At 37.2% G+C, this 288358-nt stretch overlaps 1 protein-coding gene across 4 annotated transcripts; it reads right to left on the bottom strand.

Annotated features, from left to right (window-relative positions):
* Positions 1-169282: 169282 nt before the first annotated feature.
* On the bottom strand, positions 169283-286813 carry FBXO4 (F-box protein 4). 4 transcript variants are annotated; one of them, XR_011072211.1, is made up of 10 exons: positions 286623-286813; positions 284398-284633; positions 282124-282344; positions 278711-278786; positions 278425-278600; positions 274421-274596; positions 273827-274020; positions 253224-253290; positions 248933-249062; positions 169283-169448 (listed from the first exon to the last, which is right to left on the bottom strand). XR_011072211.1 is itself a non-coding variant. In XM_068532551.1 (7 exons), exons 1-7 carry the CDS (start codon positions 286809-286811, stop codon positions 273931-273933), a joined length of 1164 nt encoding a protein of 387 aa, XP_068388652.1. In that variant the 5' UTR covers positions 286812-286813; the 3' UTR covers positions 273725-273930. The 4 variants fall into 4 exon arrangements, 1 of the variants encoding a protein (XP_068388652.1); XR_011072210.1 differs by having other exon boundaries at positions 169419-169451; XR_011072212.1 differs by lacking the exon at positions 253224-253290 and having other exon boundaries at positions 169419-169451.
* Between the last annotated feature and the right edge of the window lie 1545 nt (positions 286814-288358).

Genomic DNA, 288358 nt, shown 5'->3' with positions numbered 1-288358 from the left:
GAGATGATTAAACTTGAATAAGGAATGTTAAACTTTTCAGGGATATGGTGAATGCCTTCTCAAACCCTATAGGAGATTGGTTTTATATTTAGATTTCTATAACTGGTTATATTAATATATTTAAATATTGAGAAGCTCCCTTCAATGTCTCATAGACCAGCAAGATTCACCTGTGTTTCAAGTTGTGTTCATTCACCTGTTAAGGCAAAGGTTGAAGATACACTGACAATGTCCACTTTATCTTTTTGGTCTTAACTATGCCAATTTAATTAAAATTCTCCATCTTAAAAAAAAAAATCTGTGGGATGTGGCAAAAGCAGTTCTAAGAGGGGAGTGTATAGCAATACAGTCCTACCTCAAGAAACAAGAAAAATCTCAAATAAACAATCTAACCTTACACCTAAAGGAACTAGAGAAAGAAGAACAAACAAAACCCAAAGTTAGTAGAAGGAAAGAAATCATAAAGATTAGAGCAGAAATAAATGCAATAGAAACAAAGAAAACAATAGCAAAGATCAATAAAACTAAAAGCGGTTCTTTGAGAAGATAAACAAAATTGATAAACCTTTAGCCAGACTCATCAAGAAAAAGAGGTAGAGGACTCAAATCAATAAAATTAGAAATGAAAAAGGAGAAGTTACAAATGACACTGCAGAAATACAAAGCAACCAAAGAGACTACTAGAAGCAACTCTATGCCAATAAATTGGACAACCTGGAAGAAATGGACAAATTCTTAGAAAGGTATAACCTTCCAAGACTGAACCAGGAAGAAATAGAAAATATAAACAGACCAATCACAAGTAATGAAATTGAAACTGTGATTAAAAATCTTCCAACAAACAAAATCCTTGGACCAGATGGCTTCACAGGTGAATCCTATCAAACATCTAGAGAAGAGCTAGTACCGAGATAGTACAAAAAAAAGAAAATTACAGACCAATATCACTGATGAATATAGATGCAAAAATCCTCAACAAAATACTAGCAAACAGAATCCAACAACACAATAAAAGGATCATACACCATGATCAAGTGGGTTTTATCCAAGGGATGCAAGGATTCTTCTATATATGCAAATCAATCTATGTGATACACCATATTAACAAATTGAACAATAAAAACATATGATCATATCAATAGATGCAGAAAAAGCTTTCAACAAAATCCAACACCCATTTCTAATAAAAACTTTCCAGAAAGTGGGCATAGAGGGAACATACCTCAACATAATAAAGGCCATATACAACAAACCCATAGCAAACATCATTTGCAATGGTGAAAAGCTGAAAGCATTTCCTCTGAGATCAGGAAGAAGACAAGATGTCCACTCTCACCACTATTATCCAACATAGTTTAGGAAGTCCTAGCCACGGCAAACAGAGAAGAAAAAGAAATAAAAGGAATTCAAATTGGAAAAGAAGAAGTAAAACTGTCACTGTTTGCAGATGACATGATACTATACATAGAAGATCCTAAAGATGCTACCAGAAAATTATTAGAGCTAATCAATGAATTTGGTAAAATTGCAGGATACAAAATTAATGCACAGAAATCTCTTGCTTTCCTATACACTAACAACAAAAGATCAGAAAAAGAAACTAACGAAAGAATCCCATTCACCATTGCAACAAAAAGAATAAAATACCTAGGAATAAACCTACCTAAGGAGGTAAAAGACCTGTACTCAGAAAACTATAAAACACTGATGAAAGAAATCAAGGATGACACAGATAGATGGAGAGACATACCATGTTCTTGGATTGGAAGAATCAATATTGTGAAAATGACTATACTACCCAAAGCAATCTACAGCTTCAATGCAATCCCTATCAAATTGCCAATGGCATTTTTTACAGAACTAGAACAAAAAATCTTCAAATTTGTATGGAGACACAAAAGACCATAAATAGCCAAAGCAATCTTGAGGGAAGACAACAGAGCTGGAGGAATCAGACTCCCTGACTTAAGACTATACTAGAAAAGTACAGTAATCAAGACAATATGGTACTGGCACAAAAACAGAAATATAGATCAATGGAACAGGATAGAAACCCCAGAGGTGAACCCATGCACTTATGGTCAACTACTCTATGACAAAGGAGGCAAGGATATACAATGGAGAAAAGACAGCCTCTTCAATAAGTTGTGCTGGGAAAACTGGACAGCAACATGTAAAAGAATGAAATTAGAACACTCCCTAACACCATACACAAAAATAAACTCAAAATGGATTAAAGACCTAACTGTAAGACCAACACTATAAAACTCTTAGAGGAAAACATAGGAAGAACACTCTTTGACATAAATCACAGCAAGATCTTTTTTGATCCACCTCCTAGAGTAATGGAAATCAAAACAAAAGTAAACAAATGGGACCTAATGAAACTTAAAAGCTTTTGCACAGCAAAGGAAACCATAAACAAGATGAAAAGACAACCCTCAGAATGGGAGAAAATATTTGCAAAAGAAACAATGGACAAAGGATTAATCTCCAAAATATATAAACAGCTCTTGCATCTCAATATCAAAAAAACAAACAACCCAATCAAAACATGGGTGGAAAACCTAAATAGACATTTCTCCAAAGAAGACATACAGATGGCCAAGAGGCACATGAAAAGCTGGTCAACATCACTAATTATTAGAGAAATGCAAATCAAAACTACAATAAGGTATCACCTCACACCAGTTAGAATGGACATCATCAGAAAGATCTACAAACAACAAATCCTGGAGAGGGTGTGGAGAAAAGGGAACCCTCTTGCACTGTTGGTAGGAATGTAAATTGATACAGCCACTATGGAGAACAGTATGGAGGTTCCTTAAAAAACTAAAAATGGAATTACCATATGACCCATCTATCCCACTATTGGGCATATACCCAGAGAAAACCATAATTCAAAAAGACACATGCACCCCAATGTTCATTGCAGCACTACTTACAATAAACAGGTTATGGAAGCAACCTAAATGCCCATCAACAGATGAATGGATAAAGAAGATGTGGTATATATATATATATATATATATATATATATATATATACACACACACACACACAATGGAATATTACTCAGCTATAAAAAGGAATGAAATTGGGTCATTTGTATAGACATGGATGGACTTAGAGACTGTCAGAAAGAAGTAAGAAAGAGAAAAACAAATATCTTATATTAACACATATATGTGGAATCTAGAAAAATGTTACAGATGAACTGGTTTGCGAGGCAGAAATAGAGACACAGTTGTAGAGAACAAACGTATAGACACCAAGGGAGGAAAGTGTGGGTGGGGTCGGGTGGTGGTGGTGGTGGGATGAATTGGGAGTTGGGATTGACATATATACACTAATATGTATAAAATAGATAACTTATGAAAACCTGCTGTTTAAAAAATAAGTAAATAAAATTAAATTTTCAAAAAAGAATATAATAACTATCTGAAATGGTTATTAAAATATTCTGCTCTTTTTCAAACTACATATCTCTGTGGGGCCAAGTTTTCTTCCAATATTTCAAACAAAATGTTATATTGCAACAAATTTAATACAAAAGCAGATATTTGAATCAACTTGTCTTCTATTAAGACAGATATTAATATAATTTACAAAAATGTAAAATAATGACACTTCTCACTAATTTATTTCTTGTTTTGGAAAAATAATTATTTTTCATAAAATATGTATGTTAACATGTTTTGGGTTTCATATTGTTATTTTTAAATGAAATAATATATAGATTTTTTTTAAATTTGCAATTCTAATTTCTAAAATGGCAAATATTAATTGATATAATACACAAAAATGAGAGCACTTCAAGGGTTCTGGAACCAGTAAAATGCTATCATGTATATAAGTGTTTGAAACACTTAATTACTTTCTAAAATTGAACCATAATATCCACATTTTTCTGTACTTGGCTTTATCACTTGATAACTTACAGATCTTTCTATATCAGCACACATAGATTTACCTCATTCTTTTAAATAGCTACATGATATTCCATTCAAAAGGGGTACTGGAATTTATTTTATCAGTCCCCAACTGATGGACCTTTAGTTTATTTTACAGTATTTTGCTTTATAAACATTACTGTAGTGAATATCATTCTACTTGATGTACTCTTGACTAATATCTGTCATTTACCTCCAGCCAAAGACCACCAGGAACATATATACAGGTCAAAAAATTGAGTTTATTACTCATTGCAGTGAGGGAGAAAACATACCATGGGTGATTTTGTAGAAGGTCCAAAGAAGGGGGATTAGCTCTAGACTGGGTGCTGTCAAAAATCGTGAATAATTCTATAGCTGGGTATCTCAACAAATCTTATCTACGGAAAGGGCTTACTGGAAAGAAGTTAAAGCTATAGGTGGGTAAGAAGCAGCAGTCACTTATATTAGCTGGGAGAGGGGAATATTTGGTATTTTGTGTTTTGCACAGTGATAGTTTTTGTCTACAGTTAGACAAAAATATAAAGTAGCTTTATTTTGCCTCATTTTATCAAGTTCTCAGAATGACCTTGTCCAACTTTGGTATTTTGTGAGAATGTGTACGTCCCACAGGAGAACATGATCTAGCTGTGAGCATCAGGCCAACTCCTAACAACACAGAGTTCTAGCTACGTGTCAGTTGGGATTTCAGGAGCTGCTTTTCTCTTTCTCATATTTAGAGTGTACGTTTCTGGTATTGTAAATGCTAGGTCAAACGGGATGCCGAGGCAGCCAGAGAAAACTTCGTTTTGTCCTGTCTCCTTCCCTTTCATTCCAAGCTGGCAGCATTTCTGCTGAGATGGTTGATTGGTTGGTTCCATAAATCACACTCATAATCTCTTTAGAGCAAATGATTATCCAGCCATACCCTTGATTTTTCCTCTAGTACACACTTTATCCGTTTTTGCAATATGGAAACACAGAATTTTCTAAATTTTCAAGTTTTGGTTCCATTTTTCATGACAATTTCTTTTTCAATTTACCTCATTCCTCTCACATTTTACTATGACAGCAATGAAAAACCAGGCAGTGCTTTCAACACTTTGCTTAAAAGTCTTCTCAGCTAAATATCAAATTTAATTGCTTACAGGTTCTACCTTCCACAAAACACTGGAATACAAATAAGCCAAGTACTTTCCCATTCTATAACAAGGATCCTCTTTCCTCCAGTTTCCACTAACATGTTCCTGAATTTTATCAGAGACTTCACCAGAAGAACTCATCATTCATATTTCTACCAGCAGCCCTTTAAAGGGAATGTAGGTTGTATTCTAATATGCACCTCAAACTTTTCCAGTCTCTACCCATTACCCAGTTCCAAAGCCACTTTCACAATTTTAGGTATTTGTTACAGCAGCACCCCACTTCCAGATACTAAAATCTGTATTAGTCAGGGTTCTTCAGGGAAACAGAACCAACAGGAATATAAAATTAGAATTTCTACTTTTATTTTAGATCTATTTCTGAATTCTGTTCTATTAATCTACCTGTTTGATCTCCAGTATCAAACTGCTTCCATTTTTCTAACTCCATCAAAATATTTAAACTATGGCAGGATTAGATAAACTACATCCCAAGTTTGTTACTGCCTCCTTTAAAAGTTTTTCACATCAATTCTCAGATGTTTAATCTTCCAGATGATTCCCAGTATTATTTTGTAAAGTTTCCCTTCATTCTCCCACCATAAAAAATTCTTAGTACTATATTAATTGGTTAATATTTAATACAAAATTAAAACTAGAAAGAATTCACATCATTAAAATATTGTCTTAAGGGTTCTCATTATGGTCTTGCTGGATTAGCTTATAAAAGACTAACCCTCCTGGAGAGAACAACTAAAAATTTTGTTTAATGTTTGAAGGCATTAGAGAACTACTACTACTACTATCAAGACTTAAGAAGCCAAGATATGATATAGAAGGTAAGTAAAAAGAAGTTAACCAAACCATGTGACCTTTCTTTTCTCCTAAAACTGGAAGGTTGAAAAGCTGAGTAGAGTTTTTGGCAGTCTTAGAGTTTTAGTGACACAATTTTAGAGTTCAAGTTTTGCCAAATTAGGAGAGCCTTGGCAAATACCCCAGTATATTGCATTTGAGACCCCAGAAGACTGGATCCCAAGAGTAGGAGAATCAGAGATAGATCGGCCCTCAAAAAAACTGAAATAGAGCCTTGAAGCATGGTAGTCTCTGATGGGATTATGGTAACTTGCCCTAGATAAGCTGCAACCCAGAAATAAGAGCAAATTCTCTCTGGAGAAAGATAGGATCTCTGACTTTGAAATGCTTTTTTATAAGCAAGGTCCTGCGTTCAATCTAAACCATCTTTGTTGTTCAGCAGTTTGACTACGATGTGCCTAAAGTGTGATTTTATTTTTATTTCTTAGTGTCTCTTCAATCTCTGGTTTGATGTCTTTCATTGCTTTGGACATACCAGAAGACAAGACCAAATGACTGAAAACTAGGAGAAAGATCTACAGGAGATCCAGATATTGAAGTTATTACACAGGGATATTGAATATGATTAATACATTCAAGAAAATACAGGAGAAGATGAAAAATTTCAGCCAAGAAGTAGAATCTAATTTTTAAATGTCCACACAAACACTGGAATTTAAAGATACAATAAATGAAATTAAGAACTCAATAGATGGATGCAAGGACATGGTCAAACAGAAGGTTAGAGAACTGGAAAAAAATGTTAAACCAGAAACTAATGAAATTGGTCATCTACATGGAGTGTGTGGAGATGAAATGAAAGGAAAAGGGAATGTAACCTCTTCAAGTATTCTGTTTAATATAGTTTGGTATTTTGAATCATATTATCCTTTTAAATATTTGAAAAAGTTAAAACTTACTCAGCCATAAAAAGGAATGAAATTGAGTTATTTGTAATGAGGTGGATGGACCTACAGTCCATCACTTACAGAGTGAAGTAAGTCAGAAAGAGAAAAACAAATACCGTGTGCTAACACAGATATATGGAATCTAGAAAAACAGTACTGATGAACCTAGTGGCAGGGCAGGAATAAAGACGCTGATGTAGAGAATGGACTCGAAGACACAGGCAGGGAAGGGGAAGCTGGAACGAAGTGAGAGAGTACATTGGCATATATACACTACCACATGTAAAATGGATGGCTAGTGGGAAGCTGCTGCATAACACAGGGAGATCAGCTCGATGTTTTGTGACGACCTAGAGGGATGGGATAGGGAGGGTGGGATGGAGGCTCAAGAGGGAGGGGATATGGGGATATATCTATACATATACATGATCCACTTTGTTGTACAGAAGAAATGAACACAACATTATAAAGCGATTATACTCCAATAAAGATATAAAAAATATATATATATAAAAAGAAAAAGTTAAAATCAAATATAAGGGGAAAATAAGGTAAAAACAAATGAGTAGGCTTCCAAGATGGCAGAGGAGAAAGACGTGGAGATCACCTTCCTCCCTACAAATACATCAAAACTACATCTACATGTGGAACAACTCCTACAGAACACCTACTGAACACTGGCACAAGACCTCAGACTTCCCAAAAGGCAAGAAATTGCCCACATACCTGGGTAGGGTAAAAGAAAAAAATAAAACAAAGACAAAAGAATAGTGATGGTACCTGCACCTCGGGGAGGGAGCTGTGAAGGAGGAAAAGTTTCCACACACTAGGAAACCCCTTCACTGGCGGAGGTGGGGGGTGGGTGGGGGGGAAGCTTCAGAGCCACAGAGGACAGCACAGCAACAGGGGTGCGGAGGGCAAAGCAGAGAGATTCCTGCACAGAGGATTGGTGCCGACCAGCGCTCACCAGCCTCAGAGGCTGGTCTGCTCACCTGCTGGGGCGGGTGGGGGCTGGGAGCTGAGGCTCGGGCTTCAGAGGTCAGATCCCAGGGATAGGACTGGGGTTGGCTACGTGAAAACATCCTGAAGGGGGCTAGTGAACCACAGCTAGCTGGGAGGGAGTCCAGGGAAAAGTCTGGAACTGCCTAAGAGGCTAGAGACCATTGTTTCGGGGTGCACGAGGAGAGGGGATTCAGAATACCGCTAAATGAGCTCTAGAGATAGGCGCGAGCCGCAGATATCAGTGTGGACACCAGAGACGGGTATGAGATGCTAAGGCTGCTGCTGCAGCCACAAGAAGTCTGTGCTCAAGCACAGGTCACCATCCACACCTCCCCTCTTGGGAGCCTGTGCAACCCGCCACTGCCATGGTTCTGTGATCCAGGGACATCTTTCCCGGGAGAACACATGTCGTGCCTCAGGCTGTTGCAACGTCACACCACAGGCTCGCCCCGCATTCCGTACCACTCCCTTCTCCCCAGCCTGAGTGAGCCAGAGCTGCCTAATCAGCCGCTCCTTTAACCCCATCCTGTCTGGGCGGGGAATAGTTGCCCTCAGGCGACCTGCACGCAGAGGCAGGGCCAAATCCAAAGCTGAACCCCAGGAGCTGTGCGAACAAAGAACAGAAAGGGAAATTTCTCCCAAGGGCCTCAGGAGCAGCAGATTAAATCTCCACAGTCCACTTGATGCACCCTGCATCTGTGGAATACCTGAATAGACAACAAATCATCCCCAAGTTGAGGCAGTGCACTTTGGGAGCAAATGTAGACTTGGGGTTTCCTTTCTGCATCTAATTTGTTTCTGGTTTTATGTTTATCTTAGTTTAGTATTTAAAGCTTATCATCATTAGTAGATTTGTTTATTGATTTGGTTGCTCTCTTCTTTTTTTATACGTATATAGATACATTTTTTTTCCTTTTTCTCTTTTTGTGAGTGTGTATGTTTATGCTTCTTTGTGTGATTTTGTCCGTATAGCTTTGGTTTTGCCATTTGTCCTAGGGTGCTGACTGTCATTTTTTTTTTTTTTTTTAGTATACTTTTTAGCACTTGTTATCATTGGTGGATTTGTTTTTTGGTTCGGTGGCTCTCTTCTTGCTCTCTCTTTTTTTTAAAAAACTTTTAAATTTTTTATTTTTAATAATTTTTTCCATTTTAATAACTTTATTTTATTTTAGTCTTTCTCTCTTCCTTCCTCCCTTTCTTTCTTTCTCTCTTTCTCTCTTTTCTTCAGAGCCATGTGGCTGACAGGGTCTTGGTGCTGTGGCCGGGTGTCAGGCCTGAGACTCTGAGGTGGGAGAGCTGAGTTCAGGACATTGGTCCACCAGAGACCTCCCAGTATCATGCAGTATCAAATGGCAAAAGCTCTCCCAGAGATCTCCATATCAATGCTAAGACCCAGCTCCACTCAAAGACCAGCAACCTACAGTGCTGGACACCCTATGCCAAACAACTAGCAAGACAGGAACACAACCCCACCCATTAGCAGAGAGGCTGCCTAAAATCATACTAAGTTCAAACACACCCCAAAACACACCACCGGACGCAGTCCTGCCCACAAGAAAGACAAGATCCAGCCTCATCCACCAGAACACAGGCACGACTCCCCTCCACCAAGAAGCCTACACAACCCACTGAACCAACCCTACCCACTGGGAGCAGACACCAAAAACAACGGGAACTACGAACCTGTAGCCTGCAAAAAGGAGACCCCAAACACAGTAAGTTAAGCAAAAGGAGAAGACAGAGAAATACACAGCAGATGAAGGAGCAAAGTAAAAAGCCACCAGACCAAACAAATGAATAGGAAACAGGCAGTCAACCTGAAAAAGAATTCAGAGTAATGAGAGCAAAGATGATACAATATCTTGGAAATAGAATGGAGAAACTATAAAAAACGTTTAACAAGGACCTAGAAGAATTAAAGAGCAAACAAACAATGACGAACAACACAATTAATGAAATTAAAAATTCTCTAGAAGGAACCAATAGCAGAATAACTGCAGCTGAAGAATGGATACGTGACCTGGAAGATAACATAGTGGAAATAACTACTGCAGGGCAGAATAAAGAAAAAAGAAGGAAAAGAATTGAGGACAGTCTCAGAGACCTCTGGGACAACATTAAATGCACCAACATCCGAATTATAGGGGTCCCAGAAAAAGAAGAGAAAAAAAAGGGACTGAGAAAATATTTGAGGAGATTATAGTTGAAAACTTCCCTAATATGGGAAAGGAAATAGTCAATCAAGTCCAGGAAGCATAGAGAGGCCCATACAGAATAAATCCAAGAAGAAACACACTAAGAGACATATTAATCAAACTATCAAAAATTAAATACAAAGAAAAAATATTAAAAGCAGCAAGGGAAAAGCAACAATTAACATACAAGGGAATCCCCATAAGGTTAAAAATTGATCTTTTAGCAGATACTCTGCAAGCTAGCAGGGAGTGGGAGGACATATTTAAAGTGATGAAAGGGAAAAACCTACAGCTAAGATTACTCTAACCAGAAAGGATCTCATTCAGATTCGATGGAGAAATTAAAACCTTTAGAGACAAGCAAAAGCTAAGAGAGTTCAGCAGAACCAAACCAGCTCTACAACAAATGCTAAAGGAACTTCTCTAGGCAGGAAACATAAGAGAAGGAAAAGACCTACAAAAACAAACCCGAAACAATTAAGAAAATGGTAATAGGAACATACATATCGATAACTACCTTAAATGTAAATGGATTAAATGCTCCAACCAAAAGACATCAACTGGCTGGATGGATACAAAAACAACACCCATATATATGCTGTCTACAACAGACCCACTTCAGATCTAGGGACACATACAGACTGAAAGTGAAGGGATGGAAAAAGATATTCCATGCAAATGGAGATCAAAAGAAAGTTGGAGTAGCAATTCTCATATCAGACAAAATAGATTTTAAAATAAAGACTATAACAAGAGACAAAGAAGGACACTGCATAATGATAAAGGGATCAATCCAAGAAGAAGATATAACAATTGTAAATATTTATGCACCCAACATAGGAGCACCTCAATACATAAGGCAACTGCTAACAGCCATAAAAGAGGAAATCAACAGTAACACAGTGATAGTAGTGTGCATTAACACCCCACATTCACCAATGGACAGATCATCCAAAAGAAAATAAATAAGGAAACACAACCTTTAAATGATACATTAAACAAGAAGGACTTGATTGATATTTATAGGACATCCATCCTAAAACAGCAGATTACACTTTCTTCTCCAGTGCTCATGGAACATTCTCGAGGATACATCATATCCTGGGTCACAAATCAAGCCTTTGCAAATTTAACAAAATTGAAGTCGTATCAAATATCTTTTCTGACCACATCGATATGAGACTAGATACCAATCAAAGGAAAAAAAAACTGTAAAAAATACAAACACATAGAGGCTAAACAATACACTGCTAAATAACCAAGAGATCAGTGAAGATACCAAAGAGGGAATTAAAAAATACCTAGAAACAAATGACAATGAAAACCTGACAACCCAAAATCTATGGGATGCAGCAAAAGCAGTTTTAAGAGGGAAGTTTATAGCAACACAATCGTATCTCAAGTTCTAAGAAACATCTCAAATAAACAACCTAACATTACACCTAAAGCAATTAGAGAAAGAACAGAAAAACCCCAAAGTTAGCAGAAGGAAAAAATTCATAAATATCAGATCAGAAGTAAATGAAAGAGAAATGAAGGAAATGACAGCAAAGATCAATAAAACTAAAAGCTGGTTCTTTGAGAAGATAAACAAAATGATAAACCATTAGCCAGACTCATCAAGGAAAAAAAGGGAGAAGACACAAGTCAATAGAATTAGAAAGGAAAAAGAAGTAACAACTGGCACTGCAGAAATACAAAGGATCATGAGAGATTACTACAAGCAACTATATGCCAATAAAATGGACAACCTGGAAGAAAAGAACAACTTCTTAGAAAAGCACAACGTTCCAAGACTGAACGAGGTAGAAATATAAATATATAAACAGACCAATCACAAGCACTGAAAATGAGACTGTGATTAAAAATCTTCCAACAGAGCAGAAGCAAGAAAAACTACAATCCTGCAGCCTGTGGACCAAAAACCACAGTTACAGAAAGATAGACAAGATGAAAAGGCAGAGGGCTATGTACCAGATGAAGGAACAAGAAAAAACCCCAGAAAAACAACTAAATGAAGTGGAGATAGGCAACCTTCCAGAAAAAGAATTCAGAATAATGATAGTGAAGATGATCCAGGACCTCGGAATAAGAATGGAGGCAAAGATTGAGAAGATGCAAGAAATGATTAACAAAGACCTAGAAGAATTAAAGAACAAACAAACAGAGATGACCAATACAATAACTGAAATGAAAACTACACTAGAAGGAATCAATAGCAGAATAACTGAGGCAGAAGAACGGATAAGTGACCTGGAAGACAGAATGGTGGAATTCACTGCTGCGGAACAGACTAAAGAAAAAAGAATGAAAAGAAATGAAGACAGCCTAAGAGACCTCTGGGACAACATTAAATGCAACAACATTCGCATTATAGGGGTCCCAGAAGGAGAAGAGAGAGAGAAAGGACCAGAGAAAATATTTGAAGAGTTTATAGTCGAAAACTTCCCTAACATGGGAAAGGAACTAGCCACCCAAGTCCAGGAAGCGCAGAGAGTCCCATACAGGATAAACCCAAGGAGAAACACGCCGAGACACATAGTAATCAAAGTGGCAAAAATTAAAGACAAAGAAAAATTATTGAAAGCAGCAAGGGAAAAACGACAAATAACATACAAGGGAACTCCCATAAGGTTAACAGCTGATTTCTCAGCAGAAACTCTGCAAGCCAGAAGGGAGTGGCATGATATACTTAAAGTGATGAAAGGGAAGAACCTACAACCAAGATTACTCTACCCGGCAAGGATCTCATTTAGATTTGATGGAGAAATCAAAAGCTTTACAGACAAGCAAAAGCTAAGAGAATTCAGCACCACCAAACCAGCTCTACAACAAATGCTAAAGGAACTTCTCTAAGTGGGAAACACAAGAGAAGAAAAGGACCTAGAAAAACAAACCCAAAACAATTAAGAAAATGGTCATAGGAACATACATATCGATAATTACCTTAAACGTGAATGGATTAAATGCCCCAACCAAAAGACATAGACTGGCTGAATGGATACAAACACAAGACCCATATATATGCTGTCTACAAGAGACCCACTTTAGACCTAGGGACACATACAGACTGAAAGTGAGGGGATGGAAAAAGATATTGCATGCAAATGGAAATCAAAAGAAAGCTGGAGTAGCTATACTCATATCAGATAAAATAGACATTAAAATAAAGAATGTTACAAGAGACAAGGAAGGACACTACATACTGATCCAGGGATCAATCCAAGAAGAAGATATAACAATTATAAATATATATGCACCCAACATAGGAGCACCTCAATACATAAGGCAACTGCTAACAGCTATAAAAGAGGAAATCGACAGTAACACAATCAGAGTGGGGGACTTTAACACCTCACTTACACCAATGGACAGATCATCCAAAATGAAAATAAATAAGGAAACAGAAGCTTTAAATGACACAATAGACCAGATAGATTTAATTGATATATATAGGACATTCCATCCAAAAACAGCAGATTACACGTTCTTCTCAAGTGCGCACGGAACATTCTCCAGGATAGATCACATCTTGGGTCACAAATCAAGCCTCAGTAAATTCAAGAAAATTGAAATCATATCAAGCATCTTTTCTGACCACAACGCTATGAGATCAGAAATGAATTACAGGGAAAAAAACGTAAAAAAGACAAACATATGGAGGCTAAACAATACGTTACTAAATAACCAAGAGATCACTGAAGAAATCAAAGAGGAAATCAAAAAATACCTAGAGACAAATGACAATGAAAACACGACGACCCAAAACCTATGGGATGCAGCAAAAGCAGTTCTAAGAGGGAAGTTTATAGCTATACAAGCCTACCTAAAGAAACAAGAAAAATCTCAAGTAAACAATCTAACCTTACACCTAAAGAAACTAGAGAAAGACGAACAAACAAAACCCAAAGTTAGCAGAAGGAAAGAAATCATAAAGATCAGAGCAGAAATAAATGAAATAGAAACAAAGAAAACAATAGCAAAGATCAAAAAAACTAAAAGTTGGTTCTTTGAGAAGATAAACAAAATTGATAAGCCATTAGCCAGACTCATCAAGAAAAAGAGGGAGAGGACTCAGATCAATAAAATCAGAAATGAAAAAGGAGAAGTTACAACCGCAGAAATACAAAGCATCGTAAGAGACTACTACAAGCAACTTTATGCCAATAAAATGGACAACCTGGAAGAAATGGACAAATTCTTAGAAAGGTATAACCTTCCAAGACTGAACCAGGAAGAAACAGAAAATATGAACAGACCAATGACAAGTAATGAAATTGAAACTGTGATTAAAAATCTTCCAACAAACAAATGTCCAGGACCAGATGGCTTCACAGGTGAATTCTATCAAACATTTAGAGAAGAGCTAACACCCATCCTTCTCAAACTCTTCCAAAAAATTGCAGAGGAAGGAACACTCCCAAACTCATTCTATGAGGCCACCATCACCCTGATACCAAAACCAGACAAAAACACTACAAAAAAAGAAAATTACAGACCAATATCACTGATGAATATAGATGCAAAAATCCTCAACAAAATACTAATAAACAGAATCCAACAACACATTAAAAGGATCATACACCACGATCAAGTGGGATTTAGCCCAGGGATGCAAGGATTCTTCAATATACGCAAATCAATCAATGTGATACACCATATTAACAAATTGAAGAATAAAAACCATATGATCATCTCAATAGATGCAGAAAAAGCTTTCAACAAAATTCAACACCGATTTATGGTAAAAACTCTCCAGAAAGTGGGCATGGAGGGAACCTAACTCAACATAATAAAGGCCATATATGACAAACCCACAGCAAACATCATTTTCAATGGTGAAAAACTGAAAGCATTTCCTCTAAGATCAGGAACGAGACAAGGATGTCTACTCTCACCACTATTATTCAACATAGTTCTGGAAGTCCTAGCCACAGCAATCAGAGAAGAAAAAGAAATAAAAGGAATACAAATTGGAAAAGAAGAAGTAAAACTGTCACTGTTTGCGGATGACATGATACTATACATAGAGAATCCTAAAACTGCCACCAGAAAACTGCTAGAGCTAATTAATGAATATGGTAAAGTTGCAGGATACAAAATTAATGCACAGAAATCTCTTGCATTCCTATACACTAATGATGAAAAATCTGAAAGAGAAATTATGGAAACACTCCCATTTACCATTGCAACAAAAAGAATAAAATACCTAGGAATAAACCTACCTAGGGAGACAAAAGACCTGTATGCAGAAAACTATAAGACACTGATGAAAGAAATTAAAGATGATACCAACAGATGGAGAGATATACCATGTTCTTGGATTGGAAGAATCAACATTGTGAAAATGACTATACTACCCAAAGCAATCTACAGATTCAATGCAATCCCTATCAAATTACCAATGGCATTTTTTACGGAGCTAGAACAAATCATCTTAAAATTTGTATGGAGACACAAAAGACCCCAAATAGCCAAAGCAGTCTTGAGGGAAAAAAACGGAGCTGGAGGAATCAGACTCCCTGACTTCAGACTATACTACAAAGCTACAGTAATCAAGACAATATGGTACTGGCACAAAAACAGAAACATAGATCAATGGAACAAGATAGAAAGCCCAGAGATTAACCCACGCACCTATGGTCAACTAATCTGTGACAAAGGAGGCAAAGATATACAATGGAGAAAAGACAGTCTCTTCAATAAGTGGTGCTGGGAAAACTGGACAGCTACATGTAAAAGAATGAAATTAGAATACTCCCTAACACCATACACAAAAATAAACTCAAGATGGATTAGAGACCTAAATATAAGACTGGACACTATAAAACTCTTAGAGGAAAACATAGGAAGAACACTCTTTGACATAAATCACAGCAAGATCTTTTTTGATCCACCTCCTAGAGTAATGGAAAGAAAAACAAAAATAAACAAGTGGGACCTAATGAAACTTCAAAGCTTTTGCACAGCAAAGGAAACCATAAACAAGACAAAAAGACATCCCTCAGAATGGGAGAAAATATTTGCAAATGAATCAACGGACAAAGGATTAATCTCCAAAATATATAAACAGCTCATTCAGCTCAATATTAAAGAAACAAACACCCCAATCCAAAAATGGGCAGAAGACCTAAATAGACATTTCTCCAAAGAAGACATACAGACGGCCACAAAGCACATGAAAAGATGCTCAACATCACTAATTATTAGAGAAATGCAAATCAAAACTACAATGAGGTATCACCTCACTCCTGTTAGAATGGGCATCATCAGAAAATCTACAAACAACAAATGCTGGAGAGGGTGTGGAGAAAAGGGAACCCTCTTGCACTGTTGGTGGGAATGTAAATTGATACAGCCACTATGGAGAACAATATGGAGGTTCCTTAAAAAACTAAAAATAGAATTACCATATGACCCAGCAATCCCACTACTGGGCATATACCCTGAGAAAACCGTAATTCAAAAAGACACATGCATCCGAATGTTCATTGCAGCACTATTTACAATAGCCAGGTCATGGAAGCAACCTAAATGCCCATCAACAGACGAATGGATAAAGAAGTTGTGGTACATATATACAATGGAATATTACTCAGCCATAAAAGGGAACGAAATTGAGTCATTTGTTGAGACGTGGATGGATCTAGAGACTGTCATACAGAGTGAAGTAAGTCAGAAAGAGAAAAACAAATATCGTATATTAATGCATGTATGTGGAACCTAGAAAAATGGTACAGATGAGCCAGTTTGCAGGGCAGAAGTTGAGACACAGATGTAGAGAATGGACATATGGACACCAAGGGGGGAAAACTGCGGTGGGGTGGGGATGGTGGTGTGCTGAATTGGGCGATTGGGATTGACATGTATACACTGATGTGTATAAAATTGATGCCTAATAAGAACCTGCAGTATAAAAAAACAAACAAACAAAACAACTAATACTAAACTTTCATTGGGTTATTTGTATGGAAATATGTTAATATAAATGTTTCAGACATTACATGAAATTTCTAAAAATCTTATATTTGTATTTGTATGGAAATATGTTCATATAAATGTTTCAGACATTACATGAAATTTCTAAAAATCTTATATGTTCTGGTATAATGTTATAAGTAATAATCCTAGTTATTACTTTAAAATGTATATCTCAGAAATAACTAATTTTCTTGTCAACTGCATTATTATGAACTTTCATCAAATCTTTAACTGTGGTCATTTTTAAGTCTTTTGTCATTTACAGACAGTTCTGGGTGTACTCTGATGCTTTTGCAAATATGTTCCTATAAAAGGGTTTCATCTTCAAGAAATTCATGGAAAAGACTCTGACAAGTACAGGTTTCTGGTAACTGACTGTACTGCTGAACTGAATGAATAAGCATTTTCAGAACTCTAATGAATAACTGATGAACTCATAAAAGTGCTAACAAAAGATCAAGATGAAAAAAAAATTAATTACATGGGACTGAGTGAACTGATGAGGATGAGTATAATTTTTGTGACTTTCTGTCTGAATTAAAAAAAAAACAATCCCACAAGGACTCAGAGGCAAAGAATATACAAATCAATTTTCACTGCAAAGTAAAGGAGCTGTTACAGTGGAGGATTACTGGACTGAATGTCAATATTATGACATAGTATGAGTGTGTTTCATGTTTGGTAATTGCAATCATTGTTGATTTTGTTGTGGTCATCCATGTACAATGCTTGGTGTCAGTCTATTTATCTCTCGTAAAAATAAAATACAGTGTGTGTGTGTGGAAAAAAAAAAAAAAGAATTATAGGACCATATATGGAAGTTTTGATGTATGGTATACAATCAATAATTATTATCTTCATTCCTTAAAAAAAAAAAAAATCTTCCAACAAACAAAAGCCCTGGATCACTGGCTTCACAGGCGAATTCTATCAAACATTTTGAGAAGAGCTGACACCTATCCTTCTCAAACTCTTCCAAAATATAGCAGAGGGAGGAACATCCCAAACTCATTCTACGAAGCCACCATCACCCTGATACCAAAACCAGGCAAAAATGCCACACAAAAAAGAAAACTACAGGCAAATATCACTGATGAACATATATGCAAAAATCCTCAACAAAATACTAGCAAACAGAATCCAACAGCACATTAAAAGGATCATACACCATGATCAGGTGGGGTTTATCCCAGGAATGCAAGGATTCTTCAGTATACACAAATCAATCAATGTGATATACCACATTAACAAATTGAAGGAGAAAAACCATATGATCATCTTAATATATGCAGAAAAAGCTTTCGACATAATTCAACACCCATTTATGATAAAAACCCTCCAGAAAGTAGGCATAGAGGGAACTTACCTCAACATGATAAAGGCCATATATGACAAACCCACAGCCAACATTGTTTGCCATGGTAAAAAACTGAAACCATTTCCACTAAGATCAGGAACAAGACAAGGTTGCCCACTCTCACCACTATTATTCAACATAGTCTTGGAAGTTTTAGCCACAGCAATCAGAGAGGAAAAAGAAATAAAAGGAATCCAAATCAGATAAGAAGAACTAAAACTGTCACTGTTTGCAGATGACATGATACGATACATAGAGAATCCTAAAGCTGCTACCAGAAAAATACTAGAGCTAACCAGTGAATTTGGTAAAGTAGCAGGATACAAAATTAATGCACAGAAATCTCTTGCAGTCCTATACACTAATGATGAAAAATGTGAAAGAGAAATTAAGGAAACACCCCCATTTACCACTGCAACAAAAAGAATAAAATACCTAGGAATAAACCTACCTAAGGAGACAAAAGACCTGTACGCAGAAAACTATAAGACACTGATGAAAGAAATTAAAGATGATACAAACAGATGGAGAGATGTACAGTGTTCTTGTATTGGAAGAATCAACATTGTGAAAATGACTATACTACCCAAAGCAATCTACAGATTCATGCAATCTCTATCAAACTACCAATGGCATCTTTCACAGAACTAGAACAAAAAATTTCACAATTTGTATGGAAACACAAAAGACCCGGAAGAGCCAAAGCAATCTTGAGAAAGAAAAACGGAGCTGGAGGAATCAGGCTCCCTGACTTCACACTATACTACAAAGCTACAGGAATCAAGACAGTATGGTACTGGCACAAAAACAGAAATATAGATCAATGGAACAGGATAGAAAGCCCAGAGATAAACCCATGCACATATGGTCACCTTATCTTTGATAATGGAGGCAAGAATATACAATGGAGAAAAGACAGCGTCTTCAATAAGTGGTGCCGGGAAAACTGGACAGCTACATGTAAAAGAATGAAATTAGAACATTCCCTAATACCACACACAAAAATAAACTCAAAATGGATTAAAGACCTAAATGTAAGGCCAGACACTATAAAACTCTTAGAGGAAAACATAGGCAGGACATTCCATGACATAAATCACAGCAAGATCCTTTTTGACCCAGCTCCTAGAGAAATGGAAATAAAAACAAATGGGACCTAATGAAACTTAAAAGCTCTCGCACAGCAAAGGAAACCATAAACAAGACGAAAAGACAACCCTCAGAATGGGAGAAAATATTTGCAAACGAAGCAGCTGACAAAGGCTTAATCTCCAAAATGTACAAGCAGCTCATGCAGCACAATATCAAAAAAAACAGGGGCTTCCCTGGTGGCACAGTGGTTGAGAATCCGCCTGCCGGTGCAGGGGACACGGGTTCGAGCCCTGGTCTGGGAGGATCCCACATGCCACGGAGCGACTGGGCCCGTGGGCCACGGCTGCTGAGCCTGCGCGTCTGGAGCCTGTGCTCCGCGGCGGGAGGGGCCGCGATGGTGAGAGGCCCGCGCACCGCGATGAGGAGTGGCCCCCACTTGCCGCAGCTAGAGGAAGCCCTCACACAGAAACGAGGACCCAGCACAGCCAAAAATAAATAAATTTTAAAAAACAAAAAAAAACCAAACAACCCAATCCAAAAATGGGCAGAAGACCTAAACAGACATTTCTCCAAAGAAGATATACAGATTGTCAACAAACACATGAAAGGATGCTCAACATCAGTAACCATTAGAGAAATGCAAATCAAAACTATAATGGGGTATCACCTCACACCAGTCAGAATGGCCATCATCAAAAAATCTACAAACAATAAATGCTGGAGAGGGTGTGGAGGAAAGGGAACACTCTTGCACTGTTGGTGGGAATGTAAATTGATACAGCCACTATGGAGAACAATATGGAGGTTCCTTAAAAAACTAAAAATAGAATTACTCTATGACCCAGCAATCCCACTACTGGGCATATACCCTGAGAAAACCATAATTCAAAAAGAGCCATGTACCACAATGTTCATTGCAGCTCTATTTACAATAGCCAGGACATGGAAGTAACCTAAGTGTCCATCGACAGATGAATGGATAAAGAAGATGTGGCACACATATACAATGAATATTACTCAGCCATAAAAAGAAACGAAATTGAGTTATTTGTAGTGAGGTGGATGGACCTAGAGACTGTCATACAGAGTGAAGTAAGTCAGAAAGAGAAAAACAAATACCGTATGCTAACACATATATATGGAATCTAAAAAAAAAAAAAAAAAAGGTTCTGAGAACCTAGGGGCAGGCAGAGTAAAGACGCAGACATAGAGAATGGACTTGAGGACACGGGGAGGGGGAAGGGTAAGCTGGGACGAAGTGAGAGAGTGGCATGGACATATATACACTACCAAATGTAAAATAGATAGCTAGTGGGAAGCAGCCGCATAGCACAGGGAGATCAGCTCCGTGCTTTGTGACCACCTAGAGGTGTGGGATAGGGAGGGTGGGAGGGAGATGCAAGAGGGAGGAGATATGGGGATATATGTATATGTATAGCTGATTCACTTTGTTATACAGCAGAAACTAACACACCTTTGTAAAGCAATTATACTCCTATAAGGGTGTTAAAAAAAACAAACAAACAAAAAAGTGAATATAACCATATATAACTATGAGATTTTTAAAAATCTAGTATCACAACCACAGATTTGATTAAGAATTGATAATATATTTTAAGTTTGAATAAAACAGCTTATACAAAACGACCACAGAAGATAGGGTCTCTTATGTTATCCATTCTCTTATGTCAGGTTTCTTAAAAGCAGAGTATGGGATGGGAATTTGCGTGCAAGTGATTTATTGAGAGAATACTCTCGGAAAATCCTATGTGGGAGTGAGGAAAGCAGGATAGTGAAGAAAAGCAAATTAGCAAAGAGGTGATTTCAGATAAATCTTAGTCTCAGCCTGATCCCAATGGGAGATTTAGAGGGTAACTGTACAACAGAGTTTGTTCTGCCTAGAGACAAAGAGGCTGGGATTTTATACCCCTTTATCTGTCAGTCATTGGATATGGTCATTCCAAGGGGGAGGCATGTGACTCTCAGGTAACCTAGGAATGATGGGTCCAGTTGCCCATGATCAGCCCTCCAGAAAAAATTGCTAGCAGCAACGTCTACAACAGCTAGATATCTGGACTATCAAAGCAGCAAAAAAGGTTCCTCAGATCTGAGCTTGGCTACAACAGCCTCTGCAGCACCCATGTATAAGTACCACGTGTTAAGTTTCTCCTATAATTTAGTTCTAGGGGAAGCATACGGTGCAGTCTATCATGGCCTGAATAATTATAATTATCATTATAGGCTATAATGATGGTGATGATGATAATGTGGTGCACACTATGTGGCATTCATCTCCCATAAGGGTTTTTTCACGTATTAACTAATTTAATCCTTATAACAACCTTATGATAGAGATACTATTATTACACTTACTTTTTCAGATGAAGAAACTGAGACACAGAGAAGGTAAGGTTACACGGTTAATGGCAGACTGGGATTTGAACCCACTCAGTAAAGCTCTAGAGTTTCTTACCTAGTTAAAAAAGAAAAACACAGATTCTCTTTGTCTTGGGCTACAACTTTGTTCATAACTGACTGCACTGAGAATTAATGCTGGACTCAAAGGCAGCTCTCTCTAGTCCAGGCATGAGGAAGGCCAGTAGGCTATCAGAGGCATTAGATGAGAAATCTATCCAGTGATGCTGTATTCTGAATACTGGCCAATCAATCGAATCACAATATTTGAATGTGACAAAAGAGACAGAGTCAGAAGTAGAAGTCAGAGAGTCTCAGACAGAAGCCTGTAAGCAGAAGCCTTCAAAGGTTAGGAACGGGAGCAATAGACGGAAGTGGAAAGAGAAAGGAGGTGATGAGAGGGTGAATCGTGCCCATATATGACTGGGCATAGAGTCGGGGCAGGAATTCTGTAGAGACTGAGAAGGGAGCTGACTCACTAGCCTGGGGCTGCTTCCTGTTGTTATTGGGACTCTTGTCTTGCTGTGCCACATCAAATCACATTTTAGCTCTTGCTAAATGTATTAAAAAATTAATATGTTTTTAATGATAATAAATATTTACCAATATATTATTCTTTTTGGCCAAATGAACTGAAGGAAAAGGTAAATCCCACCTGGTGACCTGGGATGCCTCATTTTATCAGACAAAGAGGCCAAAATATCCATCACGCTTCCTTTTGTGACCTAAGTGTTCAATGGCATAAAGCTAAATTTAGTTTCAGGAGTGGGAACAATTTTATTCCTAGATTCTGATAAAATATGACCTGTATAAGGATTGAACATGGCACTTCATCTTTCAATATTTAATTGTTCTACTTTAATATAGATTTGATATTTTAAGCCTCCTCTTTGAAAGCAGGCACAGTATAAATTTCAAACAACAATGTGGGGGAGATGGAAATAATATTTCATATCATGTTGTGGTATAGGAATATATGACAAAGTAGGTCAACAGACATGAAATAAAACATTATTGAGTAAGAGAATGTGACAAAACACAGCAGATTGATTTATAAATTTAGAAAAGCACACAGCCCTTTAAAAGGAGGCCAAGAGTGGCCAAGAATGCCAAGGAAACCATTTCCTTACATAGCAAAAGCAAAATGCTTGGTGTTGGGAAATAGGAAGGTGAAAGTTCATACTGGCTATGACTATTCCTATTTATGTAACTTTTTGTAAAATAAGGTATTATAAAAAGTTTACAAAATGCAAAAACTAAAGTGTGAGAGTAAATAAAAGTAACTGAATAAATACATTAGATGGTACTTAACTAGATTAGAACTTTGTCACTTAATGCAGGAATTATCAACTCTAAATTTTTCTCCTTGGAAATCTGTGAAACATCAATAATATGAAGCCTCAGCTAAAACTACTTAATAGCCTGGAAATTTCCATATGATCTACATAGACCATTGCAGAAGTAAAACTAAAACCTCCCAAATCTCAACTGATCTGAATTCTTAGGGAATAGTTGCATTCATTGCTTTAAATTTTTTCTATTAACTAAGAGTTCACCAATTAGTCCATTTTGTTTCAACTCTTTGCAGCTAAAAGTATCTATAATATAATGTGCCAAGTATCAATTCGCAGTGTAGTAAGGGGAAAACATTTGACAAAACGTAAATGTTATGACTGTAAGTGCTTTTAAGGAAAGAAATTTACAGGCAGTTCTGTAAAACACTCAGTACAGTGCCTGGCCCACAGTGAAAATGCTCTGTGCATGTACAGCCAGCAGTAGTATAGATATCATGAGTGGTCTATCCATTGTAAGGTAGAATGCAGAAAGACTACTAAGTGATTGAAGATTTCCTTTATTTTCAACCCAGTTTATTCTTTCCATTATAAAGTTTTTTATATTTATTGTACATTTTTCTTTATAAAAAGAAGGAAAAATATATAAATAAATAAATAGCTGGGTAACCTTTAGCTGTGTTTCAGGAAATTGAGGTTTTAAATTTCTTCTTTTCTTTAAGAAGTGTAAAACATTTCCACACATATTCATCATCTATCTGCACAATAGTTCTGTGTAATAAAGGGCAGTTACTGTTCCCAGGGCATAGAAAGAAAAACATACAAAGGTTAAGTGACTTGCCTGCTTGGCAGGAACAGAATTAGAATCTCTGTCACTTGGCACTTGATTCTCCTACCATGTAGCTTAAGACCATTTTGCTACCAAACAATATTAATTACTAATCACTAAGACATTCACGAACATTGATCACCACAAGGATTGGTTTAGGTCCTTAAAATGTGGTGAGGAAGAATTTCTCACCTTTTTCTCCTAATGACTAAAAGCCCTGATTAGCTAAGATGGGCTCTTAATAGTTTTAAACTTTAAATTTTCACCTGTGATAGTCTTTGAAAATATCATTTAACTCTGAAACAAATGAGACTAAAATAAATAGATGGATACAATCTTGCAAAGAAAATTAGAAAAACATAACATCCTACTGTCAGCCAGCTCTCCCTAGAGTATACTGTTTACAAATGAACACAAAGCTGGCTACTAGTAGTAGTCATGGAGATAGTGAGAGGGATTGGATTTAGGATATACTTTGGAAGTAGAGCTGGCTGGTTTTGCTGATAAATTACTTATGTAATTTATCAGCAAAAGAGGCTAAATCCCAACTTTGGGGTCTGAACAGCAGGGTGAATGTGGAATCATTTCCCAAGATGAGAAATATAGGAAGAACAGGTTTATGGGAATGAAATACAGGGAATTTGATTTTGAAAATGTTAAGCCTAAGGTGCCTAATATTCATTAGGTGGAGATATCATGTAAACAATTACGTATCTTAGACTAAGACTCATGAAAGTGATCAGAGCCAAAGATAGAAATGTGGGTGGGAGGGAACTAAATGGGATCACTGGATAGAATGTGCAATTGAGAAGATTTCTGAGGACTAAGAATTGGAAGCACTAAGTCAATAGGATCCCATAGGAAAAAAATGGTTCAGTCAGGGAAGTAGGAATACAGTGTAGTGTCCCAGAAGCCAAGGGAAGAAAGCATTTCAAGACGTTCTCAAAATAATGATCAAATCTGTCAACTGCTACCAAGAATTCTTATAAGATGACTAAGACTAGATCATTGGGTTTTGCAACATGCTGTTCATTAATGACTGTGAAAAGTGAGATTTCTATTGGACATAAAGTTCTAGTTGAAATGAGTTGAGAAGAGATGTGAAATGAGAAATTGAAGAAAGAGGGTAAACAATGAGTTCTAGCACTTTTGTCAAACAGTGAAGTAAACAAATAAAAAGTAGCTGGAAGGGCATACGGGATCAAGCTCTTTGGTTTTGTTTGGTTTTACTTGTTTAGATAACCTTGGTTTGTTTGCTTTGTTAAACATGAGATATAGTACAGCATGTCTGTATGCTATTGAGAATAATATAATAGAGGGAGAAATACTGATGGTACAGAAACAAGAAGGAATAACTACAGGAGCAAAGTCCTTGAGTTAAAGAATGGCATCATATACATACTATTATATATGAAATATATAACTAATAAGGACCTACTGTATAGCACAGGGAACTCTACTAAATACTCTGTAATGACCTATATGGGAAAAGAATCTAAAAAATAGTGGATATATGTATATGTATAACTGAGTCACTTTGCCTTACAGCAGAAACTAACACAACATTGTAAATCAACTATACTGCAATAAAAAAATTTTTTTTAAATGGCATCAAGTGTACAAGCTATATATTGACCACAGTTGGAAGCGTGGAAAATTCATGCACTGTCATAGGAGAGAAGTAGGGAGCACCAGCATAGAGGCAGATAATTTTGTAAACTTTAGTGGTAAAATGGCAAGGAAAGTCTATTCCGCTTACCCTTATTTTATTAGTGAAATGAGAAGAAACTGCATCAGAGTGATTTGACAGATTGGGAAGTTGGAGACTGGAGAAGAGAAAGGTGTGAAAAGTGGTCTTGGAAAAAGGAAGAATGAACTGACTAGGGAAAATTGTAGTCTTGCCATATGGTGTTTGGGAACTACAGCTTGGTTCTGGGTTTTCTTCCCGCCATCTCCAACTGTTCAGCCAGAGGCAGAGAATGCAGACAGTTGGATTTAACCAAGATTGGGGTTTGCCAGTGAGTATGACGACAGGAGAGAAAAGCAGCAGAACTAGGAGTCTATGAAGAGGAGTGATTAAAGTTATGATTATGGGATCTAAACTGGATAAGGAGGGAATTAAGTATATATACAGATTAGTGTAAAAAGCAATAGTAAATACATTAGAAGTATCAGCTGGTAAAGAATGGAAACTCTATACTTTTTATCCCCTCCTCTTTCTCCATTGTTACTATTTTCAAAACATAAGGTTTCTTAGAAATGTTAACTATCATATAATATAGTGTAACAGTCTGCATTAAAATGATACTAATTTGGTGGAAATTCAAAGTTACACGGTTTTTAGACAAACTTTCATTCATGTATTCCAAAACCTAAATTAGAGGAGAGTCCATTGAAACCAGCATTGCCTGTTGCATTTGCTTAGTACCTAAATCTTTTTTGACTCATCCCCTCAAACTATATCCAAATGAACCTCCAAGAACTTTGGGTTCTTTTACCTATAATGTTTCTCTTATTTGTATTACTTCTCTTTGACATTCACCTCACACCCATAAAGATATAATCTCCACCTAAAGACCCTCCAGCCTACATTGTCCTGCAAGATTAACCTTTGGATTCCCTTACTTATGCTCCATTTTCAACCTAAATATGTCTCAAATATAACTAACATAGTTTTATTTTATGTCCCAAACTGTTTACATCTATGCAGTACTTTCTAGTTAGCCTGGAATTTCCTGCGCTTTTACATTATTTTTTGTCTTCCTCTTTCCTTCTTGTTTCTATTCCATACCCCGTCCTGTGTATGCCAAAACCTGCCCCTGGAATATTCAGGGGTTTTGTTGTGCATTTAGTCAGCTGTGAGGGAGAGACCTTGAGAATCCTGGACACCAGGGGACCACAACTAGCTGGCAAAACTTTTCGCTGGTAGTCTTGGCTTGGAAACACTTCACAGGCTGTTTCCTATGAGCTGGGCAAAGATTGCTCATTTGAAAATCTCCCTCCTAATCAGCTGCTTGTTGTCTGGCCTCTGTGCAAATTGGAGCATGATCCTTCAGAAGAAGGCAATTGCAGTTTGCTTGTGAAACTTGGGAGACATTTGTTACAGGAGAGAATGACTGTGATTTTGTGAATTCAGAGCCCAAGACCAACCAACTTCCTTTTTTTCTTTCAAACATATGGGATGAATAAAGAGACAAATAGTTTAGTGATTTAGCTACCCTTATTTGTCATCATTTTCCCCCCTAAAAAACCATTTTTAAAAGGAAAGGAAAAAAGCCTTTGTTTATATAAGCCATCGCGGTTTGACAGCATAGTTGGAACAGCTGGTGACCTAACTAAATCCTTCAGAAGGCTTAGCCAAAGGGAGAAGCAAATACATAGGATAACAAGATACTGATATGTTATAGAGCATACTGGAGGTGGTTATCAGATCTATAGAATAAAGAATTTGGTCAGATGCCAGGCTATAAATTCTTCTCCTTAACTGGAGAACACACACTCTGAAGGGCTAAGGAAATATCAGGGAACCACTGAAACCAAGAAACATTTCCTTGCACAATACCTTCTCTCCATAGTAAGATAAAAATGATGGTCTAAGGAAGAGAGAACACAAAGATGTTGGTGGGTGACCTCTTGTGTATAGATGATGCTTCAGGGAGGCCGCAAACTAGGCCCTGTGAAGTATGTTACCTCTTCCACCCCACATGTTCATAGCAGGAGTCCAAACAGCCGAGCTGGACCCCTCCTTGTTTCAGGGCAGACAGAGGTCAATGTGACTCAGGACAGAAAGTTGCCAAAGGGAAAGTGAAAACAGATCCAACTGAAAGAATTGCAAGAGCTGAAGGAAATCACATCAGGGCTCATGAGGTTGACAGAGTGACCCACAGAATGTATAAAGTTCACTACTTTCCCATTGGCAGTTTAGGTGCAATTCAGAGCAAAGTGAGTCCAGGGAAAATGGCATGACTTGGACCTCCAATCATTTGCCTTCCACAAAAATGGAATGTTCTGCAAAGTCTGCATTTTCTTCCCTATTATATTTAGTGTCTCTGGGAAGGAATGTCAATGAACACTTTGTTAGGGAATGTTGTTGGTAGAAAACAATCAGAAATCTGGGGCAAGTGTTCATTTATTTCTCTTATTGTCCTTTTTAAGTGCTCTACCATAGGTTAAGCTCAACAAAACTGGTAGTGTCTAGGAAACACATTAAAGACAGGTTATGCTTACAGCCCAACTGAGAGACCAAAATTCAGTTGATCAAATATATATATACATTCCTTATGCCAATGCCAATACCACAGTCTTGATTACCGTAGCTTTATAGTAAATTTTATTTTTCCTTTATTCAGAATTATTTTGGCTCTTTTAGATCTTTCGCATTTCCATATAAAGTTTAGAGTCTGCTTGTCAATTTTTACAAAAAAAGACTTGGAATTTTGATTGGAATAGCATTGAAACTGTAGAACAATTTGTGAAGAAATGACAGTTTAACAATTTGGGGTTATCTGATGCAAGAACATTGTATATCTCTACATTTATGTCTAATTTCTCTCAGCAATGTTTCACAGCCTATAGTACACACAGAACTTGCACATTAAAACAATTTTTTTCTCTAAGTATGTCAGTTTTTTGATGCTACTGTGAATGGTATTGTTTTGGATTTTTGTTTTCCAAGTGTTTATTGGTAGTATATAGTTGTTTTTGTATATCGCCTTGTAGCCTACAATCTTTCTAAATTAACTCATTAGTTACAGGAGCTTTATCTTGTAGATTCATTAAGATTTTCTCTATACATGATCATATTATCAGAAAACAAAGACAGTTTTATTTCTTTTGTTCCAAATCTTATGTCTTTTTAAAAAATTCTTATCTTACTACAATGGCTACCTTCAGTGTAATGTTGAATAGATGTAGTAAACATGAATATATTTGCCTTATTACTGATTTAGGGGATGAGGGATGTTCATTTCATCTTTCACTAATAAGTATAATGTTAACTGCGTAATTTTGTTGTAGACATACTTTATCATCTTGAAAAACAATTTTTTTTTAAAGTTTTTAAACACTGGGCAAAAGGTTGCACTGGTTTGATCTCTGAAAGAAGGAAGTTAAATGAAGAACATCCTTTCACTTTAGTTTTTGCCTGGAGGGACTCTCTGGACTGTAGCTCAGAGAAGGGAAACTGAAGCAGACTTAAGTAGTCTTGCTGAGTTAAAGCGACCAAGTTTAGATTTCAGAGAGCCTGAGGCAGCTGGAATTGGTGGGTTAGAGCAAATGAGAGAGGAGAATTATACAAAAAAAACACCAAAAACCTCTAGAAATCTTCGTAGGACTCTTTAATCTATTGGTGAATATTAAGGTGTGTATATATATATATATATATATGGTGAAACCCCATGCGACAAGGCAAAGAACTACCAGGGATCTATACACTGAACAATTTCCAGAACTTATACCTGGTTGGAAGACATTTGATTTCTGAATAGCTGGAGTGAGAAGATCTTACTGAAGACTTGTGACACTCAGTAATGAACCCAGTAGACACATACCTTAGTAGTAATACTAAATTAGACCTAATCTTAAAAGGCTTAAGACTAGCTTTAAAAGATCAAATTGCTTCACAAGTAATTTTAATGCATGCCCTGAAAAAGTTAATACTCTTCAAATGAGGATAATAAAATCCAGTTCCTCCACAATATAGCACATTACAGTGTACCCCATCCAATATAAAATTATTAGGTATGTAAAGAAGCAGGGAAAACTGACCCACAAGAAGGAGAAAAATCATACAATAGCAATAAGCCCAGAAATGACAAAGATAATATCATCACCAAACAAGAATTTTAAAACACTGATGAGAAATATGCTCAAAGATTTAAAGAAAAACATGATTATATATGGATAGTAAAAGAAAAATATGAAAAAGAAACAAAATGGAACTAGAATTATTATTTAATTATTGTAAAAAATACAATATTTGAAATAAAAAATTAAAGGAAGGGTTTAACAATAGCTTTTATCCCAATGAAGAAAATATCAATAAATTTGAAGACATAACAGTAAAAACCCTCTAAACTGAAGCAGAGACCCAAAAAGATGGAAAAAAATTAAACCCTCAGTGACCTACAGCACAATATCAAGGGTACCATATATGTATTTTGAGTCCCCCCAAAAAAGGGGTGGCATAAAGATATTTAAAGAAATACTTTTTGAAATATTTCCAAATTTGATAAAACTATGAACCAAGATCCAAAAATAACAATTTAAAAAAACAGAATAAACATAAAGGAAGTCACATCAAGGTACACAATAGTCAAATTGGGGAAAACCAGCGATAAAGAGAAACATTTTTAAAGCAGTCAAAGAAAAAAAGAGATATTAAATACTGGGGAAAAAAATTAAGAGTAATCATAGACTTCTTGTTAGAAACTACACAAGCCAGAAGACAATGTAACATCTTTAATGAGGTCAGTTTCAAATCAAATAGAAAAATAGGAATTTTAGGAAAGACCACTAGCTGTCTCATAATGACTATTAGTCTTTGAATAATTTCCATGGAGTTATGGGAGAATAAACACACACCAATCCCCCACCTACCTCACTCAATGAGCTCCTCTACTTAACCGCTCTACTTTTTTTTTTTAATTTAACATCTTTATTGGAGTATAATTGCTTTACAATGGTGTGTTAGTTTCTGCTTTATAACAAAGTGAATCAGTTATACATATACATATGTTCCCATATCTCTTCCCTCTTGCATCTCCCTCCCTCCCACCCTCCCTATCCCACCCCTCTAGGTGGTCATAAAGCACAGAGCTGATCTCCCTGTGCTATGCTAACCTCTCTACTTTTGCCAATAGTAACAACCTCATCATGGTTCCCTAAGCTTTATATCTTGGGTTGTCTGGGCTCTTTTCTGTTTGGGCTTCTTTATCTTGCACGTTCAATCAAACCTTGATGATTCTCCCTTCGTGATAGTTCTTACACTTGTTCCCTACATTTAATTCCTATAGGTACCATTCAAGCCAAGGGCTTCCATATGATTTCGCCAAGTCTTTGTGACTGGTCTCTTGGCTTCTAGTTTCTCCAAACTATACCAGCTTATCTTTTAAAAATACTGCCATATATAAAAATGTAGAATATAAAAGTTAAATGTAAATGTAATGTAAACTTTTCTATTCACCTGTTTTATTCTGAGTGCAAAGAGATTCAGAAATTTCAGGGTCTTGGTCAGCTCTTGAAAAGCCTATTTCCTCATTTGTAAAAATGTGGTTAATTATATTATGGACCATCTTTAGGTTGCAGTAAAGAATAATAAAGTTATGTGTTTAAAGAACTTAGCACAGCATTTAGCACAAAATATAAGTGCCCAATAAATGTTAACTTTTGTTATTGTTATTTGCTTCTAGTGGTTTCTATGTCAGTTTGCCAGGTCATGGGAGCAAACAACCTGGGAATTATCACAGTCCAGGTTACAGAGGCAGACCTCCTCCAATCACTCCTTCCTCTAAGCAGAAAAGTTATCAAATCCTGCCAATTTTGTCTTCTTAGCTACCTGGATGTGTGACACACACATTCATGATCAATATCCTTACTTAACCTTCCTTTGCCATCCATTGTCTCAGTCTAGGCCCTGAAGTATATTTGAGTTCTTTATCTAAATTTGTACCTCAGAACATTGTTTTCTTTTCTAAATATTCAGTCTGTTTATGCCCTGCAACACTTCCTTTCCCATGTTTTTATAGATCTATACATCCATTAACAGATATTTGTTGAATGTTGTGTTAGTCAAGGTTCTCAATAGCGTATCTATATCTATCTAGATAGATAGATGATAGATAGATAGATAGATAGATAGATAGATAGATAGATAGATAGATTATTGTGAGAGATTGGCTCATGCTATTCTGGAGGCTAAGAAGTCCCATGATCTGCTATCTGCAAACTAGAGAACCAGGAAAGTTGGCAGTATAGTTTCAGTCCAAATCCTTAGGCCTGAGAACCAGGAGAGCCAATAGTGTAAATCCCAGTCTCAGTATGAAGGCCCAAAAATGAGAAGCATCAATGTGTGAGGGCAGGAGATGTATTTTCCAGCTCAAGCAATAAGAGAGCAAACTGGCCTTTCCCCTACTTTTATTTTCTATTCAGGTCCTCAACAGATTGAATGATGCCCACCCACACTGGTGAGGGTGATCTTCTTTACTTAGTTTCCTGATTCAAATGCTAATCTCTTCTGGAGATACTAGCACAGACACATCCAGAAATAATGTTTTACCACCTATCTGGGCATCACTTAGCCCAGTCAAATTGACACATAAAATGAGCCATCACATGGGAGACTTGTTGGAGATGTTTGCACAGGCCCCCATGGGCCTAGTGCCTTAGGTCAGAGAATTCCAGGCTCCCAGGTACTCAGTGAATGGTCTAGATTAAGGGAGGTGCAGGTGGGTGTAATCCCCTTGACCTTGAAGACTCTCAGCCAATGGAGAGGGCAATAGCTGGGAGAAGACTAGCAAGGCCTTCTAAAGTTCAAGGCCCAGGGTCTTTGGGCAATATTGTCTTCTAACACTGACTGCCTCCTAAATTTCAAGAACTGTGTTCTTCAGCATTATATCCTTAACAACTGGTTCATCTCTTCATCAGAGCTTCTAATTTAAGGAATATTTGGAAACTACTTCCCTTGGAAATAAACTCAAGGTGAAAAAGCAGAGAGGATAAACCATAATGGAGGGAGGCCTTCAAGATGGCAGAAGAGTAAGACGTGGAGATCACCTTCCTCCCCACAAATACATCAAAAATACATCTACATGTGGAAGAACTCCTACAGAACACCTACTGAACACTGGCAGAAGACCACAGATTTCCAAAAAGGCAAGAAAATCCCCATGTACCTGGGTAGGGCAAAAGAAAAAGAAAAAAAAAACAAGACAGAAGAATAGGGACTGGACCTGCACTTCTAGGAGGGAGCTGTGAAGGAGGAAAAGTTTCCACACATTAGGAAGCCCCTTCACTGGCAGGGATGGTTAGGGCGGAGCTCGGAGCCACAGAGGAGAGTGAAGCAACAGGGGTGCAGAGGGCAAAGCGGAGAGATTCCCGCACAGAGGATCGGTGTCGACCAGCACTCGCCAGCTTGACAGGCTTGTCTGCTCACCCGCTGAGGCGGGTGGGGACTGGGAGCTGAGGCCCGGGCTTCGGAGGTCAGATCCCAGAGAGAGGACTGGGGTTGGCTGTGTGAACACAGCCTGAAGGGGCTAGTGCGCCACAGCTAGCTGGGAGGGAGTACGGGAAAAAGTCTGGACCTGCCGGAAAGGCAAGAGACCATTGTCCCAGGGTGTGCAAGGAGAGGGGCTTCCTGCTCCGTGTGCCCACAGACGACAGAACACCCCCTAAGTGAGCTCCAGAGACAGGCGTGAGCCACAGCTATCATCTCGGACCCCTGAGGTGGGTGCAGAACACTACCACTGCCACTGCTGCCACTAAGGATCCTGTGTGCAAGTGCAGGTCACTACTGCCACCTTCCCAGGAGCCTGTGCAGCATGCAACTGCCCGGGTTCCATGATCCAGGGCCAACATCCCCAGGAGAACACACAGCATGTTTCAGGCTGTTGCAACGTCACTCTGGCCTCTGCCGATGCAGGCATGCCCCGCATTCCAATTGAGACTACTTTACCTCTCCCTCTCCCCGGCTTGAGTGAGCAAGAGAGCCCTAATCAGCCACTACTTTAACCCCCTCATCTCTGGGTGAGGAACAGACACCTGAGGGCAGCCTATACGCAGAGGTGGGGCCAAAACCAAAGCCGAACCCCAGGAGCTGTGCGAACAAAGAAGAGAAAGGGAAATTTCTCCGTGCAGCCTCAGCAGCAGTGGACTAAATCCCCACAATCTGCTTGGTAAACCCTGCATGTGTGGAATACCAGAATAGACAACAAGTGTTCCCAAAATTGAGGTGGTGGATTTTGGGGGCAATTTTGGGGTAGATTTTGGGGTTTGCTTACTATATTTGATTTGTTTTTGGTTTTATGTTTATCTTAGTTTAGTTTTTAGTGATTGTTTTCATTTGTGGGTTTGTTTATTCGTTTGGGTGCTATCTTCCTTTTTTTTTTTTTCTCTTTTTGTGACTGTGTGTATGTTTCTTTGTGTGATTTTTGTCTGTTTAGTTTTGCTTTTACCATTTGTCCTGGGTTTCCCTCTGTTTGTTTGTTTGTTTTTATCTTCCATTTCATCCGAGCCATATGGCTGGAAGGCTCTTGGGGCTCTGGCTGGGTGTCAGACCTGAGCCACCAAGGTGAGAGAGCTGAATCCATGATGTTGGACCACCAGAGACGTCCAGGCCCCATGTAATATTAATCGGTGAGAGCTCTCCCAGAGATCTCTGTCTCAACACTAAGACCCAACTCACCCAACGGCCAGCAAGCTCCAGTGCTGGACATCCCATGACAAACAACTAGCAAGACAGGAACACAACACCACCCATTAGCAGAGAGGCTGCCTAAAGTCATACTAAGTTCACAGACACCCCACAACAGACCACAGGACATGGCCCTGCCCACAGAGGGACAAGATCCAGCCCCACCAACCAGAACACAGGCACCAGTCACCCCCACCAGGAAGCCTACAAAACACACCAAATGAACCTTAGCCACTGGGGGCAGACACCAAAAACAACAGGAACTACGAACCTGTCACCTGCAAAAAGGAGACCCCAAACACAGTAAGTTAAACAAAATGAGAAGACAGAGAAATACACAGCAGATGAAGGAGCAAAGTAAAAAGCCACCAGACCAAATAGGCAGTCTACCTGAAAAAGAATTCAGAGTAGTGATAGTAAAGATATCCAAAATCTTGGAAAAAGAATGGAGAAAATACAAGAAATGTTTAACAAGGAACTAGAAGAACTAAAGAGCAAACAAACAATGATGAACAACACAATAAATGAAATTTAAAATTGTCTAGAAGGAATCACTAGCAGAATAACTGAGGCAGAAGAATGGATAAGAGACCTGGAAGATAAAATAGTGGAAATAACTACTGCAGAGCAGAATAAAGAAAAAAGAAGGAAAAGAATTGAGGACAGTCTCAGAGACCTCTGGGACAACATTAAATGCACCAACATTCGAATTATAGGGGTCCCAGAAGAAGAAGAGAAAAAGAAAGGGACTGAGAAAATATTTGAAGAGATTATAGTTAAAAACTTCCCTAATATGGGAAAGGAAATAGTCAGTCAAGTCCAGGAGGTGCAGAGAGTCCCATACAGGATAAATCCAAGCAGAAACACATCAAGATACATATTAATCAAACTATCAAAAATTAAATACAAAGAAAAAATATTAAAAGCAGCAAGGGAAAAGCAACAAATAACATACAAGGGAATCCAGACAACCCAAGATATAAAGCTTAGGGAACCATGATGAGGTTGCTACCATTGGCAAAAGTAGAGAGGTTAGCATAGCACAGGGAGATCAGCTCTGTGCTTTATGACCACCTAGAGGTGGTTCCCATATCTATGGGAACATATGTATATGTATAACTGATTCACTTTGTTATAAAGCAGAAGCTGACACACCATTGTAAAGCAATTATACTCCAATAAAGATGTTAAAAAAAAAAAAAAAGAATCTGCCTGCCAATGCAGCGGACATGGCTTCAAGCCCTGGTCCAGGAAGATCCCACATGCTGCGGAGCAACTAAGCCCATGTGCCACAACTACTGAGGCCCATGTGCCACAACCACTGAAGCCCATGCACCTAGAGCCTGTGCTCTGCAACAAGAGAAGGCAGCACAGTAAGAAGCCCATGAAACACAACCAAGAGTAGCCCCTGCTCGCTACAGCTAGAGAAAGCCCATGCACAGCAATGAAGACCCAATGCAGCCAAAAAAAAAAAAACAAAAAACAAATTACCTTAAATGTAAATGGATTAAATGCACCAACCAAAAGACACAGACTAGCTGAATGGATACAAACACAAGACCTGCATATATGCTGTCTACAAGAGACCCACTTCAGACCTAGGGACACATAGAGACTGAAAGTGAGGGGATGGAAAAAGATATTCCATGCAAATGGGAATCAAAAGAAAGCTGGAGTAGCAATTCTTATATCAGACAAAATAGACTTTAAAATAAAGACTATTACAGAAGACAAAGAAGGACACTACATAATGATCAATGGATCAATCGAAGAAGATATAACAATTGTAAATATTTATGCACCCAACATAGGAGCACCTCAATACATAAGGCAAATGCTAACAGCCATAAAAGGGGAAATCGACAGTAACACAATAATAATAGGGGACTTTAACACCCCACTTTCACCAATGGACAGATCATCCAAACAGAAAATAAATAAGGAAACACAAGCTTTAAATGACACAATAGACCAGATAGATTTAATTGATATTTATGGGACATTCCACCTGAAAGTGGCAGAATACACTTTCTTCTCAAGTGCACATGGAACATTCTCCAGGATAGATCATATCTTGGGTGACAAATCAAGGCTTGGTAAATGTAAGAAAATTGAAATCGTATCAAGTATCTTTTCTGACCACAATGCTATGAGACTAGATATTAATTACAGGAAAAAAAAAACTGTTAAAAAAAAAAAAAAACCACACGTGGAAGCTAAATAATATGCTATGAAATAACCAAGAGATCACTGAAGATATCAAAGAGGAAATCAAAAAACACATAGAAAAAAATGACAATGAAAACAGGATGACCCAAAATCTATGGGATGCAGCAAAAGCAGCTCTAAGAGGGAAGTTTATAGCAGTACAATCCTACCACAAGAAACAAGAAAAATCTCAAATAAACAACCTAACCTTACACCTAAAGCAATCAGAGAAAGAGGAACAAAAAAACCCCCAAAGTTAGCAGAAAGAAAGAAATCATAAAGATCAGATCAGAAATAAATGAAAAAGAAAAGTAGGAAGCAATAGCAAAGATCAATAAAACTAAAAGCTGGTTCTTTGAGAAGATAAACAGAATTGATAAACCATTAGCCAGACACAGGAAGAAAAAAAGGGAGAAGACACAAATCAACAGAATTAGAAATGAAAAAGGAGAAGTAACAATGAACACTTCAGAAATACAAAGGATCATGAGAGATTACTACAAGCAACTATATGCCAAAAAAATGGACAACCTGGAAGAAGTGGACAAATTCTTAGAAAAGTACAACCCTCCAAGACTGAACCAGGAAGAAATACAAAATATGAACAGACCAATCACAAGCACTGAAATTGAAACTGTGATTAAAACTCTTCCAACAAACAAAACCCCTGGACCTGATGGCTTCACAGGTGAATTCTATCAAATATTTAGAGAAGAGCTAACGCCTATCCTTCTCAAACTCTTCCAAAATATAGCAGAGGGAAGAACACTCCCAAAGTCGTTCTACGAGGCCACCATCACCCTGGTAGCAAAACCAGACAAAGATGTCACAAGGAAAGAAAACTACAGGCCAATATTACTGATGAACATAGGTGCAAAAATCCTCAACAAAATACTAGCAACCAGAATCCAATAGCACATTAAAAGGATCATACACCATGATCAAGTGGGGTTTATCCTAGGAATGCAAGGATTCGTCAATATACACAAATCAATCAATGCGATACACCAGATTAATAAACTGAACAACAAAAAACATACGGTAATCTCAATAGATACAGAAAAAGTTTTTGACAAATTTCAACACCCACTTATGATAAAAAGTCTCCAGAAAGTGGGCATAAAGGGAAACTACCTCCACATAATAAAGGCCATATATGATAAACCCAGAGCAAACATCATTCTCAATGGTGTAAAACTGAAAGCATTTCCTCTAAGATCAGGAACAAGACAAGGGTACCCACTCTCATCACTATTATTCAACATATTTTTGGAAGTTTTAGCCACAGCAATCAGAGAAAAAAATAAAATAAATAAAAGGAATCCAAATCAGAAAAGAAGAAGTAAAATTGTCACTCTTTGCAGATGACATGATACTATATATCGAGAATTCTAAAGATGCTACCAGAAAACTACTAGAGCTAATCAATGAATCTGGTACAGTTGTAGGATACAAAACTAATGCAGAGAAATCTCTTGCATTCCTATACATTAACAACAAAAAATTTGAAAGAGAAATTAAGGAAACACTCCCATTTACCACTGCAAACAAAAGAATAAAACACCTAGGAATAAACCTACCTAAGGAAACAAAAGATCTGTATGCAGAAAACTATAAGACACTGATGAAAGAAATTAAAGGTGATGCAGACAAATGGAGAGATATACCATGTTCTTGGATTGGAAGAATCAATATCAAAAAATCTACAAACAATAAATGCTGGAGAGGGTGTGGAGGAAAGAGAACCCTCTTGCACTGTTGGTGGGAATGTAAATTGGTGCAGTCACTATGGAGAACAGTATGGAGGTTCCTTAAAAAACTAAAATTAGAACTACCATATGATTCATCAATCCCACTACTGCACATATACCCTGAGAAAACCATAATTCAAAAAGAGACATGTACCACAATGTTCATTGCAGCTCTATTTACAGTAGCCAAGACATGGAAGCAACCTAAGCGTCCACTGACAGATGAATGGATAAAGAAGATGTGGCACATACACACAATGGAATACTACTCAGCTATAAAAGAAACGAAATTGAGTTATTTGTAGTGAGGTGGATGGACCTAGAGCATGTCATACAGAGTGAAGTCAAAAAGAGAAAAACAAATACCATATGCTAACACATATATATGGAATTTTTAAAAAAATGGTTCTGATGAACCTAGCGGCAGGACAGGAATAAAGACGCAGACGTAGAGAATGGACTTTAGGACACGGGGTGCGGGGGAAGGGGAAGCTGGGATGAAGTGAGAGAGTAGCATTGACATGTATACACTACCAAATGTAAAATAGATAGCTAGTGGGAAGCAGCTGCATAGCACAGGGAGATCACCTCGGTGCTTTTTGCCCACCTAGAGGAGTAGGATAGGGAGGGTGCAAGGGAGGCTCAAGAGGGAGGGGATATGTGCATATATGTATACGTATAGCTGATTCACTTTGTTATACAGCAGAAACTAACACACCATTGTAAAGCAATTATACTCCAATAAAGATGTAAAAAAAAGAAACTATAATGGAAAAGAATATGAGAGAGAATATGTATATATATAAAACTGAATCACTTTGCTGTACAGTAGAAATTAACACATTGTAAATCAACTATACTTCAATAAAATAAATTTTAAAAATAAAATAAAACAAACATACATTACCTCACACACACACACACAAAACAGAGAGGGGAATAAAAGAGGATAAAAATTCACACCACCTTCAGACAAAGTGGTCAAAATATTTGAATGTTCTCTGATTGACAATTTCTGAGTTTATTGCTAGGATAGTGTAATTAACTGATTTGTAAACTCTTAAGATTATCCTGGTCACTACTAAAAATTTGTAATATTTTTCCCTTCTTTAGATCCTCCTCTTCTTTTCAAGATCTTTTCCTTCATATGGGCTCAAATTCCTATTTTCATATATTTGTGTATATCTTTAAATGTTTAAATGTTTAAATTTCTCCAAATTGAGGGTGTTTCTGCTACCATTGAAAACACTAAATTAGGTCTCCCCCGGTGGCACAATGGTTAAGAATCCACCTGCCAATGCGGGGGACACGGGTTCGAACCCTGGTCCAGGAAGATCCCACATGCCACGGAGCAACAAAGCCTTTGTGTCACAACTACTGAGCCTGCGCTCTAGAGCCCGCAAACCACAACTACTGAGCCTGCGTGTCACAACTGGTGAAGCCCGCGTGCCTAGAGCCCACACTCCGCAACAAGGGAAGTCACCGCAGTGAGAAGCCTACACACTTCAATGAAGAGTAGCTCCCACTTGCTGCAACTAGAGAAAGCCCACATGCAGCAATGAAGACCCAACGCAGCCAAAAATTTAAAAAATAATAAAATAAATGAATTTTTTAAAAAAGAAAACACTAAATTTTAATAATAATATTCTGTTTAGTTTTATTACCTGCTTTATTTAGGAATGACATCAGTACTTAGGAGAGAGCTCAATTGATGTGTACTAACAAAATTGAGTTTTCATACACACACATACACACACGCACACACACACACACCATAGCTAAAACCAATGATTATTTGAAAGAAAATGTAAAAGTTTTTTTCTTTCTCTCCTTTTGTTAAATAGGACTATGCTATTCACACAGAGACCTGCTTTTCATTTTAAAGCTATAGTGACAATTTTGGCATAATCATATATTAAGTAGTCACATCGGGATAGATTGTGTACATAATATTGAAAAGTTCTGTTCTCTCCTCAAAGAGCTAATGTTCTAAAATTTAATAGAGGGATAAAGAGGATAAACAAACATGGACAGGCATGGATTCACACTCAGCAGAAACTATCCTTATTATAGTTTCCTTTTCTGTTCTCTTCCTGATTGCGTACAAATAGATTTTTGGCATGTAAAATCATGTCATTGTTTAAATTGGCAGTTTGGGGAATTGGCTCATCCCAGCTCCACCTCTTTCAGGCCTAGCGACAAACAGTCCCATCTTGGGTGGCCTTCCCGTGTGGAAAGTGTCTCAAACAGACAGGAGACCAGAGGCTGCCCTGTGATCTACAGCACGGGAACTTTCCAGCGGCAGCGTTGCTATAAATCCATCTCTGACAGCTGGTATATTAGTTAATTCAGACTGACATGAATTAACTAGAGTCCAGTGGATTTAAGGCTCCATAGTGGAGAGAAAAAGAAAGAAAACTTGTCCAGTGCTTCATAAAGCATGGTTATTTAACATTCTTGCTAACAGTCTTTTAAGAGTTATAGTTGGAATGAAATTTTCAAAGAACACTGAAGGTGAATTTAGCTCTGGTGAGAGAAACATAATGGGGAGAAAATCATCCAAGGTAGAATGATGTGGCGTGTAGCCCTCACTCTTTTCTCCCTATGCACAAGGAAGGGGATTGCCTTCTAATGCCTTGTGAGAAGCTCTGGTAAGAGGGAAAAAAAATTCTAAGATGTAATATCCGTCCCAGGCATAAATTGATTGTGAAATTATTTACATTGATCTCCTGAAATATAATGTGCCTAGAAATAGTGAGAACACTGTTCTCCAGGCTAACATCTCCTTGAATTGGTCTGAATTAAACCTTTATCTGGACTAAGGCCTGGTATGTGTTTTCCAGCTCATGCCTTTAATAAAACCTTGATATATTTTTATTGGCAGAACCCTAGAGGGAAACACAAGCCTTGTGCCAGAGGACCTGAATGTGGGACTCTAGAAGAAGGAGAATGACTAAAAGAAAAGTTAGAGGTTGAAGGAGTATAAGAGCTAGAAGAGAGACCTATCTCTTCTGGATACCCAACAGCTAATTACATCTCTGAGGACTTACAAGAAGAAACTGAAAAGCATTCCCATTAAAAGCTTTGTGGGGTTGGTTCGCAAGTAGCATTGCTTTGGTGTCCAGGAAAACTGTGTAACACAACCTGGGAGGGGGGTGCTCCATACTGCAGGATAGCCTACTGTCTGGTTCTAGTGCTTTGAGTCTCCAGAATACATAGCACCCCTCTGGCACTTTTAGACGGCAAAGAATTCATGGCAGCAATGGCCATGGAAATTATCATGGAGAATGAAGCAGAAACACTAACTTCTTCCCACATAGCCGTGTGCTCTCCACATAATCCAGTCTCACTGCAATTAAGTGAGACTACGTAACTACTTCTTGTCAATACTCTGTGAGCAGAAATGACCTGTTTACTTTTCGGCAGAGCATTCAAGAGCCACTGCAAGATCTTTCAGTATTTCTTTTCCTACATTTATGACTTTTCAGGCCACTTGTTGAGCTGGAAACATGATAAATGGTGGAACCTTTATTAGATTGGATTTCCAAGTCACAACTTGGAGGGGAACTGCCGAGGAAAGCTGTCATATCCCCAGTGAACTTGGCATGATTTTTGAGTAAGAGTGAACTTTTATGTGCAGTCACTAAGATTTCAGAGTTTGTTTGTTACTGTAGCATAACTTTCCTTAGCCTGACTAAAATAAGGAGATTATACCAAAAGAAGGGAAGAAAAGGTTAGATGCCACATGGTAGTCAACAAAGTGTGTCCATGAGACATTTGTAGAGATACTTAGAATACCCGTTAGAGACTTTAATAGCTACATAAATAACAAGTAGGTTAAGATTTGCAAAATAAAGTTTATTACTGTTCATATAATCCTTCCGTTTAAACCTTACTGTGTTATGTATTAGAATAGATAGATACCTCAGAGATGGCTTTTCCAATTCCCTTATTTTATATATGTGCACCTTAAAGCCTAAGTTTGCAAATTTGCTTGCCTAAGGCCTCTCAGCAAATTAATTACAGGGAGAAAGTGGGATGAAGGGTAGCCTGAGGGTCTATTAGGTACTAGGCAGGCACAGTGAGGCCCTTTACAGATTGCCTTATTTCCCAACTCTCCCAGATTGTTAGTGCTCCCCTTTCAAAGCTCTTACAGTACTTGCTTTATTTGTACAGTTGTACTTATACTTCATTGCAGTTATGTGTGAATTTCACAGAAATACAAAGGATCGTAAGAGACTACTACAAGCAACTATATGCCAGTACAATGGACAACCTAGAAGAAATGGACAAATTCTTAGAAAGGTACAACTTTCCAAGACTGAACCAGGAAGAAATAGAAAATATGAACAGACCATTCACAAGTACTGAAATTGAAACTGTGACTTAAAAACTTCCAACAAACAAAAGTCCAGGACCAGATGGCTTCACAGGCAAATTCTATCAAACATTTAGAGAAGAGTTAACACCTATCCTTCTCAAACTATTCCAAAAAATTGCAGAGGAAGGAACACTCCCAAGCTCATTCTATGAGGCCACCATCACCCTGATACCAAAACCAGACAAAGGTATCACAATAAAAGAGAAAATTACAGACCAATATCACTGATGAACATAGACGCAAAAATCTCCAACAAAATACTAGCAAACCAAATCCTAACAACACATTAAAAGGATCATACACCATGATCAAGTGGGATTTGTCCCAGGGACACAAGGATTCTTCAACATATGTAAATCAATCAATGTGATACACCACGTTAAGAAACTGAAGAATAAAAAACATATGATCATCTCAATAGAGGCAGAAAAAGCTTTTGACAAAATTCAACACCCATTTATGATCAAAACTCTCCAGAAACTGAGCATAGAGGGAATCTACCTCAACATAATAAAGGTCATATATGACAAACCCACAGCAAATATCATTCTCAATGGTGAAAAACTGAAAGCATTTCCTCTAATATCAGGAACAAGTCAATGATGCCCACTCTTGCCACTTTTATTCAACATAGTTTTGGAAGTCCTACCCATGGCAATCAGAGAAGAAAAAGAAATAAAAGGAATCCAAATTGGAAAAGAAGAAGTAAAACTGTCATTGTTTGCAGATGACATGATACTATACGTAGAAAATCCTAAAGATGTTACTAGAAAACTACTAGAGCTCATCAATAAATTTGGTACAGCTGCAGGATACAAAATTAATATACAGAGATCATATCTTAATGTCTTCAGTGTCTAACTCAGGGTTTGTAGCAAAAATGAACTAAATAAAATTTTATTGCATAAATGAAAACTTAGGTGGTGTCAACACTGAGGAAAGTTTTGGGTAGGATAGTGCTTTGGATATACGGAATATATACATTAAAATTATGTAAAAGATTCACTAAAATTTTTGGCTATTAGAACAAAGAATACCGTCTCCAAATCCTGGTAAACGTGTATCTTTTACCATCCAGCCTCAGAGGCTGAAATTTCCAAAATTAGTGTATCCTTTGGTTTGCATATTGAAGGTATTTATCAAAATAGAAATGTGACCTGGGAAAAATGGAATGACATATAATTATCTATCCATTAACACCTTTGTGCAAATTAACTGGCCATATGGTCTTAGCAGACATCAGGTTCCTTACGGAATGGAATTTAGAATATTAATTTTTAAGGGGTGGGAATAGACGTATAGACCCACCTGGACAAGTAAAATTTCACAATGGAGAATCTGGGCCATCATTTAATGGCTTTATTAAAGTCATGAAGACATGAGAAAAGGTGAAAATTTAGTCATCATTTTGTCAAAATTACAAATAAGGTCCCATATATAAGCATCCCATAGGTAATTTGTTAGCTGCCTTTCTTTATTTTCTCTGCACTTTCTAATACTTATCTTTATCCTTTAGAGAGAAAGGAGGGAGGAAAAGAGGGATTAAATTATAATGTTCCTTTTCACATTATGTAATATGAGATCATTGAGATTAAATATATCTTTACTGCAATATGTTTGGTTGGTCAATACCAAAAATCTTGATAAGATAAATTTGCTTTGAGTTATCCCTACCTAATCAAACAGAAATTACATTCTCATATCTTCCAAATGAAATCATCAGATTGAAATTAGGAAAATATAGACTTCAAAATTAGTGCCTGTCCCTGTAAGAAAAGACAGAGTCTTATAGACATAGCTATGCTAATATTGATTATTGGATTACTTCTTTCCGTTTCATTTACTCAGACCAAGTTAATTTGATATACCGTTAGGTGAGCCAGTACAGTGTTCCCAGCAAAATAAACAATATTATCTAGGAGTGGACAGAACCCACAGATACCATGCAGACTAAATCAAAAGTGTTAATGGAAGATTACTTCTTACTCCTACATGACCTTTGGAATAGTAGCTTCCTTGCCTTTAAAAAAACTAGTTTTATAACCTACATATGCATTCCCTAAACAATACAATTTAGTTTTTCCTGGTTTTAAAATTTCTACAAAAGAACAAAGCTATAAATATTCTTTTGTGTCTTGTTCTTTTTATTGAATATTGTTGTGAGATTCACCCATGTTGCTGTGTGTAGCTGTAGTTAGCATTCTTTGGAATGAATATATCAAAATTTTATTCATCTCGCTGATGATACATGTTTAATGTATTATGAGCATCTGACAAAATGTGGCAAGAATTTAAGTATATAAAAATTAAAACAGAAAAATTTTTGAACAATATTTTATTGTAGTTTCCTTATAGATTCATTACTGAATCTGGACTGAGAATATTACCAAATCATCGTGAAGGGATGGAATAAAGCAATTTTAAAGAGACAACTTTGAAGGGAGACTAAGTGTGGACATGGAGCATGATTGGGGTGTCTGTGAAGGCTTTACCTTTTGGGGGGTGACCTTCTCTGAGTGCCATATTGCTTGCCCTGTCACCTTAGGACTCACCTTCTCCTAACCCTCACCAGGTATTCAGGGTCCCATTGCCAGCAGCTAGTGAGTTCTGACCAGAGGTTGCACATATGTCCAGAACTTTCCCTTACCCAACCAAAACCTACCCAGTGCCTGCTGTCCAATTTTTTTCAGGGCTCCACTTTCAACTTCCCAAGGTGAGCTACTTGCATGGTACCAGATAGGGTATCGGTTGATGGTAGATGGTCAGTCACTGGGGCACGAGTTCCCTGCCCACACTGTGTAAGTAGAGAAAATGCTCCATTTTGGTTGCTTTATTTAAAGAAGTCAAACTAGTGGTGATATTTAAGGGTAAACCAGTGAGATTGTGAAAAAGAGAACAAAGGAGAGAATATGTCTGGCCTGTAATTAAAGATAACCATATAATTTATAGTCCCAAGCAGAACAATTTTGAGAGTGAAAGGTGGCTCTGTTAATATTTACTCCACAACAGTAGACATAAACTATGGTATTCGATGATCCTACCCTTAGAAGGTGTTGAATATGCAAGTTACGGTGTGTCATGTGAGATTTTTCTGGGGAAGATGGTTCATAATTATCATCATGCCTAAAGAGGTCTGTGACACATAAAGGTTAACAGCCAGGAGTGTGTACACATTTAGAGGCAGATGTCATAGTGGGGTCTGAACTGAGATGAAATCTTCATTCCAGAATTTAAGACTGTAACCTCAAACCAGTTCTTTGCCTCTTAAGGCTGCTGTTTTCCTCATTTCAGAGAATGAGGATAATACCTTCTTGACCGGTATATACATAAGAAGGTCCCTGTCACCAATTGATTAAGTGTATAGATAATTACATATAAATATCATGTTCCCCTTTATCCCCATAATACTTTTTCCCTCTGATTTTTTTGCATCATCAAAGACAATGTTATAGCAAGATTAAATTAAATTACAAAAAAAATTGGATGGATTCTAGGAATCATGAAGTCAAATCCTTTACTTAACAGGTGAGGAAACAGAGATCCAGAGAAGACTTGACTTAGTCATTACAATATAATTACAGACAGAGTCAAGGATGAAAGCCAGCTCTCCAACTTCAGCAATACAGAATTCTCTTAACTTTTCATGTTGCCAAATTTCTCCACTAGCCACCCAGTACCCTGTAAGTGGTAAAGTGGTAAAGACCAACTGGAAACTTCATGATAGTCTACCCAAAGGGATTAGTCCACAGTAAAAAGTGGATAAAAAACGTTGGTGCTATATTTTGAAAAAAAACAAAATTAATGTTTTGGGTATCCATTTACAATACAAAAGATGTGGCATTAAAAATACTTCAGGAGGGCTTCCCTGGTGGCGCAGTGGTTGGGGGTCTGTCTGCTAGTGCGGGGGACGCGGGTTCGATCCCTGGTCTGGGAGGATCCCGCATGCCGCGGAGCAACTGGGCCCGTGAGCCACAACAGCTGAGCCTGCGCGTCTGGAGCCTGTGCTCCGCAGCAAGAGAGGCCGCGATAGTGAGAGGCCCGCGCACCGCGATGGAGAGTGGCCCCCGCTCGCCGCAACTGGAGGAAGCCCTCGCACAGAAACGAAGACCCAACACAGCCAAAAATAAATAAATAAATAAATCATTATTAAAAAAAAAAAAAAAAAAAAAACTTCAGGAAATCCTTTTGGGATTTTAGATGTAGAAGATTTATTATAAAATTATAGGATAGTGTTATTTTGCTTTTACAAGTTTTTTTGTAATTTGTTTCTCATTATATCTTTCCAAGTCATTTGCTATTTAAGAAACAAAACAAATAAAACCAAAATGGTTTGCTCAATGTCATCGAAAAAGCTGGCCATAAATTGGGGACCGAAATCAAGCTTTGCTTTGTTTCAAGGAATGAGAATTCAAATGAAGAAAAACCATTCCAGGAGAAACATTCTGGGTGGCATATTGGAAAAGAATATCTGCAAAGTTCTGTGCAATTAAAAAAAAGATAACTTCCTTCCTGATTGTTTGAAATTTCAACATTTTTAGAAAGAGAAATTTAAAATAGTTTGCCATTTACACTAAAGTTCTGATACAAGAAAGTACATTTCCAATGTAAATGTCATGGATTAGGATAAATAAGATATGCATCAGATTATTTCTGTACTCTCTGCACAAGAAAATATAACTTGATAGTCAGCATTGACAATGAGGTTCATTTCATCCTTTTTAGTATGACATAGACAGAAAGATGATGTATGTGTAAGTTGGCAGCTAAAGGGAGAGACAGAGTAAAACAAACACATGCAGAAATTTATAGGTGCCAGTGGGCAAGTTGCTGGCAAAAGCCATTGATGATATAAGGAGCTTGGCCAGTGGATTTTTTCCTTAAAAATGTTTTTACTATGTGCCTCTAGGCAGTGTTGAAATTTTTCTATTCCACTATATGTGTGCTTTTTATAATTTGATTTTGGTTTGGCTTACTTCTAAATAAAATTTCATTTCCTTTCAGTTCTTACCTTGAAGTTAGACTTTCAAAATAAAAATACCCTCCTCTCTTTTATATTCTAAAATATCCTGAGATATAGGGAAGAATAGAGGTTTTATCTCTCTAGAAACTTGCCTTATTAACTTGCAATGCAAATTTCTTAATTGTTTATAGTTAATCAATTTCCATATCATCATTACCAAACTACATGGCTAGAATCTATTGGACACTCGTTTGTGTTATATGATTAACACATTAAAATGGCTGTATTAAAAGGGCTGTTTTAGCAATGATTTGGAATTTATTTAGATGGTTGAGATAATCATAATGCTTTCAGTTGTCCCTGAAATAGCTGTGTCACTGAAATATTGGCCCTTTTTAATAAACAGAAGAAATATCTCACCAATGAACTTGAACTCACCGAAACATTGATGTCAGTCTAATATCCCACAAGTCAGCTGAACTTGAGGCTCATAGAAAATATGAAGAACAGAAAGAAATAAGAATGTAATTTGTAATTCCACATAACCTACCATATATTAAAGGAATATATTATTTGTGAATATGAAAAAAGAAACATACATGTTTTCTAATGCATGTTTTTATGTTCTTCAAATGAACATCAGTGCTGAAATCTTAAAAATGTTTTAATAATCTTGCCATACTCATAAAATAAGGCTGGTGTTAGAACAAACAGGGAGAAAAGCTGTTGCAAAAAACATGACATTGAATTCTGCTGTCACTAAAGATATTTTCCATAGAGACTAAGTGATATACCAAAAAGTGTATGGCACCAATCAAGTAAACTGTAAATGTGTGCCATTGTAACAAAGGAAATAAAATAAAGTATGTGAATTTGGCCCAGTGGGAGACCCAAGTCAAAAGAGTTTTCAGTGTAGAATGGCCCATAGCTGCGTTAATGCTCTGTTATCTGAAGAACAAAACCAACCAAACACTGGAGAATTCAGTAGTATAAAAAAGACCTGAATAGAACCATTTTTATTGGAAAGGCTATTTCCTAGTGTAAAGGCATTTCATTACATGCCTATTCTTTGAGTCAGCACTGTTGTGTAAAATTGCTTGACAGTATGGTAGGTGTTTGTAGAAAATGAAGAGAAAAACTACTATATTGCTATGACTAGAGAAGGAACAAAACAGTGGTTTAAGTTTCAGCTTTGAAGAATATGTCAAATCTTTCACGGAGATATATGTATATACATATATGTGTGTGTGCGTAAGTGTGTGTGTTTTTACTCTACCTCAAAACAATGAAATATAGCTTGAGTAAAATATAAACTGTTCATCTATTTAAAATGTTAATGACTTTTAGACACATTAATAGCTATAAGAAGAGCTGAAAATGTAAGACCTAGGAATGTCTATAAGCGTTTTTTGACACTGTGATAAATTGAAGGTGGGTTTCAATCCTAAATTTGTAACTTCCTCCCTACAAACCCATCAGGAATTCATAGCTCTAACTGACCTAAGATGGGAGGGCCAATGATCTATTCCTCTGGTTCGCTGTTATAAGAATTAGCTTCCTTGCATAGTTCCACCTGGATCCTAACCCCTTCAAAAACAAATAAACCCAATCTTTATGGTCCTCCCTCTTCCCACCATGCCCCATTTTGAAGAGATTTGGAGTTCAAAGACACACCGGTGCCATTGTCTTCTGGTTGCAGAGACCCAACAGACTCTAAACCTTTTAAACTAATTAACTGCTTATTTCCTATCTGCACCCTCAGAGCAATATTTTATTGCTTCTACAGAGTTGCCACCTACATGAGTCATCTGGATAAACTTTTAAAAAGGAAGTATTGGGTAATTTAAATTTGCTGAGAGTACAACTTAAATTTTCTCATCAAAAGAATAAAAAAGGTTGAAAGAAAAGGAAAGGAAAGAAAAGAAAGATAAATATGCGAAGTGATGGATGTGTTAATTAACTAGATGGTGGGAATCCTTTCACACGATGTATACAAATATCAAATCACCACAATGATGCACACTTTAAATATTTTACAATTTTATTTGTCAATTATACCTCAGTAAAGCTGAAATCAATCAATCAATCAATCAATCAATCAATCAATCAATCAAATGGCCTAGAGCCCTGTCATGTCCTGAGGAACCTCTTCAGGACTCCTGTGGAACTCCTTAGAGGACAATTTGAAAACCACTGCTATAAAGAGACAGAAGTCACTTATTTTCCATACATTTTTTTCAGGTCAACACATTTTAAATTTGTTAGTCAGGGACTACCTGTGTTGAAATGGAAAAAATATGTGAAAAATAAATGACTATGTATAGATTTAAAAAAATAAAAGTGAGAACAAAAGAAATTATAAGAAGAAAGAGTTGATATATGGCAGACCTTTTACTTTATTTTCTTTTAAGTCTTTCTCCTCGCTTTATTTCCTCCCTCCATGGAGTATTCCTCTAATGAGAGTAGCCTTCCCCCACCCCGCATGTCTACTGGATATTTGTTGTATTTTGGCAGCCCAGGAGCTGACCTCCCTCTGGTGTTTGGAGCCCTTCACTCTGCACCATGGTGAGAGGCATAGGTGGGCTCTAGCCTAACAGCCAAACAAGTCAGATGCTCCCTTCCCAAGCTTCTGGTGGGTGGAGTACAGTCTTGGCAGCAGCCAGATATGGTATCTCCAACCCAGAATAAGATGTAGGATGCTCATGACCCAGAGAAGCAGATGTAGTGGAGAAGCTACTATAGTGGGTACAAGAGCAATTCAGAAATGTCCTGTTTCTCCAAGGTCACTATTTCTTCCATCACTTCAACAACTAATTCCTTCCCTGTGGTAAAAAGGAGTCCCTGATGATTTCCCCAGCTACAAGGGTCATGAGACTGTCAGCAGTCTACTGAACATTTAATATGCTGTGCTGAATGAAACTTCTAGTACATATCCGGGAGTCGAAGTCCTTGATGGCTAATATAATTTACCTGCTGTGCATACAGAGGCAAATTACTTAGCATCATACGTAAACAATATAGTATCTAGCTCACTGGTTTGTCATATTAAAAGAGATAATACATGTATAGTGCCTGGCATAGAGTTAGTCTGTTATAAATAGTAGCTATTATTATTGTCATTACAATTTCTATTACTTACTCTGTGACTATTTCCATTACTATTATATCTTGCCTCTACTAGCTTGTGAACTGTCAGCCCTTATATCCAGCCCTCATATCAATTAGGCGCCAGCTAGTCACCTAGCTGGTTGTTGGTTTTTTTTTTTTTTTTTTGCAAGACCATATATTACTTTAATAAACAGAAAAAGTAATAAAGCTATATTGAGTTGTATCTTCTTGACATATAATGCTATTCTATCTTCATTTCTAACTGATCTGACTCTTTTGAATAAGGTAGACCTTCCTTGTTATATTCCCATTTTTATTTTATCCAAACAATTCTACATAATACGCCATAATATGTAGTGATAGTTATGAGATACTATTTACTACTCAGTTACAATTCATATTCCCACTTATTACATTTACTTCTCCTATCCTATAGTATAACATATATTTCTTAGGATCTGTGGCTTCCAAATACATTAAAACTTTGACATATTCATCTTTTCACACTACCTTCCATACCTTATGCTTCTTTTCCATGTTTTAGAAGGTGTTGGTTATAATAACTGATTCCTAACTTATAATAGTGCTTGTCAAAATCTGGTCATGTCTCCTAGGTTGCTGCCTGATTGAGAAGTGATCACATAAAGTTAATGCTTTCTCAATATTATACAAGAGAATGGCACACAATTCCATGGGAATTAATTTTTATCCATGTATAAGGAGTATTTACTGAGATAAGTACTAAGGGAGTGATTATAGATCTTAAACTTTACATATAAAAGCCAAAATTAACTCATTACTTGAGTTTCCTGAGCTCTAATTCAGTATTCAATTATAGAGCCAGCTCTCATGCAAAGCTTAGCAATGAAGACAATAACAAGATTAGCTATCAGGGCAGCATCATTATTGGATCCTGAGTTGGTCATGATTGCTAGTTGTTGTTCTTGCTTGCTAATTATAAGGCTCCCTTATAAACTCCCTCATTCCATTCTCTGGTATATTTAGAAAAAATTGTGGGTTTCTTTCATATCCACCCTGAGTCACTCATCTTATCATATATTCCTCTACTTGGTCCCAGGTCTCCCACGGGCTGTCCCTCCTTTTGCTGCTAGTCCTGCCCTGAAACTCTTGGACTAAAATCTCCCATCCATAAGGAGATGCAGTTCTCGTACCATTCTCTGTGGTGAAATAAATGATGCAGTTCTCTTTGCTGTTCTCAGTGGCAAAATAAATACAGGATGGTGTATACTTCCCATGATTGCCATAGAAGTGTATATGGTGTATCAGCTTTTATTGAAAGATTGCACATCAATAAAAGAAATTACAATGGGGATCAGGTGCATTTAAAACTGTCTACCAAATAGGGCTTTTTCCATTACCAAAAAAAAAGACAAAACAATAGAACACTGGAGTATTAAACTCTTTACAGGAACCTCCCAAAGGAGATCTCTACCTCTCTTGGGGGGCAACTCCATTCCCTATTTACACAGGTTGGTATGAATCTGGAAACCACCCACTCCCTACCCTCAGGAAATCTGTGGATCCCATAAACCACCAGTAGTGTAAATCCCAAATTCTGAGTTATTCAGCTTAAAGCAACACCAGAAGGATTGAAGAGTTGGGGGTTGAGAATGGGATATGGCTCTCCAAAATCTGTTAGTTGTAAGCATGTCTCCTTATCCTTCCTGATAATCCAAATGGATCAAAAACACACATCCACAAACATCTTCCTAGGATAAACATTAATTCTTAGAAAGACTATAATATAAATCCTTATTGAAATAGAGAAACATTTTACTAATTACAAAATAATTGGTATAGTTGTCCCTGGACTTGACAACACAATGTACAGGGGTAAGAGTTTTCCTTTGTTTATCCTCCTGTTTTTGTATTGTACCCATGAGCCTTTCACTACATACAAAACAGACAATTCCAGTGACTTCTAACTTTGATGACTGTAGCCCAGCCCAAAAAGTGCTTTATGTAAATACCAGTGATTCTCTGCAGGAGGATTATTTTGTCCTGACTGACAAAGACTTGGTGAATAAATACCTCAGCTTGGATGGATTACTTTAAGGAGGGTTCTTTGCTGTCTTTCAGAATTCTTTAATGGACCTAAGTTCTGGTGGCCTCAGTGGTAGCTGACGTGGTAATCTACCCTTTATTAACCACCTTTCCTACCATCTTATGTCCCTATTCCCCTAGGAGGGCTTACTGGGATCCCCAACCAAATGATTTATTTGCACTTGAATCCCTGTTTTAGGATCTGCTTCCGGGCATTCCAAGTTAAGAGAGTAGTCATCCCTCTCTTTTCAGACAGAGCAGAAGTTTTCAGATTTTATATTTGGGGCCAAATCAGATTCTTGGGCAGGGTGAATTCCTCTCATTTCTGAACAGGAAAAAAACCAATGTGATGACCCATTATCCTTCTGAGTGGGAAGATGGAGCTGTTGTTTGTGTAGTTAAGGAAAGATGAATCTTCTAGCAATTAAAATCTTAAAATAAAAATTTACCATTAGTTTCATGGTTGTCCAGTTTAGTATTTTGTGGGTTGTTTCAATACTCTCAGACCGTGGAGAAACAAAGTTAGCCACAATATTTTAGTCAATACTTGGTCTATGAATTAGATTTTAAGTCATGTATGTGTCTTTCAAATATAAATCAACTACACTCCTTTCACTAAAATAGGCATATTCATAACTTCCATAAATTCTTCATAAATCCTCCCACTTCTTGGGAGCAGTACTAGAGCACAGCTTTGGGACTAGGGTGGCTGGAGTTTACATCCTGGGTTTTCTGCATTCTCACTTTAACTCCATATAACTTACTTAAACACTGTGCTTCAGGTTCCTCATGTAGAAAGGGAATAGGGTTCCTATTACATAAATGGAGTTATTGTGGTAATTAATGAGGTAATGTATTTATTTAAAGTAATTGGTCTGGTTCCTGGCACATAGCACGATCCTCAATCACTGTTGAGGATTATGAGTACTGAAGTAGGCTCATTCTTCAATTGAAAGAAAGAGTGAAATGCAGCACTTAAGTACCTAAGAGTCCCTCACTTTTCTGCCCAAGATTTCCCAGTGCTGAAGGGAGCTTCCTCCCTTTCTTCTCTCCTATTATTATTAATCCTCATATGAATCAGAGAAAGTGAGTAGAAATCGTCAGATGGGTAAATCCCATCTGGCCTTCTGGAGTGAATATTCATTTCAGAAAGACAACACACCTCCTGAATGGATAAGTGAGATTTGCATGACACTACTTTTGCGCTTTTCCATTTCCCATGATTTTTTCCTTCCTCCCAGGGACACATGTATCCTTGATTTAAACTGGACTCATCTTTTTTGCCATAATATGCTGTGTTCAGTCACAGCCAGCACTAGACCTTCACCTAAATTATGGGGCTAGGCTAAAGAGATGATACAGGAGTAAAAATAATTCACTAATGGGAGGCAAAAAGGAAAACATGGTTCCTCACACTTTTGTGGAAAATATGGAAATATAGTGTGGTCATGCCCTGCTTCTCTATGAAGTATTGGTGTTTAATAAAAACTTGAATTAAAAATCAAATATTTTGTTTCCCACTTTACTCTTCATATCGTGTCAATGGTGAATGTTAACCAATGTTAGCTCATAGAATTGTAAGATATACGATATATATATGGTATATATACTTACCTCCAAATTCCTGAAATAGACTTGAACAAAAGGAAGAAAAAGTGATGGATGTACCAAAGTTCTGATAGGAAACAGATGGCCACTCAAACAGGTTAATTGAGGATAATTTAATAAAAAGCCTATTTACATAGGTGTCAGGAGAATTAAGGGAAACCAACAAAAGACAGTGTATTCATCCAGGGAAAGGAAAAGGAGAAGCAAAGGAAATCACTGGAGTTTTTTGTTTTTATTTTTTAACTAATAAGATATCTGTAAGAGATCATAAATGTTAAAAGGCTCATTCCTCCATGAAACACTATAGTTAAAAATAGCAGTCTACTCTTAGAGGTTTATGACTATTTCCTCCTTCATGTTCCCACTAAACTTCCTACTCAGCTCTAACTCAGGACATTATTTACTTGTCCCACTACCTAGTGAGCTCCTCCAAAATAATTGTCAGGCATTAATCCTAATGGTGCCCGTTTTGCCATTCCTTTACTTCTCAGGTACAAAAGAGAATAAATGTTTGTGTTTGTTTTTTTGTTTGTTTGCTTTAAAGCTTGAAAGTAAGTACTCCCACTTTGAAAGCTTGACAGAGGATAAGGAGAAGTAGGGACAGGAGCTGATACATATAAAGTATTTTGCTTAAGCAACTATGTTAGATGTGTGACAAATCTTTTTTCTACTATTTGTTGTAATCATGGTCTTCACTCTGGAACTATGCGATGGTCCCTCTAACTTCTGAGCAGTGCCGCGGCAAGCTACCGCGTTGCTGCAGTCTAGAGCATGACCTTCTGACTAAGATCACATCCCCATTAGAAAGTGGACAATGAAATCAGATGGAGTCACACTTTCCCCTAGGGCAACGGACTTCCCTTCTTTAAGATAAGGATTGGCACTGGGCACGCCCTTCCGGGACCTCAGAACTCAGCACTGTTTTGTAGTGAGTCTGGAAGGAAATTTATTATTCGTTGGCATGGGAGTTGAGAGGCTCAATCCCCTTTCTATTTATCATTAAAACTCTATTGACTTCATCTCCCTTGTTCAAAGAATTCTTCCATTGGCACAGCTCTGTCAGAATTTTCTGTACACACAGCTGTCGGGTTGTTCTAATAATGCATTTACATTACAGGAAACTGGTAACATTAAATATTTACAGGGTGGGGAGATCAGAAAGAGAGATTGCCAAAATATCCTGAGTTGAACCAAAAGCCCAAGGGATAGTATAGTAGATGTTTTCTACTCTCTTTCTGTCTGAGGAAGATCAGACGTGGCTATTAGACTTTTTCAAAGTAATATTCTTAATCACATTGCTTGGAAAAGGATCTTATTTCTGCTATAAGTTACAGGAAGAAATAAATCCCTTGTTGGCTCCTTTAACAAAAATATTGTGACTAGGTGTGCTACAATGTGTTTCTATATTCAGAGCGCTCTAACAGTGAAATGCCTTGCCTGTATTTAGGAAAACCTACTTTAACGGTTAAGGATTTATGTTCCAAGAGTTTTCAAAGGAAATGCATTCATTTCAGTGCATTTCTTTGACATGACTAATTTTCTGTTGCTTTGCCTAATTTCATTCTCATTTGATTTATCTGAGAGTTTGGGAGAAATGATCATTTCCACATCAATTAATTTTCCAGGTAATTTTAGCAAAACTGTTTATTTTAGTCATACTGGGAAAAAATTAAAATTTTATTAAAAAATGTTCCACTTGGATCAAGTTCATCATTTTATCCTGAACACCTCTCAGCTCTGCTGGCCTGTGGGATAATGATGTCTTGTTCCTCTGTATTTTTGGCATTTAGTGCCATACATGGTACATCCAGTACTCAGTCAGTCACCACTCACTGTCTGCTTTGTCACTGGGGTAGCAGTGACTAAACATGGTCTCTCCCTTCATTGTGTCTATTGATTAAGAAGGTACTCAACACATATGTAATAAATAAATAAATGTTAATTAATAACACAAATTCCTCTGGCTTATTGCCTCTACTTATAGATACATGACCAGTTATTTGGGGGTATCTGTAGGGAAGTCTTCCATGTGCCTGGAAATAAGTTTATGTTCTTCTCTTCTATAATTTTAGAAAACACACACTTACTTCATGTCAGACCTGTTCTAAGCACTTAATGTACATTAATTCATCTATGCTGTCCTCAGAACCACTATAGTAGAAGAGCTGCATACCAAACGTGGAAGAAGAGACTTTTCTTCACCTTGATTTCTACTTTGTTAGCTGATCCTAGAAACACCAAAGTTTCATGAAATTGCTCATGAAAACAGCTGATTTGGGTTCTGCTTTTAAACCCCTCCCTCCAGAAGCACTGATGAACAGTCCAGCACGCCATGAGTTGGGGAGAATTACCATGTCACTTCCTTCCATCGTCCACCTCTCTCTTACTTCTCCCCACAAACATTTGCTCTGATTTTTCTAATTTTTCTATCAGCCAAAATCAAACGTTCTCATTCATATCAACTTGCAAATAGATACTTAGGGAGTCCCAACAGCCAAGAAGGGAATTCCCATTTTACTGAACTGGGACAACTGTTAAACCATTTAGAGCATTAAAGCCTGTTTCAAAATATACCTTCTTACCCCTTCTCATTAGCTGCTTTAGTCAACCATGAGATGGGAAAGCAGGTAACTAAGCAACTGTATTCATCTCCTAGGCCGGATATAAGAAATTAACACAAAGTAGGAGGCTTAAAACAAAAGAAATTTATTCTCTCACAGTGCATGAGGCCAGAAGTTCAAAATCAAATTATCTTCAGGGTTGGTTCCTTATTGGAAACTCAGAGAAAAAATTTGCCTCTCTCCTAGATTCTGATGATTGCTGGCAATTCTTAGCATTCTTTGGCTCACGGAAACGTCATTCTAATCTCTGCCTCCATCAACACATACTCTCTGTGTGTCTATATCCCTGTGTCCAAATTTCCCTCTTCTTATAAGGGTACCAGTCATATTGGATTTAGAGCCTATCCTAATCCAGTGTGTCCTCATCTTAATTACATCTGCAAAGATCCTGTTTCCAAAAAGGTCACATTCATAGGTTTTGGGTGAACATGAATTTTGTGGAGACACTACTTAACCTAGTATAGCAACTGCATTTTTTTAAACAGGAATAAAATGATATCACCTTGATAACTGCTGTAAGCAACATTTTCCTAGTCTAAGAGGATGTTTTCATTTACTTCTGGGTGGAGGCTCTGTTGAGGCTGGAAGAAGATGAAACTTAGAAAAGTTAAGTGTAATTATAGATTGGGTGTCTATCATCTATTTATCTATCTATCTATCTATCTATCTATCTACCTATCTATCATCAGTCTGTCTATCAATCCACCTATCTATTGAGCAAGTTTTGTCCAGTCATAGTACATAAGGTTCACTGATTTTTGTACCTGACATTTGAGGAAAAATGACCTGCTTGGCCCATAGATTATAAAGACATCAATTCCCACTGCCTTCTTTCTGTTGTGTTCAAGATTGTGTCACGTAATCTTCCATCTGAAGGTTGGGTTTTTTTTTTTCCTTTTTATTTACAGACTTTGAAAATCTCTTCTTTTTTTAAAATTAAAGTTAAGAAAACTGTTAAGCAAAATATGCCTATTAAAGTTCTTAATTTTGTTATATAAAGTATATACTTTTGTTATATAAAGTATATACTTCTGCAAAAGTATATTTGCAGAATATACTACTTTTAAGAAGAGTACTTCCATTAGATATTTTAAGCATACAAATGGAATTTAATTTTATCCTTCAATTAAATACAATGGGCACAGTAGAACCAGCACTGATATGGAAGCTAGGTTGATAATATTGCATTTCTATTTCCACAGCAAACTTACATATCATCCTGATTGAGCACATAACCTGTTTAATGTATATTCTTTATATATATCTTTTGATTCTATTATTTTTGATTCTATTAGGTATTATTTAGTACCTAAATTTATCCAAAATTTAGTATCCAAAATTTGCAATTTAGTGTTAAATTAGCATCTGTCATAGACTGCCTAAGACTAGTATATGAAACAAGGAATTATCCTAAAAGTTGTATAAGGGAGTATTTTGCTTAATCAAATTTAATAAACACAAATGCCACATGAATGTTTCATTTTTAAGGAAATAGAATACAATAAAATACAGAATACCACACAGTCCAAATGTGGGACAAGTAAGAGCTTCTTCCAGCTTAACCATCATTTTATGTTTCTTTACTCTTTCAGAGAGCTAACTGGCTATTTTAGTGTCTTATGGTTAGCATTATGAACTTATAACTATTCTATAAAAATATTAATAATAAACACTATATATAGTACTTACTATGTGGTAGTCAGTAATCTAAGCATTTTATGTATATTAACACATTTAATCCTTTCAATGACTTTAGTAATGTAGGTACAATAATTATCTCCATTTTAGAAATGAGAAAACTAAAGCACAGAGGTGCTAGGCAAGGTGTGACTTGCCTAAAGTCACAAGCTGGCAAATGGCAATGTCAGGATTTGAACCCAGGTAGGCTCGTTCTGGGGATCACGCTCCCACCTGCAGACTACATCACCTTTTTAAGGGGGGTAGGGGGAGTGTGTCTCTGCATATTTGAAATCATACTCTACAGAATACAAACCTCGTGCTTGATCTATCCTTGAAGACTAGTTAGCAGCCTCTATCATATAGGCAAAGACAGTGTGGTAAAACATGGAAATTATCTAGGGAGTATTAAAATAACATCACTGGAATTCATATTTTAATTCATTTAGTCAACCAGCCTTTATGAAGCAGCTTCTAGGTTCTGTGTATGTACTAGGGATACAGTGATAAATGAAACACAGCCCCTGCTCATGGTGGAGGGACACAGACATGTAAATAACTACACCATATACCGTCCATTAGGGTTCAACAGCAGAGGCATGAGTACACTGTTAAAGGAAAACATTTTGCCATGATGCCTCTGAATTGGTCACTGTATGTTAATGCAGTTCCTAGACTTCACTGTAGAACATTTTGAATGTCAACTCATTTATTTAAATACCTGATTTGAAAAACATGCCACCCCATCTGGGACCTGCAGATGTTCAGGGCATGGTTCTCAATCTGAGAAGTGTTCATACTCATAGACCTCACCTCAGTGTGTATCTGTAACAAGCAACCCAGTGCTTTGCTGATCAATGACAAAAGCTTAGCCTTTCATCAGAAGCCATGTCTTTAAAATCAGGGGCAGGAATTAATGCAGGATCACCCAACTAGGGCCTTCTCTAGCCTCAACAATTTGATTATTATTAATTAGGGTTTACTGGGAGTGGGCCAGTGCCCTAAGCACTTTGTATGCATCAGCTCATTTTATCTTCACAGCTTCCCTGTAAGGTACATACTGCTAATTATCCTCATTTTAGAAATGAGGAACGGAGGTTTAAAGTTTGCCCAAGTTGTTGCCAACAGAAAGTGACAAAACCAGGACTCAATTCTGGCGAGCAGCACTCACCAGCCCGAGAGGCTGGTCTGCTCATGCGCCGGGGCGGGTGGGGGCTGGGAGCTGAGGCTCCGGTTTTGGTCAGATCCCAGGGAGAGGACTGGGGTTGGCTGCGTGAACACAGCCTGAAGGGGCTAGTGCACCACGGCTAGCCAGGAGGGAGTCCAGGAAAAGGTCTGGAACTGCCGCAGAGGCAAGAGACTTTTTCTTGCCTCTTTGTTTCCTGGTGCGTGAGGAGAGGGGATTTAGAGCGCTGCTTAAAGGAGCTCCAGAGATGGGCACCAGCCGTGGCTATCAGCGCTGACCCCAGAGATGGGCATGAGATGCTAAGGCTGCTGCTGCTGCCACCAAGAAGCCTGTGTGCAAGCACAAGTCACTCTCCACACCTCCCCTCCCGGGAGCCTGTGCAGCCTGCCACTGCCAGGGTCCCGTGATCCAGGGACAACTTCCCCAGAACACATGGCACACCTCAGGCTGGTGCAACGTCATGCTGGGCTCTGCCGCTGCAGGCTCGCCCCGCACTCCATACCCCTCCCTCCCCCCGACTGAGTGAGCCAGAGCCCCCGAATCAGCTCCCCCTTTAATCCCATCCTGTCTGAGCAAAGAACAGATGCCCTCAGGCAACCTACACGCAGAGGCAGGGCCAAATCCAAAGCTGAATCCCAGGAGCTGTGCGAACAAAGAAGAGACAGGGAAATCTCTCCCAGCAGCCTCAGGAGCAGCGGATTAAACCTCCACAATCAACTTGATGTACCCTGCATCTGTGGAATATCTGAATAGACAACGAATCATCCCAAGTTGAGGACGTGGACTTTGGGAGCAACGATATATATATATTTTTTCCCCTTTTTCTCTTTTTGTGAGTGTTTATGCGTATGTTTCTGTGTGTGAATTTGTCTGTATAGCTTTGCTTTTACCATTTGTCCTAGGGTTCTGTCGGTCCAAATTTTTTTTTTTTTAGTATAGTTTTAGCGCTTATTATCATTGGTGGATTTGTTTTTTGGTTTGGTTGTACACTTCTTTCTTTCTTTCTTTTTTAAAAATTACTTTAAAAAATTTGTTTTAGGAATTATTTTTTGTTTTTTATTTTAATAATTTTTATTTTATTTTATTTCATCTTTTTCTTTCTTTCTTTCTTTTTTTCTCCCTTTTCTTCTGAGCCGTGTGGATGACAGGCTCTTGGTGCTCCAGCCAGGCATCAGGGTTGTGCCCTTGAGGTGGGAGAGCCAAGTTCAGAACATTGGTGAACAACAGACCTCCCAGCTCCATGTAATATCAAACAGCGAAAATCTCCCAGAGATCTCCATCTCAACGCCAAGACCCAGCTCCACTCAACGACCAGCAAGCTACAGTGCTGGACACCCTATGCCAAACAACTAGCAAGACAGGAACACAACCCCACCCATTAGCAGAGAGGCTGCCTAAAATAATAATAAGGTCACAGACACCCCAAAACACACCACTGGACGTGGACCTGCCCACCAGAACGACAAGTTGCAGCCTCATCCACCAGAACACAGGCACTAGTCCCCTCCACCAGGAAGCCTACACAACCCACTGAACCAACCTTACACACTGGGGGCAGACACTAAAAAACAATGGGAACTATGAACCAGCAGCCTGAGAAAAAGAGACCCCAAACACAGGAAGATAAGCAAAATAGAAAGACAAAGAAACACACAGCAGATGAAGGAGCAAGGTAAAAACCCACCAGACCTAACAAATGAAGAGGAAATAGGCAGTCTACCTGAAAAAGAATTCAGAATAATGTTAGTAAAGATGATCCAAAATCTTGGAAATAGAATGGAGAAAATACAAGAAAAGTTTAACAAAGACCTAGAAGAACTAAAGAGCAAAGAAACAATCATGAATAACACAATAAATGAAATCAAGAATTCTCTAGAAGGGATCAGTAGCAGAATAACTGAGGCAGAATAATGGATAAGTGACCTGGAAGATAAAATAGTGGAAATAACTATTGCAGAGCAGATTAAAGAAAAAAGAATGAGAAGAAATGAGGACAGTCTCAGAGACCTCTGGGACAATATTAAACGTACCAACATTCAAATGATATGGGTCCCAGAGGAAGAAGAGAAAAAGAAAGGGACTGAGAAAATATTTGAAGAGATTATAGTTGAAAACTTCCCTAATACGGGAAAGGAAGTAGTTAATCAAGTCCAGGAAGCACAGAGAGTCCAATACAGGATAAATCTAAGGAGAAACACGCCAAGACACATATTAATCAAACTATCAAAAATTAAATACAAAGAAAAAATATTAAAAGTAGCAAGGGAAAGGGGCTTCCCTGGTGGCGCAGTGGTTGAGAATCTGCCTGCCAATGCAGGGGACACGGGTTCGAGCCCTGGTCTGGGAAGATCCCACATGCCGCGGGGCAACTGGGCCCGTGAGCCACAACTACTGAGCCTGCGCGTCTGGAGCCTGTGCTCCGCAACAGGAGAGGCCGCGATAATGAGAGGCCCGCACACTGCGATGAAGAGTGGCCCCCACTTGCCGCAACTAGAGAAAGCCCTCGCACAGAAACTAAGACCCAACACAGCCATAAATAAATAAATAAAAAGCTCCATGTAACATATGTCAAAAAACAAAACAAAAACAAAAACCTCAAAAAAAAAAAAAAAAAAGTAGCAAGGGAAAAACAACAAATAACATACAAGGGAATCCCCATAAGGCTAACAGCTAATCTTTCAGCAGAAACTCTGCAAGCCAGAAGGGAGTGGAAGGACATATTTAAAGTGATGAAATGGAAAAACCTACAACCAAGATTCCTCTATCCAGCAAGGAATTCATGCAGATTTGAAGGAGAAATTAAAACCTTTACAGACAAGCAAAAGCTAAGAGAATTCACCACAAACAAACCAGCTTTACAACAAATGCAAAAGGAACCTCTCTAGGCAGGAAACACAAAAGAAGGAAAAGACCTACTATAACAAACCCAAAACAATTAAGAAAATGGTAATAGGAACATACATATCGATAATTACCTTAAATGTAAATGGATTAAATGCTCCAACCAAAAGATATGGACTGGCTGAATGGATACAAAAACAAGACCCGTATATATGCTGTCTGAAAGAGACCAACTTCAGATCTAGGGACACATACAGACTGAAAGTGAGGGGACGGAAAATGATACTCCATGCAAATGGAAATCAAAAGAAAGCTGGTGTAGAAATTCTCATATCAGACAAAATAGACTTTAAAACAAAGACTATACAAGAGACAAAGGACACTACATAATGATCAAAGGATCAATCCAAGAAGAAGATACAACAATTGTAAATATTTATGCACCCAACATAGGAGGACCTCAATATATAAGGCAAATACTAACAGCCATAAAAGGGGAAATCGACAGTAACACAATCATAGTAGGGAACTTTAACACCCCACTTTCACCAATGGACAGATCATCCCAAAAGGAAATAAATAAGGAAACACAAGCTTTAAATGATACATTAAACAAGATGGACTTAATTGATATTTATTGGACGTTCCATCCAAAAACAACAGAACACACTTTCTTCTCAAGTGCTCATGGAACATTCTCCAGCATAGATCATATCTTGGGTCACAAATCAATCCTTCGTATATTTAACAAAATTGAAGTTGTATCAACTATCTTTTCTGACCACATCGATATGAGACTAGATATCAATTACAGGAAAAAATCTGTAAAAAATACAAACACATGGAGGCTAAACAATACACTACTTAATAAACAAGAGATAACTGAAGAAATCAAAGAGGAAATCAAACAATACTTAGAAACAAATGAAATGAAAACATGACAACTCAAAACCTATGGGATGCAGCAAAAGCAGTTCTAAGAGGGAAGTTTATAGCAATACAATCCTACCTTAAGAAACAAGAAACATCTTAAATAAAAAATCTAACCTTACACCAAAGGCAATTAGAGAAAGAAGAACAAAAAAAGCCCAAAGTTAGCAGAAGGAAAGAAATCATAAAGATCAGATCAGAAATAATTGAAAAAGAAATGAAGGAAATGATAGCAAAGATCAATAAAACTAAAAGCTGGTTCTTTGAGAAGATAAACAAAATTGATAAACCATTAGCCAGACTCATCAAGAAAAAAAGGGAGAAGACTCAAATCAATAGAATTAGAAATGAAAAAGGAGAAGTAAAAACTAACACTGCAGAAATACAAAGGATCATGAGAGATTACTACAAGCAACTATATGCCAAAAAAATGGACAACCTGGAAGAAATGGACAAATTCTTAGAAATGCACAACCTTCCGAGACTGAACCAGGAAGAAATAGAAAATATGAACAGACCAATCACAAGCACTGAAATTGAAACTGTGATTAAAAATTTTCCAACAAACAAAAGCCCAGGACCAGATGGCTTCACAGGAGAATTCTATCAAACATTTAGAGAAGAGCTAACACCTATCCTTCTCAAACTCTTCCAAAATATAGCAGAGGGAGGAACACCCCCAAACTCATTCTACGAGGCCACCATCACCCTGATACCAAAACCAGACAAAGATGTCACAGAAAAAGAAAACTACAGACAAATATCACTGATGAAAATAGATGCAAAAATCTTCAACAAAATACTAGCACACAGAATACAACAGCACATTGAAAGGATCATACACCATGATCAAGTGGGGTTTATTCCAGGAATGCAAGGATTCTTCAATATACACAAATCAATCAATGTGATACACCATATTAACAAATTGAAGGAGAAAATCCATATAATCTCTCAATAGATGCAGAGAAAGCTTTTGACAAAATTCAACACCCATTTATGATAAAAACCCTCCAGAAAGTAGGCATACAGGGAAATTACCTCAACATAATAAAGGCCATATATGACAAACCCACAGCCAAAATTGTCCTCAATCGTGAAAAACTGAAACCATTTCCACTAAGATAAGGAACAAGACAAGGTTGCCCACTCTCACCACTATTATTCAACATAGTTTTGGAAGTTTTGGCCACAGCAATCAGAGAAGAAAAAGAAATAAAAGGAATCCAAATCGGAAAGGAAGAAGTAAAGCTGTCACTGTTTGTAGATGACATGATACTATACATAAAGAATCCTAAAGATGCTACCAGAAAACTACTAGAGCTAATCAATGAATTTGGTAAAGTAGCAGGATACAAAATTAATGCACAGAAATCTCTTGCATTCCTATACAGTAATGAGGAAAATTTTGAAAGTGAAATTAAGAAAACACTCCCATTTACCATTGCAACAAAAAGAAAAATATACCTAGGAATAAACCTACCTAAGGAGAAAAAAGACCTGTATGCAGAAAATTATAAGACATTGATGAAAGAAATTAAAGATGATACAAATAGATGGAGAGATATACCATGTTCTTGGATTGGAAAAATCAACATTGTGAAAATGACTATACTACCCAAAGCAATCTACAGATTCATGCAATCCCTATCAAACTACTACTGTCATTTTTCACAGAACTAGAACAAGAAATTTCACAATTTGTATGGAAACACAAAAGACCCTGAATAGCCAAAGCAATCTTGAGAAAGAAAAACGAAGCTGGAGGAATCAGGCTCCCTGACTTCACACTATACTACAAAGCTACAGTAATCAAGACAGTATGGTACTGGCACAAAAACAGAAATATAGATCAGTGGAACAGGATAGAAAGCCCAGAGATAAACCCGTGCACATATGGTCACCTTATCTTTGATAAAGGAGGCAAGAATATACAATGGAGAAAAGACAGCCTCTTTAATAAGTGATGCTGGGAAAACTGGACAGCTACATGTAAAAGATTGAAATTAGAACACTCCCTAACACCATACACAAAAATAAACTCAAAATGGATTAAAGACCTAAGTGTAAGGCCAGACACTCTCAAACTCTTAGAGGAAAACCTAGGCAGAACACTCTATGACATAAATCACAGCAAGATCCTTTTTGACCCAGCTCCTAGAGAAATGGAAATAAAAACAAAAATAAACAAATGGGACCTAATGAAACTTAAAAGCTTTTGCACAGCAAAGGAAACCGTAAACAAGACAAAAAGACAACCCTCAGAACGGGAGAAAATATTTGCAAATGAAGCAACTGACAAAGGGTTAATGTCCAAAATTTACAAGCAGCTCATGCAGCTCAATATCAAAAAAACTAACAACCCAATCCAAAAATGGGCTGAAGACCTAAACAGACATTTCTCCAAAGAGGACATACAGATTGCCAACAAACACATGAAAGAATGCTCAACATCATTAATCATTAGAGAAATGCAAATCAAAACTACAATGCAATATCATCTCACACCCGTCAGAATGGCCATTATCAAAAAATCTAGAAACAATAAATGTTGGAGAGGGTGTGGAGAAAAGGGAACCCTCATACACTGTTGGTGGGAATGTAAATTGATACAGCCACTATGGAGAACAGTATGGAGGTTCCTTTAAAAACTAAAAATAGAACTACCATATGACCCAGCAATCCCACTACTGGGCATATACCCTGAGAAAACCATAATTCAAAAAGAGTCATGTACCACAATGTTCATTGCAGCTCTGTTTACAATAGCCAGGACATGGAGGCAACCTAAGTGTCCATTGACAAATGAATGGATAAAGAAGATGTTGCACATATATACAAAGGGATATTACTCAGCCATGAAAAGAAAAGAAATTGAGTTATTTGTAGTGAGTTGGATGGACCTAGAGTCTGTCATACAGAGTAAAGTAAGTCAGAAAGAGTAAAACAAATACCGTATGCTAACATATATATATGAAATCGAAAAAAAAAGGTCATGAAGTACCTAGGCGCAAGACGGGAATAAAGACGCAGACCTACTAGAGAATGGACTTGAGGACACGGGGAGGGGGAAGGGTAAGCTGGGACAAAGCGAGAGCGTGGTAGTGTATATATGGACATATATACACTACCAAATGTAAAATAGATAGCTAGTGGGAAGCAGTTGCATGGCATAGGGAGATCAGCTCGTTGCTGTGTGACCAGCTAGAAGGGTGGGATAGGGAGGGTGGAAGGGAGGGAGATGCAAGAGGGAAGAGATATGGGGATATATGTACATGTATAACTTATTCACTTTGTTATAAAGCAGAAACTAACACACCATTATAAAGCAATTATACGCCAATAAAAATGTTAAAAAAAAAGTTCTATGAATCACTCATGGACCTTCCATTTATTTGCTTAAAGATAAAATTAGTGTCTTGAGAATTAATCTCAAGAAGCCAAGTAGTCAGAGAAACTTTATAGGCAATAAATAGGCATAGATGTATGAAACATAAATGAACTATGAATATAATGAGAGCAGAGGAAAGAGGAAGGAGGAGATTCCAGGGTGGAGAAAGAACACAGGCTAGCGGATGTTGTCTCTAGACTGGAGACTGACCCATGTGGACAATGGAAGTCATCAGAGATTTGTGAGCAGGTGACTAATAGTGGCCACTACCTGGATTTCATGCAAAGAAATCTGTTGAGGAGATGACCAATTTAAAGTGCTTGGAGAGCTGTTTAGTAATTGTTCAACTCTTTGAACACTAGAGCTATCAAAAAGAGAAAAAGAAAGAGGGAATGAGAATAATATCCAGATAGACAAAGTAACCCATCTACATATCTACATAAGCTATCTGCACAGCCTATTCCCACGTATAATCATGCATGGAGACCAGTAACACTGTGGTTAGGAATACATAATTTCATAGTTAGATACCTGAATTACAGCTCCAACACTCTAGCAGATGTCTGAACTCTCTTCTGTAAAGTGAGGATAATAATAGTACATCCCTTTTAGGGTTGTCATGAGGTTTAAATAAAATAATACTTGTAAAGTATACAGCCAGTACTTGACATGTGCCCAATAAATGCTATCAGTTACAACAATAATAATAGCTCTTATTATTACTACTATTAATATAATCACTGCTTGAGTAAATGTCAAACAAATGTGAGAATCACTAGAGTATCCAAATCTAGATATGGACAAGAGGGTGGCTGGTGTTGAACAAGTTTTCCTTAAAATGAGTAGTTGGAGTTGAAAAAGTTTTCCTTGAAATAAGTGACATTTGGTGGGTGATAAATTTGGATTTAGATGGGTGATTTTAGGGAGAGGACAAACCAAAGCTCAAGGGTTGTATTGGTCAACACATCACCTGAGATCAATGTCTCCCTAATCTCTTTCGTACATTTAAAATTTTGAACTAGTCACCTTTCAACATGTTGAGAAGCACGACTAAAATGAGAAGAAAAGTATATTAAAGTCAGGAATACTGTGAAATTTGCTTCTCTGGGCTTGAGTTTTTAAAAACATTAGTTCTGTTGTCCTTTCAAGCTCTAGTGGGCTATGGTCTTCTGACCTAAATCATTGATGTGTGTTTCTAAAACTAAAATTGACTTGAAAAATTCACCCATGTTATATCAGAGCAAACCAAGGTCTTGACATAGCTACTTACTTTAAACATTAATGCTTTAAAAAAACAGTGTGACCCTTTGCAAACCTACTACAGCAAAAGAACCAACCAAAAATTTTAAAAATTAAAAAAGAAAGAAGAAACAAAGAATGAAAAAGACAGAAAGAAAATTTATTCTGCAAAAAAAGGAAAGCAAAGGAAAACAAAATTAATCCCCAAAGAAAAATACACCCTTGTCTTTTTTCTATAGAAGACCTAAAATAAAATATAAATTTAATACAGTAAATATCAAAAATGAAATGACAAAACAACAGAATGAGCGTTTTTAAAGATGGAGAATAGAGAGAGAGTCAAGATGGCAGAAGAGTAGGAGGACGTGGAGTTCACCTCTCCCCACAAATGCATCAGGAATATATCTACAAACAGAACAATTTTCACAGAGCACCTGCTGAACACTAGCAGAGTACCTCAGACACCTAAAAGGAGATGAAAGATCCCCGCATAACCAGGTAGGATGAAAGAAAGGAGGGAAAAGGAAGAGGAGAGGAAGTGGGATGGGACCTGTGCCCTTGCGGGGGGACTTGAAGGAGAGGAAAGGTTCCTGCATCCAGGGAAACCACCTTACTGGCAGGGAGATCATCTGGGACAGAAGGGGAGGTCTGGGGGCTCAGAAGAGAGGGCAGCAACCGGTCTGTGGCAGGCAGGGCAAAGTGAGATCTACACAGATGGTCTGTGCCACAGCCCCGTGTGTCCCAGCCTGAGACGTGTGTCTGTGGTTTGGAGAGCGGATCGGGGAGAGGACTGCTGTTGGCTGCAAGGAGACAACCTGAGGGGACAGGAGCTCTGCAACCAGGAACGCTCGTGGAGGAAGCCCATACTGCCATAGGAATGAAGCGCCATTGTTGAGTGACACATGAAGGGCAGGGCTGCCACTGCAGCCTCTCTCCCCATGTGTTGGCCCCTGCCTCTCAGGGCACTAGAAAGGGCGCCTGCCGGGGCAGGCTCTTGCATCCCAGGTCGATGCTTCCTCCTCACCCCACTGTGGTGGGCTCTTCTGCTCTGTGGCATCCTCGGGAGTGCCTGTGTGTGGCCCACATGCAGAGGTGGGGCTGAAACCACAGCTGAGCCCCGGGGCTGTACAACCAAGGAAGAAGAGCTGAAATCTCTCCTCATGGCTGTGCAAACCACAGATTTACATGCCCGCAACCAGCTTTCTAAACTCAGCACCTGCAGAATATCTGAACAGACAATGAGTGCTCCCAGAGCTGAGACAGGTCTAGCTTTAGCAGCTGTGGATTTTGTGGGCACATACACATGGGGGTTGGGCCAGGCCAGAGTCTGAGCTGCCCCCATAGCACCCACAGCAGGTCCAGATCCTTGATTAGTGCCATCCTGGGACCTGACTTCAGTGGACCTATGCTGGTGGCCTGGTGAAAACAACACCTGAGAGACACCAGGGCCAACTGCCAGCACAGCCACCGTTAAGGTTGGGCCGACAGCAGTGCCAACAACAGTGTGATCTGAGAGTTCACACAATGGGTGAAAGATGACACAACAGAGTACACCCACAGGGGAACAGCTTCAGAGGAGGAATATTCACTGGCTTCTCTCCCAGTGGGAGAGCTCCAATCCTGCCTGCTTTGCACCGCATATCAGAAACACAGCTAAGAAACAGATCTGGGGGCCTCTACTCCAACAACTAGGGAGCATACCCTGCCCCTGACAGGGCAGTGACAACCACAGAGCAAAGGGTAGGCCTTGCTCAATATTCAGTGCAAGCTCTGGTCACCACAACATCAGTCACAACTCCTATCAAGGGGATAAAGGCCAGCATACACTGAGGAAAGAGGTGGCAGACATCTTTACTAAAAAAAGCCCTGCACCAAAATATATTAAACCCACACATGCTACACAGGATGTTCCCACATAAAAATACCCTCCAAGATAGTCTGAGGGTCTGGCATCAGGAGGAAGAACCCCCACAGCATTTAGCCTTGAAGGTCAGTGGGGCTTGAGTACAGGAGTTCCACAGGACTGGGGGAAACAGAGACTCCACCCTTGGAGAGCACACACAAGGTCTCACATGCACTGGGACTCAGCACAAAGCAGTACCTCCGTAGGAACCTGAACTAGACCTACCTAGGGGTCTTGGAGGGTTTCCTGGGGAGGCAAGGGTAGCTGTGGCTCACTGTGGTGGCAAGGACACCAGTAGCAGAGGCCTAAGGGAATACTGATTGGTGTGAGCTCTCCCAGAGGTCCCCATTTCGGTACCAAGACCCAGCCCCACCCAACAACCTGCATGCTCCAGTGCTGGAAAGCCTCAGGCCAAACAACCAACAAGATAGGAACACAGCCCCACCCATCAGAAGACAGGCTGCCTAAACTCGTCCTGAGCTCTCAGACACCTCAAAACACACCACTTGACATGGCCCTGCCCACCAAAGGGACAAGACCCAGCTCCACTCACCAGAGGGCAGGCATTAGTCCCTCACAACACAAAGCCTACACAAGCCCTGGGACCAACCTCACCAACCAGGGAGCAAACACTAGAAGCAAGAGGAAATATGATCCTGTAGCCTGCAGCAGGGAGACCACAAACACAGAAAGTTACACAAAATGATACCACAGAGAAATACATTACAGCCTAAGGAACAAGATAAAAACCCATAAGAACAACTAAATGAAGGGGAGATAAGCAATCTACCTGAAAAAGAATTCAGAGTAATGATAGTAAAGATGATTCAAAAATCTCATAAAAAGAATGGAGGCACAGACTGAGAAGATACAAGAAATGTTTAACAAAGAGCTAGAAGATCTAAAGAACAAACAAACAGAGTTGAACAATACAATAACTGAAATGAAAAATCCACTATAAGGAATCAATAGCTGAATACCTGAGGCAGAAGAATGAGTAAGTCAGCTGGAAGACAGTGGTGGAAATCACTACTACAGAACAGAATAAAGAAAAAAGAATGAAAACAAATAAGGACAGTCTCAGAAACCTCTGGGACAACATTAAATGCATCAACATTCACATTATAGGGGTCTGAGAAGAAGAGGAGAAAGGGAAAGGGCCTGAGAAAATATTTGAAGAGGTTATAGCCAAAAACTTCCCTAAAATGGGAAAGGAGAGAGTCACCCAAGTCCAGGAAGCACATATCCCATATAGGATAAACCCAAGGAGGAGCACACTGAGACGCATATTAATCAAACTGACAAAAATTAAATATAAAGAAAAAAATATTAAAAGCAACAAATAATATACAAGGGAGCCCCCATAAGGATATCAGCTGATTTTTCAGCAGAAACTCTGTAGGCCAGAAGAGAGTGGCATGATATATTTAAAGTGATGAAAGGGAAAAGCCTACAACCAAGGATACTCTACCCAGAAAGGCTCTCATTCAGATTAGAGAGAGAAATCAATAGCTTTACGGACAAGCAAACGCTAAGAGAATTCAGCACCGCCAAACCAGCCTTACAAAAAATGCCAGAAGAACTTCTCAAGGCGGGGGAAAAAAAAAATAGGCCACAACTAGAAACAAGAAAATCACAAATCTGAAAGCTCATCAGTAAAGGCAAATATAAAGTTATAGTAGGAAATCATCCACACACAAATATGCTGTCAAAGCCAGCAACCATGAAAAGAGAGTACAAATTAAGGAAATGGGAATTGCATTTGAAATTAAGACCACTTAAAACAACCTTCTACATTTATAGACTGCTATATCAAAAACTCATGGGAAGTGCAAATCAAAAATAGATACACACACAAAAAAAGAAAAAGTAATCCAAACACCACTCTGACGATGGTCATCAAACCACAAGAGAAGAGAACAAAAGAAGAAGGGAAGAAAGAAGACTGACAAAAATAAGTCCAAAACAATTAAGAAAATGGCAATAGGAATATACATATTGATAATCACCTTAAATGTAAATGGATTAAATGTTCCAACCAAAAGACATAGACTAGCTGAATGGACACAGAAACAAAACTTGTATATATGCTGTCTACAAGAGGCCCACTTCGGACCTAGGGACACATACAGACTGAAAGTTGGGGAAAGGAAAAAAATATTTCATGCAAATGGAAATCAAAAGAAAGCTGGGGTAGCAATACTCACCTCAGACAAAATAGACCTTAAAATAAAGACTGTTACAAGAGACAAGGAAGGACACTACATAATGATCAAGGGATCAATCCAAGAAGAAGATATAACAATTGTAAATATATATGTACACAACATAGGAGAACCTCAATATATAAGGCAAATACTAACAGCCACAAAACGGGAAACTCACAGTAACACAATAATAGTGGGGTGTTTTAACACCCCACTTACACCAACAGACAGGTCATCCAGACAGAAAATCAAGAAGGAAATACAAGCCTTAAATGACACATTAGACCAGATGAACATAATTGATATTTCTAAGGCATTTCATCTGAAAGCAGCAGAATACACTTTCTTCTCAAGTGCACATGGAACATTATCCAGGATAGATCACATCTTGGGCCACAAATCAAGTCTTGGTAAATTTAAGAAAATTGAAATCATATCAAGCATATTTTCCAACCACAACTCAAAGAGATTAGAAATAAATTACAGGAAAAAAATGTAAAAAACACAAACACATGGAGGCTAAACAATATGTTACTAAACAACCAATGGATCACTGAAGAAATAAAAGAGGAAATCAAAAAATAGCTAGAGACAAGTGACAATGAAAATACAATGATCAAAAACCAGTGGGACACAGGGACTTCCCTAGCAGTCCAGTGGTTAAGACTCTGAACTTCCACTTCAGGGGGCACAGGTTCAATACCTGGTCAGGGAACTAAGATCACACTGAAAACAAACAAACATACAACAACAAAAAACCTATGGGACACAGCAAAAGCAGTTCAAAGAGGGAAGTTTATAGCAATACAATCTTACCTCGGGAAACAAAAAAAAAAAACCTCAAATAAACAACCTAACCTTACACCTAAAGCAAATAGAGAAAGAAGAACAAACAAAACCCAAAGTTAGTAGAAGGAAAGAAATCATAAAGATCAGAGCAGAAATAAATGAAAAAAAGACAAAGAAAACAAAAGAAAAGATCATTGAAACTAAAAGCTGGTTCTTTGAAAAGATAAACAAAATTGGTAAACCTTTAGCTAAATTCATCAGGAAAAAAAGGGAGAGGGCTCAAATCAATAAAATTAGAAATGAAAAAGGAGAAATTACAATGGACAACACAGAAATACAAAGGATCATAAGAGACTACTACAGCAACTATATGCCAATAAAATGGACCACCTAGAAGAAATGGACAAATTCTTAGAAAGGTACAACCTTCCAAGACTGAACCAGGAAGAAACAGAAAATATGAACAGACCAATCACAAGTACTGAAATTGAAACCGTGATTAAAAATCTTCCAACAAACAAAAGTCCAGGACCAGATGGCTTCACTGGCAAATTCTATCAAACATTTAGAGAAGAGTTAACACCTATCCTCCTGAAACTCTTCCAAAAAATTGCAGAGGAAGGAACACTCTGAAGCTCATTTTATGAGGCCACCAACACCCTGACACCAAAGCCAGACAAAGATACCACAAAAACAAAAAATTACAGGCCAAAATCACTGATGAACATAGATGCAAAAATCCTCAACAAAATACTAGCAAACTGAATGCAGCAACACATGATCAAGTGGGATTTATCCCAGGGATACCAGGATTCTTCAATATACACAAATCAATCAAAGTGATACACCACATGAAAAAAATGAAGAATAAAAACCATATGATCATCTCAATAGATGCAGAAAAAGCTTCTGACAAAATTCAACACTCATTTATGATAAAAACTCTCCAGAAAGTGGGCATAGAGGGAACCTACATCAAAATAATAAAGGCCATATATGACAAAACCACAACTAACATTATTCTCAAAGGTGAAAAACTGAAACCATTTCCTCTAAGACCAGGAACAAGACAAGGATGTCTGCTCTCACCACTTTTATTCAACATAGTTTTGGAAGTTTTAGACACCACATCAGAGAAGAAAAAGAAACAAAAGGAATCCAGATTGGAAAAGAAGAAGTAAAACTGTCACTGTTTGCAGATGACGTGATACTATACATAGAAAATCCTAAAGATGCTGCCAGAAAACTACTAGAGCTCATCAATGAATTTGGCAAAGTTGCCAGATACAAAAGTAATACACAGAAATCTCTTGCATTCCCATACACTAACAATGAAAGATCAGAAAGAGAAATCAAGGAAACAATCCAATTTACCACTGCATCAAAGAAAATAAAAATAAACCTACTTAAGGAGGCAAAAGACCTGTACTCATAAAAGACACTGATGAAAGATATCAAAGATGACACAAACAGATGGAGAGATATACCACGTTCTTGGATTGGAAGAATCAATATTGTCAAATGACTATATTACCCAAAGCAATCTACAGTCAACGCAACACCTATCAAATTACATTTTTCACAGAATTACAACAAAAAATTTTACAACTTCTATGGAAACATGAAAGATCCCAAATAGTCAAAGCAATCTTGAGAAAGAAAATGGAGCTGGAAGAATCAGGCTCCCTGACTTCAGACTAAACTACAAAGCTACAGTAATCAAAACAGCTTGGTAGTGGCACAAAAACAGAAATATAGATCAATGGAACAGGACAGAAAGTCCAGAGATAAACCCATGTACCTATGGTCACCTAATCTATGACAAAGGAGGCAAGAATATACAATGGAGAAAAGACAGTCTCTTCAATAAGTTGTGCTGGGAAAACTGGACAGCTACATGTAAAAGAATGAAATTAGAACACTCCCTAACACGATACACAAACATAAACTCAAAATGGACCTAAATGTAAGGCCGGATACTACAAAAATCTTAGAGGAAAACATAGGCAGAACACTCTCTGATATAAATTGCAACAATATTTTTTTCAATCCACCTCCTAGAGTAATGAAAATAAAAGCAAAAATAAACAAGTGGGACCTAATGAAACTTAAAAGCTTTTGCCCAGCAAAGGAAACCATAAACAAAAGGAAAAGACAACCCTCAGAATGGAAGAAAACATTTGCAAATGAAGCAACTGACAAGGGGTTAATCTCCAAAATATACAAACAACTCATGCAGCTCAATGTCAAAAACAAAAAAAAAATCCAATCAAAAACTGGGCAGAAGATCTAAATAGACATTTCTCTAAAGAAGACGCACAGATGGCCAAAAATCATATGAAAAGAAACTCAACATCACTAATTATTAGAGAAATGCAAATCAAAACTACAATGAGGTATTACCTCACACGGGTCAGAATGGTCATCATCAAAAAGTCTACAAACAATAAATGCTGGAGAGTGTGTGGAGAAAAGGGAACCCTCCTACACCATTGGTGGGGATGTAAATTGGTACAATCATTATGGAAAACAGCATGGAGGTTCCTTAAAAAACTAAAAACAGAACTACCATATGATCTAGCAATCCCACTCCTGGGCATAATCCAGAGAAAGCCATAATTTGAAAAGACACATGCAGGGACTTCCCTGGTGGTCCAGTGGTTAAGAATCTGCCTTCCAATGCAGGGAACGTGGGTTCAGTCACTGGTCGGGAAACTAAGATCCTACATGAAATGGGGCAACAAAGCCCATGTGCCACAATTACTGAGCTCTCACGCTCTGGAGCCCTCGCGCTACAACTAGAGAGAAGACTGCTCGCCTCAAGGAAGAGCACGCACACCGCAACAAAAGATCCTGTGTGACACGACTAAGACCCTATGCAGCCAAAAATAAATAAATAAATAAAAGAAAAGACACACTCACCCTTATGTTCATTGCAGCACTATTAACAATAGCCAGGATATGGAAGCAACCTAAATGTCCATCAACAGAGGAATGGATAAAGAAGATGTGGCATATATATATATACAATGGAATATTACTCAGCCATAAAAAGAATGAAATAACGCCATGTGCAGCAACATGGATGGATCTAGAGATTGTCATACTGAGTGAATTAAGTCAGATAAAGAAAAATATTATATGATATCACTTATATGTGGAATCTAAAAAAAAAATGGTACAAACGAACTTATTTACAAAATAGAAATAGAGTCACAGATATAGAAAACAAACTTATGGTTACCAGGGGGGAAAAGGGGGGCAGGATAAATTGGGAGATTGGGATTGACATATACACACTACCATATATAAAATAGATGACTAATAAGGACCTACTGTATAGCACAGGGAACTCTACTCAATACTCTGTATTGACCTATATGGGAAAAGAATCTGAAAAAGAGTGGATATATGTATATGTATAACTGATTCACTTTGCTGTACACCTGAAACTAACACAACATTGTAAAACAACTATATTCCAATAAATTTTTTTTAATTATTAAAATAAAATGGAGGCAAAAGAGCCAAGGAAATAAATTAAGAACAAAGGATATGCTATTTCAAGTTTGAAAAAAATAATCAGCAAGTAAAGAACAGAAAGAACTGAAAACCAAATTAATGATATAGAGGGAAAACTTAAGAGAAACATAGTGAAAGAAGAATAAAAAGATAAATAAATAAAATAAATAAATAAATAAAAGATAAATAAATAAAATAAATAAATAAATAAATAAAAAGCTAAAGCATTTAGTGGGGAGAGAGGATAGACAAATGGATAAATAAAAGAATAATTGCTGCCAATGAAGTAGAAAACCCAAGGATAAAAATGTGTAAAGCCATAATTAGTACATTTTCTGAAAGTAAGGTAGAAGAAAATTTGTAGATCTGAAGGGAAAATTGTGTCCAAGGAAAGTATGATTCAAAATGACTAACACTAAGACATATCCTTGTAATTTAACAAAATCTTAAAGATAAAGAAAAATACTTTAGCTACCTAGGTAGAAAAATTAAGTCATCTCTAAAGGGGAAAAGTGGTTTCATGTTTCTCCCCAGCAACTGTAAATACCAAAGACAATGGATTAATATCTCTCAAATTCTGAGGGAAAGATAATATAATTCAAGGACTTTTTTGTATAGCTATACATCTGTTCATATATAAAGAAACAGATAGACATTATAAAGACAAAAACTCTGAGAATATAGTAGGCATGAGCTGTTCATAAAAAAATCTGCTTGACGAACTCCCTGCCAACTAATGTCTCCCACCAGTAGAGACATGAAAATAGAACTAGTGTGGAACACAGACTCCAGTGAAATATAGAACTGATTTACAAAGCGGTAGGGAAAAGTTTACAGATTATAACTTCTATAAGCCCAGACAATACAAAAATAATATTGTAATAAATACATATTAGAATGTTTGTTTATTTCTTATTGGGAATTAACAGATACTGTCTAAAGTTGATAAACCAAGAAATAGAAGTATATACATTTCAAAATTATCACCATGATAAGTCTAGTTGTCTTCTGTCACCATACAAACATACTATGTAATTACTGACTATCTTCCCCACACTGTACATTTCATACCAGTGACTCATTTATTTTGAAACTGAAAGTTTGTACATCTTAATCTCCCTCATCTATTTCTCCCCACTTCCCACCCCCTTCCCCTCTGGCAACCCCCTGTTTGTTCTCTGTATCTATGACTCTGTTTCTGTTTAGGTATATTTGCTCATTTGTTTTGTTCTTTAGATTGTACATATAAGTGAAACCATACAGTATTGTCTTTTTCTGTCTGACTTATCTCACTTAGCATAATACCCTCTAGGTCCATCTATGTTGTCACAAAGGACAAGATTTCATTCTTTTTAAGGCTGAGTAATATTTCAGTGTGTGTGTGTGTGTGTGTGTGTGTGTGTGTATACACACCACATCTTATTTATCCATTTACTGATGGGCATTTTGGTTGCTTCCATATCTTATCTATTGTAAATAATGCTGCAATGAATATAGGGTGTATATATTTTTTCAAATTCGTGTTTTCATTTTCTTTGTATAAATACCCAGAGTAGAATTACTGGATCATATGGTAGTTCTATTTTTAATTTTTGAGGAACCTACATTCTACTTTCCATAGTGACTGCACCAATTTACATTTCCACCAACAGTGCATAAGTGTTCCTTTTCTCTACATTGTCGCCAATACCTATTATTTGTTATCTTTTTGATACTAGGCTTTCTGACAGGTGTGAAGGATAACTCATTGTGGTTTTGATTTCCCTGACGATTAGTGATGTTGAGCATCTTTTTATGTGCCTGTTGGCCATCTGTATGTCTTCTTTGAAAAAATGTCTATTCAGGTCCTCTGTCCCATTTTTTAGTTGGGTTGTTTGTTTTTTTTGATGTTCAGTTTTATGAGTTCTTTGTATATTTTGGGGTATTAACCTCCTGTCAGATATATAATTTGCAAATAACTTCTCCCATTCAGTAGGCGGGCTTTTCATTTTGTTGATAGTTTCCTTTGCTGTGCAAAAGCCTTTTAGTTTGATGTCATTCTACTTGCTTATTTTTGCTTTTGTTTCCCTTGCCTGAGGAGACATATCCAAAAAAAGTATTACGAAGACTGATGTCAGAGTGAATACTTCTTATAATTTCTTCTAGAATTTTTATGGTTTCAGGTCTTAAATTTAAGTCTTTGATCCATTTTGAGTTGTGTACCAGGAACTAACATAATGTTGTAGGTCAAATATACTTCAAAAAACAAACTGATAGAAAAAGAGATCGGATTTGTGGCTACCAGAGGTGGAGTGTGGGGGAGGGGGGATTGGATGAAGGTGGTCAAAAGGTACAAACTTCCAGTTATAGGCTAAAGAAGTACTAAGGAGGTAAGGTACAACATGATAAAGATAATGAACACTGCTCTATGTTATATATGCAAGTTGTTAAGAGAGTAAATCCTAAGAGTTCTCATCACAAGGAAAAAAGTTTTTTCTATTTCTTTAACGTTGTGTCTATATGAGACGATGGATGTTCGCTACACCGACTGTGGTCATCATTTTATGATGTACGTAAGTCAAATCATTATGTTTTACACCTTAACCTTATACAGTGCTGTATGTCAATTACATCTCAATAAAACTGGAAGAAGAAAAAAAGGAAATGGTTTTTCCTTTTCCAAAATGTCATAGTTGGAAACATGCAGTATGGGGCCTTTCCAGATTGGCTTCTTTCACTTAGTAATAAGCATTTAAGGCTCTTCCATGTTTTTTCATAGGTTGATAGCTCATTTCTTTTTAGCATTGAATAATATTCTATTGTCTGGGTATTTATTCAGTTAGCTTATCTGTTTACGTGTTGAAGAACATCTTGTTGCTTTCAAGTTTTTGCAATTATGAATAAAGCTGCTATAAATATTCTTGTACAGGTTTTTATATGAACATAATTTTTAAACTCATTTGGGTAAATACCCAGTAGTGGAATTTCTGGGTCATGTGGTAAGAGTATGTTTAGTTTTGTAAGAAACTTTCAAATTGTCTTCCAAAGTGGCTATACCATTTTACATTTCCACTGACAATGAATGAAAGTTCCTGTTGCTTACATCCTCACCAGCATTTGGTGTTGTCAGTGTTTTGGATTTTAGCCATTCTATAGGTGTGTGTAGTGGTATCTTATTGTTGTTTTAATTTGCATTTCCCTATAAGATATGATATTGAACATCTTTTCATGTTTCTTTTTGTTTGTGTTTGTGTCCAGGAAAATTCATCACCTTCCATATTGACCTTTGCTTTCAAAGGTGTCCCCTCTCTCTTTTAATTGTCATCAAAGCCACTTAGAATAACACTTAGGAAAACAACTTCCAGAAAAGAATTTATCTGTGAAGAGAGGAATGGGGGTTTGGGTAAGGCAGCAGGAAGATTTTTCGTTTTTTAACTTACTCTACTAATTGAATTTTTCCCATATGCATATAATTACTTTTATTTTTCAAATAATTAGATAGGTTAAGAAACAAAACAGCCATAATGACAAGAGGAGAAACATTCATAATAAGAAACCAGTGGCAGAAAACCTCACTCTAATGTGAGTTATCATTTATTGCTCACTTTGGCTGTCGGCTATTATCAAAATGAGAACATCACTAAAGAGAAAGTAAAGAACTAAAAAAAAAATCTCATTAGCAAGATTTTGAAGGGGAAATGATAATTAAAAGATACAGGGAAGAAGATTTATGTAATACACAGTGAGCCTCATACTCAGCTTCTCACCTGAACCCTCAAAGAGCTGAGCTGATTTCTAACAGCTGGCCATGCAGAAGTCTTTCAATGTCCCACTAAGGCTGGAAAAACATGGGAGAGGATCTCAAAGAAAAGGATGTTTTATTAGTTTCTGGTTTTAGTCCTAACAAATTACTGGCTAAGAGAACAATAAAACAGTTTCATTCATACCAAACTAAACACCTAAATACTTCGCAGAATATAATTAAAGAGAAATTTTTACCCATCCATGAGCTCTCATGGCATCCCAGATTGTAAGATGGTCTCACTTTTCCTTGAATCAAGATTCAGTGTAGAAATGAAAATGCCTCTCAGCTTGGGGCCTGCAGCAGCCGCTGCCTGAACTGAGTTAGGATGCACATCTTCCTGGCTAGCTGCTTTGGCTCTTCCAGAATGATAAGACAAAGGATAGGCAGAAGGCACAATTCCAAATCACTGCTGAGAAAAATACCAAATTTCTCTCTCCTTGCCCCTTTAGCTCTCATTTTAAGAAACAAACATGCAAACAAAAACAACCACAGCAAATCCCCAAACCTCACCATGACTTGTATATATCTGTCAAAAATTTTATTTTGGAAGAAAAAGAGAGGAAGGCTTAGAACTCCACCGTTTTGGAGGGGTAAAGGAAGAAAACACCATTTTCTTGGAAAGTTCCCTTCCAAACATCTTGAGAGTGAGTCCAAATAAAACGCATGTTGCTTGCTTTTCAGCAGAAAATCTCTATCAAAATACTGCATGCAATGGTAGAATTGCTTCTCCTCCATTTTTAATTAAACAAATAACTAAAAATAACGTGCTGGGTTAGTGATGTCAGGACCTTACTATTTCCCAGATTGTGGAGAAAGTTCCAACGAAGGAGTAGTTTCAGTGATATAGCTTGGTTACTGGCCTCTTCTCCTTAAGATTCAACTTAGTCTTTCTCTGAAAATATCACCCTGCCCTGTATTTCTTGGCTCTGAAACTCAAATCCAGTTGGATTTTGGTTCCGCTTTCTTACAGCACTTCCTAAAGTTCATGCATGGATTTGACTGAGAGCTTTTAAGTCAGAGTTCTGGTTTAGGGAAGCAAAGTGAAACCTTATTCAATTCAATTTAACCAATAGTTTTTAAGTAAGGAAAAATGCTTTGAAAAGCCTAAGATGTCTTTTGGCATATAATCTTCTATACTGGAGAGTAGAACTACAGCCATTTCTGTTTCTAAATAATGTGACCTCAGTTCTGCACACTTCTCTATTTTCATCTTATTGACATTAACCATCATCACAGTGAACTGTTGAACTATTGATATTATATGTCCTCCATCAAAGCTGCCCTACTCAGTGTAAGGTAGGATCCTTCAAGAAAAATCAAATTAGAACAGGCCATTAGAGGCTTAGAAATGCTTGGGCCTTTGACACAGGAATGCCACTTCTGTTGATTTTTCCTCAAGTCATCTTATGTGGATAAAAAAAAAAGAAATTCACAAAACTGACACATACAACAATACTAACCTTAGCATTATTCATAATGATGAAAACTGAAAATAAACTTAAGGTCTAAGAATCAGGGAAAGGTTAAGGAAAATCCCCACATGAAAATTTTGTAACCATTAGACTGTTGGTTTATCAAACATTTGAATTATTGTGGAACAATAATTAATTAATGGTTAATTATTTGAACTGTGTTAAAACATATATGCATGAAAAAACTCTGGAAATAAATATGCCAAAGTGTTATTAGTGATTGTAATGGAACTATGGATAAATTTAGTCTGATTTTTTCTATCCATTTTTTTTCCAAGTGATCTCTCATGTACTTGTATTACTTTTGTAATTTAAAAAAAAGCATGTTTTTAAAAGTTGGAACAAAAAAGACTATATTTTTGTCATAAACCTCAAATGTTATAAAGACTTGTTTCTCTTGAAATGGTTACTGGTTCACACATTGATATAGGACCCAGAAAAAAAGCAGGAAACCAGCACCTCTGGAACTCTTGGAGGAGAAAGTGAAGTTGGCGGAGGTAAATGGCTCTCTTCCTCCCTGAGAAACTAAATGACAACCAGGAACCAAGATATTATGCATAGCTACAGGGAACAGACATAGGAGTTAACAGAAAAAAAGGGATCCTGAAAAATGAGGTGTTCCTTCTAAAACAATAATATTACTCAACATTTGAAGGACATTTCCCAGTTGATGAAGGACTTTGTAGACATAATCTCAGGCTATTCTTTCAACTACTCTGTTAGAGAAGTATAATTTCTTCGATTTTACATATCTTGAAGCTGAAGCTTAGAGAAGTTAAGTAATTTGCCCAAAGTCACAAAGCTTTTAAGTGAAGGCTTAGGTTCTCAACTCAGGCTTCCTGATTCTCAACTCAAGCTATTTCTGCTCCCACATTGTTATGTAATGGACTATATGTTGTGCAAGACAGTGCCCATGTGCAAGGCACTCTGCTGGATTTATAAGGGGAACAAATATGTTGGAAGCATGGTTTCCGTCTCCATGAGCTGATGACCTAATAGAAGAAAGAGAACACAGAAAAATTGTCTAAGAGCACAGGTCATATTTAAGTGCCAAGTCAGTAGAGTAGACAGAAAATGCTGTAAAAGTTAAGAGGAAGGAATATTAGCTGTAAGCAAAGGTTATTGTGAAATGATGATCTGGTTATCAGGGAAAGGATTGGGGAAGGGAGGATGGTGGTGTGGCTGCAGTGGGGACAAGAGGAGAATGAATCAAGGAGCAGAAGTGACATCAAACCAGCTTCAATTCTCTTCTACAATCTGCCTGGACAGTCACTCATCCTATTTCTTATATAAACTATTCAGTCATTAGTAAGCAATCATGTCATTTTGGAGGGTTTTTAAAAGGGTTTTTTAGTGGCTTATCACAACAAAATACAATTATTGTGCACTTTCTCCTTCATTATCTGAAATGATGAATTTCCTCCACTGATTAATTTATCCAACTAGCTACATCTCCTGTGGGCCAACAATGACCTGAACATCAGCACTGGTATGGCACTGAGTAAGCAAAGTGCAACCAGACACTGTTCACTGCCCTGAGAGTGCCTACTTTCCAGAGGGAGAGACTTAGGTTTAAAATGCTTACAATTATGTGTGTAATGATAGAGATAGAAACTTGGCAATTTATGAGGTAAAGGAGGTGCGCCTACCCAAGCTTGGATGGGGATGTGGCATTATTCAAGGATAAACTGAAATTACCTGGCAAAAAAGGGAGAAGGGGTAATTTCAGGCAGAGGAGGCCACATGGCCAAAGTCAAGGAAGCAAGGAAAGGCCGGTATGCCAGGAATTGCTAGTAATTTGGTGCTTTCAGAGATCATAGTGAAAGGCAAAGGGGAGATGAGATTAGGGAGATAAGATACAACAATTATAGTGGGTCTTGTAAGCCATTTTGGGTGGCTGAACTTTAATCTGTACAGACAATGGAGATGCAACAAAGAGTTTAAAGCAGGGCATGGGTAATGTGTAGTGTAATTAGTAACATCATTGCTGTGCTGTACTCTACTATACATTACTAAGTACATATAAAACATTCTGTCAGGTTTATGGAAAATATTTTTCATTTTTAAAAAATAAATAATAGGAACCTTATGAAATTTATGTAAATCCCTTTGTCAAAGCTTCAACTTTTACCTCATTGATGAAAGATTTATGAAAATTCAGAAGAACATGATTAAATGTCCTTGATATGACAGATGATTCCTGTTTACCCTCTACCAAGATTTGGGTTTGGCTTATTTATGTCATAGCAGCAAGCAAGTGGTTGTAAAAGCCTGTGGGATATTGTTCAACTGCTTGTCTAGAAAATGAAGGATGAATATATCTCCTTTGGGGATATAGTTTAAACAGGGACAAAGTGTTTTTCAATTTCTGTGAAACACTCCTTTATATTTAAAGAAACAAATCAAACAAGACAAAAACAAAAAGGAATCTCTGCATTTTTCATTGCTTTGTTGTTAGCTTTCAAAAATTTTATTTAAAAATCAAGAAGTATATTTTCCTAAAAAGTATGAGTGGTCCAGTTTCCTGGCCTCAGACTAGGAATTATGAACTGAGCCCTGTTCCTGCAGCTGATTTTCCTCTTGGTGTTATGAAAAATAGCAGCCTTTATATGACTCTGCTTCTGTTAGAATTAGATTCTGGAGTTGTCCTGGTTTCTTGAAGAAAAAAAAAGGAGAGATTTCCACACTTCTTAAATTACACCTGCCTTAGAGGTATGAGAGCCCTGCAGTCAAAGAATTTAGTATTTGAGGATGGGACTTCACAGGTTATCTGAGTCCATTTTCTCTTCTGACCATTGTATCCGAGGCCTAGAGCAGTGATGCTTCGTGTATAGTTACACTAGGGGTTTGCAGAAGACCTAGAATGGACTGGGGGGCAAGGATCGCACAGATGAAAGGCAGGCCCAAGAAGGGTGAGAAAAGGGGGCATTCTGAAGGCCAGGGACCTTGAATGAAGCCAGCTCTTTATGGGATGAGGAAAAATGACACCTCTTTGGGTTTGTTGCTAACGTTACCACTGGACTCTGCCTATTGGTTAATATTTCCCTCAAGCTGGCCCTCTTGTCACCCTCATCCACAATCCAACTCAGAAATCTCTTTTGTCGTTAGAATCTTTTTTCTGTTTTTCTTTTTTCAGTTTAACTGGTAACGACAACAACGTGGCATGAATATTTTAATTCCCTACTCTCTGCCCATCAGACATTACTACCTGGTCACGGCTCATTTCCTCACCAAGCCCAGACTTAGCCTTAGAATTTGTCATAGTCTAGCACTCTGGGCACTATTGCCAAAAGATCAAACTTAGCCCATTGGATACAATTTCTTTGCTATCTCTGGATTAGAATTAAAGGTGAATTCAAGAATTAATTCTCTGGATTAGAATTAGAATACTGCTTCCAAAAGTTCTCTGTTGCACCGGAAAGATGGTGTGATATTTTTGTTTAATACATTCCTTCCTTTTAGTTGAATACTCAATTTTCACTTGAGCCTACTCAGACAACTATTTCCCCACTTGGCTGAGAGATGGTGTCAAATGCTTTACTCTCTGCCCCAGCTCTGGAAGCTCTTATCCCAGTAAGCTGATTGTCTTTGGTTTTACTTTTCCCTGTGCTAGTTACTTTCATTATTCTACCCACAGGGAGGAAGATATTAATACCAGTGTATAAATTTTTAAAAACTTCAATTTATAAAATAAGCAATAAAGGCCCTGCCCTTTCCTCTGGGTTTGTACAAGGTGCCTATCTAAATGTGGCCTGTGTGAATTCTGGTTTCCTTAGTAGGTTGCAAAGAGCAGAGACCTTGCTTTTCACAAGTCACCTTGCCTATTTTTGACCCCTGCCATGGGGTGCTTTAGAGAATCTTCTGCATAGTTTTGAATAAGATGAATTTGCCCTTGCTTCTGCCTGGTTGCTGTAGCTGTCTCCATGCATCTGCCATAGTCCCCGCTGTGGGGTACGAGTGAAAGCAAGGTGATTCATTCATTCAGTGAACAAACGTACACTGAATGCCTGCTATGAGCCAGGCTCTAGGCTAGGTACCGTACTTGCTGTGGTTAGTCAAATAGAAATGATTCCTGGCCTCATGAAACATAGAGTTCAGTGGAAGAGACAAGCAATAAACAAATAGACATAAATGACATATTTGCAGAGTGTGATAAATGTTTTGAAGGACAAGAACATGGAGTTATAAGAGAATGTATCTGGAGAATCCATTTATATTGGGTGACTGAAGAAGACATCTATGAGGAGGTAACCTTTAAATGGAGACCTGAGGATGAGAAGTTAGTCATGAGGAGCCAGGAGAAGCATTCCACCCAGAGGGAAAAGTGTGAGTGCAGCCCTGAGGTAGTATTTGATGTGAACAAAGACCCCAGCTCCCCCATGAGGTCCTAATCTGGCTTTCATATAGGCACAGTAGCTTTGGCAGACAAACACAAATTCCAGTCAGGAAAGAGGGAGGCCACCTCCTGAGTAGGATCTCTTCGTGTAAGTAAGATTTTTCATTTCTCTTGGGGTGAGATATGCTCATTAATTGATTTACAAAGTTCTCACAGCAATACGCATGGGTCAGGAATGAGGCTTTACACTCACATTAAAAACTGGACAATTAGGACTGCCTTTTGGACAGGTCTGTGCTACAAAGGCCAAAGTCAAGACAGAAATGCTGACTGCCCCATGCCCTTACAGTTTGGTGTCATTGCTGCTGTAGGTAAAATGATTTTCCAGCCTTTGGGAACTAAGGTGCCAGATTCTCTGAAGAGAGCATTGTCCTGATAAAGGAAAAACATGAATGCGCTGGGTGTTTAAAGTGTGGAACATAAGAGAGGATGGAGGTAATGTTTTCTTTTGTTTTGTTTATTTTTCCCACAATTTTCTTCACTTTTTAAACCAGATAGTTTGGCCACTGAAAGTCATGTTTTTGCACTTCTTTTGTGGCATTGTGGCTGCTTTTCCAGAGCCAAAAAAACTGAAATATAAATAAATCCAGGAAGGCTCTTATAAGCAATTATATTAGCCATATATTTAAAATTATTTTTTGTTTTAAGTAATTATTTCTTGAGCTGAAATTAGCTTACCAGATCTGCCTAGTTGGGAAGTTTTTTGAAACAAAAATTTTGACAGAGTTACCTCCTGTATCAAAATCACTTACATAATATGAGGAATGGCAAGACTTTTCCCAAGTCTCTACAGAGTAAGGTAAAGCAAAAAAGGTAGTTAATTGCCTAACAATTCACCAAAAATGTTGCTCAAAATTGTTCTACATTTCTCCAGAACAAAACTAAAGATGCTACTGGAAAACTACTAGAGCTCATCAATGAATTCAGTATATTTGCAGGATACAAAATCAATACACAAAAATCTGTTGCATTTCTATACACTGACAATGAAAGATCAGATCAGAAAAAGGAATTAAGGAAACAATCCCATTTACCATTGCATCAAAAAGGATAAAATACTTACAGATAAACCTACCTAAGTAAGCAAAAGACCTGTACTCTGAAAACTATAAGACGCTGATGAAAGAAATCAAAGATGACACAGATGGAAAGATATACCATGTTCTTGCATTGGAAGAATCAATATTGTCAAAATGACTATACTACCCAAGGCAATCTACAGATTCATTGCAATCCCTATCAAATTACCAATGGCATTTTTCACAGAATTAGAACAAAAAATCTTAAAATTTGTATGGAGACACAAAAGACCCCAAATAGCCAAAGCAATCTTGAGAAAGAAAACTGGAGCTGGAGGAATCAGGCTCCCTGTCTTCAGACTATACTACAAAGCTACAGTCATCAAAACAGTATGGTACTAGCCCAAAAACAGAAATATAGACCAATGAACAGGATGAAAGCCCAGAAATAAACCCACACACCTATGGTCACCTAATCTATGACAAAGGAGGCAAGAACATACAATGGAGAAAAGACAGCCTCTTCAATAAGTGGGGCTGGGAAAACTGAACCGCTACATGTAAAAGAATGAAATTAGAACATTCTCTAACAGCATACACAAAAATAAACTCAAAATGGATAAAAGACCTAAATGTAAGACTGGATACTCTAAAACTCTCAGAGGAAAACATGGGCAGAACACTCTTTGACATAAATTGCAGCAATATCTTTTTTGATCCACCTCCTAGAGTAACGGAAATAAAAACAAAAATAAACAAATGGGACCTAGTTAAATTTAAAAGCTTTTGCACAGCAAAGGAAACCATACACAAAACAAAAAGACAACCCACAGAATAGGAGAAAATATTTGCAAAGGAAGCAACCAACAAGTGATTAATCTCCAAATATACAAACAGCTCATGCAGCTCATTATCAAAAAAACAAACAAACCAAACAAAAAATGGGCAGAAGACCTAAATAGACATTTCTCCAAAGAAGACGTAAAGATAGCCAAAAAGCACAGGAAAAGACGCTCAACATCACTAATTATTAGAGAAATGCAAATCAAAACTACAATAAGGTATCACCTCACACCAGTCAGAATGGCCACCATCAAAAAGTCTACAAACACGGGGAGGGGGAAGAGTAAACTGGGACGAAGTGAGAGAGTGGCATGGACATATATACACTACCAAATGTAAAATAGATAGCTAGTGGGAAGCAGCCACATAGCACAGGGAGATCAGCTCGGTGCTTTGTGTCCACACAGGGGGGCGGATAGGGATGGTGGGAGGGAGACGCAAGAGGGAGGAGATTTGGGGATATATGTATATGTATAGCTGATTCATTTTGTTATACAGCAGAAACTAACACACCATTGTAAAGCAATTACACTCCAATAAAGATGTTAAAAACAAAAACAAAAATATAAATGCCGGAGAGGATGTGGAGAAAAGGGACCCCTCCTACACTGTTGGTGGGAATGTAAATTGGTACAGCCACTATGGAGAACAGTATTGAGGTTCCTTAAAAAACTAAAAACAGAGCTACCATATGATCTAGCAATCCCACTGCTGGTTCATATATCCAGAGAAAACCATAATTCAAAAAGATACATGCACCCCAATATTCATTGCAGCAGTATTTACAATAGCCAAGACATGGGAACAGTCTAAATGTCCATCAACAGATGAATGGATAAAGAAGATTGGTACATATATACAATGAAATATTACTCAGCCATAAAAAAGAATGAAATAGTGCCATTTGCGCAACATGGCTGGACCTAGAGATTATCATGGTAAATGAAGTAAGTCAGAGACAGACAAATATATATCACTTATATGTGGAATCTAAAAAAATGATACAGATGAACTTATTTACAAAGCAGAATCAGACTCACAGACTTAGAAAACAAACTTATGATTACCAAAGGGGAAAGGTGAGGGGGGAGGGATAAATTAGGAGTTTGGGATTAACATATACATACTACTATATATAAAATAGGTAATCAACAAGGACCTACTCTATAGCACAGGGAACTCTACTCAATATTCTGTAGTAACCTAAATGGGAAAAGAATCTGAAAAAGAATAGATATATGTATAATGAATCACTTTTCTGTATACCTGAAACTAACACAACATTGTAAATAAACTGTACTCCAATACAAAATTAAAAATTTTTTAAATTTTTCCATAAAGCAAAAATTATCAGATCTAGAGAGAGAAATTGACAACATAAATATAGAAAGTTTGCAGGGTACAAAGTCATTATACAAAATAATTCTGTTTCTATATTAGCGGCAAACATTTCGAAAATGCAATAAAATACCAGTTACAGTTGCACACAGTACATAAAGCACTTCAGAATAAATTTAATAGAAGATGTGTAAAACTTCTACAATGAAAGCTATAAAATATTACTGAGAGAATTAATGAACATCTAAATAAATGGAGAGGAACTTCCCTGGTGGCACAGTGGTTAAGAATCTGCCTGCCAGTGCAGGAGACACGGGTTCGATCCCTGGTGCAGGAAGACCTACATGCCGCGGTGCAACTAAGCCCATGTGCCACAACTACTGAGCCTGCATGCTACAACTACTGAAGCCCTCGCACCTAGAGCCCATGCTCCACAACAAGAGAAGCCACTGCAATGAGAAGCCTGTGCACCTCAATGAAGAGTAGCCCCCACTCACTGCAACTAGAGAAAGCCCGTGAGCAGCAACGAAGACCCAACGCAGCCAAAAATAAAATAAATAAAATAAATAAATTTAAATAAATAAATAAATAAATGGAGAGATATACCTAGCTCATGGCTTGGAGCACATAATTTTGTTAAGATACACATTTTCCCCAAATTGATTTATAGATTCAAGACAATCCCAAACAAAATTTCAGAGACTTTTAAAATAGAAATTAAGGGAATTCCCTGGCGGTCCAGTGATTAGGACTCTGTGCTTTTGCTGCCGAGGGCCCAGCTTCAATCCCTGGTCGGGGAACTAAGATCCCACAAGGCACATTGCCAAAAAAAAAGAAATTGAAATGCTGATCCCAGTGTATATATGAAAATGCAAGCGGCCTCGAATGGCTTAAAAATTTTGAAAAAGATGGAAAAAAATTGAATTACTTACATAACTTGCTTTCAATACTTAAGTATAAGGCTAACAAAATCAAGTAGTATAGTATTGGGGATAAAAGTAGAAATATAGATCAAGGAAGCACAACAGAGAGTACAGTCTGAACTGTAATTGATGAATTGTGGAGGCTCAGTATGAACAACTCTGAGAATTAAAAAATCTAGGGGGGCTTGGTCATAGGTGGTCACCCACAATTTTACAGATTTATCTCCAGGAGCTTGACTAGATTCTCATAGTAAATGTCAGAGAAAAATCCCCTCATGCTTCTGGCAGAGGAAGAGGAAAAGGAACCATTCTGAAATATACCAGAGCACTCTGTTCTTAACAAGGCCCAACCTCAGGAGAAGTTAGTTAACCAGAGCCTAACCCACTGGGGCATTATCAGAGCCTAACTGACCTGGAAGAAGGGAAATACCCAACTCCAGCCTACGCTAGCTATCCTGTGCCCCCTAAGCGGGGAGGAAAAAATACTGAGGAACCCCTGTGAAGCTCATAGTTCAGAGCAATCTCTCTTCTAGAAATTTATCCTGAGGATAGAAGAGGGAAATACTTATAAAAGGGAAATGGACATTATTCAATGTTACATTGTTAGTAATCGCAAAATGAGAAACAACTAAAATGCCTATCTGTGGGAAAGAGTGGAACAAACTGTGGTATATCCACACAATGGATTTCTATAAAGCCATAAAAAAGAATGAGGAACATGTCTATGAACTGACATGGAGTGATTTCCAGGGTATATTTTTAAGCAAAAAAATTCAAAGTGCAAATTGTATATAGTATTCTACCTTTTGTACAAGAAAGAAGGGGGAATAGAAATAGATATCACATATTTGCTTATTTTTGCAAAAACCAAAAAACCAACAGCATAGGAAGGATAGACAGAAACTACTGAAAATGGTCACCTATTGGGTGTAAATGGGAATCGGTAGAAGGATACAGAATTTTTAAATATAATTTGTAATCTGAGCTATGCAAATGTTCTGTATATTCAAAAATTAAGCTAAGGGCTTCCCTGGTGGCACAGTGGTTGAGAATCTGCCTGCCAATGCAGGGGACACGGGTTCGAGCCCTGGTCTGGGAAGATCCCACATGCCACGGAGCAACTGGGCCCGTGAGCCACAATTACTGAGCCTGCGCGTCTGGAGCCTGTGCTCCGCAACAAGAGAGGCCGCGATGGTGAGAGGCCTGCGCACCGCGATGAAGAGTGGTCCCCACTTGCCGCAACTAGAGAAAGCCCTCGCACAGAAACGAAGACCCAACACAGTCATAAATAAATAAAAGAACGTGAATTTCTTTAAAAAAAAAAAAAAATTAAGCTAAATTTTAAAAAGTAAAAAGAAAACCCTAAAATTTAATACAAAGAGAAATAAATTAATCTAACTGTATATTAAATTGATACTATAGCCGCACAGGAAGAGGAATTAATTCAAGTACCTTTGGAAACAGTGTTTTAACTAAAAAATCCTAGTGGGATCAATTCTAAGAAGAAAGAGAACTGCAAAGAAATGCTAAACTTTACCTAATTGGTTTATTGTTAGTTGTAATACTATTTTAATTCTTAAACTGCTGAGTTTACAATATAAGATGACAAATAAGTGAATATATTATTATAAGGGATCAAGATTTTCACTATGAGAGAAAAAGAAAATATAAATATAGCATTTAAAGAGCTAAGGAAAAATTATGTAATGTTAAATTTGAATTGGAAATATCAACATGAATTCATTTTAAAAGCATATTTCTTAGCTCCATCCGTTAGAGTAGCCCAGAAAAAATGGCACCCTACTAAAAAGAAGTACTCAAACACTAATGGGGTCATATCAAAAGGACAGAGGAACATACTTAAAGGTTTCCTCTTGACTAAATTTGATATAGTTGGAGCACTGAAAAGTATAAAGATAGTGATACATTATAATAAATTAAGTTTAAAAATAAGTCCATTGTGATACTCAAAAGGAGCAAGAATTGGAGGGAGGGGTAGTTCTTCTTTTGAGAAAAATTCCAGTTAACAGATAGGATTAGCTGTTTTGCCATCTCCAGTGTAATAACTTATTTAGGTAAATATCATCAATGAATGCTAAAATTGGGATGTGGGATTGTAGGGAAAAAGAATATCCACATAGTTGCAAAATATCACTCATAGATTACTTATTAAATATAAAGGGGAACTATAAATAAAGAGTGCAAATGGTCATCACCTTAACCAAGTAATTAACTTAGCATTAATAGTAGTAGTTCAACCTGGAATTATACGTTCTCTGCTGTGATGCATTAAGTACACAATATCTCCTATATATTAATCTTGCCAGAAATGTTTAACCTGAATCTAAGCACGAGAACACAATTAGACAAATTCATAATGTTGGACATTCTGCAAGACAACTGGCCTGGATTTTTTTTTTTAACTCAATATCATAAAAAGCAAAATCAAAAAGCAGGAAGACTATTCTAAATTAAAAGAAATTTAAAAGGCAAAAACAGCTAAATGTAATTTTTGCACCTGGGTTGAATCTTTGAGAAAAAAAACACTAGATGTAAAAATGGAACTATGGCTCTTTTTAAAATGCCCTTAATCTTTTTTATTTTTATTTTTTGGCTGCCCTGTGATGCACGGGGATCTTAGTCACCCCGACCAGGGATCAAACCCAAGCCCTGGCAGTGAAAGCAAGGAGTCCTGACCACTGGACTGCCATGGAATTCCCTAAATGCCCTTAATCTTAATGGGGTCATGTTAAAATTTTAGGGATGATGGGTTATGCTGTGTGCAACTTACTTTCAAGTAGTTTGGAGAGAGAATGAAACAGAGGAGGGGAGAGAAAGAGAGAGTGCAAATGTGGCAAACTTGTGTATCTAAACAAAGTGTATTTGAATGTTCATTGCACTATTTTTCCAACATTTTGGTGAGTTTGAACATTTTCCAAATAAAGAGTTGGAGAAAAGTAAAACAAGTACTTGCTTTAACCAGTACTTGTAAACTGGTTAAAGGTTACAGAAACTGTAACCTTACAGTTTGACTAAATTGTTATTATATAGGAAACAATAAATATGCAATGAAATTTAAAAGTGGTGTTTTATATAACTTTAACTTTGTTTTATGCAGTTTGAGATGTGTACAGCATCCTCTCTGTCTTACTGACACTGTCCTAAGACCCAACCAAGCCACATTTCAGAGCCATTTTGTGCTATGTACAGCATTCCAGTGGCCATGCTACCTTGTCTTGGTGGAATATGTGAATTTTTCTTTTTCTAGGCTTTCCCTTTTATCATCAGTAGAAAGGGGGTGGAGCCCAGCAATGTTTTCTGTTCTTGTGCTGATTTTGCTTTCTCTTCCAAAAAAATCAAAACCAGTCTCAATTTTTCATCATGGAGGGTGGTGGGGAGAGCAGATGGAGTGATGAGCTTCCTGTCAACACCAGAATTCCAGAGCCAAATGCCTTAGAGTGTTGAGAAGTCTGAGGCACTTTAGGAAATGGCCCTAATACTTATTTTATTTTTTAATATTTTTATTTATTTATTTATTTGGCTGCATCGGGTCTTAGTTACGCACGTGGGATCTTCATTGTGGTGCACGGGCTTTTTGTTGCAGTGTGTGGGCTTCTCTAGTTGTGGTGCGAGGGCTTCTCTCTAGTTGTGGCACGAAGGCTCCAGAGCGCACGGACTCAGCAGTTGCAGCGTGCGGGCTTAGTTGCCCCGTGGCATGTGGGATCTTAGTTCCCCGCCCAGTGATTGAACCCGCGTCCACTGCATTGGAAGGTGGATTCTTAACCACTGGACCACCAGGGAAGTCCCCCTAATACTTTTAGAGCATCATTAATCTACTAAAGAAGGACAAACCAGTCCATAATTCTCCAGGACTGTTTTCAAATGTTGGTGAATTCTAAACTACACTCTTTCCAAGTGCTTTAAAAGGCTATTAAATGTTGCCCTTTCACTTCAAATAGACTAAATCAAAAATCTAGGTTTTCATGTTATATTAGGGAGGGGTCGAGAGCTCCCTGTTAATGGCAAGTATCTCTAAATGGTGAGGCTAAGGTTAATGTTGTGAGAGAGAAGGGCCTGGAACTGATGCCAGGAAGGCAGAGAAAATCTCCTCCTTGTTGGTGATGCCTGCCGTCTTCCTCATGAAGACCCTTCATTAGGTTCTCTCTCTGTACAGAGAGTCCTCGTTATCCAAGGATTGGTTCTTTAAAAAAAAAACACTTTAAGTGAATTCACTTTCAAAAGGGAACCAAAATTATTTGTTAAATTGTTTTTTAAAAGGGCTTTATAAAACTTTAGCTTGAAATATGACAAAAAATTATGAACATTAAGTTTAACAAAATTTAAGAATAAGTTGTTGATTTGGAGGCTTTTTGCTAAAATTAGCACAATAGAATACCCTTCCACTATATGTTTGGTTTCCTAGATACAACACTTAAAGCATAATCTAAAAAAAAAAAAAAGGTCAGAAATTTTACTTCACTGAAATTAAAAATTTTTGCTCTTTAAAAGACAATACTAAGAAAATGAAAATGAATCAACTGGGAGGAAATGTTTGCAAAACACGTATTTGATAGAAGACTTGAGTCAGGTTATATAAAGAACTCATTAATAAGAAAACAACTCAATTTTTAAAATGGGCAAATATAGCACATGCTTATTGTCAAATATTTTGAAACTTAGACACATGAAATGGAAAGCAGAATTTACCCTCATCCTACTACTTAGAGATAATTACTATTAAATAAAATTTTAAATGGCATGTCCTTCCAGGTTGTTATGAGTAAATATATCATTTATTTTCTATTTTTATACTATTTTACAATCTGCTTTTTTTTTCACTCTACAGCATGTATAATATTGAGCATGTTTCTGTATCCTTTGATATTTGCAAACATGATTTTCAATAGCTATAACGGAGGGGTCATAATTTATTTACCCAATTTTGTACAGTTGGACATGTATATCACGTTCAAGTTTACAATATTATAACACACTATTGTGATGAGCATTGCTGCACATAAGTCTTTAACCATTCAGTTTATTTGTCTAGGTTGTTATGACTTCACAGATATGACATTAAATTCCATCAAAAATGAGTACACTTTAATGGGTTCTGTCTTTACACACAGGAAACTCATACTTAACTCACTAAATTCATATTTCTAAGCAGAAACCTAACAATGGAATTGTTGGTGCATATTTTCAAGGATGAAGTTGAGTGTAGCCAACGCCTCCAATCAAGGGACAAGGTGGAATGTGAATTTGAATTGACAGCTTTACCTAGATTTGTGTGCTAAGTTTATGGAAAGAGTTCTGGAAAAGCAAGAAGAAAGTTCATGTTCAAATTCTAATGGCTATCATGGACACAGAAGGAATGGAGGCATCTGAGCATTTCCATCTCTACTCTGTTAGTACCTCACAGAACATCTACACTTAATTGTTTTGTTTTTTTTTTTCCTCAGAAACATATTCATGAGAAGCCAGCCATGAGTTCAAGTTTTCCAATGCCAAGCCGAGAGTGTTACAGCCTCTCACATACCACTTCCACTGGAAGCTCATATTACCCAAGTTTTTCAAAACCCCCCACTGTCTTTTTTGTTCTTTGAAGCACCATGGCCTACCACAGTGCAACTCTCATTAGGTGTTTAATAAAATATGTGTTCATTGTTTTCTAATCGAGAATGTTCTGTTCTTTGCGTCTCAAGGATCACTTAGGAGACAAACAGCAACATACAATAATTAGATCTGATTGAACCTAATTGATTTGAATGTTAATGAAACAGTGCCTCCTCTATGCTTTGCTTCACTCAGACTTTGATGATACTTAAGCAGGTGTCCTGCTTCCCCAACCTGCTACCCCTACTTCTCCCTACCATTGCATTCAACACTGTTGTGCCATCAACACTGTTGTCTGAAAACCTTTTAATCAGCTGTGGGCGAAGTTGGATAGGAGTGCTCAGCTCTTCCAGCTCTATCACCTCCCATGTTAGTTGCCAAGGGAACCATCTCACTGAGTCAACAATAAAAGACTCATCAGATTTGTTTTTTTTTTCTTTTGCCTTCAGAAGAGCCACTGAAATGTCCTCTTGCATCAGAGCACAAGTGCCAATCTTTTCTCTCATTACTTCTTACACGATCTGAAAGCAATCTTTATTTACAGTGAGGGATGAAAGCGGGGAGTTTGACAAGCCTGGGTTGTGAAACTTAGCTGAGGTCAATGCCATAGAAACAGCATGCATTTGTTCTCTGAAAGGAAAAATTAAAAATTGATATTTAGCTATTTTGATAGAATTTTCAGCTATGTGTCCTGTTTGGTCAGAGTGGGGTGGATGGATCTGTATTGTATTCTAACCGCTGTTTTGATACATCAGTGAGGTACATGATGAGCCTGCCCTCTAAGGCAGGACAGGGTCTAAACTTCTTTTGTTTCCTTCTATAGTACTCTTATCCACTGGCACGAGCGGAACTCTCAACAAATGTTGGAAATTGCTCACCAGTGGCTGCTGCCAGACTACAGGTCTTCTGCGCTGTTTCAAAATTTCCAGCCAAGTCACTGTCTGGAAACATTTAGAGGCTGGTGAGGAAAAGTCTCTACAGCCTTTCTATTCAACACGCCTGTATCTCCTTTGAGTTGTAAGCAGTACAGCTCCATGAACACAGAGACAAAGAAGTCCCTTTTAAGAGAAAGAATGTGTCCAAAGGCCCCTCTTGTAAGAGTTTGGGGTGAGAGAAAAGTCTTTATGCCTACCCATCCCCATTCTCAATATTTTATACAGAAAATATGAAGTTAAAATGGGCATTATGTGCAATGTTCATTGGAAAAAATGACTACAATGTCCTAGGATAGCCAAGCTGAACAGAAGGGCAGATAGAGAGTAGGGTCTGGTATGGGAAAAGCCAGCCCCACTCTTTTCAACTAGGTTTCTGTCTCTTAGAGGGAAATAGTCTGATTGTTTTTTCTGTATTTTTGTACTAGTTGAGCCACCTCTTTCTGAGTCACTGCCCAGTTTCTCAATTGTGACAATTTCTCTAACTGTGATCATTTGTCACCTGCATCAGTATCATCTGAGGCTTGTAAAATAACTTCAGTGTCTTGGGCTGGACCCCAGACCTGATGAATCAATATCTGAAGGTGGAGGCCAGACATGTACATGCTAAACAGTTACCCCCAGGTGATCCTTATTTATAGAACTAATAAGGACTAATGCAAGAATGTCTGTGGTAGGAGCAAAAAGATTCCCCTAAAGGAAGGGTCACGGGGCAATCTTCTCAGAACACAAGTTCTAATTCTAGATGAGCTTTGGGAGAGGGGGACCCATGACATACTTACAATTGTTTGAAAATTTTTGTAAGTGTGTCTACATATATGTTCCTGTTGGGGAGCTTTAGATCTTTAATCAGATCCCCAAGAGAGTTCATGACTCCCCCCAAAATATAAAGAACCACTTGTTCGTGGAATGCTTGAGTTGATGTCAGGAATATTGGCAGATGTCCCCAAAATAAAATGTCTTGAATAACCCCCTCACCCACTCTCACTCCTTCCCTTTCTTCCCCTGCAACATCTCTTCCCAGCTTGGACATTGGGACTTTGAACAATGACACTCGTCAAAAATCTCAATTACTAAAAATATAAGTACAAACACAAATAGGGTTTGTGCACAAATGAAATGATACAGTGAATATTTTAATGGCTTTCCTTTTTGGACTAAATTATTGCCCTAAACCAGAAAACAAAAGGTTAATTTTGTTCTCTGCCCACATTACAAAAACAAAATCAGTGTTGATGGAGTCACTCCACTTCTCCAAAAACCAAAGTGGTTTCTGAGAAATATCTCGCCACTTTGAAGACTGAACGATTAGAACACTCATGATTAGAGAAATCAGATTAATTGGCCCAGAGTGTGGTGTGAGAGTGTGTTCTTCAATGAAGGTGGCTGTGCAAAGTGGATACACACAGCACCCATCCAGAATGGTTCAAGGGACTAGGGCCGTGTTTCTCAAAGTGTGCTGAGAAAACTGCATGACCAGAGTTATCTCAGGAAGCCTGTTAAAAATGCCAATTCCCTGTACCCTTCTAGACCTTAAGAATCAGAATCACTGGTGATGGAGCCAGAGAATCGGCAGTTAGAACAAGTATTGAGGAGATTAGTGACTGTGAAACATCCTAAAGTTTTAAAGTTCTCCGGGCATCATTTCTCCTGAGTCATCTTTACATAAAGATAAAGGTTATAGAACAGAGAAGGAAGTGCTATTGAGCTGGGAACCTAAAGTACATCATTGGTAAATAGTAATTAAGGACCCACTCTCTACCCAGAGAGTATTATAATCCTGTCCAGATGTTTATTTCAGAGGCTGAGAATTGGAAAACAATTGCATAATCATAAAAATTCTGTCCTGGACACAATTAGGAAACATATTACACCACTGTCTTTGGTGGAAATCTTAAAACTTCATTATTCTACATTTGAAACATCCCAATGAATGTCTCCTCCTTTCAACAAAAAGGACTCAACCTAAGTATGAAAGGATTGATTTCAAAATTATAGGGCAATTCAAATTCCACCTCTAAAGTTCTCTGCTTGATAAACGATGTTCAGAAGTGGGCCTGTCAAGTCCCTGGTCTAGGCAACCTTAGGGAGGGTGGCAACTTCACATATTGTGGATTACTGTTCTCAGAAGGGTGTGTCTGTGAGACAAGGGAATCCATTCCCAATTTGGTCAGTCCCAAGAGAAACAAAACATTTCTGTTTTTTATCCTTTTCCTTTCATTAGTCTCTGAAATTGTCACTGCCTAGAGCTCAGGCTCAGATATTTCTCGGCTGGTGACTGTTTTCACACCAAAGCATTTCTAAGGAAGTTGGGAATAGATCTGTAGCCATAAATAAAATATTTCATTTGTTATCAGATAATTAGTAAGAACATTTTCTATGTCTTCTTGTCTATTTTTGCTCCTCCCCAATGTCTATGCAAAGGAGAGACCTGCCTCCTGAAAATAAAGTTTTTTTTTTTTACATGTCCTTCATTTTTAAAAAAGAAAAAACAGTGCTAAAGCAAGACATTAAATTCACTAGGATGTATAAGCGGATCAGTAGGTAAAAGCTGATGTCAAAAAGCTATATCCACCCCAGCCTGCTGCCACAAACTTCTGTGGAAAGAATTTCAAAGTAGGGTTTGCCAAATGACCTTTTTACTAGTTACCTCAATCAAGTTAATGAGATCATTTATACTGCTCCCATGAAGTTCTGAGGTATTAGAGAATAATATGAAGGGCTGAGGTGTTAGAGCATAACTCATCTCTACTGATATGGGCAGCAACTCCTGACTGGTTATTTACTGTGGTTAAGCAGAATAGTGCCTCTCCAACCTCCCAAAAGATGCCCACATCCTAACCCACAGATTTAGTGAATATATTACTTTACATGGCAGGGAAATTAAGGTTGCAGATGGAATTAAGGTTGCTATCAGCTGACATTAAGAAAGGGAGAGTAGTGGGACTTCTTTGGTGGTCCAGTGGTTAAGACTCTACGCTTCCAGTGTAGGGGGTGAGGGTTCGATCCCTGGTCAGAGAACTAAGATCCTACATGCCACGTGGCCAAAAATAAACTAATTAACTAAATTAAATAAAATGGGGGGGGGGAGTTAAAAAAAAAAAAAGGGAGAGTAGCCTAGATTACTCAAGTGGGCCCAATGTAATCAGAAGATTCCTTAATAGTGGAAGAGGGAGGCAGAGAGTAAGTGACAGAGTACTTCACTGTGAAGACTTGACTTGGCATTGCTGGCTTTGAAGATGGAAGGGGGCTATGAGCCAAGAGATGTCAGCAGCCTTTAAAAGATGAAAAGGGCAAGGAAACTTCTTCCCCAGAGCCTTCAGAATGTAACACAGCCCTACAAACACCTTGATTTTAGCCAGTGAGACCCATTTCAGACTTCTGACCCTCAGAACTGTCAGATAAGAAATTCGTGTTGTGGTAAGCTTCTGAGTTTGCGGTAATGTGTTGCAGCGGCAGTAGGAAACTAATATATTCATCTAGATATCTTCTGTCTCTTTTACCTTTTCCCTTTCAGAATAAAGGAACTTATTAGTATTTTTTAAAAATTAACCTGGATTTTTCCTCAAATAGAGGGGAAATTTCAGACTGTTTCCTGTTTCTCTTTCATTATCCCTAACATCTGAGCAGTACTTGACCTATTCCAGTTATATTAGATTATAATGATGATGATGATATAGTCATAGAGAATCTTGAGAACTGAGAGGGCTTCAGTTCCTGGGGAGATAGTCATGTTCACATCTGGGCTTGTGTTTCTCGGACCTCTAGATACTTAGAGGAAACCTGAGCGTGGGGTGGAAAAGATGCTCAGTCGGGAGAAAGTTCATCTTCCAGCCTCTGCTATGAAAAGAACCTCTTTTGACTGTGTTCACAGCATACAAAACTACTTAGTCATATTTGAATTTTGATGATGTGCAGGTCTTCTCAGGCATCATACAAAGGACGATAGCATGATAGATTTAACTTCTTATTCTGTTGCTTATTTCTAAGTGAAGAACACTGCTGGGATTCTATTCTCTCCTTCACCTACCAGCTTTCCTGCTCAATTAATTATTGCTTATGTTCAGATGAGCTGGTTTAAGAAGTGCCTCTTTCTCACACTTTCTCCTGCTGTCTGTAATAATCACCATATTCTCCACCCTAAGAGAGTCGAATCCTGTTTCTTTGAGAATGAAGATTCTTTTCATTTCCTTCATTCAATAAAAATGTACCATTTTAAATGCATTAAGTACTATTAATTCCCAACTCTGAAAATCAGCACACCAACCTTTTGAAGGATTTAAGATTTTAGGACAGATCGTAAAACAATGTCTTTAAAATCTATGGAAGATAACTAACATTTTGGAGTACCTGATGTATGCCAGGTTCTCTCCTAGGTAATTTTGTGCATATCTCATTTAATACCCACAATAACCCTATAAATTATATATGATGTCTATTTTTCACATAAGGAAAAGCAGCTCAGAGAAGTGTTAACAAATATTTTCTAAATATCACCTAGATGGTAAATGGTATAACTGGGAATTGAAGGCCAGGCCTGTCTGATTCTCTTTCCTGCTCCTTCCACAACAGCACATTGTTTTACAGCTAAATAGTGAAGAATATGAATGTGAAGTTGATGCCTTTATTGCAGGGACTGATGCAAAATATACAATGTGTGTTTAGAGATATTTTTACTAGATTTTATTTTTTAGAGCTCTTTTAAGTTCAGAGAAAAACTGCTCGGAATATACAGAGTCCCCATTTAACTCATTTTCCACGTCCCCACAACACAGCTTCTCCCATTATCAGTAAGTGTACAAGTGTGTTGCGTTTGTTACGATTTGAGCTAATATTGATATGTTACTAATAACCAAAGTCCATAGTTTACTTTACCGTTCCCTCTTTGTGTTGTTTTGACAAGTGCAAAATGTCATGTATCCATCACTACAGTATCATGTAGAATAGTTTCACTGCCCTAAAAATGCCTTGTGCTCCACCTATTCATCCCTCCCTTCCTCCCTCCCGTTGAACCCCTGGTAACCACTGATCTTCTCACTTTCACTATAGTTTTCAGAATGTCATAGAGTTAGAATCATACAGTTTATATTTTTTTCAGACTTACTTCTCTCACTTAATAATGTGCATTTAAGATTCCTCCATGTCTTTTGGTACCTTAATAGCTCATTTCTTTTTATCACTGAATAACAACACTCCATGGAATGGTTATACTATAGTTTGTTTATTCATTCACTTATTGAAGCATTTCTTGGTCGCTTGTAGTTTTTGGAAATTATAAATAAAGCTGCTACAAACATTCATGTGCAGGTTTCTGTGTCAGCTTGTTTTCAACTCATTTGGGTAAATGCCAAGGAGTCTGATTGCTGAGTCATAAGTTTATGTTTAGCTTTGTTAAAACCTGCCAAACTGTCTTCCAAAGTTCTGTACCATTTTTGCATTCCCACCAACAATGAATGGGTAGTCTCGTTGTTCCATATCCTCACCAGCATTTGGTGGTGTCAGTGTTTGGGATTTTTGCCACTCTAATAAATATGTCTATCTCATTGGCCTCATTGTTTTAATTTGCAATTACCTAATGACACATGATTTTTTAAATTTTTATTGATGTTTAGTTGATTTACAATGTTGTGTTACTTTCTGCTGTACAGCAAAGTGAATCAGTTATACATATACATATATCTACTCTTTTTTAGATTCTTTTCACATATAGGTCATTACAGAGTACTGAGTAGAGTTCCCTGTGCTATACAGTAGGTCCTTGTTAGTTATCTATTTTATACATAGTACTGTGTATATGTCAATCCCAATCTCCCAATTTATCCCTCCCCCCTTTTCCCCCTAGTAACCATAAGATTGTTTTCTACATCCGTGACTCTATTTCTGTTTTGTAAATAAGTTCACTTGTACCATTTTTGTAGACATATGATTTTGATCATCTCTTCGAATTCCTATTTGCCATCTACCGGTACATCTTTTTTTTTAAATGACCCAATTTCTTTTTTTTATTTTTATCTTTATTTTTATTTTTAAAGGAACTCCTTTATTTGTTTATTTATTTATTTATGGCTGTGTTGGGTCTTCGTTTCTGTGCGAGGGCTTTCTCTAGTTGCGGCAAGCAGGGGCCACTCTTCATCGCGGTGCGCGGGCCTCTCACTATCGTGGCCTCTCTTGTTGCGGAGCACAAGCTCCAGATGCGCAGGCTCAGTAGTTGTGGCTCACGGGCCTAGTTGCTCTGCGGTATGTGAGATCTTCCCAGACCAGGGCTCGAACCCGTGTCCCCTGCATTGGCAGGCAGGTTCTCAACCACTGCGCCACCAGGGAAGCCCTTTTTGATGAGGGATCTATTCATACCTTTTGCCCATTTTGTAATCAGATTGTTTTCTTAATTTTATTTATTTATTTATTTATTTATTTATTTATTTATTTATTATTATTATTATTATTTTGGCTACGTTGGGTCTTCGTTGCGCTGGCTTCGTTGCGCACGGGCTTTCTCTAGTTGTGGTGAGCGGGGGCTACTCTTCGTTGCAGTGCACGGGGTTCTCATTGCGGAGGCTTCCCTTGTTGCAGAGCACGGGCTCTAGGCGCGTGGGCTTCAGTAGTTGTGGCGTGTGGGCTCCGTAGTTGTGGCGCCCAGGCTCAGTTGCTCCGCGGCATGTAGGATCTTCCTGGACCAGGGCTCGAACCCTTGTCCCCTGCATTGGTAGGCAGATTCTTAACCACTGTACCACCAGGGAAGTCTCCAGATTGTTTGTTTTCTTGTTGTTGATTTTGAGTTCTTTGTATATTTTGGATGCCAGTCCTTTAATAAATATGTGGTTTGCGCATACTTTCTCCCAGACTGTGGCTTGTCTTTACATTCTCTTGACAGTGTGTTTCACGGAGCAGAAGTTTTTAACTTTAATGATGTCCAAGTTGTCAATCTTTCATTTCATGAATTGTGCTCTTGGTGTTGTATCTAAAAAGCCATTGCCAAGCCCAAGATCACCTAGATTTTTCCCCATTTTATCTTCTAAGAGTTTTATTGCTTTGCATTTTAAATTTAGGTCTATGATATATTTTGAGTTAATTTTTGTGAAAGGTGTAGAGTCTGTGTGTAGATTCACTTTTTGCATGTGGATGTCCAGTTTTTCTGGCACCACTTATTGAAAAATCTATCTTTGCTCCATTGTGTTGCCTATGCTCCTTTGTCAAAGATCGGTTAATGGTATTTGTGTGAATCTATTTCTTTGCTCTCTCCTTTGATCTATTTTTCTATTCTTTCACCAATAACACACTCTTTTAATTGGAATTTTAGAATAATATGACAAGAATGCAGTTATAATGTCCTTCGCAGCAGGGCATAGGAATACTTTTGTTATATTGAATTATATTGAACAGATACTTTATTTCTTTGCAAGTTGATTATTCTTCCAATATAGCATTTGAAGCATTGCAGAAGGCAACTGGTTTGGCTTAGTGTTGGTCTCTAAGAGGACTTCTGGGTATCTCTTCCATCTTTTTCCTTTTATATCCAGAGGGAATGGGCTGTGATTGGTTTGGACTGAAGATAAACCAATTAATTTGGATTAATTGGTCATTGAGTGGGTAGAGTTACAGGCCAAGCTAAAAAATAGAGAATTCAAAAGTGTGGGATCCCAGTTGAACTCCCTTTTCCACTAATACTGAGATACTTTCTCTTCCAACACTCAGCTAAGGCAGACAGAATGGAGGTCATTCTCACTTTGGGTGTGCACCTCCACACCACCCACACATTTGGACAAATTCCTAGTCTCTTATACTCTTTTCTACTTCTTTAAGACCTTCCAAGGGTGGAAACATCAGACTTTGCATAGAGGCTAAATAGGTTAAGCAGTTTTCTCTGCCACTTCATTCAAATCAATTGAGGCAAGCCGAGATTAGATAACACATTTTCCATCAAAATTAATGTAGCTCTCCAGGGCTTTCCATTGGCATTTGGGACCAAGGCCTCTGCTAGCAATAAAGTGTAACATTTTTCTTGCTTCGTTTGCTAGGTGGTGACCCTGAAGTGAGGCAATGGTAGCTGAAAGAATAATTCAGCAATTTCTGGGATTCTTGAACAAATTTCATAATATCTTCTAAGTTGCATACCAACAAGTCTAACTGCTAATGTGATCATAGATTTCTATTTTGATACACCTTAAGCATGAAATTAAAACTTTGTCTGTTTGGTCAATGTTAGATTCTCTGTAAACTAAAATGAAGTTCAGATTACTTTTGCTGGTTTGAATAAATATTCAAATTGATAGATTATATTCACAGTGGCTTTTTGTCATTTAAAAGAATAAGATATAATTTTGGCTTTAAAACACATAGCAATCAAGGTTCTGCATGTGGGTTTGCTGTTTCAGAACACCCCTATTATATCAGCTACTGTGATTATAATTTCTTAAATGGCCACCTATTAAATGTTTGGCTCCTCCTTTTTTTTTTTCTGTAAAAAAGCAAACACTTCAGGTTACACATTGATTCTCTTTTGCTTTACTCATTCAATCTTCAAACACTTCCTGAACACTTCTTATACACCAGGAAATAGAATAAGTGATAGGAGAACACAGATGAGTGAGAGGTAGTCCTTTTCACAAAAGAATTTACAACCTCTAGAGAAGATTACCTTCTAGCCCTATGCCAAAAATATCTGTTTCTGGGTCTTCAATACATAAAACATGTGAACCTTAATTACCAAGTATGGTCCATTTTATCTGCAACTGAGAAGATTAATCAAATATACTAATGTGACTTACAGTTTCCTCTGGTTTCAAAACTAAACCTTCAAAATAAATCTTTCAAAAACAGAAACTAGTTGTTCCTTATTTACATAACTATTTCATGGCCAGCTATGTAGTCTTAAGTCTTTTCTGAGATTGATACTGTTAACTGAAGGCCCAACTGGAATTTGGATTTGGTAGAAATAGTGAAAGCTGTAAGTTCCCTGGGTGTAGAAAGAATCTTAGGTTCTGATGAAAGTAGGAAGAGGTCATGAAAGTGGATGGTATTAAGGAGGCCAGTAAGTGAATGCCTCACTTGATTAACTTCTAAACCTTTGAATGATTAACTTAATAATGACTTTGGAGGAGAGAAGATGGCGGAAGAGTAAGACGCGGAGATCACCTTCCTTCCCACAGATACAGTAGAAATACATCTACACGTGGAACTGCTCCTACAGAACACCCACTGAGCGCTGACAGAAAACGTCCGACCTCTAAACAGGCAAGAAACTCCCCCCGTACTTGGGTAGGGCAAAAGAAAAAAGAAATAACAGAGACAAAAGAATAGCGACGGCACCTGCACCAGTGGGAGGGAGCTGTGAAGGAGGAAAGATTTCCACGCACTAGGAAGCCCCTTCGCGGGCAGAGACTGCGGGTGGCAGAGGGGGGAAGCTTCGGAGCCACGGAAGAGAGCGCAGCCACAGGGGTGCGGAGGGCAAAGCGGAGAGATTCCTGCACAGAGGCTCGGCAACGAGCAGCACTCACCAGCCCGAGAGGCTTGTCTGCTCCCCCGCCGGGGCGGGCGGGGCTGGGAACTGAGGCTTGGGCTTCAGTCAGATCGCAGGGAGAGGACTGGGGTTGTCGGCGTGAACACAGCCTGAAGGGGTTAGTGCACCACAGCTAGCCGGGAGGGAGTCCGGGAAAAAGTCTGCAGCTGCCGAAGAGGCAAGAGACTTTTTCTTCCCTCTTTGTTTCCTGGTGCGCGAGGAGAGGGGATTCAGAGCGCCGCCTAAACGAACTCCAGAGACGGGCGCGAGCCGCGGCTAACAGCGCGGATCCCACAGCAACAGGGGCGCAGAGGGAAAAACGGAGAGACTCCCGCACAGAGGCTCGGCGCTGAGCAGCGCTCACCAGCCCGAGAGGCTTGTCTGCTCACCCGCCGGGGCAGGCGGGGCTGGGAGCTGAGGCTCAGCTTCGGTCGGATCGCAGGGAGAGGACTGGGGCTGGCGGCGTGAACACAGCCTGAAGGGGTTAGCGCACCACAGCTGGCTGGGAGGGAGTCCGGGAAAAAGTCTGCAGCTGCCGAAGAGGCAAGAGACTTTTTCTTGCCTCTTTGTTTCACGGCGCGCAGGGAGAGGGGATTCAGAGCGCCGCCTAAACAAGCTCCATAGACGGGCGCGAGCCACAGCGATCAGCGCGGGCCCCAGAGACGGGCGTGAGACGCTGGGGCTGCTGCTGCCACCTCCAAAAAGCCTGTGTGTGAGCACAGGTCACTCTCCACACCGCCCCTCCCGGGAGCCTGTGCAGCCCGCCACCGCCAGCCTCCCGTGATCCGGGGACAAGTTCCCCGGGAGAACACACGGCGCACCTCAGGCTGCTGCAACGTCACGCTGGCCTCTGCCGCCGCAGGCTCGCCCCGCCTCTTCCGTACCCCTCCCTCCCCGCGGCCTGGGTGAGCCAGAGCCCCCGAAGCAGCTGCTCCTTTAACCCCATCCTGTCTGGGCGGGGAACAGACGCCCTCAGGTGACCTACACGCAGAGGCGGGTCCAAATCCAAAGCTGATCCCCAGGAGCTGTGCGAACAGAGAAGAGAAGGGGAAATCTCTCCCAGCAGCCTCAGAAGCAGCGGATTAAAACTCCACAAACAACTTGATGTGCCTGCATCTGTTGAACACCTGAATAGACAACGAATCATCCCAAATTCAGGAGGTGGACTTTCGGAGCAGGATATATTAATTTTTCCCCTTTTCCTTTTTTTTGTGAGTGTATATGTATATGCTTCTGGGTGAGATTTTGTCTGTATAGCTCTGCTTTATAATAGCTTTATTTTACTTCACTATATTATAGCCTCTTTCTTTCTTTCTTTCTTTCTTTCTTTCTTTCTATTTTTTCTCCCTTTTACTCTGAGCCATGTGGACGAAAGGCTCTTGGTGCTCCAGCCAGGCATCAGGGCCATGCCTCTGAGGTGGGAGAGCCAACTTCAGGACACTGGTCCACAAGAGACTTCCCGGCTCCACGTAATACCAAACGGCGAAAATCTCTCAGAGATCTCCATCTCAACATCAAGACCCAGCTTCACTCAACGACCAGCAAGCTACAGTGCTGGACACCCTATGCCAAACAACTAGCAAGACAGGAACACAGCCCCATCCATTAGCAGAGAGGCTGCCTAAAATCATAATAAGGCCACAGACACCCCAAAATACACCACCAGACGTGGACGTGCCCACCAGAAAGACAAGATCCAGCCTCATACACCAGAGCTCAGGCACTAGTTCCCTCCACCAGGAAGCCTACACAACCCACTGAACCAACCTTAGCCACTGGGGACAGATACCAAAAACAACGGGAACTACGAACCTGCAGCCTGTGAAAAGGAGACCCCAAACACAGTAAGATAAGCAAAATGAGACGACAGAAAAACACACAGCAGATGAAGGAGCAGGGTCAAAACACGCCAGACTTAACAAATGAAGAGGAAATAGGTAGTCTACCTGAAAAAGAATTCAGAATAATGATAGTAAGGATGATCCAAAATCTTGGAAATAGAATAGACAAAATGCAAGAAACATTTAACAAGGACGTAGAAGAACTAAAGAGGAACCAAGCAATGATGAAAAACACAATAAATGAAATTAAAAATACTCTAGATGGGATCAATAGCAGAATAACTGAGGCAGAAGAAAGGATAAGTGACCTGGAAGATAAAATGGTGGAAAAAACTACCGCAGAGCAGGATAAAGAAAAAAGAATGAAAAGAACTAAGGACAGTCTCAGAGACCTCTGGGACAACATTAAAAGCACCAACATTCAAATTATAGGGGTCCCAGAAGAAGAAGAGAAAAAGAAAGGGACTGAGAAAATATTTGAAGAGATTATAGTTGAAAACTTCCCTAATATGGGAAAGGAAATAGTTAATCAAGTCCTGGAAGCACAGAGAGTCCCATACAGGATAAACCCAAGGAGAAACACGCCAAGACACATATTAATCAAACTGTCAAAAATTAAATATAAGGAAAACATATTAAAGGCAGCAAGGGAAAAACAGCAAATAACACACAAGGGAATCTCCATAAGGTTAACATCTGATCTTTCAGCAGAAACTCTGCAAGCCAGAAGGGAGTGGCAGGATATACTTAAAGTGATGAAGGAGAAAAACCTACAACCAAGATTACTCTACCCAGCAAGGATCTCATACAGATGTGATGGAGAAATTAAAACCTTTACAGACAAGCAAAAGCTGAGAGTTCAGCACCACCAAACCAGCTTTACAACAAATGCTAAGGGAACTTCTCTAGGCAAGAAACACAAGAGAAGGAAAACACCTACAATAACAAAACCAAAACATTTAAGAAAATGGGAATAGGAACATACATATCGATAATTACCTTGAATGTAAATGGATTAAATGCTCCCACCAAAAGACACAGGCCGGCTGAATGGATACAAAAACAAGACCCATATATATGCTGTCTACAAGAGACCCACTTCAGACCTAGAGACACATATAGACTGAAAGTGAGGGGATGGAAAAAGATATTCCATGCAAATGGAAATCAAAAGAAAGCTGGAGTAGCAATTCTCATATCAGACAAAATAGACTTTAAAATAAAGACTATTACAAGAGACAAAGAAGAACACTATATAATGATCAAGGGATCGATCCAAGAGGAAGGTATAACAATTGTAAATATTTATGCACCCAACATAGGAGCACCTCAATACATAAGGCAAATACTAACAGCCATAAAAGGGGAAATCGACAGCAACACAATCATAGTAGGGGACTTTAACACCCCACTTTCACCAATGGACAGATCATCCAAAATGAAAATAAATAAGGAAACACAAGCTTTAAATGATACATTAAACAAGATGGACTTAATTGATATTTATAGGACATTCCACCCAAAAACAACAGAATACACATTTTTCTCAAGTGCTCATGGAACATTCTCCAGGATAGATCATATCTTGGGTCACAAATCAAGCCTTGGTAAATTTAAGAAAATTGAAATCGTATCAAGTATCTTTTCCGACCACAACGCTATGAGACTAGATATCAATTACAGGAAAAGATCTGTAAAAAATACAAACACATGGAGGCTACACAATACACTGCTTAATAACGAAGTGATCACTGAAGAAATCAAAGGGGAAATAAAAAAATACCTAGAAACAAATGACAATGGAGATACGACGACCCAAAACCTATGGGATGCAGCAAAAGCAGTGCTAAGAGGGAAGTTTATAGCAATACAAGCCTACCTCAAGAAACAGGAAACATCTCGAATAAACAACCTAACCTTGCACCTAAAGCAATTAGAGAAAGAAGAACAAAAAAACCCCAAAGCCAGCAGAAGGAAAGAAATTATAAAGATCAGGTCAGAAATAAATGAAAAAGAAATGAAGGAAACAATAGCAAAAATCAATGAAACTAAAAGCTGGTTCTTTGAGAAGATAAACAAAATTGATAAACCATTAGCCAGACTCATCAAGAGAAAAAGGGAGAAGACTCAAATCAATAGAATATAGAAATGAAAAAGGAGAAGTAACCACTGACATTGCAGAAATACAAAAGATCATGAGAGATTACTACAAGCAACTCTATGCCAATAAAATGGACAACCTGGAAGAAATGGACAGATTCTTAGAAATGCACAAACTGCCAAGACTGAACCAGGAAGAAATAGAAAATATGAACAGACCAATCACAAGCACTGAAATTGAAACTGTGATTAAAAACCTTCCAACAAACAAAAGCCCAGGACCAGATGGCTTCACAGGTGAATTCTATCAAACATTTAGAGAAGAGCTAACACCTATCCTTCTCAAACTCTTCCAAAATATTGCAGAGGGAGGAACACTCCCAAACTCATTCTACGAGACCACCATCACCCTGATACCAAAACCAGACAAAGATGTCACAAAGAAGGAAAACTACAGGCCAATATCACTGATGAACATAGATGCAAAAATCCTCAACAAAATACTAGCAAACAGAATCCAACAGCACATTAAAAGGATCATACACCATGATCAAGTGGGGTTTATCCCAGGAATGCAAGGATTCTTCAATATATGCAAATCAATCAATGTGATACACCATATTAACAAATTGAAGGAGGAAAACCATATGATCATCTCAATAGATGCAGAGAAAGCTTTCGACAAAATTCAACACCCATTTATGATAAAAGCCCTGCAGAAAGTAGGCATAGAGGGAACTTTCCTCAACATAATAAAGGCCATATATGACAAACCCACAGCCAACATTGTCCTCAATGGTGAAAAACTGAAACCATTTCCACTAAGATCAGGAACAAGACAAGGTTGCCCACTCTCACCACTATTAGTCAACATACTTTTGGAAGTGTTAGCCACAGCAATCAGAGAAGACAAAGAAATAAAAGGAATCCAAATCGGAAAAGAAGAAGTAAAGCTGTCACTATTTGCAGATGACATGATACTGTACATAGAGAATCCTAAAGATGCTACCAGAAAACTCCTAGAGCTAATCAATGAATTTGGTAAAGTAGCAGGATACAAAATTAATGCACAGAAATCTCTTGCATTTCTATACACTAATGACGAAAAATCTGAAAGTGAAATTAAGAAAACACTCCCGTTTACCATTGCAACAAAAAGAATAAAATATCTAGGAATAAACCTACCTAAGGAGACAAAAGACCTGTATGCAGAAAATGATAAGACACTGATGAAAGAAATTAAAGATGATACAAATAGATGGAGAGATATACCATGTTCCTGGATTGGAAGAATCAACATTGTGAAAATGACTCTACTACCCAAAGCAATCTACAGATTCAATGCAATCCCTATCAAACTACCACTGGCATTTTTCACAGAACTAGAACAAAAAATTTCACAATTTGTATGGAAACACAAAAGACCCCGAATAGCCAAAGCAATCTTGAGAACGAAAAATGGAGCTGGGGGAATCAGGCTCCCTGACTTCAGACTATATTACAAAGCTACAGTAATCAAGACAGTTTGGTACTGGCACAAAAACAGAAATATAGATCAATGGAACAGGATAGAAAGCCCAGAGACAAACCCACACACATATGGTCACCTTATCTTTGATAAAGGAGGCAAGAATATACAGTGGAGAAAAGACAGCCTCTTCAATAAGTGGTGCTGGGAAAATTGGACAGATACATGTAAAAGTATGAAATTAGAACACTCCCTGACACCGTGCACAAAAATAAACTCAAAATGGATTAAAGACCTAAATGTAAGGCCAGACACTATCAAACTCTTAGAGGAAAACATAGGCAGAACACTCTATGACATACATCACAGCAAGATTCTTTTTGACCCAGCTCCCAGAGAAATGGAAATAAGAACACAAATAAACAAATGGGACCTAATGAAACTTAAAAGCTTTTGCACAGCAAAGGAAACCATAAACAAGACCAAAAGACAACCATCAGAATGGGAGAAAATATTTGCAAATGAAGCAACTGACAAAGGATTAATCTCCAAGATTTACAAGCAGCTCATGCAGCTCAATAACAAAAAAACCAACAACCCAATCCAAAAATGGGCAGAAGACCTAAATAGACATTTCTCCAAAGAAGATATACAGATTGCCAACAGACACATGAAAGAATGCTCAACATCATTAATCATTAGAGAAATGCAAATCAAAACTACAATGAGATATCATCTCACACCGGTCAGAATGGCCATCATCAAAAAATCTAGTAACAATAAATGCTGGAGAGGGTGTGGAGGAAAGGGAACACTCTTGCACTGTTGGTGGGAATGTAAATTGACACAGCCACTATGGAGAACAGTATGGAGGTTCCTTAAAAAACTACAAATAGAACTACCATACGACCCAGCAATCCCACTACTGGGCATATACCCTGAGAAAACCATAGTTCAAAAAGAGTCATGTACCACAATGTTCATTGCAGCTCTATTTACAATAGCCAGGACATGGAAGCAACCTAAATGTCCATCGACAGATGAATGGATAAAGAAGATGTGGCACATATATACAATGGAATATTACTCAGCCATAAAAAGAAATGAAATGGAGGTATTTGTAATGAGGTGGATGGAGTTAGAGTCTGTCATACAGAGTGAAGTAAGTCAGAAAGAGAAAAACAAATACAGTATGCTAACACATATATGCGGAATCTAAGGAAAAAAAAAAAAAAAAAGGCCATGAAGAACCTAGTGGCAAGACGGGAATAAAGACACAGACCTACTAGAGAATGGACTTGAGGATATGGGGAGGGGGTGGGGTGAGATGTGACAGGGTAAGAGAGTGTCATGGACATAGATACACTACCAAATGTAAAACAGATAGCTAGTGGGAAGCAGCCGCATAGCACAGGGAGATCAGCTCGGTGCTTTGTGACCACCTAGAGGGGTGGGATGGGGAGGGTGGGAGGGAGGGAGATGCAAGAGGGAAGAGATATGGGAACATATTGTATGTGTATAACTGATTCACTTTGTTATAAAGCAGAAGCTAACACACCATTGTAAGGCAATTATACTTCAATAAAGATGTTTAAAAAAATAATAATAATAATGACTTTGCTCCCAATTAACACCAGCCTGAGGGGGCTATCCCTAATCTACAACTTAAATAGCTCAAAGGAGAAAGGTCTCTATGTCTTTAACGTATTCATAATTCACAAAATGCAAGACAGTACTGAAACAAAAGAAAAGAAAGTATTCCCTGAAGACATATAAATTTTTCTAATGAAAGAAGGGAGAGGAAAAATATTAAAACAAATCCTTCCAAGAATGCTGTGTTGTTGCTATAAGAAGAACACAAATTAAAAAGAAAATTTGGAATACAACATCCAAGAGTTTAATATATGGAATATTTTACATTGTTTGCAACCATAAGAGTACAATTAGGGTCTACATCTGCTGTATGCTTTAAAAAAATCTTTACTCAACTTTGAGTAAAAATGTGCAAATCAGTTCAACTAATGCTAAATCCAAGAGAAAAAGGACATGAAACCATTTGTGTAGAAAAGCCAGGAAAGTGCAAACAATGAGAAGAGCCAAGGAAAAAATACTGACAATGATTTAAAAATAGGAACAAGTAGCAGTAAATGGAAGAAACATCACTCAAGGGGTGAACTATGTGGACACCCAACACTCCTGTGCAGCTGCTCTGGTCTCTTTTCAAAACCTGAGCCAAGAAAATAACTCAGGGAGCTATTCTTGACTTTTAATGGGGAATAAAACCCTGGCAATTTACAGGGGTGCTCAGTGTTGGTTAACACTGCTGAGGAATTTCAAATAGGCTAGAGCCTGCCTGAAAATTCCAGGTGCTAAAATTGGCACATATGTTTTCATATCAGAAGTATGCTGTACATAAAATGCAAACATACATGATTTGTTTTTACGTTCATATTTGTATAATTCATAATTTTTTATTTTAAGACCTTTGCACAGCTACTGAATTATAGACGTACATGGGCCATTATTATCCCCATTTTTTATTTTTTATTTAAAATATGAATCTAGTTTGTAAGTAGAAAGAGACTCCACTTATTGAGTGCTTACTATTGGCAGACCCTGTAATATATATAGAAGATGAGGCAGAATGTAGGACTTCTGGGCCCTTAAAGTGTCTTGGGAAAGAGACAGCATTGCAATGTAATGGGCTCAGATCTGAAGCTTTGCTCTTTTTCCATTTTCTCACTGTGAATATTGTGTGTGTGTGTGTGTGTGTGTGTGTGTGTGTGCATGACGGAATACTACTCAGCCATTAAAAAGAATGAAATTTTGTCATTTGCAACAACATGGATGGACCTGGAGGGTATTATGCTTAGTGAAATAAGTCAGACAGAGAAAGACAAATACTGTATGTTATCACATATGTGGAATCTAAAAAATAAATTAATGTAACAAAACAGAAACAGACTCACAGATATAGAGAGCCAGTGAGGAGAGAGAAGAGGATAGGGGCAAGATAGGGGTAGGGGATTAAGAGGTACAAACTGCTATGTATAAAATAAGCTACAAGGGTATATTGTACAGCACAGGCGATATAGCCGCTATTTTACAATAACTTTAAATGGAGTATGATCTATAAAAATTTTGAATTGCTTTGTTGTACACCTGAAACTAAAATAATGTTGTAAATCAACTCTACCTCAAAAAAATAATAAAGTTTAAAAATAAGTAAAAATACTTTATTGCTAAAAAATGCTAATCATCAAGAAAAGAATATTTATCTTCTCCCTTCTGAAGAGAAATAACAAGAAAGAACCAAAGAGCCCCTGTGGGTGGAATGAGTAAAAGGGTGAATGCATTTTTTTTTTTTGCTTTGCGAAGGTTACCAAGCAGAAATAAACAGCACGGCTATCACATAGATTCTATTGCCCAAACAAAATGTGCACTTTGCAAAGGGTTTCAGAAGCCAGCAGCACAACACTGAAGCTCCTATATTATAAATTCACTCAGGAAATTGTTTCCCCCCAAATAGCCTAGTTATTATCTAACAGGTATATCTTTCTTTCCTTCTTCCTTGCTTTCTAAAAAGAACAGTGGCTTTGATGAACTTTTCCTGAGTTCAAATTCTGGTTCCTCCATTTACTGGCTGTGTAAGTTGCTTAACTGCTACCTATTTTCTTCATTTATCAGATAAAGATAATAACCCTGCCTGGCTATGTTGTGAATCTTAAGATATTAAGTGTTTGGCACAAAGTTTAGCACATGGCTGGCACTCAATAAATACTAGTTGTTCTCTCCTACTATGTTATAACTATTGGGCTTATCAACAGCTTACCATTTACCACCCCCATACAAATCTTTTCAAAGAATTTTTCTTTAATTTCAACCATCATCCTTTTTGTAAAATCAAAGAATATTTGAGCTAAAGAATATCTTAAGAGAGTATCTCCTCCAACCTTCAATGGTTTTATATTCTTCAGTGAGTGGGATCTAAGTACAGATAAGGAAACAGGCCCAGGGGTGCGATGTGACCTGATCAAGGTCACATTGGTGGTGAGAGGTAGAATTTTAGGGCCAGATCATCGGTCTCTAGTCAATGTTTATTCCCATATTCCCTGGTGCCTCCCTACAGATGTTTTTCTAATTCATAAAAGATGAGAAACGAGCCTTTTACAATACTCTTTCTCATTGAAATCTTTCTCTTTTCCTTAAAGCAATGACAAATTGGACCTTGAGAATGTGGGCTTGAGCTTTTTGCATTATATTATTATTTGTGTTAAAGAGTGTGTGATGTTGGTTCAGGAACCACTTTCAGACTCCAGAGGTAGCATTGCTGACTTGGAATCAGGGTGTTTCTTTTTCACAGTGGTAGAATTCTGGAATGCCAAATATTTTCTATTCCCTTTGATACCTGTCTGTTTGGTTTTGTTTTGATCTCAAAGAAAGAAATCATTTCATGAGGAGAATTCTGTCTCAAAAGCTAATAAAGGAACCAAACTTCCTAAATTGTAACAGGGTGGGAAGACACCTCCAAATCGATTGCTTATCCAAATCCATTAAATTGCCAATTCTTTTAACCAACGTAGGTTGGTAAGGTAACCCCTTAGTAACCAGAAATTGTGTATTCAGACCACCACTGCATTCACCTAACAGAAATAAAGGGATATATTCTCAAACACTGTAGACAACAGTAGAAAATTCCATTTTGGCTTGAAGTCAAGAGAGTTTATTTGTTGACATGCCTGAAGTATCTTATCAGTAGCTAGCTTTAGCTATTAGGCTTTTTCACAATGTGAATCCCCCAAGGAAAACAAGAACGAAAAAACAAGGGTATGATGAAGTTCCAGAGTAAAACCTTCAATGAAAGTAAGAAAATGAAATCATTTAGGGTTTCTCTGTCCCTAAAATTTACCATTACCAAGTATTCTGTCTAGACTGGTGAACAATAAAGAATAACCTGGGTTTCAGAAGGGTATTTCAGACTTCATTATCAGTCACACATTAAATAAAACTTCATTGAGGATATACTATGTTTCAGAAGCTAATTAAAAAGTCTGGCGATCAAATGCTCAAACATAGTCATACACATGCCCCCCTCTCTGCAACACAGACACACACACACACACACAAACACAGGCTCTTTTTTCTTCATCTTCTTCACATTTAACAAACTTGTCCACCCAGACTAAACACTCTTCCTCTCCTCTTGGTCAGCCTCCCTTCTAACCAGAATCAAGGTTTCAAGCTGTCCTCTCTGAAGGGGTGTTATCAAGTATTGGGCTAAATGTGCTTCTGACCAAATTGGTTCATTTTATCACAGCAATATTTGCACATAGTGTCCTTTCTTTTCCTTATCTCCCATTTGGCTTTTAACATCTCAGACAGTGTTACTTAATTATGTGAAGCTACTAAAATACTATCATAAACCAAATCAGCCTGTGATATTTGCTGTTTTAAAGCATTATTTGGCTACAGATATGTTAGGAAAACTGGGAAAAAAGGTGAACACTTAGCAAATGAAGATGGGCCAAAAACAAAAGCACAGGTAATCCTGTTTAGCACATGAAATAGTGCTATTATCCATTTCATATTTGGGGCCCCAGCCTAAGAACACTCAATGACTTCTGCCAGATAGTGTTTAAATTTAGTTGAAGTTTAAGTGACTTTTCTGAGGATGGAGGCTATGAGGTATATCCTTGTAGTCCCAGCACATAGTAGGTGAAAGGCCCTGCTGTATAGATTCTAAGGTGCTACTGATTTAAAATGCACCATTATTTTTTTTTAACATCTTTATTGGAGTATAATTGCTTTACAGTGGTGTGTTAGTTTCTGCTTTATAACAAAGTGAATCAGTTATACATGTACATATGTCCCCATATCTCTTCCCTCTTGCGTCTCCCTCCCACCTTCCCTATCCCACCCCTCTAGGTGGTCACAAAGCACTGAGCTGATCTCCCTGTGCTATGCGGCTGCTTCCCACTAGCTATCTATTTTACGTTTGGTAGTGTATATATGTCCATGCCACTCTCTCACTTTGTCCCAGCTTCCCCTTCCTCCTCCCCGTATCCTAATGCACCATTATTTTATATACCACTAAGGAAGAAAAAAATACTGCCAATTAAACCAATGGTTTATTCCTAGTGAAAAAGCTGTATGAGACTTAGATTTTTCATTCATTGCTCATATTGTTGCCAAAATATTGGCTCTCTGTGCACCAATGCCAAACAGAAATACGGAGACAGTTATGCAGGAGAAAGAAAGAGTGGCTTTATTTCTTCGCCAGGCAAAGGGGGAACACAGTAAGCTAGCACCTCAAGAACTGTGCCCCCCTCCACCCCCGCCACTGGGGAATAGGGAGAGGTTATATAGTCAGGGATAGTGGTCAGAGGTATGTGATAAGGATCAAGGCAGTAACAGTTTTGAATTCTTTCTTCTGCAAAGTTTCAAAAGGGCAGGGTTGCTGACAAGATTAGGGTATGTGCAGGGTCTCAGGTGGTCAGTCTCCTAATCTTGATGAGCTTCTCTGGTCCCTTTAATCTTGCCTCTGGTGGTTTCATGGCTCTTCCTCCCTTGATTAGCAAATGTTCAAATCTGTCCTTTGGAACTCAGGGAAGGTCATGGAGGCTGGAGTCTTGCCTACAAGAAATGGGGGACAAAAAGGCCTCCGTACCCGGGAGCCCCACAGGGCCCTGCTCGGCATCAATATCAAGTAAAGTAAGTTGGCTAAAGTTTTCCTAAAACTTTTTCACGTTGAAATTCTATAAACCAGAAGGTGCATCCTTACTTCAGCGATGTTGAAATACGGAAAAGATGTGCACTTTAGAATCTACAGAAAATGAGAGATGGTGTTCAACATCTCTCATGTTTGAAGCTGCTGCTGACAATGGCGATAACCATATGCATGATTGTGATCAACACATGATCACCCCTGGTTGACATTTCTCATTAAGTTGTGTGACTATTTGACTAATGTCCATCTATGCCACCTGACTGTAAGGTGTCCATGAGGACAGTGGCCATGTCTGTTTTTCACATCATTATCCCCAGCCTGTAGCTGAGTTAGAGCTCTATAAATGCTAGTTATGTATTAATGGAATCAATAGATGAATGACGGTAATGATGGAGTGCCAGTCATAAGAACAGCCTGAGGAATTTTTAAATGAGTTTTTAGTAGGTGGCTTTCTTCCCTTAGTCAACTTGAGACGTATATTCTTTGGAATGCCAGGAAGTTAGCTCCAATAAAGTGACTTCTAAATTTTAATGCTAAAAAAACTTTAAAAAATGCAGATATTTAACTGAGATAGAAGGACTCACAACCCAGCTAAATGTATTAAATAATGTGCGAAGCTGCAGGCTGAGTTCATGCCAATGACCTATCACCTGCTCTCGTTGCAGGTGAAAGCATAGATGAAAAGTAAATAGACAATTTTCCCATGTAATAGTGAAACAGGTGGGGGGGGAGGTGGGGGCTTGTGGTCTCCTGGGCACAGAAGCCTTTTTTTTTGTCCTCCAGCCTCCATGACCTTCCCTGAGCTCCAAAGGCAGATTCAAACAGCTGCTAATCAAGGGAGGAGGAGCCAATAAACCACCTGAGGCAAGATTAAAGGGACCAGAGAAGCTCATCAAGATTAGGAGACCAACCACCTGAGACCTTGCACACACCCTAATCTTATCAGCAACCCTACTCTTGAAGTATTGTTATAAAACTCCTCATCAAATCCTCCCGGGTTGGGACACATAGTTTTTCGAGGCAGGAGCCTGCGGCCCTTTGCCTGGCAAAGCAATAAAGCTATCCTTTTCTGCTTCACACAAAACTGTCTCTGAGATTCGATTTGGCACCACAGCATAGAGGCCGAGCTTTTGGCATCAATAGTACCTAAAAAAGACTTGAGTCATATGTGTGAATGTATATATATGTATTAGTGTATTGGATGTTGGCTTAAAAACACAATATAAAGCAAAATGTGAGAATTAGAGGACTTTTTGGTTCATCTTTTTCAGCTGAGAGCAGAGCTAATAGCACACACAATGCTTACTGTAAGAGTGGCAGAACATCAAAGAAAGATGAACTTTCAGCCTGGATAAGTCTGGGCTCTGATAAGGAAGAAGTATAACCCTTAGTCTTGAGATGGGGATATCTGGGTAGATGCACTTAGAAATCTTGAACCTCCATATTTCCCTGAAATCTCTGGGCCTTTAGAAGTGATCCATTCTCCTTTGCTAGAAAATAAAGGCTCTCACCTTATCTGAAAATATTACCTAGGTATATGCCTAGTAAAACAATGCTTGCCCTCCTCTGCATCTGCCCCCACCTTCCCTCCTGGCCACAAAATCCATAAGTACCAACATGATATGACTGGGCAGAGATTTAAAAGAGAACTAAGGCCATTTATTTGAATACAGCATACCTTGGAGATATCCCCCGTTCAGTTCCAGACCACTGCAATAAGTTGAATATCACAATAAAGCAAGTCACATGAATTTTTTTGGTTTCCCAGTGCACATAAAATTATGTTTACGCTATACTGCAGTCTATTAAGTGTGCAATAGTATTAATGTCTAAAAAAACAATGTATGTAGCTTAATTTTAAAATGTTTTATTGCTAAACATTTTTAAATACTTTATTGCTAATAAATGCTAGCCATCATCTGAGCCTTCAGCAAGTCATAATCTTTTTGCAATAATAACATCAAAGATCACTGATCACAGATCACCATAATATAGTAATAATGAAAAAGTTTATAATATGGTGAGAAGTACCAAAATGTGACTCTGAGACACTAAGTGAGCAAATGCTGTTGGAAAAATGGTGCCAATAGACTTGCTTGACTCAGGGTTGCCACAAACCTTCAATTTGTAAAAAGTGCAATATCCAAGAAGCACAATAAAGTGGAGAACAATAAAATGAGTGATGCCTGTAATTGTATCCTGCAAAGAGAGGAATATCCAGATCTTTAGAAATCTGTTGAATACAGCATTTGTTTTGACACTGATACCTAAGGACCCAAGGAACTATCACAGCCCCATTGCAGTAAGGGCATATGGTACTCAGGTAATAAATAAAGCCCTTCCCAGGTCCATCCCACAGTAGAACCACTAGGTCAATGGGCCCACCTGGTGTTATTTTCCTGGTTTCTGCCATATAATCAGAATGGACATTCTTAGCAATTGGCAGAATCTCCACATTGGTGCCCTAAACTGTGGCGTTAAGAGCATTTGTAGTGGGAAAGGCCGAAATGCAGGGGTGATGATCCCCATCATTTCCCATTTAATTCACTAGTGTGACCCTTGCGAAAACTACATAGACCAAGACATATGACGGAGGACTACCAGAGCTTAACCAAGGATAGCCCCCTATGCAGTTTTTGTGTCAGACAAATATACCAGATACGGTACAATTGCCAAAACAAATTAACACAAATTATAGCATGTAGTATGTGCCTGTTATCTGCAAAAGCATTATTTTCCAACCCATAGAAAGGGGGATCAGAGGCAGAGTCTATTTACCCCTGGTGGTGAAGAAAAAAGCCTGAGCTTCCTTCACAGGTGGATTGGCTCAGTATGTGGCTGCAAGCTAAAAATGAACTGCCAGTCAGGAATACACAATGGAGAAAAGACAGCTTCCTCAATAAGTGGTGCTGGGAAAACTGGACAGCTACACGTAAAAGAATGAAATTAGAACATTTTCTAACATCATACACAAAAAATAAACTCAAAATGGATTAAAAACCTAAATGTAAGACCAGATACTATAAAACTCTTGAAGGAAAACATAGGCAGAACACTCTCTATAAATCGCAGCAATACTTTTTTTGATCCACCTCTTAGAGCAATGAAAATAAAAACAAAAATAAATGGGACCTAGTTAAACTTAAAAGCTTTTGCACAGCAAGAGAAACAATAAACAAAATGAAAAGACAACCCCACAGAATGGGAGAAAATATTTGCAAATGAAGCAACTGACAAGGGATTTATCTCCAGAATATACAAACAGCTCATGCAGCTCAATATCAAAAAAACAAAAACCCAACCAAAAAAAGGGCAGGAGACCTAAATAGACATTTCTCCAAAGAAGACATACAGATGGCCAAGAAGCACGTGAAAAGATGCTCAACATCACTAATTATTAGAGAAATTCAAATCAAAACTGTAATGCGGTATCACCTCACATGTGTCAGAATGGCCATCATCAAAAAATCTACAAACAATAAATGCTGGAGAGGGTGTGGAGAAAAGGGAACCCTCCTACACTGTTGGTGGGATTGTGAATTGGTACAGCCACTATGGAGAACAGTATGGAAGCTCCTTAAAAAACTAAAAATAGAGCTACCATATGATCCTGCAATCCCACTCCTGGGCATATATCTGGAGATAACCATGGTTCAAAAGTATACATGCACCCCCATGTTCATTGCAGCACTATTTACAATAGCCAGGACATGGAAGCAACCTAAATGTCCATCAACAGAGGAATGGATAAAGAAAGAAGATATGGTACATATATACAATGGAATATTACTCAACCATAAAAAAGAATGAAATAATGCCATTTGCAACGACATGGATGGACCTAGAGATAGTCATACTGAGTGAAGTAAGTCAGACAGAGAAAGATAAATATCATATGATATCGCTTATATGTGGAATCTAAAAAATGGTACAAATGAACTTATTTACAAAAAAAAAAATAGAGTCACAGATGTAGAAAACAAACTTATGGTTACCAAGGGGGAAAGGTGGGGGATGAATTGGGAGACTGGGATTGACATATACACACTACTATATATAAAATAGATTAATAAGAACCTACTGTATAGCACAGGGAACTCTACTCAATACTCTGTAATGACCTATATGTGAAAAGAATCTAAAAAAGAGTAGATATATGTATATGTATAACTGATTCACTTTGCTGTATGGCAGAAACTAACACAACATTGTAAATCACCTATACTCCAATAAAAATTAATTTAAAAAAATTAACTGCCACTGAACCACAGTCCACTCTGGGATGGCCCTGAAAGACAGTGATGAGTGGAAATCCTCCACTGGAGGGAACTCAGAGAAGTGCACCTGTTATCCACAAAGAAGTAGTATATAGTAAGGGTTAAAATTGACTCAGTGATAAATGGTTTCTCTGGTTAGTTAGAAGCCTGCAAGGAGCAAGATTAGATTTAGGGACAAGGAAGTTTGGGGAAGAAGCATTTGGATGGAGTTTCAGGAGTGAGTACAACATATAATGACCTTTGCATCATCAGTCAGTGCTCAAAGAGAACATCCGCCCTGGAAGAAGAACCAAATAACAAAGCTGACAAGGTGACTTGACCAGTAGATGGCAACAAGTATCTTGTTGTTGGCCAACTCACTGTTCATGCAATGAGCTCTAGAATTGAGAAGTAATGGTGGCAGAGATGAAGGCTATGTAATGGCCCAAACAGCGTGGATTCCCTCTCACAAAGGCTGATCAACTGCAGCCACCATTGAATGTCCAATATGCCATCAACAGGTAACGTTGAGAATACAGTATCGTCCTTCAGAGAGACCAATCAGTTATTTGGTGGCAAGCTGACTACACTGAACCTATTCCACATTACAGGGGGCAATATTTCATCCAGACTGTCAATCAACTCTCAGTCCCTGCTCACACTGTCCAGCTAGCACTGCTCCAAGGGTTCAGCTTGTCTAATCTAAGACTTTAAATCCCACATAGCATTGCTTGGGACCAAGAGGCAAACTTTATGGCATGGTGGCATGTAGTCATGGGATCTATTTATTGATACCACAATATACTGGATCATCCAGAAGCTGCTGACTTGATAGACTGGTAGAAAGTCCTCTTCAGGGCACAGTTGGAGCTCTACCCTCTACTCTTCAGGGCAAGAATGAAGAGCTCTTCTTCAGCATGTAGTATATACCCTAAACTAATGGACTTTAGTAGTGTGGTGTCCCCAGTAAGTAGAACAAAGGGGTAGAAGTAGGAGTGTGCCCACGCATCATTCCCAGTCACCCTCAGAGAATTTGTGTTTCCTCACTCCTGCAATTTTAGGCTCTGTGAGTCCTGATTCTTAGAGGGTGGATGCTCCCTCCAGGAAATACAAGGAGAGTCCCCATAAAAAAGATATGACAAACTCCTGGTCACTTTGGGCTCCTCAAGCCAGTAGACTATCAGACAAAGGGCAGTTACCATACTGGCAGGGGTAATTGACCCTGTTGATCATGAGGAAATAAAGTACTGCTAGCTAATGCAAGCAGGGTGACTCACTGGGATGTCTCTTTGTATTTCCATGACCAATTTTACTATAATGAGCAAGTCTAATAACCATGGGCTAATAGAAGCACGGTAACTAGAGTCTTGGGTGCCAGAGGTCAACCCAACTAGCCCAGCAAAAGTGCTAGCCAAGGGAGAGGGAAGTCTAGAATAGGCGGTAGAGGAGGCAGATAATGGTATCTTGGGCCCAATTGCAACAGTGGGAGCTGTAGTTTGTCTAAATAATCTTCTTCTTGTAAGTGTTCCCAGAAAATTCAGAACCCTGGAAAAGCCGTGCCTGGATGCAGTTAGTTTAATTTGAGAGGCAAGTGGGTCTGAGTATTGCAAGGCAGATACTGTAGTGGACCCCATGGTTGCCCTGCCTAGATCCACTTAACTGGGTTGGAACACCCATACCCCAGCAGTCACACTTTAGCAACTGTTAGTAGCTCACAGCTATTTCCCTTCTCCTAACGGAAGCCATTATAATAACCCCAGGCATAGCAACCCATGCTGGCACTGGACAAACTGAGGTGAAATTCATGCTCCATAGCTTCCAGTGGAACCATACTCGTTCCAGCTGGTCTCCAGCTGAGACCACATCCTTGCTTAGCTCCTCCCCCTGCCTATCCTTCTCTCACTCCTCCTCTTCTCCTGAAATCACTTGCTCAATAAATCACTGCACAAGAATCCCAGGCCCTGGCTCTGCTTGTAGGAAACGCCATCTAAGAGAGATTACAAATGGATCATTTGGCAGACAGTCCTCTCAGCCACAGATGCCTTTAAGACGAAAACATTTCTTCCAGACTCTTGTTGCTGACGAAATCACTTCTATTTTACTGTTAATTAACTATGCTTAGATGTAAAGGTACTTATAGATTCCTTATGTGATTGGATCTAATAAAACTATAAAAGCTAAACAAACTTGGCAATTAGATTAAAAACCAAAGCAAACAAAAATAAAGACTTTTGCATTAATAGAGGCGTTTCTATTTTAACAATGATTATAATAAGTGACATATTTCCAAAGTGTTTCTTGAAAAATCTAGTATCTTAATCTATAAGATTTATATATTATTATAAAATAGAGAAATGCAAAAAAAAAACCAAGGCAAAAATAAAATTTAAATTTACAACATTAATGTAATGTGACAGATTTATATTTTTCTGAAGCTAAATTGCTGATGTTGGATTTAAAAACACAAAGATGTAGCCCCAGATTTGGTTCTATATTTAGTCTGTTCCTGTATTTTAACCTCAACAATACAAATTCAGAGCATGCTGATGTTGTTGTTAGTGTTTAAGTATGTTCTACAAAATATTAATAACTTCCAGGCTTTTATACTAATTCAGGACAATCAGTTCTTATTCTTAATTAAAACTCAGCTAGCAAAAAAATTCTCTAGTAGCAATGGTAACAAGTTCTTATTTGTAACTTTTTAAAGCTTTCTCCCTCATTAGGTAATGGTTCAGAATAAAATGATGCAGGCTCTATTGAGTTTGGTTCATCTGTTCTGCGCGCCTCAGGAAGATCCAATGCTCTTAACTACTTTTATCAATTTGATGTGCTTTGCCACATTCATTCATGGGGTACACCATGACATCATTTGAAATTTCTTTTGTGGGAGTACTGTTGGAAACATAGAGGCAAATATGATCACTGAAATTAAGCAGCTATATAGAAGGCCCTATCATGATCCCAAATACGCTTATGTCACATTCTAAAATAGCAACAAAATGAAAATAAACAGTTAAAAATTTCTCTTAGAGAATTCATATACCCTATACACTACCCCTTCAGTTTGTATACTTTATTTTAGGAAGCAATGCACTAAAAAGATTATGAAATATTTTCTACTCTAAAATTATATGAATTTTGCCAATGTCAAAAACTGCCATAAATGGTGGTGGTTCATCTCAAAAACAAAAAATGCCTTAGCCAATAGAATATGCTGCCTTTGCATTCCCCCTGCAACACATTGACTGTGCTTCAACAGAGGTGAAACAATTACTGGTTTTCTCTTATAGTAGTACCCAGCCTTTTGGAGACTTATTCTCAATTGAATTTTAAGGTTTTCTTTTTCTTTCCAAGTAGTAAAGGTTTATAGATGAAACTGAATCTTGGTTTAAAATGGTAAAACAACATTTCTTTCTAAGAAAAAAATGCATCCTTTACCTAAATAAACCTCATTACCTTATAGTACCAACTCATATCAATTAGCAGGAAAAAATAAAGAATAAAAATATCTTCTCCATCTCAGGTGGCTCTGTGAATGGATGACTTGAATAAAATTAAAATGGTTGTTCTAACTTGACATTTGTAAAGAATGGATGTTAATCAAAATGTTTTTTTTAACAATTAATTCGCTCAAAGAGCAGGAGAGCTGCCATCTAATAGGGAATTTCTGTGATCTCTGCATTAATTGCCAACTCTGGTACATGAAGATGAATTCAGATAAATAAGAGAACAGTAGAAATGAATTATTTTGGTGTTTTTATATCTTCTCATAGTAAACTTGTGCATAGCCATAAGCCACTAAATTTATAGTGCCTATAAAAAGTTTTCTTCATTAAATGATTTCTGCCTCACACTTTTGTGTTTAATCCATTAGCTGTATCTAAACTTTCATTTGTGATCTCAGGGGCAGAACATTTATTTTAAAATAAAACTGTTTTTAGAAGTCTTATTAAAAGTTTATGACATTTTGAAACTACATTAGGCATTTAGAGTCAATTTTCTTCTCAGACCTAACTCAAAAATAGCATTACAAGAAGTGATTGAAGAAAAAGATTGGTCACAAAGTCACAAATATAAAGGTGCCACACTTTAGATCTAGCTAAATTGGATTATTGTGATGAGACCCAAGAAACCCCTACATAATTATCTCAGTTGTTCAGTATCTTGGGGGAATAGGAAGTTCTGAATTAGAGACTTTTCGAATACAGAGAAACTCAGCTTTTCTGTTGTGGTTAAAAACAGAGCAGATTTGTAGTCCTGCAAACCTAGGTTCATATCCTATCTTCTCTACCTTGTGCTATTTGTGTAATTTTGTCACCATAATCTACAAAGCCAAGAATAAAATACTGAGCTTTCCGAGGACGACAAAGTGTGTAAACAACCTGGAATTGCTGCTTGGCACATGAAGAGTCAAAAAGTTTATATGCACTTTCCACATTATTTCACTTCCTCATTTCTCTTTTACATTCACTGCGTCTGGTTTTCCTCAAGCCCCTTTCTGAGTACTCCCCTCACCCTTTCCTTATTCTTGCCCTGACTCTTCCCTGGAAGTGCTTTCAAAAGGGGGTACTAAATTATTTCATACTTTTCTAGCCTTTCCTTACTTGATTTCTTTGCAGCATTGATGCCCATGACCATTTCCAAGAAAATTCTCTCTTGGTTTTCACCGCACAATTATCTCCCCAGTTTCTTCTAACTCCTTCGGCTTCTCCACAGCCCTCTCTGCTCATCAGGTATCTAGGGTGTTTTCCAACACCAACAACCAGTTCTCCAGTTCTCTGGACACTGACTGGGCGTCCAGTGATCAATTCAATTCTGACACTAACTACCTGGAGTTAGCGTCAAACTCCCCAGGTTTGAGAGCTCAGTCCAACAAGACTGCCCCACTTCAGGCACCAATTGTAAGTCCCTGGGTCACCCATACTTCTGACCTTTTTCCCCCTCTGAAAAAGAGATAAGCAGAAATTGAGTAGTTAGATAGCAAGGGAGCTGAAGTTAAAGTGTGTAATAAATAGTAATACACTCCTCTGAGGAGAGCACCTGCAGCAGAAAAATGAAATGACACTGAAGGCCCAAAGAAATAGCTATAGGCACAAAAGATTTTGACACAAATAAGGAAAAGAAGAGAATTATCTATTTAAAGCCAAATTAAGAAAAGAATTTATATTCACAGTGCTATGAATAGTGAGGAAAGGTAAAAATCATACCTTTGAATTTCCTTAAATATGTCTCTATATGATACATTCAATTTAAATGTATTACCTAATTAGTATGTATGATTAGGTCTTTACAAATATTAAAAATATTTTGGAGTGCATACTCAAAGGGAAAAATTGTGAAACACACAAAAATGATTACTGGCTTTCCTGTCTGGAACGTACTCCAGGGTTATCTCAGCCTATTGCTATCTTTGAATTATTTTACAACAAAGTTGTAGAAAATTGACAGTAATACAAATGATTCTTATTCATAGAAATGCAGTTGTGTCTGGTGGAATACAATCAATTATTTCCCTGTAGATATTGACCAGCGTCCTCAGTTTTGCATTTACTTGTAAATTCCTTTCAGGTCTTGATGCCTATAAATTTGTCTGCTCTTCAGATTCTCCTTTGAACCAGTTGCACCATCTATTGATTCCCTTATTATTTAAAAGTAAGTCATTGTTTATCACTACCATGTGTCAGGGAATATTTTAAGTTTGGGGATAAAGCCCTAAATAAGATAGAGTTCCTTCCCTCATGGAGCTTACACTTTTATCACATCTGTTGTTTCAATAAAGATTTCTACGATTTTGAAAAATCTGAGCCCCCCCAAAAAAAAAATGCCCCTCTCTAATTAGGTGGTTTGATTTATGTCAGCATGTAGTGTGACTAGACACCTAGTAAGTAAATGTCAACCTACCTTCCAGCTCATTTAACAATTAAAGTGTATGGATCTTTCATAATTAGGCCAAAAAAATTAATTCCAAGATACTTCTCAGGAAGTATAATTTCTAATCTGTTCTGGGCAATAAATTCTCAAAAAGTTGGTTTTAATAAATAATATTTATGGAAGATTTGCTGAGTTGAGTTCACTTATATCTCTAGGTACCTTAAATTTGGAGCCAAGATTGGGTTAAGCCAGGCCATCAGAGAATTATGCATATGTCAAATGTTCCCCTCACTCATGAAATTGTTTTACTGAATTATTCTTTGGTTTTAGGCCTTTGCCTACATCAATGTATAAGAAATACAGAATTTATTTTTTTTATTTATTGGGAAGATGTTGAAGACATTGTTTACAATGTCACAATGTCTACCAAATGAGGAAAGCCACTGAACTGGTCAGCCTCGAAAAACCTAGTCTTCTCCTGAAATATTGTTTTATTTTTGTTTGGGGGGCATAGCAAAATTTAACTAACTTCGTTTTCCTCTGTATTAATTGCTAGGAAGCTTGAAACAATATTTCTGGCTTACACAGAGCAATGCACAGGGCATATTGTCACAAATATTATGTACTAATCTTATTGTCAACATCATGTTATTCATTATCCTCATTTCCCATCCCCTCAATTTCTTCACATACTTATTAAGCTGTATGAGTAAGCCACTATTTAATGACTATCTACAGCTGCCTCAAATCTATTTTTGGAACCATACATCATATATGTTATCATTGATAACATTTATTGAGACTACTGTGTGCTAGAAAATATGCTAAGCACTTTATAAATATTATCTCATTTACTTCTCACTTCAATCTTAAAAGTATTATATTTATTCCTATTTTGTAGATAAAGAAACTGAGACTCAGAGATTGACCAAGTTCACACAGCTGGTTAGGTCCAACAACTAGTAAAGAGCTGAGCTGGGATTTAAACTGGTTCTACCTGACTCAGAACCTTTGTTCACAACCACTTCATTAGGCTGACTTTATATGTATACATATTGTGTGTGTGTATGTGTGTGTGTGTATAAACAAATAACTAATTTTCTACTTAACCCAAACCTGTATGGAACCAAGTTGTTCAGTTCATGGTTGCTTAGGCCAATAACTATTGTTGAAATTGTACCAGCTTGCTTTAATCACAGGAAATGTTCACTGTTGAAATATATAAAATAACATGTGAAATACCTAGGAGAATATCAGGTATATAATAGGCTCTGTAATTAAATGCAAAAATTTGTTCCTCCTTCTAAAAAATTCATCTTAGGAGAGTTAGTAGTCAGTGTTTCCAAACATCAGTCCTCATCTGGAATCCAAGGTTCCCTTCCCATGGGCAAGTATTGGTTAACCCACCCTCCCTTTTTGCCACTGCCAATGACTTTAGTCCTCATCAACTCCAAGGCAAGTCATTTAACTTATCAGCCTTAGGATTCCACACGTAAAATGAGGAAAATATAAGTACCGTACTGGGCTTTCATGAAGATCAAACAGAGTAATTATGTGAAAGAGTTTTATAAAACAAAAAAATAAAGTTTTGTCATCATTATTCATTAACGTTACTTTGCTTTGTATAGAAATTATATCATTATCTTTAAGCAAAATGGCTTCGTGTATACATGGTGAATACATAGAGGATTTCCTGATTGGAGGGGGCTATGACATTTGCTCCAGAAATATAACAAGAGTGTCACTCTCAGAGAGTGTTTGAAGTATCATCCATCCCAAAAGCAGAAGTTACATGAGGACTTCTCAGTGCCCCATGGAACTTACAATTTGGTAATCTGGATATTTTCCCCATTTTCTAACACACTCTCTTAATCTACTTTTAAAGAGATTAAACGTGCAATTCAATAGAACCCTGCTTTCCAGGTATACATGTGCCAAAATATCATTTATCATTAATGAATAAGGACATTTTGATGATTGCCTTCATGGATAGGGAGATATTTCCCCTCCAAAATAAAAGTACAGTGCTAGTAACTAACACTGATTTATTTTCAATCAATTCTATAATATATGTTTATCATGCTTTATATTATTTGTTTACATATCTGATACCCTCAGAATACCAAGGTTTTTGAGAACTTGATCAAATTACTTCACTATTATTTAATATGTGTCCTTATTTGTAAAATCAACAAGTTGAATGAAAAGATACTGAAATTTCCTTCTAGCTTTGATACTCTATTACTCTATGAACTTAATTGGAACATGTATTAGTTTTTCCGAAAAAAAAAATACTGTTTCTGTTCTTCTCTAGTATAGCAAAGTATGGTTTCATCTTTGTACCAGGCTCCATTAGGGGAAATTCTGTTATGTAATGTAGGATGCTGTCTTCCAACACAACCTGACAAAAAGCCAGAGAAGAAAAAGCAAGAAAACCTGCTCTGCCATGTGTTTTATATTTAGACAAAATTCAAGTTTTGAGTTCCTGAAAACACTAGACATAACAGTGGAACAGATCATTTATTTTCTCTGTTTTGAAGGCTCTTTTTCACACCCTTGCCTCTCTGATTATTTAGAACATCTTTTCCAGATTGTGAAAGAGATGTCTTTTGTTGCAAATGTCCCAGGGGCAACATTTTGAGCTACCTCTACTTGAAGAGCATGGCACTCTTTCCACTGCATCATGCTTCTCACCTCTAAAATCTATCATCATGTTCAGAATCTGGAAAAAAATGATGAATTTTTATATGGCTGTCCTAGTCACACTCCATAAGCTTCTGACATCTCTTTCTCTTAGAAATGGTTCCATGTCGATGACAAGAGAAAATGAATTTTAAGCTAATGTATTCAACCCCTACATTCATAAATCTTTTTCGTATTTCAGAGTTACATTTCTAGTGAAGTGTGAAATTTGGAGAGTGCTTTAACTCTTTCTTCTTACAAGTGGAATTATTCTTAAAAAGGTAGATTAGCTGTATATTGATTCAACAAATATTTATTGGATGTCTAATTTGTGCTGGGCCTAATACTAGGTGCTGGGGATGCAGAGATCAAAGAGACCCTCCTGGAGTTTCTAGGAGGTCACACTCTAATGAAGGACACAGGAATAACAGAGATATTATAATAAATTGTCATAAATATTATGATACAGAGAGGTACAGGACAGTTGGGAAGCACACAAAAATGATAGAGAGAAGCATAGGAGTTTCTTAAAGAAGGTGATCTATGAGCTGGGTTTTGAGAGACGAGAAGGTGTTAGCCAGATAAGAAAACAGGAGAATGGAGTAAAGCAGGCAGAGAGATGCAAGCACAGAGACAATGAAAGGAAGAGCAAGAAGAACTTGCAAAATTACAGATAGCTTCATGCTCTTTGAACATCATGCTCCAAATTTCAAGTTGGGAGAAATGAGGTGGGAAAGGGAGTGTTCCCTCATCAGAGCAGAGAAAAGTTAACCTGAACACAATATTACAGATCAAGAATAATGAGTTAAAAGTTGACCATATCACTTTTCTAGAGCTTGAATTTTTTCAAATCCATTGAGTTTGGATGACATTTGGGGCTTTTAAATGGTAAGAGTAAAAATTGAAACCCATTATCAGAAATAGGGTACAAATTTAATCAAGTTCCTCATAATTTAAATGTAAATTATGGACTTTTCCCTTAATGGTGCCAAATATTCCATTTGCTTTGGCACCATCTGAGATGGGGCAGTGTTAACTGCCAATGATTTGCCAGGATGTCTTTCCAATGGCTCCTGCCTTGTGTGACCCTGTGCCTCCCCACCTTTGCCAATCCCAGAACCAAATCTCTCTCTCTCTGGGCCATGTCTTGACCACCCACCCAGTCCCAGGACCCATAATAATCCACATCTGGATAGGCCAGGCGAAGTCTAATAACTTGTCTAGCTCAAAAATCATTTAAGTCAGTGATATCAAATAAAATATCAATGTTATTATTTTTTATACCCAACGTTCACTGAATTATAACTAGTGTCATATATCAAAAGGAAGTTTTGATTTTGTAAAATGATATAAAGTTTCTATGTAAGAAAATATAGATGAGAAGAAGCAAAAACAAAATTTTAAAGTAATAAGTACTGATACAGCCACTATGGAGAACAGTATGGAGGTTCCTTGAAAAACTAGAATTACCATATGACCCAGCAATCCCATTACAGGGCATATACACAGAGAAAACCATAATTCAAAAAGACACATGCACCCCAATGTTCCTTGCAGCACTATTTACAATAGCCAGGTCATGGAAGCAACCTAAATGCCCATCGACAGATGAATGGATAAAGAAGATGTGGTACATATGCACAATGGAATATTACTCAGCCATAAAAAGGAACAAAATTGGGTCATTTGCAGAGACGTGGATGGACCTGGAGATTGTCATACCGAGTGAAGTAAGTCAGAAAGAGAAAAACAAATATTGTATATTAACGCATATATGTGGAATCTAGAAAAATGGTACAGATGAACCGGTTTGCAAGGCAGAAATAGAGACACAGATGTAGAGAACAAACGTATGGACACCAAGGGGGAAAGCGGGGCGGGGGGAGGGAGGGTGGAATGAATTGGGAGATTGGGATTGACATATATACACTAATATGTATAAAATAGATAACTAATAAGAGCCTGCTGTATAGCACAGGGAACTCCACTTTGCTGTACAGTAGAAACTAACACAACACTGTAAGACAACTATACACCAATTAAAAATATATAAAAATAAAAGTATCTCATCCAAAAAACAAAAACAAGTAACAAGTACTGACCTGTTTTCACAGGTATAGAGATTTATTGCAGAGCTATTATAATTAAAATAATATCTTACTTATATAAAAATAAGATTGATGAAACTGGAAAGAAAGCTAAAACATAGATTTGAGTACTATCATCAGGTCTTGCCCTGCGTCTTTTACTCTTCTCTAGATTTGACTCTCAGGTGATCTCATCCAGTCTATGACTTTAAGTATCATTTATATGCCAATAATTTCCAAAGATTTATCCAGTTTAGGTATGGTATCTCAGGTCTAGACTTGAATATCCACTTGCCTATTGTATTAGAGTTCTCCAGAGAAATAGAACCAAAAGGCTATATATAGATACATAGAAAGCGATTTATTATGAGGGATTGACTCACACAATTACGGAGGCTAAGGAGTCCCACCACATGCTGTCTTCAAGCTGGAGACCCAGGAAAGCCAGTGGTGTAGTTCAAGTCTAAATCTGAAGACCTGAGAGCCAGGGGAACCAATGGTGTAAGTCCCAGTCCAAGTCCAAAGGCCCAAGAACCAGGAGAGCCAATGTCCAAGGATAGGAGAGGATGGATGTCCCACCTCAAGCAGATCATAAATTTGCCCTTCCTCCACACTTTTGTTCTATTCAGTCCCTCAATGGATTGGATGATGCCCATCTGCCCTGGTGAGGGTGATCTTTACTCAGTCTACTGATTCAAATGCTTAGTCTCTTCTGAAAACACCCTTACAAACACACCCAGAAATAAAGTTTTACCTCCTATCTGGACACCTCTTAGCCCAGTCAGGTTGACATAAAATTAACCATCACACCACCTATATAACAACTGGCTTGATTCTTTGAAACTATTTCTCCCCCAAGCTAGTCTTCTAATCCTTCCCCTCTTAATAAACACCACACAATTCACAGTTCCTAGAGCTAGAAACCTGAGAACTATCCTTGTCTCCTTTCTTTCCCTCACTCCTCACATCCAATTCTAGAACAAGTCTTCTTGGTTCTACCTCCATAATACAACTCCATCTCACTGCTACTGTCATAGTCTAAACTATAGCACTGGCGTTGACCATGCAGACTCCCCAGCTGATTTCACTGCTTCTACTCCTGGCTTCCTCCAATCTGTTCTAGCAATTTTGTTACAAAATAAATCAGACCATGTCACTTCCAACTTAAAACTCTTCAATGGTGTTTCATTTCAAGTTGATAAAATCTAGTCTTCACCATGCCTTACAAAGCATTGCATAATTTGGCTCCACCTAAACAGCAGAAGAGCTATTAAAATATCACTGAAATAAATTGGAAATTTTAGTCCATTTATCTCATTTCCATTTATTACATTTCTTGCAGAGTGTAAACTGGGCTCATGATCTTAATCAAGGACACAAGAACAGAGGAACAAACACATCTCTCTTCTTGCTAGGGCAGGTCCATCTCTGTTGAGTAGTTTGCTACAAGTAAGTGACATTTTACCAAGCAGTGCAAGCTATGTCAGTCAGCCCTGAGAACAAAAAGACATCTGAAGTCATTTCACAAACTATGTAACATTCTCAATTTTTATAAAATACAGGATATTTTTGTTGAAAGAAACAAAAACTCTCAAAATACCTTTATTGAAAACATACTAGGAAAACTTATGGAACCCACATGTAAGAAGCAACGCCATGTCCAGTGGACAAGGGAAGGTCATCTAGTATTTCTGTTTATCTTCTCTCAGTCTCTCTCCGTGTAATGTCTCGCTGGTGCTTCTCTCTGTGCTTTTGCTCAACTCACTTCTTTGTAGATTGACATCGTCTGAAAGGCTGTCAATTTCTGATCCACCATAATTTTGCCTCTTATTGACATTTCATTTGCTTGGTACTAATTCCACATGGTTTTAAGGTTGACTCCTTCATGCTGATTGACATATTTATTTCTAAATTATTAATAAAGCTATTCCTAACATTCTAGCCATAATCCTAACCCTTATGTTAGTCTAATATTTGTCAAATAGTTAATGATCTGTCTCATTTGAGGATATCAAGCAAAGCCCTTGATAAACAACCAACTATTTGGTTGGGTAATTCTTTCATTAAACAAGTATTTAGTGAATACCAACATGCATCAGGCACTTTCATAAGTCCTAAAGATACTAACATGAATGAGTCAAAGTCCTGTACTTTGAGGATTCTGAGTAGAATAGAGTGACAAAAAATGGTCATGTTAATAAATTAATTAACAATTTAATAAATCTCTATTTTGTTTTTATACTTATTAAATTTAATAAATAAATTAATAAGCACATCAATATATAAGTAATTTACTTTCAACAAGTGATAGAAAATGAAGTGTGTAGGATGAAGCGGGTTGGCTTCTTTTGCTAGGGTGGTTTAGGAAGGCCTTGCCAAGGAGGTAAATTGTGATCTATGACCTAAATAATGAGAGAGAACTACACAGGAACTGGGAGGGGAAGGGGAAAAAATAAATTAGATTTTCTGAAAAAACCTCCCGATGAAAAACACCTAGAAGTGCTGGATAAAATATCAGCAAATATTTTAATTGCATAATTGAGTTTCAAAAATGAAAAGGAACTCCTCAGATGCTGAAAACAAGAGGGATACATAACAGCTGAATCTATCTATCCCTTGAGGATATTATCTGATAAAAGGAACCTAGAGCCCTGGGTTTCGTTGGCTCTGTGATATCAGAGAAAAAGCTCCATACAGGTTGTATAGTTCTCAATATAACCTGAAAACATTGAAAGACCACACCTCAGTGAAAGGTGAAAAAAAAAAATCCTGCTGGAAGAAGGAGTTAAAAAGGTAGCTTGTCTCTTTTGGTAATTGTTTGGATGGAGGAAAATATCTGTGGTCATATATAAAACACTGCTCCCAACAATGAAGGGATAAACTATTGCCCTCATTGCAGCCATGAGACATTCATGAATATTGACTACACACTTAGACACATCGCAGTCAAACTGTTGAAAGCCAAAGATTAAGGGGAAAAAATATTTTTTAAAGCCAAAGGGAAATGTGCTGGGGTGGGGAATATTAGGATTCTATATCTACTGAAGCTTTCATTCAAAAATAAAAGTGAAGTAAAGACATTTTCAGATAAACAAAAGCTGAGAGAATTTGTTGCCAGCAGAACTGCACTACAAAAAAATGCTAAAGCAAATTCTGACACTAAAGCAAAATGTCATCAAGAATAGGAAACTTACTAAAAACAAATAAAAATGGTGAAAAGAGAAAAAAAAAGAAAAGAAACCCCCTGTTTTCTTCTCAGCAACGTGTTCTATTCCCTGCCTGCTTCCCTACCCCAAAAATGAGCCCTTGAGAATGGTTTATGTCCCCCACTACTCCTCACCTCCCACCCTCACTGACACCCATCTTAAAACACAGGATATGCTATCAGTTTAGCATGTTGTGATCCAGTTAGTGGTAACACAGTGTTGCTTCTACTCCAAGAATACTTGTTTGGCATTTATATTGCAAACTCTCAGTCACTCTAACGCTGTCTTTTTAAGTTTAACTTATTCATAGGCGTTGCTCTTCATTAGAGATCTCTGTTGTGCTTAATCTGTTGTTCAGTCAGAGCCCTGTTGTGATTATTTTCTTCATCTGTAAAGGTAAATGAGTAATATTCCTCCTGATACTAACAGGGGACTGAAATTTGGGGTGACTCAGGACTGCTCTTCCTAGTCACTTCCTCTCTGTTGTGTATAGGTGTTATTTAACTGTTCACTAGCTTTCAGCCATTTTGACTTTTCACTTTTATAAATTTTTTTCTGAATAAAAGCTTGTGAAATTTTCTTTTTAAATTTAGAAATACAATAATTTTACCAGAAATAGGTCTAGCTGTGTGTCCCTTTTCATTATCCTATCTGGGATTAACAGAGCTTCATCAATATGCTAAATAAAGTCTACATCTTAAAGAAATTTTTTTTTCTATTATTTGGAACTTTAGAAACTCATAATAAATTCAAAAATTTCCCAAGAGTATGTTCTACTTTAAATATTCCTCCATTCATTTTATGTAGAAGACTGAATAGACTCAGTAAATATGCTAACAAATATAAAAATTCAAAAGAGACTAGGCCTTATTACTGACTGATTTCATAAAGAGCACATCAAATAAAATTTCCCTAATACAGACATGTTACAAAATATTATAAGCTACATGATGAGTCTAAAGTTAATAATTTGACCCCCATAGCAATGGTAATAAGGAATAATGAATATGCTAAATCCTATGTGAAAGCTTTCAAGAGCCATCAAAAAACTTTGCTTGAATTATAAATAATTTTGTTCTATAAGGAAAGTAAATGATAAAGAAAAAAAGGCCCAGTATAATTCAGTTGCAAAGAAAAATTGATTAACATAATAATATTATGCAGAAAGAGTGTTTGTGTATAACAACTAGTTATATGCTTTATCAGAAATTGACCTCATTAAGAACCACATGACTTAAATAAGAAAAGTTCACTAGACTCTGCGGTTTCATTCCTCAGTTATCCCCTGCTTTCCACCTCCATCTCCAGCCCCTACTTTAAGTTCCTGGCATTTGTCATTGTTGAAGTTTCCCTCAAATGCTGCCAAGGACAGAAGGGGAGAATTTTGTCTACCCCAATCACTGACAGAATCTACTAATAAGCAAAATCTACTTTGATTTCCCCAAGCAACTCATTTCTGAATTAGTTACCCTTTCCTACAGGTATCTAGGCCTCTTATGCTCTCTCTTTCAAAGAAAAGAAATATCTGCTCCAAGGAAATAATATGATACCATGGACTTACAGCCAACTCTGATTTTTAGATCAAGGACATTTCAGATATCAGCAAGTAAAAAAGAAAGTACATATTTTAAGTACTGAGAAAAATTTTACCTGCGTAACACACAGAAATAACACAAAAGCAGGCCACTTGTGATTGCTTGAATCTGTGTTCCATTCCTCTGCACATAAGATGAATAGGCTTATTATTAGATAGAAATTCTGCATTCATTCATTTACTCCTCAACATTTTTGGAATGATTAGTATGACTTAGGCTCTGTGCTAAGCACTTAGGCTATAACTGAACTGATATTCATGATATACATAATTCATCCATGGAATGGACACATTTCATTTATTTGGGTATTTTTGCCCTGCCTCATCCCCAAAAGAACTAAAAGCTCTTAGAATGGATATAAGCCTCAGGAATGAAGAAAAAAAAAAAAAAAAAAGCAGACACAAAGGACAAAAACCCAAGGAGAGGGTTGTTAGGTTACTAGGGCATGAAGTGCAGTGGCATGGGGGTGGCAGCAAGACCCTCAGATCATCCAAAAGAGAAGGTGGTCCACGCCAGAGCAGAAGGTAAAGGCTAATCAGGTGGTGTGAGAGAGAAGCTAAGGGAGTAGTGTTGGGTCTGAAACTGTAGTTGGTGATGGGGAGTCACAGGGCTGTTGACCTCACATAGCAGAGCCTAAGATATAGAGCTAGGAGTATAAAATTGCACAGATTCAACTGGACAGTGGATCTGCCTGATGCAGAGAAACAGAACTGACAATGAACCTGCTTAGAGTAATTCTCCAATACGCTGATGCTGGAGGAAATGACCAACACCTTCTGGATAGATAGAATTTGTTAGCTCTGCAGTAGTTCATGGGAAATGCAAGTCCTCATATTTAATTCCAGGTAGCAAGTTCACTGCAGAAAGTGCTACTGTAGGTACACTGTCATAACACTTATAATCTAAAGACCAGAGCATATTCTAAGGTAGTGATTAGAGTGAGAAACTGTGGTTTCAATGATATTATAAGGAATAGCCACTCACAGCAGTTAAAGGGCTTTATATCCTAGTCCAATTGTACTGCAATTAATTCTTAGTCATTTGGAAACTTCTTGAACCAGGCGTCATGCTAGATGCTGACTGGGGATTCATATATGAACAAGATGAAATTTTCATCCTTGCTATCTTCTTTTGAAGCAGTATGGCATTAAGAACATGGACTTGAGATGAGCCAAATTCCAAATTTGAGTTTTATCCCTTCTGGGTAACCATGGGCAAGTTACTTAACTAATTAATTATTAGTTTCCTCATATGTCAAATGAAGATAACAATATCCATATCACAGGGCTGTTAACAAAGGTCAAACATGGCAAAGGATGTAGTGCCCTAATACTAGGCAAGTGCTCAGTAATCATTAGCTGCTACTATTAGCCTTTAATATTTTGTGGACAGGAACACAATTGTTGAGAACCCTCTTGCGTGGGAGACTTGTTTCACATTAATTTATACCTGATGGCAATCTGGATTTCCTCCTGATAATTTTCTAAGAAATATTACTACTAGAGCATTCATGAGCTATACTTATATTCAGGAACCTGTCAGAGCATACCTAATTCGTGAAGTTGGCATCTTAGTTGGAGATGATACATGTAAAGATCAATGAAATATGAACATGTAAAGGATAGGATTATTACCATGCTAGATGCCTTCCAAAAATTCAGAAGTAAGGCTCAAAACCCAGAAGTGTGAAGCTTCAGGGTATAAAGGTACTGAAGGGAGTCAGGAAGAAGTAGAAAGAAGTCCAGGTAGAAGATATATCAGGTGAGCTTCTCTGTCACTTGACAGACATTCAGACGTGAGGGACAAGGTGCTCTGTCACTTGACAGAGGTTCAGACGTGAGGGACAAGGTGCACCACTAGGTTCAAATTAGACTGAAACATAAATGGCAGTGTGGTAATGAACCTGGGCTAGAAATACAGAGTCTCATATCAGCCATGGTGAGCAAAACTGGTGATTTCCATGCACTGTCAGAGTGCCTCATCAGCCAGGACTGACAATTACAATGGCAGAAAAAAGATATAAAGTCTAAATTAGAACAAAATAGGGCCTGGCCATAGTTCTGGTCAGACTGAGGTAAATTGCTCTAGTTGTCAAAGGTGCAGCCTCTTTCTGAAGATCTGAGTCTTCAAGGAGGATCTCCCCAAAAGGAGAATATCGTGTCCAAGACAGAGTTATTTAAGAATTTTCCTGAGCTCAATCTAGAAGACACTCGTACTTAGAGGAAAAAAATAGTTGTATTAGATCAGTTTAGTCTCAGCTAAAAACAGTGAGGACCTAAGGTGATACCTAGTTCTAGACTTAGGTTAATGCAGAAAAAAATCAAATGCCTCTTCCTTATACATTGCTAAAAACCCAAAAGATTGGTCCAAAAAAGTTACCCTTTGAAGTCTGAACTTAATTTGTGTAGCAACACAAGTGAACAGAATTTAGTAATGAAAATCTAGGACAAATGCATAGCATAGCATAGCATGGAAATGAAAGATTTAAACAATATGTGCACAGTACAAATAAGCAAAAGCTTATGTATATAGCTGATTACTACTCAAAATAGAAACAGATTCATACAAGTCCACAGCATTCTAATAATGTAGCAAAGCAATTAGAATAGGAAAGGATCCCAGTGAAGTCGATACTACTGTATCAAGAGAAACCATTCTCAGATAAATCACTCAACAAATGCGATTTGGGTCTTTGGGGGACTACTGGAGAGAGGAAATACAGAATAAACAACTGACATGGGAAGAGGGTCAGGTAAATTTGGACCATGTAGGTATTTCTAAATCTTACTTCTTTACGAACTTTGTAAAAGCTCCATTAGTCAACCAAAAGAACTAAAGAGATTAACAATGCTTTAGAACCCTGCCCATGGGTCAATGTTTGCCCATCAAAACAAGAGATGCTTTAAAACTAAAGCTCAGATACAGTAAAAGCAAATTTTTTTACTGAAATTTCCACCATGTTCTAATCAATTTGCTTTGAATCAGATAAAACAATCCTTAATCTCTAAGTAGAAATGTTTCACACTGTTGGCTGAGTTTGCTTGAACAAGTTTAATTCATTATAATTTATCAACAGTGTGTGGGTCTGGAAAAAGGGGAAAGGACCTGGACACTTTTTATGCTATTGCTGTTGATGGGGTCACAAAGAGGATTTGCTTTCCATCCTTTCTTTCATTTGATAATAACCAGAACTGATGTGCAAATAGCTTGAGAGCCCAGGATAATGGAGATCTACCCTGTGAAAGGCAAAATGCAGGGGACAATTAAGGAAATGAGTTTATTCAGGCTATTGCAATAGAGAGAATGTTCATTAATGAGAAACATAAAAAAAAAAAAAAAGCAAAGTGGGGGAGGGCCTGCAGCTTTATAGAGGCAGGTAAACAAGAGAGTCATCAGCAAGTTCTAAGATTCATGAAGGTTAGAGCTAAGTCCTATCTGAGTCACTGAGGAAGGAAGGAGATGAGTCTTATCTTCAGTGAGGGCAGAATGGTTCTTTGAAGTTAGCCATTTCTCAGAACACTAAAGGGTGGGAGCACAGGGCTCAGATAAAGTTCAACATTGTCACACCTTTTTTTTAAAAAATTCAATTGTTAGTTAGTTTAAGTAGAAGAGCTATTTTATTTTCCATACTACCAAGCTATTCTTATTTACAAACTGAAGTAAATTGAAATATTAGTACAAATAGTAAATTTAGAAACACTATGATGGAAATGCTTTTAAATTTATAGTTAAAAACAATTCAAATAACAAGAAGCAAGGTCTTTCAAAACATATATTTGAATTCTGCAACATTTGTTTTTTGCAGATGTCTAAAACCAAAGTACTAGAATAACAAAACTAACATATTTTTTTTTGTGAGCTAAGACTTCATAATCCTCGAATCTGTTTATTGTACAATGAATGGTACTATCACTATTTTTTATCATGGAAATTTTCAATTTCAAATATACTCAAAACCAATACAATAGCATAATGAACACTCATGTACCACAACTCAGCTTCAGTGATTGTCACTATTTTACCATTCTTTTTTCATCTATCCCCCTGCAGGTTTTTTATTCAAGTATTTTAAAGCAAAACCCAAATATCATATTACTTAACCAAAAATACTTTGGTATGGACATTTAACTGACTCTTTTTAAACAAAGCCACAATATCAGTATCAAAACCTTTAAAAAAATCAACAATAATTCCTTAATATTTTATAGTGTTCAGTCTGTGCAATTTTCCTCTATTATCTCAAATAGAGGTTTAATGACGTATTCAAATCAGAATCCATACAAGGTCCATACATTTATTTGGTTACAATTGTCTCTTTAAGTCTCTTTTAATCTCTAACATCTAACCTTCCCCTTTTCATGTCATATTATTTGCTGAATAATCTGAATCTTCTTTTGTCACAGAATTTCCACATTCTAAATTTGACTAATAGTATCCTTAGGGTTTCTTTCATGATTTAGAAGTTTGATTAAACTCAGATTCAAGTCTTTTGGCAGGAATACCTATCAACATTTTGCTCAAACTAAATCCTATTAGGGTCGTCAATATAATAAATTCATTTTTTTATTGGATCAAAGTTCCTGAAGAACAGGTGGACCTCTTCACTCCACCTATTTGGTCTCACAATTTCTCAGCATCCAAAATGATCCCTAAGGAACAATCTTGAAATACTAGGTCTCTGTCCATAGAGAAATGTATGAAAACCCATAGGACTAGATGATCTCTAAAGTACATTCGTTAATTAGACATAAAAAGGACTAAACTGAGAGAAATGCTCAAAGCCCAACTTCACAGAAATGGTGTCCACACTCCCTCCTAGAGAGCTGTCTTGGGGTAAAAGCAGATCTTCTTCCTCCAAGATCAACCCTCTTCCCCATTTCAATTATTGATGGGTAAATCATTAAATATTCACTACATGCCATGGACAAATTTACTCTTTTCGAATGCAGGATCTCTTAGGTTTAGTCTTTCACTTTGGATCCAAAAATCACTTCCAACTTCTAGAGATTATCAAGTTCTGAAAGAATAAATGTACATCTTACTGAAAGTAAAGCAATACTTCTGGTGGCAGTGACAGCATATCAGAGGGTCTTCAGGCTGGTCCGTCTCCTTGAGGCAAGGAGAAGGTCATAACAGAAGGCAACAATAAGAAGGAGGGAGGAAGGCAAACACAAATTATAAGTCCTTCATAGTTTTGCCAAGGATTGGTCATGTCTGGGTATTGACTTAGTTTGTCCAGAAACTCACAGAAGACCTCTCTGTTTCTCTAGCAGAGATATTTTATGATCTGTGAGGCAAGAACATCAAATAAGCACACTGTTCTTTTTCTGGGACTCACAAATTATATCTGAGAAAAAATGGGAACATATATCCCTTTTAATTCAACGTCTATTCACATCTTTTCCCTCAGCATCAGCACTTTATTTTCTGAATAAAATTTATTCCTTTTCTGTGTATCAATTTAGATGATACTGGCATGACTTTACATACTAGCAGGGTCATTACTAGTTCCTGGTCATTTTTGTTTGTTTTTTGTATTTTATCCATTTCCCACAGAAAGACTATGACATCTAAATCATTCATTAGTTTTGATAGCAAACTAAATCTTTGCTTTCTATGTAATTTTTCTGAGTTGTTTAGATTCTGACTGACTTTATTCTTTAAGATGAATAGAGCATGGTAGGGGAAGCTTCTTGCTAATAGCTAATAGCTAATAAAGCTAAATTTTATATGTGAAAAATGATCTCAGGAGCAGGGCAGATCTAACGGTTAAAATCATTATTATTTGTTTTGGGTTTTAAACAGGGAACATTGCTGGTTAACTTACCAGGAAACAGAACAAATAGCTGGTCAACATCACCCTGATTTTGGACATTTAATGGTTTGTACATCTTGTTTGTTGAACTGAACTGGTTCACTTAACTCTAATGGCTGCTTTCAAGGTTAAATTCATTTTAAGCCTTCAGCTATTAAAATGCAGGAAGTAAATGTTCACAGAATGGTGGGCCTGTAATATGAACATGCTAAAAAACGAGGTGCCCATTTGACTTAGTACACGAGGGAATCATAATGCTGAACCCAGTCTGAATGTTACCTGATTTACTGATTGGGCAACAAGCATGGAGAGTCTTTGTCACTATTAGACCAAAACTACATAAGCAATAGGTTGCAATATGGATAGACTCCAATAATCTTACTCTATTGGACTAGGCTGTTTAACAATCAATTCAATGATAATCAGCATTCTAATTATGATGCTAAAATACCCACTCTTTCAGAATTCTTTCTACGCATTGGAAGAGTGGAAATGTCAGCATTCAAACATAAGAAATAAATTTATTTGTGTTGGAGAGGGCATTTTAGTATAATACTTGAAATAAAACTAAGGTATTCTTATCTTAAAGTAGAGGGCAAATGTATAAGTAAGTTCTATAAAGGGAGTTGAAGTCTTGATATATACCCTAATATTGAAACATTTTGTGTGTTATTTTGTAATTCCATTATTAATAATAGTGTTATTGAGATATAATTCAATTGGTAATTGGCAAACATTGTTTGCAGGAACCAGGAGTTCAGGTGATCCCCCTTTGCTTGCTCCTGAGAAGGGGTTGCACACAGTTTTTCAGATTGCCAGGAGACTGTGAGTTTAATTTTGAGCCTGGCTTCTTGGGAACTGTCCCTGCATCCAAGCAGCTTATTGTTAAGTCAGTGTTTGGTCAGAGGTTGTGTTTAAGCTCCTTCTGCCAGAAAAGTTTCCCCCTTTGTCAATAAATAGGTCTGTGTGTGGCTCTGGGAATGCTAGCTTGTTTGCCCCTCACTGTGCTTGGCTTCTCCTGAGTGGGTGAAGCCTAGGGCATGCACACGGCCTCCCAAACCCCAAGGTTGGCAGTTGTTATGGGCTGAGCATTTGGAGAGCTATGTCACTCCAAATTCATATGTGGAAGCCTTCGCCAGTACCTCAGAATGTGACTGTACTTGGAGATAAGGCCTTTAAAAAGATACTTAAAGTTAAATGAGGTTGTTAGTGTGGGTCCTAATCTAATATGACTGGTGTGCTTATAGGAAGAGGAAATTTACACAAACAGAGGAACAACCATGTGAGGACACAGCAAGAAAAGAGGCCCTCTACAAGCCACAGAGAGAAACCTCAGAAGAAAGCAAACCTACCAACAACTGGACCTAGGACTTCTAGTCCCCAGAACTGTAAGAAAACAGATTTCTGTTGTTTAAGCCCCCCAGTCTGTGGTATTTTGCTATGGCCACTCTAGCAAACTAATAGAGCAGTGATCCCAAAAGGCTGTCTCTTTCTCTGGTTCTGTTAAGCTTCTGGCTTGCTGTGCCATTTTCCTCACATCACGGAGCTATCACCCTCCTTTTAATTGTTATTCACCAACATCTCCATTGTTTTTGACAACTCTTTTAGGCATGGAGTTCTCCAAGCTTTATTCCAAATGAAGTCATTCCTTTCAGGCAGTTTTGGAGCTCTTCATCCATACATACGGAGTTCTGCCTTTCCCCCAGGCAGAACTCCAGTGCTACTGCACCATAGCTAGGGGAGGGGACCTGCTTTTCCCAGAGGGAGAGCCCTGCTCAGCAAGAAGATATAGCAGGTGGCATCCCCTGGTCTTCTTGGCTTGCCCTCTGGCATGGGGCCTCTACCTTTGAGTGAACTGGGGTAATTGAGGTCCCAGTTTTCTCAGCCTGCCATGCCTGGAGTAGAGCTTCCAACCCTACAACTGGGAGCTGGGTTAGGGCGGAGACCAGATCCTCTCAGTCAAGCCTGCCTGCGACAGGGCTGCAACACAGGGCTGGGGGGATGATAAACACCTGTAACCTCCCCCTCCCCAGTTGAAACCAGAGCCCCAGATGCAAGCTGGGAGCAGGGAACACCTGTTTTTTAGCCATACCTGGAGTACAGTGTCCAGGGTCAAAAAGCTATTATAACATGCAGCTGGGGGAGGAGGTGGGCTAAGGGAGTAGGTCATGGCTCAAATTCCATAGAACCTTGTTCTTACCAAAAATTAATAGATTTTCTTGAATGAATGTTTCTCCATTTGCTGTATGTCTCTAAGACAATTTTCAGAGACCTTAAATAATTTTATCTTATAATTTTCACCAGTTAAATTGTTTTGCTGATTAGACTTTCTGCCAAGCTCCTTACTCCACCATTCTGAGCTCTAACCCCTAGCAATTCACCCTTGGGCCTTAATTCCAAGGGTAAACGTTTTGATGCTGATGCTCCCTATAAGTCCTGAGGCCCAATTTATATGTCTTCATGAAATGTAAAAGTGACTGATTTGAGATACATCATGATTATATAGCCACGTGGAAGGTATTTGCCACACCCTGGTAAAAAATAATGGCTAACACTTATAGGGTCTTTAATATGTGCCAGGTATTATTCTAAGTGCCTTGAATGTATTCATTATATTTAATTATCACAACAACCCAGGAGGTAGGCATTATTTTTATCATTTTTATATATTGGAAAACTGAGGTACAGAGAAGTTACCCAATGTTACATAACTAGTAATGGGCACAGCTGGGATTTGAACCCTACTGCTTCAAGTTCAGCCTATCCTAAACTGCTTCTGTCTTTTAAGATTGCAAGCTATAATATCTCCAAAGTAAATACAATTTATGTTTCTTTATGAAGGAATGATTTGTTGAAAACTTGGGAATTCTAAGTTGGATAGATTTTACTATACTTTGTACCTTTTCTAGAAAAACTGATACCCAATTAGTTTCAGATAAAAATAGTAGTGTAATGCAAAAGAGGTTTTGTTTTGTACAAGAGTATCTATGGGAGCTATAGGCAATCATCAATTCTAGTGAAATTCAAAGAAAACTGGCTGTGGCTTGTTAGTTCAGAAAGTTCGTTTAGAAAGGTCCTAATTATATGGGTCAATGCTTTGTGGTCGGTTGTCTTCTTACATAGCCATTGTCTTGTCAGTCATCTTTGATTGAGTTTGATTACAGTGAAGGTGGCATGCACTCAAAGCAAACAGAAGTTGCCACTTTCCACTCTTAAATTAAGTCATCCAGTTTTTCTTCGAAGGATTCTTTTTAAAACCCTCATCCATAACTTACCCTTCCTACTTCATAGAGAAAATGGAACACATTAGAAAGGAACTCAGTCAACCTTCTGACATCAGACCTTCAAAGTCGCCAGAATAGTCATCTATTCTTTCTGCCTTCCACCCTTCCTTGCCTTCCCTCTTCCTTTTTGTGCCCCATCTCCCCACCTGATTGTGTATTTCAGCCCATTCCCAGGGATAGCCCTCAATTAATTACCCTCCCAATTATCTACAAACACTCCCTCTATTCTGACTCTTTCTCATCAGCATTTATACAGGCTCAGATCAGTGATTCTTAACTTTGGTGTACACCAAAATCACCAAAATATTCAGGCCATACCCATGAACAATTTAATGACAATCTCTGGGATTTTTTTTTTAAACAGCTTCCTAAGTGATTTTAATGTGCACACACACCTACTATCAACAAAATGACAACAATTACAATAACAAACAAAAATGATAAACCAAAAATATTTTTAGCCAGATCTCCCTTGAGATACTGAACCATTCTCTTTCCCTCCACAAATGAGGTGGCTGCTATTGGATCCCCTTTACTGGGCTAGCACACTCTTCCCATAGCTTGTGTGAGTTTTGTCTTATACTAATTCACAGCTATCTCCTTCAGAGAAGAATTTCCCCCAGACAAACAGGAGCCACACCATTTCTTACTTCTTGAGCATTTCTCATTCCACTGGAATCTTGATTCTACCCACCGACCCCCCGACAACCATTTCTCTAAAACGGCTGGTTCCAAACTCACCAATCACTTCCTTGTTTTAATTTCCCTTATTTATCTCTTCTTACTGGTGTGTAGCATTTGACTCTGCCAGCCTCTCCTCTCCTCTTTCCTTGTATTTCCTGAAATTACACTCTTCTGGTTTTCCTCCTCCTCCTTGTAGCTATCTTTCATGTTTCTTGCCCAGGATTAACTCTTGGTGTTCCTCAGAGTTTTAAGCTAGGTGCTCTTCTCTCAGTCTACATTCTCCCTGGGCAAGGTCGTCCATATCCAGGCTTCAGTTACCAACTAAATGTTGATGACTCCTAAATTTATACCTCTAATGCAGACTCCTTTTGTAAATTCCAGACTCATCTACTTAACTTCATCCTCAACATCACTATATGGATGTCCCAGAGTTAACCCAAATGCAACATGTTCACAAGTGGTGTAATGTCCTGCCCTGAAGCCTAATTCTCTTCTTGTGTTGTTTCTAACTCTTCCTTCTTATGCCTCAATCAAATTGAACAGTTGTTGATCCAATCTCTTTAATGACTCTCCATCCCATCCACTTCTCTCTATCTTTACTTCTACTACCTTAGTTCAGGCTACCAATATCTCTAATAGGAATGACTGATATAATTTTTCAGCAGGTTTTTCTGGTCTCTGATCTTGAAGTCTTCTTCTACCCCCAAGTTATTTTCTCCACTGCAGCCAGAGGAATCTTTCTAAAGTGCAAACCTAATATATCATGATTAAAAAAAAAAACTCCTATGGTTCCCCAGTGCTCTCAGAATAAAATCCACACAAAGTATTTAAGACCCTTCATGATGTTGCCTCAGATGACCCATGCAAAATCATTGTTTATTATACAATTTCCAAAACCCATTTCACCTCTCTTCCCATCACAGTCCATTCATACTAAACTTATTATAATTCTCTAAACATGAAATATTTATTTTCACTGCTATAATTTTCAATCACCAAAATCATATTTTTGGGGGGAGGGGCTCACCAAACTTTCATAAATGCACTAATTCTTATTCATATTTTAGGTTATAAGTTAGCTGTCACTTTCTTTAGGAAGCTTACCCTGACATATTTCTCAACCCCACCCTTACCTACAACTAGTTTAGAGATTCTCATTGCCTTGGATTTTCTCTATCGAAGTCCTTATTTTTCTGTTTTGTAATTTCCAGGTTACTTGTCTGCCTTCCCCAACACAATCGTAGAGAATGTGACCTGTTCACATACTGTATTGCCTTGTAGAACAATGACTTATACAAAGTTTTTGCTCAATTCATATTTGAAGATGAATGAATGATTCTACCATCCTAGCACACAGTAAATGCTCAATAGATAGTTACTGCACTTCAAATAAAGTATAACCAGTATGCACATTTCTAGATGTATTGCTTAGACCATGGGTCAATAGGTAAGATTTAAAATTGAGAATTTAAAAAACCCCAGAAGTGTATGTCCTCTACCCTCTTCCCACTGTTGAGATTTATAATGGAAACCTCAATGATGTTCTTTGCCCTGAACCCAAGATATTAACATGGTGACCTTTGTTGTCATCCCATGGCACCGTAAATACTTTATTTCTTAGCAAAACAAAACAAAATAAGAGACAATAGACTCCTAAACTCAATCTGACCTAAGATAAATTTTAAAAATCTGAATTAAGTCACAAACCCAAATTAGTTTTATCTTTAAGATATTAAATGATTTATTTAGTTGCTTTCCACCGTGTTTAACTGGTTATTCAAACACTACAATGTCATAGTCTTTCATGAACGACTTCCTGGGGATTTTTACCATTTGTTAGAGGTGTACTCCACTTCAAGCCAAACCAAGATTTACACAAACTCAGAATAACTGAACTAGAGATTATCTATTTGTTTTAGAAAGAACTGATCAGCATTTATATTTGAACAGTATTCTTCCTTTCTTATTCTGAATATTACTAAATTAATATTAAGTTTGATTTACATGCAACTTTTCAGGTATATATCCATAACATAAAACAAGACACAACTATTAAAAGGCTTTCAAAATATTTCTTAGCAAACATCAAATAGGCTGTACATTTTCAAATTCCTGTGGACACTGACCCCGAAGTTATAGCAATAAAGCTGGTAATGCGATTTCTCTTAAATGATATCTACTTGGTAAACAAGATCTGATTCTGACTGGTTAGAGTTCTCTCAATATCTCAAGCAAGGGGAATTTTGTGACTAATTTGAGATGGAATTACTTATCGTGGCTAGGTATCCTGCTTTCATGATCTAATATTGCCAAGGAAATTCAATGACTAAAGTGTTAAAACTAAAATGGGGGAAAAGTTTGAAGGAGGAGAGTTTGTTTAATAGTGCTTTTCAAAAAAGTGCCTTTAAAAATGCCCAGCTTGAAAAATAGCTTCTTTATGAAGCTCTGAAGCTTTTCAGTTCTGCTTACAGATTGATTTATATCCTTTAACTCATTGCCAAGGTCTTGTATACACTCTGGGGCTGTGTGGTTTGCAATGTGAAAATGCATGCTAAATCAAAGAAGAGCAACGGAATACTAAAGAAATGGTGGTTTACCAAAAGTTAGGAAATATAGGAAGACTAGTACTACCATTTTCAAAGTTCTTTAGATTCAGGAGTTCACATCCTATCTTTTAATCAGAAAATAATTAGCTAGAATCTTCAGTAAACAAAGTTCCTTCCTATATTTGACTTAAAGAGAAAACGATTAATCAGAAGAAATTGAGTCAATAACCAAGATTTAGTTAAAATGATGTTGTACTTTTTGTCCTGAAGCAATGTTATTTATCCCAGTATCATGTATCTCTACCCCTACATGATTATACAATGAGAATAACCCTGAAGCTCTGTAAACATTCAGCTCAACAAAGGAAAACTATTTTTTTCTGAGACTGTAAAGTGAAACAATATATTTTAGAAGAATTTATAACAAATGTTATAGACTTTTACTGAGACTGTAAAGTGAAGCAATATATTTTAGAATTTATAACAAATGTTAAGCACCAAGTCTTATCACACTTACCTTTAAAAGGCATAGATCCTATTTATAACATTCATCAGCAAACTTATCTCTGCACCAGCTTGGACCCATACCCAGTCACCAACTTTTCCATCACTCTATTTGCTTCACAACCCTCATTCTGTTTTTGTGTTAAGTTGTCATCTTACTTATTTTCTGTCTTTCCTATTGAAAGGTAAACTCCCTGAGAGAAGGACTATTCATAGCTTGCTCGTGATCCTAATCTGTTCCCAATGTCTCATGAAATATCTGTACTATAATTTCCTTCCCCTATGCCTGCTCTTTCTTTCCCTCTGATGTAAATACACTTCCTCCCAATGCTACCTGTCCAAAACCAGCTTATCCATTCATGACAAGCTCAAATGCCATCTCCTTAGAACCTTCTTCGATCATCCCAAAGCATGTAATCTCTCCTTCTCAAAACATGGCTACCAATATTGCTCTATTTTCTCTTAAGGCTTAACTGCTATATTTTTGGTTTTTGTGAATTACCTTCTCCTTTCAGTGAACTATAAGCACGTTGAAAGACAAATTTTTAACCCAGATATGAGCTTTTGTTTCAGTCATTAGTAAGTTCTCATCCAGAATGAACTTGCCTTTCTATTTATTAGCTGACTTCTTTCTTTAGGATAAACCTTAGTTTTAAGTAATAGGACAAAGAGAGTCTTCATAAATTTGCAGTTCATGGTGAGTTAACTTTGGCTGATGGGGAAGGGAGCTGTGACAATTCCCCTCAGGACACATTGCTGCTTGCTTAGGAAAACTTAAATATAGTTTACAAACTTGAAGGAAAATAAGGTAGAACGACTCCCTTAAAGAGATTCTTTCCAGATGTTTTTAAAGTAAAGCCTTATAATCATTCAATGTTCACTAGTCTCCTTGTTCAAGAGTTCGTCCAACTACACAAGTCATATTTCTTTTCTAATAAAAACTCTTTTAAGCCAATGAAAATATTTACTGGCATTGGTTCTCCTCTATGAGAAGTGAGCATTTTAATATTTTTTAAGCACATGATCTAACTGCAAAGCTAAATCATTTGTAATTCTTGTAAATCCTATCTTTTATCATCAAATAATCATTTATGGAATTACAATATTTTAGTGCCAAAGAGTTCCTTAGAGTGCAGATAACAATAATTGTTAACTCCTAACTCCTAACTGTAACTATTAACTCCTGTTAGGAGCTAATAATTTTAAGTGCTGGCTATGCAATAATTCATTTAATCTTGATGACCATCCTCTGAAGTACATACTATTAATATCATCATCCTTATTTTAAAGATGGAGAGACTGAGACACAGAGAGGTTAAGTAACTTGTCCAGCATCACAGAGTTAGTAAATGGCAGAGCTGGAACTTGATCCATCCTTGTCGTGTTTGGATTTGTGCAGCAGACATGTACTCGTTCTAATTCGCTTCTCCCTTGCCTTCCATTAGAGTGGAGGTTTGACTTCTCAACTTCCCTTACATGTAGAGGTGGACATTTGACACTTCTTTGGCCAATGGGAGTAGACATGAGTTCTTGGGAAAGTTTTGCCTTCCCCTAAAAAGGAGGAAAACTTCATAAAGAAAAAACATTTGACTCTTTGCCCTATTTACAATGTCACTTTCATATCCTAGTTAATTTCCAATTATTACTTGGTTTTGAATGGGAGCTATTCTTTCCTGGTTAGTCAATACCTGAAAAATAGTGTTAGGAAGACAGGGAGTGAGGCAGGATAGAAGGCAACTTAAATTCAGGTATATTATCTTGGAACACTTGCCTCAACTCGGTTGTATGCTCTACCCTGGGACATCTCACCACTCTGTCCACACCAGTGAAGACATTGTCCTCAGCAATCAACGTAGTATAAACATATACATGCTCTCCACCTCAAGGTGAACAGGAAGTTTTCTTGGCTTACTGTGGAGAACTACATGTCATAGAATTTTGTTTTTATTTCTTTGGAAGAGAAGGGTCGTTGTAGTGATTTAACTTATTTATTTCTCTTCAACTGACTTTTGTCAGATTGACTGCTACCACTATCTTTCCTCTTTGTTAACCCATTGGCAGCCTGCTTCTTCAAATTTTAGTTGTTTGCATAGTTTCTCCATCCTGTCATTTGTGTTACCCTGCAATAGAGAAACTGGCCCAAGGTCTCTCATACAGCCCATGCATAGCCTCAGACTTTGCCATTCCAAGCAGGGGATTTGTGGTTAGGTTCTTCAGAGCCAAATAACAAACATTTTCCCCATGTATATGCTCAAAGATCTGAAAAATAAATGATCTGCAATCAGTGTCCTCTTTCCCTTGGTTTTGGCACACATTCTTCAACCATTTGGACTAAGGAGTTATTTTACATAACTAGCTAGCTTCACTGAACAATAAAGAGTCTTTTCTCCCATTTGTCCTTCTTTATGTTATTTTGCTACATTTAAGGGAGAAACAGTGTTTAAAACAGTTTCTCCTTGCTAATCCTTAGCAGAATTTGTTCCCTTAAGGTTTCAAAGGCACACAAGTAATGTACTCAGGGCCTTGATGTATAGCGTTACTCTTTGACTGATTCTTTTTCTGGTTTATTTTGATTAGCACCTAGGAAGTACTAATAAGGACTGCAATAGTAAACCTCTTCCTTACCAGACAGATATGCTTAGAACACTGGATGCTAGTGGTATCATAAACACAAATACCAACCAGGACACTGGAATTGCTTCACAGTTCTCAGATATAAGTTGGCTTATATCTGATTATAAGATTTTGAGACTCTGAGAATTGAGGGCAAAAGGTGTATCAAAAAAGGCTAATAGGAACAAGACCTGTGGATTTCAGCCAGGATTTCTCAACTTCGGCATTATTCATATTTGGACAAAATAATCCTTTATGTGGGGGAATGTCCTGTGGATTATAGGGAGTTTAGCAGTATGCCTGGCCTTTACCCACTAGATGCCAGTAGCAAAACTTTCGCCCATCTGTATCAGAAATGTCTCCAAACTTTGCCAAATGCCCACTGGTCAGGGGGTGGGGCATAATCACCCTCAGTTGAGAAGCACTGGTTTAAGAAAGAAGTAGAACTATGTTGCAGTTAAAATAGAGGTCGTCACTGGATTCACTGGGGAGCTCTGGAGCTGGGATGGCTCTTCAGAATTGCCCCACATCTGCTTCAATGAATATTAGAGAAGTGCCTCAGTTCTAAAAGGGAACCTGGTGGCATACTATAGCATCCTCTACATTGGTCAACCAGGACTCCTAAGCCTTGTTAAATACTTTTGAACATAAAAATACCTAGTAAGATGTTGATGTGGGATTTGACCATCATAAGTAAAGTGAGAGTTAAATAAAATAATGTATGTAAATGTTCTGGCATATGTGATATGCTAATTAATTTGTAACCATAATTATTTTGTTCACATATGTAATCTCCTAGCATAATTAAAATAAAACAAAATCAGGCAGATTTACACCATACTCTTAAGGTTACCTGACCCCTTTCTCTGGTTGCTTAGCAATGAAAGATAAAGGGACAAAGCTACCAGTGTGACCAAATACTAATTTACATGATTGGAATTTTAGCCCCAAGAAGTCTTTCAATAGTAGACATTGTCCTAATGTGAAAATGACAATAAACACTCCATAGCTGACCTTGCACTCATATTGAAACATGTTCCCAGATATAAATGCTACACTTCTCTCTTGTAGTGATAATTTATAATTAAAAGACATTTTCATTGAGTACAAGTTTTGCTTACGATTTAATAATTTTAGACTTTGACTTGCTGTGATGAATCAACAAATGCAGCAGAATAATGTGTTATCTTAATTATGTCAGGTTAGTGGGTAAAAAGCAGAGGTGACCTTGATGTGTTAAGGGGTATTTTATAAATGAAGTGACAAATGTGAAAACAATGTTTTCAGAATATTTCAAACAGCGATGAGTAGAATTCAGCAAAGGAGAATTGAGTGATGAGAGGACACAGAGGAACATAAGCAAGCTCTATTCAAAAAGACTGATTTTATGGTACTGAATCCATATACATATTAAGACTAGATACACTATACTGATTCTATCTGTATAGATACCAACTTGCAAACCATTCATTAGCATTAAGTGTAGTAATAAGAATATGGAGAATATTTTGTTAATAGATTGTTAAACCCTTTTCAGTATTATAATTTGGAACACAGCCATTAGAATGATTGGGTTGCTAAAATAATGTAAAAGTAATTTTGAAACAGTTTACTGTTTAAAAGAAAAAGTATCAGCAGTGTTAATGACAATGACTTAGAAAGTGGTTCACCATAAGCAAAACTTAAGAAATCAAGTTAACCACAAGTGAAATAGAAAATATCCAAGCACATTTTTGTACCATTAAACTCAACTTTAGCAATTAAAGTGTTTGTTATATCATATTAATTTGAATATTAGTTTGGGAGTTTCCTTTGATTAATTTGGGTATTTTGGTAAACATTTTTAGTGAAAACAACTTTAAACTTAACCAGACTATGTAATATGATTATTTCTCACAACTTAATGAACTCACATAGAACCCCCAAATTTGTCTAGAATTTTTTAAACTTTTTATTAAAGTATGACACACTTTTAATTTGCTTTGATTTTGAAGCAGTAAAAGGACTATAAGTAGTTTATTCTAAATTTTAAATATATGTTAGCATTATTACAATAAAAGTAATTCAAGACAAAGCTAGAGGTTCTTAAGAATGTCTTCCTTGAGAAATATTTAGTCTATATCTTACTCAATTTTGAGAATTTGAAAATTTTGAGATATTGAGTTGTGTTATATTGCCAATATTGAGGCTTGTGTCAAATTTAATGCTTATTTATGCTTGTTTTCCTGACAAAACTGTTCATAACTTTGAGATTTAGTTAAAAAAACCACCAACTCTGTGATGTTTTTCCTGACCTCCACACTACCACAGTTAACAACAATACAGTTAATCACTTCCTCTGCAAATGGCCTTTATTGCCCTTATCACATTCCGCTGTCCTTTTATTACCTTCTGACCTTACTTCCCAGAAAGTGAGATCCTTTAGAACACAGTCTGTAATTTATTCACTGGTGAATCCACAATCCCTGGCTCAGTCCCTGGCACAGGGCATTCAATAAATGTCCAGTGAACAAATTATTTAATTAATTCATGGAAAGGCAGGAGCAATTATCCTCATCAGTAATAAGACTCAAAAATCTGTAACATGCAATCACTTGGAAAATATCAGTGTTACACAGTTAGAGAGTAATATGTGGAGACCAGCCTGGCTATGGCATCCTGGAGAAAAGTGAGGACAGTTCATTGAGGGGACTTAGAGAATGTGAATCAGTCCACCAGCAAGTGTTCCCCAAACTGTCATCTCAACCTCTCCTCTTGGGGGATTATTTTTTTAGGGCAAGTCAGAGGAAAGTATCAGAGAGCGGTGCTGATAAAAGAACCAGCCCAAGAATGTCACTGAGCTTTGAATAAAGTGATTGCTAAAGAGCTGTCTGCTAAGGAACTGTACACAAAGCAACGGAAGAGACATGGACCCCTTCGGGGGTTGTTCGTAAGTCCCGATACCATGTCTGAAACTTTTATCAGCCAGGAATATAAGCTGAGGTCTTACCCAACTTTTCCTTCTCACCTTTGGAATCTGTCAGCATAGAATGTTATGCTTTGGTAACAAAGAACCACCAAACTCCAGCAGCCTAAACCAACAAACGTTTCTTTCTCACATGAATGTCCACCAGCTGGTGGTTTTGCTCTGCACCATCCTCATTCAAGACCCAGGCAAATGAAGCATCCCCTGTCTGGAACATGTTGGTTACCCTGGCAGACAGAGAGAGAAGCTCTGGAGAGTCAGGCAGCAGCAACTAAATGTTCCCCCTCAAAAGTGATACGTGTCATTTCTGTACATGACACACATTTTCCAAAACGAGTCAGTGGCCCCGCGTAACCACAAGGTGGCAGTCAGTGCCATCCTGCCCTGTGCCCAGAAGCTGGGGAGCCAGCACAAACTACCACACCCTAAGACGAACTCCTCCAGAGGCAGGCCTTGACAGATCTCCAGAATCTTGTCTAGGGGATTATCTTCTTTTCAATTAGGAAAAAAAAAATAACATCTTTTTAATCTTCTCTCATTTATTAGCCTCATGTTTGCCTTTAAAGAGATGAACTATACTCTGTACAGCCATTATGTGGGGTGAAAGAAAACAGACACAAAGATGACATACTGCATGATAACATTTATATAGTTCAAGAACGAGTAAACCTAATCAATGGTGACAGAACGCAGAGAGGTGGTTACTCGAGTTGCAATACTGACTGGGAAGAACACCTTCGAGGGGCTAAAAATGTTCTGTCTCTGCATATACATGCATACATAAAAGTTGATCAAGCTGTGCTATTAAGATTGAGCCATCAAATGTGTGTTACACCTAAAAAGAAATCCTTAAATGTACCACTTGGGCATTAATGAAAGCTGAGAAAAAATGTAAGATTCATTGAAATCCACCTCTGACCTGACACACTGTTTAAAAAAAAAAAAAAGAACTGCACCTGTAACTCAAATAAGAAGACATTTCACTCAGAATTCATGAGAAAGTGAAAATTGGAACACTTGGGATGTTTCCATAAATTCCATAAGCAGGCTTTTACTTAAGTGATTTCAAATCACCTCATCTTCATTATAAAGCTATATACAGTTGATACATTGAGTCAACTCTAAAGATATGATAATGTAGTAGAAAAGGAGATGCTTCCTGGAACAGGCTAATGCAAAAAGCTAGCTCATCAGGAACACCTGTCAATGGACATGAAGTTTTAAACAGAACTATTGATTCACAGGCAGAACTAAAAAAGCACATGCTGGGGGGACATAAAGTAATAGAGTTCTGGTTTTTTACTAGTGAGAGGAAATTATGTTTAATAATTCTTCATTATTATAGGAAACTTTATTCTATACAACACTACTTAATGAGGTCCTTGGAAATCCAGAATTTCATCTTGAGTTGTCTTTATAATTATTTAAGAAAATAAGCATCATGTTTGGAGACTAAGTCCTCCTGGAGAAATTCCACTAGTATAATAATTTTATAAAGAAATGTGTATTGTTCTAAACTAAATGTATTGTGCATATGGACAAAACTTTAGTCATTTTGACACCCTAAATAAAACTAGCTGGTTTCTTTAGATTGTTTAATAGTTTACAATCATCCATCTTAATGGTTCTCAAATTTGTTCAGATGGTAGAGAATTCATGGAGATCTTTTCAGAACACCATGATCTTTGTACCACACTTTGAAATCTGGACATTTAATTCACTTAAACAAATTAAAAACTACTTTCTTAGCCAAAAAAAAAAAAAAAATTATACACACACACAATATAAAGTAAAAATCATTGGTATAAAAACTTTGAAAAGAAAATGACTTAACAAATAAAATATGATGAACTGTTTCCAAGTTTTCCTACAAATATTTATTTCCTACTTATAATAATAATAAACAATATATAAATAATAAATTATATACATATATATTATATACTATAAGATAAACAATAAATTTATATATTATTATATAGTATAATAAATAATACTAAGTTAGGTAATTCAATAGCTAAATGTCACTAATAGACTAAAACCAGCTGTCACCAAAGGTTTTAATAAAATTTTAGGAGGGAAAAAAAATAGAAAAAGTCTATTGATTAAGATATTTTTTTCTAAAAAGTAAGAAAATTGATATTATTCAGCTTTAGCCTCAGAACATTTTGTTTCAACTTAGAGAATGCCAGGATTTCAAGAGCACATAGCTTGCTTGACTTCATTGTCAGTGATAAGAAATGGAAATCCTTTTTAGTTTTATTATAACTGCTGGAGTTTCCTTAGGATTCGATTTTATTTCAGCTCCTTTACTGCAAGGGAGACAGGAGAGAATTGGAAAGTGTTTACATATAAGGGCTATATCAAGAAATACCACAGGACAATGACCTCCAACTTTCTTTTTTTCCCTTGTACTACTAGAAAGAATTTTGGCAAACTGTGTAACTCTTTGCACATTTTTAACTTAAAAACTATTATATTTTATCATAAGCTTAAATACTTGTAAACAATATAACTTCTGGTATATTTAAATATTGACATGTAAATACAATTGTTACAGTCTTTCTTCTAAATATGTCCAAAAGGATAAACATCATTGTCCATTTTAATTAAATATTTGACTTAGCTCTTCTTTACAAGCAGAAATTTTACACTCCTTCCTTTTCTGCTTGAAACTGTGTTTCTATTCCACTTTTCCCCATAGAATTTTACCCTAATCCAATCTATTGTTATATTTGAAATTCTTTTGTTAATCAGTCTATCTTGCTTTTGGGGCACAAAAATCTGTATATAAATTAAAATGCTGTTTTAAAATTTATTAAGACCATAAAGCTGTATTAAAATATTTCTTCTTAACTCATTTATTATTACAATTATCAGTAAACAATCAGTATGACTTACACACTGATAATTATTAGATATAGAAAAGTAAAACTTTATTGAAAATATAAGCTAGTGGGTATAGTTGTTTTTTGCAACTGGTTCACTATGGATAAATATTGCTTATTTCTAGGATGAGACAGAGTGTAACAGACACTCCATGCCTATTACACATTTTTGATAGACATAATTGCTGAGAAATTATATGAATAGAAATGGAAGAAGTTTTGTGTACCAATGTCACTCAATTCTTTGAACTCCTTCCAAGTTATATGGTAAAAATCACATTCTGATTATATTAGTAAACTGTCACACTCATCCATCATCAAAAGTTATTTTCGATGATCTCTTGTCTGACACTCAATGTGTGCTCCTCAGTATCATTGAGAGAAGAATTGGCCTGAATTGCAAAGGAATTTGTTACACAGTCAAGAGAGCAATGTATTTGTCAACTTCCGGAAAGTATGCCCAGATGGACTTATCAAGACCAAAATGACTGTTAATTGTATCCTTTACTCTTTTACCCAGAAGCAACTTATTCAAACTGATAAACTCAAAAAGAGTTGGAAAAAATTCAAAATATTGCTATCTTCAATACATCTTAGCCAATATAATTTTTTAGTTACTTATTTTTATTTTATCATGAGTTTTACATATATTTTTGTCAAAATGTTAGCACTATAAATTTAACTTCTTCAAGTTGTGGAAAATGTCTGTCATATAACCTAATTAGCACAGTCATCCTACTGCCTCTTTCCTTGACTGTTCAAAGTTCTTATAATTTGGGTTTTCTATCAATACGTGAAAACAGGTATAGAGTACGGGAGGAAAACAAAAATTTATTGAATTACATTGTATGCAAGGCATTGTATTAAGAGATATGAACTATTCCTTAAATCTCATCTCATTTACCACCTCCTAGTTCACTATGTTCCAGCCTGAAAGACCACCTCACAGTTCCTCGAATATGCAAAGCAGACAATGCCCCTGTCCCTGTTCTAGAATGTTTTCTTACCATTAAGATACTTACTCAAATATGCCTTATCTAATATGGTACCTCACCACTCACTGTGTTCTTACTCTGCTTCACTTTTCTCTTTGAACTTATGGCCATTCGATATATTATATATTTATTTGCTTGTAGCTTGACTCCACCCTCAGCAGCATTTAAGATCCATGAGAGTAAACACTTTTGTTATTCTCTGCTGTGTTCCCAGGACCAAGACCAGTGCTTGACACATAGTAGGACCTCAATAGATATCAGGTGCTTAAGTAAAAAAATGAATGGGAGTCTCTCTGACCTCAATTAACAGTAAAATATTAAAAGAAATAAAGGTAAACTAGCAGAGTTACTAATAGAAATAGTCGATTTTGCCAAGTATGGACACTTTAAAAATTGCTACCCAATAGTGACTCATTGCCTAAAACAAAGGAATCTTTAACACTGAAACCCAGTGGACTCTAGCAATCCCACTCCTGGGTATATATCTGGAGAAAACCATGGTTCAAAAGGATACATGCACCCCAACGTTCATTGCAGCACAGTTTACAATAGCCAAGACATGGAAGCAACCTAAATGTCCATCAACAGTTGAATGGATAAAGATGTGGTACATATATGCAATGGACTATTACTCAGCCACTAAAAAGAATGAAATAATGCCATTTGTAGTGACATGGACCGACCTGGAGATTATCATACAAAGTGAAGTAAGTCAGACAGAGAAAGACAAATATCACATGATACTGCTTATGTGCAGAATCTAAAAATAATGACAAAAATGAACTTATTTACAAAACAGAAATAGATTCACAGACTTAGAGAACAAACTTATGGTTACCAGGGGGAAGCGTGGGGATAGATTGGGAGGCTGGGATTGACATATACACACTGCTATATTTAAAATAGATAACCAACAAGGACCTACTTATAGCACAGGGAACTCTGCTCAGTATTCTGTAATAACCTAAATGGGAGAAGAATTTGAAAAAGAATAGATACATGTGTATGTATAACTGAATCACTTTGCTGTATACCTGAAACTAACACAACATTGTTAATCAACTATACTCCAATATAAAATAAAAAGTTAAAATAAATTTTAAAAAATAAAAATAAATAAAAATAATCCATTACATCAGAAACAAATGAGTATATTTAACTGTTCTAGAAATTCACTATATTTTTCTATTTTCTTATTTCATACTAGTGGAAACTTCAGCAAGGAAATCATTACTCCAAACATATTGGCTGTCAACACTTATCTGAGCCATGCCAGAATGTTATCTTATTCACACTTAATCTTGAGAAACTTTATGATAAACTGCTTCAGCTAAGGCACTGGTGGTTGATAACTGGATAAAAACACTAAAATATATTTGAAAGCAAAAAAATAATAATTTGGGTGATTGATTTATGATGAAATTGGAAAATATCTAATGGCTTTCTAGAAAGAACTTCTAAGCTAAAGGAAAGAGGGAGTATATTCTGTTGGTGGACTTTTGGGCCTCAGAAACTGAATCATGAGAAGGAAATCATTTTTCAGAGCATCCTTCAAATTACCTTCATAAAAGAGTGAGTGTTCACAGATGAACCTAAAAGAAATTATACATTTCCCCTGACACAGTATCTGAGATTTGGGGCAAGTCTGATACAGGACTTGCTAATTACTGCCTCTTCCCCATCCTATCTCATTGCGTGTTCCCATTTACATGTAATATCCTAAGTGTCATGTTATGCTTTGCCTCCTTGCCTTTCTTGTTTGTTTGTTTTTAGTCTTGTGCTATATAGTCCATATATTCTTTGATATCTTTTAGCTCCAGTAACTTGGAAGGTAAACATGCTGTTTTACTTGTAAGTCTTACAATCAAATCACTAGTCTCTAATTATTAATGTCAAGAATGAAAAACAGCCTTTATTTGCTCTTTCAATGATAGACAAAATAATTAGCATATCTATACCATCTTTAACACCCATATCCTCTCTTTAGTGTTGTTTTGTTTTTTGTTTATAATCTGGAATGTTTTTATTATTATCTGTGATTATTTTTAAGCGTTATCATAATTTCAAAAAGTATGTTTGTTTCATTTTGTAAACACACAACAGTTGTTTATACTTTGTTTATTTAAAGAGTTTCAGGGCTAAACATCAGGTCCTTTCCTATCATGATATAGATGATGAGTTTTTATTTAGATGTATCTCTTGTTTGACTGAGTTTGTCTTCAAGTGATTCTTATGGTTAGGGGAACCTAGAGGAATGGTCCCTGTCTTGACCCTTCTCATCACTGGCACCAACTAACTCTAACCCCTCCAAAGTAGGAAGTCTTAAAGGAGTAGGCCAGCATTTCCTCATTTCCTGCAAAGGCTGTAACACCTCACTACTTTCTTAGGAAGTTTAAGAGTCTTTGGTGGCTTCTTTAATCTGATCTCATCCATCCTCTATCTACTAGAAATCCACTGACATTACATTCATGGCATACCATTGTTACTACTCCCTACTCTTGTTATTTATTTATTATTTCAATAAGTTTTGGAGAAGGAGCAGGTTTTGGGAAAGGAAGATTTGATCACATCACTGCTTTGTTTCAAACATCCTAGCTAACTCCTCACCTATAGAGTAACATTCAGATTCCATAGGAGAAAGATCCTTCATTCTCTGGCCCAGTCCACCTGAATCTTGTACCTGAGCAAGTACCCCATTCACTTCACCCTACTCCTGGCCCTGTTCCTATGTATAGATAAAAACAAAGCAAGACTTTTTTTCTTAAACTGGTTTAGTCAGAATTAATCCAAAATTAAAAGCATCCCTTATTTTACTTATTTTGTTTTGGTTTTGGTATTTTATTTAGTGCTAAAAATCTGAATGAAAAATCAACTCAGAGCCAGTAAACACATCAATAGCAACCAAACATGGAAACATGTCATGTAAATAAATACAGGACAATTATCTATGAAATAGCTGTCTTTGTATTTCAACAAATATCAGAGAACAAGCCTCCTAAGCAAAGCCATCTACAGTTTGAGCCAACAAACACCTTGGAAAAAATTTACCAGTGCTTTTGGCTATGGGTATTACTCCTCAGATGTTAATAAACATGCAGAACCAAGTTGACCAAGAATATCATTCACTAGCAATCATCAGGGATCTCTCAGCAACTCCTCAGTCACTCACAACTGTTTGACTATGTTGACTGCCAGGTCAAATATTTTTCTAGCTCGAAAATCTAATGAAGAACATCTTTTTATAGTTTATTCTTAATTCTCCTCTGTTTATTGCTTATTACAAACAGTCTTATGAGTTCCTATGACATTTATACATAGAATAACTGTTAAACCTAAATTAAATTTCTCAAAACATATTACTGTGTCTAATGAGGTCAGCTTCTCTGATCTTTGTTAGGCTTTCTTCCAAACTAACTTCAAACTACACTCAACCTGCTAGACACATTTGATCATGAGTTGCTTCACAGCAAAGAGTAGATATGTTTATTTGATCTAATTAACTAGGATAAAATGATAAGCCTGTAGTACCTTGGGATATTTGCTGTAGATTTCATAAAATATGTATAGAAATTACCCTGCACACACAAAAAAACTGTTTAACTGAAGCAATCTCTGAGCTTTTTAAAATTTGGTCAAATAAATCAAGAATAATTGAGATAATATTTTCTCTTTTGAGCAATGGTAAATCAAGATAATTTCCATTATCTAGTTTATGCTAATCATTTGACATAGCTCTTATTAGCAGTGAGCTGAATGCTTCTGTCTGTAATTAATCTAAGCTTTTGATACTTGGCACAATAAAATGACTGGTTTTGCATTTATACACACCTTAGCCTTTTCAATTTAAAAGACATGTAAATACAAATTATTAACCACTTTTACCAAGAGATGAAATTGAGTTACTACTAATTTTATGTGCACGTTTCTATCAAGCATAAAAGAAGTGGTCAGCCTTCATTTCTAGCTAATTTAACAGAGTCATTAGATGACAAATGTCTTTTTTCATTAGAATGTGAGAATTAAAAAAAAATACATTAGCTGACAGAGCCGTGCTATTACTAAAAGTATTAGAAATAAGATTACTGCTTTAAAAATAAGTAAAATGGGTTTTTCAGGTAAAGAGCTCTGATGATAGTATCCCTAGGATAATAATCAAAAGATGTTTCTAAATTTCTAGGCACATTTAAAACATGTCTTTTCTTTGGTACACTTCTTGAGAGCAAGATTTTTTTTTTTTTTTTTTTTTTTGGCCAGAGTCCCGTGGTTTCTATTGTCTCTTACAGGGGAGGAGATGACTTTTGTTAGGTAGAGTAAGTACTGTCTGCAACTCACCAACATTAGCCAGTTTTGACAATGGGGAGAAGAAAGTAACTGTGCTCCTCCTCCTTCCCTTAGTGAACCTCTCCTCCATCTCCTTGGCTTGTTTTCCAGAGTCTCCCAAACCTCTTAATTTTAAAGCCTTTTGGGACAGCCTCAGACTTCTTTAGCTACAGTCACTCTCTTGGTGATTTCATTCAGGCTTGCGGTTTGAGATATACCCTCTTTTTGCTAATGTTCCTAAATTCTTATCTCAAGTCCAGACCTTGCTCCCCAAACTCCAGACTCATATATCCAACTGCTGCTTTGACATCTCTATTTGGATGTCCAATAGCATGCCAAACTTGACATGTTCAAAACTGAACTCCTCCTCTTCCTCCACAGAGGCCTTTGCCCTAGCTGTTCCCTTTGCTGGAAAACCCTCCCCTCCCCCAGAGAACTGCCTGGATAACCTCCTCACCTCCTACAGTCTTTGTTTAAATACTGCCGCCCTAAGGCGTCCTGCCCTGCCCTGACTGCTGTATTTAATACTGCAACCTGATCCTTTCTCTGATCCTCGACACCCTGATCCTCCTGACCCTCCTCTACCTTTTTCGCCCACAGCACTGTAACCTACTATTTGGTTTCCCTATTCATTTTATATTCCCCCACTCAGATATAAGACCCTTGAGGGCACCATCTTTTCCTCTTTTGTCCATGGTGGAAATACACACATAATAGTGCCTAGCACATAGTAGTTACTCAGTAATTATTTATTGAATGAATGAATGGCAATAAACAGACATATCCCTGTATCCCAGTGCATAGGGTTAGTCATATATGAATTTATAACATTAAAAAATCTGTCTCATTGCTCCTCCACAGTGCACCATCTTTTCCTGTCTGCATACCTCATTCTTTCATTTATCGACTTCTCTTCCCTTCTCCTTTCTTCCCTTCCCTTGTCAAGTGTCCAGTGCTCTTTTGCTGCCCCTTGGTTTCTAATCAGGAAACTCTACTATGAAAAGCAGAATAACAGAGGTGAAGAGCCCTGTTTGAATCTCTGTTTCTCTAATTACTCTTTCTGTGCATTTGTGCTCATTACTATTGTGCAGGAAATTCAGAAGACATCATCTGGATGCTAACTGAGATCAAAACTATATCTTCAACTTGTCCAGGCCTAATTGCATTGTTGAGCACATAAAGAAGCTTGAAAATAAGGGTCACCCTGTGTGTATGTGTGTGTGTGTGTGCATATTATAAAACACAATGTTATCATACAGGAATAAGAGATTATTCACTGTGATGTATATCCTAACAAGTTCTTAGAGTTACAGGAAATGTAGTCATTTGGATGTTATAATATAGGATACTATGATTGTACAATGTTGGATTTCCCAAGTCAATCAGAGTTTGACAGGTATAAATCCTACGAGTTAAGGTATAGCAGAATTGACCAATTTTGTCAGATTAAGAACATTATCACACAGCATCCTGGATCCAAGGCACCTCTTAAAATAAATGAAACCTCAACTTGTGTCCCATTTCTTGCTGCTAGCATGTGAATGAGAGTTTCTTTATTTTGTTTTTTATTTTATTTTATTTTTTAACATCTTTATTGGAGTATAATTGCTTTACAATGGTGTCTTAGTTTCTGCTTTATAATGAAGTGAATCAGTTATACATATACATATGTCCCTATATCTCTTCCCTCTTGCATCTCCCTCCCTCCCACCCTCCCTATCCCACCCCTCTAGGTGGTCACAAACCACTGAGCTGATCTCCCTGTGCTATGCAGCTGCTTCCCACTAGCTATCTATTTTACGTTTGGTAGCGTATATGTGTCCATGCCGCTCTCTCACTTTGTCCCAGCTTACCCTTCCCCCTCTCCGTGTCCTCAAGTCCATTCTCTAGTAGATCTGTGTCTTTATTCCCGTTTTGCCCCTAGGTTCTTCATGACCTTTTTTTTTTTTTTTAGATCCATATATATGTGTTAGCATACGGTATTTGTTTTTCTCTTTCTGACTTACTTCACTCTGTATGACAGACTCTAAGTCCATCCACCTCACTACAAATAACTCAATTTCGTTTCTTTTTATGACTGAGTAATATTCCATTGTATATACGTGCCACATCTTCTTTATCCATTCATCTGTCGACAGGCACTTAGGTTGCTTCCATGTCCTGGCTATTGTAAATAGAGCTGCAATGAACATTGTGGTACATGACTCTTTTTGAATTATGGTTTTCTCAGGGTATATGCCCAGTAGTGGGATTGCTGGGTCATATGGTAGTTCTATTTTTAGTTTTTTAAGGAACCTCCATACTGTTCTCCATAGTGGCTGTATCAATTTACATTCCCACCAACAGTGCAAGAGGGTTCCCAAATGAGAGTTTCTTAATTGCTGTCTCATCTCCCTCCTCAGTCAGGACTAGGAGGATCACAAGTTCAAATGTCATTCTAGATTCATGTTGGATTCAGCTGTTTATTGGCTGAAATTATTTGAGTGGTCAAAGCTTTCCCATTATTTCATAAAATCTAAAGGAGGACTGATCAGTCCAGTCAATACTAGACAATATTAGACTTCTTTTGTTTGTTTTTCCTTGCATATCAACTTTGATGGTGTGATACTGGTGGGGTGGCAGTAGAGTGCAAGTTTGTAAAGGTTCCAGTTAGGCATGTCCTCTCAGCCTCCTAGTGTCTTTAATTGTATTGAGGAATCCAGACATAGGAGGGCCAAAGTGGGTCTTCTAAAGCATAAGGCCCCAGGTTGCCCTAGGCTGAGGACAATACTGCCTGTATGACCCTAATATAAAATTAGCACAACCCTGGATTGCTTTGTCATCTTGAACAAGATCAATCATTCAGCCATGAAACTGAATAGCAGGTCCAAAGATATTCACTCACTAATTGCTTTATTATGTTTACCACCTGTTGCCAATATGTATTCATCTGATAGGCCCACTGACTAGAAAAACCTGAAGCCAGGGCAAGAGTTCCTCAGCAGAGATCATAACTGTACCTAACACAGTACCTATTCCTACTCTTTCCTCATCTCCCTTCATCTCTCACCATCTTAGATCCACACATCATGTATCTTAGGCAAATACCTTTGATTAGTTACTGATATCCTCACACACCAATTCTCATGATATTTTCCAGATATGCCTCTTAGAATATCTAAAGGAAAACCAGTCCTTAACTTCTTCATGAATTAAACTTGCTAAAAGCATAAGCAATTAATTTCACATTTGTGTATGAAATTACTTAACCGTTCATTCTGGGAAAAGCATTAAAAAATTGAAACTGTAGAGTTTATTCACTCTGATTCTTTTTTCTTTAAAAATTAATTATTCTGTGCATAGGTAGTAATTAACCTATCTCATTCATTAACCTGTGCATAGGTAGTAATTAACCTGATCTCACTCATAATTAATCTCAATCTCATTCTTATGTCCTGTCCTTTGGGCAGTGAGATTATTTGCAAACCTCCATCTTTGAGAAATTGACTGCCATATTTTTCTCCTTTGCTGAGAGATAAGTTCCTCTTAAGATAGAAGTTGAAGAGATAAAAGTTTTGCTTTGGGAAACTTGGAAATATGGAAGTCAGTTGAATGAAAGCAAGAATAAAGAAGTCAGAAGGGGCTTCCCTGGTGGTGCAGTGGTTGAGACTCTGCCTGCCTAATGCAGGGGACACGGGTTCGAGCCCTGGTCTGAGAAGATCCCACATGCCGCGGAGCAACTAGGCCCGTGAGCCACAATTACTGAGCCTGCGTGTCTGGAGCCTGTGCTCCGCAACAAGAGAGGCTGTGATAGTGAGAGGCCCACGCACCACGATGAAGAGTGGCCCTCACTTGCTGCAACTGGAGAAAGCCCTCGCACAGAAACGAAGACCCAACACAGCCATAAATAAATAAATAAATAAAATTAAAAAAAAAAAAAAGAAGTCAGAAGAACATTCATTGAACAAATACATATTTTTATTATGTTCCAGTTTCTCTTCTAAATACTGGTGACAGAGCAGTAAACAAATGAGACCAAAATACCAGCACTTACACTTAAGCGGGAGAAACTGATGATGAAAACACATGCACAGCAAGTTATTCAGAATTCAAAACGTGTATAGGTAATGGAAGAAAACAAAGCAGGGACAGGGGACAGAGTGTGTAGTCAGGGAGGTATATTAGTGTTCTACTGCTGCATAACAAATTATCAAAAACTTAGGAGCTTGAAACTACATCCATCACCCAGGCACAGCTTAGGAAAGTCCTCTGCTCAGTATCTCACAAAGCTGCGATCAAGGAGTTGGCCAGAGCTGAGGTCTCATCTGACACTTGGGGTCCTCTTCAAGTTCAGAATTCTCCCAGGTTGGCAGAATTCAGTTCCTTGCAGCTGGAGAACTCAGGGTAGGTTGCTTCTTCACAGTCAGCAGAATCAAATGACGATAGAGGAATAAGATTAGCTTTTCTATATTACCCTCTTCCTCCCAAATATTCCCCAGACCCAAGACGTATCAGAGCACCACCCTGGAAAGATGAAATTCTTTACTCAACGATCAGGTATATCTCAAAAAGAATTACAATATGGAAAGAAAAAAAAATGCTTGTAACTTTATCTACCTGTGATAGAAGTAGCTTACTGGCCTGTATTTTAGTTTCTTGCTTATACCTCTGTCTCCTCTTTATCTCTTTCAACCCCTTTTTCCTGTTCTCCAGTCTAGTATCTCACTTCTATCCTGTGCAAACTCCAACTTTCCCCACCCAAGAAGGTGGTCCTGACCCCTCCTTGAGCCATTTTATATGTTATAACTTGAGAGCTTCATGTCAGGGTGAGATGCAAACAGAGGCTACTCAAAGGCTGTTGGTAGATGTATAAATTTCTATTCAATTTTCCCACAATAAATTGTTGTGGCTGATTTTCTCCCTGTTTCAGTTGAGAAGTAAGCACACTTATCTAAGCCAGGAGTCAGCAAACCACTGTTCTTTAAAGGGCCAGACAGTAAACATTTTTGTCTGTACAGGCCATATGGTCTCTGCACTGTGTTCCAATAAATTTTATTCACTAAAATAGGTGACAGACGAGTATAGTTTACTGACACCTCATCAAAGCATTATTTTCTTCTCAGTAACATAGACTAATCTCATATTCTAATGTCCTCTTTCTCCTGTAGACATAACTTTGCTCTTATACTTTGCCCCTACATACCCACCAGAAGACAAGCAAGGAACACATGAAATAGCATCATTATACCAAGGCGGACTTGATTATTTCATAGATCTGGCTCTCACCCCAAAGTCTCTGCTTAGATTTATTTGTTATATGGCACTGTTTCAGTTTATTCTGCCAAACAGACAGCAAATATTTGCCAAGTTCTTATGATGTGCGTATCATTATGGGGAACTTTGAGAAAGAAAAATGCAATATATGTCTCCTCAATGAGTTTATAAATTAATTGGTGAGGTACACACACAAATTAAATAACAGTACAAACTGTAATTCAAGAAGTATGATAAGGCAATATTGGATTAAATGTCCATATAGTGGCACAAAAAATAAATGCAAAGAGTTCAGAGGAAGGTTGTGTAGGTTGTCAATGAAGACTGAGGGAGAAAGGACTTTACACTGGATATAAAGAATTAATAGAATCTAGGGACTTCCCTGGTGGTCCAGTGGTAAAGAATACGCCTTCCAATGCAGGAGACACCAGTTCAATCCCTGGTCGGGGAATTAAGATCCCACATGCTGTGGGACAACTAAGCCCATGCGCCACAACTACTGGGCCTGTGCGTCAACTAGAGAGAAGCCCACGTGCCGCAACAAAGAGCCTGCGCACTGCAACTAAGACACGACACAGCCAAAAATATAAATAAATAAATAAATATTAAAAAAAGAATTAATAGAATTTAGAAAAATAGACTGTGGGGTTTTCCAATAAATTTGAGGAACCAGTAAGGTCACAACGTAAGCAAAGAATGCACGTACATATTCAGACAACAGTAAGCCAACCCAACTGAAGAAAAGCGTTTGTGTGTGTAGCACAGCAGCATTTGTCACAGTTCTTTTGACTGCAAGGGAGACATAACCCAACTCCAATGGGGGACTGATGAATTCTGTTAACTATAAACTCAGTGGCAGAAGTTGCTTCTTCAGACACGATTAGGACTACAGGCTGGTGTTATTATTTCAGGGCTCTCTGTCATTCTCCATCTCTCCACTTTGCTCCTCTCTGTGGTCTGACTTCAATCTGTAAATTCGCTATCTATGCCTGATGGCAAAAATGGCCACTGACATTACCATATTCATAAACACTTAGCTTAGAAAGTCCATGGAAAGAAAGTACTTCTTTCTCACAGCACCTGAATGTCAATTCAGGGAAGAATAATTGGCTTAATATAGATCTTGTACCCAAATGAACTAACTACTGTACCCAGAGGGGTGAGGCTGTTATAATTTCTTCTGCCCTCAGCAGGTGCCCACATCCTGTGATGTCTGTGGAGAAGAGGTACACAGGAATTGGAGGGGGGTTATCCTCAAAAGTAACAGAAATGCTATAAAATAGCAGATTACCTTATAAAAATTGATCTCAACCTTTTCCATGGGTTTATTAGCGCAAAATATTTGAGGTGTATGCTACATCTAATACTATACATACCATCTATGAACTATAAAACTCAATCCTAGTATGACAATTTCTAGGAAGATGTCTGAAACTCTGAAAAGTCCCTTAAGATATTCAGCTATGTGGTCCTACAATGTGGGTTCACGCTCTCCTCCTCTCTCCACAGCGCCAAATCACTATTATAGGGAAATAAAGCTGGGAAGACATTCAAATTCAGACAATGGATCTGAAAGTACAGTAAGTCCCCTACATACAAACGAGTTCCGTTCCAACAGCGCGTTTGTAAGTCCAACAAAGTTAGCCTAGGTACCCAACTAACACAATCGGCCATATAGTACTGTTAGTTATAGTACCCAACTAACACAATTGGCTATATACTATCGGCTATAGTAATAGGTTTATAATACTTTTCACAAAAATAATACATGAAAAACAAACAAAAACAAAAAATAAAGAAAACATTGTTAATCTTACAGTACAGTACCTTGAAAAGTACAGTAGTACAGTACAACAGTTGGCATACAGGGGCTGGAATCGAGTGAACAGGCAAGAAGAGTTACTGACTGGAGGAGGGAGAGGAGGTGGGAGATGGTAGAGCTGAAGGATCGTCAGCAATAGGAGACGGAGGGCAAGGTGCAATTTCACTCACACCTGACGTTGATGGCACAGATTCTGGTTCCTTGCTGGATTCAATTCTGTCTACCCTCTTGAAAAAACAATCCAGTGATGTCTGGGTAGTAGTACTTTTTTTCTCGTCATAGATGACACGGAAGAACCGGATTGCATTCTGAATGGCTGCTGCAAACTTTGTGTACCGTTCTACATTTGGGTCCTCTTCCTCAAAAACTAAGTGCCTCCTCAAATAAAGAAAATTCCCTTGCCATTTCCTGCATCGTGAATCTCTTTGGTTCCTCAGTTACTTCTTCTTCCTCTTGTCTCTCTTCGTCCTTTCTCTGTGCCACAGCTTTTTTCTCATCAGCACTGCTTTTATGCTTGCTTCTGGACATCCTGGGCTTGAAATAAAGATACTGCACTACTGTACTATATACAGTATTGTACTGTAAAGTACACAAAAGCACAACCACTTGTAGGTGATGCACACATGTGACAATATGTGCCAGACACGTGAACTAACTTACATAATTGGACATGCCAATGCACATTTGCATCTTTGAAAGTTTGGAACTTGAAGGTTTATATGTAGGGCACTTACTGTATAGATAAGAAGATCGAAGTTTGTTATATTTATACTTGATGTTGGCAGTTACTTGGATACCATTATGGAAATTGACATCTATATTTCATTTTTTAAATCCGGTATTTGTTTTTAATTATCTACTTGCAAAATAATCTGAGTCTTGTTTGCTTCCTTATGTTCTTCTCATGGAGAAACTAAAAGTACAATATCCAAATAACCTGAGCTTCTCTCCTCTCCCTCATCCACACACTCCCATACCATTCACTGTTTAGCTATCCCATCCCAATGGCCCAAAACATTCTGGGGGGTGTCAGAAGACTGTGTGGTTTTATTCCCCAGCTACCCCCATGCTTTTCTGTGTGGGTAAACAAAACAATCTAAGCTCACTGAGGAATACTGAAGGATGTGACTAATCATATGTGTAAGATTTGCTGTCAGGGACAACCGTAGGATGTACTGATGAAGAATTATGAAAAACAGTATGTCAGAAAAATATCTGATAAAGAATTATGAAAAAAACAATGTCAGAGTAAACATGATAAAGAATTATGAACTACAGGACGTCAGAGTAAACTCAATGTAACTGCTGAGGCAAATTGAATACTAGCTGATTGTTACTAAAAGTAGGATTATGTGTAAAAGCTATAGCTTTAATTCTTTATAAACAGAGCTAACCCTTTTGCCATGTAAGATTAACCAAGATGGCGGAGTAGAAGGACGTGCTCTCACTCCCTCTTGCGAGAGCACCAGAATCACAACTGGCTGCTGGACAATCATTGACAGGAAGACCCTGGACTTCACCAAGGAGGATACCCCACGTCCAAGGACAGAGGAGAAGCCACAGTGAGATGGTAGGAGGGGCGCAATCAGAGTAAAATCAAATCCCATAACTGCTGGGTGGGTGACTCACAGACTGGCGAACACGTATACCACAGAAGTCCACCCACTGGAGTGAAGGTTCTGAGCCCCACGTCAGGCTTCCCAACCTGGGGGTCCGGCAACGGGAGGAGGAATTCCTAGAGAATCAGACTTTGAAGCCTAGTGGGAATTGATTGCAGGACTTCGACAGGACTGGGGGAAACAGAGACCCCACTCTTGGACGGCACACACAAAGTAATGTGTGCATCGGGACCCAGGGGAAGGAGCAGTGACCCTGGGGGAGACTGAACCAGACCTACCTGCTGGTGTTGGGGGGTCTCCTGCAGAGGCGGGGGGTGGCTCTGTTTCACTGTGGGGACAAGGACTCTGGCAGCGGAGGTTCTGGGAAGTGCTCCTTGGCGTGAGCCCTCCCATAGTCTGCCATAAACCCCACCAAAGAGCCCAGGTAGGCTCCAGTGTTGGGCTGCCTCAGGCAAAACAACCAACAGGGAGGGAACACAGCCCCACCCATCAACAGTCAAGTGGATTAAAGATTCACTGAGCTCTGACCGCCACAGCAACAGTCAGCTCTACCTACCACCAGAGCATCCCATCAAGCCTCTTAGATAGCCTCAACCACCAGAGGGCAGACAGCAGAAGCAAGAAAAACTACAATCCTGCAGACTGTGGACCAAAAACCACAGTTACAGAAAGATAGACAAGATGAAAAGGCAGAGGGCTATGTACCAGATGAAGGAACAAGAAAAAACCCCAGAAAAACAACTAAATGAAGTGGAGATAGGCAACCTTCCAGAAAAAGAATTCAGAATAATGATAGTGAAGATGATCCAGGGCCTCGGAATAAGAATGGAGGCAAAGATTGAGAAGATGCAAGAAATGTTTAACAAAGACCTAGAAGAATTAAAGAACAAACAAACAGAGATGACCAATACAATAACTGAAATGAAAACTACACTAGAAGGAATCAATAGCAGAATAACTGAGGCAGAAGAACGGATAAGTGACCTGGAAGACAGAATGGTGGAATTCACTGCTGTGGAACAGACTAAAGAAAAAAGAATGAAAAGAAATGAAGACGGCCTAAGAGACCTCTGGGACAACATTAAACACAACAACATTCGCATTATAGGGGTCCCAGAAGGAGAAGAGAGAGAGAAAGGACCAGAGAAAATATTTGAAGAGATTATAGTCGAAAACTTCCCTAACATGGGAAAGGAAATAGCCACCCAAGTCCAGGAAGCATAGAGAGTCCCATACAGGATAAACCTAAGGAGAAACACGCTGAGACACATAGTAATCAAAGTGGCAAAAATTAAAGACAAAGAAAAATTATTGAAAGCAGCAAGGGAAAAACGACAAATAACATACAGGGGAACTCCCATAAGGTTAACAGCTGATTTCTCAGCAGAAACTCTGCAAGCCAGAAGGGAGTGGCATGATATACTTAAAGTGATGAAAGGGAAGAACCTACAACCAAGATTACTCTACCCGGCAAGGATCTCATTTAGATTTGATGGAGAAATCAAAAGCTTTACAGACAAGCAAAAGCTAAGAGAATTCAGCACCACCAAACCAGCTCTACAACAAATGCTAAAGGAACTTCTCTAAGTGTGAAACACAAGAGAAGAAAAGGACCTACAAAAACAAACCCAAAACAATTAAGAAAATGGTCATAGGAACATACATATCGATAATTACCTTAAACGTGAATGGATTAAATGCCCCAACCAAAAGACATAGACTGGCTGAATGGATACAAACACAAGACCCATATATATGCTGTCTACAAGAGACCCACTTTAGACCTAGGGACACATACAGACTGAAAGTGAGGGGATGGAAAAAGATATTGCATGCAAAAGGAAATCAAAAGAAAGCTGGAGTAGCTATACTTATATCAGATAAAATAGACTTTAAAATAAAGAATGTTACAAGAGACAAGGAAGGACACTACATAATGATCAAGGGATCAATCCAAGAAGAAGATATAACAATTATAAATATATATGCACCCAACATAGGAGCACCTCAATACATAAGGCAACTGCTAACAGCTATAAAAGAGGAAATCGACAGTAACACAATCATAGTGGGGGACTTTAACACCTCACTTACACCAATGGACAGATCATCCAAAATGAAAATAAATAAGGAAACAGAAGCTTTAAATGACACAATAGACCAGATAGATTTAATTGATATTTATAGGACATTCCACCCCAAAACAGCAGATTACACGTTCTTCTCAAGTGCGCATGGAACATTCTCCAGGATAGATCACATCTTGGGTCACAAATCAAGCCTCAGTAAATTTAAGAAAATTGAAATCATATCAAGCATCTTTTCTGACCACAACGCTATGAGATTAGAAATGAATTACAGGGAAAAAAACGTAAAAAAGACAAACACATGGAGGCTAAACAATATGTTACTAAATAACCAAGAGATCACTGAAGAAATCAAAGAGGAAATCAAAAAATACCTAGAGACAAATGACAATGAAAACACGACGACCCAAAACCTATGGGATGCAGCAAAAGCAGTTCTAAGAGGGAAGTTTATAGCTATACAAGCCTACCTCAAGAAACAAGAAAAATCTCAAGTAAACAATCTAACCTTACACCTAAAGAAACTAGAGAAAGAAGAACAAACAAAACCCAAAGTTAGCAGAAGGAAAGAAATCATAAAGATCAGAGCAGAAATAAATGAAATAGAAACAAAGAAAACAATAGCAAAGATCAATAAAACTAAAAGTTGGTTCTTTGAGAAGATAAACAAAATTGATAAGCCATTAGCCAGACTCATCAAGAAAAAGAGGGAGAGGACTCAAATCAATAAAATCAGAAATGAAAAAGGAGAAGTTACAACAGACACCGCAGAAATACAAAGCATCCTAAGAGACTACTACAAGCAACTTTATGCCAATAAAATGGACAACCTGGAAGAAATGGACAAATTCTTAGAAAGGTATAACCTTCCAAGACTGAACCAGGAAGAAATAGAAAATATGAACAGACCAATCACAAGCACTGAAATTGAAACTGTGATTAAAACTCTTCCAACAAACAAAAGTCCAGGACCAGACGGCTTCACAGGTGAATTCTATCAAACATTTAGAGAAGAGCTAACACCTATCCTTCTCAAACTCTTCCAAAAAATTGCAGAGGAAGGAACACTCCCAAACTCATTCTATGAGGCCACCATCACCCTGATACCAAAACCAGACAAAGACACTACAAAAAAAGAAAATTACAGACCAATATCACTGATGAATATAGATGCAAAAATCCTCAACAAAATACTAGCAAACAGAATCCAACAACACATTAAAAGGATCATACACCACGATCAAGTGGGATTTATCCCAGGGATGCAAGGATTCTTCAATATACGCAAATCAATCAATGTGATACACCATATTAACAAATTGAAGTATAAAAACCATATGATCATCTCAATAGATGCAGAAAAAGCTTTTGACAAAATTCAACACCCATTTATGATAAAAACTCTCCAGAAAGTGGGCATAGAGGGAACCTAACTCAACATAATAAAGGCCATATATGACAAACCCACAGCAAACATCATTTTCAATGGTGAAAAACTGAAAGCATTTCCTCTAAGATCAGGAACGAGACAAGGATGTCTACTCTCACCACTATTATTCAACATAGTTCTGGAAGTCCTAGCCACAGCAATCAGAGAAGAAAAAGAAATAAAAGGAATACAAATTGGAAAAGAAGAAGTAAAACTGTCACTGTTTGCGGATGACATGATACTATACATAGAGAATCCTAAAACTGCCACCAGAAAACTGCTAGAGCTAATTAATGAATATGGTAAAGTTGCAGGATACAAAATTAATGCACAGAAATCTCTTGCATTCCTATACACTAATGATGAAAAATCTGAAAGAGAAATTATGGAAACACTCCCATTTACCATTGCAACAAAAAGAATAAAATACCTAGGAATAAACCTACCTAGGGAGACAAAAGACCTGTATGCAGAAAACTATAAGACACTGATGAAAGAAATTAAAGATGATACCAACAGATGGAGAGATATACCATGTTCTTGGATTGGAAGAATCAACATTGTGAAAATGACTATACTACCCAAAGCAATCTACAGATTCAATGCAATCCCTATCAAATTACCAATGGCATTTTTTACGGAGCTAGAACAAATCATCTTAAAATTTGTATGGAGACACAAAAGACCCCAAATAGCCAAAGCAGTCTTGAGGGAAAAAAACGGAGCTGGAGGAATCAGACTCCCTGACTTCAGACTATACTACAAAGCTACAGTAATCAAGACAATATGGTACTGGCACAAAAACAGAAACATAGATCAATGGAACAAGATAGAAAGCCCAGAGATTAACCCACGCACCTATGGTCAACTAATCTGTGACAAAGGAGGCAAAGATATACAATGGAGAAAAGACAGTCTCTTCAATAAGTGGTGCTGGGAAAACTGGACAGCTACATGTAAAAGAATGAAATTAGAATACTCCCTAACACCATACACAAAAATAAACTCAAGATGGATTAGAGACCTAAATATAAGACTGGACACTATAAAACTCTTAGAGGAAAACATAGGAAGAACACTCTTTGACATAAATCACAGCAAGATCTTTTTTGATCCACCTCCTAGAGTAATGGAAAGAAAAACAAAAATAAACAAGTGGGACCTAATGAAACTTCAAAGCTTTTGCACAGCAAAGGAAACCATAAACAAGACAAAAAGACATCCCTCAGAATGGGAGAAAATATTTGCAAATGAATCAACGGACAAAGGATTAATCTCCAAAATATATAAACAGCTCATTCAGCTCAATATTAAAGAAACAAACACCCCAATCCAAAAATGGGCAGAAGACCTAAATAGACATTTCTCCAAAGAAGACATACAGACGGCCACAAAGCACATGAAAAGATGCTCAACATCACTAATTATTAGAGAAATGCAAATCAAAACTACAATGAGGTATCACCTCACTCCTGTTAGAATGGGCATCATCAGAAAATCTACAAACAACAAATGCTGGAGAGGGTGTGGAGAAAAGGGAACCCTCTTGCACGTTGGTGGGAATGTAAATTGATACAGCCACTATGGAGAATATGGAGGTTCCTTAAAAAACTAAAAATAGAATTACCATATGACCCAGCAATCCCACTACTGGGCATATACCCTGAGAAAACCGTAATTCAAAAAGACACATGCATCCGAATGTTCATTGCAGCACTATTTACAATAGCCAGGTCATGGAAGCAACCTAAATGCCCATCAACAGACGAATGGATAAAGAAGTTGTGGTACATATATACAATGGAATATTACTCAGCCATAAAAGGGAACGAAATTGAGTCATTTGTTGAGACGTGGATGGATCTAGAGACTGTCATACAGAGTGAAGTAAGTCAGAAAGAGAAAAACAAATATCGTATATTAATGCATGTATGTGGAACCTAGAAAAATGGTACAGATGAGCCAGTTTGCAGGGCAGAAGTTGAGACACAGATGTAGAGAATGGACATATGGACACCAAGGGGGGAAAACTGCGGTGGGGTGGGGATGGTGGTGTGCTGAATTGGGCGATTGGGATTGACATGTATACACTGATGTGTATAAAATTGATGCCTAATAAGAACCTGCAGTATAAAAAAACAAACAAACAAAACAACTAATACTAAACTTTCATTGGGTTATTTGTATGGAAATATGTTAATATAAATGTTTCAGACATTACATGAAATTTCTAAAAATCTTATATTTGTATTTGTATGGAAATATGTTCATATAAATGTTTCAGACATTACATGAAATTTCTAAAAATCTTATATGTTCTGGTATAATGTTATAAGTAATAATCCTAGTTATTACTTTAAAATGTATATCTCAGAAATAACTAATTTTCTTGTCAACTGCATTATTATGAACTTTCATCAAATCTTTAACTGTGGTCATTTTTAAGTCTTTTGTCATTTACAGACAGTTCTGGGTGTACTCTGATGCTTTTGCAAATATGTTCCTATAAAAGGGTTTCATCTTCAAGAAATTCATGGAAAAGACTCTGACAAGTACAGGTTTCTGGTAACTGACTGTACTGCTGAACTGAATGAATAAGCATTTTCAGAACTCTAATGAAAAACTGATGAACTCATAAAAGTGCTAACAAAAGATCAAGATGAAAAAAAAATTAATTACATGGGACTGAGTGAACTGATGAGGATGAGTATAATTTTTGTGACTTTCTGTCTGAATTAAAAAAAAAAATCCCACAAGGACTCAGAGGCAAAGATTATACAAATCAATTTTCACTGCAAAGTAAAGGAGCTGTTACAGTGGAGGATTACTGGACTGAATGTCAATATTATGACATAGTATGAGTGTGTTTCATGTTTGGTAATTGCAATCATTGTTGCTTTTGTTGTGGTCATCCATGTACAATGCTTGGTGTCAGTCTATTTATCTCTTGTAAAAATAAAATACAGTGTGTGTGTGTGTGTGTGTGAAAAAAAATTAAAAAATTAAAAAAATAAAATACCTTTAAAAAAAAAAAAAAACAGAGCTAAAAATCCTCTACAGCTTTGTAACTGCTTTCTGGCTACCTGCAAGCATTTCGGTATTTGCTGTGCTCAATAATAAAATCAGCTAATTCCATATTTATAATTGAGGTATTCCCTCAGATATCATTTTTCTTTCTTCCCAAAAGACTACAACCATCTACTTAGAAGTTCCAGAGGGTTTGGGGGAGTCACTATAAGAAGGTAAAGGAAGGGCATTTAAGGAGAGTGTATTGAGACAGTCTGAAGCACACAGTGGACCCAAGCCCCCACAGAATTCATTTAAACCTTTTGTGTCACTGAGATCATTTAAAAGCTAAACAAAAATTGCTTGTACAGAAAGATGTAGGCAAAGTGTTTCCAAAATTAACCCAGACTGTGAAAGAAACCAACTTGCTAATTGTAGGGTACTGAATACTAAAATATCTATGAGTTTTCTTTAGCTTTTGTTAAAACCAAATAATCTAGTTTGTCCTTCTGAAATAAGTGGCTCCCACCACCAGCATGATGATTTACATCAACATAGGAAAAGAGTGAAATTAATACACCAAAGCATATGTTTTTATCTGATTTTTGTGTCCCATTTTATTCTTTCTCAATTGCTGTTCTTTCACATTCTGTTTCTTTTAAAAATATATGTATGAAACTAAAATACGCACAAAAAATTACACAGTACCAAATAAAAAGTTAAAGTGTCCCACCCAATCCCACAAACCCCAATCTCTTTCACTGGAGAAAATAATTTTTACTAATTCTGCTTTTAATTTTCTGGTAGTTATTGCCACAATTCTAAATGATAAGCTTAATCCGTGCCTTGGAGAACTGTCTTCATGTTGATTACTCCAAATTTTTTAACTCTAATCATGACTTCTTGACTGAGGTATGGTCTCATAAAGCCAGCTTCCAGCTTGCATGTGTAACAAGCATTACAAACTTAACGCCTCTAAAATAGAATTCTAGATTCCACTCTATTTCCTACCCTAAACTAAGTCATAAAAAATTCAACACCCATTTATGATAAAAACCCTCCAGAAAGTAGGCATACAGGGAAATTACCTCAACATAATAAAGGCCATATATGACAAACCCACAGCCAACATCCTCCTCAATCGTGAAAAACTGAAACCATTTCCACTAAGATCAGGAACAAGACAAGGTTGCCCACTCTCACCACTATATTTCAACATAGTTTTGGAAATTTTAGCCACAGCAATCAGAGAAGAAAAAGAAATAAAAGGAATCCAAATCAGGAAAGAAGAAGTAAAGCTGTCACTGTTTGCAGATGACATGATATTATACATAGAGAAACCTAAAGATGCTACCAGAAAACTACTAGAACTAATCAAAGAATTTGGTAAAGTAGCAGGGTACTAAATTAATGCAGAGAAATCTCTTGCATTCCTATACACTAATGATGAAAAATCTAAAAGAGAAATTAAGGAAACACTCCCATTTACCATTGCAAAATAAAGAATAAAATATCTAGGAATAAACCTACATAAGGAGACAAAAGACCTGTATGCAGAAAACTATAAGACACTGATGAAAGAGATTAAAAACAATACAAACAGATGGAGAGATATACCATGTTCTTGGATTGGAAGAATCAACATTGTGAAAATGACTAGACTACACAAAGCAATCTACAGATTCAATGCAATCCCTATCAAACTACCAATGGCATTTTTTACAGAACTAGAACGAAAAATTTCACAATTTGTATGGAAACACAAAAGACCCCAAATAGCCAAAGCAATCTTGAGAAAGTAAAACAGAGCTGGAGGAATCAGGCTCCTGGACTTCAGGCTATACTACAAAGCTACAGTAATCAAGACAGTATGGTACTGGCACAAAAACAGAAATATACATCAATGGAACAGGATAGAAAGTCCAGAGATAAACCCACACACATATGGTCACCTTAGTTTTGATAAAGGAGGCAAGAATATACAATGGAGAAAAGACAGCCTCTTCAATAAGTGGTGCTGGGAAAACAGGACAGCCACATGTAATGGATGAAATTAGAACACTCCCTAACACCATACACAAAAATAAACTCAAAATGGATTAAAGACCTAAATGTAAGGCCAGACGCTATCAAACTCTTAGAGGAAAACATAGGCAGAACACTCTATGACATAAATCAAAGCAAGATCCTTTTTGACCCATCTCCTAGAGAAATGGAAATAAAAACAAAAATAAACAAATGGGACCTAATGAAACTTAAAAGCTTTTGCACAGCAAAGGAAACCATAAACAAGAGAAAAAGACAACCCCTAAAATGGGAGAAAATATTTGCTAATGAAGCAACAGACAAAGGATTAATCTCCAAAATTTACAAGCAGCTCATGCAGCTCAATAACAAAAAAACAAACAACCCAATCCAAAAATGGGCAGAAGACCTGAATAGACATTTCTCCAAAGAAAATATACAGATTGCCAACAAACACATGAAAGAAGGCTCAACAACACTAATCATTAGAGAAATGCAAATCAAAATGACAATGAGGTATCACTTCACACCAGTCAGAATGGCCATCATCAAAAAATCTACAAACAATAAATGCTGGAGAAAAGGGAACCCTCTTGCACTGTTCGTGGGAATGTAAATTGATACAGCCACTATGGAGAACAGTATGGAAGTTCCTTCAAAAACTAAAAATAGAACTACCATACGACCTGGCAATCCCACTAGTGGGCATTTACCCTGAGAAAACCATAATTCAAAAAGAGTCATGTACCACAATGTTCACTGCAGCTCTATTTACAATAGCCAAGATATGGAAGCAACCTAAGTGTCCATCAATAGATAAATGGATAAAGAAGATGTGGCACATATATACAATGGAATATTACTCAGCCGTAAAAAGAAACGAAATTGAGTTTTTTGTAGTGAGGTGTAAGGACCGAGATTCTGTCCTACAGAGTGAAGTAAGTCAGAAAAACAAATACTGTATGCTAACACATATATGTGGAAACTAAAAGAAAAAAGGTTATGAAGAACCTAGGGGCAGGACAGGAATAAAGACGCAGATGTAGAGAATGGACTTGAGGACACGGGGAGAGGGAAGGGTAAGCTGGGACAATGTGAGAGAGTGTCATGGACTTATATATACTACCAAATGTAAAATAGATAGCTAGTGGGAAGCAGCCACATAGCACAGGGAGATCAGCTCAATGCTTTGTGACCACCTAGAGGGGTGGGAGGGAGACGCAAGAGGGAGGAGATATGGGGATATATGTATATGTATAGCTGATTCACTTTGTTATAAAGCAGAAGCTAACACCATTGTAAAGCAATTATTCTCTGATAAATATGTTTAAATAAATAAATAAATATATAAATAAATAAAAATATACTACGTCATACCACTTAGTCTCCCCAACTTTTGTAAATGGCACTGTGATCTACTTGGGTGCTCATATTAAAAACCATCCCTAATTCTTCCTTTTTCTTCTTCCTTTCTATTCTGTTCATTGGTGTTGGTGAGGTGTTAATATCCCCCACTATTATTGTGCTACTGTCGATTTCCTTTTTTTCCCTCTTTTATACTTGTTAGCAGTTGCCTTATGTATTGAGGTGCTCCTATGCTGGGTGCATAAATATTTATAATTGTTATATCTTCTTCTTGGATTGATCCCTCGATTATTATGTAGTGTCCTTCCTTGTCTCTTGTAACATTCTTTATTTTAAAGTCTATTTTATCTGATATGAGTATTGCTACTCCAGTTTTCTTTTGATTTTCATTTGCATGGAATATCTTTTTCCATCCCCTCACTTTCAGTCTCTATGTGTCCCTAGGTCTGAAGTGGGTCTCTTGTAGACAGCATATATATGGGTCTTGTTTCTGTATCCATTCAGCCAGTCTACGTCTTTTGGTTGGAGCATTTAATCCATTTACATTTAAGGTAATTTGATATGTATGTTCCTATTACCATTTTCTTAATTGTTTTGGGTTTGTTTTTGTAGATCTTTTCCTTCTCTTGCATTTCCTGCTGAGAGAAGTTCCTTTAGCATTTGTTGTAAAGCTGGTTTGGTGGTGCTGAATTCTCTTAGCCTTTGCTTGTCTGTAAAGGTTTTAATTTCTCCGTCAAATCTGAATGAGATCCTTGCTGGGTAGAGTAATCTTGGTTGTAGTTTTGTCCCTTTCATCACTTTAAATATGTCACGCCACTCCCTTCTGGCTTGTAGAGTTTGTGCTGAGAAATTAGCTGTTAACCTTATGGGAGTTCTCTTGTTTATTATTTGCCATTTTTCCCTTGTTGCTTTCAATAATTTTTCTTTGTCTTTAATTTTTGTCAATTTGATTACTATGTGTCTTAGCCTCTTTCTCCTTGGGTTTATCCTGCCTGGGACTCTCTGTGCTTCCTGGACTTGGGTGGCTATTTCCTTTCCCATGTTATGGAATTTTCTACTATAATCTCTTCAAATATTTTCTCGGGTCCTTTCTCTCTCTCTCTTCTCCTTCTGGGACCCATATAATGCGAATGTTGTTGCATTTAATGTTGTCCCAGAAGTCTCTTAGGCTGTCTTCATTTCTTTTCATTTCGTTTTCTTTATTCTGTTCTGTGGCAGTGAATTCCACCATTCTGTCTTCCAGGTCACTTATCCATTCTTCTGCCTCAGTTATTCTGCTATTGATTCCTTCTAGTGTATTTTTCATTTCAGATATTGTATTGTTCATCTCTGTTTGTTTGTTCTTTAATTCTTCTAGGTGTTTGTTCTTTAATTCTTCTAGGTCTTTGTTAAACATTTCTTGCATCTTCTTGATCTTTGTCTCCATTCTTTTTCTGAGGTCCTGGATCATCTTCACATCATCATTCTGAATTATTTTTCTGGAAGGTTGCCTATCTCCACTTCATTTATTTGTTTTTCTGGGATTTTATCTTGTTCCTTCATCTGGTACATCGTCCTCTGTCTTTTCATTTTGTTTATCTTTCTGTGAATGTGGTTTTCCTTCCACAGGCTGCAGAACTGTAGTCCTTCTTGCTTCCGCTGTCTGCCCTTTGGTGGATGAGGCTATCTAAGACGCTTGTGCAAGCTTCCTGATGGGAGGGACTGGTGGTGGGGGTACAGCTGGATGTTACTCTGGTGGGCAGAGCTCAGTAAAACTTTAATCCCCTTGTCTGCTGATGGGTGGGGCTGGGTTCTCTCCCTGTTGGTTGTTTGGCCTGAGGCACTGGAGCCTACCCGGCTCTTTGGTGGGGCTAATGGCTGACGCCGGCAGGTCTCACACCAAGGAGTACTTCCCAGAACTTCTGCTGCCAGTGTCCTTGTCCCCACGGTGAGCCACATCCACCCCCCACCTCTGCAGGAGACCCTCCAGCACTAGCAGGTAGGTCTGGTTCAGTCTCCCATGGGGTCACTGCTCCTTCCTCTGGGTCCTGATGTGCACACTACTTTGTGTGTGCCCTCCAAGAGTGGAGTCTCTGTTTCCCCCAGTCCTGTCAAAGTCCTGCAGTCAAATCCCGCTAGCCTTCAAAGTCTGATTCTCTAGGAATTCCTCCTCCCATTGCCAGACCCCCAGGTTGGGAAGCCTGATGTGGGGCTCAGAACCTTCACTCCAGTGGGTGGACTTCTGTGGTATGAGTGTTCTCCAGTTTGTGAGTCACCCACCCAGCAGTTATGGGATATGATTTCATTGTGATTGCGTCCCTCCTACTGTCTCATTGCAGCTTCTCCTTTGTCTTTGGATGTGGAGTATCTTTTTGGTGAGTTCCAGTGTCTTCCTGTCGATGCTTGTTCAGCAGTTAGTTGTGATTCCAGTGCTCTTGCAAGAGGGAGTGAACGCACGTCCTTCTACTCCACCATCTTGAACCAATCTCCTCTATATACTTAATCATTTTTTAACTATAATACATGCTTTTTGAAAATGCAAAGAACATAGAAATCTATAGAAAATAGTGAAAATGTGCATACTCTTTTTATAGAGTTTTAATTATTTACTAGAAATAGTACTTCATTATATATATATTGTTCCATGGCATTTTTCTTCTTGAGGTGTTATGGCCATCTTTCCATCTCTCTGTATATATATATATTTTATTTTCTTTAATTGATGATTAGCATTCCATTTGTGTTTGAAACAACATTTATTTAACCTGATTGAAAGATCATTGAGATTGTTTCCTATCATTTGCCATAACATTAGTAAAATAAATACCCAGTATGTTATATTTGTAAAGGTACATAAGTTTTTCTGTAGGATAAAAATTCTCTAGTCAAAATATAAATGCATTATACATGTTAAAAGATATAGTAGAAACTCTCCCAGCTAAAATTCTGTTTCTTGCTATCCAAAAAAATATAATGAAATCTAAATATATAATTTTAAAATCTCTAGTAGCCACATCAAAATATTAAAAGAAACAGATAAAAGGGACTTCCCTGGTGGTCCAGTGGTTAAGAATCTGCCTTCCAATGCAGAGGACACAGGTTCAATCCCTGGTCGGGGAGCTAAGATCCCACAGGCCATGGGGCAACTAAGCCCATGTGCCACAACTAGAGAGAAGCCTGCATGCTACAGCTAGAGAGCCCACATGCCACAGCTACTGAGCTCTCATGCTCTAGAGCCTGCATGCCACAACTAGAGAGAAGCCCACACACCGCAATGAAGCGCCCGCACACTGCAACAAAAGATACCACATGTCCCAACGAAGATCCCACATGCCACAACTAAGACCCAATGCAGCCAAATAAATAAATTAATAAAAAAAAGAAACACGTAAAATTAATTTTCAGCATCTGTTTTATTGAACCCATTGTGCCCCAAATATTATCATTTCAGCATGTAACCAACATAAAAGTTATTAATGAGGTATTTTTATATTTATCCTTTTATCATACTAAGTCTTCAAATTTTATTATATATTTTACATTTATAGTACATCTTAGTTCAGATGCTGAATTTTTTTATACAATTTTTAAAGGTTACACTCCATTTACAGTTATTACAAAATATTGGCTATACCATGTTGTACAATACATCCTTGTAGTAGCCTATCTTACATCCAATAGTTTGTACCTCCCACTCCTCCACCTCTATATTGCCCCTCCTTCCCCTCTCCTTACTGGTAACCACTAGTTTGTTCTCCATAACTGTGAATCTGCTTCTTTCTTGTTATATTCACTAGTTTGTTGTACTTTTTAGATTCCACATATAAGTGATCTCTGTCTGATTTATTTCACTTAGCATAATACCCTCCAAGTCCATCCATCTTGCTGCAAATGGCAAATTTCCATTCTTTTGTATGGCTAATTACTATTCCATTGTCTATATATATAACATATCTTCTTTATCCATTCATCTGTTGATGGACACTTAGGTTGCTTCCATATCTTGGCAATTGTAAATAATGCTGCTATGAACATTGGGGTGTGTGTATCTTTTTGAATGAGTGTTTTGGGGGTGTTTTGGATATCTACCCAGGAGCAGAATTGCTGGGTCAAATGGTAGTTCTATTTTTATTTTTTTGAGAAGCCTCTATACTGTTTTCCACAGTGGCTGCACCAATTTACATTCACATCAACAGTGTATGAGGGCTCTCTTTTCTCCACATCCTTGCTGCCATTTGTTATTTGCGTTCTTTTTGATGATAGCCATTCTGACAGTTGTGAGGTGGTATCTCATTGTGTTTTTGACTTGCATTTCCCTAATGATTAGCAAGGTTGAGCATCTTTTCTTATGCCTGTTGGCCATCTGCATTTCCTCTTTGTAAAAATGTCTATTCAGTTTTTCTGCCCATTTTTTAGTTGGGTTGTTTGTTTTTTTGATGTTGAGTTGTATGAGCTGTTTATATATGTTGGATATTAATCCCTTATTGGTCCTATCATTTGCAAATGACAATCCAAAACCTACAGGATGCAGCAAAAGCATTTCTAAGAGGGAGGTTTATAGCAATACAAGCGTACCTCAGGAAACGAAAATCTCAAATAAACAATCTAACATTATACCTGAAGGAACTAGAGAAAGAAGAACAAACAAAACTCAAAGTTAGTAGAAGGAAAGAAATAATAAAGATCAGAGTAGAAATAAATAAAATAGAGACTAAAAAAAAATAGAAAAGATCAATGAAACTAAAAGCTGGTTCTTTGAGAAGATAAGCAAGATTAATAAACCTTTAGCCAGACTCATCAAAAAATGGGAGAGGGCCTAAATCAATAAAATCAGAAATGAAAAAGGAGAAGTTACAACTGATGCCACAGAAATACAAAGGATTATAAGATACTACTACGAACAAGTATAAGCCAATAAAATGGACAACCTAGAAGAAATGGACAAATTCTTAGAAAGATACAATCTCCCAAGACTGAACCAGGAAGAAATAGAAAATATGAACAGACCAATTACCAGGAATGAATTTGAATCAGTACTTTAAAAACTCCCAACAAACAAAAGTCTGGGACCAGATCACTTCAAAGGTTAATTCTACCAAACATTTAGAGAAGAGTTAACACCTATTCTTCTGAAACTATTCCAGAAAACTGCAGAGAAAGGAACACTTCTGAACTCATTTGTAAGGCCAACATCACCCAGATATTAAAACCAGACAAGGATACCACACACACAAAAGAAAAATTACAGGTAATATCACTGATGAACACAGATACAAAAATCCTCAACAAAACATTAGCAAATCTGACAATACATTAAAAGGATCATATATCATGATCAAGTGGGGATCACGGGATGCAAGGATTTTTCAATATCCACAAATCAATCAAAGTGATAAACCACATTAAAAAATTGAAGCATAATATCTCAATAGATGCAGAAAAAGCTTTTGATAAAATTCAACATCCATTTATGATAAAAAATACCCTCCAGAAAGTGGGAATAGAGGGAACATTCTTCAACATAATAAAGGCCATATATGATAAACCCACAGCTAACATCATACTCAATGGTGACAAGCTGAATGCATTTTCTCTTAGATCAGGAAGAAGACAAGGATGCCCACTCTTCCCACTTTTATTCAACGTAGTTTTGGAAGTCCTAGCCACAGCAATCAGAGAAGAAAAACAAATAAAACGAACTCAAATTGGAAAGGAAGAAGTAAAGCTGTCACTGTTGGCAGATAACATGATACTACAGATAGAAAATCCTAAAGATGCTACTAGAAAACTACTAGAGCTCATCAGTGAATTTGGTAGATTGCAGGATACAAAATCAACATACAGAAATCTGTTGCATTTCTATACACTAACAACAAAGTATCAGAAAGAGAAATTAAGAAATCAATCCCATTTACCACCATATCAAAAAGAATAAAATACCTAGGAATAAACTTACCTAAGGGGGCAAAAGACCTGTACACCGAAAACTATAAGACACGGATGAAAGAAATGGAAGATGACACAAACAGATAGAAAGATAAACCATATTCCTGGATTGGAAGAATCAATATTGTCAAAATGACTATACTACCCAAGGCAATCTACAGATTCAATGCAATCCCTATCAAAATACCAATGGCAGTTTTTACAGAACTAGAACAAATCATTTTAAAATTTGTATGGAAACTCAAAAGACCCTGAATAGACATTAAATTTTTGTTGAAAATACTTGATCTATATTTAAAGTTCATATATTTGTAGTTGTAAAAGTAGATTCAAATACCCAACTTGTTCCAAATATACTTAAAAGTTTTTCAGTGATTGAATCGGGTATTACTTTTTGAATATAACTTTAAATTTATTTATATTAAATTACATACGAAATTCAGTTCCTTTCTTACACTAACCTCATTTCAAATGCTCTATAGCCACATGTGGCTAATGGCTATGGTTTTGGACAGCATAGATATAAATTAATGTGATTAACCAAAGCTTTCTATTTTCTCTATTCACCATACTGACTGACAAGAAGTTGAATATAGCTAAAAATCTACCTTTTGGTAGCAGTAGCAGCATTTTCCCTACCAGTTGAGTCTTATATTTACAAAGATGAAGTTGTATTGTTACAAAATCTGTTTGATCTCTTTGTTTTTATTATTGTAATTGTGCAATTCAATCAACATTACAAAATAACGATGAAAAATAAACATGAAAATGTTCATTGTTTTGGAAAATTTTATAAAGGAAAACTGCTTTTAAAAACCTATTGATTTACAGGTGGGCAAGATGACTGTAAATGTTTGGAAAAATACTATAAAATTATAGAAGAATTCTGTACTCCTTTGCCTGGTAAATTTCCTTAAATTCTTGCTACACTTTAAAACAACAGAAAATGGAAGTAATAGACATCTATTTTTGGCACCTATTAAGATAATCATAAAATTTTCCCGTTTAACTGTTAACCTAGTTAATTGCATTGAGAATTTTACTAATATTTTACTTTTATTCCTTTATGTTATTCATTAATGGACTTCTGAGTTTAATTCACTAATATTTTACCAGTATTTTTGCACTTATTTATATTTTTATTTTTTTGTGTCACACATGCTTGGTTTTCAGCATCTGATGCCTGTCCTGACACCATTTGCAGACTTTTAAGAATTGCATGGCCTGAGGCCCCATGCCAGGTGGAAGTATGATGACAGACTGTGTTCTAGGGTGGTTGCTTCCATTTCCCTCAGGCATATATGGCACAGCTATTTTCAGTCTCTAGTGGACATAAATAAATTAGAATCAACTAGTTCTCCCTTTTTTTTTTTTTTTTTTTTGGTGAATAGGAAGATCCTAAATTGCTTTCTTCATGTCTCCCAGTATGAACTAGAGATAAAAGACACATTTCCAGGGACTTCCCTGGTGGCGCAATGGTTAAGAATCTGCCTGCCAATGCAGGGGACACGGGTTTGATCCCTGGTCCGGGAAGATCCCATATGCCACGGAGCAACGAAGCCCATGTGCCACAACTACTGAAGCCCACATGCCTAGAGACCATGCTCCGCAACAAGAGAAGCCACTGTAATAAGAAGCCCATGCACTGCAACAATGAGTAGCCCCTGCTCGCCGCAACTAGAGAAAGCCCGTGAGCAAAAATGAAGACCCAAAGCAGCCAAAAATAAACTAATTAATTAATTAATTTTAACAAAAAAGACACCTTTCCTTCTGGTCTTTCTATTGCTTGGAGTGTAGAGCAAAAGAATAGTATCATTTCAAACACTGTCTAAACATTGCTTCTTAATAAATTTCCTGCTTTGATTTCTTATTGGTCTTTTTAGCAGTTAGAATACTTTTGGCTGCAAGTAACACATTATCTGACTAACATTCCTGAAATATAAAGACCTTTATTTCAGTGAAGAAGGTTGAATAAAAAAGAAAAGGTTTGAGTGTCAGTATTTAGTAACCAGAGCCAACTGTACAGCTCTTCTATTGTTATCCTTTTCAAATATAACAGCCATTACAACAAAATATTAAAATAATATGACTTTACAATCTGACCATTAAATTTTTGTGTCATAAAATGTTTAAAAAAGAATTTCAAAAAAAGTTGCATGTTCAACTTTTATTTCTTAAAATGTTTTGTGTTAATAACATTTTAACATATTAGTGAAAATATGTTTCTGTATCACTAATAAACAAAATATTGTTTATATAAAAATATAAAAAGAAGTCCCTAGGTAGGTGACTACAAGGTTGGTTTGTGGTTTGATTATGCCAAGAAGGATCCAGGACTTTTTAGTTTTCTACTCTGCTACCCTTGATGCTTCAACTATGTCTCTTCCTATGGATGCAAGATGGCTATTGATGTTCTAAGCATCATGCAAACCTGTAACAGCATACCAGTGAGAAAAGATAAAGATGGGGGTAAATAGAGCTTTCCTCCTAGACCTCTCTCCTTTCAGCAGTGAGGATTATCTTTTGCAGAACCCCCAACATATTTCTCTTTTTATCCCATTACTCAGAACTGGGTTATATGCCACCTCTGGCTGCAAGAAAGGTGAAGAAAGTATCTCTTTTTCAGCCTCTATAGCTGGAGGTGGGCAATGGAAAAGGGGATTGGGAATGGCTAATAGATTGTAAACTAACACTTCCCTGGCTCACTGCTCTATTTTTATTTTAATTGATTAATGTATTTGCTTTTTTCCATCTTTCCTTTGTGCTCCCCAAGATGATATCAGTTCTTCCTTAATAGGACTTAATATTTCTATCCAAACATACTTTTAATGTTTTTCCTGATTCACTGAGTGCATCCTAGCCATTCCCTTTTAACTTGCTTGGCTTTGTTTTGTGCCATCACTTTGAGGACAAGTCAGTCTCTGTTTCTAATATAAATACTAGGTGGTCACCACATTCCAAATGGTTTATCACACTTGAGATGTTTTCAGTCACTTGTTTCAAAACAGACTCTCATGAGATCAGACTCTCCATTCTCCTATTATTTCCAAAAACACACTTCAGTCCTATGTTTCCATGGCATACTTTTCCCTCTGGCAATATCAGTTTAGTCATATTCCTTCTGACCATTAGCCTGCCAGAGTAGAAAGAGTCAAGAACTGAATCTTCTTCCCAGCCTCTGCCTGTAGTAGAATTGACATTTGGAGAGTGTCATATTAGCACACTTGTGCTTAGATAAGAGATTCAGATAAATATGAGTGTATCTAATAAATTGGGAGCACCATCAACCTGAAGGTATGGGTTGATTTGAGTATGAAGAAGGCAAAGGCTACTTCATTACAAAATCACTCTCAAAATGAACAATCGTAACATCATCTGTATGTCTCAAGGACCAGCTCTTCTCTGAATTAAGTTCAATGTAGAATACAATTTTTTTAAGGAAAAGTAATAAAACATGCCAGTTTGAAGTCTATACACACAAAATTAATCTCAACAGTATTTTCAACAATTGTTTAGAACTCAGACCAACAAAAGATTTTTTTCAGAGAAGAATATTTATTGATAATGGTATCACATTGTTTAGTGTTGCTATGTATAGTGATGATAATAAAAATAAGACTTATAGTTGGTTTTATTCCCATTTCTAAATCCTCTACAGATAATACTCCCCCACCCTTTATTGTCTGTACCTGGAGCACATCGTGCCTACTGCCCCATCCTTGGTATGCCACTGGGGAAAACTAAGATTTTTGTATGTTCACATTGTGCCAGGAATTATCTCAGTGTTTTTTATATGACATATCAGAGGAGATATTTTTATTCCTGATTTATTGATGAAAAAACTAAGGCTGAGAAAAGTTAAAGTTAGTGAGGTGATCAGAAAAATCTAGAATTAAACTCAGATCCTTCAGGTTCCCAACCCATGCTCTCTGATGAATACCAACTAGCTTGTAGGGAGTCATAAGGTGGATTCTAGTCCCAAACCTCATTTTCCTCATCTGAAAAAGGGCAGGTTTAGGTGAACTGATAACTAAGATCCATTTTAGCTAAAACATTGAACTTTCTTTTTTGGGGGCTCTTTATGTGCCAGGCATTGAGCTAAAGCATTTTACATATGTTATTTGTTTAACAACAACAAAACCTAATGAAGTAGGGGAGAAAACAGATGCAGAGAGGTTAAATAACATGTTGAAGGAACTCTAGAGTTCCAGCAAAATTGTGGAGCTGGGATTTTAATTCAGACCTATTTGAACCTAAAATGACTATGTGCTTTAAAGAAATTGTTCTCAGTTAGAGATATATGTCAGAATATGCAGAATGAAAGGATGGGAATTTTTTTTTTAAACATCTTTATTGAAGTATAATTGCTTTACAATGGTGTGTTAGTTTCTGCTTTATAACAAAGTGAATCAGTTATACATATACATATGTTCCCATATCTCTTCCCTCTTGCATCTCCCTCCCTCCCACCCTCCCCATCCCACCCCTCTAGGTGGTCACAAAGCACCGAGCTGATCTCCCTGTGCTATGCGGCTGCTTCCCACTAGCTATCTATTTTACATTTGGTACTGTATATATGTCCATGACACTTTCTCACCCTGTCACATCTCACCCCCCGCCCCATATCCTCAAGTCCATTCTCTAGTAGGTCTGTGTCTTTATTCCCGTCTTGCCACTAGGTTCTTCATGGGCCTTTTTTTTTTTTTCCTTAGATTCCATACATACGTGTTAGCATACTGTATTTGTTTTTCTCTTCCTGACTTACTTCACTCTGTATGACAGACTCTAACTCCATCCACCTCATTACAAATACCTCCATTTCATTTCTTTTTATGGCTGAGTAATATTCCATTGTATATATGTGCCACATCTTCTTTAAGGGATGGGAATTTTTAAAAGCATATTCAACAATATACAATTATTTTATATTCACATTTCACAAATATACTTTTTTTATAGGACAAGTTACTGAAAATGATTCTCAAATATTATACCCACAGATAAGGAGAATGTCAGTATATGTAGGGTCAGAAGCTGCAGGAAGTAATAAGTGTAGTTCTCTCCAGAATGTTAAAAATCACAGTGAACAAATCAAAAGTCCTAGACCCAAGCATGGAGAAGTGAGGGTACAGAAGCAGGGTGAGGGTGACGTGGGGAATTCTCCTCATTACGTCTCCTTAACAAAGAAACCACACTTGCCTCAGCCAAGTAAGTCAAATCTCTGTCTTTCTAAAGACACTGGCAGTCTTGATATTTTTGTCTTCCTTGTAATTCCATCTAGTTATCCTATAATATGATTAGGCTACAGTGGTAAAAAAAAAAAAAAAGCTATATAGTCTTTCTTCATGGAGCATATGGTCTTGGAGGGAAGCTTATAGACAAATCTTAGATTCTTGCCTTATTTCTGCAGTTGAGTAGGAAGTCATTAGCTAGCATTGAATTCATGGAGAATTTCCTTGCTGATGTGCAGTACTGGCCAGAAGCCACGTCAGCTTTCTTCACCTCTGGGGAAAGGCTGGCAAAGAGTGAGGTGTCAAAGCCAAACCTTACCTACTTCACATTTTGCCAGGGTACAGCCCTGTTTGCTCCCAACTCAGCACAAGCTTATAAAACCGATTTCTGTCCTGTGGCACTTGAGCATATGCAGCTTAATGGGAATTTTTCTGGACTAGTTGGACAAATAAAGGTGAGAATGGAGAGGAAAGGACAGATTCAAGGATCATTATGAAGGAAAATTTGAGAGTGTATGGGGACTGACTGGGTGGATACCAAGGAAGAAAAAGGACTTAACGCAAGATCCAAATCTTTTAGCCTGAGTGGTTTGGGAATGGTTATTATTACTTGATGGAAATATCAGCCAACAAGACAATTTGAGAAGTACTTTAGAAGAACTGATAAGGACACCTATGTGGAAATATGAAAATATATGTTCAACTTCACCAAATTAGGGTAAAAAGTGGCATTCATCCTCCTTTTAATATTTGAATCAAATAACTACAGAGTCTTCTCTCCCCTCACAATCTTGAATCCATAATAAACCATTCAGTCTCAGGTGTGACTCTAGATACTTATGGAGAAAAAGTGGAAAATTTAGTCAATTCCCTATAGGGTTTCTGTTCTTTGCTTCTCCTACCTAACATTACTGAGCACTGCTTTATTATAGGCACCACTGTGAGTCTTTCACGTGCATTAATGTATCTAACCTTCACAACAAACCTATGAGAAGGAGCTATCATCATACCCATTTTGCTTATGAAGACACCAAAGTCGAGAGTCATAAATTACACACAAGTCACCTAGATTTAGAGACCTTTTCCTTCTTTGTCTCTGGCACCCTGATGCGTCTGTCCTTATGGACAGCTCTGGCATCTGGTGATGCTGCTGGGAACAAGCAGTGAAGCAACCCACTGCAACCCTTGTTCTCTGCTGGAAGTCCAGTGGTGACATAAGGCGTGCCTGACCCCCGACACAACGTTGTAGAAACCCAACACAGTCCTGGTTTGCTTTCCAAACTCATAATTCATTGCCACCAAAATCTAGGGGCTCAGATCATAGAGGAGTCCCAACTCACTGAACACAGTGCCTAATAAAAGATTCCCCTCTCCACTCTCACTGGAAAAACACAAATTTCTCAGAGTATGTCTCTGCATCAAGCCTGGGCATCCAATGTTACAGCTCTTTAGTAACATGGAACTTTCAGACACACAGACACATGTACACACACACACACACACACACACACATATGCACATACTCTCATTTTACTCAAGAAGCATTTTTAGAGCCAGGGTTTCCAGCTTTCTCCCAGGACAAACTAGTCCCTGGAGTTATGCCCAGACCACCTGTTAAAGACAGAGCCATGAATTCCTTTTGAAGACCCTGGTGTCTAATTCTTGACAGTTTCTCTAAGTTAGAGTTCCTGAACCCATCAGAGTTTCTAATTATGTTGAACTTCAAGGAAAAAGCAATCCAATGTCTCTGCACCTTTCCTCTTGAGGCCTATTTAACTCCTATGTAAATTTACTAACTTTTCTGAATTTCTCCCCAACTTATTTTGAGCTTAGCATATTAAGTCATTTGAGAAAAATGATATTTGTTGCTTCCTGAAAGTGCTTAATTGTTTCACATCCACATATGTAAAAGAAAGAATTTAAGTGATCCTTCCCAAAACAAAGAATGTATACCCATAGGTGAAAGAAGCCATTGGCAAATTTGACATGGTCATATCTTTAATTAACAAATCTTAAAATTTTCCCTTATTGTACACATCCTACCTAGGAATGGGACTCAAATTAGAGGTGAGAATATGTCAGAAAGTTTATTAGGACATCCTTCCTTAGAGTTAACCCAGGACATCCTTCCTTAGAGTTAACCCAAATCCATGAATAATATAGTTTCTTATTATAATGAATATCAGCTATAATCATCTAATAATAATTTGATAAATAATTATTTAATACCTATATGAGTCAGGCACATGAGCCAAATGGTGGGAGTATGAAGATGAAGACATTATTCCAGCCATCAAAAATCATTTTATCACACCCCTTAAAATGGCTATTATTTTAAAAAGAAGAAGAAAACAAGTGCTGCAAGGATGTGAGAAAATTGAATTCTTGTACATTGCTGGTAGAAATGTGTAATGGTGTAACCACTGGTGGAAAATGGTATGGCAGTTCCTCAAAAAATTAAAAATGACTTACCAGCAATTTCACTCCTGGGTATATACCCAAACAAATTGAACCAGAGACTTAAACAGATACTTACATACCTATGTTCATAGCAGCATTATTTACAATAGCCAAAGGTGGAAGGAACCCAAGTGTTCATCAAGAGATGAACGAATAAACAAAGTGTGGTTTATACATACAATGGAATATTATTCCACCTTAAAAAGCAAGGAAATTGACATGTGACAACATGGATGAAACTTAAAGACATTATGCTAAGTGAAATAAGTCAGTCACAAAAGGACAAATATTGTATGATTTCATCTATAAAAAATGACTAAGACTAGTCAAATTTATAGAGATAAAAAGTAGAATGATGGTAGTCAGGGGCTGCTGCGAGGGAGGAATGAGGAGTTACGGTTCAATTGGTATGGAGTTTCAGTTTAGGAAGATGAAAGAGTCCTGGAGAGAGATGGTAGTGATGGTAGCACAATAATGTGAATCTACTTAATGCCACTGAAATGCAACTTAAAAATGGTTAAAATGGTGAATTTTCTGTTATGTATATTTTACCACAACCTTAAAAATTTTAGCTTTAAAGAAAGAAACATTTAGTCTGTTGTGGGAGGAAGAATGACAAGCAAACAATTAAATATAGTAGTCTCTTTATTTAAAGTCAGAAAATAAAGAAGAAGGTGTTACCATTTTGAAATGTTAACTGTTGAGCACCATTCAGCCTGCTATGATGCAGTCACTTGTACCCCTAGCCCTGGCAGTTCGGAATCAGAGAAGAAAGGTAACAAATTCTTGGCTTTCAATTTCCACAGTCAAAGTACAAAAGAGGGGCAGAAAATCGTTAAAAGATTCAAGTTTCCTCTCCAACACACACAGATTCTCAAACTAGGTAAAGATTCCACGGGTGGAGGATAGAGAGACAGGAAGTGATGGGAGTACAGGAGTTGAAGTGTAGACACTGAACTATTGGCCTGGGCAATGCTTTGCAGGGAATCGATTGTCACATGGACTGGGAGAACAGGAAGCAGCTAGAAGCAGAGTCAGTGGCCAGATCAGGCGTTAAGTGCTTGAAAACAATATAGTCTGCATGTTCTCAGAACGGCACAACACCTGCCCTGAAGCACTGCTTTAGTTGCTCTTCTGATTGATGGTAGAGAGCAGGTTACCCACTGGAAATCCAGCAAGAATGATACCTATATGCTTTCAAAACTTGCTCAATCCCCATCCAACCCATAATCTATATTCTATAATAGATTATTCTGTATAGACTATTCTATATAGAATAATCTCCCTTTCAGCAGCTCAGGATCTTTGTATCTCCCTAGAAAAAAGGGCAGAGCTCTGCACAACTGATAGTAATATAGGAAGGAAAGAAAGCCCCTGTCTGACGTAGGACATTATAGGTGGAGCTAGCTCAGGCTCTCCCATCAATCTGAGACAGTGTAGGAACAGAGATCAGCTTAGTTCTATAGTTACTACTACATATTTAGAAACTTGGAGTGCTAAAAGCAAAAATGCTGCATATCACACATTAGAAATTCAAGCAGAAATTCTGTGGTAATTTTTTTTAGAAAAAATATAACAATACTAATGTTGAATAATAAAATCCATGCTATGAATCCAAGGCTCTTTTGGACAGTAGGACAAAAAGAGACCCCCCCCCTCAACAAAGTAATATCACCAGGACAATGCTCATGGTTCCTATGAGACTCTCACTTAGTTAGATATGTCTATAGACACAAAGTACAAAGTCCCAGGGCACAGAGTATTAGGGGTCACAGTCAGTATCATGAAGGGGATGGAAGAAATCAGAACAAATAACTGGGACCCAGAGGTCTGGAAAGGGATCCAGCCCTGAACACACTGCATTATCAAAACAAATTATCTGAAAAGATTTTCAATTAGTCTGCCCAAATTTACTTCTAGTAGCTCTAGCTACAGACTTGCCTATTCTGGGATGAGGAGGGAAAACAAAAAGAAATCAAGCTGGTATGTCTAGTCCCAAAAACTCTAAAAAAGGATCAGTCATGCATCCTTGATTAGGCCTATGTCAATACTTAGCTCTTCATTAAAAGAGGTCAGCTGAATGTAAAATAATGGAACGCCCATGACCTATTGACTTTGTTGCATCATTAATTGAAATTATCCCTGAGCCAATATGTGACCAATTTCTTTCTTATTATTCACACATTACCCAGTAGATTCCAGCTTCTTGGAATTCTAAATCTCTTAGCAATAATTTAGCAGTAACACCACAATGTCTCATTGTTTTCTAGTTAAAGTCATCTTCATGTGATTCTTCTCAAGTCCATTATTCATTCTTTTCCTTTCCTTCTGGCTGTTCTTCCCCTTCTCAATGGCTACTCCAAATTGTTAAGTTTCTTATGGTACCAAATACAGGCAAATGACTAGAAACAGGAAACTGGCTTGAGTGGATCTTGTTTCATGTGTGAATACTAACCAGAGAGCAGCCCTTATCACCACCCAATTCTAGAAATATTTGAGATTAGTTTACTTTGTTTTTTAATTTAATTTAATTTTTTTTAATTTTTAAATTTTTTGTACAGTTTTTAAACGTTACACTCCATTTACAGTTATTACAAAATATTGCCTCTATTCCCCGTGTTGTACAATACATCCTTGAGCCTATCTTACACCCAATAATTTGTATCTCCCACTCTTCCACCCCTATATTGTCCCTCCCCCCCCCCACCACTGGTAATGGCTAGTTTGTTCTTCATATCTGAGTCTGCTTCTTTTTTGTTTTATTCACTCGTTTGTTGTATTTTTTAGATTTCACATATAAGTGATAACATACAGTATTTGTCTTTCTCTGTCTGACTTATTTCACTTAGCATAATGCCCTCCAAGTCCATCCACCTTGCTGCAAATGGCAAATTTCACTCTTTTTTATGGCTGAGTAGTATTCCATTGCATATATTTATACCACATCTTCTTTATCCAGTCATCTGTTGATGGACACTTAGCTTGCTTCCATATCTTGGCAACTATAAATAATGCTGCTATGAACATTGGGGTGCATGTGTCTTTTTAAATTAGTGTTTTTGGTTTTTTCGGATATATACCCAGGAGTAGAATTGCTGGGTCATAATGTAGCTCTATTTTTAGTCTCTTGTGAAACCTCCATACTGTTTTCCACAGTGGCTGCATCAATTTAAATTCCCATCAGCAGTGTATGAGGGCTCTCTTTTCTCCACATCCTTGCCAACATTTGTTATTTGTATTCTTTTGATGATAGCCATTCTCACAGGTATGAGATGATCTCTCATTGTGGTTTGGACTTGCATTTCCCTGATGATTAGCGATGTTGAGCATCTTTTCTTGTGCCTGTTGGCCATCTGCATTTCCTCTTTGGAAAAAATGTCTATTCAGTTCTTCTGCCCATTTTTTAATTGGGTTGTTTGTTTTTTGATGTTGAGTTGTATGAACTGTTTATATATGTTTATATATATATTATATATATATATATTAATCCCCTATCAGTCATATCATTTGCAAATATTTTCTCCCATTCAGTATGTTGTCTTTTCATTTTGTCAATGGTTTCCTTTTCTGTGCAAAAGCTTTTAAGTTTAATTAGGTCCCATTTGTTTATTTTTGCTTCTATTTCCTTTACTTTAAAAAATAGATCCAAAAAAGTACTGCTGTGATTTATGTCAAAGAGTGTTCTGCCTATGATTTCTTCTAGGATTTTTATAGTATCTAGTCTTACATTTAGGTCTTTAATCCATTTTGAGTTTATTTTTGTATATAGTATTAGAGAGTGTTCTAATTTCAACAAATCCAAAACAATTGACAAAATGGCAATAAGAACATACATATTGATAATTACCTTAATATAAATGGATTAAATACTCCAACCAAAAACACAGAGTGGCCGAATGGATACAGAAATGAGACTCGTATATATGCTGCCTATAAGAGACTCACTTCAGATCAGGAGATATATACAGACTGAAAGTGAGGGGATGGAAAAAGATATTCCATGCAAATGTAAATCAAAAGAAAGCTGGAGGGGCTTCCCTGGTGGCACAGTGGTTAAGAATCCACCTGCCAGTGCAGGGAACATGGGTTTGAGCCCTGGTCCAGGAAGATCCCACATGCCGCAGAGCAACTAAGCCTGTGCACCACAACTACTGAGCCTGCGCTCTAGAGGCCATGAGCCACAACTATTGAGCCCATGTGTCACAACTACTGAAGCCCGCGTGCCTAGAGCCCATGCTCTGCAACAAGAGTAGCCACCACAATGAGAAGTCTGCGTGCCGTAACGAAGAGTAGCCCCCACTCACTGCAACTAGAGAAAGCCCGCACACAGCAACGAAGACCCAACAAAGCCAAAAATAAAAATAAATAAAATAAATAAATTTTTTAAAAAGAAAAGAAAGCTGGAGTAGCAATATTTACATCAGACAAAGTAGACTTTAAAATAAAGACTGTTACAAGAGACAAAAAAGGACACTACATAATGATCAGGGGATCAATCCAAGAAGATACAACAATTGTAAATATATATGCACCCAACTAAATATATAAGGCAGATATTAACAGCCATAAAAGGACAAATCAACAGTGACACAATAATAGTAGGGGAGTTTAACACCACCACTCACATCAATGCACATATCATCCAGAAACAAAATCAAAAAGGAAACACAGGCCTTAAGTAACACATTAGATCAAATGGACTTAATTGATATATAGAGAGCATTCTAGCCAAAAGAAGCAGAATACACATTCTTTTTAAGTGCACATGGAACATTCTCCAGGATAGATCACATGCTAGGTTACATAACACGCCTCAGTAAATTCAAGAAAATTGGAATCATATTGAGCATCTTTTCCGAGCACAAAGCTATGAGGCTAGAAATCAACTACAAGAAAAAAACTGCAAAAAACACAAACATGTGGAGGCTAAACAATACGCTACTAAACAACCAAAGGATCACTGAAGAAATTAAAGAGGAAATTAAAAAGTACATACAGACAAATGAAAACAAAAACATGATGATCCAAAACCTACCAGACACAGCAAAAGCAGTTCTAAGAGAGAAGTTTATAACAACACACACTTAACTCAGGAAATAAGAAAAAATCTTAAACAAACAACCTAACCTTGCACCTAAAGGAATTGGAGAAAGAAGAACATAGAAAACCCAAAACAAGTAGAAGGAAAGAAATCATAAAGATCAGAGCAGAAATAAATGAAATAGAGACTAAAAAAAAAAAACAATAGAAAAGATCAATGAAACTAAAAGCTGGTTCTTTGAAAAGACAAAAAAAATTGATAAACCTTTAGCCAGACCCATCAAGAAGAAAAGAAAGAGGGCTCAAGTCAATAAAGTCAGAAATGAAAAAGAAGTTACAACCAACACCACAGAAACACAAAGGGTCATAAGAGACTACTATGAACAAGTATATGCCAATAAATGGACCACCTAGAAGAAAGTCTACTATGTATTGATTCCACTCAACCAGTGGAATGGATTTGCTATTTAAGTTTGAAAAGATACAATATTATATAATTTCACAATAACATTTAAGTATTGGGCTGGCCAAAAAGTTCGTTCAGGTTTTTCTGTAAGATGTTATGGAAAAACCCGAACAAATTTTTTGGCCAATCCAATATATTATAAGTAAGACTATTAATGCCTAATGAGTTAGACTACCTAAGAATCATGTTCATTAGCTCTAGGTGAAAATGAATGTTGCATTAAAACTATTTGTATTGCCCACCTGTGAAAGATAAGTAGATAAAGTGATTGGGGATTCAATCTACGCATATTTACAATATAAAAATTTCCTCTCAGATGTAACACTTATCCATGGATTATATTCAGTTAGTAAATAGTCACTGAATGTTTCATATGATGAATAGAAAGAATAATATAGATTTCCACTCCTGAGGAGTTTGCAAATTTATAATCTTAGGGAGTGGATAATAGTTTTAAAATAATTTTAACATAAGTCAGTTGCGGCTCTTTACAACTCACATGATGCTTAGAATTTAAAGTCAATTCCTAGATTGTAAAAATAAAAATGTAGTCAAAATATATCTTGAAAAGCTCTTAAATTATCCAAAAGGTACAGCATACACAGTTTAATTGCAGTGTTTTAAAATGCACAATATAACATTAATATATGAAATGTAATAAAGAACAAACAAGCAAAAGATCCTTTTACAGTGATCTTCTGTTGAATTTTTACTGTGAAACTGTTGCTAAACTATGCCCATTAATTTGTGTAAAGTAAATGACTTGTGTAAAGAGTAATGCAACACTACTCTAGGAAATTCATATCATAAAATAGGTACAAGCTATAAAAATTCAGAGGAAGAAGGACTTACCCCTCAAACCATCTCTCTAATAAACATTTTCCTGATAGAATACCTGCTTTTCTTTTTTTTTTTAAGTGACTAAACGTATTAGTAAAGGTTCTCCAGAGAAACAAAACCAATAGGATATGTGTGTGTGTGGGGGTGTGTACATATATATGTATACACATATATCAAGAGAAAGAAAGATTTATGTTAAGGAATTGGCTCACATGACTGTGTAGGTTGGCAAGTCCAAAATCTTCAGGGTAGGCTAGCGGGCCGGAGACCCAAGGGAGAGTTAGAGTTCAAGTCTGAAGGCAGCCTGCTGACAGAATTTCTCTTCTTGGGGAGGGGTGAGTGAGGCTCAGTATTTTTTTTGTTTCAGGCCTTCAACTGATTAGATGAGGCCCAATCACAGTATGGAGAACAATCTGCTTCACTAAAAGTCTACTGATTTAAAAGCTAATCTCATCTAAAAAATATCTTCACTGAAACAGCTAGAATAATGTTTGACCAAATATCAGGGTACCAAGGCCTAGCCAAGTTGACACATAACATTTACCACCAAACTTCACAGATGGTTTTTATAGGAAACATAGTCAAACTATAGCCCACAGGCAAAATTCAGCCTGCCATCTGTTTTTGTATAACTCACAAGTTAAAAATTAATTATTTTTATATTTTTAAATGAATAGGGGAAAAATCATAAGAACGCATGAAAATTATATGAAATTCAACTTTCAGAGTCCATAAACAAAGTTTTATTGGAACACAGCCAGGCTCATTGATTTATGTATTATCTATGGTTGCTTTCATGCTACAGTGGCAGAACTGAGTAGTTGCAATGGAGACCTTATGGCCACAGAGCCTAAAATATTATTATCTTACCCTTTAGGGAAAAAGTTTACCAATCTCTATTCCAGAAAATATTTGTATTTTCTATTCATTCATATGTACATCCTCAAAACTCCAAATGACATTTTTAACAAAAGGATGTGCAGAAAAAAAATCTCAAGTTACATTCAAATACAATAACTAGGGCCTCAGAATCACATCTACATATAGTGCCTGAGAGACACAACAGTGTCATATTTGATATGACAAGATGATAAGAAGTTTTTTGTTTTAAACTAGCTTTCAGTCTCTTAGAGCACTGTACTGGTTTGCTAGGGCTGCTGTAAAAATGTAACACAAACTAGGTGGCTTAAGCAACAGAAACTTACTGTCTTACATTTATGGAGGCTAGAAGTCCAAAATTAAGATTGGCAGGGTTTTTTCCTTCTAAGGACTGTGAGGGAGGGGCCTCTCTCCTTGGTTTGTAGATGGCCATCTTTCCCCTGTGTCTCACCACATCATTTTGCCTTTATGCATATCTCTTTACGCATGTCCAAATTCCTCCTTTTTATAAGGACACCAGTCGTATTGGATTAGGACCCACCCAAATGACCTCATTTTAACTTGATTACCTCTGTAAAGACCTATCTCCAAATAATGTCACATTCTGAGGTACTGAGGGTTTAGATTTCAACATATGAATTGCAAGGGAAACAATTCAATCCATAACAAGCTACAAACAAAACAAACAAACAAACAAACAAATAGAAAAAAACTTTATCAACATGAACTTTAGGAGTGTAAACAAAGCTCCATTTTGCAAATGTTTAACCTTAAAGCCTTGACCAACCTCTTATGAAGATTTACCAAAGCATTGCTTTGTGTTTCTTCAGCAAAACCAATATAAGTGGGATTCAGTTAATGTCTCTGACATTGATGGCTTGTCTGAAATTTCTCCATCACTACCCAATTTGTCAGCACTATCACTTTGTACAACTGGTGCTGAACAATGGCTATTACAATCCTTCTTCTTTGCTTCCTTCTCAACTTTCTTTAAATGCTATATTTAATATATCACTTGGTAAATATCAACTCACACAGGAAGTTGACTGGTTTTCTGTGTAATTTTTGTCTGTGCTTTTATAACAAATTTATTTATTGCTGTGGGTTATTTGCCCCTCCATATTGTAAAGGTGTTTGGATCACAGTATATTACACATGTTATTTCATATAAAGTAACTACTATTTGGTTTAAGTGTTTCAAATATTAATATAGTTTCTTGCTTATACATAGGCATTTATATTATAGCAACATTTTAGAAAATTGATTGGGGGATTTGGGTGTGATATAAAACACATTACAATTTTTCTCCTTTAACGTAATGGGAAATAAACTCTGGATTAGCATTTTCATGCAGAGCTTCTGACTTAGGAATTGTTTATGACATTAAGTACAGATGCCAGTACTTCTCAGTGGAGAGATGATAGAAAAGTACCAGTTGAACTGTGATTTCATGACTCAATTTCATGAAAACTCAGGGCAGTGCTTCAGGCCAAGGTAAAAGACACTGAAGTGCAGAAATACAAAAAGTGCCAAACATTTGGAACACTCGTTACATGACAGCACTTGATAAGCATGGAAGAGTAGAGAAGCAGGGCTTCACCAGGAAATGTTAGATCACAGAGGGTCCTCAGTTCCAAGCTAAGGGGTTGAGAATTTACTGATAGGAAACAGAGGGTCATATTTATATATATATATATTTTATATGTTGATTTTTTTTGAATGAGGAATCCAAAGGGGTTAAAACTAGATACAACTTGGCCAATGACTTTTTGGAACAGAAATGGATTAAAAGGTTTGGTTCAAATCCTCAGGTGTCCCCTATTGGTGAGGAAGAGATGACAGCACAGAAAGAATATTTGCTCAATTTCTCTGCAGCTGGAATGACTGTGGAGGAAATACTCTTCCTTAAGATGCAATAATAAAAATATCCTAAAGCAAAATTCTCCAACAGTTGAGAGAACTATTCTCTGAAAAGTAGCCAGTACTCAATAAAAAGTTCAGATGGAGGGCTGAGAACAAGAGGAGAGATTTCTTCTCCAGTGGTTAGAGAACATTAGCTCAGTGATTCAGTAACTTGTGGAGAAAAGAAAAGTATAAATCTTCATTTCAAACAGTTTCAAAAATCTGAAAATGTTTTAGAAATATATTTATAGTTTTTCACTCCAATAGGCTTCCAAGATAAGCCAAGATAAGGAAGCATTATATGAGAATACAGCTCAAAGTATCTCCTAAGAGCTATTTATCAAGCACCATCAGAAAGTATACTTATGAGGCAAATAAAGCTTACAGTTTGAATCTTGACCAAGGGGCACAAGGTAAGACTATTCTAATTCCTTGGAAAGAGCTTCATTGTTTTATCACATCAGGGGATGAGCCCTTTCCAGCATCCCTCACATTCTCCTGCTGTGTCTTTTCTCCTTAGGTTGCCCTCCTCCTCCTTTTTACATGATCCCTTTTCTCTACAAGTGGTGAGACATAAATGGTTGAACGTTTGGGGTGAAGAGGTGAGAGAGAAGCATTTTATTCTTCCCCTTTGTATCAAGTTTTCATCAATTGTTTTTGGCAATTTGCTAGCCAGTTTTAAACATAACCAGCTACATACTCACTTAGATAAGTCAATTAATGCCTCTGTGCCTCAGTTTCCACATTTGTAAGATGAAGAGGATAAAATACATGGTCTTTAACATCCTTTCCAACTGTAAATTCAAAAGCACTACTTAGAATTGCAGAGTTCAAGGAGAGCCAACACTACCCAACCCCATCCATTCAAAGCCCAGAAAACTTCTGTGGTTTTGCCAAGAGGGAGAAATTGAACTGGAATCAAGATTTTTGGCTGCTTATGGTTATTTCTGCTCTATTCTAATTTCTTCTTATTTGAAGTAGTAAAAAGCCAGCCTACATTTCAGAGATTCAGATGGAGCTTTGAATCTATATGTGACCAATTTTCTAAAACTAAATAATTTTTTCCAGTCCTAATGATTTTTTTAAAATTTTATTGAAGTATAGTTGATTTACAATGTTTTGTTAATTTCTGTTGTACAGCAAAGTGATTCAGTTATATGTTCTTTTTCATATTCTTTTCCATTATGTTTTATCACAGGATATTGAATATAATTCCCTGTGCTATACATAGGACCTTGTTGTTTATCCATCCTATATATAATAGATTGCATCTGTTAATCCCAAACTTCCAATCTTTCCCTACACCATACCCCCTTCCGCTTAGCAACCACAAGTCTGCTCTCTATGTCTATGAGTCTCTTTCTGTTTCGTAGATATATTCATTTGTGTCATATTTTAGACTCCACATATAAGTAATATCATACGGTATTTGTCTTTCTCTGTCTGACTTTACTTAGTATAATAATCTTTAGGTCCATCCATGTTGCTGTAAATGGCATTATTTCTTTTTCTTAATATTTATTTATTTATTTGTATAAGCTGTGCTGGGTCTTAGCTGCAGCATGCAGGATCTTTGCTGGCGCATGCGGGCTCTTTAGTTGCGGCATGTGAACTGTTAATTGCAACATGCATGTGGGATATAGTTCCCTGACCAGGGATCAAACCCTGGTCCCTTGTATTGGGAGTACGCAGTCTTAGCCACTGGACCTCTGGGGAAGTGCTGGCATTATTTCTTTTTAATGGCTGAGTAATATTCCATTGTGTACATATACCACATCTTTATCCATGCATCTGTCAATGGACATTTAGCTTGTTTCCATGTCTTGGCTATTGTAACAGTGCTGCTATGAACATATGGATGCATGTATCTTTTCAAATTACAGTTTTGTCTGGGTATATGCCCAAAAGTGGGATTGCTGGATCATATAGCAACTCTATTTTTATTTTTTTGAGGAACCTCCATACTGTCTTCCATAGCAGCTGCACCATCTTACATTCCCACAAACAGTGTAAGAGGGTTCCCTTTTCTCCACACCCTCTCCAGCATTTATTATTACTTATTAAAAAGTCTATCTTTTTAAAAATAATTTATTTATTTATTTATTTATTTATGACTGCATTGGGTCTTCATTGCTGTGCACGGGCTTTCTCTAGTTGTGGTGAGCAGGGGCTATTCACTGTGGTGCGCGGGCTTCTCATTGTGATGGCTTCTCTTGTTGCGGAGCACTGGCTCTACGCACACAGGCTTCAGTAGTTGTGTTTCACGGCCTCTAGAGCACAGGCTCAGTAGTTGTGGAGCATGGGCTTAGTTGCTCCGTGGCATGTGGGACCTTCCCAAACCAGGGCTCGAACCCGTGTCCACTGCATTGGCAGGTGGATTCTTAACCACTGAGCCACCAGCGAAGTCCAAAAAGTCTACCTTTTTAATAATGGCCATTCTGACTGATGTGAAGTGATACCTCACTGTAGTTTTGATTTGCATTTCTCTAATAATTAGCAAGGATGAGCATCTTTTTATGTGCCTATTGGCCATCTGTATGTCTTCTTTGGAGAAATGTTTATTTAGGTCTTCTGCCCATTTTTTGATTGGGTTGTTTTTTTGTTACTGAATAGTATGAGCTGTTTGTATATTTTGGAAATTAAGCCCTTGTCAGTTGCATCATTTGCAAATATTTTCTCCCAGTCCATAGGTTGTCTTTTCGTTTTGTTTATGGTTTCCTTTGTTGTGCAAAAGCTTATAAGTTTGATTAGGTCCCACTTGTTTATTTTTGCTTTTATTTCTATTGCCTTGGGAAACTGACCTAAGAAAACATTGGTACGATTTATGTCAGAGAATATTTTGCTTATGCTCTCTTCTAGGAGTTTTATGGTATCTTGCCTTATATTTAAGTCCTTAAGCCATTTTGAGTTTATTTCTGTGCATGGTGTGAGGGAGTGTTCTAACTTCATTGATTTACATGCAGCTGTCCAGCTTCCCCAACACCACTTGCTGAAGAGACTGTCTTTTCCCCATTGTGTATTCTTGTCTCCTTTGTCAAAGATTAATTATGTGTGGGTTTATTTCTGGGCTCTCTATTCTGTTCCATTGATCAGTATGTCTGTTTTTGTGCCAATACCATGCTTGTTGGATTACTGTAGCTTTTAATATTGTCTGAAATCTGGGAGGGTTTTGCTTCCTGCTTTGTTCTTTTTCCTCAGGATTGCTTTGGCAATTTTGGGTCTTTTATGGTTCCATATAATTTTAGGATTATTTGTTCCAGTTCTGTGAAAAATGTCATGGGTAATTTGATAGGGATCACATTAAATTTGTAGATTGCTTTGGGTAATATGGCCATTTTAACAATATTAATTCTTCCAATCCAAGAGCATGGGATATCTTTCCATTTCTTTGAATCATCTTCAATTTCCTTTATTAATGTTTTGTAGTTCTCAGGATATGTCTTTCACCTCCTTGGTGAGGTTTATTCCTAAGTTCTTTTTTTTTTGATGTGGTTTTAAAAGGGATTGTTTGTTTACATTCCCTTTCTGATATTTCATTGTTAGTGTAAAGAAATGCAACCAATTTCTGTCTGTTAATCTTGTATCCTGCTACCTTGCTGAATTCATTTATCAGTTCTACTAGTTTTTGTGTGGAGTCTTTAGGGTTTTCTCTATATAGTGTCATATCATCTGCATATAATGACAATTTTACCTCTTTCTTACCAATTTGAATACATTTTATTTCTTTTTTCTTGTCTGATTGCTGTGGCTATCACTTCCAATACTGTGTTGAAGAGAAATGGAGAGAGTGGGCATCCTTGTCTTGTACCAGATTTTAGTGGGAAGGCTTTTGGCTTTTCACTGTTGACTATTATATTGGCTGTGGGTTTGTCATAAATAGCTTTTATTATGTTGAGATATATTCCCTCTATACCCACTTTCATAAGGGTTTTTATCATTAATGTATGTTGAATTTTATTGAATGCTTTTTCTGCATCTATTGAGATGATCATGTGGTTTTTGTCTTTCCTTTTGTGGATGTGGTGTATCACATTGATTGATTTGCATATGTTGAACCATCCTTGTGACCCTAGGATGAATCCAACTTGGTCGTGGTGTATGATCTTTTTTATGTGTTGTTATTTGCTAATATTTTGTTAAGAATTTTTGCATCTATATTCATCAAAGATATTGGCCTATAATTTTCTTTTCTGGTAGTGTCTATCTGGTTTTGGTATAAGGGTGATGGTGGCTTCATAGAATGTCTTTGGGAGTTTCCTTCTTCTCTAATCTTTTGGAAGAGTTTGAGAAGGATCAGTATAAGTTCTTCTTTGTATGTTTGGTAGAATTCACCTGTGAAGATATCTGGTCATGGACTTTTGTTTATAGGGATTTTTTAAAATTACAGGTTCTGTTTCACTTCTAGTGATCAGTCCGTTAAAGTTATGTATTTCTTCTTGATTCAGTTTTGGTGAGCTGTATGTTTCTAGAAAGTTGTCCATTTCTTCTAGGTTGTCAGATCTGTTGGCATATAAATGTTCATAGCATTCGTTTATGGTTTTTTGTATTTCTGCAGTATCAGTTCTGATTTCTCCTCTTTCATTTCTTATTTTGTTTATTTGGGTCTTCTCTCTTTTCTTCTAGGTGAGCCTGGCCAAAGGTTTGTCAGTTTTGTTTACCCTTTCAAAGAACCAGCTCTTGGTTTTATTGATTTTTTCTATGATTTTTAATCTCTGTTTTATTTATTTCCTCTCTGACTTTTATTACCTCCTTTTTTCTGCTGACTTTGAGTTTTGTTTATTTTTCTTTTTGAAATTCTTTTAGGTGGTGGGTTAGGTTGTTTATTTGAGATTTTTCTTGTTTCTTAAAGAAGGCCTGTATCGCTATGAACTTCCCTCTAAGAACTGCTTTTGCTGCATCCTATAGATTTTATATGGTTGTGTTTTCATTGGCATTTGCGTCAAGGTATTTTTTAATTTCATTGTTGACCCACTGGTTTTTTTAGTAGCATATTGTTTAGTCTCCATGTAATTATTTTTTTCTCATTTCTTTTTCTGTGGTTGATTTCTAGTTTCATGCAGTTGTGGTCAGAAAAGATGCTTGAGATAATTTCTATACTCTTAAATTTGTTGAGGTTTGTTTTGTGCTGTAGTATGTGGTCTAGAGAATGTTCCATGTACACTTGAAAAGAATGTGTATTCTGTTTTTTTTGGATGTGATGTCCTGAAACTATAAATTAAGTGTAACTGTTCTATTGTATCATTTAGGATCTCTGTTTCACTATTGATTCTCTGTCTAGAAGATCTGTCCACTGATGTGAGTGGGGTGATAAAGTCTCCTACTATTATTGAATTCCTATAAATTTCTCCCTTTATGTCTGTTAGTATTTGTTTTATGTATTTGGGTACTCCTATATTAGAGGCATATATGTTGATAAGTGTAAAATCCTCTTCTTGTATTGATACTTTTATCATTATATACTGTCCTTCTTTGTCTTTCTTTATGGCCTTTGTTTTTAAGTCTATTTTGTCTGATATGAGTGTTGCTACCCCTGTTTCTTGTCATTTCCATTGCATTAAATATCTCTTTCAATCTATGTGTGTCCTTTACCCTAAAGTGGGTCTCCTGTAGGCAGCATATTGTAGGCTCTTGTTTTTTTTTTTAAACATCTTTATTGGAGTATAATTGCTTTACAATGGTGTGTTAGTTTCTGCTTTATAACAAAGTGAATCAGTTATACATATACATATGTTCCCATATCTCTTCCCTCTTGCATCTCCCTCCCTCCCACCCTCCCTATCCCACCCCTCTAGGTGGTCACAAAGCACAAGCTGATCTCCCTGTGCTATGTGGCTGCTTCCCACTAGCTATCTATTTTACATTTGGTAGTGTATATATGTCCATGCCACTCTCTCACCCTGTCACATCTTACCCCTCCCCCTCCCCATATCCTCAAGTCCATTCTCTAGTAGGTCTGTGTCTTTATTCCCGTCTTGCCACTAGGTTCTTCATGACATTTTTTTTTCCTTAGATTCCATATATATGTGTTAGCATACTGTATTTGTTTTTCTCTTTCTGACTTACTTCACTCTGTATGACAGACTCTAACTCCATCCAACTCACTACAAATACCTCCATTTCGTTTCTTTTTATGGCTGAGTAATATTCCATTGTATATATGTGCCACATCTTCTTTATCCATTCATCCGATGATGGACACTTAGGTTGCTTCCATATCCTGGCATTGTAAATAGAGCTGCAATGAACATTTTGGTACATGATCCTTTTTGAATTATGGTTTTCTCAGGGTATATGCCCAGTAGTGGGATTGCTGGGTCATATGGTAGTTCTATTTTTAGTTTTTTCAGGAACCTCCATACTGTTCTCCATAGTGGCTGTATCAATTTACATTCCCACCAACAGTGCAAGAGTGTTCCCTTTTCTCCACACCCTCTCCAGCATTTATTGTTTGTAGATTTTTTGAAGATGGCCATTCTGACCGGTGTGAGATGATATCTCTTGTAGTTTTGATTTGCATTTCTCTAATGGTTAATGATGTTGAGCATTCTTTCATGTGCCTGTTGGCAATCTGTATATCTTCTTTGGAGAAATGTCTATTCAGGTCTTCTGCCCATTTTTGGATTGGGTTGTTTGTTTTTTTGTTATTGAGCTGCATGAGCTGCTTGTAAATCTTGGAGATTAACCCTTTGTCAGTTGCTTCATTTCCAAATATTTTCTCCCATTCTGAGGGCTGTCTTTTGGTCTTGTTTATGGTTTCCTTTGCTGTGCAAAAGCTTTTAAGTTTCATTAGGTCCCATTTGTTTATTTGTGTTTTTATTTCCATTTCTCTAGGAGGTGGGTCAAAAAGGATCTTGCTGTGATTTATGTCATAGAGTGTTCTATGTTTTCCTCTAAGAGTTTGATAGTGTCTGGCCTTACATTTAGGTCTTTAATCCATTTTGAGTTTATTTTTGTGTATGGTGTTAGGGAGTGTTCTAATTTCATACTTTTCCATGTACCTGTCCAGTTTTCCCAGCCCCACTTATTGAAGAGGCTTTCTTTTCTCCACTGTATATGCTTGCCTCCTTTATCAAAGATAAGGTAACCATATGTGCATGGGTTTACCTCTGGGCTTTCTACCCTGTTCCATTGATCTATGTTTCTGTTTTTGTGCCAGTACCAAACTGTCTTGATTACTGTAGCTTTGCAATATAGTCTGAAGTCAGGGAGCCTGATTCCTCCAGCTCCATTTTGCGTTCTCAAGATTGCTTTGGCTATTCGGGGTCTTTTGTGTTTCCATACAAATTGTGAAGGGCTTCCCTGGTGGCGCAGTGGTTGAGAGTCTGCCTGCTAATGCGGGGGACACGGGTTCGAGCCCTGGTCTGGGAGGATCCCACATGCCGCGGAGCGGCTGGGCCCGTGAGCCACAACTACTGAGCCTGCGCGTCTGGAGCCTGTGCCCCGCAACGGGAGGGGCCGCGATAGTGAAAGGCCCGCGCACCGCGATGAAGAGCGGTCCCCGCACCGCAATGAAGAGTGGCCCCCGCTTGCCACAACTAGAGAAAGCCCTCGCACGAACCGAAGACCCAGCACAGCCAAAAATAAATAAATAAATAAAAATTTTAAAAAGTAGCTATAAAAAATTTTTTAAAAAAAAATTGTGAAAGTTTTTGTTCTAGTTCTGTGAAAAATGCCAGTGGTAGTTTGACAGGGATTGCATTGAATCTGTAGATTGCTTTGGGTAGTAGTCATTTTCACAATGTTGATTCTTCCAATCCAAGAACATGGTATGTCTCTCCATCTATTTGTATCATCTTTAATTTCTTTCATCAGTGTCTTATAATTTTCTGCATACAGGTCTTTTGTCTCCTTAGGTAGGTTTATTCCTAGGTATTTTATTCTTTTTGTTGCAATGGTAAACGGGAGTGTTTTCTTAATTTCACTTTCAGATTTTTCATCATTAGTGTATAGGCATGCAAGAGATTTCTGTGCATTAATTTTGTATCCTGCTACTTTACCAAATTCATTGATTAGCTCTAGTAGTTTTCTGGTAGCATCTTTAGGATTCTGTATGTATAGTATCATGTCATCTGCAAACAGTGACAGCTTTACTTCTTCTTTTCCGATTTGGATTCCTTTTATTTCTTTTTCTTCTCTGATTGCTGGGGCTAACAATTCCAAAACTATGTTGAATAATAGTGGTGATAGTGGGCAACCTTGTCTTGTTCCTTATCTTAGTGGAAATGGTTTCAGTTTTTCACGATTGAGGAGGATGTTGGCTGTGGGTTTGTCATATATGGTCTTTATTATGTTGAGGAAAGTTCCCTCTATGCCTACTTTCTGCAGGGCTTTTATCATAAATGGGTGTTGAATTTTGTCGAAAGCTTTCTCTGCATCTATTGAGAGGATCATATGGTTTTTCTCCTTCAATTTGTTAATATGATGTATCACGTTGATTGATTTGTGTATACTGAAGAATCCTTGCATTCCTGGAATAAACCCCACTTGATCATTGTGTATGATCCTTTTAATGTGCTGTTGGATTCTGTTTGGTAGTATTTTGTTGAGGATTTTTGCATCTATGTTCATCAGTGATATTGGCCTGTAGTTTTCTTTCTTTGTGACCTCTTTGTCTGGTTTTGGTGTCAGAGTGATGGTGGACTCGTAGAATGAGTTGGGGAGTGTTCCTCCCTCTGCTATATTTTGGAAGAGTTTGAAAAGGATAGGTGTTAGCTCTTCTCTAAATGTTTGGTAGAATTCGCCTGTGAAGCCATCTGGTCCTGCGCTTTTCTTTGTTGGAAGATTTTTTATCACAGTTTCAATTTCAGTGCTTGTGATTGGTCTGTTCATATTTTCTATTTCTTCCTGGTTCAGTCTCGGCAGGTTGTGCATTTCTAAGAATTTGTCCATTTCTTCCAGGTTGTCCATTTTATTGGCATAGAGTTGCTTGTAGTAATCTCTCATGATCCTTTGTATTTCTGCAGTGTCAGTGGTTACTTCTCCTTTTTCATTTCTAATTCTATTGATTTGAATCTTCTCCCTTTTTCTCTTCATGAGTCTGGCTAATAGCTTATCAATTTTGTTTATCTTCTCAAAGAACCAGGTTTTAGTTTTATTGATCTTTGCTATTGTCTCCTTCATCTCTTTTTCATTTATTTCTGATCTGATCTTTATGATTTCTGCTAGCTTTGGGGTTTTTTTGTTCTTCTTTCTCTAATTGCTTTAGGTGCAAGGTTAGGTTGTTTATTCGAGATGTTTCCTGTTTCTTGATGTAGGCTTGTATTGCTATAAACTTCCCTCTTAGAACTGCTTTTGCTGCATCCCATAGGTTTTGGGTCGTCGTGTCTCCATTGTCATTTGTTTCTAGGTATTTTTTGATTTCCCCTTTGATTTCTTCAGTGATCACTTCGTTATTAAGTAGTGTATTGTGTAGCCTCCATGTGTTTGTACTTTTTACAGATCTTTTCCCGTAATTGATATCTAGTCTCATAGCGTTGTGGTCGGAAAAGATACTTGATACGATTTCAATTTTCTTAAATTTACCAAGGCTTGATTTGTGACCCAAGATATGATCTATCCTGGAGAATGTTCCATGAGCACTTGAGAAAAATGAGTATTCTGTTGTTTTTTGGTGGAATGTCCTATAAATATCAATTAAGTCCATCTTGTTTAATGTATCATTTAAAGCTTGTGTTTCCTTATTTATTTTCATTTTGGATGATCTGTCCATTGGTGAAAGTGGGGTGTTAAAGTCCCCTACTATGATTGTGTTACTGTCAATTTCCCCTTTTATGGCTGTTAGTATTTGCCTTATGTATTGAGGTGCTCCTATATTGGGTGCATAAATATTTACAATTGTTACACCTTCTTCTTGGACTGATCCCTTGATTATTATATAGTGTCCTTCTTTGTCTCTTGTAATAGTCTTTACTTTAAAGTCTATTTTGTCTGATATGAGAATTGCTACTCCAGCTTTCTTTTGATTTCCATTTGCATGGAATATCTGTTTCCATTCCCTCACTTTCAGTCTCTATGTGTCCCTAGGTCTGAAGTGGGTCTCTTGTAGACAGCATATATATGGGTCTTGTTTTTGTATCCATTCACCCAGTCTGTGTCTTTTAGTGGGAGCATTTAGGCTCTTGTTTTTTTATCCAATGTTACTCTGTGTCTTTTGATGGGAGCATTTGGTCCATTGACATTTAAGGTAATTATTGATAGATATGTATTTATTGCCATTTTAAACCTTGTTTTCCTCTGGATTTTATATTTCTTCTTTGTCACTTTCTTTTTTGTTTTTCCTTTTGTGGTTTGATGATTTTCTTTTGTATTATGCTTATATTCTCATCTTTTTGGTTTCTGTGAATCTAATGTATGTTTTTGATTTGTGGTTGCCCTGTTTTTCAAGTATGTTAAACCCTTTCAATACCTACTTGCTTTAGACTGGTAGTCATATAGGCTCAAACACATTCTAGAAAAAAAAATTTACATTTTCTTACTCTTCTTCCCCACATTTTATGATTTTGATGCCCTCGTTTATATCTTCATGTTCATCCTTTTGCTGTTCATTGTGGTTATCATTGCTGTCACACACACACAAAATTTGTTTTTAATCTGCACACTGGCTTATTTAAGTGATCTACTTTTCAATTGTGATTTTCTCTGTCCTATAGATTTTTACTTCCTTTCTATTTAGAGAAAACTTTTCAATATTTCCTTTTTTATAGGTTTAGTATTGCTGTATTCTTTTCGTTTTTGCTTGTCTGAAAATTCTTTATCTCTCCTTCTTTTCTAAATGTTAATCTTGCTGAGTAGAGTATCCTAGGTTGCAGATTTTTCCCTTTCAGGACTTTGTATCAATATATACCTTGTCACTCCCTTCTGGCCTGCAACGTTCTGTAGAGAAATCAGCTGATAGCCTTATGGGGGTTCCCTTGTAACTAACGCTTTATTTTTCTCTTGCTGCCTTTAGAATCCTCTATTTATCTTTAACGTTTGCCATTTACATTATAATATGTCTTGGTGTAGGTCTGTTTGTATTTATCTTATTTGGGACCCTCTATGCTTCCTGTAAATGGATATCTGTTTCCTTCTTTAGGCTTGGGAAGTTTTCAGTCATAATTTCTTAGAATATATTTTCAATCTCCTTTCCCTTCTGGGAACACTACTATGCATAGATTGGCATGCTTTATATTACCTCATTGGTCTCTTATATTGTTTTCTTTTTTTTTTTTTTTTCATTTGCGTTTCTGTCTGCTGTTCTAATTGGGTGATTTCCATTATTCTATCTTCCTGATCACTTATTCGTTCTTCTGAATTATTCATTCTGCTATTCATTGGTTTTAGTTCAGCTTTCATCTCTGTAAATGAATTTTCTACTTTTTCTTTGTTCTTCCTTATAGTTTCTAGTTTCTTTTTACAGTAATCTGCACTTCTGTTGATAGCCTTTCATAATTCCTTCTGTATTTTCATTGTCTCCTTTTTGAACTCAGTGTCTATTATACTGAAGAAGTCTGTTTCATTGTTTGTTGTTTCAGGGGAATTCTCTTGATCTTTTCATTGGAAGTGGTTCCTCTGCTTCTTCATTTTACCTTTATTTCTCTCACTCTATGAGTTTAGGAGAAACAATTATCTACTGTGGTCTTGGAGGGTTATTTTTATGTGGGAGCATCTGTCCCTGTGTAGCCTGCATGGGTTTAGTATTTTTGGTGCAAGGGCTGTTTTTAGTATGGATGCCTGCTGTCTCTTTCCTCAGTATATGCTCGCCATTATCCCCTTGATAGGGGGTGTGACTGGTGTTGTGGTGACCAGAGCCTGCACTGGATATCGAGCAGGGCCTCCTCTTTTTTTTTTTTTAAATACAACTTTTTTTTTAAATTAATTAATTAATTAATTTATATTTTTGGCTGTGTTGGGTCTTCGTTTCTGTGTGAGGGCTTTCTCTAGTTGCGGTAAACGGGGGCCACTCTTCATCACGGTGCGCGGGCCTCTCACTATCGTGGCCTCTCTTGTTGCAGAGCACAGGCTCCAGACACGCAGGCTCAGTAGTTGTGGCTCACGGGCCCGGTTGCTCCACGGCATGTGGGATCTTCCCAGACCAGGGCTTGAACCCGTGTCCCCTGCATTGGCAGGCAGATTCTCAACCACTGCACCACCAGGGAAGCCCAGGGCCTCCTCTTTGCTCTGTGGTTGTCACTGCCCTGTTAGGGGCAGAGTCTGCTCCCTAGTTGTTGGAGTAGAAGCCCCCAGATCCATTTCTTAGCTGCAATGTGAGGTAGGTGGAAATGGAACAGTCCCACTGGGAGAAGAGCCACTAAATATTCCTCTGCCAGAGCCGTTCACTGGTGAGTGTGCTCTGTTGTATCACCTTTCACCCTTTGTGCTGGCTCACGAAGTACACTGCTGTTGGCACTGCCCTTGGCCCCACCTCAATTGTGGGAATGCCAACAATTAGCCCTGGTGTCCCTCAGGCATTGTTTTCACAAGGCCACCAGTGCAGATCCACTGAAGTCAGGTCCCAGGACCACAGTGGTCATGCACCTGGACCTGCTGTGAGAGCTATGGAGGCAACTCAGATCCTGGCCTGGCCCCCACATGCACACACCCACAAAACCCCCAGCTGCTAAGGCCGACCTGTCTCAGCTGCAGGAGCATCCGTTGGCTGTTCGTGCGGGTGCTGTATTTACAAAGTCGGCAGTGGAGGTATAAATCTGTGGCTCATGCAGGTGTGGGGAGAGATTTAAGCCCTGCTTCCTAAGTCACTCGACCCCTGGGGCTCAGCTGTGGTTTCATCCCTGCCTCTGCAAGTGGGCAACTTGCGGGCATTTGCTCCTGGGGCCCACCAAGGCAGCGGTTGGCACAGGAGCGTGCAGAGGCAGCAGCTGGGTTGCAAGAGCCAGTCAAGCTGGCGGTTGCGGCGCACAAGCCCACCCAGGTGGGAGCTCGCCCAGGCAGCCAGTCCTAATGATTTTTAAACATCTATGTGAGTTTTATGATCTTATGTAGTGAAGTATTTCTGCTATTTTTGTTGCTCATTCAATCCAGTATAACACGTACTATTTGAGAATTTTTAGCTCTCTTAAACAGACTTGGAATTCTCTTTACGTCTCAAAGATCCCAGCCATTGTACTTCTACTCTATTCACCATTTTAAAAAATTACCCACTTGCTCTCACACGTTATTTTGTTTGTTTGTTAATTGAAAAACAACAAATTTACTGGTTGCAAAATTTAAATTTGCTGAAGATATTAAAATAAATTTTTTAAGTTAAAAGTGTCTTCATATTTTAGATTCCACATATAACTGATATCATATGGTATTTGTCTTTCTCTTTCTGGCTTACTTCACTTAGTATAATAATCTCTAGTTCCATCAATGTCCATGTTGCTGCAAATGGCATTATTTCATTCTTAAAACATTGTAAATCAACTATACTTCAATTTTTTAAAAAAAGGTTTCAGCAAGCATGACTGCTCCAAATCTATGAGAATGTTTTATGTAGTCAGGATATGGTCCATCAGGGACATTAGAGGAAAGGAATGGGTGATAAAACAACTTGGAACTGACCTTTCACTAACAAGCGTTTGTAGAAAATAGAAAGCTAAATCACAGGCAACTGTGGTAAAAAGCTGGATAGATGTCACAACATTCAGCTCTTGTTTTTGCCAACCCAGCCTCCAATCCCTCTTCTGAAAACAGAACCACATTTTCAATTGAAGAATTCTCCCTCCTTCTCTCTTAGTCTATGTAGTTCAAAAGTTCCACAGAGAGCCTAAGTGCCAGGTCTGGACAATTAAAACATTATCTCCTTTAGGCCATGGAGGTTGGTACCAGAATGGGTATATAAACCAAGTCAAAGTGAAGCATTAAGTCTCCATTCTTGTCTTAACTCCACAACTTGTCTAATTCTTTTATTAAGTTCCTTAAAGTTGTGCAGTAATTTTTTTCTCCTTTGAAAAGAAAGTCTGTGTTACCTGTCCAATCTATCTCATAAAATTGTTCTGAGGATGAAATGAGTTAATACACAACTTGTGGAAATGTTTCTAAGCGAGATGCATTACAAAAGCATATTCAATTATAGTATGTATAATTGGAATCACAAAATACATATTTACGTGTATTATGCTATTGTCAAAATAAGATATAAATGTGCTTTGGAAAGAAAAATGTAATATATAAACACAGGTGATGGTGATAACATCACAGCCAGTTTGCTGCTAAGCACCAGGGCATGACCTCAGTGAAACAAGATAATTTCATATTATATGAGCCCATTCATCCACTTAGTTTTTCAAGGATTTATTGAACACTACTGTGTGCCAGGCACATTCATTTGGGTACACACAAAGTCTACACTGGAGATTTTATACATATAATATGTATTATGTATCAAAAAGGAAAATATGGTTATTTAACACATACAAACATTCTCCCATCACACATACACAAAAGTAAACAACTAAAGGACTATAGCTGTTTCTTCCTTCTATAGGAAACATTGGATCAGAGAAAGATATCCTTGAATAAAAATCTGAGTAAACATAAAAGAAAATCTAAGTGAACATAAGAGGAAACATGAAAGGAAAAGGAAGTCAGAGCAAACATAAAAGGAAATGTTTTCATTTCAAATTGTCTATCCATGTGTTCTACTACTAAATGATGGAGTCCTCAAGGGAGAGCTCTTTATTTACCAGAACACCTTAATGAGTTTGAGGATATGACAAGTAGGGCCACAGTTTAGATTAAGATCATCATAGTAAGAGCTGCTCTTAAATGATACCCATTATTTGGCAGGCAGTGCTCTAAGGACTGTACTATATTAACTCATTTAATGCACACCACATCCCTATGGAAGAGTTACTCCTATCATCCTCACTACAGAGAGAGTAACCAGAACATCATCATTACACAGTTTTAAGTGACAAAGCTAGGGTTTGAACCCAGGCTCCAACACCCTTGCTTTTAACCAGTACATTGGATTGCCTTCTCAGGGGCTAAAGGAAGCAGAATCCTTTTGTTTTATCAAGTCGGAGGGTCTGATTTTTTGAAAGACAGCAAAAGGGAAGGCTAAGAATGGAAACCCATTATTATGACCAGATAGTTGAGCTCCACATGAAAAGATGTCCAGCTAAAATTCTTCAGTGGCAGGTATACTGATGGGCTTTTTTAAAAAAAACAGCTTTATTGAGAATTAATTAATATACCACTCAGTTCTCCATTTAAAGGGTACAACTCAGTGATTTTTATTATATTCACAGAGCTGCACAATGATCACCACAATCAATTTTAAAACATTTATTAAAAACTCCATTTCAAGGTAGAGTGACATATATTTGCAAACCAAGGATCCAATCTCCATCATACTCAGGTCATGCAAAATTACAGTAAATCAGCTTCCATAAGGACAGTAATATCTTATAATTTGTATCGTACTCTAAAGTATGCATTCACATCAATGAGTTCATTAGGTAATCCCAATACAACCCTATGCTATAATAAGGAGAAAACTGTCCATATTTTATAAATGAGAAAACTAAAACTCAGAAATATTAAATGATGACATTAATTCACTGCAGAGAGGAACCTAAAATTCAGGTCTCGCGATTCTAAATCCTATAAATCCTGTGCCATTTTTATTATACAATGTTTTATCGATTGTAGATAAGTCAAATATATCTGCAATCCAGTGATTCAAAAAATCTCCCATGGCTCAAAAAGTAGTCAGAATTGCATATTTTTATCTGAATATCTACATTATTTCCTTTTCTATCACTGCTAATGATACTATACAAATGAAAAGCTTTTTCAGCCCTTTTGTCAGTTATTAAGTGTCATTTTAAAAGACTGGTGTTTGTGAGATTATGACTGTTACCATGGTAATGAACTGTAATATCAAACTCTGTTCATAAATCATTCCTAGGTAAAGAAACAAAAGAATGAGACTAAACACTGTGAGTTTCTTTCATTTAAAGCAGAACCAATATTTAATAATAAGAATGCAGGTTAAATTCAACACTTACTGAATGCCTACTGTATACCAGACCTTGTGCCAGTTTCTAGTGATACAGAAACAAATACTATCAGTTTAAAGCCATTGACACAAATTACTTTTTTAGCAGTTTGCTCTTTCAACTAAGGTTATGGTTGGGTTTGCTACTATCTTGTGGAGATGTGTAACTAAAAATACAGGAGATATATAGGATATATAGGATGTAAACAGTCCTTCATCTGATAGGAAGTCAAGAAAGAAAGAGTGCTTGCTTTAATTAAGAAAGAAATAGAAAAATAATTTTAAGTGATAACAACCAGCGGTAAGAGTTTGGGAAGACCTAGCTCTTCTAGACAGAAATTGGCAATTAATAATTGCCATCAATTAATAATTTCATTTTGAAGAACTTAGCTTGATGACACAATCATGACCTGCATAAAGCTATAATAAAAGGATGTTCAATTAAACATGATTTATAATTTATAATAACAAAAAAGAAGAATCTAATAGACCAAAAAAGTGACGATTAAGACAGTTATAATACATCTGTATAAAGAAATACCATGTGAGCTTCACAAAGATGAGAAGTTTTATTCTCCCGTTCACTGCCTTATCCTCATCACCTGACACACAGCAGATGTTCAAAAAATATTTTTGAATAAATTTATGAAGCAAAAGTATTAATGTGGCCATTAAAAATAATGCTATTAAATAAAACTTAAATCCATTAAAAAGTTTTAACAATGTGTATTTACATTTGAAAAAGCAAGTTAGGGAGACCTTCAAGATGGTGGAGCAGTAAGACATGGAGATCACCTTCCTCTCCACAAATACATCAAAAATACATCTACACGTGGAACAACTCCTACAGAACACCTTCTGAATGCTGGCAGAAGAACTCAGACTTCCCAAAAGGCAAGAAATTCCCCACGTACCTGGGTAGGGCAGAAGAGAAAAGAAAAAAAATACAAAAGAATAGGGATGGGACCTGGACCTCTGGGAGGGAGCTGTCAAGGAGGAAAAGTTTCCACACACTAAGAAGCCCCTTCACTGGCGGAGACGGGGGGTGGGCGGAGGGGAAGCTTTAGAGCCACGGACGAGAGCGCAGCAACAGGGCTGCAGAGGGCAAAGTGGAGAGATTCCCACACAGATGATCGGTGCTGACCAGCACTCACCAGCCTGAGAGGCTTGTCTGCTCACCTGCCACGGCGGGTGGGGGTTGGGAGCTGAGGCTCGGGATTCAGAGGTCAGATCCCAGGGAGAAGACTGGGGTTGGCTGCGTGAACACAGCCTAAAGGGGACTAGTGCACCACAGCTATCCAGGAGGGAGTCTGGGAAAAACTCTGGACCTGCGTAAGAGGCAAGAGACCATTGTTTCTGTGTGCACGAGGAGAGGAGATTCAGAAAACTGCCTAAACGAACTTCAGAGACAGGTGCAAGCTGCGGCTATCAGCGCAGACATCAGAGACAGGCATGAAACACTAAGGCTGCTACTGCAGCCACCAAGAAGCCTGTGTGCAAGCACAGGTCACTATCCACACCTTCCCTCCTGGGAGCCTGTGCAGCCCGCCACAGCCAGGGTCCCGTGAACCAGGGACAACTTCCCCGGGAGAACACACGACATGCCTCAGGCTGTTGCAGCGTCATGCCAGCCTCTGCCACTGCAGGCTTGCCCTGCATTCCGTACCCCGCCCTCCCCTTGGCCTGAGTAAGCCAGAGCCCCATAATCAGCCGCTCCTTTAACCCCCTCCTGTCTGGGTGCAGAACAGATGCCCTCAGGCGACCTGCACGCAGAGGTGGGGCCAAATCCAAAGCTGAACCCTGGGAGCTGTGCGAACAAAGAAGAGAAAGGGAAATTTCTCTGTGCAGCCTCAGGAGCAGTGGATTAAATCTCTACAATCAACTTGATGTACCCTGTGTCTGTGGAATACCTGAATAGACAACATATCATCACAAAATTGAGGCAGTGGACTTTGAGAGGAACTGTAGACTTGGGGTTTGCTGTATGTGACTGACTAGTTACTGAATTTTATGTTTATTTTAGTATAGTTTTTAGTGCTTGTTATCAATGGTGGATTTGTTTATTGGTTTGATTGTTCTTTTTTTTTTAATTACTTTTTTAATTTATTTATTTTAATAATATTTCTTTTTATTTTAATTATTTTATTTTATTTTATTTTATTTTTTCTTTCTTTCTTTTTATTCTCCCTTTTCTTCTGAAACATGTGGCTGACAGGATCATGATGCTCCTGCTGGGTGGGAGGCCTGGGCTTCTGAGGTGGGAGAGCCGAGTTCAGGACATTGGACCACTAGAGACCTCCTAGGCCCACATAATATCAATCAGTGAGAGCTCTCCTGGAGATCTCCATCTCAACGCTAAGGCCCTGCTCCTCTCAACGACCAGCAATGTCCAGTGCTGGACATCCCATGCCAAACAATGAGCAAGACAGGAACACAACCCCATCCGTTAGCACAGAGGCTGCCTAAAATCATAATAAGCTCACAGACACTGCAAAACACACCACCGGACGCAGTCCTGCACACAAGAAACATAAGATCCAGCCTCATCCACCAGAACAGAGGCAACAGTCCCCTCCACCAGGAAACCTACACAACCCACTGAACCAAACTTACCCACTGGGAACAGACACCAAAAACAACAGGAACTATGAACCTGCAGCCTGCGAAAAAGAGACCCCAAACAGAGTAAGTAAAACAAAATGAGAAGACAGAGAAATACACAGAAGATGAAGGAGCAAAGTAAAAACCCACCACACCAAACAAATGAAGAGGAAATAGGCAGTTTACTTGAAAAAGAATTCAGAATAATGATAGTAAAGATGATCCAAAATCTTGGAAATAAAATGGAGAAAATACAAGAAAAGTTTAACAAGGACCTAGAAAAACTAAAGAGCAAACAAACAATAATGAACAACACAATAAATGAAATTAAAAATTCTCTAGAAGGAATCAATAGCAGAATAACGGAGGAGGAAGAACGGATAAGTGACCTGGAAGATAAAATAGTGGAAATAAATACCACAGAGCAGAATAAAGAAAAAAGAATGAAAAGAATTGAGGACAGTTTCAGAGACCTCTGGGACAACATTAAACACACCAACATTCGAATCATAGGGGTCTCAGAAGAAGAAGAGAAAAAGAAAGGGACTGAGAAAACATTTGAAAAGATTATAGTTGAAAATTTCGCTAATATGGGAAAGGAAATAGTCAATGAAGTCCAGGAAGCACAGAGAGTCCTATACAGGATAAATCCAAGGAGAAATACGCCAAGACACATATTAATCAAACTATCAAAAATTAAATACAAAGAAAAAATATTAAAAGCAGCAAGGGAAAAGTAACAAATAACATACAAGGGAATCTCAATAAGGTTAACAGCTGATTTTTGAGCAGAAACTCTGTAAGCCAGAAGGGAGTGGAAGGAAACATTTAAAGTGATGAAAGGGAAAAAACTACAACCAAGGTTACACTATCCAGCAAGGATCTCATGCAGATTGAATGCAGAAATTAAAACATTTACAGACAAACAAGAGCTAAGAGAATTCAACATCACCACAGCAGCTTTACAACAAATGCTAAAGGAACTTCTCTAGGCAGGAAACACAAAAGAAGGAAAAGACCTACAATAAGAAACCCAAAACAATTAAGAAAATGGTGATAGGAACATACATGTTGAGAATTACCTTAAGTGTAAGTGGATTAAACACTCCAACCAAAAGACATAGACTGGCTGAATGGATACAAAAACAAGACCCATATATATGCTGTCTACAAGAGACCCACTTCAGACCTAGGGACACATACAGACTGAAAGTCAGGGAATGGAAAAAGATATTCCATGCAAATGGAAATCAAAAGAACGCTGGAGTAGCAATTCTCATATCAGAAAAAACAGACTTTAAAGTAAAGACTATTACAAGAGACAAAGAAGGACACTATATAATAATCAAGGGATCAGTCCAAGAAGAAGGTATAACAATTGTAAATATTTATGCACCCAACATAGGAGCACCTCAATACATAAGGCAAATGCTAACAGCCAATGCTAACAGCCATAAAAGGGGAAATTGACAGTAACATAATCATAGTAGGGGACTTTAACACCACTTTCACCAATGGACAGATCATCCAAAATGAAAATAAATAAGGAAACACAAGCTTTAAATGACACATTAAACAAGATGGACTTAATTGATATTTGTAGGACACTGCATCCAAAAACAATAGAATACACTTTCTCCTCCAGTGCTCATGCAACATTCTCCAGGATAGATCATATCTTGCATCACAAATCAAGCCATGGTAAATTTACAAAAATTGAAATCGTATCAAGTATCTTTTCTGACCACAACGCTATGAGACTATATATCAATTACAGGAAAAAAACTGTAAAAAATAGAAACATATGGAGGCTAAACAATACACTACTAAATAACCAAGAGATCACTGAAGAAACCAAAGAGGAAATCAAAAAATACCTAGAAATAAATGACAATGAAAACACGATAACACAAAACCTATGGGATGCAGCAAAAGCAGTTCTAAGAGGGAAGTTTATAGCAGTACAATCCTACCTCAAGAAGCAAGAAACATCTCAAATAAACAACCTAACCTTACACCTAAAGCAATTAGAGAAAGAAGGACAAAAAAATCCCTAAGTTAGCAGAAGGAAAGAAATCATCCAGATCATATCAGAAATAAATGAAAAAGAAATGAAGGAAACGATCACAAAGTTCAATAAAACTAAAAGCTGGTACTTTGAGAAAATAAACAAAATTGATAAACAATTAGCCAGACTCATCAAGAAAAAAAGGGAGAAGACTCAAACCAATAGAATTAGAAATGAAAAAGGAGAAGTAACAACTGACACTGCAGAAATACAAACGACCATGAGAGATTACTACAAGCAACTATATGCCAATATAATGGACAACCGGGAAGAAATGGACAAATTCTTAGAAAATCACAACCTTCCAAGACTGAACCAGGAAGAAATAGAAAATATAAACAAACCTATCACAAGCACTGAAATTGAAATTGTGATTGAAAACTTCCAACAGAGAAGCTTCAAGATGGCGGAAGAGTAAGATGCAGAGATCACCTTCCCCCCCACAAATACATCAGAAATACATCTACATGTGGAACAACTCCTACAGAACACCTACTGAACGCTGGCAGAAGACCACAGACCTCCCAAAAGGCAAGAAACTCCCCACGTACCTGGGTAGGGCAAAAAAAAGTAAAGAAAAAAAAGAAACAAAAGAATAGGGACAGGACCTGCACCAGTGGGAGGGAGCTGTGAAGGAGGAAAGGTTTCTACACACTAGGAAGCCCCTTCGAGGGCAGAGACTGTGGGTGGCAGAGGGGGGAAGCTTCGGAGCCATGGAGGAGAGCACAGCAACAGGGGTGCGGAGGGCAAAGCAGAGAGAATCCCGAACAGAGGACCAGTGCCGACCAGCACTCACCAGCCCGAGAGGCTTGTCTGCTAAACCGCTGGGGTGGGTGGGGGCTGGGAGCTGAGGCATGGACTTCGGTCGGATCCCAGGGAGAGGACTGGAGTTGGCTGCATGAACACAGCCTGAAGGGGGCTAGTGCACCACAGCTAGCTGGGAGGGAGTCCAGGAAAAAGTCTGGAGCTGCCAAAGAGGCAAGAGACTTTTTCTTGCCTCTTTGTTTCCTGGTGCACGAGGAGAGGGAATTCAGAGCGCCGCTTAAATGAGCTCCAGAGACGGGCGCGAGACGCGGCTATCAGCGCGGACCCCAGAGACAGGCATGAGATGCTAAGGCTGCTGCTGCAGCCACCAAGAAGCCTGTGTGTGGGCACAGGTCACTATCCACACCTCCCCTCCCGGGAGCCTGTGCAGCCCGCCACTGCCAGGGTCCCATGATCCAGGGACAACTTCCTTGGGAGAACGCACGGCACTCCTCAGGCTGGTGCAACATCACACCGGCCTCTGCCGCTGCAGGCTGGCCCCGCATCCATACCCCTCCCTCCCCACCCCCCCACCCCCGCCTGAGTGAGCCAGAGCTCCCGAATCAGCTGCTCCTTTAACCCCATCCTGTCTGAGGGAAGAACAGATGCCCTCAGGCGACCTACATGCAGAGGTGGGTCCAAATGCAAAGCTTAACCCCTGGGGGCTGTGCGAACAAAGAAGAGAAAGGGAAATGTCTCCCAGCAGCCTCAGGAGGAGCGGATTAAATCTCCAAAATCAACTTGATGTACGCTGCATCTGTGGAATACCTGAATAGACAACGAATCATCCCAAATTGAGGAGGTGGACTTCGGGAACAACGATATATACATTTTTTTCCCTTTTTCTCTTTTTGTGCGGGTGTATGTGTATGCTTCTGTGTGTGATTTTGCCTGTATAGGTTTGCTTTTACCATTTGTCCTAGGGTTCTGTCTGTCCGTTTTGGGGGTTTTTTTTAATACTTAAAAATATTTTTTTCTTAATAATTACTTTTTATTTTAAAAACTTTATTTTATTTTATCTTCTCCTTTCTTTCTTTCTTTTTTCTCTCCGTTTTATTCTGAGCCGTGTGGAGGACAGGCTCTTGGTGCACCAGCCAGGCATCAGGGCTGTGCCACTGAGGTAGGAGAGCCAAGTTCAGGACACTGGTCCACAAGAGACCTCCCAGCTCCACATAACATCAAATGTCAAATGTTCTCCCAGAAATCTCCATCTCAACGCCAAGACCCAGCTCCACTCAACGACCAGCAAGCTACAGTGCAGGACACCCTATGCCAAACGACTAGCAAGACAGGAACACAGCCCCATCCATTAGCACAGACGCTGCCTAAAATCATAATAAGGCCACAGACACCCCAAAACACACCACCAGACGTGGACCTGCCTACCAGAAAGACAAGATCCAGCCTCATCCACCAGAACACAGGCACTAGTCCCCTCCAGCAGAAAGCCTACAAAACCCACTAAACCAACCTTAGCCACTGGGGACAGAAACCAAAAAAAACAGAAACTATGGCCCTGCAGCCTGAAAAAAGGAGACCCCAAACACAGTAAGTTAAGCAACATGAGAAGACAGAGAAACACACAGCAGATGAAGGGGCAAGGCAAAAACCCACCAGACCTAACAAATGAAGAGGAAATAGGCAGTCTACCTGAAAAAGAATTCAGAATAATGATAGTAAAGATGATCCAAAATCTTGGAAATAGAATTGAGAAAATACAAGAAACATTTAACAAGGACCTAGAAGAATTAAGAGCAAACAAGCAGTGATGAAAAGCACAATAAATGAAATTTAAAATTTTCTAGAAGGGATCAATAGCAGAATAACTTAGGCAGAAGAACGGATAAGTGACCTGGAAGATAAAATAGTGGAAATAACTACTGCAGAGCAGAATAAAGAAAAAAGAATGAAAAGAAATAAGAACAGTCTCAGAGGCCTCTGGGACAACATTAAATGTACCAACATTCGAATTATAGGGATCCCAGAAGAAGAAGAGAAAAAGAAAGGGACTGAGAAAATATTTGAAGAGATTATAGTTGAAAACTTCCCTAATATGGGAAAGGAAATAGTTAATCAAGTCCAGGAAGGACAGAGAGTCCCATACAGGATAAATCCAAGGAGAAACACACCGAGACACATATTAATCAAACTATCAAAAATTAAATACAAAGAACAAATATTAAAAGCAGCAAGGGAAAAACAACAAATAACACATAAGGGAATCCCCATAAGGATAACAGCTGATCTTTCAGCAGAAACTCTGCAGGCCAGAAGGGAGTTGCAGGACATATTTAAAGTGATGAAGGAAAAAACCTACAACCAAGCTTACTCTACCCAGCAAGGATATCATTCAGGTATGACAGAGAAATTAAAAGCTTTACAGACAAGCAAAAGCTAAGAGAATTCAGCACCAGCAAACCAGCCTTACAACAAATGCTAAAGGAACTTCTCTAGGCAGGAAACACAAGAGAAGGAAAAGACCTACAATAATAAACCCAAAACAATTAAGAAAATGGTAATAGGAACATATATATCAATAATTACCTTAAATGTAAATGGATTAAATGCTCCAACCAAAAGACGTAGACTGGCTGAATGGATACAACAAGACCCGTATATATGCTGTCTATGAGAGACCCACTTCAGACCTAGGGACACATACAGACTGAAAGTGAGGGGATGGAAAAAGATACTCCATGCAAATGGAAATCAAAAGAAAGCTGGAGTAGCAATTCTCATATCAGACAAAATAGACTTTAAAATAAGGACTATTACAAGAGACAAAGAAGGACACTACATAATGATCAAGGGATCAATCCAAGAAGAAGATATAACAATTGTAAATATTTATGCACCCAACATAGGAGCACTTCAATACATAAGGAAAATACTAACAGCCATAAAAGGGGAAATCGACAGTAACACAATTATAGTAGGGGACTTTAACACCCCACTTTCACCAATGGACAGATCATCCAAAATGAAACTCAATAAGGAAACACAAGCTTTAAATGATACATTAAACAAGATGGACTTAATTGATATTTATAGGACATTGCATCCAAAAGCAACAGAATACACATTCTTCTCAAGTGCTCATGGAACATTCTCCAGGATAGATCATATCTTGGGTCACAAATCAAGCCTTGGTAAATTTAAGAAAATTGAAATCATATCAAGTATCTTTTCCGACCACAATGCTATGAGACTAGATATCATTACAGGAAAAAATCTGTACGAAATACAAACACATGGAGGTAGACAACACACTACTTAAAAACCAACAGATCACTGAAGAAATCAAAGAGGAAATCAAAAAATACCTAGAAACAAATGACAATGAATACACAACAATGCAAAACCTATGGGATGCAGCAAAAGCAGTTCTAAGAGGGAAGTTTATAGCAGTACAATCCTACCTTAAGCGACAAGAAACACCTCAAATAAACAACCTAACCTTACATCAAAAGCAATTAGACAAAGAAGAACAAAAAAACCCCCTAGTTAGCAGAAGGAAAGAAATCAAAAAGATCAGATCAGAAATAAATGAAAAAGAAATGAAGGAAACGATCACAAAGATCAATAAAACTAAAAGCTGGTTCTTTGAGAAGATAAACAAAATTGATAAACCATTAGCCAGACACAGGAAGAAAAAAAGGGAGAAGACTCAAATCAATAGAAGTAGAAATGAAAAAGGAGAAGTAACAACTGACACTGCAGAAATACAAAGGACCATGAGAGATTACTACAAGCAACTATATGCCAATAAAATGGAGAACCTGGAAGAAATGGACAAATTCTTAGAAATGCACAACCTTCCAAGATTGAACCAGGAAGAAATAGAAAATATAAACAGACCAATCACAAGCACTGAAATTGAAACTGTGATTAAAAATCTTCCAACAAACAAAAGCTCAGGACCAGATGGCTTCACAGGCGAATTCTACCAAACACTTAGAGAAGAGCTAACACCTATCCTTTTCAAACTCTTCCAAAATATAGCAGAGGGAGGAACACTCCCCAACTCATTCTACGAGTCCACCATCACTCTGACACCAAAACCAGACAAAGATGTCACAAAGAAAGAAAACTACAGGCCAATATCACTGATGAACATAGATGCAAAAATCCTCAACAAAATACTAGCAAATAGAATCCAACAGCACATTAAAAGGATCATACACAATGATCAAGTGGGGTTTATTCCAGGAATGCAAGGATTCTTCAATATATGCAAATCAATCAAAGTGATACACCATATTAACAAATTGAAGGAGAAAAACCATATGATCATCTCAATAGATGCAGAGAAAGCTTTCGACAAAATTCAACACCATTTATGATAAAAACCCTCCAGAAAGTAGGCATAGAGGGAACTTTCCTCAACATAATAAAGGCCATATATGACAAACCCACAGCCAACATCATCCTCAATGTTGAAAAGCTGAAACCATTTCCACTAAGATAAGGAACAAGACAAGGTTGCCCACTATCACCACTATTATTCAACATAGTTTTGGAAGTTTTAGCCACAACAATTAGAGAAGAAAAGAAATAAAAGGAATCCAAATCGGAAAAGAAGTAAAGCTGTCACTGTTTGCAGATGACATGATACTATACATAGAGAATCCTAAAGATCCTATCAGAAAACTACTAGAGCTAATCAAAGAATTTGGTAAAGTAGCAGGATACAAAATTAATGCACAGGAATCTCTTGCATTCCTATACACTAATGATGAAAAATCTGAAAGTGAAATTAAGGAAACCCTCCCATTTACCATTGCAACAAAAAGAATAAAATACCTAGGAATAAACCTACCTAAGGAGACAAAAGACCTGTATGCAGAAAACTATAAGACACTGATGAAGGAAATTAAAGATGATACAAATAGATGGAGAGACATACCATGTTCTTGGATTGGAAGAATCAACATTGTGAAAATGACTATACTACGCAAAGCAATCTACAGATTCAATGCAATCCCTATCAAACTACCAATGGCATTTTTCACAGAACTAGAACAAGAAATTTCACAATTTGTATGGAAACACAAAAGACGCCGAATAGCCAAAGCAATCTTGAGGAAAAAAAACGGAACTGGAGGAATCACACTCCCGGACTTCAGACTATACTACAAAGCTACAGTAATCAAGACAGTATGGTACTGGCACAAAAAATAGAAATATAGCTCAATGGAACAGGATAGAAAGCCCGGAGATAAACCTACGCACATATGGTCACCCTATCTTTGAGAAAGGTAGCAAGACTATACAGTGGAGAAAAGACAGTCTCTTCAATAAGTGGTCCTGGGAAAACTGGACAGCTACATGTAAAAGAATGAAATTAGAACACTTCCTAACACCGTACAGAAAAATAAACTCAAAATGGACTAAAGACCTAAATGTAAGGCCAGACACTATAAAACTCTTAGAGGAAAACATAGGCAGAACACTCTGTGACATAAATCACAGCAAGATCCTTTTTGACCCAGCTCCTAGAGAAATGGAAATAAAAACAAAAATAAACAAATGGGACCTAATGAAACTTAAAAGGTTTTGCACAGCAATGGAAACCATAAACAAGACAAAAAGGCAGCCCTTACAATGGGAGAAAATATTTGCAACTGAAGCAACTGACAAAGGATTAATCTCCAAAATATACAAGCAGCTCATGCAGCTCAATATCAATAAAACAAACAACCCAATCCAAAAATGGGCAGAAAACCTGAGTAGACATTTCTCCAAAGAAGATATGCAGATTGCCAACAAACACATGAAAGGATGCTCAACATCACTAATCATTAGAGAAATGCAAATCAAAACTACAATGAGGTATCACCTCACAGCCGTTAGAATGGCAATCATAAAAAAATCTACAAACAATAAATGCTGGAGATGGTGTGGAGAAAAGGGAACCCTCTTGCACTGTTGGTGGGGATATAAATTGATGCAGCCACTATGGAGAACAGTATGGAGATTCCTTAAAAACTAAAAATAGAACTACCATATGACCCAGCAATCCCACTACTGGTCATATATCCTGAGAAAACCGTAATTCAAAAAGAGTCATGTACCGCAATGTTCATTGCAGCTCTATTTACAATAGCCAAGACATGGAAGCAACCTAAGTGTCCATCATCGGATGAATGGATAAAGAAGATGTGGCATATATATACAATGAAATATTACTCAGGCATAAAAAGAAATGAAATTGAGTTATTTGTAGTGAGGTGTATGGACCTAGAGACTGTCATACAGAGTGAAGTAAGTCAGAAAGAGAAAAACAAATACGGTATGCTAACGCATATATTTTGAATCTAAAAAATATATATATAATTCTGAAGAACCCAGGTGCAGGACAGGAATAAAGATGCAGACAAAGAGAATGCACTTGAGGACACGGGGACAGATAATGGTAAGCTGGGACGAAGTGAGAGAGTGGCATTGACATATATACACTACCAAATGTAAAATAGATAGCTAGTGGGAAGCAGCCGCGTAGCACAGGGAGATCAGCACAGCGCTTTGTGACTACCTAGAGGGGTGGGATAGGGAGGGTGGGAGGGAGACGCAAGAGGGAGGGGATATGGGGATATATGTATACCTCTAGCTGATTTACTTCGTTATACAGCAGAAACTAACACAAGATTGTACAGCAATTATACTCCAATAAAGATGTTAAAAATAAAAAAATAAAAAATCAAGTTACGAAGTAGTGTTTATAGTGTGACACAATTTTCTTCTCTCAATTTTCTTGTTTTCTTCACTTAAAAGGACACAATTCACAGCTGAAGAATGCATTTGTTTTTTTAAAATAAGCATAGTAAAAATTTAGTAGCTGGTAGAATTATATAACTGGAAGTCTTCAAATCTTGCAGTAGAAAGAGTGGGGCACCTTACTTCTTGAAAAGACTTCACCTTGAGCAGTTTTCCATTCCAGAAACCACTTATTTTATGAAGGCTCTTCAAAAGTTCCAGTAAATTAAAAACAAACAGAAAAGAAAGAAGAAACAACTCCAGAACACTTTCAGTTCAAATCTGAAAACATTCCCCCAATTAATCAACCTGCCATTGTAATGAATTTCTTCATGTAAACTTTTTGTTTTGTTTTGTTATAGAAAAATCTTTATTTTTACTTTTGGAAAGGGACAGATGGTATTAACAACATATTGTAATTTTTATTCTAATAAAGTACAATATCACTTTTTATAGCAACTTTAACACGAAACTTGTCTTTAAAATAACGAGATCTTTGATGATTTCCAAAACCATTAGTTGGTTCTATTAATCAGTTATGGTGCCACCTCTCTGATAGCTTGACCTACAAAATAGTTGTTGGGTTCATGTCAATGATAATATCAGCCTTGATCATCATTAACATGGATTCATGTAAACTTTTGATTGGCTATCCTATCAAGAGTTTTCACAGAGACCGAGGCTGGCTCCTAACAGCTCCACCAATGCCTCCTTTTCATAATAATAGAGCTGAGAAATGTTTGCTCCAGGATCACAGTATTGAGTAGGAGACCCCACTCTGCCTCTTCTGTCCTCCTAAAGTTGCCTCTTCTGTCCTCCTCAAGTTTCCTCTTCAATGGTGGAAGGTAAGGGCAAAAGACAGTATAGTTTCATCAGGAGTCCAAAAGAGCCACAGCAGAACATTGACTTCAGCTCCTAAGTTCTCAGACCCACTAAAAGTTTGTAAATCATCATTACTCATGTGCCCCAAATAAACAAAGAGTATACTTTCATTTCACAGGTAGGGATTGAATTGACTGCTAAACTTAATATTAGTTTAAATAAAACAACTCTTTACTAAGTTCCAACAATACATAAAGAGCTAAAGAAAAATCTAAATAGAACAGTGTGTGTATTTATTATATAAGAGGAGGGAGGGACTTTCCTGGTGGCACAGTGGTTGGCAGCCTGCCTGCCAATGCAGGGGACACGGGTTCGATCCCTGGTCCAGGAAGATCCCACATGCCACGGAGCAACTAAGCCCATGTGCCACAACTACTGAGCCTGCGCTCTGGAGCCCGGGAGCCACAACTACTGAAGCCTGCGCGCCTAGAGCCCATGCTCCGCAGCAAGAGAAGCCACCACAGTGAGAAGCCCGTGCACCACAACAAAGAGCAGCCCCTGTGCACCCCAGTGAAGAATGGCCTCCACTCGCCACAACTAGAGAAAGCCCGCATGCAGCGACAGAGACCCAACGTGGCCAAAAATAAATAAATAATAAATAAATAAATTTATAAAAAAAAAAGAGAAGGGATATTTCTTTTTAAAAGGAAATGGAAAATGAAGGTATGTAGTATATTTTTTTAATTGAGAAAGATAAAACAATGTATATTCTTAAATACGCTATGAATTAGGAGACAGTTACCTGCTGAGAGTGAGAAGGCAGGGCTGAAGTTGAGGTTAAGGATTTCAGGAGAGAGCAAAAAGGTTTAGAATAACTAGAGGTCTAGAATAACTAGAAATATACCAGAGTCCAAAGGGAATTAGTATAGGAACTGTCAAGTAGCAATGAAGATCCATTTGAGTTTGAATAGCAGAAATCTGAAGAGACCAATCAGCATGGTTTACTACTTTCTCAACCAGTGTTCAGGAACCCAGAAGAGCAAACAATTACATATTTGGGGTAAGTGAATAAGGTCTAAGCTTTTGCAAGGAGCTCTCAAAATACTGTCAAGCAGGGAAAAGACTAGGAAGTTCTGGGGGGATAACATCAACCTAATCCTAGGCTAGGAGTAGACTAAAGTAATTAGTAATTAGGAGAACATAAAGGGATAGTAACTAAACTGCCACTTCTGTAGGAGTAAGGGAGTTCGTGGACACTAAGTAGGTTGTGGTCAAAGTTACAAAGTTTATAGTTTAAGACACTGCAAGAGAGTTTCAGTGATGTTAAGCTCCAGGGTGTCATCTTGGGAGCCTTATGTAGAACCGAAGCTCAGGGGTTTAACAGGGGCAGAGAAACTCTAAAGGTCAGATATCAGAAGGGACATTAACATGAATGTTGACTCATCCAGGATGGTGATGAGGCAGAGAGCTACACTCTGAGAAACCTATTTAATTCATCTAAAATTGGGTTTTGTGTGTAGGATAGAGTTCATGACAACGGAAATGAGAAAAGACAATATAAATGTAGACTTCAAAAGGGAACAATATCCAGTGGGGGCAGAAAATATGTGCTCCTTGGTGGCTGATCCCTACTCCTTCCATAAAAGGTTAAAGAAATTTGCCTGGCCTGATATTAAAACTAATGGGTCCAAAAGCCAGGAGAATGAAGAGTACCCATTCATACGTTTTCTTTATTTTCCCCCTGTGCTTCTCTTTCCATGGTTCAATAAAAATACTATTAAAATAATGTTATTTCTCAACTAAGAATAATCATAGAAAGAGAAAACATTGTAAAATGCATGTTCAAAATAATGATAACTAAAATTGCAACCATCAGAGTATTAAGTAATTGGTACTATTCCTGGAGAATTAGTCAGATATTGAGGGGGTTCCCTGGTTAGCGCCTACTTTTCAGATCTAGCTCAAACATTATTTTCTCAGAGTAGGCTTTTCTGAACCTCCCACCACCAAGACTTCTTCATAATAGTCATCATATTGCTCTTTCACATTTGTTTGAACTTTGATGAATGTCCCCACCCCTGCACTGCACTGTAAGTGCCATAAAGCAGTGAATTTGAAATCTCTATTCTATATATTCCCTATGTCTGTCAGATTGCCTATCATACTGAAAACTTCTTTGAGTGAATTAATGAACGGTATGTGTCAAAATTCCCTTAGGACAGTATTCCAGGTTTTAACATTCCAAACCAGGTGTTAACCTTCAAAACCAGGCAGCATGCCAAAGGGATAGATTTGGTACCTCGGACATACAGAATCTGAAAATCTGAAAAATGCAATCACAGAAGGAGTGGGAAGGTCAAGGGAGGATCACTGAAATTAGCCACTTAACTGTGTAATATTTAAAATTATTTAGTAATATCTTAAAATTTTAAGTACACTTTTATGATGATGGTACTGCTGCACCAAGTAAAGGAAGGAATCACAATGCTAGCCCAGATCTAAATCCCACTTCAGACATAACTACTGTAACCTAGTAGGTCCCTTTGGAGCAGATGTGCACCTGCCAGGCAAACACATTCTGTCCCTGCCATATTTCCTCTCCCCTAGTGTTGAAGAAATTGATGCTAAAGCCTAGATTGCCAAGACTGAGGAGTCACGAAGCTAATAAATAAGCTTCCTGGGTATGTGCATTTTTATAGTAATCTTTAGTCTGAATCAAAGGTGGAATGTTTAAGCTAGGATGAATGAAGAGCAGGTGCTGACAAAGGAGGTAATGGGAAGGTATTTTGGAGAGATGCTTTAGAATTAGTAAATCATCACTGAGTAGATATCTCTGACTTGAGCAATTCAAGAAATACAATAAAGAAATAACACAGGGCACACAAAGCACCTGACTCCTGCTGTTGTTTTAATTGGTTGTGATCTTCAAATTGTTTAATTGGGTCAGGTTACAATAAGCCCCCAAGGTAAATATAGTTTTATGTATGCAAAGAGCGCCTTAAAGAAAATTATCTAAATTATAGTAATCACCTAGCAACCTAATGTCCTCCCATTTGTCTCTACAGCAGCTTACTAAGTAAGGTCTTAAGGGAATTTAGAATGCTGGGTTCTGAGCTAAATTTTGAATTAATAGTTATTTTGGCTTTAAAATACCACTCCAAATTTAATTACACTAATCATATCTAACGTTTATTTACACAAAAATCAGTCAGCCTCTTAAGCTATTTCTTCACTGCTGACATTTGAATCTACTTTTTCATAAGCACTTCTTATTAAGGATAGCCAATGATAATATCTATCTAAGTCACAAGCCCTGATAATGCAAACTGAAAATTCTTTGGCATGAAGGAGATTCAACAGGTTCACTAGTATTGTGCTCAATGCTGGCATCGTAGTGGCTTCATTGTTTACTTTTTTAAATCATTTAACTTAATTCCACTGTGGTCAGGGAATACAATGAAAGATTTAAATGCTTTGAAATTTGTTCAACTTACTTTATGATGCATCACATGGTCTATTTTGTTAAACATTCATGTACATTAGATGGAAAATAAATTCTGTCATTGGTGGCTCAGTGTTCTACATAGCTCTGTTAAGTAGTTAAGATCTGTTCAGATCTCCTTTATCTTTTTTTTTTGTCTGTTAGGAAAAATATGTTTTAAAACTAGAACCAATTGATTTCTAAGAAATCAGTAGTGGGGGTGAGATAAAGAGAGTACTCAAGGTTGTTTCCAAGATTTTTGGCTTGAGCAATAGGACAAGTGGTAATTAAATGAGGAGGAGAAAGGAAAAAAATTATCGCACATGACTTACATCCTCCCGCACATCAGTCGTCACTGTCTCTTCCTCAATCCCCACCCCTCCTCCCCACACCCTGAAGGACTTGATGCCAAATGAACATGCAGAGACAGTAATATAGCTATGTTATATGATAAGCTAACACACAAGAAGTTCCCTAATTTCCCTTTTGCCCCTCTCACAGTAGTTTCCCGTGATGTGGCCTATCAAAGAAGCTAATTTTCTATCAGACCCAGGAGAAGTGAGAGGGAGTTGCACGATGACTCATGAAAATCTTTTGACAGAAACATGGTTCATTTTTTTATATGGAGATGGTAAAGTTGCACATAAGCAAATATTTCATTAGTTTATCTGAATGTTGCATGTACCATACTTTTCAATCCACGGATGCTGCAAAAGACATTATGATGAAATGTCACTCAGGCTTGTATAAATGTCAAAAAGGTTCAAGGTCATTTCTCTACAAAAATAGCCCTTACAAGGAACTTATTCACACACATGTATAGTTTTTCATTTCTATAGTGTTTCAGTGCCTAAACTGGACTCAGAAATATGAGGACCCTCCAACAACAACAAGAAAAATGAATATACGTAAGCATACATAGACAGATATTTGGTAAAATCCTTTGAAAAAGTTGCTCGACACCCCAGGTCAGGAGAGGTCAGGATATCATTGGTAATTCAAGGAATCTGTGATGTGCCGCAAACAAAGTGAGGCTGGGAGAAGTAATGGTTGCTTTGTTTTGAGATGGAGCTGATATTTATGATTTCCATTTTATTTCTAAAAAAGCTTTCTACACTAACATGATGTACTAATCTCTAATAAAAAACAGCCTAATTGCTTCCCTTTTAGATTGCAGTCATAAAGGTCTGGTTTTTCTATAAAAACACTGCTCATTCTTAGATTACAGTGTATTCATAAACAGACTCCTGTGTGTTGTTTCATTTATTTTTAGTTAGAGAGAATATAGCATTTACTTGCATGAAACTAAACTCAGGAATTAAAGCTAAATGGATTTACACTGGGAGACTTTTTCGCCTATAAACAGCAGGAAGACTGTAGCATCTCCATATTAAGGCAAGGAGCAATGAAAAAAATAAATCAAATCAATTTACATAAATATTAGAATTTTATTATTTTGTCCACCCAAAAGCTATATTATTTTCTTGCTTGAGAAAATCAGTAACAGAAGTACTTAAGAACTCAAAAACCTCCACCTTGTATTTAGAACATTTGCATTTTTGTGGTGTTATGCCTTCTGAGAGTTAATAATAACATCGAGTCTGGGTACTATCTTGCCTAGGGTTACTTGAGTAAAAGAGTAGAGTTCAAAAAGTTCACACAAACATCCCAAACAAACACAGTTCTGAGAAAGGGATCATTCCATTGTAGAACCCTATGAATTTAATACATCATTACAAGTGGTAGCATCACATTTTGTTCCCTGGACCTAAGCTCATCAAAGTTCAATTTTATTACAGAATGATGAAAGAAAATGAATAGTAGGCTACATTTGTCCTTAAAATAACTCAAGTAAACTCCCTGAAAATGACTGTCCTTCCTTCTTTTTATATCTTCCTTTTTCTCTCCCCCACTCCACATACACATCCCCCTAAATGAAAGCAATGTTACAGCCAATAGCTTTTTTTTTTTTAACATCTTTATTGGAGTATAATTGCTTTACAATGTCGTGTTGGTTTCTGCCAATAGCTTTTTTATGCTCTTAGTCAAAAAGGGTAAACCTTGCTTAGGGTGGTTATGCTAAACAATGGAGCCAAGAGGTAAAAGAAATTGATGCTAGGACAAGAAAATCATTTCAAGTTAAATTAGGGCTTTTATATCACAGCTTAACCTGAACATGTTCTAAAATTTTCTCTAAATTTTCTCAGGATTGGGGACTGCTCTCATACAACCTTGGGCAATGCTTTCTAAATTTAACCCAAAAAAGTTATAATTTCAAGGATTATTACTACCATAACTGAATGCTGAGTTGGAAATATATGTTATGAATCAAATGTGTAGCCTTTTACTCTTAAAGAAAGAGTCAGAAATTTTAAATAGAACATTTGAAATAATTGAGTAGGGGATGGAGGAAACGAAAAGTTCCACTAAGAATCAGGTGGCAACATATTTATTTTTCCTATTCGTTTTTTTAATAGTTGGAGCTTTCCTGTAAACTACAGAGCAGCCGATGGCTTATGTCATCTAACTCTCTTATGCCTAGTTAGCAAAAGGCTCTATTTTCTCTTTTTAGATAAATATGGTTAATAATAATAATAACAATGATAGCTAAGTTTCATTAAAAGCTTACTTTGTCGAGCTCTTTACTTAAATCAACTAAGTTCTCTCAACAAGCTTATAAGGAATACACTACTATTATCCATTTGGCCAAAGAAACCAAATTACAAAGAAGTCAGGTAATTCTCCCAAGTTCGTAAGTAGAAAAGCCAAAATTATAATCCAGGCTGACTTTCTCAAGAGCACTCTTAACCTCTCTCCTGTATATATAGCTCATAACATTAAGCCTATTTCCTTCCTTTGCAATACCCATTAAGCCTAGAATTTTTCTCTTGTCATTCTTTAAACTTTACTTTAAATATGTATCATCCTTTAGTAACTGTAGAATCTCCAGTAAATAAATTGAAGGATAGTTTTTGATGTTGCTGCTTTTTTATTACTAGCTTTGCTTGCCTTTGCCTCCCAGGACTATTTCTTTCAATGTTGCACCCATCGTCATCATTGGCAACATCCGCAAAGATTTATTCCTACTATATGAAAACTTTCATGTATCAAATATAATCTTGTAAGCTCTGTTGAATAAATTAATAAATAAATACAGAGATGTGTTAGTACTAGATTGTGAAGGAAATTACATGTCTTGCCAAACTATCTTTTTGCAGGCAATGGGAGGCATTTGGAATATTTAGTAGGGTAATGACATACTGATTTGATGATAAAAAAAAAATCACAAAGTGGAAGTTTGGGAAAGAGTTTAGGAAAGAGTGAGACTGGATGCATGGAAATCAGTTAGGAGAATTTTGCTGTTCAATCCAGGCAGGAAATTATGAAGATTGGTCTATAATCATGGTAGGAGGAATTGAGAAGAAGGGTGGATAGAGAATCTATTGAAGAGAACACAACTTGGAGAAAATTAGACTGAAGTCACACATTGATAGTGAAGAGGAAAGATGCAAAATACCTCTTTAGGACAGAAGTTTTTCCATACAGCTTAGGAACATTTCCCACTTGGGGTTTTCATGCCCAGAAGAAAGCTGGACAAGAAAGAGGAAGTGAGTGCAATCATCCAGAGCTAATTTTTCCTACCATGAACCAAAATTTAGCAGATTAGAAGATAAAAGATAAAATGTTTGGATTTTGAAATTATAGAAAAGGGAACTCTATTGATGGAATACTTGAAACATCATTGCATTATGAAGCTTTACATTATGAAGCATCCAATATGATTCAGCAAATGGAAATTATAGAGTCAAAATATTTTATAGGATAGGAAAAGGCTCTCATATATTCTTGGTGGAAATGTTAGTATTTGAAACTGTATATATAGTATAATTCCAATTTTTTAAAATATGTGCATAAAGATATGTAGATGAAATTCTGTGAATATTGACAGGTTCTCTCTAAGTGTTGGGTTTATGGTTGATTTTTCTGTTTTATTTATAAGTATTATCTACATTTTCCAATTTTTAAAATAATGAGTTTGTATTCCTTTTATCTTAGAAAAAACACATGATTTAAAAGAAACAACAAAAAAAAAACCATGGATGTAGCTATAGTGTAACAAAATGGTTCTCATATATTTAAAGTGTTATTATTAGTATAAATCTAAGTAAATACTCTTTAATTCATAGAAAAAGAAACATACATTTGGGGGAAAATCTGAATTTCTCGGCTATAAAGGTGATTAATAGCAATTGCAGTTCACTAAGTAATGTTTTGGAATCACTATCCCAAAGGAAATTTAAATGATTTACAACTCCTGCCTATATGCTTTTATTTATCATAAAGATGTGTTTTATATTCCAATTTCCTCCTTTAGAAGAATGTTGATTTATTGGTGATGGTGTGTTATGCAGAAATTAAAGAAAAGGGAGTTGAGAAATTAGATTCAAGATTCTTTCAACCCTTTTTTACTATTTTCATCCTGGAATGTGGAGAAACGATAACACAAGAAAGTATTAACCTATGTGTTTGTGCAGTAAAATTCACAATTATTCAAAATGTTTTCCTGAATATATACTGTAGTCTCTTTATGACACTTCCCAGTCTCCTAGCATTGAGTTTCAGTCAAAAGTGTTGAGCTTCTGTAATTTTTCTATTCAACATACACCCACCTCCTCCCCCCAAATCTTTATTTTAACATTATCATGAGTGGCTCAGATTCTGCCTTCTATAAAGACACTGGAATTGAAATACTCTTAAGACTGTCTCATAGCAGACTCTCCCAGGAGGTCTGAAATGTTCAACATTTGTTCCATTTCCCCAATTCTATTGTAAATAAGATCTCATCTTGTTAGGCCATAGTCACCACTTGACTTCCACTGGGAGAGTCAGTAGCTGGTTATGAGTGAGCACCAAGGCAGCTATTTTTAGGTCTTCAAAACACGGACCTTCGGGCTAACCTATATCAATCCAATGATTCACAATCTTTTGGTAAGAAAACATGCAAACCTGCTCTCTAACCCTCCCAGATCCTTTCCCCAAATTAAGTCTGCTGTAAGCCCCAACACTAGGGCAGCCAGCTCCTGAGTAGCTGGCACAAACAGAATGGCCTGATGCATCTCCTTGTTTTGTCTTGTCTTTAGATTGATTTCAGACATAGTTAATACAAATAGGTATATGGGAGCCACTGGTGAGTATTTTTGAAGGTAGAAAGAAATTCTATGAAGGGGATATGATCATATTTAATGAACCTGAACTCTTTAGTAATACGAGAAGATAAATTTACAAGAGGATGAAATGTAGTTACAGACTCCTTGGATATTGGAATTTAAATTTGTAGGTCTGAGAATTTAAAGTTTTAGGCCCTATAAATATAAATAGTAACCAAGAACCAAGGACATGTCTTAGCAACACCAGGGGACCTTATGGGCTCAGAAGTGTGTACTGGAGCCAGCTTGCACTGGCTCAGTGCAAAAATTGTCTCATTTCTTCCTAATTCCACATTCAGTGATGTCACAATAATAGCTAGAAATAGGCCATGGTTGGAGAGGTTAAGTCACAGAGATTATCAAACACTACAGATTAGGACTTTTTTTTTTCCTGATAGGCAGTTGTTGAGCATTTGCTAGACATAAACAAAGGAGTATAGATTTCAGAATTTTTAATAATGTAATTAGTTGTAAGCATGATCATACACTCTTTCAAAGTCAGTGCTGTCTAATGAAAAAAACAAAATCTACACATGAAGAAGAATATTATATAAGGCAGACTGATTAACTGAAGATATACATCATACACCCTAGGGCAACTACTAAAAAAATTTTTAAGAAGTATCAGTAATAAGTTAATAGTGAAGATAAAATAGAATCATAAGAAAAATGTTCAGTTAACCAAAAAGAAGGCAGAAAAAGAGGATGAAAGAAATGAAGAACAGATGGAACAATAGAAAGCAAGATTGTAGAATTTAATTCAACCATATCAACATTGACAAAATGTGAATGATCTAAATGTGCCAATTAAAAACAGAGATTGTCAGACTGGAGTTTTAAAAAGTATATGTTATTTATAAGAAATCTCCTTAATATAAAAGCATAGATAGGTTAAAAGTAAAATGTTGAAAAAAGATATACCAGGCAAACACCAAGAAAAGAAAACTTGGGTGGCTTTAATAATATCACACAAAGTTACTTCAGAACAAGGAATATTATCAATGTTTAAAAGAAAAATTAGATAATAATAAATGGGTCAATTCTCCAAGAAGACCTAAGAATTCTAAATGTGTACATCCCTAATAACAAAACCTCAAAATACACAAAACAAAAACTGATAGTGCTAAAAAGAGAAATAGATAAATCCACAATTACAGTTTGACACTTCAACATTCCTCTCTCAGTAATTGCTAGACCAAAGACAGGAAATCAGTAAAGATACAGCAGACATAAGCAACATTATCAACCAATATGTCACTATAATATCATATTATTTACATTTATGGAACACTCCATACAACATCTGAGTAAGCATTTCTTTCAAGTGCATGTGGAACATTCAACAAGATAGACAGTATTCTTGGCCATAAAACAAACTTTGCCAAATTTTAAAGAATAGAAATTATTAAAAGTATGTCTTTAGATCATAATAGAATTAAACTAGAAATTAATTTTTTAAAATATATCTGGAAAATTCCCAAATATTTGGAAGCTAAAGCTGCAACGAATATTCTCATATATTCATCATTGCAACTGAGTTCTATTATTTTCTTAAATACATAATCTTTAAAATATGATGACCCCTTATGATACGGATGAATTACTATTGTCATATGCAAGGTTTTTTTGTTATTTTATAGGACTAAATATACCACTTCTCAAAATGACCCTTGGCAGAATTACAAACCTCAATCTGAAACTGAAATTCAAGACTTTTCTAACACTATCCCCCATATACCTATGTCCACATGACAACGTCCTAGTCATCCTTTTAGACATAGCTCAAACATCCCCGAGAAGCCTTCTTTGACAGTTGTCTATGCAGGCCCACTCCTAATCATCCCCCCAAATTAGACTTTCCTTCTTGCATGTTCCCATAGCTCTCTTCACATACCCCTGGTGACACATCTGGTGTCCTCTGCCTGGTTACCTCTACTTGTCCTTCAAACTTCAGCTGCAGGCTCCATAAAAGCATTCCATATCCTTCTCCCCTACTTACCTTCACTGGTTAGACAATTCTCTTACATAAGCCAAAAACACTCAATAATTAGTGTAGGGTTTCTCAAGAGCAGCACTATTGACGTTTTTGACCTAATAACTCTGTTGTGCAGGGCTGTCCTGTGCATTGTAGGATGATTAGTAGTATCCTTGGCCTCTACCTACCAGGTGCCAGTAGCACACACACCCCAGACATGACAATCAAAGATGTCTTCAGACATTGCCAAGTGTCCTCTGCGGGGCAAAATATTCCCTTATTTGAGAACCACTGATTAAGTGCTACTAATCATACTGATTGTGATCAGTCTGTTTATCTGTTTATTAGTCTATCTTAGACTATTGGCAATTCAAAGGAAGAAACTGTATATTTTCTTTCTGAAGCCCAGTTTCTAGCACAGAACCTGGAACCTAATAAATACTTATATTTTGCTGAAGAAAATAAGTGAAATTCTATTGCTTTGGAAATTATTTTGTTTATAGATCTATATAGCACCTTTTTTCTTCTTCTCCCTTCTGGATTGGGATCTCCTTGAGGACAAAAAACCTTATTTATTCACTTTTATGAATAAAAAGTGAATAATGCACTAAAGTTGTCTGATCATTGTTTTATGATTATATCAATCAACAAAAGAATTTCTCATGTAGATAAGAATGTACTAAAACTGACAGATTATAATCCAGGCTTTCAAGAGTAAGTGGGAGAAAGAAGAGGTGCATTTTTTAAAACATATATATGTAAAATGAAGTAAATGGGAGCATAAAACTCTATTCATAATTATAGACAGCTATCTGCAAACTCTTCATAAGTTATTTTAATCAATTTATTTCTGCTTTAATAAACTAAATATAATATAACAGGGATGAAAATGATGGAACCAAAACTATAAATTGCTAGAAGGATAGAGAAAGACATGTTCTACCTATTTTAAAATCATTAAAATGCACATAATCAAGAGGGAAGACACTAGATGACTTATGAGCCTATAGAGTGGTCTTTTTAATAATAATCAAGGTAATCATTATTTCCAAGAAGATTATCTAGCATGTAAGATGCTAGTCATGCACGGAATTATTATTAGACAGAAAATACTTATCTTTTATGTCTTAATTTTTACCAGGAAATACACTCCATTAAAATTAATCAGTTAAAAAAAACTGATCTATTACATTGAGTAACTTTTTATTATCTAGCTTGTGTTTTTCAAAAATTATTATTACATGTGTAGTGATGGATGGTAACTGGACTTATTGGGGTGATTATTTCATAATGTATAAAAATATTGAATCACTATGCTGTACACCTGAAACTAATATAACATTGTATGTTAAGTATAACTTAGTTAAAAATTATTATTAGAAAAGCAGCACATGTGCATTGTAGAAAATTAGAAAAGCGTTATTAAATCAATCCTTCACCACCAGAGACCATCACTACTAATTCACGCCTATATTTCCAGGTCTTTACACACACACACACACACACACACACACACACAACCCTTTGTAGTTACATATCAATATAAAATCGTATTGTACATACTCTTCCTCAACCTACTTTTTTCAGTAAGTAATCTCTGCTTTCTCTTTCAGTACCTTTTATCTCTTCTAATACTTATACTATATTCAAAATTCCCCATTTGATCCAAAAATATCACATACAGATGGTTTGTCCATTCAAATATCAAATGTAGGATCAAACTTTCATCTGGTTTTTATGTCCCTTAAGTTTCTTGTAATAGATTATAATCTCTTTTTCACAATCATGACTTTTTAAAGAACCAGGTCAATTACCTATTGCAGAATATCCCTGGATTTTTCTGGTTTCTTTGCTATGCTACCATTTAACTTGTCAGTCTCTATCCTGCATTTCTTATAAATTGTACATTATATTAGAGGCTTAATAAACCCAATTTAAATATTTTTGCCTAGAATAATTCATAGGCCTTGGTGTGTACTTCATGTGGCTTTATATCTGGCACACAATATCTGATTAACAAACATTAATGACACTATGATTGATTGATTCCTATACTGTTATTTTGTTTTCCCCTCCACTGTACAGATAAAATTTTCCCCTTGTGATTAAAAAATAATGTGTGAGGTTTTCTTTTAACTATTAACCAATGGCCAGTTTTCCATAAACCATTTACATAATGATCTTGACACCCATTAATAATCCTTCCCTCAATCTATTAATGTAATTTCTGTGAAATTATTTTTTTCTAATTCTACAGTCCTTTCTATGTCTTATAATGCATTTTTCTGTAAAACAGCATGCTTCCTCAAAAATTGGGATATTTGGTTACCCTGTTGGTGAGGATGTAAGCAACAGAAGTACCATAGACACCTGGTGGGAATAGTCACACTTCACTTTTGGAAAACAATTTGGCATTATCCAGCCAAGTTGAAGATACACACAATCTATTACCCAGCATTTCCATTTTAGGTATAGCATTTCCCACTTTAGGCATTCTTCACTTAAGATCAGAAATTTATTTTTGTAAATTAGACATTTTAAAAATAAATGCTAATTGAGAGTCTATTTCTTAATATTTCAAATAAGGAAAATTATAGTGTTTTTATATCAACTTAAAACCTCAACCAATTTCCTAAAACATAACTAATTCAGAGTAAAATGCATATAAAGTATTCATTAAATGACTAATATGGTTACTTCAAATAGTTTCTTTGTATGCAGAACATGCTGTATTAGTCTAGGTTCTCCAGAGAAGTAAAACTTGGATATATAATATCCAATTGATGTAATATATCATACATGATTTATTATAAGGAATTGGCTCACGTGATTATGGAGACTGAGAAGTTCCAAGATCTGCAGTTGAACCCAGAAATCTGGTGAAGACCCAGTAAAGCCAATGGTGTAGTTCCTGTCCAAGTCCAATTGTGAAGGCAGGAGAAGACCAATGTTCCAGCTAGAAGACAGGCAGAGAGAGCAAATTCTCCTTTATTCAGCCTTTTGTTCTATTCAGGCCTTCAATGAAATGGATGAGGCTCACCCACATTGGAAAGGGCCACCTGTTTAACTTAGTCTGTCTATTCAAATGTTAATCTCATCCAGAAACTCCCTCACAGATACATTCAGAATAATGTTTAACCAAATATCTGGGCAACGCCTCCAGTCAAGTTGACACATAAAATTAACCATCACATATGCCCTTCAGTGATTCTAGCTACACCTTTCAAAACATTAATACTTAACAATTCTACCTGGAATATAACCCAGACTTCCCCTCCCACACACATTGTTTTGTTTAAAATGTAGTATTGACTTTGCGAGACATAAATACAATTTTTTCATATAAATCAGCTAACAAGGATATTGCAAGGACACTTACATTCTAAAGTTTGGATATCAAAGTCCAAGAGGTGTTTCACGAGGGAAATGTTAAAGTATGCCAGTACTACCCTAAAAACATGTAAACATATGCACTAGCATACATGTGTAAGAATATTTGTAGCAGTGTTATTTATGGTAACCAAAAACTGCAAACACTTGAATGTCCACTTACAATAGTATGAATGAGTTGTGAAATATGCATACAATGGAAGAGTATATCACTAAGAAAATGGTATGCAAAACGCTATAGTATGGATGACCTTGCAAACACAATATTGAACAAAAGAAGAAAGATAAAAATAATTCCAACAGTATGGAGTCCACTCATATTAAGTTCAAAGCAGGCTAAACCAGGCCATTGTTTAGAGATGCACATATAGGTTGTAAAAGCATAAAGGAAAAGAAAGGTATGATTATCACAAAGCCAGAATAGTGGATACTTCCAGAGTGGAGGGATAGAATTATAATTAGGAAGGAAGCCACAAATAAGGTGGGTGTTCTTGGATATTGCAAAATTTCTACTTTTTGACTTTGGTTATACCAGAGTTTGTTTTATAGGTATTCATTAGACAGTACAGATATATTTTATAAATTCTTCTGTAAGTACATATATTTCATAATAAGAAAAGAATAAGAGATGAATGGAAAAAGTTAGATTAGGCATTATATAGGAGGTACAACTGCAAGATGCTGCTGGCAGGCACCAACCTCTGCTTGCTGTATCTGACCAAGTGTCAACACATGTATAACTGAACTGCAGAAGATAAATTAAGGACAACTAAAATAAGCCAGAGACAGAAGCATTTGCAAAGGAGCTTGCACTTAGAAAATGCTCAAAAACAACACATTTGTTGGATTGGAACTTGATGAATGGAAAAAGAAAACTTCCATATATGTAAAAGGCTTAAAGAAACAGGCTAGGGTCTTCCCTGGTGGCTCAGTGGTTGACAATCCGCCTGCCAATGCAGGGGACATGGGTTCGAGCCCTGGTCCGGGAAGATCCCACATGCCGCGGAGCAACTAAGCCCATGTGCCACAACTACTGAGCCTGCGCCCTAGAGCCTGAGAACCACAACTACTGAGCCTGCGTGCTGCAACTACTGAAGACTGCGCACCTAGAACCCATGCTCCACAACAGGAGAAGCCACCGCAACGAGAAGCCCGCACACTGCAACAAAGAGTAGCCCCTGCTCACCGCAACTAGAGAAAGCCTGCACACAGCAACAAAGACCCAACGCAGCCAAAAAAAAAAAAAAAACCAACAGTCTACAAGATTTAAAAATAAAACAAAAACTAAACACCTTCATGGGGACATAATAGGCATTCATAAAATCATAAAATGTAAGAATACTGTGAACATGGCTTTGGGCAATAAATCCTGCAATTTTCAAGACATGAGGATGCCAACGAAATTCAAAAGAAATCATTTTCAATAATTAAAAGAAATTGTATCTTACACAGAAAGCAGTAAATATATAATAAGTCATAATTATTATATGTGCTTAAATTTTGGTATTGACAGAAAAAAATACCAAATAAATAAGCACCTAGCCAGAATATTCAGCCTCAGAAGAAAGCGTTCAATCATTTTATGACTGTTTAAAATTCAGTTAAAATAAATGTTTCTCAATGCTTTGACCAGGCTCTGGTACATGAGGCAAAAGTTCAGAAGCATTCTCCTATGACTTCCGATTTCCCATAGAGTGCTGCCCTCTGCAGGGAGAGCTGTGTCACATCTGATCCCACTTTTCCGTGGTAATTTTTGTAAAAATTTCCACTTTCGTTTTCATGAATGGAATGTGTCTATCTTCCTCCTGAAACACTTCATTTGAAATTACAGTCAGTTGTAAACAAGGTAAAGATGGCTATGACATGTTTTCAATTAAACTAAGAAAAAAAATCTATTTTAGTATTTACAAAGAAAATCATAAAATGGAGAAAATATATATTATAAATTGTATTGCATTATTCAGTATAAGGAGAAATCAAATCTGAAATATTTTAAAGTAATTTTAAAAACAGGTATTCAAGGCTAGATATATGAGCAATGAAAATGGATTTTTTTTAATATTGGAGTATAATTGATTAACAATGTTGTGTTAGTTTCAGGTGTACAGCAGAGTGATTCAGTTATACATATACATGTATCTATTCTTTTTCAAATTCTTTTCCCAGTTAGGTTATTACAGAGTATAGAGCAGATTTCACTGTGCTATAGATTAGGTCCTTGTTGGTTATCTATTTTAAATATAGCAGTGTGTATATGTCAATCCCAAACTCCCAATCTATCCCTCCTCCCCACCCTTCCCCCTGGTAACCATAAATTCAATCTCTAAGTCTGTGTGTCTGTTTCTGTTTTGTAAATAAGTTCATTTGTATCATTTTTTTTAGTTTCTGCATATATGTGATATCATATGATATTTGTCTTTGTCTGACTTACTTCACTTACTATGATAATATCCAGGTACATCCATGTTGCTGCAAATGACATTATTTCATTCTTCTTAATGGCTGAGTAATATTCCATTGTATATATGTACCACATCTTCTTTATCCATTCATCCGTTGATGGACATTTAGGTTGCTTCCATGTCTTGGCTATTGTAAACAGTGCTGCAATGAACACTGGGGTGCATGTATCCTTTTGAACCATGTTTTTCTCTGGATATATATATGCCCAGGAGTGGGATTGCTGGATCATATGGTAACTCTATTTTTAGTTTCTTAAGGAACCTCCATACTGTTCTCCATAGTGACTATACCAGTTTACATTCCTACCAACAGTGGGAAAACACCCTTTTCTCCATACCCTCTCCAGCATTTATTGTTTGTAGACTTTTTGATAATGGCCATTCCGACTGGTGTGAGGTGATATCTCATGAGCAATGAAAACGGATTTTAAGATTACATCTTCTTAAATATTTGGCTTAGGGACTTCCCTGGTGGTCCAGTGGGTAAGACTCCACACTCCCAGTGCAGGGGGCCCAGGTTCAATCCCTGGCCGGGGAACTAGATCCCACATGCATGCCAAAACTAAGAGTCCACATGCCACAACTAAGAAGTCTGCATGCCGCAGCCAAGAAGTCCACATACCGCAAGTAAGATCCCGCGTGCTGCAACTAAGACCTGGAGCAGCCAAAATAAATAATTAAATAAACAAACATTTTTAAAAAATATTTGGCTTAAATTGCTATTCTATAATTAAACAGCCATCATAAGAAAGAGGTTTCTTATTTCAATGATGCTGCCATCACTCAAAACCAGTTTTGAACTGTTTACATAAAATTGCCTTCAAAATTGTTTAAAAGAAACAAGAAAATCAGACTATTTTATAATTTTTTTTTTTTTGCTAATAACATTACCAAATTTCATCATCAGCGTTACTTAGAAACTCAATTTTGAATGTCATTCTTACTTTAAAGCAGATAAGATTTTTGGAACTAAAGATTTTCCACCACCAAGGGTATTTGAAAGAATATGATGAATGATTCTAAGAAATTTTGAAAAAGGAATTCCAAGATATATATATATTGGAAGGGAAAACAATCATTTATATGTAAACTGTCGGGTGTCAGCTTCTGCCTAGAATGTAGAAAGTTGCAAAAGAATGTCATTCCTACCCTAGCAATAATAACAATCCAGATAACCCATAAAATCATAATTTATTAAAAAGTCATCAGAGAGCTAAGGATGGAGAAAAAATATCTAATGAATTAAAATCCAGAAAGTTACATACCTCTCTTGGGAGCAAAGCAACCTAATAGCTTCTTTCATCCTTGGTGAAGCAGTAGAAAAGGAGAAAGCTGTCAGAGCAAGAAGAAAGGTAAGAAGAAAACTGGGATAACTCAAGAATTAAACTTCTGAAATTTTAACATATTTTTGTAGACTAAGTGTGAGCTTGCATGATGGTTTAAAATCCTTAGAACACAGAGTACAGCCGCCTACAACACTTCATAGCCTTCGCAGAGTAGTCATGAGAAATATTGGGGCTAGAGTAGGAATGCTTAAAAAACTTTCAAGCACTCAGGCTTTACATTGATACAAGGCAGCAGGCACCTAACTTTGGTGAAGAGGGGCAAGAATACTGAGAGAGACCTGCCCTACCAAGGTACAGTGTGCAGGACCTCATGAACTCCGAGGGCAGGAAAGGAGGACTGAGACAAGCTCTATAAGTTCTCCAGGCTGTACACTGAGTAAGAGCAATGATCATTTATGACTGAGAGAGGGGCAGGGAAGCTGATAGAGATTATTCCCCGAGGTGTAAGCATAGGGGGTTTCTTGAAGTCTGAAGGCAGCATAGGAAAAACTGAACTGAACTCTTTAGGTACATAAGGTCTTCAATGGGTACAAAGCAATGACTGATTTTGGCTGGCGCAGAGGCAAGAAAGCTGCGAGATACCTCTCTGAGACGTAGACAAGCAGGGCCTGGGGAAGGCTGTGGGAAAAGCAGCAGAATGGAAACAAATCTTCCAGGTACTCAGGTCCTACATCTGGCTAAAAAGAAAATTCTGATCCCTTGCACAAACTATTTGAAGTCTGTGGTGAAATAAATCTAACTAAAATAAAGAACTAAGCCTAGATCCAATTCAGTCATGGACTAGATTAACTCATCTCCTCACATTACTGGACTGACAGAAGGAATGTGCAATGGGTGTAAATATTATTGCTTCAGTTTCTATTGTTCTATTATCAATATCCAACTATCAATCAAAAATATGTGACATGAAAAAAGGGGGAAAAAATGTGACTCATTCTTAAGAGAGAAAAATCTGATCCAACATGGTCCAAGTGTTAGAATCATCAGAGGGAATTTAAAATAACAATGATAAATATATTAAGCAATCTCATGGAAAAGATGGATAGCATGTATAAACAGATGGGGAATTTGTTCCTGATACAAATGAAAACTATAAAAAGGAACCAGATGGTAATCCTAAAAATGACAAATAAAATATAAGATGAAGAATTATTTTGATGGGCTCATTAGCGTTCTGAACACATCAGATAAAAGAATCAGTGAATTTGAGGACAATAGAAATTATCTAAATTAAAACACAAAGAGAAAAATTTAAAGAGGAGGGGGATCAAAACATCCAATAACTGTGAAACAAAATCAAATAGGCTATCATTTGTGTAGCTGGAGACCCAAAACAAGAAAAAAGAATAGAGCAGAAGAAATATTGGAAGAGATGACTGACAATTTTCCAAAACTGAGGAAAGATCAACCCACAGACCTAAGAAGTTCAGCGAAACCCAAGAACAGTAAATACAAAGAAAATTACACCTAGGCATATTATGGTTGTATGGTTGAAATCTAAAGCATAAAGATAAAATCTTAAAATGAGAGAAGATATATTACATACAATGAACAATGATGAGAATGATGGTTGACTTATCAGAAAAAACAATAAAGGGGATAAGCAATTAAACGACATCTTTAAAGTACTTAAAGAAAAACTGTTAATAAATAATTTTATATCCGGTAAAAATATCCTTTTAACATGAAGTCAAAATAAAGTCATTTGGAAGCTGGCAAAAACTGAAAGGATCCATCTCATCTCTGGCAGACCTGCACTGTAAGAAATATTAAATACTCACTAATGCTCTGTGGGTTTTTTTCAGTCATTTTAATGTGCTTCGTTTGTACAGTTTCAATTACTATGTCTTCAACTTCAATAATCATTTCTTCTCCAACGTCTACTCTACCATTAATCCCACCCGGTATGTTTTTCATTTCACACATTGCAGTTTTAATCCATGGAAGTCCAATTTGAGTCTTTTTAACATTTTCTGTCTTTACTTAACCTGTGCAGTATTTACTCCAGCTTCTTAAACTTAGGGAATATAGTTATAATAATTGTTTACTGTTCTCGTTTACTATCTTGTGTCCCATCTGGATTGGTTTTGATTGATTATTTTTCTCCTTCTTATGGATCATAGTATCTTGCTTCTTTGCATGATAACTTTTTACTGGACATTACTAATTTTATCTTGTTGAATGCTGTATATTTTTGAATTCCTATAAATATTATTGAGCTTTATTCTGTGATATTGTTGTTATTTAGGAACAGTTTGAGCCATTCAGCTCTTCCTTATAAGCATTGTTAGGAGGAACCAGAGCAGCATTTAGTTTAGGAATGATTTTGCTGCTGCTGAGGCAAAACACCTCTGAGTACTCTACCCAACATTCCACAAATTATGAGGTTTTCCATTTTGGCTGGTGCCCTCTGTAAACACTGGGTATTATTCCCTCTAATCCTTTCTGCATTGGGCAGTTTCCTCACCCTCATGCAGTGATCAGTACTCAGCTGAAGACTCATGGAGGACTCTGTAGATCTCCAGAGATCTCTCTCCCTGTCTCTGAAGAGCTCTTTCCTCTGTTACGCTCTTTCCTCTGCTACGCTCTTTCCTCCGAGCTCTTGGTTCCTTGGTCTCCCCAGACTTCCAGCTTCAACTTTGCAACTTAGGGAGACCTCCACGCTTTGGGATCTCTCTCCCTTTGGCCTGGGAAACCTGCAGGCAATAAGCTGGGACAATTATAGGTCTCATCTCATTTGTTCATATAGCGAAGGGAATCACTACCCTTTACTGCCCAATGTCTAATGTCTTAAAAACTGTTCTTTCATGTATTTTATCCAGTTTTTTTGTTGTTTAGGCAGGAAAATAACTTGTGTTCCTCTGAATTTACTCTCCATCTTGATTAGAAACAGAAATCTTTGTATCATGCTTTTTAAAAATATTTTAAACCTATGTAGTCTGCACATATGACTGAAATGCTGATTTTTCCTTTCAGACTCACTCAAGTAGGAATACTCTAGGTCCTGTATGACATCAAATTTAGAATATAACATAAATAGTAAGTATGGACTTTGAAGTGGGCAAAGCAATCCATAAGCAGGAACACGCACACACAAAAAAGAAAAGGCATACAAAAGGGCATTGACCCTATGATATTTACCCCTATTTACAGACTTTCTCCTCCTTTTTAAAATTCTTCTCTGACACTACTTACCTTTAGGACCAGATGTTCCTGTATTCCCTATGATTACTTTCTGCTCTGGAGAGGAAGTAACATAGGATGTCTAAAAACTCTTTTAGTTGCCAAAAAATTTCGCAAATTTGCACACTCTGTTTTGCCTAGGTAATGTAGCCTTGCCCATTTTCTCTAGAATTTCTCTAGAACTGAAGAAACATAAACATATGCAACTCACACCACACATTTATCAATTTTACACTAAGTTAGTTTCTGTGTTTTAGCTTTCATCCAGAAATGTAATTTAAGAATTTAAGTAATTGAGATTACTCTCTGATGTCTCTCTTTTGGATATCACTCAGATTTCAGAGAAACATATTTGTCACAATCAAAGATATGAAGTGATTAAAATAAAAAGTAATATCCTGTCTTCCGAAGTACACTGAAAAAAAGTAACATAGGGACTTCCCTGGCAGTTCAGTGGTTAAGACTCTGCGCTTCCACTGCAGGGGGCACAGGATTGATCCCTGGTTGGGGAACTAAGATCCTGCATGCCGTGTGGCGCGGCCAAAAAAAAAAGGCAACATGAGTGGTTTATAAATGCTTCTATTATTTGCAGTATTGAGAACAGGCCAACAGCTGGTGTTCAAATAACTAAAGCCTTTTACTAAAAATTCAGAATAGAGGGATTGGCTAGATGTGGATGATGCATCATGATTATATGATTCAGTGCTTTGCTCAGGGATTGATGCTTTAAGGAGAGTGGTTATACAGCCCCAATTACTAAGCATCTTAATTTGAAATTCATATATGAGAGAGAAAAGAGAGAGAGAGAAAGAGAGGTGGATAGAGCAGAAGGAGGGAGAAGAAGAGGGGAGAAGGAAAAGGAGAGTGAGGGGGAGAGGGATAGGAAGAGAACTTATGAACATGTGTAACAGGATTTAGGTAGCATAGTACCTTTATCCTGCTTGAACCCTATCCTAGGTATATTAACCTACCTCATTTCTTTCCCCTTGCTTCTTGCTGTATATTTTCGATTGATTCAACTAACTGCATGATTAAATTATCTTGGTTTGGTCTGTGAGCCCTTCTGTTCTATTACGTCTGGGAGAGCCTGCCTAGTAGAGTACTTGGAGACTACCATACATCAAGTTATTTCTTACCATGATGATGATTTACTTTGAAACAAATTTGGTAAGATTCAAGTTTAATCCCATAATAAAGTCACTTTATTTCACTTGCCTCCCAATATTTCCAAAGAGAAAGAGAAGTAGAATTACAGAGGGCAAGTCTAAATAACGCAAATGCCTTGTGTTATGCAGAGGAACATCATCCTACATGTGTCAAAGCTGAACAAAAGTTGAACACCTCTGAACTAGAAAATTAGCACTCCAAGTGCAAAGCTCCCATATCCTCTAGACTTAAATTGATATTTCTTTCTGTATCCAAATCTTCAGGTTTATTTCTTTGCTCTTTAATAAAGATACTAGATCACATTGGAAGTTGAGGTAGGGAAGTCACATAAGGAAAATGCATCATTTAGCTTCATTCAGTTCCATTTTCGGTTTCAACAATAGCCACTCCCAAAGCTGGTAAGAAAATCCTACATTCACTTTACCTTCTCAACTCCCACTGCCCCACCCAATTTCCCCACATTCTCCTATCATCTTCCTATTTGAACACTCTAAGTATACTGTGCTCTGTGTTGAAAATTTTTAGCAACCTAGGATGTGCTAGCATCATTACATAAAAAGCATAGCTGCCAGTGCTACATAAATTGAGAACAAGCAAAGCAGTGCTCTTTTACTTCATTAGCATTCAGTTTGCAACACTAGACTCCTAATTAAGAGATTCATAAGTATTCATATTCATTCAGGCTATTCTACTTTTTATTTGCTAATTTGGTTAGAAACATTTAGACACATTAACTGTTCTTCCAGTCAAAATGAATACTTGCTGTGTTTGTGGATAAGCCAACTGATGACTGTCTTTTCTTGAAAGCAAAATATAAAACATGTTTTTTTCCCATTTTCAATTTTCCTTTATTGCTTTATGTAAATCATTACATTTGGATGAAGGAAAGTAATTCTTCTAAGAGTGAACTTTTGAATTGTTATTGTTAGCTTCTTCCAATAGTAATAATGTCCTCAAGTTATGCTGGTAAATACAGTATAGGAAACAATGAACCTGAGAAGTTAGTTTCTTTGATAAAGAGAGAGATCAGATGCAGGGAGGGGTGACTTTAAGTTTTACCACCTGAGTAGTGGTTGAAGGATCAATGGATGATTATTCCAGAGAAAAGGTTTCACAGGCTGTGAAACAGTTTTTGTTTGAACATAAAAGAGAAATTTGATTTATTCTACGTTGCCTCAGAAGACACAACTAGAATTGATATAAGAACATTATAAGGAGGAAATTGCAGCTCAAGAAAAGAAGACCTGCTTAACGATTACATTTTAAACTGATCTGATTTTAGAATCCCACAGGATAATAGGGTCATTTAAATTAGAATATCCATACACCTTCTGAATATCATACAAATCAGAGAGAATAAATAAAGTCATAATAACCCATGTTTACAGCATGACTAAAACAGAATAATACTTCAATTTACAAGTAACTAGGGAAATAAACATTCAGAAGCAAGCAGAGCCACCTCTGGAGCCCACTGTAGAGCAGCAAGTGGGCACTTGAGGTGTGGAATACAGATATAATTATTTTCCAAAAGATAGAGTCCCACCCTTAGAGCACAAATGCTGAGAATAAGTCTGACACCTGGATATTCAGAGTACTGGCTGTGTGGAATTGAGAGGGAGAGACTTGAAATTGTTTGCAATCAGAGGTGGGAGTTGTACCCCTTCTTGAAAAGAGTAGGAAAGACTTGGAAAGGGAATAGCTTTAAGGGGAAGGATTCATGTGGATTTGAGGGTGAAAGAGAAGAAGGAAATAAGCGGTAAAAATTAAAAGTTCTACACTAACATAAAATAGAAACATCAGAAGACTTCATTATCCTCTCTCCTTTGCCACCCAAACAATGTAGACATTCATGAAATAAGCTGCACTTCATCATGCCAACAGAAGAGGGCTCTCTTGAGCTAAGAAATCTAATTTGCCACCAAACTCATCCTTTTCTACACACAACGGTGAATGCTGGCCTAGAAAAATGTAAGATATTCCTAAAATTAACAGAATATAGAAGACAACATCTATATTAAAAGTATTGTAATAGAAAACAAAAAAAATGAAAATCAAAACATTTCAGATGATGAAAATTATTCCCAAAAAACAACCACAAAGCACAGAAAAACTATAACAAAATATGCCACACAAAATTAATTATCTTTAAACAAGCATTTGCAGGTGTGAAAAAAACTCAAAGAATATATTTAAAAGTTCAAAATAGAAATGAACATAAAGTTAGGAAGATGTAAAATGAGAGTTAACAACACAGGGGAAAAAAATGAAGATAAAGAAAAAAAATCATCCTTCCTTGCATGATAACCAAGGAAGAACAGCTTAGACTGAGAATATAATGAGGGACATAAGCAAAAATTAAAACAGATAAAATAGTAAAAATGAAATAAAGAGAGAGGTAAAAATGGTCAGTAAAAAAGTGACAGAGAAGATAGGGGGAAAAAAATCTAAGTAAGGAAATGGGCATTAACAAACGTATTAGTACAAAGATAACCCATTAGAACAAAAATAAAAATATAGAACATATAAAATACATAATATTTTATATATGACATGTAATATTAAAAATATCTAGAGAACATATCAAAATTAAAAAAAAGAAATACACAAAGAGATTACAAAAAAAGGAAACTACAGTTTCAAATTTTCAATATCTGCAAATCAATCATTGTGATACACCATATTACCAAATTGAAGATTAAAAATCATATGATCATCTCAACAGATGCAGAAAAAGCATTGACAAAATTCAACATTCATTTATGATAAAAACTCTCCAGAAGGTGGGAATAGAGGGAACATACCTCAACATAATAAAGGCCATAGATGACAAACCCACAGCTAACATCATACTCAACGGGGAAAGCTGAAAGTATTCCCTCTAAGATCAGGCACAAGAGAAGAATGCCCAGTCTCGCAACTTTTATTCAGTACAGTATTGGAAGTCCTAGACACAGCAATCAGACAAGAAAAAGAAATAAAAGGAATCCAAATTGGAAAGGAAGAAGTAAAACTGTCATTGTTTGCAGATGACATGATACAACAGATAGAAAATCCTAAAGATGCTACCAAAAAACTACTAGAGCTCATCAATGAATTTGGTAAATTGCAGGATGCAAAATTAACACACAGAAATCTGTTATATATCTATACACTAACAACAAACTATCAGAAAGAGAAATTAAGGAAACAATCCCATTCATCATCACATCAAAAAGAATAAAACACTTAGGAATAAACCTACCTAAGGAGGTAAAAGACCTATACTCAAAAACCAATAAGATGCTGATAAAAGAAATCAAAGATGACACAAACAGATGGAAAGATATGCTGTGTTCTTGGATTGGAAGAATTAATATTGTTAAAATGACCATACTACCCAAGGCAATATACAGATTCACTGTAATTCCTATCAAAATACCAATGGCATTTTTCACAGAACAAGAACAAATAATTTTTAAATTTGTATGGAAACACAAAAGACCCCAAATAGCCAAAACAATCTTGAGAAAGAAGAATGGAGCTGGAGGAATCACACTCCCTGACTTCAGACTATATTATAAAGCTACAGTAATCAAGACAGCATGGTACGGCCACAAAAACAGACACATAGGTCAATGGAACAGAATAGCCAGCCCAGAAATAAACCCACACACCTATGGTCAATTAATCTATGACAAAGGAGGCAAGAATATACAATGGAGAAAAGACAGTCACTTCAATAAGCGGTGCTGGGAAAACTGTACAGCTACATGTAAAAGAATGAAATTAGAATGTTCTCTAATGCCACATACAAAAATAAACTTGGGACTTCCCTGGTGGCGCAGTGGTTAAGAATCCACCTGCCAGTGCAGGGGACATGGGTTCAATTCCCAGTCCGGGAAGATCCCACATGCCGCGGAGCAACTAAGCCCGTGCGCCACAACTACTGAGCCTGCGCTCTAGAGCCTGCAAGCCACAACCACTGAGCCTGCGTGCCACAACTACTGAAGTCTGCACACTTAGAGACCATGCTCCACAACAAGAGAAGCCACCACAATGAGAAGCCCGCACACTGCAATCAAGAGTGCTCCCCACTCGCCACAACTAGAGAAAGCCCGCACGCAGCAACAAAGACCCAACGCAGCCAAAAATAAATTTAAAAGTAATGATAATAAAATAAAATAAACTCAACATGGATCAAAGACCTAAATGTAAGACCAGAAACCATAAAACTTCTAGAGGAAAACACAGGAGAACACTCTTTGATACATTGTAGCAATATTTTTGGATCTGTCTCCTAAAGCAAAGGATAAAAGCAAAAATAAACACATGGGGCTAAATTAAACTTAAAAGCTTTTGCACAGAAAAGGAAACCATAAACAAAATGAAAAGACAAGCTACTAAATGGGAGAAAATATTTGCAAATGATATGACTGATAAGGCATTGATATCCAACATATATAAACAGCTCATATAACTCAACATCCAAAAAAAACAAACAATCCAATTAAAAAATGGGCAGAAAAACTGAATAGACATTTTTCCAGAGAGGAAATGCAGATGGCCAACAGGCACATGGAAAGAAGCTCAACGTTGCTAATCCTTAGGGAAATGCAAATCAAAACCACAGTGAGATATCATCTCTCACCTGTGAAAATGGCTATCATCAAAAAGAACACAAATAACAAATGTTGGCAAGGATGTGGAGAAAAGTGAAGCCTCATACAATGTTGGTAGGAATGTAAATTGGTGAAGCCACTGTGGAAAACAGTATGAAGGTTTCTCAAAAGACTAAAAATAGAACTACCATATGACCCAGCAATTCCACTCCTGAGTATGTATCAAAAAAACCCTCATAAACACTTATTTGAAAAGATACATACACCCCAATGTTCATGGCAGCATTATTTACAATTGCCAAGATATGGAAGCAACCTAAGCATCCATCAACAGATGAATGAATAAAGAAGATGTGGTATATATATACAATGGAATACTACTCAGTCATAAAAAAAAGAATGAAATTTTGCCATTTGCAGCAATGTGGATGGACTTGGAAGGTATTATGCTAAGTGAAATAAGACAGAGAAAGACAAATACTGTATGTTATCACTTATATGTGGAATCTAAAAAGACAACACACTAGTGAATATAACAAAAAAGAAGCAGACTGGCAGATAAAGAGAACAAACTACTGGTTACCATTGGGGAGAGGGAAGGGAGGGGGCAAAATAGGGGTAGGGGGATTAAGAGGTACAAACTACTATGTATAAAATAAGCCACAAGGACACAGTCAATATTTTATAATAACTATAAATGGAGTATGACCTTTAAAAATTGTGAAGCACTGTACTGTACACCTATAACATATAATATTGTACATCAACTATACTACAATAAATAAATCAATTTTTAAAAAGAAATATATAATACATAGTAAATATTACTTAAAATAATATGTAATAATCATATCAATAAAAATGGACTTAACTGACCTATTAAATAAAAAAAACATTTTCTAATCGGCTCATGTAGCAAAACCCAACTGTTAAACAAACCCAACTGTTAAATAAACAGACTCACTTAAAACAAAGTGACTCAGAAAAGCTGGACCAGGTAAATACAAGTAAATAAAAAATCCTGATATTCCATAAGGGAGACTTTAGGGTTAAAAGTATTAATTAAGACAAAGAGTTTACTAGATAATACTGAAGGATCCAATTCACAGTAAAGAAAAAATGGCTATGAATATATATTCACCAAATAATGCAGTAACTTCCTTAATAAAGCAAGCAGAAATAGACAGAATACAGTAATAACAGGTAACTTCAATACTTCACTCTCTCTCAGATCAAAAGAACAAAAAAATTTAAGTTATATACAACCCAAATAACGTAATCAATAAAGTAGCTCTTACTGACACCTATCAAAAAGAACATACCTTCTCAAATGTACATGACACATTCAGTAAATCTGACCATCTATGAGGTCATCACAAAACCTCTGTAAGTTTCACAAAGTAAAATTAATACCACATTCTCTGATTATAAAACAACAATTAGAAATTAATTAAAACAGAAAACAAAAAGACTCTTCAATGAAAAATTTTAAACTTTCTATTAAACAGTTCTTTGGAAAAGAAAATTAAAATTAAAATTTCAGAATTTCTAAAGAATCATGATATAAAAACACCACATTAAAGAATCTATGGAATACAATAAAAGCAGTGATAAAAATAATCAAATTCCTAAGAAAGAAAGTAGAAGAGAGAAGGGAAAAATAACTGCAGACATTAATGAGGTATAAAAGAGAAGAGCAAAGCACAAAATAAATCAAAACTCTAGTTCTTGAAAAATAAGTAATAATATAGACAAAGGAGACAGCACACAAATACAAAATAAGAAATGATCAAGAGGAATTAATCACTGAAACAGGATCTATTTAAAAATCATAAGTAGTTTCCAAATATCTATTCAAATAAACTGGAACACCTAGATGCAATAAATAATTTCTCAGGAAAAATTGGTCCCTACAGAGACAGATTAAGCAATTTCCACAGAATAGAGAAAGTCATCAAAGAACTATCCTGTAATAAAGGAATCAGAACCAGATGTTTTCAGAGAATAAATTCTACCAAAATTTTTAAAACCACATGTTCCCAATTTTACCTAAACTGTTTCAGAGAATGGAAAAAAGAAAAACTTTATAATCATTTTTATGAAGCAAGTGTAACACTAATACATCAACCTGATAAAAATATCACACTTTCAAAAATTCTTCCGAATTCACGTACATTCATACTAAAAAATTTTAAGCAAATATTAGCAAAAGATTTTAACACTACACAAAAATAATACAATATGAGGCAAGAGAGATTTATCCCAGAAGTGTCAGAATGGTTCAGTATTAATCTAACATATTTCACCCTATTAAAAATTTAAGGAGAAATACCATGATTATCACCATAGGTGCTAAAAAGACCTCTGATGCAATTTGTCACCCATCCCTCATTTTAAAAAAGCACTTAGTAAGATAGTATTTAATGCATACTTCCTTAACATGATTACTAAACCATCACTCCTAAAGCCAATATGTTACATAGTGGGAAACCTCTGACTAGAGGCATTTCCACCAGGATGAGGAACAAGGCAAGAAAGGAGGTTCACTGTCTCACTACTCTTTAACATACTACAGGTATTAGCAAAGCAAAATCACATAGAAGATTAAACACTGTAAAATAAGAAGTAAAATCTCCCTATTTGCAGATGATGCCTTTATATCTAGAAAATCAAAGGAATCAAAAAAACTAAATCAAACCATAAAGTAGGATATAAATTTAATACACAAAAATCAATAACTTTCACATATACAAATAATAACTAGAATATAGAAGGTTAAGGGAAAACTCCATTTATAATAGGAAAAATAAAGATAAAATTCTTAAAAATAAACTTAACAAAAAGTGTGCAAAATATATGTATATAAGGAAAACTTGAAAACACTTCTGTTTTGAATAAACGGAGCACATCCATTGTCTTGGGTGGGACGACTCAACATCCTAACTACGTAATTTCTCTCCAAGTTATTATACATATGTGTAATATATTTATGCATGGGTATACATAGCATTTCCAATAAAAAATACAAATTTTTAAATAAGTTGATATTATAGGTCATATTGAAAAATAAATATTTAAGAATATGTTAGAAAACCTTTCAAAAGAGGAATGATGGAGGACAAGCTCTATCAGATATTCAAAAATGTTAAAACCCCTCTATAAGTGTAACAGTGTAGCATTAGAGCAGGAACACAGAAACAGACAGAAAAGCAAGGCTAAACTCGATTACATGAACAAATTTAGTGTCTAATAAGATGGTATCTCAAAACACTGGGGGGAATATGGTCACTTTTAATAAATTACAGTTGACCCTTGAACAACACAGATTGGAACTGTATGGATGCACTTATATACAGATTTTTTTTTCAAAAGTATTTACTCCTACTACATGGAAGTGGAATCGTGGATACCGGAGGAATAGTGTATACAGAGAGCTGACTGTAAGTAATACACGGATTTTTGACTGCATGGATGGTCAGCACCCCATCCCCCATGTTGTTCAAGGGTCAACTGTATGATGAAACAATCAAATATTCATTTGGAGAAAGACAAAATTGAATTCACACTTCACAATATACCTGAACACACTCCAAATGGATCTGATTTATGTGTAATATATGAAACCACACAAGTATATACAAGTAGAAACATGGGTAAATTCCCTTATAACCTGGGTGTTGGTAAAGAATTTCTAACTATTACCAAAATATATATATAACAAAAGAAAATGTTAATAAATTAGACTACATTTTTTAAAAGCTTTGCACATCCAAAATACAATAGGTAAAGTCAGAAGACAAATGATAAACAGGGGAAAAAAATACTTCCAACATACATCATAGACATAGATTTGTCTCCCTGATACACCCAGCCCTTTAAATTTTGAGGGGAAAAAAGAACAATTTGATATAAAACTGGGCAAAAGGCATGAACAGAAAGCTCAAAGGAGAAAAAATTCAAATGGTTCTAATAATGTTCATAAAAATAACCTCGAAAAATCAGGCTGAAGTAATACTAGTCCATACAATGTAGCAAACGATTTATTACCAGTTACTACTTTCTATTTCATTTAGTAAATTATTAGTCTAGATTTCTAACTTAATAGTATATTATTTTAAAAGGAAGCAGACTCACAGATATAGAGAACAAACTAGGGTTACCAATGGGGAGAGGAAAGGGGGTAGGAGCATAATAGGGGTAGCAGCTTAAGAGGGGCTTAAGAGATACAAACTATTAGGTTTAAAATAGAAATTTTAGAAAATAGAAATTTTAGTTAAAATAGAAATTTGGCAAAGGAATATTTAATTTATTTAAAACTTTTAAGAACCCTATGAGGTAGGTACTACTATTATTTATCTTCATTTTAAATTAGGGAAACTCAGGCACATAGAAGATAAGAATCTTGCCCAAGATCATAAAATAATAAAGATTTGAACCCAGACCAATCTGGTTTCAGGGTCTTTGCACATAATAACTTAGCTATGCTACTTCTAACAACTTCTTATACAGATGTGTAGAAAGAATAAGCAGCTAGAAATTTTTAAATACAGGAAATTTAATTTGATGAGACTGGTAGCAAGAATCAGATCTCATATGTTATGCAAATTTGCTTAGGACTTATTCCAAGGATCAAAGAATATGAAGGTAAACACAACCCCATCAAAAAAAAAAAAAAACAGTAAAAAGTCATCATACTATATAGTAAAAATGAAATAATGATGAAAATCATGAGGAAAATGAGACTATGTGAGACTTTTCACAATATATAATAATAATAATTAAGTAAGTAAAGTTCAGATAATGGGTGTAGACATAATGTTAAAAATGTTTTAACAAATGAACATTGTAATATAGGAGATCATAGATGATAAGGTGTTTAAAAGACAATGTAAAAACCACTAAAAGTTTTGTTTTCAGATAGAATGTAGGTCACAAAAGATTGTTATTGCAGCAAGAAAACACAGGATAAAATGAAAATTATACTTTAAGCCAGCAAAGAGTAGAAGATACGAAGAAATCTAAATAAACTAAATTCCAAAGAGAATCAGGCTATTTTAGTGATCAAAGAGCTACACTGCTTTTATGGGACCAATTGCCTATTCTGGGTATCTGTGGATGGAATAGCAGCTCTGTCATAGGAAGAGAGATTTTGCTGGGATGAGAAAAATACCACTGAAGCTTTTAATTACAAAATGACTGGCACAACATATTGTAAATGAAAGAACTCCAAACGTGAAAACAAGCTGTTGAGCCCACCAATTCTCCCCCACAGGAATTTTGGCAAGAGACAAAGAGGGCAGAAAAATGTCTCACATTTTTGTTCAGTGCTTAGGTTTCAGGACCCTGCTGGAATTACATCTAGAGATGAACTGAAACTGACTATATAGGCAACCCAACCCCTTTCCAGATGATAATAAGATCAGCTCCTTGGTGGTAGCATAACATATTGGGGATTGGCACAAAAGGAAACAAGAGATACGATCTGATTTGTAAAAGAGGTAAGTTAAATAAAGATATGGTCCAGCTCCAAGTCAACCTAGCTGACTGATGAAAAAAGGAAGGATGGCTGAACTTGCCTGAAAAACGAAAGACAAAATAAAAAGTATTATCTACTTCACAATCTAACATTCTCTTAAGGAAAAATCCCTTGCATATAATTTTTAAAAACAGGAGACATACAGAGACTTCCCTGGTGGTCCAGTGGGTAAGACTCCGTGCTCCCAATGCAGGGGGTCTAGGTTCAATCCCTGGTTGGGGAACTAGATCCCACATGCATGTCGCAGCTAAAAGTTCACACGCCACAACTAAGAGGTCCGCATGCCGCAACTAAAGGTCTCACATGCCACAACTAAGACCCGGTGCAGCCAAAATAAATAAAAGAATAATTATAATAAATAAATATTTTTTTAAAATAGGAGACATATAAAGAAATAGGAAAAATATGGCCCTAAATCAAGAGAAAATATAGTCAATAGAGGTATGGTATGCTCACAAATGACCTAAGTTGAAATTAGTTAAAAATGATTTTTAAAAAGTATTTAAATATGTTAAAGAATGTAGTGGAAAAGACAGAATGAATGAAGAGACAGAGTTTTAGCAGAAAAAGGGAAGCTCTAAAAAAGTGAAAATTTTAGAACTAAAAAATATGATTAAATTTTAAAAAAATGAAAGGATATAATAAAAAACTAGACAGAATAGAAAAAAAACACAAGCTGCATGGTGTGGCCAAAAAATAAATAATATTTTGTGGGACAAAATATCAAATGATCTAATATATGTGTAACTGGGAGTTCCAGAAGCTGTGGAGAGAAAGAACTGGACAGCGGAAGTATTTACATATATTTAACTATATTGGCTAAAGATTTTCCAAAACTGATGGCATATGGTCAGCCAGAGATCCAAGAGTTTCAGTTCTTTAGTTTAGTTCAAAACTAAGAAATCATTCCCAGACACATCAAACTGTTGAAAATTAAAAATAAAGAAAAAAAATAAAGCAGCCAGGGAAGCATAACACATTCAATTCAGGGAACAAAAATAGCAATGATAGCTGACTCTTGTCAAAAACAGTGGAAGCCAAAGGTAATGGAATTATATCTTTAAAGTGCTGAAAGAAAAAAGTCAACCCAAGATTCTATTTCCAGATGGATATTATAATTCCTAAAGCAACTACTAAAAAATAATATAAAGTGATATAGCTAAAATGTCAAAATGCTTTTTGGCCCAACAACTTCCTACTGGAATAATTCTTCTGCAGAGAACATAATATTAATACAAAAAAGGCAGCTACCTGATACCACTGAATAGTGAAGAGAAGCAGGCAAATTTTGGCGGAGAGTATACACTCTGGGAAGTTCAACAGAGTAATTTCCCACTTTTTTTTTTTAACTTGTAGATTATGGGTAGGCATTGGTATACATTGTAGCATGGGGAACTGGTAGAATAATCACAGCCTTTCTGGCATGGGGAATGAGAGTACTGACACGGGGCAATTGCAGCCAGTAGAGAGAAAAGCCAGAGTCTTAGAAAAGAAAAATCTAGGAGGGGAATCCCCAAATTCTGTCTGTATCTTTGCATCTTGAGCGCAAAACCAACTCAAGTTGCTCACTTAAAAAAAAAAGATATGAACTGAGAGTGAAGCTATTGCCCACGGGACAGAGTTTGTAACTTATGTCTAAACATGTTAACTGATTAAACGAAAGAAACATCATCCATTGGAGAAAAATAGCAGAATCCAGAGTCTCCACAACTTAGCATTTATATTTTTCAGGATACAATACAAAATTCTGCAACATAACAAAGAAAAATGAGAATGACACGCATTCCCTTCATAAAAGAAAATCAACTGAAATCAACTCTTTCAGATTTTGGAATTAGCAGACAAGGATTTTAAAGCAGCCATTACAACCATTCTCAGTGATATAAAGGAACATACGCTCTCAATGAAACAAAGGAAATCTGAGAAGAAAAATAAAATTTGGGGAAAAAAAAGGAAATTGTAGAACACAAGATCTAACTGAAAAATTCACGGGATTTATTTAACAAGAGAATTGAGATGAAAGAGGAAAGAGTTTGAGAACTTGAACATTAATCAGTTGAAACTACCCAAACTGAAGAACAGAGAAAAAAAGACTGAAAAAAATGAGCAAAGCCTCAGAGACAGGTTAAATAACAACACATTTAATGGTGTTACACAATGGAGACCTAAGAGGGAAGAAAAGAGGAAAGAATGGGGAAGAAAATATATTTGAAGAAATAATGACCCCAAGTTTCCCAAACTTGGTGGATGACATGAATTTATATATTCAATATGCTCATTAACCCCCAAGTTGGATAAATATAAAGACAACCATACCTAGGCACACTATGGTGAAAGTGTTGAAAACCAAGACAAAAAGTAAACTTGAAAGCAGAAAGAAAATTACATTCAAGCGAATGAAGATGCAATTAGTGAATGACTTCTTATCAGAAATTAGAGGCTAGAAGAGAACAAAAGAACATCTTGAAATGGCTGAGAGAATAAAATTGTCAACCCATGATTTTATATACAGGCATACCTCAGAAAATACTGCGGGTTTTGTTACAGACCACTACGATAAAGCAAATACTGCAATAAAGTGAGTCACACAAATTTTTTGGTTTCCAAGTACATAGAAAAGTTATATTTACAGTATACTGTAGTCTATTAAGTGTGCAACAGCATTATGTCTAAAAATACAATGTAAATATCTTAATTAAAAAATACCTAACTGCTAAAAAATGCTAATCATCATCTGAGCCTTCAGCAAGTCATAGTAGTAACATCAAAGATCACATCACAGATCACCATAACAATTATAATAATAATTTAAAAGCTTGAAATATTGTAAGACTTATCAAAATCTGACACAGAGACATGAAGTGAGCAAATGTTGCTGGAAAAATGGCACTGATAGAGATGCTCAGTGCAGGGATGCCACAAATCTTCAATTTGTAAAATACACGTGTCTGTGGAATACAATAAAGCAAAGTACAATAAAATGAGGTATGCTTACATCTTGAAAAAAATAAAAGAAAACTTTCATTATTTAAAAAATTTTTTTCTTCTTTTAATTTCTTTATAATATATATGACTGTTTCATCAAAAACTGTAACACTGTCTTCTGGGATTTATAACATATGTAAGTGTAATACATTCAACAGGTGTTAGCAAAAAAGAGTGGTGAGGAGAATAATAGGGCATAAACAGTTACATTTTGACATATTACACATATTGGTACAATATTAACTATAAGAAAACTTTGGAAAGTATATATGTTGTAATCACTAGAGCAACCTCTAAAAAATGCAAAGAGAAAAGCTACTAGAAAAATTTTAATCAATTTCTAACAAAATATAATTCAAAATAGAACAGAAGGAGGAGAGAAACAACATTGGTAAAGAAGGGATAAATGAAAAAGCAAATAATAAAACAGTAGATCTGAACCCAATCATATCAATAATCACATTAAATGTAAATAATCTAAACATTCTAATTAAAATGTAGGTATTGCCAGAATGGAAAAGGAAAAGGCAAGACTTACTATATTCTATCTTTAGGAGATACTTAAAATATAAAAACAGGGGCTTCCCTGGTGGCGCAGTGGTTGAGAATCTGCCTGCTAATGCAGGGGACACGGGTTCAAGCCCTGGTCTGGGAAGATCCCACATGCCGCGGAGCAACTAGGCCTGTGAGCCACAACTACTGAGCCTGTGCGTCTGGAGCCTGTGCTCCGCAACCCGCGATAGTGAGAGGCCTGCGCACCGCGATGAAGAGTGGCCCCTGCTTGCCGCAACTAGAGAAAGCCCTCGCACAGAAACGAAGACCCAACACAGCCAAAAATAAAATAAATAAATAAATTAAAAAAAAAATATATATATATATATAAAAACAAATTTAGGTTGTATGTAAATGGATGGAAAAGATATACCATGAGAACAATATTTTTTAAAAGCTGAATTGATTAATACTAGAAAATGGATTCCAAGACAATAAGTATTATCAGCAAAAAGGACATTTCATAATGATAAAAAGGCCAAATCATCAGGAAGATAAAGTCATATATGTGTGTGCATTTAAAAACAGCATCAAAATACATGAAGCAAAAATTGGCAGAATTAAAAGGAAAAATAGGCAATCACAGTTGAAGATTTTAATGCCTTTCTATTAGTAATTGATAAAACAACCATACAGAAATCAATATAGCCATATAAAAATATCTGGACATCCTCAACTACCTTGACCTAATAGATAGATACCAAATATTACACCAAAAAACTATAAAATATAAACTCTTTTCAAGTGCATGTGGTACACTCGCCAGAATAGACCATAAGCTGGGCCATAAAGCAAGTCTCAATAAATTTAAAAAGACTGAAATTTTACAGAGTATGTTCTCTGATAAAAAGATAATTGAATTAGATGTCAATAAATTATCTAGGAAATAGAGATTAAACAACACTAAAACAATACTACTAAATAATCACTGGATTGAAAAAGTAATCACACGGGATTAGAAAATATTTTAACTGAATGATAATAAATATACAATATAAAAAAAGTGTGGATGCAGCTAAAGAGGGCTTGAGGAAAATCTATAGCTTTTTCTTTTTTTTTTTTTAAGAAATAGAATCAATGACCTAAGGTTGTACCTTAATAATCTAAAAAAGGGAAGATGAAATTAAAATTTTTTTTTACATTTAAAAAGCAGAAAAATAGAGATTAGAGCATAAATCAATGAAACAGAATATAGAATGAATCAATAAAACCTAAAGCTGGTTCTTGAGAATAATAAAATCAGTAAAACTCTAGCCAGACTGATCATGAAGAAAAAAGACATAAATTACCAACATCAGGAATGAATGAGGTAACATAACTACATATAATTAAAAAAAGGGGGGAGTAGATCTACTTTTGGCATAACAGTATGAAGAGTTCCATGTAATGGCTCCCTAGAGAAACTAGAGAAAATTAATTTTTAAAAATCATTAAAATCTCTGTAAATGGTCCTAAGAGCATACAGCAAATGAAGAAACATTTATTCAAAAATATATATATACTAAAACTCAGTAAGAACAGTAAGAGTCTGTGGGATTTGAACCAAGACCCACTCCCCTCCTTCCCTCCTCCAGCTCAGAAAGAAGAAACTCCATTCTAGACTGGGGCAGCTGAGGAAACAGCACTCTCTCTCCAAGTCAGAGGGCAACCTTCCTAGGAGGAGCAGGATGTCAGCATTTCTCATTCTGCCCCCAACTATACAAGTGCTGAAGCTAAGTTCTGGATAAGTGCACCCAAGATGTGAGAGTGCCTTTCTTTGAAATGGCACCTGCTCGAAGGATGGAGGCTGTATCTTGGGTGCAGCACCACTAAGAATATTATGCTTTTTTTATTATAACTTAAAAATTCTTCAATTCCAATGAGATAGGAGGACTGTAATGTTTCCTCTGCAAAGTGCAAGCAATTAGTGAATAGGAGGTCATATGATCATGAGCATCTCTGGAATATTTTCTCTATGAGTAAGGAATAAAATTTGGCTTTAGCACCTCATGAGCTTTCAAAGTTATTTGAAAATAGCAAGAATTTCCAGTTATTTTCACTGAATTAGTATTGAATATGATATAAAGTTAATTCCTACTGTTTCAGAAAAGAAACAGAAGTTGTATGGCCAAAATAGTAAATGAAATTCCAGTGAATATTCAGTTTTAAATAGTACATTTATTAAAAACAGATAGAAACTTATTTTCTGATAACCATTTAAGGACCTTTGAAAAGAATCTATTGAAAGCTTAGTAAATTTGCTATTCCCCACTATGGCAATCTTTGAAACGAAAAGAAGAGAAACCACAAAGAATGAGAGAGGCACAAACTTGTTTTTCCAGAATTTAATATTAAAAAAAAATATATATATATATATATAAGTTATTTTAAAATATTAAAAGGTTCATTTTGGGGCCAAATGCTAGCACTGAAACTTTTTTCTTGTAATTGATTTAAGGTAAAAAGTAAAAATTATATTAAAAAATAGAGTAGCTACAGCTGTCCAATATAAACCCTACCTGCAAAAAGGCAGGGCAGAATGAGCTGACTTGAGCAAATATCCACATCACGACCTTAGTAACAAGTTTCCAATGCTTTCAGTTCCCAAGGTCTAAAAGGAGGATCATCTTGCATGCTTAGATTCTACTTCTTCAAGAATCCACTGAATGCCATTCAAAAAACCAGTTAAAGTTTCAGCCTCTGTATCCTGGACCTATGAGCAAATAAAAGAGATTACTGTCAATAAGAAACTGAGTGAAAAATCTTATAATTAAGTGGGACATTTTCCTGGACACTCAAAAAAGAACAGGACTAAAAATATCCCAATAAACTTTGGGTGAGTCACTCAAGTTTGGTCTTCTAGAGAGCTTAGATTAAAAAATATCATCTTCTCTTCTGTCTTATAATTACTACCAATATGAGGTTTATTACTTATCTCAGAGGTCAGCTTTGATACCAAATATCTCCCACCGATTAAGCTACTAAAACTGACTTTTAGAATGTTATTTTATTAAAGAGAATGAGTAGAAAAGAATTTTAAAAATAAAAATCAATTAGAAAGTAGAGTGAAAACTAAAATGAGATTTTTCTCACCAGAGAAAATAGGACCTTACCATCCATGGGTGGCTCAGATGATTCAGACGCAGCTCATGGGCCAAATAAAAACAGGGCATTCTTTTTACATTAGCTTGAGAAATACAAGATAAAACCAGCATTGGTCTTCCTGAAGATCCAAAAGCTGGATCTGTCATTGCCATAATACGAGAAAATTCATCTTGCCATTCATGTCCTAAGGAATGTAGTCAAGACCCTTAATTTGCATTACTTGTAATGACTTAAAAAATAATAAAACAAAATTAAGAACTAACAAAACAAGGGAAGCAAAAAATTACCAGGATCCAAACATAACAAACTGCCTCTATTGCTGTGTTCATTTACTGTTCTTTCGTAAAACTACATTAATCAGCCTTGCAAGGATAGGAATTTAGGTGAAATCAGAGAGAACAAAAACAGTACCACTCAGATGTCTCTATGGTTTAAAAGCAAAAATACTTTGATATAGATATTTTCCTCTCACAAATTCTGTAGCTGTCACTACCCTTTCTTTCAAAGGCCGTAGTTTCCAAAACTTAAACATATAATTGAGTCTAGCTTTTTTATCCAAACTGAAAACCTCTGCCTTTCACTGGAGTGTAAATCACTGACATTTTGTGGTAGGCAGAATTCTAAAATGACCCCAATGACTCATACCCCGTATAATCCCTTCTCCTCTGAGTGTGAGAGGAATCTGTAAATACAGTGGGATTATCACTGACATGATTAGGCTATACTGTAAGACACAGCTGACTTCAAGAAAGGGAGATTATACTCAGTGAGCCTAACCTAATCAGGTGATCCCTTAAAACAGATGAGATTCTTCCTAGTGAGAGAGACTCTCCATTGCTGGATTTGAAGACAGAGGGAGTCACATGACAAGGAATGATGATGGCCTGTGAAGCTGAGAGCTGCCCCAAGCTGACAGCCAGCAAGGAAACAGGGACCTCAGCCGTACAACAGTAAGGAGCTGAATTCAGCCAATAACTGAGTGAGCTAGAAAGCAGATTTTTCCCTAGAGCCTCCAGAAAGGGATGTAACCCATCTGACACCCTAATTTCAGCCTCTGAGACCTAGGCTGAGAACCCAGCCATGCCGTGCTCAAGACTTCAGACATAGAGAACTCTGAGCTAATAAACAGATGTTGTTTTAAGCCACTAGGTTGGCAGTAATTTGTTATATATTAATAGAAAACAAATAAACATTTAATGTAATTATCAACACAGTACATTTAAATCTATCATATACCTCTTGAATTTTGACTTGTTCCATCTATTCTTTGTTCCTTTTCCTGCCTTCTTTTGAACTGACTTTTTTAATGATTCCATTTTATCTTCACTACTGGCTTATTTAATTATACCTCTGTTACACTTTTTTTTAGTGGTTGCTCAAGGATTTACAATGTATATTTTAAACTTATAACAGTCTACTTTTTTTTTTTAGTTTTTATTTTATTTATTTGACTGCATTGGGTCTTCGTTGCTGCGCGCAGGCTTTCCCTAGTTGCGGCGAGTGGGGGCTACTCTTCGCTGCGGTGTGCAGGCTTCTCATTGCGGTGGCTTCTCTTGTTGCAGAGCACGGGCTCTAGGCACGTGGGCTTCAGTAGTTGTGGCGCATGGGCTCAGTAGTTGTGGCTCGTGGACTCTAGAGCACAGCCTCAGTAGTTGTGGCACATGGGTTCAGTTGCTCCATGGCACGTGGGATCTTCCCGGACCAGGGCTCGAACCCGTGTCCCCTGCATTGACAGGTGGATTCTTAACCACTGTGCCACCAGGAAAGTCCCTAACAGTCTACTTTTAAAAAGTATTATATAACTTCACATATAGAACCTTATAATACTATGTTTCCATTTCTGCCTTTCCATGTTGTGTAATATTGTTACAATATAGTTTATTTAAAAAATATCATAAACCCATAATACATTGTTACTGTTTTTCCTTTACATAATGATAAATTAAAATTAGAAAAAAATATTTTATGTATAGCTATATTGTTTATATCCCAAGGCTCTTCATTTCTTTTTGTAGATGCAGTTTTCTACCTGGTATCATATTCTTCTACCTGAAGAGTTTCCTTTAATATTTCTTGTTATACAAATGTGCTGACTGAACTTTCTCAGATTTTGTTTGTCTGAAAAAAGTCTTGATTTTGCCTTCATTTTTGAAAGATGTCTTTGCTGGATATTAGATTTTCCCCCCTTTGAATACTATAAAGATTTCGCTTCATTACCTTCTGGCTTACAGCAAAATTCTGTCAGAAAGTCTCTGTCCTTATCTTTGGCCCTCTATATGTATGTTTTGTTTTGCTCTGGTTGCCTTCAAGATATTCTCTTTACCTTTGGTTTTCATCAGTTTGGCTTTGATGTATCTGTATTTTTTATTTATCAGGTTTGGAGTTCTTTGAGAATCTTGGATCTGTGGTTTATTCTCTTTCAGTAATTTTGAAATAGTTTTGGTCATTATCTGTTCAGAAATTTCTTTTTCCCTGTTCTTACTCCTTTCATGTGTTGGGGCTCCAATCACATATAAATTGAATCAGGGGTCAGCATAGCAAACTCTGAAGATCTGTTTTTATAAATAAATTTCTTTGAGAAACAGCCATGCCCATTCATTTGCAAACTGTCTATGGCTACTTTTGCACTATAATAGCAGGGTTGAGTAACTGTGAGAGATTGTATGACTCACGTGCCTAAAATATTTACTATCTGGACCTTTAAGAAAATGCCAACCCCTGAGTTAGATCACTTAATAGGTTCCCCCAGCTCTTGAATGTTTTGTCCTCCACTCCTACTCTTTTTTCTCTTTGTGTTTTAATTTGGATAATTTCAATTGATCTATCTTCACATTCACAAAAGGTTTCCTTTGTTAATATGTCCACTGAAGGAACGGTTCACCTCTTATCATATTTTTCATATTTAGCATTCCCATTTTATTTTTTCATAGCTTCCTTCTCTCTGCTGAAAATCCCTATTTGTTACATATATTGTCCATCTTTTCCACTAGATTCTTTAACATATTAATCATAGTTCTTTTAATGTCTCTTTCTGAGAGGGCTAACATCCAGGCCATCGCTGTGTCTAATTCCATTGAATGCTTTATCACTTGACAATGGGTCATTTCATTTTGATATTTTTTTTGTATCTTATAATTTTTAATTTAATGTTAGATGTTTTATGTGGAAGAACAGAAGAGACCGAGGTAAAGGGGATTTACTTCTAGAATTGGACGCGATTCTTCTGTTAGGCCATTAATGCAGTGGGATGAGTCCAGCTAGTCAGTAGTTGAGCTGGATTTGGCTTTTGTTGCTATAGTTAATTTCAGTGCACCATAAACTGTAAGTTCTTTCAGCAGTGGGATGCTGCTACCTTGTTCCTAGTGAGAATAATATACTGTATATTTATGCCCTACCTTATTCACAGAGGATTTGGGAAAGAAATTACAATACTGGCTTGTGGTCCAATAATATTCTATTTTCATGCTATTTATCACATTGTGAATGGCAATTATTCAGAATATATGGATAGTGTTCTTAACTAATCTACTTAACCAAAGTAAACACTCCACCCCACACATCTCTCTACTATCTGGAAAATTAAAATAAAGGTAAAATTTTTCATTTACCTGCATAAATTATTTGAATAGGGCCAAAAGCAGACAAAACACCAATAACAAAAAGTGCAGAAGCATACAACAACAAAAAAACACTATGTAGTTACAGTATCAAACTTCGGTGTGCATCAGAATTCTGTAAAGCTTGTTAAAAAAACAGATGCCCAAGACACAACCCAAATCTATGAGTCATAATCCACCAGGGTAGGAATCAGGCAGCTGCGTTTTTAACAAGATCCCTCAGTGATCCTAATGCACATCAAGTTTTGGGAATCCAATATTAACAGTAATAACAGAATCACATTGATAAAATTAGCCATGATATTCTTAACAAGCCACAGTAAAGCCTAAAAACATACTTTCTTATTTGCTTTGCAAAGAAAGTGCTTTTAAAAAGAAAATAAGATAATACTTACTTTTATGAGCTTCAGCATTTGCAACATAGATGAACCCATCAACAACTTCACACACCTTCTGAATTTGTGGAATTACACTGTACCGGCTTCCTTGTTGATCATCCCCTTCATTCTGTATACTGAACATCTTGTTAACTGCACTTGTATGTTCTTCTCTTGCTCTATCTCTTTCCTTTCTATAAGAAAAATGTAAATATAGAACATAAACAGACACTAAACAGACTTCGCCCCCCTAAAATATTCCATTACTGGTGTCTCAGATTGGTTGCCAAGTAGGCAGCCTTACCTTGTAGTTGAATATAATATTAGGATGTTGAATTTATGTTGGTTGCTCAACTGAAAACTGACTCCTGATCCAATACCTAAAGGAGAAAATTACAGTTATCAAAACAAGTCATTAATAAAGACAGCAAAAGATGAGAATGAAAAAAATTACTTGGTATAAGTAAAAAGAGTAAATGAAAAACTATGACAAGTTATATATATAGCTTTGGAATAAAATGAAATGTTTGTGTTGAAGAAAAGATGCCGTATGCAATTTTCATTCACATGGTAATAAACTATGGATATAGAAGAAAAAACTGCTAGGCTTTAACATTCCTTTTTATACCATCATCAGTATCATCATTAACTTTATCATCATCCTCTCAGTAGCAGCTGCATCGTAACAGCTACTACTATTTATCCTCAAGACTAAGGCTTAGTTTCACTTCTTTTATGTTCTCATTAGTCTTATACTCCACGTACACATTCAGCCAAATGGCTTTTTTTCCCCACTCTGAGAAGCTGTTTTTAAATTCATGGCACCTCAGAAAACTGAGGAAATATGGCAGACACTGAAATTTGGAATTAGACTTGGGCTAGAATCCTGAATTTGCCACATATGCCCATGTTTCTGTGAGCCTGTTTTGACATCAAAATATAGAAATAATACACACTTTTTAGGGTTATTGTAAGCATTAAATGAGATCACATATGTAAAACACCTATGGAGTGACTGGTAAGTAACAGGTGTTAAACACTAGCTTCTTACTATTTTATATCTAAATCATTCAACATTGTCATTCGTCCTTCTTTCTTAACTCCTTCCCTCCTTTGGCTGTGTTAACACTACGGGGCTGATTCTCCTCTTGCCTCCTGGAAAGATCCTTCTCCTCTTCCTTGGCTTTACCTCTTTTTGCTATATAAATGTCCTCTTAGATCTGTCTACTTCTCTCCATCCTCACCCCCACCTTTTAGTCTAAATTATTATCATCTCTCACCTGGACTTCTGTAATCATTTCTAACTAGCCTCCTAAATCCACTTCTGCCCCCTACTATCCATTCTTCTGACAGCAGCTGGAGAGATTGCTTTAAAATGCTTTTAATTACATCTCTTCCCTTCAAAGCCCCTGCTCTTCAGATAAACAAAAATTTAATATAATCTGGCCTCTACTTACCTCATTAGGACAACTCCATCTTTCATATCCTTAATCCCTGCATTATAACCACTCTAGGTATTTAAAGCAGCTATGCCGTGCCATCTTATGTCACCATTCTGGGCAACACATATATAGAGATCTTGGTGGCTAGGACTGCAAGCATCCCAGGCAAAGTGGCCCTAGTCCTCCCACCACCAGGGGCCTCCCCAGAGAGATCACAGAAACAAATTCTACCATGTCTCTGATCTTTGTTTTCATCAGTTTAACTTCCAGAAATTACCCTCTCAACACATCTAACCTCGGCCCAGTATGATTCTCACGTTGTTTTGCCCCGCCTTGCCAATGATTCATCCCTCCACTCTTCCCTGACCTTGCAGGGTCTGAGGCACAATTAGATGGGCAATTTCAAACAATCACTCCAGCTGCTGTCTGGAGAATGAAATTGCCATTTCACAATCCGCAAATTTCCCCATATCCCGAATCTCTTCTTGAAGGGTTCCTTCCACCTCATGGCCCTACCTGAAAATAGCCTGTCCCTAGGTGCCGCTTCTCTTAACAGTGGGCTCTCAAGTAACAAAGTTACCTATTCTCTCACATCTCAGGGTAAAGAGATGCGGTGAATGGTCTCTTTACTCCTCAATGCCATGTCTTAACCATTACTCACCAACCCTCTTGAAAAAACTCCATCTCTCAGAGACACGCACACCATTTAGCTGTAATACCATCTCCCCGTCCTTAACCTTGTAACTCATGAATCTCCTTTTGATAATCCCTTCCTCCAGACATTCACTGACGATTTCAGCACCTGGCTCACAATATTCCTCTCTATCCTCAGAAACTTCCAAGTCCATGTGGACTTCATATTATTCCCAAATCTTCATTTCTAGCCCAGATCTTTCTCTTGAGATATGGATGCATAAAGTAATCCATAAAGTCATTCATTCATTCACTCATCAAATATATATTGAATGCCTACTATGTGCCTGGCACCACAGCTAAGAATAAAGCTGACAAGATTTCTGCCCTAACGGAGCTTCCATTCAAGCGGCTAGCTTATAGCAGGCATCTCTACTTGTATCAAAAGTTTCTCTTCCTCCTGTGTTTCCTTAATCTAGTGAATGGCACCATCATCCAATATGAAAATCAGACCAAAAACCAGGAATTATCCTTATTACTGCTAACACACATTGAGTCAATTCTATATCCTTCATATTTTTATCACAATATTGTAGTGGTTTCTTATCCCTTCTAATCAATTCTCTACTCAGGAGCCAGAGTGATCTATCCAAAATGCCATCTTGATCATCTTACTTCTCTGCTTAAAATCCTTCAACAAATGCTTGACATACAAGCATCTTCTCACCTGGCCCCACTCTGGACACACAGAGCTACTTCAAGTGTGGCATGCACACTCAGAACTTTGGGATTTTAGAAATGTAGTTCTCACTGCTTAGAATATTTTACCCTTTTTTTGATGGCCTACCCCTACTTATCCTATTGACTCATGTAAGGCATCATGTTCAGTGCAGAGCCTTCTCTGACCCTTACCTTTCTACACAGGAGCTAATTACACCACATTCTAATCACCTGTATACATGTCTCTGCCCTCGTCTAGACCAAGTACCTTTCAGGGCAAACAGGAGATTTTTTATGTTGTTTGTTTTAAATCTCTGCATCTTTAGTATCTAATAGGTACTCTCAATAAATGAATAAGTAAAGCACAAGCTAGTTTACACTGTTATGCATGTTTGTTATATATCCTGCTTACCAAACTAACTACATGGCTGTTGTTGCTATTGTTTTTCATAGAAATAAAGGTAAGGTGATAATTTAGCTCTTTTTTGAAATTCCAATATATATCAAAGTACTTTGCATATAGTAGGTTCTGAATGGTTTTTGCTGTTAACATTCTTTTAAAATATGGTAAATGTACAAATATAACTTTTTTTTAATAACATCTTTATTGGAGTATAATTGCTTTACAGTAGTGTCTTAGTTTCTGCTTTATAGCAAACAAATATAACATTTTGACAACATACAATTTGCTTTCACATAATCTCATATTCTGGACTGAGAAAGTAAGAGAAAGCTTACCTCTTATAAAAAGTAAATTAATTCTTTCAGTCCATAGAGACCTGAGGGCTCCCATGCACCAAATTAGTATATTTCATTACAACAAAGAGTTAATTAATTTAAAAACTAATTTCTTTCTATTTAACATTAGAGTCAAGCTCAAAGTGTTTGAATTATATGTACTGTAGATTAACATGAAAATTACCATCAATCTGCCTCTGAGGCAAACCAGCTGTTGGGCAAAGCTCCTCGGAAGACATCAAGCTCAACACCAAAGATGTATTTAGTTCTTCCAAACCTGGTCCAAACATGGCAAATCGTGGTTCATTCTGAATGATCAATGAGTGTAAAAATGAGGTGACAGCTCCATACATAGGACGGCTAGATTTTGAGGATCTTCTTGTATATGGACAGCACATTTTATAGCTGTATAAAATTGGCACAATTAGAAAATTAACACAAACACTTACTTAGCCAGTTATTCATTCAACAATATATAATGTATTGAGAACTTGCCAGACAAAAGGGATATAATGATTATACAGTCCCAATCCTCATGGAGGGCAGTGGAGGACAGGCACCATTATAATACGTATGCCGAGTTCCATGACAGAAAGAAGCAGAAGATGCTATGGGGGTAGTAGTGGTCTAGTAGCTGAGGAGGTCTTCCCTGGGAATCGGTTACTTACTTTCTAATTTTTCATTTAGATTCTCTCATGAAACACTTGGTCTAACACGTTTCAATGCTTAAAATTCACTACATAAAGCAGTGATTCTCAACCTGGGGAGATTTTGCACCCCCAGGGAACATTTCTTAATGTCTACAGTCCAGGGATGCTGTTAAACATCTTACAATGCACACACAAGACAGTTCCCATAACATCTGCTCCAAAATGTCAATAGTGCCAAGACTGAGAAACACTGTACTAAACATAAACTACATAGATAGTATAAATGTCCCTAGAGATAAAAAAAGAAAAAAAAAATTACTAAAGCTACCAATATAACCAAATTTCTTAGGGTACTTCTATTAACAGTAACAGTTCAATAAGTATTAATTACAGGGCAGCTCAAATGTTCCGTTACAGGTAACCTGGCAAACTAAGAATCACGTGAAAGAAACAACTCAACTTTTTCAATAGCTATAAATTTCTAAACTAGCAATTCAACATGTTATCAAAAATTAAAACAAAGTTACTCAAATCAAAATAAAACCTAAAGCCCTTTAAATCGAGCTGGTTAAGACAATAACTAACGTTACAAGACAATCACCTTTACTTAGGAACCTTGTAATTCAAGAAGGAAAAAAAAATCAACTTTGCAGCTAGGTAGATCTGGCCAAGCCTCACCACTTTAATTAGTCATATAAGCCACTTATAGTCTAAACTTCAGTTTTTTCATCTGCATTATTTGAGCAATAACAATCAATCCAGGGTTGTAAGGATCAGAAATAATTTATATGATAACAAATGGTCGTTATTACGATTATTACTATCCCTAGGAAAACGTGGTTCCACAGCGCACAGAAACACTTGATGTTATGGTTGGCTGTGGGACAACGAAGAGGTAACACTAACAAGTGAGAGTACAGTAGCACTTGTTAAAATTACATACATGCGTATTTTAATCAAGTAGTCTCACAAGACTTGATGTAATGGCATCTGTATTGGAATAAGGAAAGAGTCTGAATAACTTAAAATATGAAAAAAAGTCCCACATGTAGCTATTAAATCTACCACAGGAAAACAATTCTTACCTAACGCACAAATATTCTTTAAATTTTACTTACAATGCCTTAAGTTTGGGGCTTTTAATAAAGCAGGTTATATCCAGAACTAACGACATTACAGTCCCTTACAAATTATACGACCTTAGACAAATCCATAACCATGCAGAACCTTCATTCCACATCCATAACACAAGGAAAATACCTTCTTATTGTGTGAGAATTAAATAAGTAAACATACATAAAACATCCATCATAGAATCCAATACACTATAGTTGCTCAATAAAATTAATTCTCTCAAATACATGATATTCGAAAATGTCAATGCATTTGGGTGATAACAAAATCTTATTTCCCAGAAACTTAAGAATGGTTTTCTTCCATGCAAAAGAACTCCTGTCTGAACTCTGGCCTTTCCTTCTCTGGATATGGAAAAGTATTTATTTTAACAAAATGACAAGTGTTCTAAAGATAATGAAAATTTTAAGAAGTGTTTTACTTCTTGCCATATAAACTATCTATAATTATTCAAATACTCTACTTAGGTACTACAGGGAAATAACAAAATGTGAACGCTGAAACGGTTCTATGAAGGAAGTTATTTTACCTAACCCCCAATTTTACAAAAGGACAACTCAGACTCAAAATTCATGCAACAAATTAGTAGGAGGGACAAGACTAATTTAGACTACTGACTTGTAATATAGTTAAATTTAATATCTTCTTTTTAATTCGTAAAACTAGATACTTACACTGCCATGTAGTCAAAAAATGCACCATCAGTGACCTCAGATATAGGCTTTTTTAAGATTTCTAGATCTGGAAGAGACTTCCAGTCAACAGAAGACCAAGAAGGAAGATCCCGCAACAGAAAATATCTCCACAGAATTGCATCTCGTACAGTTTCATTCCAATAATGACTTGTACTTCCCAACTGACATAGATCATGAGGTGAAAGAAATGACAAAATATATAGCTGTACATCAATCTGAAACAGAGGGAAGCAGCAAGTACGTTAAAGGGATGAATAATTTATCTTGGTAAAAAGTTTTTTTTAAATAATACATTACAGGGACTTTTTAAAATAATAAATTACAGGGACTTCCTGGTGGCGCAGTGGTTAAGAATCCACCTGCCAATGCAGGGGACACGGGTTCGAGCCCTGGTCTGGGAAGATCCCACATGCCGCGGAGCAATTAAGCCCGAGCGCCACAGCTACTAAGCCTGCGCTCTAGAGCCTGCGAGCCACAACTACTGAAGCCGGCACTCCTAGAGCCCGTGCTCCGCAACAAGAGAAGCCACCGCAATGAGAAGCCCGCGCACCTCAACGAAGAGTAGCCCCCGCTCTCCGCAACTAGAGAAAGCCCACGCGCAGCAACGAAGACCCAACGCAGCCAAAAATAAATAAATTTATAAAAAATAAATAAATAATAAATTACAAAATAACAAATAATTATACTAGGAAACCAAAGGTCAACTGAACAGTGTATCATTTTAATAATTAAATCTATCATGACAAATTACAAAATTAACAGTTTTTATACTAAATAACAAAAAATCAACTTAACAGTCTTTTTTTTTTGCAGCAGCAGCAGCATGTGGAACTTCCCTGACCACGGATGGAACCCGTGCCCCCTGCAGTGGAAGCGAAGAGTCTTAACCACTGGACCACCAGGGAATTCAACAGTCATTATTTTTAATGATGAAATCTATCATGCTGAAGTTAATTTCCTGTCTCAGGATAGAATCATAATGAACATTTCATTTTTGACACATTGAAACATTCCTGAAATACCTCCCATTGTTCTGGTATTTTTCAAGTAAAATAACCACTTCATTTAATTTTTCCTTATGGATATTCTGCCACACCATTTATTTGAATGACCTGCTTAATGAAATAATTTATTCTTCAAAATAAAATCTTTATCAAGCGGACAAACTTCTGATTTTATCATTACATCAAATCAAAGAGTAAATGTCACCTGCGTTCTTCTGTAAAATCTGTTATTTCAGAGAACCTCTGCAAGGAGAACCATGGAGGCAACCTAAGCCTGCAGTTTTTAATTTCTGATGGACCTCAAGAGTGTCAATAGTCCAGCTGAGATATAGCATTTTAATAATTTCTAAGAAATTCTCCTCTCTCCGTTTTCCTATCTACCTGAAAAGTTTAACAATGAAAAATGTGTGTAATTCTCGTGGCCTGCCGTAACTTGAGGCCCTTGTAATTTACTCATTTACTTTCCCGCATTTTTTTTTTAAGATTTTTTTTTTTTTTTGATGTGAACCATATTTAAAGTCTTTATTGAATTTGTTACCATATTGCTTCTGTTTTATGTTTTGGTTTTTTGGCCAGAGGCATGTGGGATCTTAGCTCCCCACCAGGGATCCACCTACACCCCCTGCAGTGGAAAGTGAAGTCTTAACCACTGGACCGCCAGGGAAATCCCTAGTCATTTACTTTCAATTGTCAGTTTTGTCACTTGAAATACAGGTAAGATAACAGTCGCAAAATCCTAGGAGAGTGTGTGTTTTGCAAGACCGCCAGGTGTTTCGGTACATGGAGCCTGGGATGAAAGATGCTGAGAACACAAGACACTGGACGCTTTCCATGATTTCCAGAACGTCTGGAATGGTCTCCGCATTTCCTTAACCTGACGTTCAGGGTGACCCAGTCCCTAGACCTGTTTTGGGGGTAGAAAACCAGAAGGTGACCTGGCTGGTTGCCAGGGCACAACCTGCAGGTGAGTTTCGGGGCGACCTTCGGCCCAGCTGCGGGGCACCAGGGGTCAACGCCACGGCGTTTCTGCACAACTTCTGCCCCCAGGTGACGACACTGCCCGGAATGGCTGCAGGGACGAGGCCAGACACAGGCCGGGCCCCGGGAGGCTTCCCCCCGCCCCGGCCCCCAGAGGCCGCCCCGGCGAGCGCCCCTCCCGGCCCGGCCCGCGGTCCTCCGCGGGTGGCGGCCGACGCTCACCGGCAGCCGCGTTAGCGAGCTGGCCTCCTCGTCCGCCTCCTCCGGGGAGGCCCTCGGAGCCGCCCTCTCCTTGCCCACCGACTGCCAGAAGCTCCTCCAGCCGCTGAAGATAGCAGCCTCCAGGCGGCCCCACTCGCTGTGGTGAGGCTGAGGGGAGCCGCCTCCAGTGCGCGGCTCGCTTCCCGCCATGGTTGCCGACGCAGCACGTGACGCGCCGCAGGGTGACGCAGACGCGTCCTTCCCCTGCTCCCCGCCCCCCCCGCCTCCGCTCCCTCCCTTCCCCCACCCCCCGTTGCGGCCCCCATCTCCCCCCTCCGCACCCCCGGTGGAGAAGCCTCCAGAGCCGGGGACGGAACGGAGAGATGGACCGACTGAGCGTGGTTCCCAGTTGAGCTTGAGGTTCCCGCCGACAATCACTGCTCCCCTCACTCCACGCCTCAACCTTAGGCGCGCTGACCTCACCCGTTGGTATAAAATCTCTCGCCCTTTGACCCTTTATAACTTCGTTACTTCACCCAAGGTGGGTCCCTCTGTCTGGGACCCATTTCCACTTTGCCTGGGTCTGGGCGACTCTTACTTATGCAAAAGACGGTGGCCCTCTTCCACTATTTGGGGCTTAATATCTCTACGTAATCTGGTTTAAACTGTCAACCAGAAATTGCGGGCAATTTCCAGGGCATGCAGCTATCCGTTCTCTTCGTGAGAACATTCAAAAATGGAAATTTGTAAATTTCGGAATCAGCCTCTGTCCACCATTGTCTTACATCAATTGTCAAAACCTTCTCTCACATATTACCCAAATCACCCATTTAAAAAAAATTAATCTATTTTTTGTTGTTGCAACTTTTTCTTTTATTTTAGCTGATTTACAGTGTTGTGTTAATTTCTGCTAGACAGCAAAGTGATTCAGTTATACATATATACATTCTTTTTTATATTCGTTTCTATTATGGTTTATCACAGGCTATTGAATATAGTTCCCAGTGCTGTTCAGTAGGACCTTGTTGTTTATCCATTCTATATATAATAGTTTGCATGTGCTAACCCAGAACTCCCACTCCATCCCTCCCCCACGCCTTGGCAACCACAAGTCTGTTCTCTATGTCTGTGAGTCTGTTTCTGTTTTGTACATATGTTCATTTGTGTCATATTTTAGATTCCACATATAAGTGGTATCTTTATGGTATTTGTCTTTCCCTGTCTGACTTACTTCACTTAGTATGGTAATCTATAGGTCCATCCATGTTGCTGCAAATGGCATTATTCTTTTTTACGGTTGAGTAATATTTCATTGTATATATGTACCACATCTTATTTATCCATTCATCTGCCAATGGACATTTAGGTTGTTTCCATGTCTTGGGTATTGTGAATAGTGCTACTATGAACATAGGAGTGCAGTATTTTTTGAAGTTTAGTTTTGTTCAGATATATATCTAAGAGTGGGAAATTAATCCCATTTTTTAATAGTCTTCAAAATAGAAGACAGGATCAGCAACTTCATAAAACCATTCAAGTCTTTAAGGATCATGATAGGCTACAGGGAACATATACATAACATGTGTGTATGTACAAATATTTAAAGACATACATATATTTAACATAATATATATTCACCTGTCTCTGTCTCTCTCCCTATCTGTATCTATATCCATATTTTATCTATATTCCACATAGCAGAGCGCCATAATGCTTAATGGACACAGTGCTTATCGGTTTGTATTTGCACTTCAAAA

This window comes from Eschrichtius robustus, chromosome 2 (assembly GCF_028021215.1).
Source record: "Eschrichtius robustus isolate mEscRob2 chromosome 2, mEscRob2.pri, whole genome shotgun sequence".
Taxonomy (NCBI): Eukaryota; Metazoa; Chordata; class Mammalia; order Artiodactyla; family Eschrichtiidae; genus Eschrichtius; species Eschrichtius robustus.
Note: the sequence above shows the minus strand (reverse complement) of the source record. Positions and strands in the feature narration are given on the sequence as shown.

What these genes read in the sequence shown, in the direction of transcription:
- FBXO4 (XM_068532551.1), bottom strand. Translation starts at nt 286,811, where the DNA reads ATGGCGGGAAGCGAGCCGCGCACTGGAGGCGGCTCCCCTCAGCCTCAC. An exon ending in GCTCGCTAACGCGGCTGCCG is followed by an intron (nt 284,634 to 286,622) that starts GTGAGCGTCGGC and finishes CCTCTGTTTCAG; the next exon opens with ATTGATGTACAGCTATATAT. An exon ending in ATATTATATTCAACTACAAG is followed by an intron (nt 278,601 to 278,710) that starts GTAAGGCTGCCT and finishes TTTTTCTTATAG; the next exon opens with AAAGGAAAGAGATAGAGCAA.